General features: G+C 44.5%; 18 protein-coding genes and 4 long non-coding RNA genes across 42 annotated transcripts in view; 15 read left to right on the forward strand and 7 right to left on the reverse strand.

The window, feature by feature from the left end:
* Positions 1–205: 205 nt before the first annotated feature.
* Positions 206–2,715, reverse strand: LOC115147293 (osteocalcin 2b). The gene is made up of 4 exons (XM_029689457.1): positions 2,539–2,715; positions 2,169–2,372; positions 1,619–1,751; positions 206–1,015 (listed from the first exon to the last, which is right to left on the reverse strand). The coding sequence occupies exons 1-4, from the start codon at positions 2,597–2,599 to the stop codon at positions 913–915; spliced, it is 501 nt and encodes a 166-aa protein (XP_029545317.1). The 5' UTR covers positions 2,600–2,715; the 3' UTR covers positions 206–912.
* A 20,278-nt stretch (positions 2,716–22,993) lies between these two features.
* LOC115147294 (mediator of RNA polymerase II transcription subunit 15-like) lies at positions 22,994–26,574 on the forward strand. Of its 6 annotated transcripts, none has more exons than XM_029689464.1 (6): positions 22,994–23,102; positions 23,196–23,248; positions 23,322–25,488; positions 25,921–26,304; positions 26,385–26,421; positions 26,506–26,574. In XM_029689464.1, exons 1-5 carry the CDS (start codon positions 23,074–23,076, stop codon positions 26,392–26,394), a joined length of 2,643 nt encoding a protein of 880 aa, XP_029545324.1. In that variant the 5' UTR covers positions 22,994–23,073; the 3' UTR covers positions 26,395–26,421; positions 26,506–26,574. The 6 variants fall into 6 exon arrangements, with proteins under 6 accessions (XP_029545324.1, XP_029545322.1, XP_029545323.1 ...); XM_029689462.1 differs by having other exon boundaries at positions 23,322–25,400; positions 25,491–26,304; XM_029689463.1 differs by having other exon boundaries at positions 23,322–24,678; positions 24,850–26,304.
* Positions 26,575–29,987: 3,413 nt separating this feature from the next.
* On the forward strand, positions 29,988–44,109 carry LOC115147860 (pneumococcal serine-rich repeat protein-like). Its single transcript, XM_029690128.1, has 4 exons — positions 29,988–30,121; positions 30,199–30,257; positions 30,363–31,276; positions 44,098–44,109. Exons 1-4 carry the CDS (start codon positions 30,084–30,086, stop codon positions 44,107–44,109), a joined length of 1,023 nt encoding a protein of 340 aa, XP_029545988.1. The 5' UTR covers positions 29,988–30,083.
* Positions 44,110–49,633: 5,524 nt separating this feature from the next.
* Positions 49,634–51,168, forward strand: LOC115147861 (putative mediator of RNA polymerase II transcription subunit 12). Its single transcript, XM_029690129.1, has 5 exons — positions 49,634–49,742; positions 49,836–49,888; positions 49,962–50,882; positions 50,973–51,120; positions 51,162–51,168. The coding sequence occupies exons 1-5, from the start codon at positions 49,714–49,716 to the stop codon at positions 51,166–51,168; spliced, it is 1,158 nt and encodes a 385-aa protein (XP_029545989.1). The 5' UTR covers positions 49,634–49,713.
* Positions 51,169–51,210: 42 nt separating this feature from the next.
* Positions 51,211–53,214, forward strand: LOC115147295 (alpha/beta-gliadin A-V-like). Of its 3 annotated transcripts, none has more exons than XM_029689466.1 (4): positions 51,211–52,040; positions 52,131–52,944; positions 53,025–53,061; positions 53,146–53,214. In XM_029689466.1, exons 1-3 carry the CDS (start codon positions 51,236–51,238, stop codon positions 53,032–53,034), a joined length of 1,629 nt encoding a protein of 542 aa, XP_029545326.1. In that variant the 5' UTR covers positions 51,211–51,235; the 3' UTR covers positions 53,035–53,061; positions 53,146–53,214. The 3 variants fall into 3 exon arrangements, with proteins under 3 accessions (XP_029545326.1, XP_029545327.1, XP_029545325.1); XM_029689467.1 differs by having other exon boundaries at positions 51,211–51,318; positions 51,490–52,944; XM_029689465.1 differs by having other exon boundaries at positions 51,211–52,944.
* A 3,413-nt stretch (positions 53,215–56,627) lies between these two features.
* Positions 56,628–70,696, forward strand: LOC115147862 (pneumococcal serine-rich repeat protein-like). The gene is made up of 4 exons (XM_029690130.1): positions 56,628–56,761; positions 56,839–56,897; positions 57,003–57,916; positions 70,685–70,696. Exons 1-4 carry the CDS (start codon positions 56,724–56,726, stop codon positions 70,694–70,696), a joined length of 1,023 nt encoding a protein of 340 aa, XP_029545990.1. The 5' UTR covers positions 56,628–56,723.
* A 5,525-nt stretch (positions 70,697–76,221) lies between these two features.
* LOC115147863 (putative mediator of RNA polymerase II transcription subunit 12) lies at positions 76,222–77,756 on the forward strand. Its single transcript, XM_029690131.1, has 5 exons — positions 76,222–76,330; positions 76,424–76,476; positions 76,550–77,470; positions 77,561–77,708; positions 77,750–77,756. Exons 1-5 carry the CDS (start codon positions 76,302–76,304, stop codon positions 77,754–77,756), a joined length of 1,158 nt encoding a protein of 385 aa, XP_029545991.1. The 5' UTR covers positions 76,222–76,301.
* Positions 77,757–77,798: 42 nt separating this feature from the next.
* On the forward strand, positions 77,799–79,802 carry LOC115147296 (alpha/beta-gliadin A-V-like). 3 transcript variants are annotated; one of them, XM_029689469.1, is made up of 4 exons: positions 77,799–78,628; positions 78,719–79,532; positions 79,613–79,649; positions 79,734–79,802. In XM_029689469.1, the coding sequence occupies exons 1-3, from the start codon at positions 77,824–77,826 to the stop codon at positions 79,620–79,622; spliced, it is 1,629 nt and encodes a 542-aa protein (XP_029545329.1). In that variant the 5' UTR covers positions 77,799–77,823; the 3' UTR covers positions 79,623–79,649; positions 79,734–79,802. The 3 variants fall into 3 exon arrangements, with proteins under 3 accessions (XP_029545329.1, XP_029545330.1, XP_029545328.1); XM_029689470.1 differs by having other exon boundaries at positions 77,799–77,906; positions 78,078–79,532; XM_029689468.1 differs by having other exon boundaries at positions 77,799–79,532.
* A 3,406-nt stretch (positions 79,803–83,208) lies between these two features.
* Positions 83,209–84,305, forward strand: LOC115147298 (uncharacterized). Its single transcript, XR_003866309.1, has 4 exons — positions 83,209–83,349; positions 83,427–83,485; positions 83,591–83,819; positions 84,170–84,305. It is a non-coding gene; the product is annotated as an uncharacterized LOC115147298 (long non-coding RNA).
* Positions 84,306–98,860: 14,555 nt separating this feature from the next.
* Positions 98,861–99,261, forward strand: LOC115147300 (uncharacterized). The gene is made up of 3 exons (XR_003866311.1): positions 98,861–98,949; positions 99,043–99,095; positions 99,170–99,261. It is a non-coding gene; the product is annotated as an uncharacterized LOC115147300 (long non-coding RNA).
* A 6-nt stretch (positions 99,262–99,267) lies between these two features.
* LOC115147864 (transcription factor SPT20 homolog) lies at positions 99,268–101,814 on the forward strand. Its single transcript, XM_029690132.1, has one exon. It carries the CDS (start codon positions 99,268–99,270, stop codon positions 101,812–101,814), a length of 2,547 nt encoding a protein of 848 aa, XP_029545992.1.
* A 3,670-nt stretch (positions 101,815–105,484) lies between these two features.
* LOC115147299 (uncharacterized) lies at positions 105,485–105,880 on the forward strand. Its single transcript, XR_003866310.1, has 3 exons — positions 105,485–105,618; positions 105,696–105,754; positions 105,860–105,880. It is a non-coding gene; the product is annotated as an uncharacterized LOC115147299 (long non-coding RNA).
* Positions 105,881–119,992: 14,112 nt separating this feature from the next.
* On the forward strand, positions 119,993–123,070 carry LOC115147866 (transcription factor SPT20 homolog). The gene is made up of 5 exons (XM_029690133.1): positions 119,993–120,103; positions 120,197–120,249; positions 120,326–121,250; positions 121,341–121,706; positions 121,879–123,070. Exons 1-5 carry the CDS (start codon positions 120,075–120,077, stop codon positions 123,068–123,070), a joined length of 2,565 nt encoding a protein of 854 aa, XP_029545993.1. The 5' UTR covers positions 119,993–120,074.
* A 3,659-nt stretch (positions 123,071–126,729) lies between these two features.
* On the forward strand, positions 126,730–127,125 carry LOC115207140 (uncharacterized). Its single transcript, XR_003880931.1, has 3 exons — positions 126,730–126,863; positions 126,941–126,999; positions 127,105–127,125. It is a non-coding gene; the product is annotated as an uncharacterized LOC115207140 (long non-coding RNA).
* A 29,882-nt stretch (positions 127,126–157,007) lies between these two features.
* On the reverse strand, positions 157,008–161,346 carry LOC115147301 (altered inheritance of mitochondria protein 3). Of its 4 annotated transcripts, none has more exons than XM_029689473.1 (6): positions 161,260–161,346; positions 161,111–161,166; positions 159,856–161,033; positions 157,286–159,621; positions 157,170–157,207; positions 157,008–157,097 (listed from the first exon to the last, which is right to left on the reverse strand). In XM_029689473.1, exons 1-5 carry the CDS (start codon positions 161,286–161,288, stop codon positions 157,198–157,200), a joined length of 3,609 nt encoding a protein of 1,202 aa, XP_029545333.1. In that variant the 5' UTR covers positions 161,289–161,346; the 3' UTR covers positions 157,008–157,097; positions 157,170–157,197. The 4 variants fall into 4 exon arrangements, with proteins under 4 accessions (XP_029545333.1, XP_029545334.1, XP_029545332.1 ...); XM_029689474.1 differs by having other exon boundaries at positions 157,286–158,316; positions 158,953–161,033; XM_029689472.1 differs by having other exon boundaries at positions 157,286–160,985.
* A 3,296-nt stretch (positions 161,347–164,642) lies between these two features.
* Positions 164,643–168,014, reverse strand: erp27 (endoplasmic reticulum protein 27). Its single transcript, XM_029689475.1, has 7 exons — positions 167,820–168,014; positions 167,336–167,421; positions 166,149–166,292; positions 165,909–166,025; positions 165,552–165,677; positions 165,009–165,203; positions 164,643–164,715 (listed from the first exon to the last, which is right to left on the reverse strand). The coding sequence occupies exons 1-7, from the start codon at positions 167,875–167,877 to the stop codon at positions 164,671–164,673; spliced, it is 771 nt and encodes a 256-aa protein (XP_029545335.1). The 5' UTR covers positions 167,878–168,014; the 3' UTR covers positions 164,643–164,670.
* Positions 168,015–180,336: 12,322 nt separating this feature from the next.
* Positions 180,337–183,908, forward strand: LOC115207141 (retinal cone rhodopsin-sensitive cGMP 3',5'-cyclic phosphodiesterase subunit gamma-like). Its single transcript, XM_029774125.1, has 3 exons — positions 180,337–180,544; positions 182,818–182,923; positions 183,158–183,908. Exons 1-3 carry the CDS (start codon positions 180,355–180,357, stop codon positions 183,273–183,275), a joined length of 414 nt encoding a protein of 137 aa, XP_029629985.1. The 5' UTR covers positions 180,337–180,354; the 3' UTR covers positions 183,276–183,908.
* A 1,466-nt stretch (positions 183,909–185,374) lies between these two features.
* LOC115147304 (RNA binding protein fox-1 homolog 2) lies at positions 185,375–219,517 on the reverse strand. Of its 6 annotated transcripts, none has more exons than XM_029689477.1 (13): positions 218,345–219,508; positions 211,588–211,638; positions 201,856–202,065; positions 201,569–201,730; positions 201,173–201,226; positions 200,895–200,987; positions 194,016–194,106; positions 193,758–193,841; positions 191,575–191,746; positions 191,144–191,186; positions 189,148–189,239; positions 188,884–188,965; positions 185,375–188,734 (listed from the first exon to the last, which is right to left on the reverse strand). In XM_029689477.1, exons 1-13 carry the CDS (start codon positions 218,600–218,602, stop codon positions 188,690–188,692), a joined length of 1,437 nt encoding a protein of 478 aa, XP_029545337.1. In that variant the 5' UTR covers positions 218,603–219,508; the 3' UTR covers positions 185,375–188,689. The 6 variants fall into 6 exon arrangements, 5 of the variants coding, with proteins under 5 accessions (XP_029545337.1, XP_029545338.1, XP_029545340.1 ...); XM_029689478.1 differs by having other exon boundaries at positions 191,575–191,722; positions 218,345–219,505; XR_003866312.1 differs by lacking the exon at positions 185,375–188,734 and adding an exon at positions 190,664–190,700 and having other exon boundaries at positions 188,948–188,965; positions 218,345–219,517.
* Positions 219,518–220,183: 666 nt separating this feature from the next.
* Positions 220,184–232,189, reverse strand: LOC115147303 (uncharacterized). The gene is made up of 19 exons (XM_029689476.1): positions 231,697–232,189; positions 230,598–230,762; positions 229,975–230,093; positions 228,109–228,298; positions 227,921–228,033; positions 226,143–227,820; positions 225,747–225,871; positions 225,228–225,471; positions 224,826–224,950; positions 224,623–224,722; positions 224,287–224,409; positions 223,863–224,035; positions 223,155–223,252; positions 222,798–222,925; positions 222,381–222,561; positions 221,054–221,204; positions 220,638–220,717; positions 220,317–220,358; positions 220,184–220,224 (listed from the first exon to the last, which is right to left on the reverse strand). The coding sequence occupies exons 1-17, from the start codon at positions 232,115–232,117 to the stop codon at positions 220,640–220,642; spliced, it is 4,212 nt and encodes a 1,403-aa protein (XP_029545336.1). The 5' UTR covers positions 232,118–232,189; the 3' UTR covers positions 220,184–220,224; positions 220,317–220,358; positions 220,638–220,639.
* Positions 232,190–242,428: 10,239 nt separating this feature from the next.
* Positions 242,429–246,328, forward strand: LOC115147306 (epithelial membrane protein 2-like). 2 transcript variants are annotated; one of them, XM_029689485.1, is made up of 5 exons: positions 242,429–242,534; positions 243,826–243,923; positions 244,205–244,307; positions 244,916–245,056; positions 245,426–246,328. In XM_029689485.1, the coding sequence occupies exons 2-5, from the start codon at positions 243,849–243,851 to the stop codon at positions 245,581–245,583; spliced, it is 477 nt and encodes a 158-aa protein (XP_029545345.1). In that variant the 5' UTR covers positions 242,429–242,534; positions 243,826–243,848; the 3' UTR covers positions 245,584–246,328. The 2 variants fall into 2 exon arrangements, with proteins under 2 accessions (XP_029545345.1, XP_029545346.1); XM_029689486.1 differs by having other exon boundaries at positions 242,431–242,534; positions 243,844–243,923.
* Positions 246,329–246,330: 2 nt separating this feature from the next.
* On the reverse strand, positions 246,331–255,376 carry LOC115147305 (factor VIII intron 22 protein). Of its 3 annotated transcripts, XM_029689482.1 has the most exons (17): positions 255,115–255,373; positions 253,000–253,287; positions 252,464–252,582; positions 252,213–252,341; positions 251,933–252,028; positions 251,176–251,688; positions 250,691–250,737; positions 250,442–250,514; positions 250,054–250,213; positions 248,943–249,011; positions 248,590–248,710; positions 248,118–248,210; positions 247,926–247,990; positions 247,685–247,766; positions 247,516–247,562; positions 246,893–246,948; positions 246,331–246,720 (listed from the first exon to the last, which is right to left on the reverse strand). In XM_029689482.1, the coding sequence occupies exons 6-17, from the start codon at positions 251,232–251,234 to the stop codon at positions 246,639–246,641; spliced, it is 954 nt and encodes a 317-aa protein (XP_029545342.1). In that variant the 5' UTR covers positions 251,235–251,688; positions 251,933–252,028; positions 252,213–252,341; positions 252,464–252,582; positions 253,000–253,287; positions 255,115–255,373; the 3' UTR covers positions 246,331–246,638. The 3 variants fall into 3 exon arrangements, with proteins under 3 accessions (XP_029545342.1, XP_029545343.1, XP_029545344.1); XM_029689483.1 differs by lacking the exon at positions 247,516–247,562 and having other exon boundaries at positions 255,115–255,374; XM_029689484.1 differs by lacking the exons at positions 246,331–246,720; positions 246,893–246,948; positions 247,516–247,562; ... (6 more) ...; positions 250,442–250,514; positions 250,691–250,737 and having other exon boundaries at positions 251,462–251,688; positions 251,909–252,028; positions 255,115–255,376.
* Positions 255,377–265,836: 10,460 nt separating this feature from the next.
* Positions 265,837–284,364, reverse strand: part of LOC115147307 (glutamate receptor ionotropic, NMDA 2B-like) — a 129,543-nt gene continuing 111,015 nt past the window's right edge. Inside the window, 3 exon segments of the mRNA XM_029689487.1 lie at positions 265,837–271,758; positions 271,760–273,550; positions 276,057–276,295. Coding sequence (XP_029545347.1) covers positions 270,928–271,758; positions 271,760–273,550; positions 276,057–276,295 — 2,861 coding nt within the window. The 3' untranslated portion in view covers positions 265,837–270,927.

Raw genomic sequence — 284,364 nt, forward strand, 5'->3', positions numbered from 1 at the left:
ACCTCCTGTGGTGGACAGTCTGCAGAAGCAGTGATGACAGTCAGTGAGCTATGCCCTCGTGTTAATATCTTGTCTTTAGGTATAAAAAAATATTCAAACAAATACCGAAGAGGGCAATTGAGACAGACTGGTATAGACACATACATGGCCTAGATCCCAATACTGTACTCAATTTGCTATAAAGAAAACACCCAAACACAAAATATTAAAATGTTCTCCACTTTATTCAGCACTTATGTGCAAGACAGTAGTCAAAGTGGCATCAACAAGTTTTGAGTTTGCATACAAACTGTGATGTACTCACTCTTTCTAAACCCCTCCTTGGAAGATTGTTATCAACACTAAATCAATCAATACAAATCTATGACAGTATTGACTATCAGCAATAGTTACACTATGAACAGGAAACAATAATTTAATATTTATGGTTATAATACATTGCAGATAAATGATAATGCGCGCTTTAGCCTACCTAATACTACAAAACGGATAAAGATTAATACATTTATGATACAATACATTTGCAGTTGTAGCAATATTCTTTGTGTTATTGTGTTGAGCAATTTACATTAGCAGGCCCCTATAACCACAGGACTCAGTTCCTATATGCGTCTAGCTTCTCCTCAATATTACAAAAGTTTGGATCAGATATGCCTTTTCTTACATTACCCAAAACATATAGTTACAGCCAGCACTACGAGTACTGTAGCTACCAATTTCACTTGTGGCTGGTCTCGCAAAGTCCCATAACTGCTCCCTAAAATGTGGACGAAACCTGTTTGTGTTTGTTTTCTATGCCCTTATAAGGACACTGTTGGGAGTGGTTGATCCCTTCTCAAGAATGTAGCTTCATGATGGTGAAATGGAAGAGAGTATTTTCTCTCTCTCCAGTTTGCATAGTAAAGAGTCTGTTTAGAAGGGAGGTGGTCCATAGTATGCGGTGTATGCTGCAACGATGCCTGCTGTCTCCGCCATGTGCTCACAGGCCAGGTTGAGCTCGCACACCTCACTCAGACTGGACAAGAGAGAGAGAGAGAGAAAGTTGGGGTTAATTGACTTCTCATCAATTACACATTACAATTACAACTGTAGGATAAATGCACTTTATCAATTTGTTTCATGTGATTTTTTTTACAAAACAGCAGTGATATTCTGTATATTTTGCTCCAGTCATTTGGCTTGTATGAAGTACAGTAAGAGTGTTGCCTAAATGTAAACATGTTTAGGGTGAAATGTAAACAGATTATTTGGCTTCTTGGCGGTGACGATGGAATTAACATTCCACACACTTTTTCCTAAGCATCATTGCAACATCACACATTCTAACACCAAATCATGTGAGGTAACACCCTTGACTGTTAAATAACTAAATGAGGCATTCAGGAAAAGCGAACACCCCTAATTATAGTAGGTCACATTTGACATGTTTTTGACAGCTGTTTGCTGGCAGATAGCCATAGTAGAATGTGTCTATTTGCTATAGAGAATGTTGTCTTAATGTAGAATAGTCTATTAGCTTGTACATTTGCTATAGTGCAATGGTAGAGTAGTTCTGTGATGTGTTCTAGAAGTGTGTGTGTTCTAGAATTTCCAGTTCTAAAAGTGTATTGGAGCCTACCTCTCCACCTGGGTGAGGGTGAAGGCAGCAGCTGCAGGTCCAGCTGCCCTCTTCCTCCTCAGCAGCACTGAGGCCAGGTCTCTCTTCATAATCACGTCTGGCTCTGTAGCTGCAGCTGGGTCCTCTGCCGTAGCTGGAATACACACACGCACGCACGCACGCACGCACGCACGCACGCACACACACACACACACACACACACACACACACACACACACACACACACACACACACACACACACACACACAGTACAAATGTGGTTTTGCTTCCTTTTTTAGAGCAGCTACAGTAGCCTATATTTATGAACAGTTTAACTTCCCATTTTGTTTTATAAATGTCAACACAAACCTGTACACATACTCTTACACATTTCCTTAAACTGATACCATTACAAAAACAAACACAAAGAAGGCTACCCTCTTTCCCGTTTCTATGTAGATCTGCATATACTGCATACACTATCTGCTCTTATCAATGCATCTGTTAACTTTACATCAGCACACTGCTGAGCAATGACACCATTTAGAGTTAGTTAGAGAGATGCCAGACCTTCAGCACTAGCTGACTCTGAAGAAGCAGACTCTGAAGAGGATGAGGAAGAGTCCGAGTCCGAGGAGTCTGAGGCAGAGGCTGATGAGTCGGAAGCCGAGGAGGAAGAGGAGGAAGCTGATGAAGATGCGGAGGAATCTGCGGCTGGTGCTGGTTCAGCGGCAGGGTCAGGAGCAGGATCGAGGACCACATCAGGAGCCAGATCTGTTGAACAGAGAAAATCCCATTGTCTCGTTATAAGCATGTATGAGCGTTTATGTCTTATTATAAAACATGTTACGTTAGTTCTCTCGTTAGTTAGTCTCGTTCAGTATACATTGTCACAATCAGAAGTTATGATGAAACAACACAATATGCTTTCCCAACTTACCGTTCATGGACAGGGAGACCGACAGAACGGCCCAAATGGTCAGGAGAGTCAGAGACCTCATGTTGTTTTGGGGTTGTTGTCTTGCTGCTTTCTTGAACTACCAGTGAGTGGTAGTAATAGAACTTTGGTTCTTTCTCTCCTTCTTTCAATGCCTTCTTCACTATATATCCCTCCATGGTCAATATATACTGTAGTCATCCCCCTCCCAATCAGATACACAATATGGTCAGACTATGTGATTGGTTAGGGAATCGAATGTCAACTTGTACCACTTCCACTTTCCTGGACACTCATCACATAACAACCCACACACCCGACAGGCACAGGAACTGGCTAAAACACACCCACACAAACATACACACTCGATGTGGCATACATACATGTACACACAACCCATATAGCGGAGCCAATAAAATGAAACAAGTAGGGATGTGTAAGAAGGTTTCTAAAAATTTAATTCTTCTTCTATGTAGCCCCTTTAATTGCACAGGGAATACTACATTTGATCTAGAATGGACCTTACATAATCATCACACCAAGAATATTGTGTCTGAAAACAGAAAAGTGCTGGTTTGAAAATTAATATAGGCTTTGACTTGAGAAATATTATGAGGAACACAGGCTATTTCTGGCATTGTTATTGTTGTAGTGTATAAGTAACTTCCAAACTAAAGGAAACATCATCATAAAACATCTTCATTCAATTTGGTTGAGTCAAAGATCTCAGATGTCACAAACTAAATAAAGGTCAACTGGGCCTGCCCAGCTTTTTTTTTCTACATGACCCTAAGCATGATGGGGACCAGGAACCACACCTGTGTGCAACTGGTTTTAATGTCTATGGTGTGGAAGCACCTGCTTTCAATATACGTTATATCCCTCATTTATGCAAGTGTTTCCTTTATTTTGGCAGTTACCTGTATGTGCATGCTAAATTAAATCCTGTATGAGTTATATTCATTCACGCCAATTATTCTGAATTCCAACCAATAATTTCCCCCCATTTTGGTCTAAATGGAATCAAACCTGAAATTCTCCTGAATTCGATTCCATCCCCACCATTCATCAGTGTAGTATAAATAATCCCAACAGAAATACCTCAAAAAGCCAAACGGGTCAGAATAGAAGCAATATATCCCTCTAAATAAGACATTGTCTATAAGTTGTGATTGGATTTAAATCAGGCCCCAGCCAGTGGCGTTTAGCGGATGACCCTGGATCTGAGTTGCTGAGAGGCTCAGCTCCTCGCCTCAAACTCCCACCCCCACAAACCCCAAACTACAGCCCAGCTCTACCACACACTACTAATCGAGTGACTGGGAACAGCACTGAGACTCATTATGTGACAGAGATTAATTACAGCCTACCAGTGTCCCACTGAAGCCACAGCCGTTCACTATATAAAGGCTGGGGCCATTCAATTCCAGACAGATCCACAGCCACGCGGTTTAAACTAACTTAACGACCCAACTGTTACAGCCACACTTGATGTATTTTTGCATATGCACAGGTATAAACAGCTTGCCTGGGTTGCCCATATGTTAAATGCACAATGATTTGTGTGATATGCATATGGATTGGATAGATTTGTTTTGGTGGGGGCCTAATATAGACTGTGGTTGGTCGATATATAGAGATACAAGCTTGCATCTGATATCGGCTGATTTCATATTTCAATTTCCAGACTGTGGACTGGGAGTAAAGCCATATTGAAAGGTAAATATGGTAGATAATCCAATATGTCTTGATGTATATATTTATATATCTCGGCGCTGACACCAGCGGCCTGGTTGTGTGTTACAATGAGAAATACCATTGCCCTCTGCTGTAGCAGACTGATCTTGTTGTCAATCTCTTGCTGGTCTGTTCTTGGTGTTAAAGAGGCAATCTGTAGTTGCTACATCCATTTTTTGACATAAATTATATGATATGTACCCATTGATTCTTGAAGAATATAACTTATAAATGCCTCATGAGCTTAGTTCAACTGTCAAACCCCATACAGAAACCAAGATATGAGCTTGTTATACTCCAATGTTTACAAAGTGAATGTAAACAACCACTGTGTAGCCTCAAAACATGGTTAAAACTATAATTTTGAAATCCTGGATGGTCAGTCCTTGAATTTGCTCTGTCTATGAATTTGAGACTGGTTATATTTCTCCAGTCCCATCACTCAGCTTTTTACCGAAACTGGGAGAACGCCTTGTTTTGTTTCAACTGTTTGGTTATGGTTTCAACTGCTGATTGCCGCTTTAAGGGTTTTTCTTGGATAGTGTGGGGTGTAATTTCAATGTCTGGTCTAGCATCCATTTTTGTGAACGCGTTTCAATGCAGGAGGACAAAGTTTGAGAAAACATTTACCACAAAATCCCCGGTTGAATAAACAAAGAAGTTAAGAGTCTAGGCTTTTCTGCAGGATCAGGTCTGTTTTAGTGTGCATTTTCGTCCTGAAAATCACATACAGTGCAAGCCACATAGTAATCTGGACAGAATGTTTTACGGTTCTCCCAGTGCCGAAAGTGACACGGTTACAGACAGAGACAAGGGGAACTTAGCTCATTCCAGGCAGAGACAAGTGGCCTGTAGCTCATTCCAGATAGAGACAAGTGGCCCTTAGCTCATTCCAGACAGACAAGTGGCCCTTAGCTCATGACAGACAGAGATAATAGGCCCTTAGCTCATTCCAAAGACACAAAACTATGCTTCTTTTATTTTGCATACATTGTAAAGTTTAAAGAAAGTAGCTGACGGTTTTGTTAGTGCATGTCTCCCCTAGGGGACAATGTGGCAGTGTGCTATATAGTAACTATAATATTGTAATTATGTATTTGTAGTATGAGATGCTTCCATAGTCCTACTTGTTAAAACCATACACTCATTAATACAAAGGCGTTATGTATATAATCTTAAAGAGTGTTCAGTCTGAGCCATGACTGATATAAGAGGGGTTTTGAAATACCCTGTTGGACATTTTAGTAACTACACTGCTATTATTACACACCTAAGGGTAGAGATGATTTGGCCTAATTATTTGAAGCACATTGACCCTGTACAATATTCCCTGCCGTTCTCTGAGTGCAACTTCACTCTATAGTCATTCAACTTCACTCTATGGTCTATAGTCATTAAAACACAAGGGAATTGGAGTTTCTGACCTTACATAGTTGAGGCCAGTTGTATGACTAGCAACAGTGAAGTACACTCCTTTACAGAACCTGTGTGAATTGTTTGCTGAAAAGAAAAAATCTGGTCTTGCAAAGAGGGTAAGCTGGTTGAGGTGTAGGTTTTAGACTGTGTCTGCAGGAGGAAATCTAGGGATCTGAGGTGTAAAACAGAATACAGACGAGTCTTAACCTTGGGCTACCACATCTGGAGACAAGGGCAGACTTATGAGGAAAAGACTCGAGTGGAGAGAGAGAGATCACTAGCAACTATCTGACACCACAAACTATTCCAGCCATAAACAGCTCTCAAGTCTCACCCTGAAAGGCTGTGTGTATGGGTGAGGTTCAATAGTCAGTATATCTGTCACGGGATACTAGGAGTGTTGGTAGGAGTCAGGCGCAGAGAGCAGAGGTAAAGTATAACGTCCTTTATTTCTTCCAGCACAAACCGGTCACGCCAAAACAGACGGGCGCGTAAAACAAACGACCAACCCAGAACAACGGGCAAACAGTCCGGAGAGAGATAACAAGGCGTAAGCCAGCACATCCAAAAATACACAACAGCAAAAGTAATCCCACACAAACCTGGGCGGGCTAAACAGGCTTAAATAAACACAAATCAAGAAACACAATAGGGAACAGGTGCAACCAATAAGACTATACAAACAGAAAAGGAAAAAGGGATCAGCGGTGGCTAGTAGGCCGGCGACGACGACCGCCGAGCGCCGCTCGAGCAGGCAGGGAAGCCACCTTCGGTGGGATTCATGACAATATCAGTATAATAGTATATCTCCACCATTAAAATAAAATGAGGAGGACCATCCTCCTCATTGAAATTTCATAAAAATAAAATTGTGAAATATAAAAAAGTTATCCTTTTTAGATAAAACTATACTAAGTATATTCATATGTCACCAAATAATTTATTAAAACACACTGTTTTGCAATGAAGGTCTATGGTTACTTGACATCACTCTTTGGGGTAGCACCATGGTTTAGCTGGAGGACAGCTAGCTTACATTTTCATCTGGCTACATTGACTTCAATACAAAACCTAGGAGGCTCGTCGGCCTCATCTCCTTCCATAGACCTACATGTTAATTAACACAACTTCCAGAGGACGACCTCCAACCAATCAAAGCTTTTGCTTTGATGTTGTCCATCCAATCATATGATTAGGATAAGAGAATGAACCTGTGTTGTATTGGGGTTGTGAAGCTTGGTGAGTTGGTGACCTTATTGGATAGAGATTAGGAGTGAAAAGGTATAGTTGAGCATTTTTAGGATATTATTCAATTATTCAATTCAAATTAGTTTCTTCAAATTACAGGAGACGGAGGAGGTAGATTATATATTTTTTTCTTGGTTTTAGAACTTTATTTTTGTGTCCAGTTTGTGCAATTTATTTATATTTTCCTTGCTAAGCAGTAGCTAGCTACCAGCGCGAGCGTGCAGTTTTTGCTGCCAGAATGGCAGAATGGCAGAACGGCCAAAGCTACCGAAAATGTTGTAGACTTTTTGTTGAAGAAACCCTATCATTCTGTGGGATAAACAGAAAAAGGTGCGAATTAAAACCGAGGGTTAACGTCTGCCTGAGATCAGTTTCATGAAGAAGAATGAAAGGGAGACGACGTTCAATACCAATTGGTATCAAAACAGTGGATGCTTCTCAGAGGAGGAAGGGGAGGACCATCCTCCTCAGTGAATTTTACACAAATAATATTTTCCAAACATTTAAAAAGTTATCCTTTTTAGATAAAACTATACCAAAAATATAATCACGTTACCAAATAATTTATTAAAACACACTATTTTGCAAAGAAGGTCTACAGTAGCCTCAACAGCACTCTGTAGGGTAGCACCATGATGTAGCTGGAAAATACCTCGGCAGCGGAAGCAACCGGCCACAGTGCCTCATCAAGTGCGGAATCTGGTTCAAATGCCTCGGCAGAAGCGACAGGCGCCCTTGCCTCGGCAGAAGCGACAGGCGCCCTTGCCTCGGCAGAAGCGACAGGCGCCCTTGCCTCGGCAGAAGCGACAGGCGCCCTTGCCTCGGCAGAAGCGACAGGCGCCCTTGCCTCGGCAGAAGCGACAGGCGCCCTTGCCTCGGCAGAAGCGACAGGCGCCCTTGCATCGGCAGAAGCGACAGGCGCCCTTGCCTCGGCAGAAGCGACAGGCCTTGAACAGGAGGGCCAACTCCTAAAGCAACATGGACTTTAGCAGCAGTGATGTTTCTCAGGATTTTGGGTCTGACGGTGACAATGAAAGCACCCAATGTGTCAGCTCCAGCAGCGTTCAAGGCAGCATCGTTGAACAGTCAGTTCTCATCCCAATATAGTTACAAATCGGTTTGAGAATGGCAAAACTGTCTACTCCCAAACCTGCCACACCACTGGGGAGGTTATACCTTTTTGATAGCGGAGATGCTCTCAAGGGCTGTAGTGACGCTGGCATCTCTGAACCAAGCATATCCCCACCTGCTAAAAACTCACAACCTGGGAACGGCTACTGGGATGTAATGTACAACTTTTACACTCATCTGAACTTTGCGTTCTGATTTTGAAATCCTTTGTACTAATCATCTATCAACAGAATTGTAATGGTAGATTCATCCTCTGGATGACAATTCCGAGTTGTTGCTGACACTTTCTTTAAGCTTCCACTGTATGCTTTTGCGTCGGCCAGGGAGTTGCTGCTGCTCATGTTCCCGGCATACTTGTAAAACAATAAAATATTGTACCTTTAAAATACTGTGTGTTTAATGTCTACCTTTGGCTAGCTGATTGAGAACCGTGTTGGTTGCCAGTGCAATTTGTAGTAAAAGGGAATGTGGTTCACAGTTCCTAATCTTCTGGATTTCAAATATATAATTTATTTTTCTTTGCTGCTGGTTGACAAATCCTAAATTGGCTCTACGTTAAAGCCACTGACCACGTTTACATGTACATCAATATCCTGTTATTCGGGATACTGAAGTATTTATTTTGTGTTGACATGTAAACATCAAATCCTGTTTTACAAAAACCTGAGAAAGCTTGTACCCCGGAGATGGGCTTCTGTGGCATGTAAACATCTTAATTCTGTTTTTGTGGTATGCACAGGCTTCATTTCGCATCTCATGGTTGTCTGACTCTGTCAAACAAATCAATTTAAAGTGGGCTACCTGCTCAGTTTGATCCACCATAACTGAGCTTAACGGCTACTTTCACCCCTAATGTAGACAAGTTTCTGCTTACTTACAATAGGTAGGCCATCTGTCATCTATAGTTTAATACATGCAGCTTCTCTTGTCATAACTTGTTGCCCCAGAAGACTAAAGTAGTGCTCACATGTCTTATATTGATAGAATGAATGCGTTCATCTTAACAGGTTAAAGGATTTTAAGGACCAGGTAGCATGCTAGAACACAGTGGAAACATTGGTCCTGTGCCAAATGTCATTTTGACAGATTTTAAGGAAATGGAAAGCTGAGAATGGTCACTTCAGTTAGTCTTGGGTGTGTCTTTTGTGGTTGAAATGCTGTCTGCTTGCAAAAGTGTCAAAGATGACGCATTACACGTGCATTTGCATTTTCCCCGAGACGCTGATAGAAATATTTATCCACTCCTGTTCGCAAGACAATTTAAAGATACATTTTTATCATTTCACTGCAACTGAAGTTAATATAAACTCCTCAAAAAAAGAAACGTTCTCTCACTGTCACCTGTTTATTTTCAGCAAACTTGACGTGTAAATATTTGTATGAACATAAGATTCTACAACTGAGACAAAAACTGAGCAAGTTCCACAGACATGACTAACAGAAATGGAATTATGTGTCACTGAACAAAGGGGGAGTCAAAATCAAAAGTAACAGTCAGTATCTGGTGTGGCCACCTGCTGCATTAAGTACTGTGGTGCATCTCCTTATGGACTGCACCAGATTTGCCAGTTCTTGCTGTGAGATGTTACCCCACTCTTCCACCAAGGCACCTGCAAGTTCCCGGACATCTCTAGGGGGAATGACCCTAGCCCTCACCCTCCGATCCAGCAGGTCCCAGACGTGCTCAATGGGATTGAGATCGGGGCTCTTCGCCTGCCATGACAGAACACTGACATTCCAGTGTTGCAGGAAATCATGCACAGAATGAGCAGTATGGCTGGTGGCATTGTCATGCTGGAGGGTCATGTCAGGATGAGCCTGCAGGAAGGTTACCACATAAGAGAGGAGGATGCCTTCCCTGTAACACACAGCATTGAGATTGCCTGCAGTGACAAGCTCAGTCTGATGATGCTGTGACACACCGCCCCAGACCATGATGGACCCTCCACCTCCAAATCGATCCCGCTCCAGAGTACAGGCCTCGGTGTAACACTCATTCTTTCAACGATAAACGCGAATCCGACCATCACCCCTGGTGAGACAAAACTGCGACTCGTCAGTGAAGAGCACTTTTTGCCAGTCCTATCTGGTCCAGCAACGCTGGGATTGTGCCCATAGGCGATGTTGTTGCCGGGGATGTCTGGTGAGGACCTGCCTTACAACAGGCCTACAAACCCTCAGTCCAGCCTCTCTCAGCCTATTGCGGACAGTCTGAGCACTGATGGAGGGATTGTGCGTTCCTGGTGTTTATATAAAAAAAATTTTTAACCGTTATTTAACCAGGTAAGCTAGTTGAGAACAAGTTCTCATTTACAACTGCGACCTGGCCAAGATGAAGCAAAGCAGTGTGACACAAACAACAACACAGAGTTACACATGGAATAAACAAGCATCCAGTCAATAACACAATAGAAAAAAGTCTATATACAGTGTGTGCAAATGGCGTGGGGAGGTAAGGCTATAAATAGGCCATAGTAGCGAAGTAATTACAGTTTAGCAAATTAACACTGGAGTGATAGATGAGCAGATGATTATGTGCAAGTAGAAATACTGGTGTGCAAAAGAGCAGAAAAGTAAATAAAAACAATATAGGTATGCGGTAGGTAGATTGGTTGGGCTATCTACATATGGGCTATGTACACCTGCAGCGATCGTTTAGCTGCTCAGATAGCTGATGTTTAAAGTTAGTGAGGGAAATTTAAGTCTCCAGCTTCAGCGATTTTTGCAATTCGTTCCAGTCATTGGCAGCAGAGAACTGGGAGGAAAGGCGGCCAAAGGAGGTGTTGGCTTTGGGGACGACCAGTGAGATATACCTGCTGGAGTACGTGCTGCGGGTGGGTGTTGTTATCGTGACCATTGAGCTGAGATAAGGCGGAGCTTTACCTAGCATAGACTTATAGATGACCTGGAGCCAGTGGGTCTGGCAACGAATATGTAGCGAGGGCCAGCCGACTAGAGCATACAGGTCGCAGTGGTGGGTGGTATAAGGGGCTTTGGTGACTAAATGGATGGCACTGTAATAGACTGCATCCAGTTTGCTGAGTAGAGTATTGGAAGCTATTTTGTAAATGACATTGCCGAAGTCGAGGATCGGTAGGATAGTCAGTTTTACGAGGGCATGTTTGGCGGCGTGAGTGAAGGAGGCTTTGTTGCGAAATAGGAAGCCGATTCTAGATTTGATTTTGGATTGGAGATGTTTAATATGAGTCTGGAAGGAGAGTTTACAGCCTAGCCAAACACCTAGAATATGTGGACAACTACAAATACCTAAGTCAGAACCGTCCAGAGTAGTGATGCTAGTCGGGCGGGCGGGTGCGGGCAGCGAACGGTTGAAAAGCATGCATTTGGTTTTACTAGCATTTAAGAGCAGGTGGAGGCCACAGAAGGAGTGTTGTATGGCATTGAAGCTCGCTTGGAGATTAGTTAACACAGTGTCCAAAGAAGGGCCAGATGTATACAGAATGGTGCTGTCTGTGTAGAGGTGGATCAGGGAATCACCCGCAGCAAGAGAGACATCGTTGATATATACAGAGAAAAGAGTCAGCCCGAGAATTGAACCCTGTGGTACCCCCATAGAGACTGGCAGAGGTCCGAACAACAGGCCCTCCGATTTGACACACTGAACTCTGTCTGAGAAGTAGTTGGTGAATCAGGCAAGACAGTCATTTGAGAAACCAAGGCTGTTGAGTCTGCCGATAAGGATACGGTGATTGACATCGTCGAAAGCCTTGGCCAGGTCGATGAAGACGGCTGCACAGTACTGTCTTTTATCGATGGTGGTTATGATATCGTTTAGGACTTTGAGTGTGGCTGAGGTGCACCCGTGACCAGCTCGGAAACCGGATTGCACAGCAGAGAAGGTATGGTGGGATTCGAAATGGTCAGTAATCTGTTTATTAACTTGGCTTTCGAAGTCTTTAGAAAGGCAGGGCTGGATGGATATAGGTCTATAACAGTTTGGTTCTAGAGTGTCACCCCCTTTGAAGAGGGTGATGACCGCAGCAGCTTTCCAATCTTAGGGATCTCGGATAGGGGTTGCAACAATGGCAGCAGATAATGTTAGAGAGGGTCCAGATTGTCTAGCCCAGCTGATTTGTACGGGTCAAGGTTTTGCAACTATTTCAGAACATCTGCTATCTGGATTTGGGTGAAGGAGAAGCTGGGGAGGCTTGGGCAAGTAGCTGCGGCAAGTTGCTGTGTAACTCTGCAGTTGTTGCCGTCCTGTACCTATCCCGCAGGTGTGATCTTCCATGTACCGATCCTGTGCAGCGGTTGTTATACGTGGTCTGTCACTGCGAGGACGATCAGCTGTCTGTCCTGTCTCCCTGTCGCGCTGTCTTAGACGTCTCACAGTACGGACATTGCAATTTATCACCTTGGGTCCATCTGCAGTCCTCATGCCTCCTTGCAGCGTGCCTAAGGCACGTTCACCCAGATGACCAGGGACCCTGGGCATCTTTCTTTTGGTGTTTTTCAGAGTCAGTAGAAAAGCCTATTTTAGTGTCCTAAGTGTTCATAACTGTGACCTTAATTGCTTAACGTCTGTAAGCTGTTAGTGTCTTAATGACCGTTCAACAGGTACATGTTCATTAATTGTTTATGGGTCATTGAACAAGCATGTGTTGTTACCTTTTACAATGAAGATATGTGAAGTTATTTGGATTTTTACGAATGATCTTTGAAAGAGAGGGTCCTGAAAAAGGGACATTTCTTTTTATGCTGAATTTATTACATGTGAGGTTATAGTCCTGCCGTCAGTGTCCATATTTCAGTTACTATCTCATTTAACCCATACACTTAACCTGTTGGGGCTAGGGGGCAGTATTTTCACGGCTGGATAAAAAACGTACCCGATTTAAACTGGTTACTACTCTTACCCAGAAATGAGAATATGCATATAATTAGTAGATTTGGATAGAAAACACTCTAACGTTTCTAAAACTGTTTGAATGATGTCCGTGAGTATAACAGAACTCATATGGCAGGTCAAAACCTGAGAAGATTCCATGCAGGAAGTGCCCTGTCTAACAATTTGTTGTCCTTCTAGGGCATCTCTATCAAAAATACAGCATCTCTGCTGTAATGTGACATTTTCTAAGGCTTCCATTGGCTCTAAGAAGGCGCCAGAAAGTAGAACGATAGCTCTGCAGTCTCTGGGCGAAAAACAGCAGGAGTGTTTGTGAGTGGTCTGGCAGGGAACACTGACACTGCCCGGTTGGAATATTATCGCTATTTTACGAGAAAAATCGCATAAAAATTGATTTTAAACAGCGTTTGACATGCTTCGAAGTACGGTAATGGAATATTTTCAAATCTTTTGTCACGAAATGCGCCCGCGCGTCACCCTTCGGATACTGACCTCAACGCACGAACAAAACGGAGCTATTTCAATATAACTATGGATTATTTCGAACCAAAACAACATTTGTTGATGAAGTAGAAGTCCTGGGAGTGCATTCTGACGAACAACAGCAAAGGTAATCCAATTTTTCTAATAGTAAATCTGAGTTTGGTGAGGGCCAAACTTGGTGGGTGTCAAATTAGCTAGCCGTGATGGCCGGGCTATCTAATTAGAATATTGCAAAATGTGCTTCGCCGAAAAGCTATTTTAAAATCTGACACCGCGATTGCATAAAGGAGTTCTGTATCTATAATTCTTAAAATAATTGTTATGTATTTTGTGAACGTTAATCGTGAGTAATTAAGTAAATTCAGCCGGAAGTTTTTGGTGGGTATGCAAGTTCTGAACATCACATGCTAATGTAAAAAGCTGGTTTTTGATATAAATATGAACTTGATTGAACAAAACATGCATGTATTGTATAACATAATGTCCTAGGAGTGTCATCTGATGAAGATCATCAAAGGTTAGTGCTGCATTTAGCTGTGGTTTTGGTTTTTGTGACATATATGCATGCTTTGAAAATGGCTGTGTGATTATTTTTGGCAGGGTACTCTCCTGACATAATCTAATGTTTTGCTTTTGCTGTAAAGCCTTTTTGAAATCGGACAGTGTGGTTAGATTAACGAGAGTCTTGTCTTTAAAATGGTGTAAAATAGTCATATGTTTGAGAAATTGAAGTTATAGTATTTATGAGGTATTTGTAATTCGCGCCACACGATTCCACTGGCTGTTGACTGCGTCCCACCTTGCCCAGGGAGGTTTAATGAGGAATATTTAGTTTATTGATGGATACAGGGATACTCATGAGTGGGATATCAAAAGTGCATGTTAAGAGCTCATCCCGAATAAGACCTTATGTGGGATATGAGCTACAATCCAGACTGCTGTGCTCATGTTAACATGGTCAATGTCCAGGTGGGAAATATCAGACCTTCCTCATACAGTATGTTAATACTTTAGATGTAGTTATATGTAGGCATCAAATCTAATTTTAGTAGTCAATTGCACCGAATACATTACAGTGAAACGCTTACTTACGAGCCCCCAAACAACAATGCAGTTAAAAACAAATATGAATAAGAAATAAAAGTAACAAGTAATTAAAGAGCAGCAGTAAAATAACAATAGTGAGACTATATACAGGGGGGTACAGAGTCAATGTGCAGGTGCACCGGATAGTTCAGGTAATATGTAGATGTAGGTGGAGTTATTAAAGTGACTATGCATAGATGATAACCACAGAGAGTAGCAGCGGTGTAAAGTGGGGGATGGAAATAGTCTGGGTAACCACAGAGCCATTTGATTAGATGATCAGGAGTCTTATGGCTTGGGGGTAGAAGCTGTTTAGAAGCCTCTTGGTCCTAGACTTGGCGCTCCGGTACCGCTTGACGTGCGGTAGCAGAGAGAACAGTCTATGACTAGGGTGGCTGGAGTCTTTGACAATTTTTAGGGCCTTCCTCTGACACCGCCTGGTATAGGGGCCCTGGATGGCAGGAAGCTTGGCCCCAGTGATGTACTAGGCCGTTCGCACTACCCTCTGTAGTGCCTTGCGGTCGGAGGCCGAGCAGTTGCCATACCGGGTAGTGATGCAACCAGTTAGGATACTGTCGATGGTGCAGCTCTAGAACCTTTTGAGAATATGAGGACCCATGCCAAATCTTTTCAGTCTCCTGAGGGGGAATAGGTTTTGTCGTGCCCGCTTCACGCCTGTCTTGGTGTGCTTGGACCATGTTAGTTTGTTGGTGATGTGGACACCAAGGAACTTGAAGCTCTCAACCTGCTCCACTACAGCCCCGTTGATGAGAATGGGGGAATGCTCGGTCCTCTCTTTCCTGTAGTCCACAATTATCTCCTTTGTCTTGATCACGTAGAGGGAATGGTTGTTGTCCTTGCACCACACGGCCAGGTCTCTGACCTCCTCCCTATTGGCTGTCTCGTCGTTGTTGGTGGTCAGGCCTACCACTGTTGTGTCGTCGACAAACTTAATGATGGTGTTGGAGTCGTGCCTGGCCATGCAGTCATGAGTGAACAGGGAGTACAGGAGGGGACTGACCATGCACCCCTGAGGGGCCCTTGTGTTGAGGATCAGTGTGGCGGATGTGTTGTACCTACCCTTACCACCTGGACGCAGCCCATCAGGAAGTCCAGGATCCAGTTGCAGAGGGAGGTGTTCAGTCCAAGGGTCCTTAGCTTATTGATGAGCTTTTAGGGCGCTATGGTGTTGAATGCTGAGCTGTAGTCAAAGAATAGCATTCTCACATGGGTGTTCCTTTTGTCCAGGTAGGAAAGGGCAGTGTGGAGTGCAATAAAGATTGCATCATCTGTGGATCTGATAGGGCGGTATGCAAATTGGAGTGGGTCTAGGGTTTCTGGGTTAATGGTGTTGATGTGAGCCATGACCTGCCTTTCAAAGCACTTCATAGCTATAGACGTAGTCGGTAGGTCAGGTCGGTAGTCATTTAGCAGATTACCTTAGTGTTCTTGAGCACAGGGACTATGGTGGTCTGCTTAAAACATGTTGGTATTACAGACTCGGACAGGGAGAGGTTGAAAATGTCAGTGAAGACACTTGCCAGTTGGTCAGCACCTGCTCGCAGTACACGTCCTGGTAATCCGTCAAGCCCTGCGGTCTTGTGAATGTTGACCTGTTTAAAGGTCTTACTCACATCGGCTGCGGAGAGCGTGATCACAGCTTTTGCTCTAATGCATGTTTCAGTGTTATTTGCCTCGAAGCGAGCATAGAAGTAGTTTAGCTTGTCTGGTAGGCCCGTGTCACTGGGCAGCTCTCGGCTGTGCTTCCCTTTGTAGTCTGTAAAGGTTTGCAAGCCCTGCCACATCCGACGAGCGTCAGAGCCGGTGTAGTACGAATCGATCTTAGTCCTGTATTGACGCTTTGCCTGTTTGATGGTTCGTCAGAGGGCATAGCGGGATTTCTTATAAGCTTCCGGGTTAGCGTCCCGCTCCTTGAAAGCGGCACCTCTAGCCTTTAGCTCAGTGCAGATGTTGCCTGTAATCCATGGCTTCTGGTTGGGGTATGTACGTACGGTCACTGTGGGGACGACGTCATTGATGCACTTATTGATGAAGCCAGTGTCTGATGTGGTGTACTCCTCAATGTCATCGGAGGAATACCGGAACATATTCCAGGCTGTGCTAGCAAAACAGTCTTGTAGCTTAGCAGCTGCTTCATCTGACCACTTTTTTATTGATCAAGTCACTGGTGTTTCCTGCTTAAATTTGAGCTTGTAAGCAGGAATCAGGAGGATAGAATTATGGTCAGATTTGCCAAATGGAGGGTGAGGGAGAGCTTTGTGTGCGTCTCTGTGTGTGGAGTAAAGGTGGTCCAGAGCTTTTTTTTCCCTCTGGTTGCACATTTAACATGCTGATAGAAATTTGGTAAGATGGATTTAAGTTTCCCTGCATTCAAGTCCCCGGCTACTAGGAGAGTCGTCTCTCGGTGAGCGTTTTCCTGTTTGCTTATGGCAGAATACAGCTCATTCAATGCAGTCTTAGTGCCAGCCTCAGTCTGTGGTGGTATGTAGACAGCTACGAAAAATACAGATGAAAACTTTCTAGGTAGATAGTGTGGTCTACAGCTTATCATGAGATATTCTACCTCAGGCGAGCAATAGCTCGAGACTTCCTTAGATATCGTGCACCAGTTGTTATTTACAAAAATACATAGTCCACCGTCCCTGGTCTTACCAGACGCCGCTGTTCTATCGTGCCGGATAGCCAGCTGTATGTTGATAATGTTGTCGTTCAGCCACGACTCCGTGAAGCACAAGATATTACAGTTTTGAATGTCCTGTTGGTAGTTTAATCTTCCGCGTAGGTCATCTATTTTATTTTCCAAAGATTGCACGTTTGCTAGCAGAATGGAAGGAAGTGGGGGTTTATTCGATCGCCTACTAATTCTCTCTAGGAACCAACTTTCTGCTGATGTACATGATGGGGTGCTCCTCCACATCGTGTATCTGGGACAGAACGGCGCCTAGTCCCGTATCACACGCATCCATCTAGACCACCATCGGCACCTGGAAGTCGGGCGTTACGAGAATCGGATGGGAGCACAGCGCTTCCTTCAGACGGCTGAATGCCGCTTCTATCTTGTTCGTCCATTTCACTGTTTTCGGGAGGCGGACCCTGGTTAGATCCGTGAGGGGGTAAGCTAGAGCCGCAAAGTTTGGGATAAATCGGCTATAGTATCCTGCCAGTCCCAGGAAGTACTTGACCTGTGTCTTGGTGCGTTGAACGGCCCAGTCACGCACCGCATGAACCTTCCTCTCCTGGGGCTTGATGTCCCGCATCTGATCAAATACCCCAGGTACTCCAATTCCTCGAAACCTAGTTTGCACTTCTTGGGGTTCGTGGTCAACCCGGCTTGTCTGAGCACGTCCAGCACCGCCTGGATGCGCGTCAAGTGCTCATCGCAACCTTGGCTGTGGATGATGATGTCATCCAAATAGGCCGCTGTGTACTGCTGGTGGGGTAGAAGTACTTCGTTCATCAGCCGCTGGAATGTGGGCGGGGCTCTGTGGAGACCGAACGGGAGCACCCGGTACTGATACAACCGGTCTGGTGTCGAAAACGCCGTCTTCTCCCGGGAGGAGGCTGCCAACAGTACCTGCCAATATCCTTTGGTCAGGTCAAGGGTGCTGATGTACCGGGCCTTTCCCAATCGGTCGATGAGCTCGTCCACCCTCGACATGGGATATGCGTCGAACAAGCTGATGTCGTTCACCCCCCGGAAATCGTTACAGAAGCGGAGGCTACCGTCCGGTTTTGGGCACGAACACGATGGGGCTGCACCATGCACTGTGGAACTCTTCAACGACCCCCGTCCTCAGCATAGCCTCCACTTCCTGTTTCACGGCCTTCCTTCGGGCCGCCGAAATCCAATATGGCCTCTTTTGTACCGTTTCGCCGGGTCGGGTACGGATGTGGTGTTCAATGAGGGTCGTGCGGCCCAGCTTCTCGGAGAACACCTCTGTGTTCCGATCGACAAGCTCCCTAAGCTCTTGCTTCTGGGCCGGGTCGAGGTCCTCATTGCTCGGGACCACCACTGGTCCCGTTGGCATCCTGGGTCCCGACCATAACACGGCCAAGGCTGTCCTCTCGTGCCACTTCTTCAACACGTTCACGTGGTAAATCTGAGATTTCCGTCTCCCCGGTTGCCGTACGCGGTAACTGACAGGTCCCATCTTTTCGACCACATCGTATGGTCCGTGCCATGTTGCCAGGAACTTACTTTCGGCTGTGGGTATTAAGACCAGCACCCTGTCTCCCACCTGGAATTCTCAGGGCTGGGCTCCCCGACTGTAGACCTGGGCGCGTTGGGCCTTCTCCATATGTTCCCTCACAACAGGCCATATGGCTGTCATCCGCTCCCTCATCGTCCACGTGCTCTACCACACTGCGTAATGGGGTCAGTTGGGCTTCCCACACCTCCTTTGCAATGTCCAGTAGGCCGCGTGGCCTCCTCCCATAGAGGAGTTAGAACGGGGAAAACCCAGTGGAGGACTGGGGTACTTCTCGGATTGAGAATATTAGGTGGGCTAGTAGCTGGTCCCAGTTCTTCCCGTCCTGCTCGATGACCTTCCACAGCATCTTTTTGAGCATTTTATTAAAGCGCTCAATGAGCCCATCCGTCTGCTGGTGAAAAATGGAGGTCCGGATCTGCTTGATCTGCAGGAGGGCACACAACTCTTTCATGAGGCGGGACATAAACTCCGTACCTTGTTCTGTCAAGATCTCGTTCAGGATGCCCACCCAGCTAAAGAGGTGGAACAGCTCCCGGGCGATTCCCTTGGATACCGCCGCCCGTAGTGGAATGGCCTCGGGATACCGGGTGGCATAATCTACGATCACCAGGATGTACCGGTGTCCTCGTGCTGTTTTTACCAGGGGTCCCACTATGTCCATGGCGATGCGTTCAAAGGGCACCCCGATGATCGGTAGGGGGACCAATGGGCTTCGGAAGTGGGCTTTCGGGGCCGGGAGTTGACACTCCGGGCAGCTGCGACAGTAGTCTTCCACGGACCTTCTCATCCCAGGCCAGTGCAACCGGGCGGCGATCCGTTCCCGGATCTTCTCCATTTCCAGGTGTGCCCCCAACAGGTGGGTGTGGGCCAGCTGAAGAACAGTTCTCACGTACAGTGATGGAAAAAAGTATTTGATCCCCTGCTGATTTTGTACGTTTGCCCACTGACAAAGAAATGATCTGTCTATAATTTTAATGGTAGGTTTATTTGAACAGTGAGAGACAGAATAACAACAAAAAAATCCAGAAAAAGCATGTCAAAAATGTTGTAAATTGATTTGCATTTTAATGAGGGAAAAAAGTATTTGACCCCCTCTCAACCAGAAAGATTTCTGGCTCCCAGGTGTTTTTTCAGCAACAGTACTTGGTTTAGAAAAATGTACACGTTCAAAGACGATCTGTTGTGTAGGCGGAGTGCCCGTCGAGACCTGGCACGTCCAGCAGATGGAGCCATCGCCCCATGATGTATACTCCGTCTGTCACCAGGCCTCGAACGAGTCTCCCCCTGGCGGCTGACCTGCTGTACGCCAGATCATATAATCTCTACACACAACAGATCGTCTTTGAACGTGTACATTTTTCTAAACCAAGTACTGTTGCTGAAATCATTCACTAACTGCATATTATGAGAATTCTGACCTTCAATTGATCTATTCATTGGAGGGATAACCTGTTATCCTACACCCAAAGGTGTTTGTTATACACAAATTAATTAAGTTAATAAAACATTTGTATAGTTCATATGACTTCAAATTCTGGCATTTTACTATTTTTTACTTTTTGTCTTTGTTTCCAAGGTAAATTATAGATATATTCTCCACACTTCATTAAAAGGAACCTGCTCCTATGTCCCAGCAACAAAAGGAACGGGCTCGCATGCCTCTTCAGCAGAAGCAACCGTCCACAATGCCTCGGCAGAAGCAACCAACCACAACGCCTCAGCAAGTGTGACGACTGCCGCTAATACCTTGGGTGAAGCAAACGGCTCTCGTGCCTAAGCAACAGAAGCAACCAGCCACAATGACTCGGCAGAAGCAACCGTCCAACATTTCCATCAGAAATCACCTGCTTGACTCGCATTACAAATACTTGGACAGCAAATTTTCACAAGATATAAACCAATCTCTCTTCAGAAAAAATAACAGTTGAGGATTTCAAATGCAATCACAAAGAAACAACATATAGAATAGAATATGATGCAGTATACTACAACACAATACATATTTGTGTATTTTCATGCAAATGCTATATTTAAGTACAGACTTGAGTTCAAAAACATGTGTATTTCAGTATGTGGGTTATAATATCTGGGTTATAATACAAATTGTATTATTGGACAGTATTTTCTAATACTTAATTTATTGCATTTGAGTGTGTGAATTTGAGTTTTTCAAACACTTTCCAAGTGTATTTCCAAATACGTCAAAACATTTAACTACTTTTCAAATTAAAGATCAGAATACTTATTTTGAATGTATGTGAAATTAATTGAAATATTTTAAATAGTATTTGAACCCAGGTCTGATTTAAGTGACATACATTTGCGTTCCAGTTACAGTAGGCCAGCCCACAGCAGTGGAAGAGGGGAGTTAGTGCAGATTTCTAGACATGAAGGGCTGTACAATAAAGTAAAGAAGGATTGGAGCATTGGGGTGAATATAAAAGACCAGAAGAAAGAACAGATTGTCTGCCTGCTGTGCTGAAAGAAACAGGAGAAGAAAAGGAGATGGGAATTTTCAAGGCACAGACTTGGAATCAAGTATAATTATCAGGGATGGAATGCAAAGCGGAAACACCAGTTGGAATAGGGAAAACACTATTTGCAGATTTAAGGGGGCTGGAGATATATGCATAGCTATCTAAACAGTTGCATTCGAGTTTATGTGTTTGTGGATGTGTACTGCAATCAAAGTTGAGACAACATTGGAAAAAAATGCTTCCACAAAAGAGGGTAGACAGTCAGAGGATGATGAGATGGGTTGTTGTCTTGTGTTTTATTTCATCCACATGAGGGAGACATTTTATGGAGATAGTGGGCACCTTCGAGCTGATCACTATTGTCAAGTCGGTGACAATTGTTGGTCACCGCCTTTCAAAGTGTGTTGTGTTCTGGGGATAAAACATTTCCGACGTGAGTCTATATGTCGACTGCATGAACTTTACAAAAATCTGCAGAAACTCCAAGTTTCTGCAATGGCTCTTCACCAACTTCATCCTGTAGCCATCACCTGTCATGTGGGGGCTCCATTGTCAACCAATCATTAGTGTTTTTGTTTGACCCACGTGAACAAAAACATGACTGAAACAGGAACCAATTTGCTGCAATTCATGTGCTGCAATTCTCTCTCATTTATTGATTGTATAATGCACACAGTAATTATTTCAGTTTGTGAGTGGATGTTGGAGACATGTTTTTTTACATTATAAAGGAAACCTTTTATAAACAATGGCAACACTGCCATGGTGATCTGAGCCTTGCTGTTGGAAAACGACATTAGTATCCGAATTTCGGTTGTCGCAGATGCACCTCTCCTGACTTTACTTGTTGACTTTAGTCTACAGTCAGTTGCTTTAGCCTTACCACTCAAACGAGCCCTACTGTATGTTTGCCTCTGAAAAATTAAAGACTCAGATCATCAAAAGCATAACATGAGTGTTTAATTGGTGTCTGTCTGAAATCAGAATTTGTCCAAGATGTTGCACTATGTGCAACTGAAACATGTTAACCATCTACTGTTGCTATGCTGAATGAAACACACTGTTTAAAAGAAGGCATGTGTAAAATAATGGTGCCTAACGGCTCCTTTAGCCTCTAATCTTCAAATGAACCAAGTGAATTTTGTACAAGCAAGAATTTAAACCGATCAATGAAGTGCCAAGACAAAATGTGTTTCCTACTTTAGATCAGGGGTGTCAAACTCATTCCATGGAGGGCCTAGTGTCTGTAGGTTTTAGTTTTTTCCTTTCAATTAAGACCTAGACAACTACTGTAGGTGAGGGGAGGAATTAGTGGCCTAAATTCAGCAATCAAGTACAAGGAAGGAGCGAAAACCCACAGACACTCGGCCCTCCGTGTAATGAGTTTGAAGCGTGCTTTAGAGTAAGGGCTGTCGAACCTGTCAGGAACTCAATTAGAGAATCAACCACACCTGAGTAAATTTCTGAATTCCAAATCAACCCCTAGCCCCTACACCTACCACTTAGTCACTTATGGGCATTTGAAACGATCAGATAGGTTAAAGCAATATGGTAATTGCTTCACCTTGCCTTCTGATAGTCTGGATGCAATTGTGGCCGTATTGCTTATACCTATTCAATCATTTCTGCTTCACAGAAGTGTTTAGGCCAGGGTGTAGGATTTAGGGGTCAATTTGGATTTAGGAATCAAATGTAGTTCAGGGGCTTACAGCTGTCCTTAATTAGCCAATGACGTTAGAAGGGTCTGGGATTTGTTTAAAAGGAGCAACCAAAACACCTGCCAAATACAACAAAAGAGATATTATACTAGGGCTTATACCGGCCATTAGTTCTGATTACTGGGGAGGTTTTGAGGTGCAAAATGGCTGTGATGATTGGAATCGCTTTCAGGTAGGTTTTTAAAAGTATTGATCAAGTTTGTTTCCCTTGTCCATCAGGTGTTACAGGTAGTTATGTTTCTAACAGACTTTCTTTTTTCCTAAGAGTTTCTTGGCTTTGTTGCCTGCTAATTGGAGGGATAACCTGTTCTACATCAAGTGAGTTTCTACACATTAATTATTGGAAATTTCAAAGGCTGGCATTTTACTATTTTTCTCTTTTCTAATCTAGGTGATGGGTATCCTGCACTAGGTTCTAATGCAGCATGGCTCTATGCAGGCTCACTTAGGTCTAAAGGATATGGTAATTACAACTCTCCAACAGCTCAAATGCAAGCGCAGCTGACCGAAGAGCAACAGAAACATCCGGCCGCCATCCTGCAAAAGCAACTGGTCCCCATGCCCCAGGCACCTCAGAAAATGTGGTATCCAGCTCAAATGCCCCAGCAGGAAAAGCAACCGGCAGCCATGACCCAACAGCAGACTCTACCGGCCAGTTATCCTAAGCAGCCTCAAGCAGTGTTGTATCCAGCTCAAATGCCCCAGAAGCAACCAGCAACTGAACTTCAGCATCAGAAGGAACAGGCCTCCATACCCCAGCTACCTCAGCAAGTGTGGTATCCAGTACAAATTCCCCAGCAGCAGAAGGAACTGACCACCATGCCCCAGAAGCAACTGGCTCCAATTCCTATACTGCAGAAACAACCAACAGCTATGCCCCGGCAAGCATGGTATCCAGCTCAAATGCAGCAGAAGCAACCAGCCCCAATGCCTCCACTGCAGAAGCAACCGGCCACCATGTCCCAGCAAGTGTGGCATCCAGCTCAAATGCCCAATCAACAAAAGCAACCAGCCACTGAACCTCAGCAGCAGAAAGAACTGTCCGCCATGCCCCAGCTTCTTCAGCAAGTGTGGCATCCAGCTCAATTTCCCCAGAAGCAACATGTCCCTATGCGTCAACCGCAGAAGGAACTGACTGCCATTCCACCACAACTGTGGCAGTCTGCGCAAATGCCCCAGCAGCATAAGCAACCGGCCACCATGCCCCAGATGCCTCACGATGTGTGGTATCCAGCTAAAATGGTCCAGAAGCAACAAGCCGCTGCAACTCGGCGGCAGAAGGAACTGAACGCTATAACTAAGCAAGAGTGGCATCCAGCTCAATTTCCCCAGCAGCAGAAGCAACCAGCCCTAATGCCTTTACCACGGAAGGAACTTACCGCCATACCTCAGCAAGTATGGTATCCAGCTCAAATGCCTCAGAAGCAACCGACCACCATGCCCCAGCAACCAGTGTATCCAGCTCAAAAGCCCCAGATGCAGAAGCAACCGGCCGCTGAACCTCAGCAGCAAATTGAACCGACCTCCATTCCCCAGCCACCTCAACAAGTGTGGCATCCATCTCAAATGCCTCAGCAGCAAAAGCAACCAGCTACTGAACCTCAGCAGCAAATTGAACCGACCTCCATTCCCCAGCCACCTCAGCAAGTGTGGCATCCAGCTCAAATGCCTCAGCAGCAAAAGCAACCAGCTACTGAACCTCGGCAGCAAATTGAACCGGAAGCCATGCCCCAGCCACCTCAGCAAGTGTGGCATCCAGATCAATTTCCCCAGGAGCAGAAGCAACCAGCCCCTCTGCGTCTAGCACAGAAGGAACTGACTGCCATACCCCAACAACTGTGGCAAACGGCTCAAATACCGCAGAAGCAACCGGCTGCTGAACCACAGCACAACGAACCGGCCACCATACCCCAGCAAGAGTGGCATCCACCTCAAATGCTGCAGACGCAACCAACCTCCATGCCCCAGCAAGTGTGGTATCCAGCTCACATTCCCCAGCAGCAGAAACAACTGGCCACCATGCTGCAGAAGCAACCAGCCCCAATGCCTCAACCGCAGAAGCAACTGGCCATCATGCCCCCGCAAGTGTGGCATCCAGCTCAAATGCCTCAGCAACAAAAGCAACCAGCTACTGAACCTCAGCAGCAAATTGAACTGACCACCATGCCTCAGCAAGTGTGGCATTCAGATCAATTTCCCCAGGAGCAGAAGCAACCAGCCCCTATGCATCTAGCGCAGAAGGAACTGACTGCCATACCTCAACAACTGTGGCAAATGGCTCAAATGCCCCAGCAGCGTAAGCAACCGTCTGCCATGCTTCAGCAAGTGTGGCATCTGGCGCAGAAGCAACCGGCCCCTATGCCCCAGCAGACTCACGACGTGTGGTATCCAGCTAAAATGGTCCAGAAGCAACAAGCCGCTGCAACTCGGCGGCAGAAGGAACTGAACGCTATAACTAAGCAAGAGTGGCATCCAGCTCAATTTCCCCAGCAGCAGAAGCAACCGGCCTCCACGCCTCTACCGCAGGAGCAACCGACTGCCGTATCCCAGCAAGTGTGGTATCCAGCTCAAATGCCTCAGAAGAATCTGGCCTCCATGCCGCAGAAGCAACCGACCACCATTCCCCAGCAACCAGTGTATCCAGCTCCAAAGCCCCAGCTGCGGAAGCAACCGTCCGCTGAACCTCAGCAGCAAATTGAACCGACCTCCATTCCCCAGCCACCTCAGCAAGTGTGGCATCCAGCTCAAATGTCCCAGCAGCAGAAGCAACCGGCCTCCACGCCTCTACCGCAGGAGCAACCGACTGCCGTATCCCAGCAAGTGTGGTATCCAGCTCAAATGTCCCAGCAGCAACTGGCTTCCATGCCTCTACCGCAGAAGCAACTGACCGACATGCCTCAGCAAGAGTGGCAACCAGCTCAAATACCGCAGAAGCAATCGGCTGCTGAACCACAGCAGAACGAACCGGCCACCATACCCCAGCAAGTGAGGTATCCAGCTCAAATGTCCCAGCAGCGGAAGCAACACACTGCCATGCCACAGCAGCAACTGACCCCTATGCCTCAGCTATTATGGCATGTAGCTCAAATGCCCCAGAAGCAACTGGCCCCAATGTCTCAGCAGAAGCACTACGAAAGCACTGAAGATGGTGCCTCTGGTAGCTCTCAGGCCAGCATCGTTGAACAGTTGGGTGTCATCCCAATCTATTCCTACAGTTCCAAATCGCACTACGAGAGTGGCAGAACTGTCTTCTCCCAAACCCGCTATACTCCTAGGGAGGCTATGCCTGTTGACAGTGGAAATGCTCCCAAGGACAGTTATGTTGGCATTGGTGCACCAAGCATATATCCACCACTAGTGAAGGATTCTGCAAGGTAATGGTTAACTTTAACCTGCTCTGAACTTTGCTCTCTGAATTTGAAGTCCTTTGTACTAACCATATATCTATCAACAGGAAAATGTAATGGATTCATCCTCTAGAAGCTCTAATGGTGAGAATTGTTTTTGACATTGGTTACTTAATATTTTGTGTTGCTGACACTGTTTGCATTTCTTTCTGCTTTTGTTTCGACCAGGAAGTTGCTGGTGCTCTTGCTACTCTAGCGTGATGGAATCAATAAACATTTTTACTTGTCTCTTTGAAATAATGGTTCTCGTGTCCATTGCTTGCTAATTGAGAACAGGTGGTGTGCATTCTGTAGTAAAAATGACTGCTCTTCAGTTAATTCTTTGGCCTTCACCTTTGCTACTGGTTGTTCAAAATACAAGCTTGGGTCTACATAAGAGCATTTGTCAAGGGGTTATTTGTCACATTCCTCATATGTTCATACTTTAGATGTAGGCATGCATTGTATACAGTGAGACTGTCTTCAACCTCAGTATAAGCTGTTGGTGAGTAAGCTAACATATAGGGAATTGTTTATAGATGGTCAGACATGGCTCATTTAGCTATTAGAATTGAGTGACCTCTTGGCTTCAAACTTGCATTTGGCCTCACACGGAACCCAAACCGGCTGTGTGTGCGCTACAGCGCAAAAATGTATTTTGTCCCCTACACCAAACGCGATCATGACACACAGGTTAAAATATCAAAACAAACTCTGAACCAATTAATTTGGGGACAGGTCACAAAGCATAAAACATGTATGGCAATTTAACTAGTTAGCTTGCACTTGCTAGCTAATTTGTCCTATTTAGCTAGCTTGCTGTTGCTAGCTAACTTGTCCTGGGATATAAACATTGAGTTACCTGAAATGCACAAGTTTGTCTACTCTGACAATTAATCCACACGACTCATTTCTAGTCATCTCTCCTTCCAGACTTTCATCTTTGAACTTATATGGTGATCGCATCAACTTTCATAGTACCATGACGACTGCAAAACAGTGTCTTTCAATCACCCACGTGGGTATAACCAATGAGATGGCACGTGGGTTCCTGCTTTTATAAACCAATGAGGAGATGGGAGAGGCAAGACATTCAGCGCGATCTGCATCAGAAATGGAAACGAGTTCTATTATAGCCCATCGCAGACGTTCACTGGCACGCGTGAGCAGTGCGGGTGCAATAATTGAATAACATGGATTTCTAAATTCATTTTGCGGTGCACGTGTGCGGTCTGGTCAGCATGTTAAACTATAGCCCATACCTCAAATGGCAAAGAGTCAAATCAGTTTAGAAGTGTCTGTTCCATATCTAGGTGATGGCTCAAATGTTATTTTGGACACTTCGACCCCTGTTGGCACATCTACCTCCATACTCCTGTTTGTATGGGTCACTTTCAGATGCGTCTTACAATTGTGGGGTCATAGAGGGAAACGTAACTATGCTCGGGAGTCAAATTTCCATAATGGTCATAGTTTGTAGAACAAACCTTTCTGACGCTATAGATGTTTTCGAGACTGCTTTTTGGGGTGTCTGACGAACACCACTGTAGATCGGCCCCTGTCCACCGCAGATGCGTAAGGGCGACAGGCAGATGCTGTGGATTGAGACGCAGCCCATTCAAAACTTTCTAGCTTCAACTGGATTTTGATGGGCCTTTTACTTTGACGTGCCTCAATACTCTTCACCTGTAGCCCATTCCTCCTAGTCTATTTATTGTACCACAGGCTCCTATAGAATGGATTCGGTGTATTTAATTTTTACAATGCCTGGAACGGTTTAACCTATCAATTAACAAATATATTCTGTACAGACGGTCTTCAAACATGTACCTTTTTCTTAACCAATTATTAATCTAACTGCGTAGTATGAGAATTCAGCCCTTAAATGGATCCATTATGTTGGATGGGTGGGGCTAAAGCTTATTAAGAGGGTGTGAACGATGCTGAGTGGGTGTAGCCATAGAAGAGCTCTAAACTAGATACCAAAACATTCAAAGGTGATTTTCTCAAAAGTGAGATTAAAAGTTGATCAACTGTCAAAGCAGAATTACTTTCCCATTGTTCCTCAAATGCAGTGTATGATATACCATTTTGGAGCTCTGAGTCTCTACTTTTAGCAGATGTAAAATTACACAATTTCACATTTTACTACATAAGATGGAAACCAGGTGGTGAGTCACATATGGAATCATGTAGTAACCAAAAAAAGTGCTAAAAAAATCTAAATATATTTTATATTTGAGATTCTTCAAAGTAGCCACGCTTTGCCTTGATGACAGCTTTGCACACACTTGCATTTTAATTAACAGGTATGCCTTGTAAAAAGTTCATTTGTGGAGTTTCTTTCCTTCTTAATGCGTCAGTTGTGTTGTGACAAGGTAGGGGTGGTATACAAAAGATAAGCCCTATTTGGTAAAAGACCAAGTCCATATTATGGTGAGAACCATTCAAATAAGCAAAGGGAAACGACAGTCAGGAACATTTCAAGAACTGAAAGTTTCTTCAAGTGCATCAAGAGCTATGATGAAACTGGCTGTCGTGAGGACCGCCACAGGAAAGGAAGACCCAGAGTTGCCTCTGCGGAAGAGGATAAGTTCATGAGAGTTACCAGACTCAAAAATTGCAGCCCAAAAAAATGCTTCACAGAGGTCAAGTATCAGACACATCTCAACATTAACTGTTCAGAGGAGACTGCATGAATCAGGCCTTCGTGGTCGAATTGCTGCAAAGAAACCACTACCCAAAGACACCAATAAGAAGAGACTTGCTTGGGCCAAGAAACACGAGCAATGGACATTAGACCGGTGGAAATCTGTCCTTTGGTCTGATGAGTCCAAATTTCAGATTTGTGGTTCCAACCGCCGTGTCTTTGTGAGATGCAGAGTAGGTGAACGGATGATCTCCGCATGTCTGGTTCCCACCATGAAGCATGGACGACGAGGTGTGATGGTGTGGGGGTGCTTTGCTGGTGACCCGGTCTGTGATTTATTTAGAATTCAAGGCACACTGGCTACCACAACATTATGTAGCTATACACCATCCCATCTGGTTTGCGCTTAGTGGGACTATCGTTTGTTTTTCTATAGGACAATGACCCAACACACCTCCAGGCTGTGTAAGGTCTATTTGACCAAGAAGGAGAGTGTTGGAGTGCTGCATCAGATGACCAGGCCTCCACAATCACCCGACCTCAACCCAATTGAGATGATTTGGCATGAGTTGGACCATAGAGTGAAGGAAAAGCAGCCAACAAGTGCTCACTCCTTCAAGACTGTTGGAAAAGCATTCCAGGTGAAGCTGGTTGAGAGAATGTCAAGAGTGTGCAAAGCTGTCATCAAGGCAAAGTGAGGCTACTTTGAAAAATCTAAAATATATTTTTGCACAACACACTTCTACCGGACCACTGAGGTTGGACCTGCAAAACCCCTGGCAGGATCTTAATTAGCATGATATAAAAGGTGCACTTGATTAAGCTCACCCAGTGCAATGGGTAGGTAGAGTTCACTCTTTAAAACCATTGGATTTGTCCATGATGCGCAAACCCTCCAGCACACCAGCTGAATGAAATCAAGCGCACCTAATCTCAATTGGGACATTGGACCAATGGAAATTATGTTCAGTGGCTTGCAGATGTACCTAATTAACCAGCCAGATTAGAAGGGTCTAGGATTCCTTTGTAAGGCGCAGCAAAAAAGACAATCAGATACAATATCAGGGATCTCCTGGTAAAGCTTCTGGCTACCATTAGTTCTGAATACTGAGGTTTGATGAGAAAAATGGCTGTGAGTTTTGAAATGTCTTTGAGGTAAGTTGTATGGCTCTAGTTTGTTTTCCATGTTTTACAGGTAGCTGTATTTAACTGACTAGGATCTTTTTCTTTAGAATTTCTTGGATTTGTTGCCTGCTAATTGGAGGGATAACCTGTTATCCTCCACCTAAAGGTGTGTTTTGTTCTACACATTTAATTCAGTAAAAATAACACTGTATGAATCCCAGAACTTCAAATGCTGGCATTTTACGATTTGAAACTTTCTTTTCTTTCATAGGTAATTATAGATATATTCCCCAAAATAAATTAAAAGGAACCAGCCACAATGCAGCGGAAGCTACCGGCTCCCCTGCCTCGGAAGGCGAAGCAGCCACCCATAATGCCTCAGCAAGCGTCAGGACTGGCCCAAATACTTCAGGTGGAGCAACCGGATCCCATGCCTCGGCAGCAGAAGCAGCCACCCACAATGCCTCAGCAAGCGCCACGACTGGCCCAAATACCTTAGGTGAAGTTACTGGCCACAGTGCCTCGGCAGCAGAAGCTATTGGCCACAGTGCCGTGCAAGCGGCCACCCATAATGCCTCGGCAGCGGAAGCGGCCACCCATAATGCCTCGGCATGGGTGGCAACTGGCCCAAATGGCCAGTTGCTTCACCTAAGGTATAACGCTTCATCAAGCGTCATGACTGGCCCAAATACCTTAGGTGAAGCATTCGACTCCCGTGCCTCAGCAGAAGCAGCAACCCAAAATGCCTCAGCAAGCGTCACAACTGGCCCAAATACCTTAGCTGAAGCAACTGGCCACAGTGCCACGCAAGTGGCCACCCATAATGCCTCGGAAGCGGCCACCCATAATGCCTCGGCAAGTGTGGCCACTGGCCCAAATACCTTAGGTGAAGCAACTGGCCACGGTGCCTCGGAAGCAACTGGCCACGGTGGCTCGGCAGCGGAAGCACCTGGACACAGTGCCATGCAAGCAGCCACCCATAATGCCTCGGAAGCGGCCACCCATAATGCCTCAGCAAGCGTCACGACTGGCCCAAATACCTCGGCAGTGGAAGCAACCGGCCACAGTGCCTCATCAAGTGCGGAATCTGGTTCAAATGCCTCGGCAGAAGCGACAGGCGCCCTTGCCTCGGCAGAAGCGACAGGCGCCCTTGCCTCGGCAGAAGCGACAGGCGCCCTTGCCTCGGCAGAAGCGACAGGCGCCCTTGCCTCGGCAGAAGCGACAGGCGCCCTTGCCTCGGCAGAAGCGACAGGCGCCCTTGCCTCGGCAGAAGCGACAGGCGCCCTTGCCTCGGCAGAAGCGACAGGCGCCCTTGCCTCGGCAGAAGCGACAGGCGCCCTTGCCTCGGCAGAAGCGACAGGCGCCCTTGCCTCGGCAGAAGCGACAGGCGCCCTTGCCTCGGCAGAAGCGACAGGCGCCCTTGCCTCGGCAGAAGCGACAGGCGCCCTTGCCTCGGCAGAAGCGACAGGCGCCCTTGCCTCGGCAGAAGCGACAGGCCTTGAACAGGAGGGCCAACTCCTCAAGCAACATGGACTTTAGCAGCAGTGATGTTTCTCAGGATTTTGGGTCTGACGGTGACAATGAAAGCACCCAATGTGTCAGCTCCAGCAGCGTTCAAGGCAGCATCGTTGAACAGTCAGTTCTCATCCCAATATAGTTACAAATCGGTTTGAGAATGGCAAAACTGTCTACTCCCAAACCTGCCACACCACTGGGGAGGTTATACCTTTTTGATAGCGGAGATGCTCTCAAGGGCTGTAGTGACGCTGGCATCTCTGAACTAAGCATATCCCCACCTGCTAAAAACTCACAACCTGGGAACGGCTACTGGGATGTAATGTACAACTTTTACACTCATCTGAACTTTGCGTTCTGATTTTGAAATCCTTTGTACTAATCATCCATCAACAGAATTGTAATGGTAGATTCATCCTCTGGATGACAATTCCGAGTTGTTGCTGACACTTTCTTTAAGCTTCCACTGTATGCTTTTGCGTCGGCCAGGGAGTTGCTGCTGCTCATGTTCCCGGCATACTTGTAAAACAATAAAATATTGTACCTTTAAAATACTGTGTGTTTAATGTCTACCTTTGGCTAGCTGGTTGAGAACCGTGTTGGTTGCCAGTGCAATTTGTAGTAAAAGGGAATGTGGTTCACAGTTCCTAATCTTCTGGATTTCAAATATATAATTTATTTTTCTTTGCTGCTGGTTGACAAATCCTAAATTGGCTCTACGTTAAAGCCACTGACCACGTTTACATGTACATCAATATCCTGTTATTCGGGATACTGAAGTATTTATTTTGTGTTGACATGTAAACATCAAATCCTGTTTTACAAAAACCTGAGAAAGCTTGTACACCGGAGATGGGCTTCTGTGGCATGTAAACATCTTAATTCTGTTTTTGTGGTATGCACAGGCTTCGTTTCGCATCTCATGGTTGTCTGACTCTGTCAAACAAATCAATTTAAAGTGGGCTACCTGCTCAGTTTGATCCACCATAACTGAGCTTAACGGCTACTTTCACCCCTAATGTAGACAAGTTTCTGCTTACTTACAATAGGTAGGCCATCTGTCAACTATAGTTTAATACATGCAGCTTCTCTTGTCATAACTTGTTGCCCCAGAAGACTAAAGTAGTGCTCACATGTCTTATATTGATAGAATGAATGCATTCATCTTAACAGGTTAACCTCTTACATCTAGATGTTCCGCTAGCGGAACACCTGCTCCAATATCCAATGATGGGCGTGGCGCGAAATACAAATTCCTCTAAAATCCGAAAACTTCAATTTTTCAAACATATGACTATTTTACAGCTATTTAAAGACAAGACTCTCGTTAATCTAACCACACTGTCCGATTTCAAAAATGCTTTACAGCGAAAGCAAAACATTAGATTATGTCAGCAGAGTACCCAGCCAGAAATAATCAGACACCCATTTTTCAAGCTAGCATATAATGTCACAAAAACCCAGAAGACAGCTAAATGCAGCACTAACCTTTGATCTTCATCAGATGACAACCCTAGGACATTATGTTATACAATGCATGCATGTTTTGTTCAATCAAGTTCATATTTATATCAAAAACCAGCTTTTTTACATTAGCATGTGACGTTCAGAACTAGCATTCCCCCCGCAAACCTCCGGTGAATTTACTAAATTACTCACGATAAACGTTCACAAAAAACATAACAATTATTTTAAGAATTATAGATACAGAACTCCTCTATGCACTCGATATGTCCGATTTTAAAATAGCTTTTCGGTGAAAGCACAATTTACAATATTCTCAGTAGATAGCCTGGCATCACAGGGCTAGCTATTTAGACACCCACCCAGTTTAGCACTCACCAAAATCAGATTTACTATTAGAAAAGTTTGATTACCTTTGATGTTCTTCGTCAGAATGCACTCCCAGGACTTCTACTTCAATAACAAATGTAGGCTTGGTCCAAAATAATCCATAGTTATGTTCCATCAGCGACGTTTTGTTCGTGCGTTCTAGACACTATCCCAATGGTAAATAAGGGTCGTGCTCATGGCGCATTTCGTGACAAAAGATTTCTAAATATTTCATTACCGTACTTCGAAGCATGTCAACCGCTGTTTAAAATCAATTTTTATGCCATTTTTCTCGTAAAAAAGCGATAATATTCCGACCGGGAATCTGCAATTAGGTAAACAGCCGAAAGAAAATACATCACGGGGTCGACTCGGGCACGCGCCTAAGCCTTTTGTCTGCTGATAGACCACTTAGCAAAAGCGCTCGTGTGTTTCAGCCAGGGCTTTGAATTATGTCATTCAGCTTTTTCCCGGGCTCTGAGGGCCCATGGAAGCCGTAGGAAGTGTCACGTAACAGCAGAGATCCTTTGTAATGGATAGAGAGAATCAACAAGGGGAAGAAATGGTCAGACAGGGTACTTCCTGAACAGAATCTTCTCATGTTTTGGCCTGCCAAATTAGTTCTCTTATACTCACAGACACCATTCAAACAGTTTTAGAAACTTTGGAGTGTTTTCTATCCAAAGCTAATAATTATATGCATATTCTAGTTTCTGGGCAGGGGTAATAATCAGATTAAATCGGGTACGTTTTTTATCCAGCCGTGAAAATACTGCCCCCTATCCATAACAGCATAAACTAAATATTCCTCATTAAACCTCCCTGGGCAAGGTGGGACGCAGTCACCAGCCAGTGGAATCGTGTGGCGCGAATTACAAATACCTCATAAATGCTATAACTTAAATTTCTCAAACATATGACTATTTTACACCATTTTAAAGATAAGACTCTCGTTAATCTAACCACACTGTCCGATTTCAAAAAGGCTTTACAGCGAAAGTAAAACATTAGATTATGTCAGGAGAGTACCCTGCCAAAAATAATCACACAGCCATTTTCAAAGCATGCATATATGTCACAAAAACCAAAACCACAGCTAAATGCAGCACTAACCTTTGATGATCTTCATCAGATGACACTCCTAGGACATTATGTTATACAATACATGCATGTTTTGTTCAATCAAGTTCATATTTATATCATTAACCAGCTTTTTACATTAGCATGTGATGTTCAGAACTAGCATACCCACCGTAAACTTCCGGTGAATTTACTTAATTACTCACGATTAACGTTCACAAAATACATAACAATTATTTTAAGAATTATAGATAGAGAACTCCTTTATGCAATCGCGGTGTCAGATTTTAAAATAGCTTTTCGGAGAAAGCACATTTTGCAATATTCTGAGTAGATAGCCCGGCCATCACGGCTAGCTAATTTGACACCCACCAAGTTTGGCCCTCACCAAACTCAGATTTACTATTAGAAAAATTGGATTACCTTTGCTGTTGTTCGTCAGAATGCACTCCCAGGACTTCTACTTCAACAACAAATGTTGTTTTGGTTCGAAATAATCCATAGTTATATTGAAATAGCTCCGTTTTGTTCGTGCATTGAGGTCAGTATCCGAAGGGTGACGCGCGGGCGCATTTCGTGACAAAAGATTTCAAAATATTCCATTACCGTACTTCGAAGCATGTCAAACGCTGTTTAAAATCAATTTTTATGCGATTTTTCTCGTAAAATAGCGATAATATTCCAACCAGGCAACGTTGTATTCGTTCAATGAGAGAAAGAAAATGGAGTCCTCTCGTGCACGCGAGCTCCAGTGTCAGTGTTCCCTGCCAGACCACTCAAAAACACTCCTGCTGTTTTTCGCCCAGAGACTGCAGAGCTATCATTCCACTTTCTGGCGCCTTCTTAGAGCCAATGGAAGCCTTAGAAAATGTCACGTTACAGCAGAGACGCTGTATTTTTGATAGAGATGCCCTAGAAGGACAACAAATTGTTAGACAGGGCACTTTCTGCATAGAATCTTCTCAGGTTTTGACCTGCCATATGAGTTCTGTTATACTCACAGACATCATTCAAACAGTTTTAGAAATGTTGGAGTGTTTTCTATCCAAATCTACTAATTATATGCATATTCTCGTTTCTGGGTAAGAGTAGTAACCAGTTTAAATCGGGAACGTTTTTTATCCAGCTGTGAAAATACTGCCCCCTAGCCCCAACAGGTTAAGTGTATGGGTTAAATGGAATAGTAACTGAAATATGGACACTGACGGCAGGACTATAACCTCACATGTAATAAATTCAGCATAAAAAGAAATGTCCCTTTTTCAGGAACCTGTCTTTCAAAGATCATTCGTAAAAATCCAAATAACTTCACATATCTTCATTGTAAAGGGTAAAAACACATGCTTGTTCAATGACCCATAAACAATTACTGAACATGCACCTGTTGAACGGTCGTTAAGACACTAACAGCTTACAGACGTTAGGCAATTAAGGTCACAGTTATGAAAACTTAGGACACTAAAAGAGGCTTTTCTAATGACTCTGAAAAACACCAAAAGAAAGATGCCCAGGGTCCCTGGTCATCTGGGTGAACGTGCCTTAGGCACGCTGCAAGGAGGCATGAGGACTGCAGATGGACCCAAGGTGATAAATTGCAATGTCCGTACTGTGAGACGTCTAAGACAGCGCGACAGGGAGACAGGACAGACAGCTGATCGTCCTCGCAGTGACAGACCACGTATAACAACCGCTGCACAGGATCGGTACATGGAAGATCACACCTGCGGGATAGGTACAGGACGGCAACAACTGCAGAGTTACACAGCAACTTGCCGCAGCTACTTGCCCAAACCTCCCCAGCTTCTCCTTCACCCAAATCCAGATAGCAGATGTTCTGAAAGAGTTGCAAAACCTTGACCCGTACAAATCAGCTAGGCTAGACAATCTGGACCCTCTATAACATTATCCGCTGCCATTGTTGCAACCCCTATTACTAGTCTGTTCAACCTCTCTTTCGTATCGTCCGAGATCCCTAAAGATTGGAAAGCTGCTGCGGTCATCACCCTCTTCAAAGGGGTGACACTCTAGAACCAAACTGTTATAGACCTATATCCATCCAGCCCTGCCTTTCTAAAGACTTCGAAAGCCAAGTTAATAAACAGATTACTGACCATTTCGAATCCCACCATACCTTCTCTGCTGTGCATTCCGGTTCCCGAGCTGGTCACGGGTGCACCTCAGTCACACTCAAGGTCCTAAACAATATCATAACCACCATTGATAAAAGACAGTACTGTGCAGCCGTCTTCATCGACCTGGAAAAGGCTTTCGACTCTGTCAATCACCGTATCCTTATCAGCAGACTCAACAGCCTTGGTTTCTCAAATGACTGTCTTGCCTGATTCACCAACTACTTCTCAGACAGAGTTCAGTGTGTCAAATCGGAGGGCCTGTTGTTCGGACCTCTGGCAGTCTCTATGGGGTTACCACAGGGTTCAATTCTCGGGCTGACTCTTTTCTCTGTATATATCAACGATGTCGCTCTTGCTGCGGGTGATTCCCTGATCCACCTCTACACAGACAGCACCATTCTGTATACATCTGGCCCTTCTTTGGACACTGTGTTAACTAACCTCCAAACGAGCTTCAATGCCATACAACACTCCTTCCGTGGCCTCCAACTGCTCTTAAATGCTAGTAAAACCAAATGCATGCTTTTCAACCGTTCGCTGCCCGCACCCGCCCGCCCGACTAACATCACTACTCTGGACGGTTCTGACTTAGGTATTTGTAGTTGTCCACATATTCTAGGTGTTTGGCTAGGCTGTAAACTCTCCTTCCAGACTCATATTAAGCATCTCCAATCCAAAATCAAATCCAGAATTGGCTTCCTATTTCGCAACAAAGCCTCCTTCACTCACGCCGCCAAACATGCCCTCGTAAAACTCACTATCCTACGGATCCTCGACTTTGGCGATGTCATTTACAAAATAGCTTCCAATACTCTACTCAGCAAACTGGATGCAGTCTATCACAGTGCCATCCATTTTGTCACCAAAGCCCATTATGCCACCCACCACTGCGACCTGTATGCTCTAGTCGGCTGGCCCTCGCTACATATTCGTCGCCAGACCCACTGGCTCCAGGTCATCTATAAGTCTATGCTAGGTAAAGCTCCGCCTTATCTCAGCTCAATGGTCACGATAACAACACCCACCCGTAGCACGTACTCCAGCAGGTATATCTCACTGGTCGTCCCCAAAGCCAACACTTACTTTGGCCGCCTTTCCTCCCAGTTCTCTGCTGCCAATGACTGGAACGAATTGCAAAAATCGCTGAAGCTGGAGACTTATATTTCCCTCACTAACTTTAAACATCAGCTATCTGAGCAGCTAAACGATCGCTGCAGGTGTACATACCCCATATGTAGATAGCCCAACCAATCTACCTACCGCATACCCATATTGTTTTTATTTACTTTTGTGCTCTTTTGCACACCAGTATTTCTACTTGCACATAATCATCTGCTTATCTATCACTCCAGTGTTAATTTGCTAAACTGTAGTTACTTCGCTACTATGGCCTATTTATTGCCTTACCTCCCCAAGCCATTTGCACACACTGTATATAGACTTTTTTCTATTGTGTTATTGACTGTATGCTTGTTTATTCCATGTGTAACTCTGTGTTGTTGTTTGTGTCACACTGCTTTGCTTCATCTTGGCCAGGTCACAGTTGTAAATGAGATCTTGTTCTCAACTAGCTTACCTGGTTAAATAAATGTTTTTTTTTTTTTTATATATATATAAACACCAGGAACGCACAATCCCTCCATCAGTGCTCAGACTGTCCGCAATAGACTGAGAGAGGCTGGACTGAGGGCTTGTAGGCCTGTTGTAAGGCAGGTCCTCACCAGACATCCCCGGCAACAACATCACCTATGGGCACAATCCCAGCGTTGCTGGACCAGATAGGACTGGCAAAAAGTGCTCTTCACTGACGAGTCGCGGTTTTGTCTCACCAGGGGTGATGGTCGGATTTGCGTTTTTTCGTTGAAAGAATGAGTGTTACACCGACGTCTGTACTCTGGAGCGGGATCGATTTGGAGGTGGAGGGTCCATCATGGTCTGGGGCGGTGTGTCACAGCATCATCGGACTGAGCTTGTCACTGCAGGCAATCTCAATGCTGTGTGTTACAGGGAAGGCATCCTCCTCCCTTATGTGGTAACCTTCCTGCAGGCTCATCCTGACATGACCCTCCAGCATGACAATGCCACCAGCCATACTGCTCATTCTGTGCATGATTTCCTGCAACACTGGAATGTCAGTGTTCTGTCATGGCAGGCGAAGAGCCCCGATCTCAATCCCATTGAGCACGTCTGGGACCTGTTGGATCGGAGGGTGAGGGCTAGGGTCATTCCCCCTAGAAATGTCCGGGAACTTGCAGGTGCCTTGGTGGAAGAGTGGGGTAACATCTCACAGCAAGAACTGGCAAATCTGGTGCAGTCCATAAGGAGATGCACCACAGTACTTAATGCAGCAGGTGGCCACACCAGATACTGACTGTTACTTTTGATTTTGACTCCCCCTTTGTTCAGGGACACATAATTCCATTTCTGTTAGTCATGTCTGTGGAACTTGCTCAGTTTATGTCTCAGTTGTAGAATCTTATGTTCATACAAATATTTACACGTTAAGTTTGCTGAAAATAAACAGGTGACAGTGAGAGAACGTTTCTTTTTTTGAGGAGTTTATATTAACTTCAGTTGCAGTGAAATGATAAAAATGTATCTTTAAATTGTCTTGCGAACAGGAGTGGATAAATATTTCTATCAGCGTCTCGGGGAAAATGCAAATGCACGTGTAATGGGTCATCTTTGACACTTTTGCAAGCAGACAGCATTTCAACCACAAAAGACACACCCAAGACTAACTGAAGTGACCATTCTCAGCTTTCCATTTCCTTAAAATCTGTCAAAATGGCATTTGGCACAGGACCAATGTTTCCACTGTGTTCTAGCATGATACCTGGTCCTTAAAATCCTTTAATGATGGATACAGGGATACTCATGAGTGGGATATCAAAAGTGCATGTTAAGATCTCATCCCGAATAAGACCTTATGTGGGATATGAGCTACAATCCAGACTGCTGTGCTCATGTTAACATGGTCAATGTCCAGGTGGGAAATATCAGACCTTCCTCATACAGTATGTTAATACTTTAGATGTAGTTATATGTAGGCATCAAATCTAATTTTAGTAGTCAATTGCACCGAATACATTACAGTGAAACGCTTACTTACGAGCCCCCAAACAACAATGCAGTTAAACACAAATATGAATAAGAAATAAAAGTAACAAGTAATTAAAGAGCATCAGTAAAATAACAATAGTGAGACTATATACAGGGGGGTACAGAGTCAATGTGCAGGTGCAACGGATAGTTCAGGTAATATGTAGATGTGGAGTTATTAAAGTGACTATGCATAGATGATAACCACAGAGAGTAGCAGTGGTGTAAAGTGGGGGATGGAAAAAGTCTGGGTAACCACAGAGCCATTTGATTAGATGATCAGGAGTCTTATGGCTTGGGGGTAGAAGCTGTTTAGAAGCCTCTTGGACCTAGACTTGGCGCTCCGGTACCGCTTGCCGTGCGGTAGCAGAGAGAACAGTCTATGACTAGGGTGGCTGGAGTCTTTGACAATTTTTAGGGCCTTCCTCTGACACCGCCTGGTATAGGGACCCTGGATGGCAGGAAGCTTGGCTCCAGTGATGTACTAGGCCGTTCGCACTACCCTCTGTAGTGCCTTGCGGTCGGAGGCCGAGCAGTTGCCATACCGGGTAGTGATGCAACCAGTCAGGATACTGTCGATGGTGCAGCTCTAGAACCTTTTGAGAATATGAGGACCCATGCCAAATCTTTTCAGTCTCCTGAGGGGGAATAGGTTTTGTCGTGCCCCCTTCACGCCTGTCTTGGTGTGCTTGGACCATGTTAGTTTGTTGGTGATGTGGACACCAAGGAACTTGAAGCTCTCAACCTGCTCCACTACAGCCCCGTTGATGAGAATGGGGGAATGCTCGGTCCTCTCTTTCCTGTAGTCCACAATCATCTCCTTTGTCTTGATCACGTAGAGGGAATGGTTGTTGTCCTTGCACCACACGGCCAGGTCTCTGACCTCCTCCCTATTGGCTGTCTCGTCGTTGTTGGTGGTCAGGCCTACCACTGTTGTGTCGTCGACAAACTTAATGATGGTGTTGGAGTCGTGCCTGGCCATGCAGTCATGAGTGAACAGGGAGTACAGGAGGGGACTGAGCATGCACCCCTGAGGGGCCCTTGTGTTGAGGATCAGTGTGGCGGATGTGTTGTACCTACCCTTACCACCTGGACGCAGCCCATCAGGAAGTCCAGGATCCAGTTGCAGAGGGAGGTGTTCAGTCCAAGGGTCCTTAGCTTATTGATGAGCTTTGAGGGCACTATGGTGTTGAATGCTGAGCTGTAGTCAAAGAATAGCATTCTCACATGGGTGTTCCTTTTGTCCAGGTAGGAAAGGGCAGTGTGGAGTGCAATAAAGATTGCATCATCTGTGGATCTGTTAGGGCGGTATGCAAATTGGAGTGGGTCTAGGGTTTCTGGGTTAATGGTGTTGATGTGAGCCATGACCTGCCTTTCAAAGCACTTCATAGCTATAGACGTAGTCGGTAGGTCAGGTCGGTAGTCATTTAGCAGATTACCTTAGTGTTCTTGAGCACAGGGACTATGGTGGTCTGCTTAAAACATGTTGGTATTACAGACTCGGACAGGGAGAGGTTGAAAATGTCAGTGAAGACACTTGCCAGTTGGTCAGCACCTGCTCGCAGTACACGTCCTGGTAATCCGTCAAGCCCTGCGGTCTTGTGAATGTTGACCTGCTTAAAGGTCTTACTCACATCGGCTGCGGAGAGCGTGATCACAGCTTTTGCTCTAATGCATGTTTCAGTGTTATTTGCCTCGAAGCGAGCATAGAAGTAGTTTAGCTTGTCTGGTAGGCCCGTGTCACTGGGCAGCTCTCGGCTGTGCTTCCCTTTGTAGTCTGTAAAGGTTTGCAAGCCCTGCCACATCCGACGAGCGTCAGAGCCGGTGTAGTACGAATCGATCTTAGTCCTGTATTGACGCTTTGCCTGTTTGATGGTTCGTCAGAGGGCATAGCGGGATTTCTTATAAACTTCCGGGTTAGCGTCCCGCTCCTTGAAAGCGGCACCTCTAGCCTTTAGCTCAGTGCAGATGTTGCCTGTAATCCATGGCTTCTGGTTGGGGTATGTACATACGGTCACTATGGGGACGACGTCATTGATGCACTTATTGATGAAGCCAGTGTCTGATGTGGTGTACTCCTCAATGTCATCGGAGGAATACCGGAACATATTCCTGTCTGTGCTAGCAAAACAGTCCTGTAGCTTAGCAGCTGCTTCATCTTAAATTTGAGCTTGTAAGCAGGAATCAGGAGGATAGAATTATGGTCAGATTTGCCAAATGGAGGGTGAGGGAGAGCTTTGTGTGCGTCTCTGTGTGTGGAGTAAAGGTGGTCCAGAGCTTTTTTTCCCCTCTGGTTGCACATTTAACATGCTGATAGAAATTTTACATCTAGACGTTCCGCTAGCGGAACACCTGCTCCAATATCCAATGATAGCGTGGAGCGAATTACAAATTCCTCAAAAATCTCAAAAATTTTAGTTTTCAAACATATGACTATTTTACACCATTTTAAAGACAAGACTCTCCTCTATCTAACCACACTGTCCGATTTCAAAAAGGCTTTACAACGAAAGCAAAACATTAGATTATGTCAGCAGAGTACCCAGCCAGAAATAATCAGACACCCATTTTTCAAGCTAGCATATAATGTCACAAAAAACAAAACCACAGCTAAATGCAGCACTAACCTTTGATGATCTTAATCAGATGACACGCCTAGGACATTATGTTATACAATACATGCATGTTTTGTTCAATCAAGTTCATATTTATATCAAAAACCAGCTTTTTACATTAGCATGTGACGTTCAGAACTAGCATTCCCACCGAACACTTCCGGTGAATTTACTAAATTACTCACGATAAACGTTCACAAAAAACAAATTATTTTAAGAATTATAGATACAGAACTCATCTATGCACTCGCTATGTCCGATTTTAAAATAGCTTTTCGGTGAAAGCACATATGGCAATATTCTGAGTAGATGGCACGCCATCATAGGCTAGCTATTTTGACACCCACCAAGTTTGACCCTCACCAAACTCCGATTTACTATTAGAAAAGTTTGATTACCTTTCCTGTTCTTCGTCAGAATGCACTCCCAGGACTTCTACTTCAATAACAAATGTTGGTTTGGTTCAAAATAATCCATAGTTATATCCAAATAGCGGCGTTTTGTTCGTGCGTTCAAGACACTATCCAAGGGTGACGAAGGGTTACGCGCCCGACGCGTTTCGTGACAAATAAATTCTAAATATTCCATTACCGTACTTCGAAGCATGTCAACCGCTGTTTAAAATCATTTTTTATGCTATTTTTCTCGTAAAAAAGCGATAATATTCCGACCGGGAGTCGTTGTTTTCGTTTCAAAAACGAAAGAATAAAAACATGGGGTCGCCTCGTGCACGCGCCTCCAGTCTCTGTTCTCTGATCGACCACTATCAAATTGCGCTATTGTTTTTCAGCCAGGGCCTGCAAAGCCACCATTCAGCTTTTTGCCGCCTTTTGAGAGCCCATGGGAGCCGTAGGAAGTGTCACGTAACAGCAGAGATCCCCTGTTTTGGATAGAGATGATCAAGAAGGCCAAGAAATGGTCAGACAGGGTACTTCCTGTACAGGATCTTCTCAGGTTTTGGCCTGCCAAATGAGTTCTATTATACTCACAGACACCATTCAAACAGTTTTAGAAACTTTGGAGTGTTTTCTATCCAAAGCTAATAATTATATGCATATTCTAGTTTCTGTACGTTTTTTATCCGGCCGTGAAAATACTGCCCCTTATCATTAACAGGTTAACATGCTGATAGAAATTTGGTAAGATGGATTTAAGTTTCCCTGCATTCAAGTCCCCGGCTACTAGGAGCGTCGTCTCCCGGTGAGCGTTTTCCTGTTTGCTTATGGCAGAATACAGCTCATTCAATGCAGTCTTAGTGCCAGCCTCAGTCTGTGGTGGTATGTAGACAGCTACGAAAAATACAGATGAAAACTTTCTAGGTAGATAGTGTGGTCTACAGCTTATCATGAGATATTCTACCTCAGGCGAGCAATAGCTCGAGACTTCCTTAGATATCGTGCACCAGTTGTTATTTACAAAAATACATAGTCCACCGTCCCTGGTCTTACCAGACGCCGCTGTTCTATCGTGCCGGATAGCCAGCTGTATGTTGATAATGTTGTCGTTCAGCCACGACTCCGTGAAGCATAAGATATTACAGTTTTGAATGTCCTGTTGGTAGTTTAATCTTCCGCGTAGGTCATCTATTTTATTTTCCAAAGATTGCACGTTTGCTAGCAGAATGGAAGGAAGTGGGGGTTTATTCGATCGCCTACTAATTCTCTCTAGGAACCAACTTTCTGCTGATGTACATGATGGGGTGCTCCTCCACATCGTGTATCTGGGACAGAACGGCGCCTAGTCCCGTATCACACGCATCCATCTAGACCACCATCGGCACCTGGAAGTCGGGCGTTACGAGAATCGGATGGGAGCACAGCGCTTCCTTCAGACGGCTGAATGCCGCTTCTATCTTGTTCGTCCATTTCACTGTTTTTGGGAGGCGGACCCTGGTTAGATCCGTGAGGGGGTAAGCTAGAGCCGCAAAGTTGGGGATAAATCGGCTATAGTATCCTGCCAGTCCCAGGAAGTACTTGACCTGTGTCTTGGTGCGTTGAACGGCCCAGTCACGCACCGCATGAACCTTCCTCTCCTGGGGCTTGATGTCCCGCATCTGATCAAATACCCCAGGTACTCCAATTCCTCGAAACCTAGTTTGCACTTCTTGGGGTTCGTGGTCAACCCGGCTTGTCTGAGCACGTCCAGCACCGCCTGGATGCGCGTCAAGTGCTCATCGCAACCTTGGCTGTGGATGATGATGTCATCCAAATAGGCCGCTGTGTACTGCTGGTGGGGTCGAAGTACTTCGTTCATCAGCCGCTGGAATGTGGGCGGGGCTCTGTGGAGACCGAACGGGAGCACCCGGTACTGATACAACCGGTCTGGTGTCGAAAACGCCGTCTTCTCCCGGGAGGAGGCTGCCAACAGTACCTGCCAATATCCTTTGGTCAGGTCAAGGGTGCTGATGTACCGGGCCTTTCCCAATCGGTCGATGAGCTCGTCCACCCTCGACATGGGATATGCGTCGAACAAGCTGATGTCGTTCACCCCCCGGAAATCGTTACAGAAGCGGAGGCTACCGTCCGGTTTTGGGCACGAACACGATGGGGCTGCACCATGCACTGTGGAACTCTTCAACGACCCCCATCCTCAGCATAGCCTCCACTTCCTGTTTCACGGCCTTCCTTCGGGCCGCCGAAATCCAATATGGCCTCTTTTGTACCGTTTTGCCGGGTCGGGTACGGATGTGGTGTTCAATGAGGGTCGTGCGGCCCAGCTTCTCGGAGAACACCTCTGTGTTGCGATCGACAAGCTCCCTAAGCTCTTGCTTCTGGGCCGGGTCGAGGTCCTCATTGCTCGGGACCACCACTGGTCCCGTTGGCATCCTGGGTCCCGACGATAACACGGCCAAGGCTGTCCTCTCGTGCCACTTCTTCAACACGTTCACGTGGTAAATCTGAGATTTCCGTCTCCCCGGTTGCCGTACGCGGTAACTGACAGGTCCCATCTTTTCGACCACATCGTATGGTCCGTGTCATGTTGCCAGGAACTTACTTTCGGCTGTGGGTATTAAGACCAGCACCCTGTCTCCCACCTGGAATTCTCAGGGCTGGGCTCCCCGACTGTAGACCTGGGCGCGTTGGGCCTTCTCCATATGTTCCCTCACAACAGGCCATATGGCTGTCATCCGCTCCCTCATCGTCCACGTGCTCTACCACGCTGCGTAATGGGGTCAGTTGGGCTTCCCACACCTCCTTTGCAATGTCCAGTAGGCCGCGTGGCCTCCTCCCATAGAGGAGTTAGAACGGGGAAAACCCAGTGGAGGACTGGGGTACTTCTCGGATTGAGAATATTAGGTGGGCTAGTAGCTGGTCCCAGTTCTTCCCGTCCTGCTCGATGACCTTCCACAGCATCTTTTTGAGCATTTTATTAAAGCGCTCAATGAGCCCATCCGTCTGCTGGTGAAAAATGGAGGTCCGGATCTGCTTGATCTGCAGGAGGGCACACAACTCTTTCATGAGGCGGGACATAAACTCCGTACCTTGGTCTGTCAAGATCTCGTTCAGGATGCCCACCCAGCTAAAGAGGTGGAACAGCTCCCGGGCGATTCCCTTGGATACCGCCGCCCGTAGTGGAATGGCCTCGGGATACCGTGTGGCATAATCTACTATCACCAGGATGTACCGGTGTCCTCGTGCTGTTTTTACCAGGGGTCCCACTATGTCCATGGCGATGCGTTCAAAGGGCACCCCGATGATCGGTAGGGGGACCAATGGGCTTCGGAAGTGGGCTTTCGGGGCCGGGAGTTGACACTCCGGGCAGCTGCGACAGTAGTCTTCCACGGACCTCCTCATCCCAGGCCAGTGCAACCGGGCGGCGATCCGTTCCCGGATCTTCTCCATTTCCAGGTGTGCCCCCAACAGGTGGGTGTGGGCCAGCTGAAGAACGGTTCTCACGTACAGTGATGGAAAAAAGTATTTGATCCCCTGCTGATTTTGTACGTTTGCCCACTGACAAAGAAATGATCTGTCTATAATTTTAAAGGTAGGTTTATTTGAACAGTGAGAGACAGAATAACAACAAAAAAATCCAGAAAAAGCATGTCAAAAATGTTGTAAATTGATTTGCATTTTAATGAGGGAAAAAAGTATTTGACCCCCTCTCAACCAGAAAGATTTCTGGCTCCCAGGTGTTTTTTCAGCAACAGTACTTGGTTTAGAAAAATGTACACGTTCAAAGACGATCTGTTGTGTAGGCGGAGTGCCCGTCGAGACCTGGCACGTCCAGCAGATGGAGCCATCGCCCCATGATGTATACTCCGTCTGTCACCAGGCCTCGAACGAGTCTCCCCCTGGCGGCTGACCTGCTGTACGCCAGATCATATAATCTCTACACACAACAGATCGTCTTTGAACGTGTACATTTTTCTAAACCAAGTACTGTTGCTGAAATCATTCACTAACTGCATATTATGAGAATTCTGACCTTCAATTGATCTATTCATTGGAGGGATAACCTGTTATCCTACACCCAAAGGTGTTTGTTATACACAAATTAATTAAGTTAATAAAACATTTGTATAGTTCATATGACTTCAAATTCTGGCATTTTACTATTTTTTACTTTTTGTCTTTGTTTCCAAGGTAAATTATAGATATATTCTCCACACTTCATTAAAAGGAACCTGCTCCTATGTCCCAGCAACAAAAGGAACGGGCTCGCATGCCTCTTCAGCAGAAGCAACCGTCCACAATGCCTCGGCAGAAGCAACCAACCACAACGCCTCAGCAAGTGTGACGACTGCCGCTAATACCTTGGGTGAAGCAAACGGCTCTCGTGCCTAAGCAACAGAAGCAACCAGCCACAATGACTCGGCAGAAGCAACCGTCCAACATTTCCATCAGAAATCACCTGCTTGACTCGCATTACAAATACTTGGACAGCAAATTTTCACAAGATATAAACCAATCTGTCTTCAGAAAAAATAACAGTTGAGGATTTCAAATGCAATCACAAAGAAACAACATATAGAATAGAATATGATGCAGTATACTACAACACAATACATATTTGTGTATTTTCATGCAAATGCTATATTTAAGTACAGACTTGAGTTCAAAAACATGTGTATTTCAGTATGTGGGTTATAATATCTGGGTTATAATACAAATTGTATTATTGGACAGTATTTTCTAATACTTAATTTATTGCATTTGAGTGTGTGAATTTGAGTTTTTCAAACACTTTCCAAGTGTATTTCCAAATACGTCAAAACATTTAACTACTTTTCAAATTAAAGATCAGAATACTTATTTTGAATGTATGTGAAATTAATTGAAATATTTTAAATAGTATTTGAACCCAGGTCTGATTTAAGTGACATACATTTGCGTTCCAGTTACAGTAGGCCAGCCCACAGCAGTGGAAGAGGGGAGTTAGTGCAGATTTCTAGACATGAAGGGCTGTACAATAAAGTAAAGAAGGATTGGAGCATTGGGGTGAATATAAAAGACCAGAAGAAAGAACAGATTGTCTGCCTGCTGTGCTGAAAGAAACAGGAGAAGAAAAGGAGATGGGAATTTTCAAGGCACAGACTTGGAATCAAGTATAATTATCAGGGATGGAATGCAAAGCGGAAACACCAGTTGGAATAGGGAAAACACTATTTGCAGATTTAAGGGGGCTGGAGATATATGCATAGCTATCTAAACAGTTGCATTCGAGTTTATGTGTTTGTGGATGTGTACTGCAATCAAAGTTGAGACAACATTGGAAAAAAATGCTTCCACAAAAGAGGGTAGACAGTCAGAGGATGATGAGATGGGTTGTTGTCTTGTGTTTTATTTCATCCACATGAGGGAGACATTTTATGGAGATAGTGGGCACCTTCGAGCTGATCACTATTGTCAAGTCGGTGACAATTGTTGGTCACCGCCTTTCAAAGTGTGTTGTGTTCTGGGGATAAAACATTTCCGACGTGAGTCTATATGTCGACTGCATGAACTTTACAAAAATCTGCAGAAACTCCAAGTTTCTGCAATGGCTCTTCACCAACTTCATCCTGTAGCCATCACCTGTCATGTGGGGGCTCCATTGTCAACCAATCATTAGTGTTTTTGTTTGACCCACGTGAACAAAAACATGACTGAAACAGGAACCAATTTGCTGCAATTCATGTGCTGCAATTCTCTCTCATTTATTGATTGTATAATGCACACAGTAATTATTTCAGTTTGTGAGTGGATGTTGGAGACATGTTTTTTTACATTATAAAGGAAACCTTTTATAAACAATGGCAACACTGCCATGGTGATCTGAGCCTTGCTGTTGGAAAACGACATTAGTATCCGAATTTCGGTTGTCGCAGATGCACCTCTCCTGACTTTACTTGTTGACTTTAGTCTACAGTCAGTTGCTTTAGCCTTACCACTCAAACGAGCCCTACTGTATGTTTGCCTCTGAAAAATTAAAGACTCAGATCATCAAAAGCATAACATGAGTGTTTAATTGGTGTCTGTCTGAAATCAGAATTTGTCCAAGATGTTGCACTATGTGCAACTGAAACATGTTAACCATCTACTGTTGCTATGCTGAATGAAACACACTGTTTAAAAGAAGGCATGTGTAAAATAATGGTGCCTAACGGCTCCTTTAGCCTCTAATCTTCAAATGAACCAAGTGAATTTTGTACAAGCAAGAATTTAAACCGATCAATGAAGTGCCAAGACAAAATGTGTTTCCTACTTTAGATCAGGGGTGTCAAACTCATTCCATGGAAGGCCTAGTGTCTGTAGGTTTTAGTTTTTTCCTTTCAATTAAGACCTAGACAACTACTGTAGGTGAGGGGAGGAATTAGTGGCCTAAATTCAGCAATCAAGTACAAGGAAGGAGCGAAAACCCACAGACACTCGGCCCTCCGTGTAATGAGTTTGAAGCGTGCTTTAGAGTAAGGGCTGTCGAACCTGTCAGGAACTCAATTAGAGAATCAACCACACCTGAGTAAATTTCTGAATTCCAAATCAACCCCTAGCCCCTACACCTACCACTTAGTCACTTATGGGCATTTGAAACGATCAGATAGGTTAAAGCAATATGGTAATTGCTTCACCTTGCCTTCTGATAGTCTGGATGCAATTGTGGCCGTATTGCTTATACCTATTCAATCATTTCTGCTTCACAGAAGTGTTTAGGCCAGGGTGTAGGATTTAGGGGTCAATTTGGATTTAGGAATCAAATGTAGTTCAGGGGCTTACAGCTGTCCTTAATTAGCCAATGACGTTAGAAGGGTCTGGGATTTGTTTAAAAGGAGCAACCAAAACACCTGCCAAATACAACAAAAGAGATATTATACTAGGGCTTATACCGGCCATTAGTTCTGATTACTGGGGAGGTTTTGAGGTGCAAAATGGCTGTGATGATTGGAATCGCTTTCAGGTAGGTTTTTAAAAGTATTGATCAAGTTTGTTTCCCTTGTCCATCAGGTGTTACAGGTAGTTATGTTTCTAACAGACTTTCTTTTTTCCTAAGAGTTTCTTGGCTTTGTTGCCTGCTAATTGGAGGGATAACCTGTTCTACATCAAGTGAGTTTCTACACATTAATTATTGGAAATTTCAAAGGCTGGCATTTTACTATTTTTCTCTTTTCTAATCTAGGTGATGGGTATCCTGCACTAGGTTCTAATGCAGCATGGCTCTATGCAGGCTCACTTAGGTCTAAAGGATATGGTAATTACAACTCTCCAACAGCTCAAATGCAAGCGCAGCTGACCGAAGAGCAACAGAAACATCCGGCCGCCATCCTGCAAAAGCAACTGGTCCCCATGCCCCAGGCACCTCAGAAAATGTGGTATCCAGCTCAAATGCCCCAGCAGGAAAAGCAACCGGCAGCCATGACCCAACAGCAGACTCTACCGGCCAGTTATCCTAAGCAGCCTCAAGCAGTGTTGTATCCAGCTCAAATGCCCCAGAAGCAACCAGCAACTGAACTTCAGCATCAGAAGGAACAGGCCTCCATACCCCAGCTACCTCAGCAAGTGTGGTATCCAGTACAAATTCCCCAGCAGCAGAAGGAACTGACCACCATGCCCCAGAAGCAACTGGCTCCAATTCCTATACTGCAGAAACAACCAACAGCTATGCCCCGGCAAGCATGGTATCCAGCTCAAATGCAGCAGAAGCAACCAGCCCCAATGCCTCCACTGCAGAAGCAACCGGCCACCATGTCCCAGCAAGTGTGGCATCCAGCTCAAATGCCCAATCAACAAAAGCAACCAGCCACTGAACCTCAGCAGCAGAAAGAACTGTCCGCCATGCCCCAGCTTCTTCAGCAAGTGTGGCATCCAGCTCAATTTCCCCAGAAGCAACATGTCCCTATGCGTCAACCGCAGAAGGAACTGACTGCCATTCCACCACAACTGTGGCAGTCTGCGCAAATGCCCCAGCAGCATAAGCAACCGGCCACCATGCCCCAGATGCCTCACGATGTGTGGTATCCAGCTAAAATGGTCCAGAAGCAACAAGCCGCTGCAACTCGGCGGCAGAAGGAACTGAACGCTATAACTAAGCAAGAGTGGCATCCAGCTCAATTTCCCCAGCAGCAGAAGCAACCAGCCCTAATGCCTTTACCACGGAAGGAACTTACCGCCATACCTCAGCAAGTATGGTATCCAGCTCAAATGCCTCAGAAGCAACCGACCACCATGCCCCAGCAACCAGTGTATCCAGCTCAAAAGCCCCAGATGCAGAAGCAACCGGCCGCTGAACCTCAGCAGCAAATTGAACCGACCTCCATTCCCCAGCCACCTCAACAAGTGTGGCATCCATCTCAAATGCCTCAGCAGCAAAAGCAACCAGCTACTGAACCTCAGCAGCAAATTGAACCGACCTCCATTCCCCAGCCACCTCAGCAAGTGTGGCATCCAGCTCAAATGCCTCAGCAGCAAAAGCAACCAGCTACTGAACCTCGGCAGCAAATTGAACCGGAAGCCATGCCCCAGCCACCTCAGCAAGTGTGGCATCCAGATCAATTTCCCCAGGAGCAGAAGCAACCAGCCCCTCTGCGTCTAGCACAGAAGGAACTGACTGCCATACCCCAACAACTGTGGCAAACGGCTCAAATACCGCAGAAGCAACCGGCTGCTGAACCACAGCACAACGAACCGGCCACCATACCCCAGCAAGAGTGGCATCCACCTCAAATGCTGCAGACGCAACCAACCTCCATGCCCCAGCAAGTGTGGTATCCAGCTCACATTCCCCAGCAGCAGAAACAACTGGCCACCATGCTGCAGAAGCAACCAGCCCCAATGCCTCAACCGCAGAAGCAACTGGCCATCATGCCCCCGCAAGTGTGGCATCCAGCTCAAATGCCTCAGCAACAAAAGCAACCAGCTACTGAACCTCAGCAGCAAATTGAACTGACCACCATGCCTCAGCAAGTGTGGCATTCAGATCAATTTCCCCAGGAGCAGAAGCAACCAGCCCCTATGCATCTAGCGCAGAAGGAACTGACTGCCATACCTCAACAACTGTGGCAAATGGCTCAAATGCCCCAGCAGCGTAAGCAACCGTCTGCCATGCTTCAGCAAGTGTGGCATCTGGCGCAGAAGCAACCGGCCCCTATGCCCCAGCAGACTCACGACGTGTGGTATCCAGCTAAAATGGTCCAGAAGCAACAAGCCGCTGCAACTCGGCGGCAGAAGGAACTGAACGCTATAACTAAGCAAGAGTGGCATCCAGCTCAATTTCCCCAGCAGCAGAAGCAACCGGCCTCCACGCCTCTACCGCAGGAGCAACCGACTGCCGTATCCCAGCAAGTGTGGTATCCAGCTCAAATGCCTCAGAAGAATCTGGCCTCCATGCCGCAGAAGCAACCGACCACCATTCCCCAGCAACCAGTGTATCCAGCTCCAAAGCCCCAGCTGCGGAAGCAACCGTCCGCTGAACCTCAGCAGCAAATTGAACCGACCTCCATTCCCCAGCCACCTCAGCAAGTGTGGCATCCAGCTCAAATGTCCCAGCAGCAGAAGCAACCGGCCTCCACGCCTCTACCGCAGGAGCAACCGACTGCCGTATCCCAGCAAGTGTGGTATCCAGCTCAAATGTCCCAGCAGCAACTGGCTTCCATGCCTCTACCGCAGAAGCAACTGACCGACATGCCTCAGCAAGAGTGGCAACCAGCTCAAATACCGCAGAAGCAATCGGCTGCTGAACCACAGCAGAACGAACCGGCCACCATACCCCAGCAAGTGAGGTATCCAGCTCAAATGTCCCAGCAGCGGAAGCAACACACTGCCATGCCACAGCAGCAACTGACCCCTATGCCTCAGCTATTATGGCATGTAGCTCAAATGCCCCAGAAGCAACTGGCCCCAATGTCTCAGCAGAAGCACTACGAAAGCACTGAAGATGGTGCCTCTGGTAGCTCTCAGGCCAGCATCGTTGAACAGTTGGGTGTCATCCCAATCTATTCCTACAGTTCCAAATCGCACTACGAGAGTGGCAGAACTGTCTTCTCCCAAACCCGCTATACTCCTAGGGAGGCTATGCCTGTTGACAGTGGAAATGCTCCCAAGGACAGTTATGTTGGCATTGGTGCACCAAGCATATATCCACCACTAGTGAAGGATTCTGCAAGGTAATGGTTAACTTTAACCTGCTCTGAACTTTGCTCTCTGAATTTGAAGTCCTTTGTACTAACCATATATCTATCAACAGGAAAATGTAATGGATTCATCCTCTAGAAGCTCTAATGGTGAGAATTGTTTTTGACATTGGTTACTTAATATTTTGTGTTGCTGACACTGTTTGCATTTCTTTCTGCTTTTGTTTCGACCAGGAAGTTGCTGGTGCTCTTGCTACTCTAGCGTGATGGAATCAATAAACATTTTTACTTGTCTCTTTGAAATAATGGTTCTCGTGTCCATTGCTTGCTAATTGAGAACAGGTGGTGTGCATTCTGTAGTAAAAATGACTGCTCTTCAGTTAATTCTTTGGCCTTCACCTTTGCTACTGGTTGTTCAAAATACAAGCTTGGGTCTACATAAGAGCATTTGTCAAGGGGTTATTTGTCACATTCCTCATATGTTCATACTTTAGATGTAGGCATGCATTGTATACAGTGAGACTGTCTTCAACCTCAGTATAAGCTGTTGGTGAGTAAGCTAACATATAGGGAATTGTTTATAGATGGTCAGACATGGCTCATTTAGCTATTAGAATTGAGTGACCTCTTGGCTTCAAACTTGCATTTGGCCTCACACGGAACCCAAACCGGCTGTGTGTGCGCTACAGCGCAAAAATGTATTTTGTCCCCTACACCAAACGCGATCATGACACACAGGTTAAAATATCAAAACAAACTCTGAACCAATTAATTTGGGGACAGGTCACAAAGCATAAAACATGTATGGCAATTTAACTAGTTAGCTTGCACTTGCTAGCTAATTTGTCCTATTTAGCTAGCTTGCTGTTGCTAGCTAACTTGTCCTGGGATATAAACATTGAGTTACCTGAAATGCACAAGTTTGTCTACTCTGACAATTAATCCACACGACTCATTTCTAGTCATCTCTCCTTCCAGACTTTCATCTTTGAACTTATATGGTGATCGCATCAACTTTCATAGTACCATGACGACTGCAAAACAGTGTCTTTCAATCACCCACGTGGGTATAACCAATGAGATGGCACGTGGGTTCCTGCTTTTATAAACCAATGAGGAGATGGGAGAGGCAAGACATTCAGCGCGATCTGCATCAGAAATGGAAACGAGTTCTATTATAGCCCATCGCAGACGTTCACTGGCACGCGTGAGCAGTGCGGGTGCAATAATTGAATAACATGGATTTCTAAATTCATTTTGCGGTGCACGTGTGCGGTCTGGTCAGCATGTTAAACTATAGCCCATACCTCAAATGGCAAAGAGTCAAATCAGTTTAGAAGTGTCTGTTCCATATCTAGGTGATGGCTCAAATGTTATTTTGGACACTTCGACCCCTGTTGGCACATCTACCTCCATACTCCTGTTTGTATGGGTCACTTTCAGATGCGTCTTACAATTGTGGGGTCATAGAGGGAAACGTAACTATGCTCGGGAGTCAAATTTCCATAATGGTCATAGTTTGTAGAACAAACCTTTCTGACGCTATAGATGTTTTCGAGACTGCTTTTTGGGGTGTCTGACGAACACCACTGTAGATCGGCCCCTGTCCACCGCAGATGCGTAAGGGCGACAGGCAGATGCTGTGGATTGAGACGCAGCCCATTCAAAACTTTCTAGCTTCAACTGGATTTTGATGGGCCTTTTACTTTGACGTGCCTCAATACTCTTCACCTGTAGCCCATTCCTCCTAGTCTATTTATTGTACCACAGGCTCCTATAGAATGGATTCGGTGTATTTAATTTTTACAATGCCTGGAACGGTTTAACCTATCAATTAACAAATATATTCTGTACAGACGGTCTTCAAACATGTACCTTTTTCTTAACCAATTATTAATCTAACTGCGTAGTATGAGAATTCAGCCCTTAAATGGATCCATTATGTTGGATGGGTGGGGCTAAAGCTTATTAAGAGGGTGTGAACGATGCTGAGTGGGTGTAGCCATAGAAGAGCTCTAAACTAGATACCAAAACATTCAAAGGTGATTTTCTCAAAAGTGAGATTAAAAGTTGATCAACTGTCAAAGCAGAATTACTTTCCCATTGTTCCTCAAATGCAGTGTATGATATACCATTTTGGAGCTCTGAGTCTCTACTTTTAGCAGATGTAAAATTACACAATTTCACATTTTACTACATAAGATGGAAACCAGGTGGTGAGTCACATATGGAATCATGTAGTAACCAAAAAAAGTGCTAAAAAAATCTAAATATATTTTATATTTGAGATTCTTCAAAGTAGCCACGCTTTGCCTTGATGACAGCTTTGCACACACTTGCATTTTAATTAACAGGTATGCCTTGTAAAAAGTTCATTTGTGGAGTTTCTTTCCTTCTTAATGCGTCAGTTGTGTTGTGACAAGGTAGGGGTGGTATACAAAAGATAAGCCCTATTTGGTAAAAGACCAAGTCCATATTATGGTGAGAACCATTCAAATAAGCAAAGGGAAACGACAGTCAGGAACATTTCAAGAACTGAAAGTTTCTTCAAGTGCATCAAGAGCTATGATGAAACTGGCTGTCGTGAGGACCGCCACAGGAAAGGAAGACCCAGAGTTGCCTCTGCGGAAGAGGATAAGTTCATGAGAGTTACCAGACTCAAAAATTGCAGCCCAAAAAAATGCTTCACAGAGGTCAAGTATCAGACACATCTCAACATTAACTGTTCAGAGGAGACTGCATGAATCAGGCCTTCGTGGTCGAATTGCTGCAAAGAAACCACTACCCAAAGACACCAATAAGAAGAGACTTGCTTGGGCCAAGAAACACGAGCAATGGACATTAGACCGGTGGAAATCTGTCCTTTGGTCTGATGAGTCCAAATTTCAGATTTGTGGTTCCAACCGCCGTGTCTTTGTGAGATGCAGAGTAGGTGAACGGATGATCTCCGCATGTCTGGTTCCCACCATGAAGCATGGACGACGAGGTGTGATGGTGTGGGGGTGCTTTGCTGGTGACCCGGTCTGTGATTTATTTAGAATTCAAGGCACACTGGCTACCACAACATTATGTAGCTATACACCATCCCATCTGGTTTGCGCTTAGTGGGACTATCGTTTGTTTTTCTATAGGACAATGACCCAACACACCTCCAGGCTGTGTAAGGTCTATTTGACCAAGAAGGAGAGTGTTGGAGTGCTGCATCAGATGACCAGGCCTCCACAATCACCCGACCTCAACCCAATTGAGATGATTTGGCATGAGTTGGACCATAGAGTGAAGGAAAAGCAGCCAACAAGTGCTCACTCCTTCAAGACTGTTGGAAAAGCATTCCAGGTGAAGCTGGTTGAGAGAATGTCAAGAGTGTGCAAAGCTGTCATCAAGGCAAAGTGAGGCTACTTTGAAAAATCTAAAATATATTTTTGCACAACACACTTCTACCGGACCACTGAGGTTGGACCTGCAAAACCCCTGGCAGGATCTTAATTAGCATGATATAAAAGGTGCACTTGATTAAGCTCACCCAGTGCAATGGGTAGGTAGAGTTCACTCTTTAAAACCATTGGATTTGTCCATGATGCGCAAACCCTCCAGCACACCAGCTGAATGAAATCAAGCGCACCTAATCTCAATTGGGACATTGGACCAATGGAAATTATGTTCAGTGGCTTGCAGATGTACCTAATTAACCAGCCAGATTAGAAGGGTCTAGGATTCCTTTGTAAGGCGCAGCAAAAAAGACAATCAGATACAATATCAGGGATCTCCTGGTAAAGCTTCTGGCTACCATTAGTTCTGAATACTGAGGTTTGATGAGAAAAATGGCTGTGAGTTTTGAAATGTCTTTGAGGTAAGTTGTATGGCTCTAGTTTGTTTTCCATGTTTTACAGGTAGCTGTATTTAACTGACTAGGATCTTTTTCTTTAGAATTTCTTGGATTTGTTGCCTGCTAATTGGAGGGATAACCTGTTATCCTCCACCTAAAGGTGTGTTTTGTTCTACACATTTAATTCAGTAAAAATAACACTGTATGAATCCCAGAACTTCAAATGCTGGCATTTTACGATTTGAAACTTTCTTTTCTTTCATAGGTAATTATAGATATATTCCCCAAAATAAATTAAAAGGAACCAGCCACAATGCAGCGGAAGCTACCGGCTCCCCTGCCTCGGAAGGCGAAGCAGCCACCCATAATGCCTCAGCAAGCGTCAGGACTGGCCCAAATACTTCAGGTGGAGCAACCGGATCCCATGCCTCGGCAGCAGAAGCAGCCACCCACAATGCCTCAGCAAGCGCCACGACTGGCCCAAATACCTTAGGTGAAGTTACTGGCCACAGTGCCTCGGCAGCAGAAGCTATTGGCCACAGTGCCGTGCAAGCGGCCACCCATAATGCCTCGGCAGCGGAAGCGGCCACCCATAATGCCTCGGCATGGGTGGCAACTGGCCCAAATGGCCAGTTGCTTCACCTAAGGTATAACGCTTCATCAAGCGTCATGACTGGCCCAAATACCTTAGGTGAAGCATTCGACTCCCGTGCCTCAGCAGAAGCAGCAACCCAAAATGCCTCAGCAAGCGTCACAACTGGCCCAAATACCTTAGCTGAAGCAACTGGCCACAGTGCCACGCAAGTGGCCACCCATAATGCCTCGGAAGCGGCCACCCATAATGCCTCGGCAAGTGTGGCCACTGGCCCAAATACCTTAGGTGAAGCAACTGGCCACGGTGCCTCGGAAGCAACTGGCCACGGTGGCTCGGCAGCGGAAGCACCTGGACACAGTGCCATGCAAGCAGCCACCCATAATGCCTCGGAAGCGGCCACCCATAATGCCTCAGCAAGCGTCACGACTGGCCCAAATACCTCGGCAGTGGAAGCAACCGGCCACAGTGCCTCATCAAGTGCGGAATCTGGTTCAAATGCCTCGGCAGAAGCGACAGGCGCCCTTGCCTCGGCAGAAGCGACAGGCGCCCTTGCCTCGGCAGAAGCGACAGGCGCCCTTGCCTCGGCAGAAGCGACAGGCGCCCTTGCCTCGGCAGAAGCGACAGGCGCCCTTGCCTCGGCAGAAGCGACAGGCGCCCTTGCCTCGGCAGAAGCGACAGGCGCCCTTGCCTCGGCAGAAGCGACAGGCGCCCTTGCCTCGGCAGAAGCGACAGGCGCCCTTGCCTCGGCAGAAGCGACAGGCGCCCTTGCCTCGGCAGAAGCGACAGGCGCCCTTGCCTCGGCAGAAGCGACAGGCGCCCTTGCCTCGGCAGAAGCGACAGGCCTTGAACAGGAGGGCCAACTCCTCAAGCAACATGGACTTTAGCAGCAGTGATGTTTCTCAGGATTTTGGGTCTGACGGTGACAATGAAAGCACCCAATGTGTCAGCTCCAGCAGCGTTCAAGGCAGCATCGTTGAACAGTCAGTTCTCATCCCAATATAGTTACAAATCGGTTTGAGAATGGCAAAACTGTCTACTCCCAAACCTGCCACACCACTGGGGAGGTTATACCTTTTTGATAGCGGAGATGCTCTCAAGGGCTGTAGTGACGCTGGCATCTCTGAACTAAGCATATCCCCACCTGCTAAAAACTCACAACCTGGGAACGGCTACTGGGATGTAATGTACAACTTTTACACTCATCTGAACTTTGCGTTCTGATTTTGAAATCCTTTGTACTAATCATCCATCAACAGAATTGTAATGGTAGATTCATCCTCTGGATGACAATTCCGAGTTGTTGCTGACACTTTCTTTAAGCTTCCACTGTATGCTTTTGCGTCGGCCAGGGAGTTGCTGCTGCTCATGTTCCCGGCATACTTGTAAAACAATAAAATATTGTACCTTTAAAATACTGTGTGTTTAATGTCTACCTTTGGCTAGCTGGTTGAGAACCGTGTTGGTTGCCAGTGCAATTTGTAGTAAAAGGGAATGTGGTTCACAGTTCCTAATCTTCTGGATTTCAAATATATAATTTATTTTTCTTTGCTGCTGGTTGACAAATCCTAAATTGGCTCTACGTTAAAGCCACTGACCACGTTTACATGTACATCAATATCCTGTTATTCGGGATACTGAAGTATTTATTTTGTGTTGACATGTAAACATCAAATCCTGTTTTACAAAAACCTGAGAAAGCTTGTACACCGGAGATGGGCTTCTGTGGCATGTAAACATCTTAATTCTGTTTTTGTGGTATGCACAGGCTTCGTTTCGCATCTCATGGTTGTCTGACTCTGTCAAACAAATCAATTTAAAGTGGGCTACCTGCTCAGTTTGATCCACCATAACTGAGCTTAACGGCTACTTTCACCCCTAATGTAGACAAGTTTCTGCTTACTTACAATAGGTAGGCCATCTGTCAACTATAGTTTAATACATGCAGCTTCTCTTGTCATAACTTGTTGCCCCAGAAGACTAAAGTAGTGCTCACATGTCTTATATTGATAGAATGAATGCATTCATCTTAACAGGTTAACCTCTTACATCTAGATGTTCCGCTAGCGGAACACCTGCTCCAATATCCAATGATGGGCGTGGCGCGAAATACAAATTCCTCTAAAATCCGAAAACTTCAATTTTTCAAACATATGACTATTTTACAGCTATTTAAAGACAAGACTCTCGTTAATCTAACCACACTGTCCGATTTCAAAAATGCTTTACAGCGAAAGCAAAACATTAGATTATGTCAGCAGAGTACCCAGCCAGAAATAATCAGACACCCATTTTTCAAGCTAGCATATAATGTCACAAAAACCCAGAAGACAGCTAAATGCAGCACTAACCTTTGATCTTCATCAGATGACAACCCTAGGACATTATGTTATACAATGCATGCATGTTTTGTTCAATCAAGTTCATATTTATATCAAAAACCAGCTTTTTTACATTAGCATGTGACGTTCAGAACTAGCATTCCCCCCGCAAACCTCCGGTGAATTTACTAAATTACTCACGATAAACGTTCACAAAAAACATAACAATTATTTTAAGAATTATAGATACAGAACTCCTCTATGCACTCGATATGTCCGATTTTAAAATAGCTTTTCGGTGAAAGCACAATTTACAATATTCTCAGTAGATAGCCTGGCATCACAGGGCTAGCTATTTAGACACCCACCCAGTTTAGCACTCACCAAAATCAGATTTACTATTAGAAAAGTTTGATTACCTTTGATGTTCTTCGTCAGAATGCACTCCCAGGACTTCTACTTCAATAACAAATGTAGGCTTGGTCCAAAATAATCCATAGTTATGTTCCATCAGCGACGTTTTGTTCGTGCGTTCTAGACACTATCCCAATGGTAAATAAGGGTCGTGCTCATGGCGCATTTCGTGACAAAAGATTTCTAAATATTTCATTACCGTACTTCGAAGCATGTCAACCGCTGTTTAAAATCAATTTTTATGCCATTTTTCTCGTAAAAAAGCGATAATATTCCGACCGGGAATCTGCAATTAGGTAAACAGCCGAAAGAAAATACATCACGGGGTCGACTCGGGCACGCGCCTAAGCCTTTTGTCTGCTGATAGACCACTTAGCAAAAGCGCTCGTGTGTTTCAGCCAGGGCTTTGAATTATGTCATTCAGCTTTTTCCCGGGCTCTGAGGGCCCATGGAAGCCGTAGGAAGTGTCACGTAACAGCAGAGATCCTTTGTAATGGATAGAGAGAATCAACAAGGGGAAGAAATGGTCAGACAGGGTACTTCCTGAACAGAATCTTCTCATGTTTTGGCCTGCCAAATTAGTTCTCTTATACTCACAGACACCATTCAAACAGTTTTAGAAACTTTGGAGTGTTTTCTATCCAAAGCTAATAATTATATGCATATTCTAGTTTCTGGGCAGGGGTAATAATCAGATTAAATCGGGTACGTTTTTTATCCAGCCGTGAAAATACTGCCCCCTATCCATAACAGCATAAACTAAATATTCCTCATTAAACCTCCCTGGGCAAGGTGGGACGCAGTCACCAGCCAGTGGAATCGTGTGGCGCGAATTACAAATACCTCATAAATGCTATAACTTAAATTTCTCAAACATATGACTATTTTACACCATTTTAAAGATAAGACTCTCGTTAATCTAACCACACTGTCCGATTTCAAAAAGGCTTTACAGCGAAAGTAAAACATTAGATTATGTCAGGAGAGTACCCTGCCAAAAATAATCACACAGCCATTTTCAAAGCATGCATATATGTCACAAAAACCAAAACCACAGCTAAATGCAGCACTAACCTTTGATGATCTTCATCAGATGACACTCCTAGGACATTATGTTATACAATACATGCATGTTTTGTTCAATCAAGTTCATATTTATATCATTAACCAGCTTTTTACATTAGCATGTGATGTTCAGAACTAGCATACCCACCGTAAACTTCCGGTGAATTTACTTAATTACTCACGATTAACGTTCACAAAATACATAACAATTATTTTAAGAATTATAGATAGAGAACTCCTTTATGCAATCGCGGTGTCAGATTTTAAAATAGCTTTTCGGAGAAAGCACATTTTGCAATATTCTGAGTAGATAGCCCGGCCATCACGGCTAGCTAATTTGACACCCACCAAGTTTGGCCCTCACCAAACTCAGATTTACTATTAGAAAAATTGGATTACCTTTGCTGTTGTTCGTCAGAATGCACTCCCAGGACTTCTACTTCAACAACAAATGTTGTTTTGGTTCGAAATAATCCATAGTTATATTGAAATAGCTCCGTTTTGTTCGTGCATTGAGGTCAGTATCCGAAGGGTGACGCGCGGGCGCATTTCGTGACAAAAGATTTCAAAATATTCCATTACCGTACTTCGAAGCATGTCAAACGCTGTTTAAAATCAATTTTTATGCGATTTTTCTCGTAAAATAGCGATAATATTCCAACCAGGCAACGTTGTATTCGTTCAATGAGAGAAAGAAAATGGAGTCCTCTCGTGCACGCGAGCTCCAGTGTCAGTGTTCCCTGCCAGACCACTCAAAAACACTCCTGCTGTTTTTCGCCCAGAGACTGCAGAGCTATCATTCCACTTTCTGGCGCCTTCTTAGAGCCAATGGAAGCCTTAGAAAATGTCACGTTACAGCAGAGACGCTGTATTTTTGATAGAGATGCCCTAGAAGGACAACAAATTGTTAGACAGGGCACTTTCTGCATAGAATCTTCTCAGGTTTTGACCTGCCATATGAGTTCTGTTATACTCACAGACATCATTCAAACAGTTTTAGAAATGTTGGAGTGTTTTCTATCCAAATCTACTAATTATATGCATATTCTCGTTTCTGGGTAAGAGTAGTAACCAGTTTAAATCGGGAACGTTTTTTATCCAGCTGTGAAAATACTGCCCCCTAGCCCCAACAGGTTAAGTGTATGGGTTAAATGGAATAGTAACTGAAATATGGACACTGACGGCAGGACTATAACCTCACATGTAATAAATTCAGCATAAAAAGAAATGTCCCTTTTTCAGGAACCTGTCTTTCAAAGATCATTCGTAAAAATCCAAATAACTTCACATATCTTCATTGTAAAGGGTAAAAACACATGCTTGTTCAATGACCCATAAACAATTACTGAACATGCACCTGTTGAACGGTCGTTAAGACACTAACAGCTTACAGACGTTAGGCAATTAAGGTCACAGTTATGAAAACTTAGGACACTAAAAGAGGCTTTTCTAATGACTCTGAAAAACACCAAAAGAAAGATGCCCAGGGTCCCTGGTCATCTGGGTGAACGTGCCTTAGGCACGCTGCAAGGAGGCATGAGGACTGCAGATGGACCCAAGGTGATAAATTGCAATGTCCGTACTGTGAGACGTCTAAGACAGCGCGACAGGGAGACAGGACAGACAGCTGATCGTCCTCGCAGTGACAGACCACGTATAACAACCGCTGCACAGGATCGGTACATGGAAGATCACACCTGCGGGATAGGTACAGGACGGCAACAACTGCAGAGTTACACAGCAACTTGCCGCAGCTACTTGCCCAAACCTCCCCAGCTTCTCCTTCACCCAAATCCAGATAGCAGATGTTCTGAAAGAGTTGCAAAACCTTGACCCGTACAAATCAGCTAGGCTAGACAATCTGGACCCTCTATAACATTATCCGCTGCCATTGTTGCAACCCCTATTACTAGTCTGTTCAACCTCTCTTTCGTATCGTCCGAGATCCCTAAAGATTGGAAAGCTGCTGCGGTCATCACCCTCTTCAAAGGGGTGACACTCTAGAACCAAACTGTTATAGACCTATATCCATCCAGCCCTGCCTTTCTAAAGACTTCGAAAGCCAAGTTAATAAACAGATTACTGACCATTTCGAATCCCACCATACCTTCTCTGCTGTGCATTCCGGTTCCCGAGCTGGTCACGGGTGCACCTCAGTCACACTCAAGGTCCTAAACAATATCATAACCACCATCGATAAAAGACAGTACTGTGCAGCCGTCTTCATCGACCTGGAAAAGGCTTTCGACTCTGTCAATCACCGTATCCTTATCAGCAGACTCAACAGCCTTGGTTTCTCAAATGACTGTCTTGCCTGATTCACCAACTACTTCTCAGACAGAGTTCAGTGTGTCAAATCGGAGGGCCTGTTGTTCGGACCTCTGGCAGTCTCTATGGGGTTACCACAGGGTTCAATTCTCGGGCTGACTCTTTTCTCTGTATATATCAACGATGTCGCTCTTGCTGCGGGTGATTCCCTGATCCACCTCTACACAGACAGCACCATTCTGTATACATCTGGCCCTTCTTTGGACACTGTGTTAACTAACCTCCAAACGAGCTTCAATGCCATACAACACTCCTTCCGTGGCCTCCAACTGCTCTTAAATGCTAGTAAAACCAAATGCATGCTTTTCAACCGTTCGCTGCCCGCACCCGCCCGCCCGACTAACATCACTACTCTGGACGGTTCTGACTTAGGTATTTGTAGTTGTCCACATATTCTAGGTGTTTGGCTAGGCTGTAAACTCTCCTTCCAGACTCATATTAAGCATCTCCAATCCAAAATCAAATCCAGAATTGGCTTCCTATTTCGCAACAAAGCCTCCTTCACTCACGCCGCCAAACATGCCCTCGTAAAACTCACTATCCTACGGATCCTCGACTTTGGCGATGTCATTTACAAAATAGCTTCCAATACTCTACTCAGCAAACTGGATGCAGTCTATCACAGTGCCATCCATTTTGTCACCAAAGCCCATTATGCCACCCACCACTGCGACCTGTATGCTCTAGTCGGCTGGCCCTCGCTACATATTCGTCGCCAGACCCACTGGCTCCAGGTCATCTATAAGTCTATGCTAGGTAAAGCTCCGCCTTATCTCAGCTCAATGGTCACGATAACAACACCCACCCGTAGCACGTACTCCAGCAGGTATATCTCACTGGTCGTCCCCAAAGCCAACACTTACTTTGGCCGCCTTTCCTCCCAGTTCTCTGCTGCCAATGACTGGAACGAATTGCAAAAATCGCTGAAGCTGGAGACTTATATTTCCCTCACTAACTTTAAACATCAGCTATCTGAGCAGCTAAACGATCGCTGCAGGTGTACATACCCCATATGTAGATAGCCCAACCAATCTACCTACCGCATACCCATATTGTTTTTATTTACTTTTGTGCTCTTTTGCACACCAGTATTTCTACTTGCACATAATCATCTGCTTATCTATCACTCCAGTGTTAATTTGCTAAACTGTAGTTACTTCGCTACTATGGCCTATTTATTGCCTTACCTCCCCAAGCCATTTGCACACACTGTATATAGACTTTTTTCTATTGTGTTATTGACTGTATGCTTGTTTATTCCATGTGTAACTCTGTGTTGTTGTTTGTGTCACACTGCTTTGCTTCATCTTGGCCAGGTCACAGTTGTAAATGAGATCTTGTTCTCAACTAGCTTACCTGGTTAAATAAATGTTTTTTTTTTTTTTTATATATATATAAACACCAGGAACGCACAATCCCTCCATCAGTGCTCAGACTGTCCGCAATAGACTGAGAGAGGCTGGACTGAGGGCTTGTAGGCCTGTTGTAAGGCAGGTCCTCACCAGACATCCCCGGCAACAACATCACCTATGGGCACAATCCCAGCGTTGCTGGACCAGATAGGACTGGCAAAAAGTGCTCTTCACTGACGAGTCGCGGTTTTGTCTCACCAGGGGTGATGGTCGGATTTGCGTTTTTTCGTTGAAAGAATGAGTGTTACACCGACGTCTGTACTCTGGAGCGGGATCGATTTGGAGGTGGAGGGTCCATCATGGTCTGGGGCGGTGTGTCACAGCATCATCGGACTGAGCTTGTCACTGCAGGCAATCTCAATGCTGTGTGTTACAGGGAAGGCATCCTCCTCCCTTATGTGGTAACCTTCCTGCAGGCTCATCCTGACATGACCCTCCAGCATGACAATGCCACCAGCCATACTGCTCATTCTGTGCATGATTTCCTGCAACACTGGAATGTCAGTGTTCTGTCATGGCAGGCGAAGAGCCCCGATCTCAATCCCATTGAGCACGTCTGGGACCTGTTGGATCGGAGGGTGAGGGCTAGGGTCATTCCCCCTAGAAATGTCCGGGAACTTGCAGGTGCCTTGGTGGAAGAGTGGGGTAACATCTCACAGCAAGAACTGGCAAATCTGGTGCAGTCCATAAGGAGATGCACCACAGTACTTAATGCAGCAGGTGGCCACACCAGATACTGACTGTTACTTTTGATTTTGACTCCCCCTTTGTTCAGGGACACATAATTCCATTTCTGTTAGTCATGTCTGTGGAACTTGCTCAGTTTATGTCTCAGTTGTAGAATCTTATGTTCATACAAATATTTACACGTTAAGTTTGCTGAAAATAAACAGGTGACAGTGAGAGAACGTTTCTTTTTTTGAGGAGTTTATATTAACTTCAGTTGCAGTGAAATGATAAAAATGTATCTTTAAATTGTCTTGCGAACAGGAGTGGATAAATATTTCTATCAGCGTCTCGGGGAAAATGCAAATGCACGTGTAATGGGTCATCTTTGACACTTTTGCAAGCAGACAGCATTTCAACCACAAAAGACACACCCAAGACTAACTGAAGTGACCATTCTCAGCTTTCCATTTCCTTAAAATCTGTCAAAATGGCATTTGGCACAGGACCAATGTTTCCACTGTGTTCTAGCATGATACCTGGTCCTTAAAATCCTTTAATGATGGATACAGGGATACTCATGAGTGGGATATCAAAAGTGCATGTTAAGATCTCATCCCGAATAAGACCTTATGTGGGATATGAGCTACAATCCAGACTGCTGTGCTCATGTTAACATGGTCAATGTCCAGGTGGGAAATATCAGACCTTCCTCATACAGTATGTTAATACTTTAGATGTAGTTATATGTAGGCATCAAATCTAATTTTAGTAGTCAATTGCACCGAATACATTACAGTGAAACGCTTACTTACGAGCCCCCAAACAACAATGCAGTTAAACACAAATATGAATAAGAAATAAAAGTAACAAGTAATTAAAGAGCATCAGTAAAATAACAATAGTGAGACTATATACAGGGGGGTACAGAGTCAATGTGCAGGTGCAACGGATAGTTCAGGTAATATGTAGATGTGGAGTTATTAAAGTGACTATGCATAGATGATAACCACAGAGAGTAGCAGTGGTGTAAAGTGGGGGATGGAAAAAGTCTGGGTAACCACAGAGCCATTTGATTAGATGATCAGGAGTCTTATGGCTTGGGGGTAGAAGCTGTTTAGAAGCCTCTTGGACCTAGACTTGGCGCTCCGGTACCGCTTGCCGTGCGGTAGCAGAGAGAACAGTCTATGACTAGGGTGGCTGGAGTCTTTGACAATTTTTAGGGCCTTCCTCTGACACCGCCTGGTATAGGGACCCTGGATGGCAGGAAGCTTGGCTCCAGTGATGTACTAGGCCGTTCGCACTACCCTCTGTAGTGCCTTGCGGTCGGAGGCCGAGCAGTTGCCATACCGGGTAGTGATGCAACCAGTCAGGATACTGTCGATGGTGCAGCTCTAGAACCTTTTGAGAATATGAGGACCCATGCCAAATCTTTTCAGTCTCCTGAGGGGGAATAGGTTTTGTCGTGCCCCCTTCACGCCTGTCTTGGTGTGCTTGGACCATGTTAGTTTGTTGGTGATGTGGACACCAAGGAACTTGAAGCTCTCAACCTGCTCCACTACAGCCCCGTTGATGAGAATGGGGGAATGCTCGGTCCTCTCTTTCCTGTAGTCCACAATCATCTCCTTTGTCTTGATCACGTAGAGGGAATGGTTGTTGTCCTTGCACCACACGGCCAGGTCTCTGACCTCCTCCCTATTGGCTGTCTCGTCGTTGTTGGTGGTCAGGCCTACCACTGTTGTGTCGTCGACAAACTTAATGATGGTGTTGGAGTCGTGCCTGGCCATGCAGTCATGAGTGAACAGGGAGTACAGGAGGGGACTGAGCATGCACCCCTGAGGGGCCCTTGTGTTGAGGATCAGTGTGGCGGATGTGTTGTACCTACCCTTACCACCTGGACGCAGCCCATCAGGAAGTCCAGGATCCAGTTGCAGAGGGAGGTGTTCAGTCCAAGGGTCCTTAGCTTATTGATGAGCTTTGAGGGCACTATGGTGTTGAATGCTGAGCTGTAGTCAAAGAATAGCATTCTCACATGGGTGTTCCTTTTGTCCAGGTAGGAAAGGGCAGTGTGGAGTGCAATAAAGATTGCATCATCTGTGGATCTGTTAGGGCGGTATGCAAATTGGAGTGGGTCTAGGGTTTCTGGGTTAATGGTGTTGATGTGAGCCATGACCTGCCTTTCAAAGCACTTCATAGCTATAGACGTAGTCGGTAGGTCAGGTCGGTAGTCATTTAGCAGATTACCTTAGTGTTCTTGAGCACAGGGACTATGGTGGTCTGCTTAAAACATGTTGGTATTACAGACTCGGACAGGGAGAGGTTGAAAATGTCAGTGAAGACACTTGCCAGTTGGTCAGCACCTGCTCGCAGTACACGTCCTGGTAATCCGTCAAGCCCTGCGGTCTTGTGAATGTTGACCTGCTTAAAGGTCTTACTCACATCGGCTGCGGAGAGCGTGATCACAGCTTTTGCTCTAATGCATGTTTCAGTGTTATTTGCCTCGAAGCGAGCATAGAAGTAGTTTAGCTTGTCTGGTAGGCCCGTGTCACTGGGCAGCTCTCGGCTGTGCTTCCCTTTGTAGTCTGTAAAGGTTTGCAAGCCCTGCCACATCCGACGAGCGTCAGAGCCGGTGTAGTACGAATCGATCTTAGTCCTGTATTGACGCTTTGCCTGTTTGATGGTTCGTCAGAGGGCATAGCGGGATTTCTTATAAACTTCCGGGTTAGCGTCCCGCTCCTTGAAAGCGGCACCTCTAGCCTTTAGCTCAGTGCAGATGTTGCCTGTAATCCATGGCTTCTGGTTGGGGTATGTACATACGGTCACTATGGGGACGACGTCATTGATGCACTTATTGATGAAGCCAGTGTCTGATGTGGTGTACTCCTCAATGTCATCGGAGGAATACCGGAACATATTCCTGTCTGTGCTAGCAAAACAGTCCTGTAGCTTAGCAGCTGCTTCATCTTAAATTTGAGCTTGTAAGCAGGAATCAGGAGGATAGAATTATGGTCAGATTTGCCAAATGGAGGGTGAGGGAGAGCTTTGTGTGCGTCTCTGTGTGTGGAGTAAAGGTGGTCCAGAGCTTTTTTTCCCCTCTGGTTGCACATTTAACATGCTGATAGAAATTTTACATCTAGACGTTCCGCTAGCGGAACACCTGCTCCAATATCCAATGATAGCGTGGAGCGAATTACAAATTCCTCAAAAATCTCAAAAATTTTAGTTTTCAAACATATGACTATTTTACACCATTTTAAAGACAAGACTCTCCTCTATCTAACCACACTGTCCGATTTCAAAAAGGCTTTACAACGAAAGCAAAACATTAGATTATGTCAGCAGAGTACCCAGCCAGAAATAATCAGACACCCATTTTTCAAGCTAGCATATAATGTCACAAAAAACAAAACCACAGCTAAATGCAGCACTAACCTTTGATGATCTTAATCAGATGACACGCCTAGGACATTATGTTATACAATACATGCATGTTTTGTTCAATCAAGTTCATATTTATATCAAAAACCAGCTTTTTACATTAGCATGTGACGTTCAGAACTAGCATTCCCACCGAACACTTCCGGTGAATTTACTAAATTACTCACGATAAACGTTCACAAAAAACAAATTATTTTAAGAATTATAGATACAGAACTCATCTATGCACTCGCTATGTCCGATTTTAAAATAGCTTTTCGGTGAAAGCACATATGGCAATATTCTGAGTAGATGGCACGCCATCATAGGCTAGCTATTTTGACACCCACCAAGTTTGACCCTCACCAAACTCCGATTTACTATTAGAAAAGTTTGATTACCTTTCCTGTTCTTCGTCAGAATGCACTCCCAGGACTTCTACTTCAATAACAAATGTTGGTTTGGTTCAAAATAATCCATAGTTATATCCAAATAGCGGCGTTTTGTTCGTGCGTTCAAGACACTATCCAAGGGTGACGAAGGGTTACGCGCCCGACGCGTTTCGTGACAAATAAATTCTAAATATTCCATTACCGTACTTCGAAGCATGTCAACCGCTGTTTAAAATCATTTTTTATGCTATTTTTCTCGTAAAAAAGCGATAATATTCCGACCGGGAGTCGTTGTTTTCGTTTCAAAAACGAAAGAATAAAAACATGGGGTCGCCTCGTGCACGCGCCTCCAGTCTCTGTTCTCTGATCGACCACTATCAAATTGCGCTATTGTTTTTCAGCCAGGGCCTGCAAAGCCACCATTCAGCTTTTTGCCGCCTTTTGAGAGCCCATGGGAGCCGTAGGAAGTGTCACGTAACAGCAGAGATCCCCTGTTTTGGATAGAGATGATCAAGAAGGCCAAGAAATGGTCAGACAGGGTACTTCCTGTACAGAATCTTCTCAGGTTTTGGCCTGCCAAATGAGTTCTATTATACTCACAGACACCATTCAAACAGTTTTAGAAACTTTGGAGTGTTTTCTATCCAAAGCTAATAATTATATGCATATTCTAGTTTCTGTACGTTTTTTATCCGGCCGTGAAAATACTGCCCCTTATCATTAACAGGTTAACATGCTGATAGAAATTTGGTAAGATGGATTTAAGTTTCCCTGCATTCAAGTCCCCGGCTACTAGGAGCGTCGTCTCCCGGTGAGCGTTTTCCTGTTTGCTTATGGCAGAATACAGCTCATTCAATGCAGTCTTAGTGCCAGCCTCAGTCTGTGGTGGTATGTAGACAGCTACGAAAAATACAGATGAAAACTTTCTAGGTAGATAGTGTGGTCTACAGCTTATCATGAGATATTCTACCTCAGGCGAGCAATAGCTCGAGACTTCCTTAGATATCGTGCACCAGTTGTTATTTACAAAAATACATAGTCCACCGTCCCTGGTCTTACCAGACGCCGCTGTTCTATCGTGCCGGATAGCCAGCTGTATGTTGATAATGTTGTCGTTCAGCCACGACTCCGTGAAGCATAAGATATTACAGTTTTGAATGTCCTGTTGGTAGTTTAATCTTCCGCGTAGGTCATCTATTTTATTTTCCAAAGATTGCACGTTTGCTAGCAGAATGGAAGGAAGTGGGGGTTTATTCGATCGCCTACTAATTCTCTCTAGGAACCAACTTTCTGCTGATGTACATGATGGGGTGCTCCTCCACATCGTGTATCTGGGACAGAACGGCGCCTAGTCCCGTATCACACGCATCCATCTAGACCACCATCGGCACCTGGAAGTCGGGCGTTACGAGAATCGGATGGGAGCACAGCGCTTCCTTCAGACGGCTGAATGCCGCTTCTATCTTGTTCGTCCATTTCACTGTTTTTGGGAGGCGGACCCTGGTTAGATCCGTGAGGGGGTAAGCTAGAGCCGCAAAGTTGGGGATAAATCGGCTATAGTATCCTGCCAGTCCCAGGAAGTACTTGACCTGTGTCTTGGTGCGTTGAACGGCCCAGTCACGCACCGCATGAACCTTCCTCTCCTGGGGCTTGATGTCCCGCATCTGATCAAATACCCCAGGTACTCCAATTCCTCGAAACCTAGTTTGCACTTCTTGGGGTTCGTGGTCAACCCGGCTTGTCTGAGCACGTCCAGCACCGCCTGGATGCGCGTCAAGTGCTCATCGCAACCTTGGCTGTGGATGATGATGTCATCCAAATAGGCCGCTGTGTACTGCTGGTGGGGTCGAAGTACTTCGTTCATCAGCCGCTGGAATGTGGGCGGGGCTCTGTGGAGACCGAACGGGAGCACCCGGTACTGATACAACCGGTCTGGTGTCGAAAACGCCGTCTTCTCCCGGGAGGAGGCTGCCAACAGTACCTGCCAATATCCTTTGGTCAGGTCAAGGGTGCTGATGTACCGGGCCTTTCCCAATCGGTCGATGAGCTCGTCCACCCTCGACATGGGATATGCGTCGAACAAGCTGATGTCGTTCACCCCCCGGAAATCGTTACAGAAGCGGAGGCTACCGTCCGGTTTTGGGCACGAACACGATGGGGCTGCACCATGCACTGTGGAACTCTTCAACGACCCCCATCCTCAGCATAGCCTCCACTTCCTGTTTCACGGCCTTCCTTCGGGCCGCCGAAATCCAATATGGCCTCTTTTGTACCGTTTTGCCGGGTCGGGTACGGATGTGGTGTTCAATGAGGGTCGTGCGGCCCAGCTTCTCGGAGAACACCTCTGTGTTGCGATCGACAAGCTCCCTAAGCTCTTGCTTCTGGGCCGGGTCGAGGTCCTCATTGCTCGGGACCACCACTGGTCCCGTTGGCATCCTGGGTCCCGACGATAACACGGCCAAGGCTGTCCTCTCGTGCCACTTCTTCAACACGTTCACGTGGTAAATCTGAGATTTCCGTCTCCCCGGTTGCCGTACGCGGTAACTGACAGGTCCCATCTTTTCGACCACATCGTATGGTCCGTGTCATGTTGCCAGGAACTTACTTTCGGCTGTGGGTATTAAGACCAGCACCCTGTCTCCCACCTGGAATTCTCAGGGCTGGGCTCCCCGACTGTAGACCTGGGCGCGTTGGGCCTTCTCCATATGTTCCCTCACAACAGGCCATATGGCTGTCATCCGCTCCCTCATCGTCCACGTGCTCTACCACGCTGCGTAATGGGGTCAGTTGGGCTTCCCACACCTCCTTTGCAATGTCCAGTAGGCCGCGTGGCCTCCTCCCATAGAGGAGTTAGAACGGGGAAAACCCAGTGGAGGACTGGGGTACTTCTCGGATTGAGAATATTAGGTGGGCTAGTAGCTGGTCCCAGTTCTTCCCGTCCTGCTCGATGACCTTCCACAGCATCTTTTTGAGCATTTTATTAAAGCGCTCAATGAGCCCATCCGTCTGCTGGTGAAAAATGGAGGTCCGGATCTGCTTGATCTGCAGGAGGGCACACAACTCTTTCATGAGGCGGGACATAAACTCCGTACCTTGGTCTGTCAAGATCTCGTTCAGGATGCCCACCCAGCTAAAGAGGTGGAACAGCTCCCGGGGCGATTCCCTTGGATACCGCCGCCCGTAGTGGAATGGCCTCGGGATACCGTGTGGCATAATCTACTATCACCAGGATGTACCGGTGTCCTCGTGCTGTTTTTACCAGGGGTCCCACTATGTCCATGGCGATGCGTTCAAAGGGCACCCCGATGATCGGTAGGGGGACCAATGGGCTTCGGAAGTGGGCTTTCGGGGCCGGGAGTTGACACTCCGGGCAGCTGCGACAGTAGTCTTCCACGGACCTCCTCATCCCAGGCCAGTGCAACCGGGCGGCGATCCGTTCCCGGATCTTCTCCATTTCCAGGTGTGCCCCCAACAGGTGGGTGTGGGCCAGCTGAAGAACGGTTCTCACGTACAGTGATGGAAAAAAGTATTTGATCCCCTGCTGATTTTGTACGTTTGCCCACTGACAAAGAAATGATCTGTCTATAATTTTAAAGGTAGGTTTATTTGAACAGTGAGAGACAGAATAACAACAAAAAAATCCAGAAAAAGCATGTCAAAAATGTTGTAAATTGATTTGCATTTTAATGAGGGAAAAAAGTATTTGACCCCCTCTCAACCAGAAAGATTTCTGGCTCCCAGGTGTTTTTTCAGCAACAGTACTTGGTTTAGAAAAATGTACACGTTCAAAGACGATCTGTTGTGTAGGCGGAGTGCCCGTCGAGACCTGGCACGTCCAGCAGATGGAGCCATCGCCCCATGATGTATACTCCGTCTGTCACCAGGCCTCGAACGAGTCTCCCCCTGGCGGCTGACCTGCTGTACGCCAGATCATATAATCTCTACACACAACAGATCGTCTTTGAACGTGTACATTTTTCTAAACCAAGTACTGTTGCTGAAATCATTCACTAACTGCATATTATGAGAATTCTGACCTTCAATTGATCTATTCATTGGAGGGATAACCTGTTATCCTACACCCAAAGGTGTTTGTTATACACAAATTAATTAAGTTAATAAAACATTTGTATAGTTCATATGACTTCAAATTCTGGCATTTTACTATTTTTTACTTTTTGTCTTTGTTTCCAAGGTAAATTATAGATATATTCTCCACACTTCATTAAAAGGAACCTGCTCCTATGTCCCAGCAACAAAAGGAACGGGCTCGCATGCCTCTTCAGCAGAAGCAACCGTCCACAATGCCTCGGCAGAAGCAACCAACCACAACGCCTCAGCAAGTGTGACGACTGCCGCTAATACCTTGGGTGAAGCAAACGGCTCTCGTGCCTAAGCAACAGAAGCAACCAGCCACAATGACTCGGCAGAAGCAACCGTCCAACATTTCCATCAGAAATCACCTGCTTGACTCGCATTACAAATACTTGGACAGCAAATTTTCACAAGATATAAACCAATCTGTCTTCAGAAAAAATAACAGTTGAGGATTTCAAATGCAATCACAAAGAAACAACATATAGAATAGAATATGATGCAGTATACTACAACACAATACATATTTGTGTATTTTCATGCAAATGCTATATTTAAGTACAGACTTGAGTTCAAAAACATGTGTATTTCAGTATGTGGGTTATAATATCTGGGTTATAATACAAATTGTATTATTGGACAGTATTTTCTAATACTTAATTTATTGCATTTGAGTGTGTGAATTTGAGTTTTTCAAACACTTTCCAAGTGTATTTCCAAATACGTCAAAACATTTAACTACTTTTCAAATTAAAGATCAGAATACTTATTTTGAATGTATGTGAAATTAATTGAAATATTTTAAATAGTATTTGAACCCAGGTCTGATTTAAGTGACATACATTTGCGTTCCAGTTACAGTAGGCCAGCCCACAGCAGTGGAAGAGGGGAGTTAGTGCAGATTTCTAGACATGAAGGGCTGTACAATAAAGTAAAGAAGGATTGGAGCATTGGGGTGAATATAAAAGACCAGAAGAAAGAACAGATTGTCTGCCTGCTGTGCTGAAAGAAACAGGAGAAGAAAAGGAGATGGGAATTTTCAAGGCACAGACTTGGAATCAAGTATAATTATCAGGGATGGAATGCAAAGCGGAAACACCAGTTGGAATAGGGAAAACACTATTTGCAGATTTAAGGGGGCTGGAGATATATGCATAGCTATCTAAACAGTTGCATTCGAGTTTATGTGTTTGTGGATGTGTACTGCAATCAAAGTTGAGACAACATTGGAAAAAAATGCTTCCACAAAAGAGGGTAGACAGTCAGAGGATGATGAGATGGGTTGTTGTCTTGTGTTTTATTTCATCCACATGAGGGAGACATTTTATGGAGATAGTGGGCACCTTCGAGCTGATCACTATTGTCAAGTCGGTGACAATTGTTGGTCACCGCCTTTCAAAGTGTGTTGTGTTCTGGGGATAAAACATTTCCGACGTGAGTCTATATGTCGACTGCATGAACTTTACAAAAATCTGCAGAAACTCCAAGTTTCTGCAATGGCTCTTCACCAACTTCATCCTGTAGCCATCACCTGTCATGTGGGGGCTCCATTGTCAACCAATCATTAGTGTTTTTGTTTGACCCACGTGAACAAAAACATGACTGAAACAGGAACCAATTTGCTGCAATTCATGTGCTGCAATTCTCTCTCATTTATTGATTGTATAATGCACACAGTAATTATTTCAGTTTGTGAGTGGATGTTGGAGACATGTTTTTTTACATTATAAAGGAAACCTTTTATAAACAATGGCAACACTGCCATGGTGATCTGAGCCTTGCTGTTGGAAAACGACATTAGTATCCGAATTTCGGTTGTCGCAGATGCACCTCTCCTGACTTTACTTGTTGACTTTAGTCTACAGTCAGTTGCTTTAGCCTTACCACTCAAACGAGCCCTACTGTATGTTTGCCTCTGAAAAATTAAAGACTCAGATCATCAAAAGCATAACATGAGTGTTTAATTGGTGTCTGTCTGAAATCAGAATTTGTCCAAGATGTTGCACTATGTGCAACTGAAACATGTTAACCATCTACTGTTGCTATGCTGAATGAAACACACTGTTTAAAAGAAGGCATGTGTAAAATAATGGTGCCTAACGGCTCCTTTAGCCTCTAATCTTCAAATGAACCAAGTGAATTTTGTACAAGCAAGAATTTAAACCGATCAATGAAGTGCCAAGACAAAATGTGTTTCCTACTTTAGATCAGGGGTGTCAAACTCATTCCATGGAGGGCCTAGTGTCTGTAGGTTTTAGTTTTTTCCTTTCAATTAAGACCTAGACAACTACTGTAGGTGAGGGGAGGAATTAGTGGCCTAAATTCAGCAATCAAGTACAAGGAAGGAGCGAAAACCCACAGACACTCGGCCCTCCGTGTAATGAGTTTGAAGCGTGCTTTAGAGTAAGGGCTGTCAAACCTGTCAGGAACTCAATTAGAGAATCAACCACACCTGAGTAAATTTCTGAATTCCAAATCAACCCCTAGCCCCTACACCTACCACTTAGTCACTTATGGGCATTTGAAACGATCAGATAGGTTAAAGCAATATGGTAATTGCTTCACCTTGCCTTCTGATAGTCTGGATGCAATTGTGGCCGTATTGCTTATACCTATTCAATCATTTCTGCTTCACAGAAGTGTTTAGGCCAGGGTGTAGGATTTAGGGGTCAATTTGGATTTAGGAATCAAATGTAGTTCAGGGGCTTACAGCTGTCCTTAATTAGCCAATGACGTTAGAAGGGTCTGGGATTTGTTTAAAAGGAGCAACCAAAACACCTGCCAAATACAACAAAAGAGATATTATACTAGGGCTTATACCGGCCATTAGTTCTGATTACTGGGGAGGTTTTGAGGTGCAAAATGGCTGTGATGATTGGAATCGCTTTCAGGTAGGTTTTTAAAAGTATTGATCAAGTTTGTTTCCCTTGTCCATCAGGTGTTACAGGTAGTTATGTTTCTAACAGACTTTCTTTTTTCCTAAGAGTTTCTTGGCTTTGTTGCCTGCTAATTGGAGGGATAACCTGTTCTACATCAAGTGAGTTTCTACACATTAATTATTGGAAATTTCAAAGGCTGGCATTTTACTATTTTTCTCTTTTCTAATCTAGGTGATGGGTATCCTGCACTAGGTTCTAATGCAGCATGGCTCTATGCAGGCTCACTTAGGTCTAAAGGATATGGTAATTACAACTCTCCAACAGCTCAAATGCAAGCGCAGCTGACCGAAGAGCAACAGAAACATCCGGCCGCCATCCTGCAAAAGCAACTGGTCCCCATGCCCCAGGCACCTCAGAAAATGTGGTATCCAGCTCAAATGCCCCAGCAGGAAAAGCAACCGGCAGCCATGACCCAACAGCAGACTCTACCGGCCAGTTATCCTAAGCAGCCTCAAGCAGTGTTGTATCCAGCTCAAATGCCCCAGAAGCAACCAGCAACTGAACTTCAGCATCAGAAGGAACAGGCCTCCATACCCCAGCTACCTCAGCAAGTGTGGTATCCAGTACAAATTCCCCAGCAGCAGAAGGAACTGACCACCATGCCCCAGAAGCAACTGGCTCCAATTCCTATACTGCAGAAACAACCAACAGCTATGCCCCGGCAAGCATGGTATCCAGCTCAAATGCAGCAGAAGCAACCAGCCCCAATGCCTCCACTGCAGAAGCAACCGGCCACCATGTCCCAGCAAGTGTGGCATCCAGCTCAAATGCCCAATCAACAAAAGCAACCAGCCACTGAACCTCAGCAGCAGAAAGAACTGTCCGCCATGCCCCAGCTTCTTCAGCAAGTGTGGCATCCAGCTCAATTTCCCCAGAAGCAACATGTCCCTATGCGTCAACCGCAGAAGGAACTGACTGCCATTCCACCACAACTGTGGCAGTCTGCGCAAATGCCCCAGCAGCATAAGCAACCGGCCACCATGCCCCAGATGCCTCACGATGTGTGGTATCCAGCTAAAATGGTCCAGAAGCAACAAGCCGCTGCAACTCGGCGGCAGAAGGAACTGAACGCTATAACTAAGCAAGAGTGGCATCCAGCTCAATTTCCCCAGCAGCAGAAGCAACCAGCCCTAATGCCTTTACCACGGAAGGAACTTACCGCCATACCTCAGCAAGTATGGTATCCAGCTCAAATGCCTCAGAAGCAACCGACCACCATGCCCCAGCAACCAGTGTATCCAGCTCAAAAGCCCCAGATGCAGAAGCAACCGGCCGCTGAACCTCAGCAGCAAATTGAACCGACCTCCATTCCCCAGCCACCTCAACAAGTGTGGCATCCATCTCAAATGCCTCAGCAGCAAAAGCAACCAGCTACTGAACCTCAGCAGCAAATTGAACCGACCTCCATTCCCCAGCCACCTCAGCAAGTGTGGCATCCAGCTCAAATGCCTCAGCAGCAAAAGCAACCAGCTACTGAACCTCGGCAGCAAATTGAACCGGAAGCCATGCCCCAGCCACCTCAGCAAGTGTGGCATCCAGATCAATTTCCCCAGGAGCAGAAGCAACCAGCCCCTCTGCGTCTAGCACAGAAGGAACTGACTGCCATACCCCAACAACTGTGGCAAACGGCTCAAATACCGCAGAAGCAACCGGCTGCTGAACCACAGCACAACGAACCGGCCACCATACCCCAGCAAGAGTGGCATCCACCTCAAATGCTGCAGACGCAACCAACCTCCATGCCCCAGCAAGTGTGGTATCCAGCTCACATTCCCCAGCAGCAGAAACAACTGGCCACCATGCTGCAGAAGCAACCAGCCCCAATGCCTCAACCGCAGAAGCAACTGGCCATCATGCCCCCGCAAGTGTGGCATCCAGCTCAAATGCCTCAGCAACAAAAGCAACCAGCTACTGAACCTCAGCAGCAAATTGAACTGACCACCATGCCTCAGCAAGTGTGGCATTCAGATCAATTTCCCCAGGAGCAGAAGCAACCAGCCCCTATGCATCTAGCGCAGAAGGAACTGACTGCCATACCTCAACAACTGTGGCAAATGGCTCAAATGCCCCAGCAGCGTAAGCAACCGTCTGCCATGCTTCAGCAAGTGTGGCATCTGGCGCAGAAGCAACCGGCCCCTATGCCCCAGCAGACTCACGACGTGTGGTATCCAGCTAAAATGGTCCAGAAGCAACAAGCCGCTGCAACTCGGCGGCAGAAGGAACTGAACGCTATAACTAAGCAAGAGTGGCATCCAGCTCAATTTCCCCAGCAGCAGAAGCAACCGGCCTCCACGCCTCTACCGCAGGAGCAACCGACTGCCGTATCCCAGCAAGTGTGGTATCCAGCTCAAATGCCTCAGAAGAATCTGGCCTCCATGCCGCAGAAGCAACCGACCACCATTCCCCAGCAACCAGTGTATCCAGCTCCAAAGCCCCAGCTGCGGAAGCAACCGTCCGCTGAACCTCAGCAGCAAATTGAACCGACCTCCATTCCCCAGCCACCTCAGCAAGTGTGGCATCCAGCTCAAATGTCCCAGCAGCAGAAGCAACCGGCCTCCACGCCTCTACCGCAGGAGCAACCGACTGCCGTATCCCAGCAAGTGTGGTATCCAGCTCAAATGTCCCAGCAGCAACTGGCTTCCATGCCTCTACCGCAGAAGCAACTGACCGACATGCCTCAGCAAGAGTGGCAACCAGCTCAAATACCGCAGAAGCAATCGGCTGCTGAACCACAGCAGAACGAACCGGCCACCATACCCCAGCAAGTGAGGTATCCAGCTCAAATGTCCCAGCAGCGGAAGCAACACACTGCCATGCCACAGCAGCAACTGACCCCTATGCCTCAGCTATTATGGCATGTAGCTCAAATGCCCCAGAAGCAACTGGCCCCAATGTCTCAGCAGAAGCACTACGAAAGCACTGAAGATGGTGCCTCTGGTAGCTCTCAGGCCAGCATCGTTGAACAGTTGGGTGTCATCCCAATCTATTCCTACAGTTCCAAATCGCACTACGAGAGTGGCAGAACTGTCTTCTCCCAAACCCGCTATACTCCTAGGGAGGCTATGCCTGTTGACAGTGGAAATGCTCCCAAGGACAGTTATGTTGGCATTGGTGCACCAAGCATATATCCACCACTAGTGAAGGATTCTGCAAGGTAATGGTTAACTTTAACCTGCTCTGAACTTTGCTCTCTGAATTTGAAGTCCTTTGTACTAACCATATATCTATCAACAGGAAAATGTAATGGATTCATCCTCTAGAAGCTCTAATGGTGAGAATTGTTTTTGACATTGGTTACTTAATATTTTGTGTTGCTGACACTGTTTGCATTTCTTTCTGCTTTTGTTTCGACCAGGAAGTTGCTGGTGCTCTTGCTACTCTAGCGTGATGGAATCAATAAACATTTTTACTTGTCTCTTTGAAATAATGGTTCTCGTGTCCATTGCTTGCTAATTGAGAACAGGTGGTGTGCATTCTGTAGTAAAAATGACTGCTCTTCAGTTAATTCTTTGGCCTTCACCTTTGCTACTGGTTGTTCAAAATACAAGCTTGGGTCTACATAAGAGCATTTGTCAAGGGGTTATTTGTCACATTCCTCATATGTTCATACTTTAGATGTAGGCATGCATTGTATACAGTGAGACTGTCTTCAACCTCAGTATAAGCTGTTGGTGAGTAAGCTAACATATAGGGAATTGTTTATAGATGGTCAGACATGGCTCATTTAGCTATTAGAATTGAGTGACCTCTTGGCTTCAAACTTGCATTTGGCCTCACACGGAACCCAAACCGGCTGTGTGTGCGCTACAGCGCAAAAATGTATTTTGTCCCCTACACCAAACGCGATCATGACACACAGGTTAAAATATCAAAACAAACTCTGAACCAATTAATTTGGGGACAGGTCACAAAGCATAAAACATGTATGGCAATTTAACTAGTTAGCTTGCACTTGCTAGCTAATTTGTCCTATTTAGCTAGCTTGCTGTTGCTAGCTAACTTGTCCTGGGATATAAACATTGAGTTACCTGAAATGCACAAGTTTGTCTACTCTGACAATTAATCCACACGACTCATTTCTAGTCATCTCTCCTTCCAGACTTTCATCTTTGAACTTATATGGTGATCGCATCAACTTTCATAGTACCATGACGACTGCAAAACAGTGTCTTTCAATCACCCACGTGGGTATAACCAATGAGATGGCACGTGGGTTCCTGCTTTTATAAACCAATGAGGAGATGGGAGAGGCAAGACATTCAGCGCGATCTGCATCAGAAATGGAAACGAGTTCTATTATAGCCCATCGCAGACGTTCACTGGCACGCGTGAGCAGTGCGGGTGCAATAATTGAATAACATGGATTTCTAAATTCATTTTGCGGTGCACGTGTGCGGTCTGGTCAGCATGTTAAACTATAGCCCATACCTCAAATGGCAAAGAGTCAAATCAGTTTAGAAGTGTCTGTTCCATATCTAGGTGATGGCTCAAATGTTATTTTGGACACTTCGACCCCTGTTGGCACATCTACCTCCATACTCCTGTTTGTATGGGTCACTTTCAGATGCGTCTTACAATTGTGGGGTCATAGAGGGAAACGTAACTATGCTCGGGAGTCAAATTTCCATAATGGTCATAGTTTGTAGAACAAACCTTTCTGACGCTATAGATGTTTTCGAGACTGCTTTTTGGGGTGTCTGACGAACACCACTGTAGATCGGCCCCTGTCCACCGCAGATGCGTAAGGGCGACAGGCAGATGCTGTGGATTGAGACGCAGCCCATTCAAAACTTTCTAGCTTCAACTGGATTTTGATGGGCCTTTTACTTTGACGTGCCTCAATACTCTTCACCTGTAGCCCATTCCTCCTAGTCTATTTATTGTACCACAGGCTCCTATAGAATGGATTCGGTGTATTTAATTTTTACAATGCCTGGAACGGTTTAACCTATCAATTAACAAATATATTCTGTACAGACGGTCTTCAAACATGTACCTTTTTCTTAACCAATTATTAATCTAACTGCGTAGTATGAGAATTCAGCCCTTAAATGGATCCATTATGTTGGATGGGTGGGGCTAAAGCTTATTAAGAGGGTGTGAACGATGCTGAGTGGGTGTAGCCATAGAAGAGCTCTAAACTAGATACCAAAACATTCAAAGGTGATTTTCTCAAAAGTGAGATTAAAAGTTGATCAACTGTCAAAGCAGAATTACTTTCCCATTGTTCCTCAAATGCAGTGTATGATATACCATTTTGGAGCTCTGAGTCTCTACTTTTAGCAGATGTAAAATTACACAATTTCACATTTTACTACATAAGATGGAAACCAGGTGGTGAGTCACATATGGAATCATGTAGTAACCAAAAAAAGTGCTAAAAAAATCTAAATATATTTTATATTTGAGATTCTTCAAAGTAGCCACGCTTTGCCTTGATGACAGCTTTGCACACACTTGCATTTTAATTAACAGGTATGCCTTGTAAAAAGTTCATTTGTGGAGTTTCTTTCCTTCTTAATGCGTCAGTTGTGTTGTGACAAGGTAGGGGTGGTATACAAAAGATAAGCCCTATTTGGTAAAAGACCAAGTCCATATTATGGTGAGAACCATTCAAATAAGCAAAGGGAAACGACAGTCAGGAACATTTCAAGAACTGAAAGTTTCTTCAAGTGCATCAAGAGCTATGATGAAACTGGCTGTCGTGAGGACCGCCACAGGAAAGGAAGACCCAGAGTTGCCTCTGCGGAAGAGGATAAGTTCATGAGAGTTACCAGACTCAAAAATTGCAGCCCAAAAAAATGCTTCACAGAGGTCAAGTATCAGACACATCTCAACATCAACTGTTCAGAGGAGACTGCATGAATCAGGCCTTCGTGGTCGAATTGCTGCAAAGAAACCACTACCCAAAGACACCAATAAGAAGAGACTTGCTTGGGCCAAGAAACACGAGCAATGGACATTAGACCGGTGGAAATCTGTCCTTTGGTCTGATGAGTCCAAATTTCAGATTTGTGGTTCCAACCGCCGTGTCTTTGTGAGATGCAGAGTAGGTGAACGGATGATCTCCGCATGTCTGGTTCCCACCATGAAGCATGGACGACGAGGTGTGATGGTGTGGGGGTGCTTTGCTGGTGACCCGGTCTGTGATTTATTTAGAATTCAAGGCACACTGGCTACCACAACATTATGTAGCTATACACCATCCCATCTGGTTTGCGCTTAGTGGGACTATCGTTTGTTTTTCTATAGGACAATGACCCAACACACCTCCAGGCTGTGTAAGGTCTATTTGACCAAGAAGGAGAGTGATGGAGTGCTGCATCAGATGACCAGGCCTCCACAATCACCCGACCTCAACCCAATTGAGATGATTTGGCATGAGTTGGACCATAGAGTGAAGGAAAAGCAGCCAACAAGTGCTCACTCCTTCAAGACTGTTGGAAAAGCATTCCAGGTGAAGCTGGTTGAGAGAATGTCAAGAGTGTGCAAAGCTGTCATCAAGGCAAAGTGAGGCTACTTTGAAAAATCTAAAATATATTTTTGCACAACACACTTCTACCGGACCACTGAGGTTGGACCTGCAAAACCCCTGGCAGGATCTTAATTAGCATGATATAAAAGGTGCACTTGATTAAGCTCACCCAGTGCAATGGGTAGGTAGAGTTCACTCTTTAAAACCATTGGATTTGTCCATGATGCGCAAACCCTCCAGCACACCAGCTGAATGAAATCAAGCGCACCTAATCTCAATTGGGACATTGGACCAATGGAAATTATGTTCAGTGGCTTGCAGATGTACCTAATTAACCAGCCAGATTAGAAGGGTCTAGGATTCCTTTGTAAGGCGCAGCAAAAAAGACAATCAGATACAATATCAGGGATCTCCTGGTAAAGCTTCTGGCTACCATTAGTTCTGAATACTGAGGTTTGATGAGAAAAATGGCTGTGAGTTTTGAAATGTCTTTGAGGTAAGTTGTATGGCTCTAGTTTGTTTTCCATGTTTTACAGGTAGCTGTATTTAACTGACTAGGATCTTTTTCTTTAGAATTTCTTGGATTTGTTGCCTGCTAATTGGAGGGATAACCTGTTATCCTCCACCTAAAGGTGTGTTTTGTTCTACACATTTAATTCAGTAAAAATAACACTGTATGAATCCCAGAACTTCAAATGCTGGCATTTTACGATTTGAAACTTTCTTTTCTTTCATAGGTAATTATAGATATATTCCCCAAAATAAATTTAAAAGGAACCAGCCACAATGCAGCGGAAGCTACCGGCTCCCCTGCCTCGGAAGGCGAAGCAGCCACCCATAATGCCTCAGCAAGCGTCAGGACTGGCCCAAATACTTCAGGTGGAGCAACCGGATCCCATGCCTCGGCAGCAGAAGCAGCCACCCACAATGCCTCAGCAAGCGCCACGACTGGCCCAAATACCTTAGGTGAAGTTACTGGCCACAGTGCCTCGGCAGCAGAAGCTATTGGCCACAGTGCCGTGCAAGCGGCCACCCATAATGCCTCGGCAGCGGAAGCGGCCACCCATAATGCCTCGGCATGGGTGGCAACTGGCCCAAATGGCCAGTTGCTTCACCTAAGGTATAACGCTTCATCAAGCGTCATGACTGGCCCAAATACCTTAGGTGAAGCATTCGACTCCCGTGCCTCAGCAGAAGCAGCAACCCAAAATGCCTCAGCAAGCGTCACAACTGGCCCAAATACCTTAGCTGAAGCAACTGGCCACAGTGCCACGCAAGTGGCCACCCATAATGCCTCGGAAGCGGCATTACCTTAGGTGAAGCAACTGGCCACGGTGCCTCGGAAGCAACTGGCCACGGTGGCTCGGCAGCGGAAGCACCTGGACACAGTGCCATGCAAGCAGCCACCCATAATGCCTCGGAAGCGGCCACCCATAATGCCTCAGCAAGCGTCACGACTGGCCCAAATACCTCGGCAGTGGAAGCAACCGGCCACAGTGCCTCATCAAGTGCGGAATCTGGTTCAAATGCCTCGGCAGAAGCGACAGGCGCCCTTGCCTCGGCAGAAGCGACAGGCGCCCTTGCCTCGGCAGAAGCGACAGGCGCCCTTGCCTCGGCAGAAGCGACAGGCGCCCTTGCCTCGGCAGAAGCGACAGGCGCCCTTGCCTCGGCAGAAGCGACAGGCGCCCTTGCCTCGGCAGAAGCGACAGGCGCCCTTGCCTCGGCAGAAGCGACAGGCGCCCTTGCCTCGGCAGAAGCGACAGGCGCCCTTGCCTCGGCAGAAGCGACAGGCGCCCTTGCCTCGGCAGAAGCGACAGGCGCCCTTGCCTCGGCAGAAGCGACAGGCCTTGAACAGGAGGGCCAACTCCTCAAGCAACATGGACTTTAGCAGCAGTGATGTTTCTCAGGATTTTGGGTCTGACGGTGACAATGAAAGCACCCAATGTGTCAGCTCCAGCAGCGTTCAAGGCAGCATCGTTGAACAGTCAGTTCTCATCCCAATATAGTTACAAATCGGTTTGAGAATGGCAAAACTGTCTACTCCCAAACCTGCCACACCACTGGGGAGGTTATACCTTTTTGATAGCGGAGATGCTCTCAAGGGCTGTAGTGACGCTGGCATCTCTGAACTAAGCATATCCCCACCTGCTAAAAACTCACAACCTGGGAACGGCTACTGGGATGTAATGTACAACTTTTACACTCATCTGAACTTTGCGTTCTGATTTTGAAATCCTTTGTACTAATCATCCATCAACAGAATTGTAATGGTAGATTCATCCTCTGGATGACAATTCCGAGTTGTTGCTGACACTTTCTTTAAGCTTCCACTGTATGCTTTTGCGTCGGCCAGGGAGTTGCTGCTGCTCATGTTCCCGGCATACTTGTAAAACAATAAAATATTGTACCTTTAAAATACTGTGTGTTTAACCTGTTACATCTAGGGGGCAGTAATTTCACGGCTGGATAAAAAACGTACCCGATTTAATCTGATTATTAGTCCTGCCCAGAAACTGGAATATGCATATAATTATTAGCTTTGGAGAGAAAACACTCCAAAGTTTCTGAAACTGTTTGAATGGTGTCTGTGAGTATAACAGAACTCCTATGGCAGGCAAAAACCTGAGATGCTTCTGTTCAGGAAGTACCCTGTCTGAACATTTCTTGCCCTTCTTTATTATCTCTGTCGTTTACAAAGGATCTCTGCTCTTACGTGACACTTAGCACGTCAACAATGGAGTCTCAGGGCCCGCGAAAAACAGGAATGATGTCATTCAAAGCCCTGGCTGAAGCACACGAGAGCAAATGCTGAGTGGTCAGTCAATGGACTAAGCCTTAGGCGCGTGACACGCCCCGCCCCCGGCTTTTGGTTTTTTCCTCAGTTTACAGACAGGCAGATTCCCGGTCGGAATATTATCGCTTCTCTACGAGATAAATTGCATAAATATTGGTTTTAAACAGCGGTTGACATGCTTCGAAGTACGGTAATGGAATATTTCGAAATGTTTTGTCATATTTTGCGTCATGCTCGTGGCCGAGATTTAGCGTTGGGATAGTGTCTAGAACGCACGAACAAAACGTCGCTGTTTGGATATAACGATGGATTATTTGGGACCAAACCTACATTTGTTATTGAAGTAGAAGTCCTGGCAGTGTATTCTGATGAAGAACAAGCAAGGTAAGAACATTTTTCTTATAGGAAATGTGATTTTGGTGAAGGCTACACTGGGTGGGTGTCTAAATAGCTAGCCCTGTAACGCCGGGCTATGTACTTACATTATTGCAAAATGTGCTTCATCCGAAAAGCTATTTTAAAATCGGACATATCGAGTGCATAGAGGAGTTCTGTATCTATAATTCTTAAAATAATTGTTATGCTTTTTGTGAACGTTTATCGTGAGTAATTTAGTAAAATCACCGGAAGTGTTCGGTGGGAATGCTAGTTCTGAACGTCACATGCTAATGTAAAAAGCTGGTTTTTGATATAAATATGAACTTGATTGAACAGACATGCATGTATTGTATAACACAATGTCCTAGGTGTGTCATCTGATGAAGATCATCAAAGGTTAGTGCTGCATTTAGATATGGTTTGGGTTTATGTGACATGATATGCTAGCTTGAAAAATGGCTGTGTGATTATTCCTGGCTGGGTACTCTGCTGACATAATCTAATGTTTTGCTTTCGCTGTAAAGCCTTTTTGAAATCGGACAGTTTGGTTAGATAAAGGAGAGTCTTGTCTTTAAATAGCTGTAACATAGTCATATGTTTGAAAAGTGTAAGTTTTCGGATTTAGAGGAGTTTGAATTTCGCGCCCCGCCCATCATTGGATATTGGAGCAGACGTTCCGCTAGCGGAACGTGTAGATGTAAGAAGTTAATGTCTACCTTTGGCTAGCTGGTTGAGAACCGTGTTGGTTGCCAGTGCAATTTGTAGTAAAAGGGAATGTGGTTCACAGTTCCTAATCTTCTGGATTTCAAATATATAATTTATTTTTCTTTGCTGCTGGTTGACAAATCCTAAATTGGCTCTACGTTAAAGCCACTGACCACGTTTACATGTACATCAATATCCTGTTATTCGGGATACTGAAGTATTTATTTTGTGTTGACATGTAAACATCAAATCCTGTTTTACAAAAACCTGAGAAAGCTTGTACACCGGAGATGGGCTTCTGTGGCATGTAAACATCTTAATTCTGTTTTTGTGGTATGCACAGGCTTCGTTTCGCATCTCATGGTTGTCTGACTCTGTCAAACAAATCAATTTAAAGTGGGCTACCTGCTCAGTTTGATCCACCATAACTGAGCTTAACGGCTACTTTCACCCCTAATGTAGACAAGTTTCTGCTTACTTACAATAGGTAGGCCATCTGTCAACTATAGTTTAATACATGCAGCTTCTCTTGTCATAACTTGTTGCCCCAGAAGACTAAAGTAGTGCTCACATGTCTTATATTGATAGAATGAATGCATTCATCTTAACAGGTTAAGTGTATGGGTTAAATGGAATAGTAACTGAAATATGGACACTGACGGCAGGACTATAACCTCACATGTAATAAATTCAGCATAAAAAGAAATGTCCCTTTTTCAGGAACCTGTCTTTCAAAGATCATTCGTAAAAATCCAAATAACTTCACATATCTTCATTGTAAAGGGTAAAAACACATGCTTGTTCAATGACCCATAAACAATTACTGAACATGCACCTGTTGAACGGTCGTTAAGACACTAACAGCTTACAGACGTTAGGCAATTAAGGTCACAGTTATGAAAACTTAGGACACTAAAAGAGGCTTTTCTAATGACTCTGAAAAACACCAAAAGAAAGATGCCCAGGGTCCCTGGTCATCTGGGTGAACGTGCCTTAGGCACGCTGCAAGGAGGCATGAGGACTGCAGATGGACCCAAGGTGATAAATTGCAATGTCCGTACTGTGAGACGTCTAAGACAGCGCGACAGGGAGACAGGACAGACAGCTGATCGTCCTCGCAGTGACAGACCACGTATAACAACCGCTGCACAGGATCGGTACATGGAAGATCACACCTGCGGGATAGGTACAGGACGGCAACAACTGCAGAGTTACACAGCAACTTGCCGCAGCTACTTGCCCAAACCTCCCCAGCTTCTCCTTCACCCAAATCCAGATAGCAGATGTTCTGAAAGAGTTGCAAAACCTTGACCCGTACAAATCAGCTAGGCTAGACAATCTGGACCCTCTATAACATTATCCGCTGCCATTGTTGCAACCCCTATTACTAGTCTGTTCAACCTCTCTTTCGTATCGTCCGAGATCCCTAAAGATTGGAAAGCTGCTGCGGTCATCACCCTCTTCAAAGGGGTGACACTCTAGAACCAAACTGTTATAGACCTATATCCATCCAGCCCTGCCTTTCTAAAGACTTCGAAAGCCAAGTTAATAAACAGATTACTGACCATTTCGAATCCCACCATACCTTCTCTGCTGTGCATTCCGGTTCCCGAGCTGGTCACGGGTGCACCTCAGTCACACTCAAGGTCCTAAACAATATCATAACCACCATCGATAAAAGACAGTACTGTGCAGCCGTCTTCATCGACCTGGAAAAGGCTTTCGACTCTGTCAATCACCGTATCCTTATCAGCAGACTCAACAGCCTTGGTTTCTCAAATGACTGTCTTGCCTGATTCACCAACTACTTCTCAGACAGAGTTCAGTGTGTCAAATCGGAGGGCCTGTTGTTCGGACCTCTGGCAGTCTCTATGGGGTTACCACAGGGTTCAATTCTCTGGCTGACTCTTTTCTCTGTATATATCAACGATGTCGCTCTTGCTGCGGGTGATTCCCTGATCCACCTCTACACAGACAGCACCATTCTGTATACATCTGGCCCTTCTTTGGACACTGTGTTAACTAACCTCCAAACGAGCTTCAATGCCATACAACACTCCTTCCGTGGCCTCCAACTGCTCTTAAATGCTAGTAAAACCAAATGCATGCTTTTCAACCGTTCGCTGCCCGCACCCGCCCGCCCGACTAACATCACTACTCTGGACGGTTCTGACTTAGGTATTTGTAGTTGTCCACATATTCTAGGTGTTTGGCTAGGCTGTAAACTCTCCTTCCAGACTCATATTAAGCATCTCCAATCCAAAATCAAATCCAGAATTGGCTTCCTATTTCGCAACAAAGCCTCCTTCACTCACGCCGCCAAACATGCCCTCGTAAAACTCACTATCCTACGGATCCTCGACTTTGGCGATGTCATTTACAAAATAGCTTCCAATACTCTACTCAGCAAACTGGATGCAGTCTATCACAGTGCCATCCATTTTGTCACCAAAGCCCATTATGCCACCCACCACTGCGACCTGTATGCTCTAGTCGGCTGGCCCTCGCTACATATTCGTCGCCAGACCCACTGGCTCCAGGTCATCTATAAGTCTATGCTAGGTAAAGCTCCGCCTTATCTCAGCTCAATGGTCACGATAACAACACCCACCCGTAGCACGTACTCCAGCAGGTATATCTCACTGGTCGTCCCCAAAGCCAACACCTACTTTGGCCGCCTTTCCTCCCAGTTCTCTGCTGCCAATGACTGGAACGAATTGCAAAAATCGCTGAAGCTGGAGACTTATATTTCCCTCACTAACTTTAAACATCAGCTATCTGAGCAGCTAAACGATCGCTGCAGGTGTACATACCCCATATGTAGATAGCCCAACCAATCTACCTACCGCATACCCATATTGTTTTTATTTACTTTTGTGCTCTTTTGCACACCAGTATTTCTACTTGCACATAATCATCTGCTTATCTATCACTCCAGTGTTAATTTGCTAAACTGTAGTTACTTCGCTACTATGGCCTATTTATTGCCTTACCTCCCCAAGCCATTTGCACACACTGTATATAGACTTTTTTCTATTGTGTTATTGACTGTTTGCTTGTTTATTCCATGTGTAACTCTGTGTTGTTGTTTGTGTCACACTGCTTTGCTTCATCTTGGCCAGGTCACAGTTGTAAATGAGATCTTGTTCTCAACTAGCTTACCTGGTTAAATAAATGTTTTTTTGTTTTTTTTATATATATATAAACACCAGGAACGCACAATCCCTCCATCAGTGCTCAGACTGTCCGCAATAGACTGAGAGAGGCTGGACTGAGGGCTTGTAGGCCTGTTGTAAGGCAGGTCCTCACCAGACATCCCCGGCAACAACATCACCTATGGGCACAATCCCAGCGTTGCTGGACCAGATAGGACTGGCAAAAAGTGCTCTTCACTGACGAGTCGCGGTTTTGTCTCACCAGGGGTGATGGTCGGATTTGCGTTTTTTCGTTGAAAGAATGAGTGTTACACCGACGTCTGTACTCTGGAGCGGGATCGATTTGGAGGTGGAGGGTCCATCATGGTCTGGGGCGGTGTGTCACAGCATCATCGGACTGAGCTTGTCACTGCAGGCAATCTCAATGCTGTGTGTTACAGGGAAGGCATCCTCCTCCCTTATGTGGTAACCTTCCTGCAGGCTCATCCTGACATGACCCTCCAGCATGACAATGCCACCAGCCATACTGCTCATTCTGTGCATGATTTCCTGCAACACTGGAATGTCAGTGTTCTGTCATGGCAGGCGAAGAGCCCCGATCTCAATCCCATTGAGCACGTCTGGGACCTGTTGGATCGGAGGGTGAGGGCTAGGGTCATTCCCCCTAGAAATGTCCGGGAACTTGCAGGTGCCTTGGTGGAAGAGTGGGGTAACATCTCACAGCAAGAACTGGCAAATCTGGTGCAGTCCATAAGGAGATGCACCACAGTACTTAATGCAGCAGGTGGCCACACCAGATACTGACTGTTACTTTTGATTTTGACTCCCCCTTTGTTCAGGGACACATAATTCCATTTCTGTTAGTCATGTCTGTGGAACTTGCTCAGTTTATGTCTCAGTTGTAGAATCTTATGTTCATACAAATATTTACACGTTAAGTTTGCTGAAAATAAACAGGTGACAGTGAGAGAACGTTTCTTTTTTTGAGGAGTTTATATTAACTTCAGTTGCAGTGAAATGATAAAAATGTATCTTTAAATTGTCTTGCGAACAGGAGTGGATAAATATTTCTATCAGCGTCTCGGGGAAAATGCAAATGCACGTGTAATGGGTCATCTTTGACACTTTTGCAAGCAGACAGCATTTCAACCACAAAAGACACACCCAAGACTAACTGAAGTGACCATTCTCAGCTTTCCATTTCCTTAAAATCTGTCAAAATGGCATTTGGCACAGGACCAATGTTTCCACTGTGTTCTAGCATGATACCTGGTCCTTAAAATCCTTTAATGATGGATACAGGGATACTCATGAGTGGGATTAAAGAGCATCAGTAAAATAACAATAGTGAGACTATATACAGGGGGGTACAGAGTCAATGTGCAGGTGCACCGGATAGCTCAGGTAATATGTAGATGTGGAGTTATTAAAGTGACTATGCATAGATGATAACCACAGAGAGTAGCAGTGGTGTAAAGTGGGGGATGGAAAAAGTCTGGGTAACCACAGAGCCATTTGATTAGATGATCAGGAGTCTTATGGCTTGGGGGTAGAAGCTGTTTAGAAGCCTCTTGGACCTAGACTTGGCGCTCCGGTACCGCTTGCCGTGCGGTAGCAGAGAGAACAGTCTATGACTAGGGTGGCTGGAGTCTTTGACAATTTTTAGGGCCTTCCTCTGACACCGCCTGGTATAGGGACCCTGGATGGCAGGAAGCTTGGCTCCAGTGATGTACTAGGCCGTTCGCACTACCCTCTGTAGTGCCTTGCGGTCGGAGGCCGAGCAGTTGCCATACCGGGTAGTGATGCAACCAGTCAGGATACTGTCGATGGTGCAGCTCTAGAACCTTTTGAGAATATGAGGACCCATGCCAAATCTTTTCAGTCTCCTGAGGGGGAATAGGTTTTGTCGTGCCCGCTTCACGCCTGTCTTGGTGTGCTTGGACCATGTTAGTTTGTTGGTGATGTGGACACCAAGGAACTTGAAGCTCTCAACCTGCTCCACTACAGCCCCGTTGATGAGAATGGGGGAATGCTCGGTCCTCTCTTTCCTGTAGTCCACAATCATCTCCTTTGTCTTGATCACGTAGAGGGAATGGTTGTTGTCCTTGCACCGCACGGCCAGGTCTCTGACCTCCTCCCTATTGGCTGTCTCGTCGTTGTTGGTGGTCAGGCCTACCACTGTTGTGTCGTCGACAAACTTAATGATGGTGTTGGAGTCGTGCCTGGCCATGCAGTCATGAGTGAACAGGGAGTACAGGAGGTGACTGAGCATGCACCCCTGAGGGGCCCTTGTGTTGAGGATCAGTGTGGCGGTTGTGTTGTACCTACCCTTACCACCTGGACGCAGCCCATCAGGAAGTCCAGGATCCAGTTGCAGAGGGAGGTGTTCAGTCCAAGGGTCCTTAGCTTATTGATGAGCTTTGAGGGCACTATGGTGTTGAATGCTGAGCTGTAGTCAAAGAATAGCATTCTCACATGGGTGTTCCTTTTGTCCAGGTAGGAAAGGGCAGTGTGGAGTGCAATAAAGATTGCATCATCTGTGGATCTGTTAGGGCGGTATGCAAATTGGAGTGGGTCTAGGGTTTCTGGGTTAATGGTGTTGATGTGAGCCATGACCTGCCTTTCAAAGCACTTCATAGCTATAGACGTAGTCGGTAGGTCAGGTTGGTAGTCATTTAGCAGATTACCTTAGTGTTCTTGAGCACAGGGACTATGGTGGTCTGCTTAAAACATGTTGGTATTACAGACTCGGACAGGGAGAGGTTGAAAATGTCAGTGAAGACACTTGCCAGTTGGTCAGCACCTGCTCGCAGTACACGTCCTGGTAATCCGTCAAGCCCTGCGGTCTTGTGAATGTTGACCTGTTTAAAGGTCTTACTCACATCGGCTGCGGAGAGCGTGATCACAGCTTTTGCTCTAATGCATGTTTCAGTGTTATTTGCCTCGAAGCGAGCATAGAAGTAGTTTAGCTTGTCTGGTAGGCCCGTGTCACTGGGCAGCTCTCGGCTGTGCTTCCCTTTGTAGTCTGTAAAGGTTTGCAAGCCCTGCCACATCCGACGAGCGTCAGAGCCGGTGTAGTACGAATCGATCTTAGTCCTGTATTGACGCTTTGCCTGTTTGATGGTTCGTCAGAGGGCATAGCGGGATTTCTTATAAGCTTCCGGGTTAGCGTCCCGCTCCTTGAAAGCGGCACCTCTAGCCTTTAGCTCAGTGCAGATGTTGCCTGTAATCCATGGCTTCTGGTTGGGGTATGTACGTACGGTCACTGTGGGGACGACGTCATTGATGCACTTATTGATGAAGCCAGTGTCTGATGTGGTGTACTCCTCAATGTCATCGGAGGAATACCGGAACATATTCCAGTCTGTGCTAGCAAAACAGTCCTGTAGCTTAGCAGCTGCTTCAGCTTAAATTTGAGCTTGTAAGCAGGAATCAGGAGGATAGAATTATGGTCAGATTTGCCAAATGGAGGGTGAGGGAGAGCTTTGTGTGCGTCTCTGTGTGTGGAGTAAAGGTGGTCCAGAGCTTTTTTTCCCCTCTGGTTGCACATTTAACATGCTGATAGAAATTTTACATCTAGACGTTCCGCTAGCGGAACACCTGCTGCAATATCCAATGATAGCGTGGAGCGAATGACAAATTCCTCAAAAATCTCAAAAATTTTAGTTTTCAAACATATGACTATTTTACACCATTTTAAAGACAAGACTCTCCTCTATCTAACCACACATTCCGATTTCAAAAAGGATTTACAGCGAAAGCAAAACATTAGATTATGTCAGCAGAGTACCCAGACAGAAATAATCAGACACCCATTTTTCAAGCTAGCATATAATGTCACAAAAAACAAAACCACAGCTAAATGCAGCACTAACCTTTGATGATCTTAATCAGATGACACGCCTAGGACATTATGTTATACAATACATGCATGTTTTGTTCAATCAAGTTCATATTTATATCAAAAACCAGCTTTTTACATTAGCATGTGACGTTCAGAACTAGCATTCCCACCGAACACTTCCGGTGAATTTACTAAATTACTCACGATAAACGTTCACAAAAAACAAATTATTTTAAGAATTATAGATACAGAACTCATCTATGCACTCGCTATGTCCGATTTTAAAATAGCTTTTCGGTGAAAGCACATATGGCAATATTCTGAGTAGATGGCACGCCATCATAGGCTAGCTATTTTGACACCCACCAAGTTTGACCCTCACCAAACTCCGATTTACTATTAGAAAAGTTTGATTACCTTTCCTGTTCTTCGTCAGAATGCACTCCCAGGACTTCTACTTCAATAACAAATGTTGGTTTGGTTCAAAATAATCCATAGTTATATCCAAATAGCGGCGTTTTGTTCGTGCGTTCAAGACACTATCCAAGGGTGACGAAGGGTTACGCGCCCGACGCGTTTCGTGACAAATAAATTCTAAATATTCCATTACCGTACTTCGAAGCATGTCAACCGCTGTTTAAAATCATTTTTTATGCTATTTTTCTCGTAAAAAAGCGATAATATTCCGACCGGGAGTCGTTGTTTTCGTTTCAAAAACGAAAGAATAAAAACATGGGGTCGCCTCGTGCACGCGCCTCCAGTCTCTGTTCTCTGATCGACCACTATCAAATTGCGCTATTGTTTTTCAGCCAGGGCCTGCAAAGCCACCATTCAGCTTTTTGCCGCCTTTTGAGAGCCCATGGGAGCCGTAGGAAGTGTCACGTAACAGCAGAGATCCCCTGTTTTGGATAGAGATGATCAAGAAGGCCAAGAAATGGTCAGACAGGGTACTTCCTGTACAGAATCTTCTCAGGTTTTGGCCTGCCAAATGAGTTCTATTATACTCACAGACACCATTCAAACAGTTTTAGAAACTTTGGAGTGTTTTCTATCCAAAGCTAATATTATATTATATGCATATTCTAGTTTCTGGGCAGGAGTAATAATCAGATTAAATCGGGTACGTTTTTTATCCGGCCGTGAAAATACTGCCCCTTATCATTAACAGGTTAACATGCTGATAGAAATTTGGTAAGATGGATTTAAGTTTCCCTGCATTCAAGTCCCCGGCTACTAGGAGCGTCGTCTCCCGGTGAGCGTTTTCCTGTTTGCTTATGGCAGAATACAGCTCATTCAATGCAGTCTTAGTGCCAGCCTCAGTCTGTGGTGGTATGTAGACAGCTACGAAAAATACAGATGAAAACTTTCTAGGTAGATAGTGTGGTCTACAGCTTATCATGAGATATTCTACCTCAGGCGAGCAATAGCTCGAGACTTCCTTAGATATCGTGCACCAGTTGTTATTTACAAAAATACATAGTCCACCGTCCCTGGTCTTACCAGACGCCGCTGTTCTATCGTGCCGGATAGCCAGCTGTATGTTGATAATGTTGTCGTTCAGCCACGACTCCGTGAAGCATAAGATATTACAGTTTTGAATGTCCTGTTGGTAGTTTAATCTTCCGCGTAGGTCATCTATTTTATTTTCCAAAGATTGCACGTTTGCTAGCAGAATGGAAGGAAGTGGGGGTTTATTCGATCGCCTACTAATTCTCTCTAGGAACCAACTTTCTGCTGATGTACATGATGGGGTGCTCCTCCACATCGTGTATCTGGGACAGAACGGCGCCTAGTCCCGTATCACACGCATCCATCTAGACCACCATCGGCACCTGGAAGTCGGGCGTTACGAGAATCGGATGGGAGCACAGCGCTTCCTTCAGACGGCTGAATGCCGCTTCTATCTTGTTCGTCCATTTCACTGTTTTTGGGAGGCGGACCCTGGTTAGATCCGTGAGGGGGTAAGCTAGAGCCGCAAAGTTGGGGATAAATCGGCTATAGTATCCTGCCAGTCCCAGGAAGTACTTGACCTGTGTCTTGGTGCGTTCAACGGCCCAGTCACGCACCGCATGAACCTTCCTCTCCTGGGGCTTGATGTCCCGCATCTGATCAAATACCCCAGGTACTCCAATTCCTCGAAACCTAGTTTGCACTTCTTGGGGTTCGTGGTCAACCCGGCTTGTCTGAGCACGTCCAGCACCGCCTGGATGCGCGTCAAGTGCTCATCGCAACCTTGGCTGTGGATGATGATGTCATCCAAATAGGCCGCTGTGTACTGCTGGTGGGGTCGAAGTACTTCGTTCATCAGCCGCTGGAATGTGGGCGGGGCTCTGTGGAGACCGAACGGGAGCACCCGGTAATGATACAACCGGTCTGGTGTCGAAAACGCCGTCTTCTCCCGGGAGGAGGCTGCCAACAGTACCTGCCAATATCCTTTGGTCAGGTCAAGGGTGCTGATGTACCGGGCCTTTCCCAATCGGTCGATGAGCTCGTCCACCCTCGACATGGGATATGCGTCGAACAAGCTGATGTCGTTCACCCCCCGGAAATCGTTACAGAAGCGGAGGCTACCGTCCGGTTTTGGGCACGAACACGATGGGGCTGCACCATGCACTGTGGAACTCTTCAACGACCCCCATCCTCAGCATAGCCTCCACTTCCTGTTTCACGGCCTTCCTTCGGGCCGCCGAAATCCAATATGGCCTCTTTTGTACCGTTTCGCCGGGTCGGGTACGGATGTGGTGTTCAATGAGGGTCGTGCGGCCCAGCTTCTCGGAGAACACCTCTTTGTTGCGATCGACAAGCTCCCTAAGCTCTTGCTTCTGGGCCGGGTCGAGGTCCTCATTGCTCGGGACCACCACTGGTCCCGTTGGCATCCTGGGTCCCGACCATAACACGGCCAAGGCTGTCCTCTCGTGCCACTTCTTCAACACGTTCACGTGGTAAATCTGAGATTTCCGTCTCCCCGGTTGCCGTACGCGGTAACTGACAGGTCCCATCTTTTCGACCACATCGTATGGTCCGTGTCATGTTGCCAGGAACTTACTTTCGGCTGTGGGTATTAAGACCAGCACCCTGTCTCCCACCTGGAATTCTCAGGGCTGGGCTCCCCGACTGTAGACCTGGGCGCGTTGGGCCTTCTCCATATGTTCCCTCACAACAGGCCATATGGCTGTCATCCGCTCCCTCATCGTCCACGTGCTCTACCACGCTGCGTAATGGGGTCAGTTGGGCTTCCCACACCTCCTTTGCAATGTCCAGTAGGCCGCGTGGCCTCCTCCCATAGAGGAGTTAGAACGGGGAAAACCCAGTGGAGGACTGGGGTACTTCTCGGATTGAGAATATTAGGTGGGCTAGTAGCTGGTCCCAGTTCTTCCCGTCCTGCTCGATGACCTTCCACAGCATCTTTTTGAGCATTTTATTAAAGCGCTCAATGAGCCCATCCGTCTGCTGGTGAAAAATGGAGGTCCGGATCTGCTTGATCTGCAGGAGGGCACACAACTCTTTCATGAGGCGGGACATAAACTCCGTACCTTGGTCTGTCAAGATCTCGTTCAGGATGCCCACCCAGCTAAAGAGGTGGAACAGCTCCCGGGCGATTCCCTTGGATACCGCCGCCCGTAGTGGAATGGCCTCGGGATACCGGGTGGCATAATCTACTATCACCAGGATGTACCGGTGTCCTCGTGCTGTTTTTACCAGGGGTCCCACTATGTCCATGGCGATGCGTTCAAAGGGCACCCCGATGATCGGTAGGGGGACCAATGGGCTTCGGAAGTGGGCTTTCGGGGCCGGGAGTTGACACTCCGGGCAGCTGCGACAGTAGTCTTCCACGGACCTCCTCATCCCAGGCCAGTGCAACCGGGCGGCGATCCGTTCCCGGATCTTCTCCATTTCCAGGTGTGCCCCCAACAGGTGGGTGTGGGCCAGCTGAAGAACGGTTCTCACGTACAGTGATGGAAAAAAGTATTTGATCCCCTGCTGATTTTGTACGTTTGCCCACTGACAAAGAAATGATCTGTCTATAATTTTAAAGGTAGGTTTATTTGAACAGTGAGAGACAGAATAACAACAAAAAAATCCAGAAAAAGCATGTCAAAAATGTTGTAAATTGATTTGCATTTTAATGAGGGAAAAAAGTATTTGACCCCCTCTCAACCAGAAAGATTTCTGGCTCCCAGGTGTTTTTTCAGCAACAGTACTTGGTTTAGAAAAATGTACACGTTCAAAGACGATCTGTTGTGTAGGCGGAGTGCCCGTCGAGACCTGGCACGTCCAGCAGATGGAGCCATCGCCCCATGATGTATACTCCGTCTGTCACCAGGCCTCGAACGAGTCTCCCCCTGGCGGCTGACCTGCTGTACGCCAGATCATATAATCTCTACACACAACAGATCGTCTTTGAACGTGTACATTTTTCTAAACCAAGTACTGTTGCTGAAATCATTCACTAACTGCATATTATGAGAATTCTGACCTTCAATTGATCTATTCATTGGAGGGATAACCTGTTATCCTACACCCAAAGGTGTTTGTTATACACAAATGAACTCATTCCATGGAGGGCCTAGTGTCTGTAGGTTTTAGTTTTTTCCTTTCAATTAAGACCTAGACAACTACTGTAGGTGAGGGGAGGAATTAGTGGCCTTAATTCAGCAATCAAGTACAAGGAAGGAGCGAAAACCCACAGACACTCAGCCCTCCGTGTAATGAGTTTGAAGCGTGCTTTAGAGTAAGGGCTGTCGAACCTGTCAGGAACTCAATTAGAGAATCAACCACACCTGAGTAAATTTCTGAATTCCAAATCAACCCCTAGCCCCTACACCTACCACTTAGTCACTTATGGGCATTTGAAACGATCAGATAGGTTAAAGCAATATGGTAATTGCTTCACCTTGCCTTCTGATAGTCTGGATGCAATTGTGGCCGTATTGCTTATACCTATTCAATCATTTCTGCTTCACAGAAGTGTTTAGGCCAGGGTGTAGGATTTAGGGGTCAATTTGGATTTAGGAATCAAATGTAGTTCAGGGGCTTACAGCTGTCCTTAATTAGCCAATGATGTTAGAAGGGTCTGGGATTTGTTTAAAAGGAGCAACCAAAACACCTGCCAAATACAACAAAAGAGATATTATACTAGGGCTTATACCGGCCATTAGTTCTGATTACTGGGGAGGTTTTGAGGTGCAAAATGGCTGTGATGATTGGAATCGCTTTCAGGTAGGTTTTTAAAAGTATTGATCAAGTTTGTTTCCCTTGTCCATCAGGTGTTACAGGTAGTTATGTTTCTAACAGACTTTCTTTTTTCCTAAGAGTTTCTTGGCTTTGTTGCCTGCTAATTGGAGGGATAACCTGTTCTACATCAAGTGAGTTTCTACACATTAATTATTGGAAATTTCAAAGGCTGGCATTTTACTATTTTTCTCTTTTTCTAATCTAGGTGATGGGTATCCTGCACTAGGTTCTAATGCAGCATGGCTCTATGCAGGCTCACTTAGGTCTAAAGGATATGGTAATTACAACTCTCCAACAGCTCAAATGCAAGCGCAGCTGACTGAAGAGCAACAGAAACATCCGGCCGCCATCCTGCAAAAGCAACTGGTCCCCATGCCCCAGGCACCTCAGAAAATGTGGTATCCAGCTCAAATGCCCCAGCAGGAAAAGCAACCGGCAGCCATGACCCAACAGCAGACTCTACCGGCCAGTTATCCTAAGCAGCCTCAAGCAGTGTTGTATCCAGCTCAAATGCCCCAGAAGGAACCAGCAACTGAACTTCAGCATCAGAAGGAACAGGCCTCCATACCCCAGCTACCTCAGCAAGTGTGGTATCCAGTACAAATTCCCCAGCAGCAGAAGGAACTGACCACCATGCCCCAGAAGCAACTGGCTCCAATTCCTATACTGCAGAAACAACCAACAGCTATGCCCCGGCAAGCATGGTATCCAGCGCAAATGCAGCAGAAACAACCAGCCCCAATGCCTCCACTGCAGAAGCAACTGGCCACCATGTCCCAGCAAGTGTGGCATCCAGCTCAAATGCCCAATCAACAAAAGCAACCAGCCACTGAACCAAAGCAGCAGAAAGAACTGTCCGCCATGCCCCAGCTTCTTCAGCAAGTGTGGCATCCAGCTCAATTTCCCCAGAAGCAACATGTCCCTATGCGTCAACCGCAGAAGGAACTGACTGCCATTCCATCACAACTGTGGCAGTCTGCGCAAATGCCCCAGCAGCATAAGCAACCGGCCACCATGCCCCAGATGCCTCACGATGTGTGGTATCCAGCTAAAATGGTCCAGAAGCAACAAGCCGCTGCAACTCGGCGGCAGAAGGAACTGAACGCTATAACTAAGCAAGAGTGGCATCCAGCTCAATTTCCCCAGCAGCAGAAGCAACCAGCCCTAATGCCTTTACCACGGAAGGAACTTACCGCCATACCTCAGCAAGTATGGTATCCAGCTCAAATGCCTCAGAAGCATCTGGCCTCCATGCCGCAGAAGCAACCGACCACCATGCCCCAGCAACCAGTGTATCCAGCTCAAAAGCCCCAGATGCAGAAGCAACCGGCCGCTGAACCTCAGCAGCAAATTGAACCGACCTCCATTCCCCAGCCACCTCAGCAAGTGTGGCATCCAGCTCAAATGCCTCAGCAGCAAAAGCAACCAGCTACTGAACCTCGGCAGCAAATTGAACCAGAAGCCATGCCCCAGCCACCTCAGCAAGTGTGGCATCCAGATCAATTTCCCCAGGAGCAGAAGCAACCAGCCCCTTTGCGTCTAGCACAGAAGGAACTGACTGCCATACCCCAACAACTGTGGCAAACGGCTCAAATACCGCAGAAGCAACCGGCTGCTGAACCACAGCACAACGAACCGGCCACCATACCCCAGCAAGAGTGGCATCCACCTCAAATGCTGCAGACGCAACCAACCTCCATGCCCCAGCAAGTGTGGTATCCAGCTCACATTCCCCAGCAGCAGAAACAACTGGCCACCATGCTGCAGAAGCAACCAGCCCCAATGCCTCAACCGCAGAAGCAACTGGCCATCATGCCCCCGCAAGTGTGGCATCCAGCTCAAATGCCTCAGCAACAAAAGCAACCAGCTACTGAACCTCAGCAGCAAATTGAACTGACCACCATGCCTCAGCAAGTGTGGCATTCAGATCAATTTCCCCAGGAGCAGAAGCAACCAGCCCCTATGCATCTAGCGCAGAAGGAACTGACTGCCATACCTCAACAACTGTGGCAAATGGCTCAAATTCCCCAGCAGCGTAAGCAACCGTCTGCCATGCTTCAGCAAGTGTGGCATCTGGCGCAGAAGCAACCGGCCCCTATGCCCCAGCAGACTCACGACGTGTGGTATCCAGCTAAAATGGTCCAGAAGCAACAAGCCGCTGCAACTCGGCAGCAGAAGGAACTGACCGCCATAACTAAGCAAGAGTGGCATCCAGCTCAATTTCCCCAGCAGCAGAAGCAACCGGCCTCCACGCCTCTACCGCAGGAGCAACCGACTGCCGTATCCCAGCAAGTGTGGTATCCAGCTCAAATGTCCCAGCAGCAACTGGCCTCCATGCCTCTACCGCAGAAGCAACTGACCGACATGCCTCAGCAAGAGTGGCAACCAGCTCAAATACCGCAGAAGCAATCGGCTGCTGAACCACAGCAGAACGAACCGGCCACCATACCCCAGCAAGTGAGGTATCCAGCTCAAATGTCCCAGCAGCGGAAGCAACACACTGCCATGCCACAGCAGCAACTGACCCCTATGCCTCAGCTATTATGGCATGTAGCTCAAATGCCCCAGAAGCAACTGGCCCCAATGTCTCAGCAGAAGCACTACGAAAGCACTGAAGATGGTGCCTCTGGTAGCTCTCAGGCCAGAATCGTTGAACAGTTGGGTGTCATCCCAATCTATTCCTACAGTTCCAAATCGCACTACGAGAGTGGCAGAACTGTCTTCTCCCAAACCCGCTACACTCCTAGGGAGGCTATGCCTGTTGACAGTGGAAATGCTCCCAAGGACAGTTATGTTGGCATTGGTGCACCAAGCATATATCCACCACTAGTGAAGGATTCTGCAAGGTAATGGTTAACTTTAACCTGCTCTGAACTTTGCTCTCTGAATTTGAAGTCCTTTGTACTAACCATATATCTATCAACAGGACAATGTAATGGATTCATCCTCTAGAAGCTCTAATGGTGAGAATTGTTTTTGATATTGGTTACTTAATATTTTGTGTTGCTGACACTGTTTGCATTTCTTTCTGCTTTTGTTTCGACCAGGAAGTTGCTGGTGCTCTTGCTACTCTAGCGTGATGGAATCAATAAACAATTTTACTTGTCTCTTTGAAATAATGGTTCTCGTGTCCATTGCTTGCTAATTGAGAACAGGTGGTGTGCATTCTGTAGTAAAAATGACTGCTCTTCAGTTAATTCTTTGGCCTTCTAATCTTCACCTTTGCTACTGGTTGTTCAAAATACAAGCTTGGGTCTACATAAGAGCATTTGTCAAGGGGTTATTTGTCAGACATTCCTCATATGTTCATACTTTAGATGTAGGCATGCATTGTATACAGTGAGACTGTCTTCAACCTCAGTATAAGCTGTTGGTGAGTAAGCTAACATATAGGGAATTGTTTATAGATGGTCAGACATGGCTCATTTAGCTATTAGAATTGAGTGACCTCTTGGCTTCAAACTTGCGTTTGGCCTCACACGGAACCCAAACCGGCTGCGTGTGCGCTACAGCGCAAAAAATGTATTTTGTCCCCTACACCAAACGCGATCATGACACACAGGTTAAAATATCAAAACAAACTCTGAACCAATTAATTTGGGGACAGGTCACAAAGCATATAACATGTATGGCAATTTAACTAGTTAGCTTGCACTTGCTAGCTAACTTGTCCTGGGATATAAACATTGAGTTACCTGAAATGCACAAGTTTGTCTACTCTGACAATTAATCCACACGACTCATTTCTAGTCATCTCTCCTTCCAGACTTTCATCTTTGAACTTATATGGTGATCGCATCAACTTTCATAGTATTACCATGACGACTGCAAAACAGTGTCTTTCAATCACCCACGTGGGTATAACCAATGAGATGGCACGTGGGTTCCTGCTTTTATAAACCAATGAGGAGATGGGAGAGGCAAGACATTCAGCGCGATCTGCATCAGAAATGGAAACGAGTTCTATTATAGCCCATCGCAGACGTTCACTGGCACGCGTGAGCAGTGCGGGTGCAATAATTGAATAACATGGATTTCTAAATTCATTTTGCGGTGCACGTGTGCGGTCTGGTCAGCATGTTAAACTATAGCCCATACCTCAAATGGCAAAGAGTCAAATCAGTTTAGAAGTGTCTGTTCCATATCTAGGTGATGGCTCAAATGTTATTTTGGACACTTCGACCCCTGTTGGCACATCTACCTCCATACTCCTGTTTGTATGGGTCACTTTCAGATGCGTCTTACAATTGTGGGGTCATAGAGGGAAACGTAACTATGCTCGGGAGTCAAATTTCCATAATGGTCATAGTTTGTAGAACAAACCTTTCTGACGCTATAGATGTTTTCGAGACTGCTTTTTGGGGTGTCTGACGAACACCACTGTAGATCGGCCCCTGTCCACCGCAGATGCGTAAGGGCGACAGGCAGATGCTGTGGATTGAGACGCAGCCCATTCAAAACTTTCTAGCTTCAACTGGATTTTGATGGGCCTTTTACTTTGACGTGCCTCAATACTCTTCACCTGTAGCCCATTCCTCCTAGTCTATTTATTGTACCACAGGCTCCTATAGAATGGATTCGGTGTATTTAATTTTTACAATGCCTGGAACGGTTTAACCTATCAATTAACAAATATATTCTGTACAGACGGTCTTCAAACATGTACCTTTTTCTTAACCAATTATTAATCTAACTGCGTAGTATGAGAATTCAGCCCTTAAATGGATCCATTATGTTGGATGGGTGGGGCTAAAGCTTATTAAGAGGGTGTGAACGATGCTGAGTGGGTGTAGCCATAGAAGAGCTCTAAACTAGATACCAAAACATTCAAAGGTGATTTTCTCAAAAGTGAGATTAAAAGTTGATCAACTGTCAAAGCAGAATTACTTTCCCATTGTTCCTCAAATGCAGTGTATGATATACCATTTTGGAGCTCTGAGTCTCTACTTTTAGCAGATGTAAAATTACACAATTTCACATTTTACTACATAAGATGGAAACCAGGTGGTGAGTCACATATGGAATCATGTAGTAACCAAAAAAAGTGCTAAAAAAATCTAAATATATTTTATATTTGAGATTCTTCAAAGTAGCCACGCTTTGCCTTGATGACAGCTTTGCACACACTTGCATTTTAATTAACAGGTATGCCTTGTAAAAAGTTCATTTGTGGAGTTTCTTTCCTTCTTAATGCGTCAGTTGTGTTGTGACAAGGTAGGGGTGGTATACAAAAGATAAGCCCTATTTGGTAAAAGACCAAGTCCATATTATGGTGAGAACCATTCAAATAAGCAAAGGGAAACGACAGTCAGGAACATTTCAAGAACTGAAAGTTTCTTCAAGTGCATCAAGAGCTATGATGAAACTGGCTGTCGTGAGGACCGCCACAGGAAAGGAAGACCCAGAGTTGCCTCTGCGGAAGAGGATAAGTTCATGAGAGTTACCAGACTCAAAAATTGCAGCCCAAATAAATGCTTCACAGAGGTCAAGTATCAGACACATCTCAACATCAACTGTTCAGAGGAGACTGCATGAATCAGGCCTTCGTGGTCGAATTGCTGCAAAGAAACCACTACCCAAAGACACCAATAAGAAGAGACTTGCTTGGGCCAAGAAACACGAGCAATGGACATTAGACCGGTGGAAATCTGTCCTTTGGTCTGATGAGTCCAAATTTCAGATTTGTGGTTCCAACCGCCGCGTCTTTGTGAGATGCAGAGTAGGTGAACGGATGATCTCCGCATGTCTGGTTCCCACCATGAAGCATGGACGACGAGGTGTGATGGTGTGGGGGTGCTTTGCTGGTGACCCGGTCTGTGATTTATTTAGAATTCAAGGCACACTGGCTACCACAACATTATGTAGCTATACACCATCCCATCTGGTTTGCGCTTAGTGGGACTATCGTTTGTTTTTCTATAGGACAATGACCCAACACACCTCCAGGCTGTGTAAGGTCTATTTGACCAAGAAGGAGAGTGATGGAGTGCTGCATCAGATGACCAGGCCTCCACAATCACCCGACCTCAACCCAATTGAGATGATTTGGCATGAGTTGGACCATAGAGTGAAAGAAAAGCAGCCAACAAGTGCTCAGCAAATGTGGGAACTCCTTCAAGACTGTTGGAAAAGCATTCCAGGTGAAGCTGGTTGAGAGAATGTCAAGAGTGTGCAAAGCTGTCATCAAGGCAAAGTGAGGCTACTTTGAAAAATCTAAAATATATTTTTGCACAACACACTTCTACCGGACCACTGAGGTTGGACCTGCAAAACCCCTGGCAGGATCTTAATTAGCATGATATAAAAGGTGCACTTGATTAAGCTCACCCAGTGCAATGGGTAGGTAGAGTTCACTCTTTAAAACCATTGGATTTGTCCATGATGCGCAAACCCTCCAGCACACCAGCTGAATGAAATCAAGCGCACCTAATCTCAATTGGGACATTGGACCAATGGAAATTATGTTCAGTGGCTTGCAGATGTACCTAATTAACCAGCCAGATTAGAAGGGTCTAGGATTCCTTTGTAAGGCGCAGCAAAAAAGACAATCAGATACAATATCAGGGATCTCCTGGTAAAGCTTCTGGCTACCATTAGTTCTGAATACTGAGGTTTGATGAGAAAAATGGCTGTGAGTTTTGAAATGTCTTTGAGGTAAGTTGTATGGCTCTAGTTTGTTTTCCATGTTTTACAGGTAGCTGTATTTAACTGACTAGGATCTTTTTCTTTAGAATTTCTTGGATTTGTTGCCTGCTAATTGGAGGGATAACCTGTTATCCTCCACCTAAAGGTGTGTTTTGTTCTACACATTTAATTCAGTAAAAATAACACTGTATGAATCCCAGAACTTCAAATGCTGGCATTTTACGATTTGAAACTTTCTTTTCTTTCATAGGTAATTATAGATATATTCCCCAAAATAAATTAAAAGGAACCAGCCACAATGCAGCGGAAGCTACCGGCTCCCCTGCCTCGGAAGGCGAAGCAGCCACCCATAATACCTCAGCAAGCGTCAGGACTGGCCCAAATACTTTAGGTGGAGCAACCGGATCCCATGCCTTGGCAGCAGAAGCAGCCACCCACAATGCCTCAGCAAGCGCCACGACTGGCCCAAATACCTTAGGTGAAGTTACTGGCCACAGTGCCTCGGCAGCAGAAGCTATTGGCCACAGTGCCGCGCAAGCGGCCACCCATAATGCCTCGGCAGCGGAAGCGGCCACCCATAATGCCTCGGCAAGGGTGGCAACTGGCCCAAGTGGCCAGTTGCTTCACCTAAGGTATAACGCTTCATCAAGCGTCATGACTGGCCCAAATACTTTAGGTGAAGCATTCGACTCCCGTGCCTCAGCAGAAGCAGCAACCCAAAATGCCTCAGAAAGCGTCACAACTGGCCCAAATACCTTAGTTGAAGCAACTGGCCACAGTGCCACGCAAGCGGCCACCCATAATGCCTCGGCAAGTGTGGCCACTGGCCCAAATACCTTAGGTGAAGCAACTGGCCACGGTGCCTCGGAAGCAACTGGCCACGGTGGCTCGGCAGCGGAAGCACCTGGACACAGTGCCATGCAAGCAGCCACCCATAATGCCTCGGAAGCGGCCACCCATAATGCCTCAGCAAGCGTCACGACTGGCCCAAATACCTCGGCAGCGGAAGCAACCGGCCACAGTGCCTCATCAAGTGCGGAATCTGGTTCAAATGCCTCGGCAGAAGCGACAGGCGCCCTTGCCTCGGCAGAAGCGACAGGCGCCCTTGCCTCGGCAGAAGCGACAGGCGCCCTTGCCTCGGCAGAAGCGACAGGCGCCCTTGCCTCGGCAGAAGCGACAGGCGCCCTTGCCTCGGCAGAAGCGACAGGCGCCCTTGCCTCGGCAGAAGCGACAGGCGCCCTTGCCTCGGCAGAAGCGACAGGCGCCCTTGCCTCGGCAGAAGCGACAGGCGCCCTTGCCTCGGCAGAAGCGACAGGCGCCCTTGCCTCGGCAGAAGCGACAGGCGCCCTTGCCTCGGCAGAAGCGACAGGCGCCCTTGCCTCGGCAGAAGCGACAGGCGCCCTTGCCTCGGCAGAAGCGACAGGCGCCCTTGCCTCGGCAGAAGCGACAGGCGCCCTTGCCTCGGCAGAAGCGACAGGCCTTGAACAGGAGGGCCAACTCCTCAAGCAACATGGACTTTAGCAGCAGTGATGTTTCTCAGGATTTTGGGTCTGACGGTGACAATGAAAGCACCCAATGTGTCAGCTCCAGCAGCGTTCAAGGCAGCATCGTTGAACAGTCAGTTGTCATCCCAATATAGTTACAAATCGGTTTGAGAATGGCAAAACTGTCTACTCCCAAACCTGCCACACCACTGGGGAGGTTATACCTTTTTGATAGCGGAGATGCTCTCAAGGGCTGTAGTGACGCTGGCATCTCTGAACCAAGCATATCCCCACCTGCTAAAAACTCACAACCTGGGAACGGCTACTGGGATGTAATGTACAACTTTTACACTCATCTGAACTTTGCGTTCTGATTTTGAAATCCTTTGTACTAATCATCTATCAACAGAATTGTAATGGTAGATTCATCCTCTGGATGACAATTCCGAGTTGTTGCTGACACTTTCTTTAAGCTTCCACTGTATGCTTTTGCGTCGGCCAGGGAGTTGCTGCTGCTCATGTTCCCGGCATACTTGTAAAACAATAAAATATTGTACCTTTAAAATACTGTGTGTTTAATGTCTACCTTTGGCTAGCTGATTGAGAACCGTGTTGGTTGCCAGTGCAATTTGTAGTAAAAGGGAATGTGGTTCACAGTTCCTAATCTTCTGGATTTCAAATATATAATTTATTTTTCTTTGCTGCTGGTTGACAAATCCTAAATTGGCTCTACGTTAAAGCCACTGACCACGTTTACATGTACATCAATATCCTGTTATTCGGGATACTGAAGTATTTATTTTGTGTTGACATGTAAACATCAAATCCTGTTTTACAAAAACCTGAGAAAGCTTGTACCCCGGAGATGGGCTTCTGTGGCATGTAAACATCTTAATTCTGTTTTTGTGGTATGCACAGGCTTCGTTTCGCATCTCATGGTTGTCTGACTCTGTCAAACAAATCAATTTAAAGTGGGCTACCTGCTCAGTTTGATCCACCATAACTGAGCTTAACGGCTACTTTCACCCCTAATGTAGACAAGTTTCTGCTTACTTACAATAGGTAGGCCATCTGTCAACTATAGTTTAATACATGCAGCTTCTCTTGTCATAACTTGTTGCCCCAGAAGACTAAAGTAGTGCTCACATGTCTTATATTGATAGAATGAATGCATTCATCTTAACAGGTTAAAGGATTTTAAGGACCAGGTAGCATGCTAGAACACAGTGGAAACATTGGTCCTGTGCCAAATGTCATTTTGACAGATTTTAAGGAAATGGAAAGCTGAGAATGGTCACTTCAGTTAGTCTTGGGTGTGTCTTTTGTGGTTGAAATGCTGTCTGCTTGCAAAAGTGTCAAAGATTACGCATTACACGTGCATTTGCATTTTCCCCGAGACGCTGATAGAAATATTTGTCCACTCCTGTTCGCAAGACAATTTAAAGATACATTTTTATCATTTCACTGCAACTGAAGTTAATATAAACTCCTCAAAAAAAGAAACGTTCTCTCACTGTCACCTGTTTATTTTCAGGAAACTTAACGTGTAAATATTTGTATGAACATAAGATTCTACAACTGAGACATAAACTGAGCAAGTTACACAGACATGACTAACAGAAATTGAATTATGTGTCACTGAACAAAGGGGGAGTCAAAAGTAAAGGTATGTGGTGTGGCCACCTGCTGCATTAAGTACTGTGGTGCATCTCCTTATGGACTGCACCAGATTTGCCAGTTCTTGCTGTGAGATGTTACCCCACTCTTCCACCAAGGCACCTGCAAGTTCCCGGACATTTCTAGGGGGAATGACCCTAGCCATCACCCTCCGATCCAACAGGTCCCAGACGTGCTCAATGGGATTGAGATCGGGGCTCTTCGCCTGCCATGACAGAACACTGACATTCCAGTGTTGCAGGAAATCATGCACAGAATGAGCAGTATGGCTGGTGGCATTGTCATGCTGGAGGGTCATGTCAGGATGAGCCTGCAGGAAGGTTACCACATAAGAGAGGAGTATGCCTTCCCTGTAACACACAGCATTGAGATTGCCTGCAGTGACAAGCTCAGTCCGATGATGCTGTGACACACCGCCCCAGACCATGATGGACCCTCCACCTCCAAATCGATCTCGCTCCAGAGTACAGGCCTCGGTGTAACACTCATTCTTTCAACGATAAACGCGAATCCGACCATCACCCCTGGTGAGACAAAACTGCGACTCGTCAGTGAAGAGCACTTTTTGCCAGTCCTATCTCCCTGTCGCGCTGTCTTAGACGTCTCACAGTACGGACATTGCAATTTATCACCTTGGGTCCATCTGCAGTCCTCATGCCTCCTTGCAGCGTGCCTAAGGCACGTTCACCCAGATGACCAGGGACCCTGGGCATCTTTCTTTTGGTGTTTTTCAGAGTCATTAGAAAAGCCTCTTTTAGTGTCCTAAGTTTTCATAACTGTGACCTTAATTGCCTAACGTCTGTAAGCTGTTAGTGTCTTAACGACCGTTCAACAGGTGCATGTTCAGTAATTGTTTATGGGTCATTGAACAAGCATGTGTTTTTACCCTTTACAATGAAGATATGTGAAGTTATTTGGATTTTTACGAATGATCTTTGAAAGACAGGTTCCTGAAAAAGGGACATTTCTTTTTATGCTGAATTTATTACATGTGAGGTTATAGTCCTGCCGTCAGTGTCCATATTTCAGTTACTATTCCATTTAACCCATACACTTAACCTGTTGGGGCTAGGGGGCAGTATTTTCACAGCTGGATAAAAAACGTTCCCGATTTAAACTGGTTACTACTCTTACCCAGAAACGAGAATATGCATATAATTAGTAGATTTGGATAGAAAACACTAACATTTCTAAAACTGTTTGAATGATGTCTGTGAGTATAACAGAACTCATATGGCAGGTCAAAACCTGAGAAGATTCCATGCAGGAAGTGCCCTGTCTAACAATTTGTTGTCCTTCTAGGGCATCTCTATCAAAAATACAGCGTCTCTGCTGTAACGTGACATTTTCTAAGGCTACCATTGGCTCTAAGAAGGCGCCAGAAAGTGGAATGATAGCTCTGCAGTCTCTGGGCGAAAAACAGCAGGAGTGTTTTTGAGTGGTCTGGCAGGGAACACTGACACTGGAGCTCGCGTTTACGAGAGGACTCCATTTTCTTTCTCTCATTGAACGAATACAACGTTGCCTGGTTGGAATATTATCGCTATTTTACGAGAAAAATCGCAGAAAAATTGATTTTAAACAGCGTTTGACATGCTTCGAAGTACGGTAATGGAATATTTTGAAATCTTTTGTCACGAAATGCGCCCGCGCGTCACCCTTCGGATACTGACCTCAACGCACGAACAAAACGGAGCTATTTCAATATAACTATGGATTATTTCGAACCAAAACAACATTTGTTGTTGAAGTAGAAGTCCTGGGAGTGCATTCTGACGAACAACAGCAAAGGTAATCCAATTTTTCTAATAGTAAATCTGAGTTTGGTGAGGGCCAAACTTGGTGGGTGTCAAATTAGCTAGCCGTGATGGCCGGGCTATCTACTCAGAATATTGCAAAATGTGCTTTCTCCGAAAAGCTATTTTAAAATCTGACACCGCGATTGCATAAAGGAGTTCTCTATCTATAATTCTTAAAATAATTGTTATGTATTTTGTGAACGTTAATCGTGAGTAATTAAGTAAATTCACCGGAAGATTACGGTGGGTATGCTAGTTCTGAACATCACATGCTAATGTAAAAAGCTGGTTAATGATATAAATATGAACTTGATTGAACAAAACATGCATGTATTGTATAACATAATGTCCTAGGAGTGTCATCTGATGAAGATCATCAAAGGTTAGTGCTGCATTTAGCTGTGGTTTTGGTTTTTGTGACATATATGCATGCTTTGAAAATGGCTGTGTGATTATTTTTGGCAGGGTACTCTCCTGACATAATCTAATGTTTTGCTTTCGCTGTAAAGCCTTTTTGAAATCGGACAGTGTGGTTAGATTAACGAGAGTCTTGTCTTTAAAATGGTGTAAAATAGTCATATGTTTGAGAAATTGAAGTTATAGCATTTATGAGGTTTTTGTAATTCGCGCCACACGATTCCACTGGCTGTTGACTGCGTCCCACCTTGCCCAGGGAGGTTTAATGAGGAATATTTAGTTTATTGATGGATACAGGGATACTCATGAGTGGGATATCAAAAGTGCATGTTAAGAGCTCATCCCGAATAAGACCTTATGTGGGATATGAGCTACAATCCAGACTGCTGTGCTCATGTTAACATGGTCAATGTCCAGGTGGGAAATATCAGACCTTCCTCATACAGTATGTTAATACTTTAGATGTAGTTATATGTAGGCATCAAATCTAATTTTAGTAGTCAATTGCACCGAATACATTACAGTGAAACGCTTACTTACGAGCCCCCAAACAACAATGCAGTTAAAAACAAATATGAATAAGAAATAAAAGTAACAAGTAATTAAAGAGCAGCAGTAAAATAACAATAGTGAGACTATATACAGGGGGGTACAGAGTCAATGTGCAGGTGCACCGGATAGTTCAGGTAATATGTAGATGTAGGTGGAGTTATTAAAGTGACTATGCATAGATGATGACCACAGAGAGTAGCAGCGGTGTAAAGTGGGGGATGGAAATAGTCTGGGTAACCACAGAGCCATTTGATTAGATGATCAGGAGTCTTATGGCTTGGGGGTAGAAGCTGTTTAGAAGCCTCTTGGTCCTAGACTTGGCGCTCCGGTACCACTTGCCGTGCGGTAGCAGAGAGAACAGTCTATGACTAGGGTGGCTGGAGTCTTTGACAATTTTTAGGGCCTTCCTCTGACACCGCCTGGTATAGGGACCCTGGATGGCAGGAAGCTTGGCCCCAGTGATGTACTAGGCCGTTCGCACTACCCTCTGTAGTGCCTTGCGGTCGGAGGCCGAGCAGTTGCCATACCGGGTAGTGATGCAACCAGTCAGGATACTGTCGATGGTGCAGCTCTAGAACCTTTTGAGAATATGAGGACCCATGCCAAATCTTTTCAGTCTCCTGAGGGGGAATAGGTTTTGTCGTGCCCGCTTCACGCCTGTCTTGGTGTGCTTGGACCATGTTAGTTTGTTGGTGATGTGGACACCAAGGAACTTGAAGCTCTCAACCTGCTCCACTACAGCCCCGTTGATGAGAATGGGGGAATGCTCGGTCCTCTCTTTCCTGTAGTCCACAATCATCTCCTTTGTCTTGATCACGTAGAGGGAATGGTTGTTGTCCTTGCACCACACGGCCAGGTCTCTGACCTCCTCCCTATTGGCTGTCTCGTCGTTGTTGGTGGTCAGGCCTACCACTGTTGTGTCGTCGACAAACTTAATGATGGTGTTGGAGTCGTGCCTGGCCATGCAATCATGAGTGAACAGGGAGTACAGGAGGTGACTGAGCATGCACCCCTGAGGGGCCCTTGTGTTGAGGATCAGTGTGGTGGATGTGTTGTACCTACCCTTACCACCTGGACGCAGCCCATCAGGAAGTCCAGGATCCAGTTGCAGAGGGAGGTGTTCAGTCCAAGGGTCCTTAGCTTATTGATGAGCTTTGAGGGCACTATGGTGTTGAATGCTGAGCTGTAGTCAAAGAATAGCATTCTCACATGGGTGTTCCTTTTGTCCAGGTAGGAAAGGGCAGTGTGGAGTGCAATAAAGATTGCATCATCTGTGGATCTGTTAGTGCGGTATGCAAATTGGAGTGGGTCTAGGGTTTCTGGGTTAATGGTGTTGATGTGAGCCATGACCTGCCTTTCAAAGCACTTCATAGCTATAGACGTAGTCGGTAGGTCAGGTCGGTAGTCATTTAGCAGATTACCTTAGTGTTCTTGAGCACAGGGACTATGGTGGTCTGCTTAAAACATGTTGGTATTACAGACTCGGACAGGGAGAGGTTGAAAATGTCAGTGAAGACACTTGCCAGTTGGTCAGCACCTGCTCGCAGTACACGTCCTGGTAATCCGTCAAGCCCTGCGGTCTTGTGAATGTTGACCTGTTTAAAGGTCTTACTCACATCGACTGCGGAGAGCGTGATCACAGCTTTTGCTCTAATGCATGTTTCAGTGTTATTTGCCTCGAAGCGAGCATAGAAGTAGTTCAGCTTGTCTGGTAGGCCCGTGTCACTGGGCAGCTCTCGGCTGTGCTTCCCTTTGTAGTCTGTAAAGGTTTGCAAGCCCTGCCACATCCGACGAGCGTCAGAGCCGGTGTAGTACGAATCGATCTTAGTCCTGTATTGACGCTTTGCCTGTTTGATGGTTCGTCAGAGGGTATAGCGGGATTTCTTATAAGCTTCCGGGTTAGCGTCCCGCTCCTTGAAAGCGGCACCTCTAGCCTTTAGCTCAGTGCAGATGTTGCCTGTAATCCATGGCTTCTGGTTGGGGTATGTACGTACGGTCACTGTGGGGACGACGTCATTTATGCACTTATTGATGAAGCCAGTGTCGGATGTGGTGTACTCCTCAATGTCATCGGAGGAATACCTGAACATATTCCAGTCTGTGCTAGCAAAACAGTCCTGTAGCTTAGCAGCTGCTTCATCTGACCACTTTTTTATTGATCAAGTCACTGGTGTTTCCTGCTTAAATTTGAGCTTGTAAGCAGGAATCAGGAGGATAGAATTATGGTCAGATTTGCCAAATGGAGGGTGAGGGAGAGCTTTGTGTGCGTCTCTGTGTGTGGAGTAAAGGTGGTCCAGAGCTTTTTTTCCCTCTGGTTGCACATTTAACATGCTGATAGAAATTTGGTAAGATGGATTTAAGTTTCCCTGCATTCAAGTCCCCGGCTACTAGGAGCGTCGTCTCCCGGTGAGCGTTTTCCTGTTTGCTTATGGCAGAATACAGCTCATTCAATGCAGTCTTAGTGCCAGCCTCAGTCTGTGGTGGTATGTAGACAGCTACGAAGCTACTAGGTAGATAGTGTGGTCTACAGCTTATCATGAGATATTCTACCTCAGGCGAGCAATAGCTCGAGACTTCCTTAGATATCGTGCACCAGTTGTTATTTACAAAAATACATAGTCCACCGTCCCTGGTCTTACCAGACGCCGCTGTTCTATCGTGCCGGATAGCCAGCTGTATGTTGATAATGTTGTCGTTCAGCCACGACTCCGTGAAGCATAAGATATTACAGTTTTGAATGTCCTGTTGGTAGTTTAATCTTCCGTGTAGGTCATCTATTTTATTTTCCAAAGATTGCACGTTTGCTAGCAGAATGGAAGGAAGTGGGGGTTTATTCGATCGCCTACTAATTCTCTCTAGGAACCAACTTTCTGCTGATGTACATGATGGGGTGCTCCTCCACATCGTGTATCTGGGACAGAACGGCGCCTAGTCCCGTATCACACGCATCCATCTAGACCACCATCGGCACCTGGAAGTCGGGCGTTACGAGAATCGGATGGGAGCACAGCGCTTCCTTCAGACGGCTGAATGCCGCTTCTATCTTGTTCGTCCATTTCACTGTTTTCGGGAGGCGGACCCTGGTTAGATCCGTGAGGGGGTAAGCTAGAGCCGCAAAGTTTGGGATAAATCGGCTATAGTATCCTGCCAGTCCCAGGAAGTACTTGACCTGTGTCTTGGTGCGTTGAACGGCCCAGTCACGCACCGCATGAACCTTCATCTCCTGGGGCTTGATGTCCCGCATCTGATCAAATACCCCAGGTACTCCAATTCCTCGAAACCTAGTTTGCACTTCTTGGGGTTCGTGGTCAACCCGGCTTGTCTAAGCACATCCAGCACCGCCTGGATGCGCGTCAAGTGCTCATCGCAACCTTGGTTGTGGATGATGATGTCATCCAAATAGGCCGCTGTGTACTGCTGGTGGGGTCGAAGTACTTCGTTCATCAGCCGCTGGAATGTGGGCGGGGCTCTGTGGAGACCGAACGGGAGCACCCGGTACTGATACAACCGGTCTGGTGTCGAAAACGCCGTCTTCTCCCGGGAGGAGGCTGCCAACAGTACCTGCCAATATCCTTTGGTCAGGTCAAGGGTGCTGATGTACCGGGCCTTTCCCAATCGGTCGATGAGCTCGTCCACCCTCGACATGGGATATGCGTCGAACAAGCTGATGTCGTTTACCCCCCGGAAATCGTTACAGAAGCGGAGGCTACCGTCCGGTTTTGGGCACGAACACGATGGGGCTGCACCATGCACTGTGGAACTCTTCAACGACCCCCATCCTCAGCATAGCCTCCACTTCCTGTTTCACGGCCTTCCTTCGGGCCGCCGAAATCCAATATGGCCTCTTTTGTACCGTTTCGCCGGGTCGGGTACGGATGTGGTGTTCAATGAGGGTCGTGCGGCCCAGCTTCTCGGAGAACACCTCTGTGTTCCGATCGACAAGCTCCCTAAGCTCTTGCTTCTGGGCCGGGTCGAGGTCCTCATTGCTCGGGACCACCACTGGTCCCGTTGGCATCCTGGGTCCCGACCATAACACGGCCAAGGCTGTCCTCTCGTGCCACTTCTTCAACACGTTCACGTGGTAAATCTGAGATTTCCGTCTCCCCGGTTGCCGTACGCGGTAACTGACAGGTCCCATCTTTTCGACCACATCGTATGGTCCGTGCCATGTTGCCAGGAACTTACTTTCGGCTGTGGGTATTAAGACCAGCACCCTGTCTCCCACCTGGAATTCTCAGGGCTGGGCTCCCCGACTGTAGACCTGGGCGCGTTGGGCCTTCTCCATATGTTCCCTCACAACAGGCCATATGGCTGTCATCCGCTCCCTCATCGTCCACGTGCTCTACCACGCTGCGTAATGGGGTCAGTTGGGCTTCCCACACCTCCTTTGCAATGTCCAGTAGGCCGCGTGGCCTCCTCCCATAGAGGAGTTAGAACGGGGAAAACCCAGTGGAGGACTGGGGTACTTCTCGGATTGAGAATATTAGGTGGGCTAGTAGCTGGTCCCAGTTCTTCCCGTCCTGCTCGATGACCTTCCACAGCATCTTTTTGAGCATTTTATTAAAGCGCTCAATGAGCCCATCCGTCTGCTGGTGAAAAATGGAGGTCCGGATCTGCTTGATCTGCAGGAGGGCACACAACTCTTTCATGAGGCGGGACATAAACTCCGTACCTTGGTCTGTCAAGATCTCGTTCAGGATGCCCACCCAGCTAAAGAGGTGGAACAGCTCCCGGGCGATTCCCTTGGATACCGCCGCCCGTAGTGGAATGGCCTCGGGATACCGGGTGGCATAATCTACTATCACCAGGATGTACCGGTGTCCTCGTGCTGTTTTTACCAGGGGTCCCACTATGTCCATGGCGATGCGTTCAAAGGGCACCCCGATGATCGGTAGGGGGACCAATGGGCTTCGGAAGTGGGCTTTCGGGGCCGGGAGTTGACACTCCGGGCAGCTGCGACAGTAGTCTTCCACGGACCTCCTCATCCCAGGTCAGTGCAACCGGGCGGCGATCCGTTCCCGGATCTTCTCCATTTCCAGGTGTGCCCCCAACAGGTGGGTGTGGGCCAGCTGAAGAACGGTTCTCACGTACAGTGATGGAAAAAAGTATTTGATCCCCTGCTGATTTTGTACGTTTGCCCACTGACAAAGAAATGATCTGTCTATAATTTTAAAGGTAGGTTTATTTGAACAGTGAGAGACAGAATAACAACAAAAAAATCCAGAAAAAGCATGTCAAAAATGTTGTAAATTGATTTGCATTTTAATGAGGGAAAAAAGTATTTGACCCCCTCTCAACCAGAAAGATTTCTGGCTCCCAGGTGTTTTTTCAGCAACAGTACTTGGTTTAGAAAAATGTACACGTTCAAAGACGATCTGTTGTGTAGGCGGAGTGCCCGTCGAGACCGGGCACGTCCAGCAGATGGAGCCATCGCCCCATGATGTATACTCCGTCTGTCACCAGGCCTCGAACGAGTCTCCCCCTGGCGGCTGACCTGCTGTACGCCAGATCATATAATCTCTACACACAACAGATCGTCTTTGAACGTGTACATTTTTCTAAACCAAGTACTGTTGCTGAAATCATTCACTAACTGCATATTATGAGAATTCTGACCTTCAATTGATCTATTCATTGGAGGGATAACCTGTTATCCTACACCCAAAGGTGTTTGTTATACACAAATTAATTAAGTTAATAAAACATTTGTATAGTTCATATGACTTCAAATTCTGGCATTTTACTATTTTTTACTTTTTGTCTTTGTTTCCAAGGTAAATTATAGATATATTCTCCACACTTCATTAAAAGGAACCTGCTCCTATGTCCCAGCAACAAAAGGAACGGGCTCGCATGCCTCTTCAGCAGAAGCAACCGTCCACAATGCCTCGGCAGAAGCAACCAACCACAACGCCTCAGCAAGTGTGACGACTGCCGCTAATACCTTGGGTGAAGCAAACGGCTCTCGTGCCTAAGCAACAGAAGCAACCAGCCACAATGACTCGGCAGAAGCAACCGTCCAACATTTCCATCAGAAATCACCTGCTTGACTCGCATTACAAATACTTGGACAGCAAATTTTCACAAGATATAAACCAATCTGTCTTCAGAAAAAATAACAGTTGAGGATTTCAAATGCAATCACAAAGAAACAACATATAGAACAGAATATGATGCAGTATACTACAACACAATACATATTTGTGTATTTTCATGCAAATGCTATATTTAAGTACAGACTTGAGTTCAAAAACGTGTATTTCAGTATGTGGGTTATAATATCTGGGTTATAATACAAATTGTATTATTGGACAGTATTTTCTAATACTTAATTTATTGCATTTGAGTGTGTGAATTTGAGTTTTTCAAACACTTTCCAAGTGTATTTCCAAATACGTCAAAACATTTAACTACTTATCTTTTCAAATTAAAGATCAGAATACTTATTTTGAATGTATGTGAAATTAATTGAATTATTTTAAATAGTATTTGAACCCAGGTCTGATTTAAGTGACATACATTTGCGTTCCAGTTACAGTAGGCCAGCCCACAGCAGTGGAAGAGGGGAGTTAGTGCAGATTCCTAGACATGAAGGGCTGTATAATAAAGTAAAGAAGGATTGGAGCATTGGGGTGAATATAAAAGACCAGAAGAAAGAACAGATTGTCTGCCTGCTGTGCTGAAAGAAACAGGAGAAGAAAAGGAGATGGGAATTTTCAAGGCACAGACTTGGAATCAAGTATAATTATCAGGGATGGAATGCAAAGCGGAAACACCAGTTGGAATAGGGAAAACACTATTTGCAGATTTAAGGGGGCTGGAGATATATGCATAGCTATCTAAACAGTTGCATTCGAGTTTATGTGTTTGTGGATGTGTACTGCAATCAAAGTTGAGACAACATTGGAAAAAAATGCTTCCACAAAAGAGGGTAGACAGTCAGAGGATGATGAGATGGGTTGTTGTCTTGTGTTTTATTTCATCCACATGAGGGAGACATTTTATGGAGATAGTGGGCACCTTCGAGCTGATCACTATTGTCAAGTCGGTGACAATTGTTGGTCACCGCCTTTCAAAGTGTGTTGTGTTCTGGGGATAAAACATTTCCGACGTGAGTCTATATGTCGACTGCATGAACTTTACAAAAATCTGCAGAAACGCCAAGTTTCTGCAATGGCTCTTCACCAACTTCATCCTGTAGCCATCACCTGTCATGTGGGGGCTCCATTGTCAACCAATCATTAGTGTTTTTGTTTGACCCACGCGAACAAAAACATGACTGAAACAGGAACCAATTTGCTGCAATTCATGTGCTGCAATTCTCTCTCATTTATTGATTGTATAATGCACACAGTAATTATTTCAGTTTGTGAGTGGATGTTGGAGACATGTTTTTTTACATTATAAAGGAAACCTTTTATAAACAATGGCAACACTGCCATGGTGATCTGAGCCTTGCTGTTGGAAAACGACATTAGTATCCGAATTTCGGTTGTCGCAGATGCACCTCTCCTGACTTTACTTGTTGACTTTAGTCTACAGTCAGTTGCTTTAGCCTTACCACTCAAACGAGCCCTACTGTATGTTTGCCTCTGAAAAATTAAAGACTCAGATCATCAAAAGCATAACATGAGTGTTTAATTGGTGTCTGTCTGAAATCAGAATTTGTCCAAGATGTTGCACTATGTGCAACTGAAACATGTTAACCATCTACTGTTGCTATGCTGAATGAAACACACTGTTTAAAAGAAGGCATGTGTAAAATAATGGTGCCTAACGGCTCCTTTAGCCTCTAATCTTCAAATGAACCAAGTGAATTTTGTACAAGCAAGAATTTAAACCTATCAATGAAGTGCCAAGACAAAATGTGTTTCCTACTTTAGATCAGGGGTGTCAAACTCATTCCATGGAGGGCCTAGTGTCTGTAGGTTTTAGTTTTTTCCTTTCAATTAAGACCTAGACAACTACTGTAGGTGAGGGGAGGAATTAGTGGCCTTAATTCAGCAATCAAGTACAAGGAAGGAGCGAAAACCCACAGACACTCGGCCCTCCGTGTAATGAGATTGAAGCGTGCTTTAGAGTAAGGGCTGTCGAACCTGTCAGGAACTCAATTAGAGAATCAACCACACCTGAGTAAATTTCTGAATTCCAAATCAACCCCTAGCCCCTACACCTACCACTTAGTCACTTATGGGCATTTGAAACAATCAGATAGGTTAAAGCAATATGGTAATTGCTTCACCTTGCCTTCTGATAGTCTGGATGCAATTGTGGCCGTATTGCTTATACCTATTCAATCATTTCTGCTTCACAGAAGTGTTTAGGCCAGGGTGTAGGATTTAGGGGTCAATTTGGATTTAGGAATCAAATGTAGTTCAGGGGCTTACAGCTGTCCTTAATTAGCCAATGACGTTAGAAGGGTCTGGGATTTGTTTAAAAGGAGCAACCAAAACACCTGCCAAATACAACAAAAGAGATATACTAGGGCTTATACCGGCCATTAGTTCTGATTACTGGGGAGGTTTTGAGGTGCAAAATGGCTGTGATGATTGGAATCGCTTTCAGGTAGGTTTTTAAAAGTATTGATTAAGTTTGTTTCCCTTGTCCATCAGGTGTTACAGGTAGTTATGTTTCTAACAGACTTTCTTTTTTCCTAAGAGTTTCTTGGCTTTGTTGCCTGCTAATTGGAGGGATAACCTGTTCTACATCAAGTGAGTTTCTACACATTAATTATTGGAAATTTCAAAGGCTGGCATTTTACTATTTTTCTCTTTTTTTCTAATCTAGGTGATGGGTATCCTGCACTAGGTTCTAATGCAGCATGTCTCTATGCAGGCTCACTTAGGTCTAAAGGATATGGTAATTACAACTCTCCAACAGCTCAAATGCAAGCGCAGCTGACCGAAGAGCAACAGAAACATCCGGCCGCCATCCTGCAAAAGCAACTGGTCCCCATGCCCCAGGCACCTCAGAAAATGTGGTATCCAGCTCAAATGCCCCAGCAGGAAAAGCAACCGGCAGCCATGACCCAACAGCAGACTCTACCGGCCAGTTATCCTAAGCAGCCTCAAGCAGTGTTGTATCCAGCTCAAATGCCCCAGAAGCAACCAGCAACTGAACTTCAGCATCAGAAGGAACAGGCCTCCATACCCCAGCTACCTCAGCAAGTGTGGTATCCAGTACAAGTTCCCCAGCAGCAGAAGGAACTGACCACCATGCCCCAGAAGCAACTGGCTCCAATTCCTATACTGCAGAAACAACCAACAGCTATGCCCCGGCAAGCATGGTATCCAGCTCAAATGCAGCAGAAGCAACCAGCCCCAATGCCTCCACTGCAGAAGCAACCGGCCACCATGTCCCAGCAAGTGTGGCATCCAGCTCAAATGCCCAATCAACAAAAGCAACCAGCCACTGAACCTCAGCAGCAGAAAGAACTGTCCGCCATGCCCCAGCTTCTTCAGCAAGTGTGGCATCCAGCTCAATTTCCCCAGAAGCAACATGTCCCTATGCGTCAACCGCAGAAGGAACTGACTGCCATTCCATCACAACTGTGGCAGTCTGCGCAAATGCCCCAGCAGCATAAGCAACCGGCCACCATGCCCCAGATGCCTCACGATGTGTGGTATCCAGCTAAAATGGTCCAGAAGCAACAAGCCGCTGCAACTCGGCGGCAGAAGGAACTGAACGCTATAACTAAGCAAGAGTGGCATCCAGCTCAATTTCCCCAGCAGCAGAAGCAACCAGCCCTAACGCCTTTACCACGGAAGGAACTTACTGCCATACCTCAGCAAGTATGGCGGTAAGCTCAAATGCCTCAGAAGCATCTGGCCTCCATGCCGCAGAAGCAACCGACCACCATGCCCCAGCAACCAGTGTATCCAGCTCAAAAGCCCCAGATGCAGAAGCAACCGGCCGCTGAACCTCAGCAGCAAATTGAACCGACCTCCATTCCCCAGCCACCTCAGCAAGTGTGGCATCCAGCTCAAATGCCTCAGCAGCAAAAGCAACCAGCTACTGAACCTCAGCAGCAAATTGAACCGACCTCCATTCCCCAGCCACCTCAGCAAGTGTGGCATCCAGCTCAAATGCCTCAGCAGCAAAAGCAACCAGCTACTGAACCTCGGCAGCAAATTGAACCGGAAGCCATGCCCCAGCCACCTCAGCAAGTGTGGCATCCAGATCAATTTCCCCAGGAGCAGAAGCAACCAGCCCCTCTGCGTCTAGCACAGAAGGAACTGACTGCCATACCCCAACAACTGTGGCAAACGGCTCAAATACCGCAGAAGCAACCGGCTGCTGAACCACAGCACAACGAACCAGGCCACCATACCCCAGCAAGAGTGGCATCCACCTCAAATGCTGCAGACGCAACCAACCTCCATGCCCCAGCAAGTGTGGTATCCAGCTCACATTCCCCAGCAGCAGAAACAACTGGCCACCATGCTGCAGAAGCAACCAGCCCCAATGCCTCAACCGCAGAAGCAACTGGCCATCATGCCCCCGCAAGTGTGGCATCCAGCTCAAATGCCTCAGCAACAAAAGCAACCAGCTACTGAACCTCAGCAGCAAATTGAACTGACCACCATGCCTCAGCAAGTGTGGCATTCAGATCAATTTCCCCAGGAGCAGAAGCAACCAGCCCCTATGCATCTAGCGCAGAAGGAACTGACTGCCATACCTCAACAACTGTGGCAAATGGCTCAAATTCCCCAGCAGCGTAAGCAACCGTCTGCCATGCTTCAGCAAGTGTGGCATCTGGCGCAGAAGCAACCGGCCCCTATGCCCCAGCAGACTCACGACGTGTGGTATCCAGCTAAAATGGTCCAGAAGCAACAAGCCGCTGCAACTCGGCAGCAGAAGGAACTGACCGCCATAACTAAGCAAGAGTGGCATCCAGCTCAATTTCCCCAGCAGCAGAAGCAACCGGCCTCCACGCCTCTACCGCAGGAGCAACCGACTGCCGTATCCCAGCAAGTGTGGTATCCAGCTCAAATGTCCCAGCAGCAACTGGCCTCCATGCCTCTACCGCAGAAGCAACTGACCGACATGCCTCAGCAAGAGTGGCAACCAGCTCAAATACCGCAGAAGCAATCGGCTGCTGAACCACAGCAGAACGAACCGGCCACCATACCCCAGCAAGTGAGGTATCCAGCTCAAATGTCCCAGCAGCGGAAGCAACACACTGCCATGCCACAGCAGCAACTGACCCCTATGCCTCAGCTATTATGGCATGTAGCTCAAATGCCCCAGAAGCAACTGGCCCCAATGTCTCAGCAGAAGCACTACGAAAGCACTGAAGATGGTGCCTCTGGTAGCTCTCAGGCCAGAATCGTTGAACAGTTGGGTGTCATCCCAATCTATTCCTACAGTTCCAAATCGCACTACGAGAGTGGCAGAACTGTCTTCTCCCAAACCCGCTACACTCCTAGGGAGGCTATGCCTGTTGACAGTGGAAATGCTCCCAAGGACAGTTATGTTGGCATTGGTGCACCAAGCATATATCCACCACTAGTGAAGGATTCTGCAAGGTAATGGTTAACTTTAACCTGCTCTGAACTTTGCTCTCTGAATTTGAAGTCCTTTGTACTAACCATATATCTATCAACAGGACAATGTAATGGATTCATCCTCTAGAAGCTCTAATGGTGAGAATTGTTTTTGATATTGGTTACTTAATATTTTGTGTTGCTGACACTGTTTGCATTTCTTTCTGCTTTTGTTTCGACCAGGAAGTTGCTGGTGCTCTTGCTACTCTAGCGTGATGGAATCAATAAACAATTTTACTTGTCTCTTTGAAATAATGGTTCTCGTGTCCATTGCTTGCTAATTGAGAACAGGTGGTGTGCATTCTGTAGTAAAAATGACTGCTCTTCAGTTAATTCTTTGGCCTTCTAATCTTCACCTTTGCTACTGGTTGTTCAAAATACAAGCTTGGGTCTACATAAGAGCATTTGTCAAGGGGTTATTTGTCAGACATTCCTCATATGTTCATACTTTAGATGTAGGCATGCATTGTATACAGTGAGACTGTCTTCAACCTCAGTATAAGCTGTTGGTGAGTAAGCTAACATATAGGGAATTGTTTATAGATGGTCAGACATGGCTCATTTAGCTATTAGAATTGAGTGACCTCTTGGCTTCAAACTTGCGTTTGGCCTCACACGGAACCCAAACCGGCTGCGTGTGCGCTACAGCGCAAAAAATGTATTTTGTCCCCTACACCAAACGCGATCATGACACACAGGTTAAAATATCAAAACAAACTCTGAACCAATTAATTTGGGGACAGGTCACAAAGCATATAACATGTATGGCAATTTAACTAGTTAGCTTGCACTTGCTAACTTGTCCTGGGATATAAACATTGAGTTACCTGAAATGCACAAGTTTGTCTACTCTGACAATTAATCCACACGACTCATTTCTAGTCATCTCTCCTTCCAGACTTTCATCTTTGAACTTATATGGTGATCGCATCAACTTTCATAGTATTACCATGACGACTGCAAAACAGTGTCTTTCAATCACCCACGTGGGTATAACCAATGAGATGGCACGTGGGTTCCTGCTTTTATAAACCAATGAGATGGGAGAGGCAATACATTCAGCGCGATCTGCATCAAATGGAAACGAGTTCTATTATAGCCCATCGCAGACGTTCACTGGCACGCGTGAGCAGTGCGGGTGCAATAATTGAATAACATGGATTTCTAAATTCATTTTGCGGTGCACGTGTGCGGTCTGGTCAGCATGTTAAACTATAGCCCATACCTCAAATGGCAAAGAGTCAAATCAGTTTAGAAGTGTCTGTTCCATATCTAGGTGATGGCTCAAATGTTATTTTGGACACTTTGACCCCTGTTGGCACATCTACCTCCATACTCCTGTTTGTATGGGTCACTTTCAGATGCGTCTTACAATTGTGGGGTCATAGAGGGAAATGTAACTATGCTCGGGAGTCAAATTTCCATAATGGTCATAGTTTGTAGAACAAACCTTTCTGACGCTATAGATGTTTTTGAGACTGCTTTTTGGGGTGTCTGACGAACACCACTGTAGATCGGCCCCTGTCCGCAGATGCGTAAGGGCGACAGGCAGATGCTGTGGATTGAGACGCAGCCCATTCAAAACTTTCTAGCTTCAACTGGATTTTGATGGGCCTTTTACTTTGACGTGCCTCAATACTCTTCACCTGTAGCCCATTCCTCCTAGTCTATTTATTGTACCACAGGCTCCTATAGAATGGATTCGGTGTATTTAATTTTTACAATGCCTGGAACGGTTTAACCTATCAATTAACAAATATATTCTGTACAGACGGTCTTCAAACATGTACCTTTTTCTTAACCAATTATTAATCTAACTGCGTAGTATGAGAATTCAGCCCTTAAATGGATCCATTATGTTGGATGGGTGGGGCTAAAGCTTATTAAGAGGGTGTGAACGATGCTGAGTGGGTGTAGCCATAGAAGAGCTCTAAACTAGATACCAAAACATTCAAAGGTGATTTTCTCAAAAGTGAGATTAAAAGTTGATCAACTGTCAAAGCAGAATTACTTTCCCATTGTTCCTCAAATGCAGTGTATGATATACCATTTTGGAGCTCTGAGTCTCTACTTTTAGCAGATGTAAAATTACACAATTTCACATTTTACTACATAAGATGGAAACCAGGTGGTGAGTCACATATGGAATCATGTAGTAACCAAAAAAAGTGCTAAAAAAATCTAAATATATTTTATATTTGAGATTCTTCAAAGTAGCCACGCTTTGCCTTGATGACAGCTTTGCACACACTTGCATTTTAATTAACAGGTATGCCTTGTAAAAAGTTCATTTGTGGAGTTTCTTTCCTTCTTAATGCGTCAGTTGTGTTGTGACAAGGTAGGGGTGGTATACAAAAGATAAGCCCTATTTGGTAAAAGACCAAGTCCATATTATGGTGAGAACCATTCAAATAAGCAAAGGGAAACGACAGTCAGGAACATTTCAAGAACTGAAAGTTTCTTCAAGTGCATCAAGAGCTATGATGAAACTGGCTGTCGTGAGGACCGCCACAGGAAAGGAAGACCCAGAGTTGCCTCTGCGGAAGAGGATAAGTTCATGAGAGTTACCAGACTCAAAAATTGCAGCCCAAATAAATGCTTCACAGAGGTCAAGTATCAGACACATCTCAACATCAACTGTTCAGAGGAGACTGCATGAATCAGGCCTTCGTGGTCGAATTGCTGCAAAGAAACCACTACCCAAAGACACCAATAAGAAGAGACTTGCTTGGGCCAAGAAACACGAGCAATGGACATTAGACCGGTGGAAATCTGTCCTTTGGTCTGATGAGTCCAAATTTCAGATTTGTGGTTCCAACCGCCGTGTCTTTGTGAGATGCAGAGTAGGTGAACGGATGATCTCCGCATGTCTGGTTCCCACCATGAAGCATGGACGACGAGGTGTGATGGTGTGGGGGTGCTTTGCTGGTGACCCGGTCTGTGATTTATTTAGAATTCAAGGCACACTGGCTACCACAACATTATGTAGCTATACACCATCCCATCTGGTTTGCGCTTAGTGGGACTATCGTTTGTTTTTCTATAGGACAATGACCCAACACACCTCCAGGCTGTGTAAGGTCTATTTGACCAAGAAGGAGAGTGATGGAGTGCTGCATCAGATGACCAGGCCTCCACAATCACCCGACCTCAACCCAATTGAGATGATTTGGCATGAGTTGGACCATAGAGTGAAAGAAAAGCAGCCAACAAGTGCTCAGCAAATGTGGGAACTCCTTCAAGACTGTTGGAAAAGCATTCCAGGTGAAGCTGGTTGAGAGAATGTCAAGAGTGTGCAAAGCTGTCATCAAGGCAAAGTGAGGCTACTTTGAAAAATCTAAAATATATTTTTGCACAACACACTTCTACCGGACCACTGAGGTTGGACCTGCAAAACCCCTGGCAGGATCTTAATTAGCATGATATAAAAGGTGCGCTTGATTAAGCTCACCCAGTGCAATGGGTAGGTAGAGTTCACTCTTTAAAACCATTGGATTTGTCCATGATGCGCAAACCCTCCAGCACACCAGCTGAATGAAATCAAGCGCACCTAATCTCAATTGGGACATTGGACCAATGGAAATTATGTTCAGTGGCTTGCAGATGTACCTAATTAACCAGCCAGATTAGAAGGGTCTAGGATTCCTTTGTAAGGCGCAGCAAAAAAAGACAATCAGATACAATATCAGGGATCTCCTGGTAAAGCTTCTGGCTACCATTAGTTCTGAATACTGAGGTTTGATGAGAAAAATGGCTGTGAGTTTTGAAATGTCTTTGAGGTAAGTTGTATGGCTCTAGTTTGTTTTCCATGTTTTACAGGTAGCTGTATTTAACTGACTAGGATCTTTTTCTTTAGAATTTCTTGGATTTGTTGCCTGCTAATTGGAGGGATAACCTGTTATCCTCCACCTAAAGGTGTGTTTTGTTCTACACATTTAATTCAGTAAAAATAACACTGTATGAATCCCAGAACTTCAAATGCTGGCATTTTACGATTTGAAACTTTCTTTTCTTTCATAGGTAATTATAGATATATTCCCCAAAATAAATTAAAAGGAACCAGCCACAATGCAGCGGAAGCTACCGGCTCCCCTGCCTCGGAAGGCGAAGCAGCCACCCATAATACCTCAGCAAGCGTCAGGACTGGCCCAAATACTTTAGGTGGAGCAACCGGATCCCATGCCTTGGCAGCAGAAGCAGCCACCCACAATGCCTCAGCAAGCGCCACGACTGGCCCAAATACCTTAGGTGAAGTTACTGGCCACAGTGCCTCGGCAGCAGAAGCTATTGGCCACAGTGCCGCGCAAGCGGCCACCCATAATGCCTCGGCAGCGGAAGCGGCCACCCATAATGCCTCGGCAAGGGTGGCAACTGGCCCAAGTGGCCAGTTGCTTCACCTAAGGTATAACGCTTCATCAAGCGTCATGACTGGCCCAAATACTTTAGGTGAAGCATTCGACTCCCGTGCCTCAGCAGAAGCAGCAACCCAAAATGCCTCAGAAAGCGTCACAACTGGCCCAAATACCTTAGTTGAAGCAACTGGCCACAGTGCCACGCAAGCGGCCACCCATAATGCCTCGGCAAGTGTGGCCACTGGCCCAAATACCTTAGGTGAAGCAACTGGCCACGGTGCCTCGGAAGCAACTGGCCACGGTGGCTCGGCAGCGGAAGCACCTGGACACAGTGCCATGCAAGCAGCCACCCATAATGCCTCGGAAGCGGCCACCCATAATGCCTCAGCAAGCGTCACGACTGGCCCAAATACCTCGGCAGCGGAAGCAACCGGCCACAGTGCCTCATCAAGTGCGGAATCTGGTTCAAATGCCTCGGCAGAAGCGACAGGCGCCCTTGCCTCGGCAGAAGCGACAGGCGCCCTTGCCTCGGCAGAAGCGACAGGCGCCCTTGCCTCGGCAGAAGCGACAGGCGCCCTTGCCTCGGCAGAAGCGACAGGCGCCCTTGCCTCGGCAGAAGCGACAGGCGCCCTTGCCTCGGCAGAAGCGACAGGCGCCCTTGCCTCGGCAGAAGCGACAGGCGCCCTTGCCTCGGCAGAAGCGACAGGCGCCCTTGCCTCGGCAGAAGCGACAGGCGCCCTTGCCTCGGCAGAAGCGACAGGCGCCCTTGCCTCGGCAGAAGCGACAGGCGCCCTTGCCTCGGCAGAAGCGACAGGCGCCCTTGCCTCGGCAGAAGCGACAGGCCTTGAACAGGAGGGCCAACTCCTCAAGCAACATGGACTTTAGCAGCAGTGATGTTTCTCAGGATTTTGGGTCTGACGGTGACAATGAAAGCACCCAATGTGTCAGCTCCAGCAGCGTTCAAGGCAGCATCGTTGAACAGTCAGTTGTCATCCCAATATAGTTACAAATCGGTTTGAGAATGGCAAAACTGTCTACTCCCAAACCTGCCACACCACTGGGGAGGTTATACCTTTTTGATAGCGGAGATGCTCTCAAGGGCTGTAGTGACGCTGGCATCTCTGAACCAAGCATATCCCCACCTGCTAAAAACTCACAACCTGGGAACGGCTACTGGGATGTAATGTACAACTTTTACACTCATCTGAACTTTGCGTTCTGATTTTGAAATCCTTTGTACTAATCATCTATCAACAGAATTGTAATGGTAGATTCATCCTCTGGATGACAATTCCGAGTTGTTGCTGACACTTTCTTTAAGCTTCCACTGTATGCTTTTGCGTCGGCCAGGGAGTTGCTGCTGCTCATGTTCCCGGCATACTTGTAAAACAATAAAATATTGTACCTTTAAAATACTGTGTGTTTAATGTCTACCTTTGGCTAGCTGATTGAGAACCGTGTTGGTTGCCAGTGCAATTTGTAGTAAAAGGGAATGTGGTTCACAGTTCCTAATCTTCTGGATTTCAAATATATAATTTATTTTTCTTTGCTGCTGGTTGACAAATCCTAAATTGGCTCTACGTTAAAGCCACTGACCACGTTTACATGTACATCAATATCCTGTTATTCGGGATACTGAAGTATTTATTTTGTGTTGACATGTAAACATCAAATCCTGTTTTACAAAAACCTGAGAAAGCTTGTACCCCGGAGATGGGCTTCTGTGGCATGTAAACATCTTAATTCTGTTTTTGTGGTATGCACAGGCTTCGTTTCGCATCTCATGGTTGTCTGACTCTGTCAAACAAATCAATTTAAAGTGGGCTACCTGCTCAGTTTGATCCACCATAACTGAGCTTAACGGCTACTTTCACCCCTAATGTAGACAAGTTTCTGCTTACTTACAATAGGTAGGCCATCTGTCAACTATAGTTTAATACATGCAGCTTCTCTTGTCATAACTTGTTGCCCCAGAAGACTAAAGTAGTGCTCACATGTCTTATATTGATAGAATGAATGCATTCATCTTAACAGGTTAAAGGATTTTAAGGACCAGGTAGCATGCTAGAACACAGTGGAAACATTGGTCCTGTGCCAAATGTCATTTTGACAGATTTTAAGGAAATGGAAAGCTGAGAATGGTCACTTCAGTTAGTCTTGGGTGTGTCTTTTGTGGTTGAAATGCTGTCTGCTTGCAAAAGTGTCAAAGATTACGCATTACACGTGCATTTGCATTTTCCCCGAGACGCTGATAGAAATATTTGTCCACTCCTGTTCGCAAGACAATTTAAAGATACATTTTTATCATTTCACTGCAACTGAAGTTAATATAAACTCCTCAAAAAAAGAAACGTTCTCTCACTGTCACCTGTTTATTTTCAGGAAACTTAACGTGTAAATATTTGTATGAACATAAGATTCTACAACTGAGACATAAACTGAGCAAGTTCCACAGACATGACTAACAGAAATGGAATTATGTGTCACTGAACAAAGGGGGAGTCAAAAGTAAAGGTATGTGGTGTGGCCACCTGCTGCATTAAGTACTGTGGTGCATCTCCTTATGGACTGCACCAGATTTGCCAGTTCTTGCTGTGAGATGTTACCCCACTCTTCCACCAAGGCACCTGCAAGTTCCCGGACATTTCTAGGGGGAATGACCCTAGCCATCACCCTCCGATCCAACAGGTCCCAGACGTGCTCAATGGGATTGAGATCGGGGCTCTTCGCCTGCCATGACAGAACACTGACATTCCAGTGTTGCAGGAAATCATGCACAGAATGAGCAGTATGGCTGGTGGCATTGTCATGCTGGAGGGTCATGTCAGGATGAGCCTGCAGGAAGGTTACCACATAAGAGAGGAGTATGCCTTCCCTGTAACACACAGCATTGAGATTGCCTGCAGTGACAAGCTCAGTCCGATGATGCTGTGACACACCGCCCCAGACCATGATGGACCCTCCACCTCCAAATCGATCTCGCTCCAGAGTACAGGCCTCGGTGTAACACTCATTCTTTCAACGATAAACGCGAATCCGACCATCACCCCTGGTGAGACAAAACTGCGACTCGTCAGTGAAGAGCACTTTTTGCCAGTCCTATCTGGTCCAGCAACGCTGGGATTGTGCCCATAGGCGATGTTGTTGCCGGGGATGTCTGGTGAGGACCTGCCTTACAACAGGCCTACAAACCCTCAGTCCAGCCTCTCTCAGCCTATTGCGGACAGTCTGAGCACTGATGGAGGGATTGTGCGTTCCTGGTGTTTATATAAAAAAAATGTTTAACCGTTATTTAACCAGGTAAGCTAGTTGAGAACAAGTTCTCATTTACAACTGCGACCTGGCCAAGATGAAGCAAAGCAGTGTGACACAAACAACAACACAGAGTTACACATGGAATAAACAAGCATCCAGTCAATAACACAATAGAAAAAAGTCTATATACAGTGTGTGCAAATGGCGTGGGGAGGTAAGGCTATAAATAGGCCATAGTAGCGAAGTAATTACAGTTTAGCAAATTAACACTGGAGTGATAGATGAGCAGATGATTATGTGCAAGTAGAAATACTGGTGTGCAAAAGAGCAGAAAAGTAAATAAAAACAATATGGGTATGCGGTAGGTAGATTGGTTGGGCTATCTACATATTGCTATGTACACCTGCAGCGATCGTTTAGCTGTTCAGATAGCTGATGTTTAAAGTTAGTGAGGGAAATTTAAGTCTCCAGCTTCAGCGATTTTTGCAATTCGTTCCAGTCATTTTCAGCAGAGAACTGGGAGGAAAGGCGGCCAAAGGAGGTGTTGGTTTTGGGGACGACCAGTGAGATATACCTGCTGGAGTACGTGCTGCGGGTGGGTGTTGTTATCGTGACCATTGAGCTGAGATAAGGCGGAGCTTTACCTAGCATAGACTTATAGATGACCTGGAGCCAGTGGGTCTGGCAACGAATATGTAGCGAGGGCCAGCCGACTAGAGCATACAGGTCGCAGTGGTGGGTGGTATAAGGGGCTTTGGTGACTAAATGGATGGCACTGTAATAGACTGCATCCAGTTTGCTGAGTAGACTATTGGAAGTTATTTTGTAAATGACATTGCCGAAGTCGAGGATCGGTAGGATAGTCAGTTTTACGAGGGCATGTTTGGCGGCGTGAGTGAAGGAGGCTTTGTTGCAAAATAGGAAGCCGATTCTAGATTTGATTTTGGATTGGAGATGTTTAATATGAGTCTGGAAGGAGAGTTTACAGCCTAGCCAAACACCTAGAATATGTGGACAACTACAAATACCTAAGTCAGAACCGTCCAGAGTAGTGATGCTAGTCGGGCGGGCGGGTGCGGGCAGCGAACGGTTGAAAAGCATGCATTTGGTTTCACTAGCATTTAAGAGCAGGTGGAGGCCACAGAAGGAGTGTTGTATGGCATTGAAGCTCGTTTGGAGATTAGTTAACACAGTGTCCAAAGAAGGGCCAGATGTATACAGAATGGTGCTGTCTGCTTAGAGGTGGATCAGGGAATCACCCGCAGCAAGAGAGACATCGTTGATATATACAGAGAAAAGAGTCAGCCCGAGAATTGAACCCTGTGGTACCCCCATAGAGACTGACAGAGGTCCGAACAACAGGCCCTCCGATTTGACACACTGAACTCTGTCTGAGAAGTAGTTGGTGAATCAGGCAAGACAGTCATTTGAGAAACCAAGGCTGTTGAGTCTGCCGATAAGGATACGGTGATTGACATCGTCGAAAGCCTTGGCCAGGTCGATGAAGACGGCTGCACAGTACTGTCTTTTATCGATGGTGGTTATGATATCGTTTAGGACTTTGAGTGTGGCTGAGGTGCACCCGTGACCAGCTCGGAAACCGGATTGCACAGCAGAGAAGGTATGGTGGTTTTCGAAATGGTCAGTAATCTGTTTATTAACTTGGCTTTCAAAGTCTTTAGAAAGGCAGGGCTGGATGGATATAGGTCTATAACAGTTTGGTTCTAGACTGTCACCCCCTTTGAAGACGGTGATGACCGCAGCAGCTTTCCAATCTTTAGGGATCTCGGACGATATGAAAGAGAGGTTGAACAGACTAGTAATAGGGGTTGCAACAATGGCAGCAGATAATGTTAGAGAGGGTCCAGATTGTCTAACCCAGCTGATTTGTACGGGTCAAGGTTTTGCAACTCTTTCAGAACATCTGCTATCTGGATTTGGGTGAAGGAGAAGCTGGGGAGGCTTGGGCAAGTAGCTGCGGCAAGTTGCTGTGTAACTCTGCAGTTGTTGCCATCCTGTACCTATCCCGCAGGTGTGATCTTCTGATGTACCGATCCTGTGCAGCGGTTGTTATACGTGTTCAGAACTAGCATTCCCACCGAACACTTCCGGTGAATTTACTAAATTACTCACGATAAACGTTCACAGAAAACATAACAATTATTTTAAGAATTATAGATACAGAACTCCTTTATGCAATCGCGGTGCCCGATTTTAAATTAGTTTTTCGGTGAAAGCACATTTTGCAATATTCTGAGTATATAGCCCGGCCATCACAGGCTAGCTATTTTGACACCCACCAAGTTTGGTATTTACTATAAGAAAAATTGGATTACCTTTGCTGTTCTTCGTCAGAATGCACTCCCAGGACTTCTACTTCAACAACAAATGTTGGTTTGGTTCCAAATAATCCATAGTTATATCCAAGTAGCGGCGTTTTGTTCGTGCGTTCAAGACACTGTCCGAAGGGTGATGCGCCGGCGCATATCGTGACAAAAAAATTCAAAATATTCCATTACCGTACTTCGAAGCATGTCAAACGCTGTTTAAAATCAATTTTTATGCGATTTTTCTCGTAAAATAGCGATAATACTCCGACCGGGAGTCGTTGTTTTCGTTCAAAGACTGAGAAAGTAAAATGGACTCTTCACGTCCATGCACGCACCCGTCTCATTGTTCAAAGATCGACCACTTACCAAATGCGCTATTGTTTTTCAGCCAGTAACTGCAGAGTCATCATTCAACGTTCTGGCGCCTTCTGAGAGCCTATGGGAGCCTTAGAAAGTGTCACGTTACAGCAGAGATCCTCTGTTTTGGAAAGAGATGACAAAGAAGGCCAAGAAATGGTCAGAGAGGGCGCTTCCTGTTTGGAATCGTCTCAGGTTTTCTGGTTTTCTGTTATACTCACAGACACCATTCAAACAGTTTTAGAAACTTTAGGGTGTTTTCTATCCAAATTAAACAATTATATGCATATTCTAGTTACTGGGCAGGAGTAGTAACCAGATTAAATCGGGTACGTTTTTTATCCGGGTACGTTTTAAATCGGGTACGTTTTTTATCAAATACTGCCCCCTATCCCCAACAGGTTAACGGCCATAATCTCTCCCTATCTCAGTCTGTTGTACCCACATGCTTCAAGATGTCTACCATTGTTCCTGTACCCAAGAAAGCATAGGTAACTGAACTAAATGACTATCGCCTCGTAGCACTCGCTTCTGTCATCATGAAGTGCTTTGAGAGATTAGTCATATCAGCTCTACCTTACCTGACACCCTAGGCACACTTCAATTTGCTTACCGCCCGATAGATCCACAGACGATGCCGTTTCACTGCACACTTCCCTACCCCATCTGGACAAGAGGAATACCTATGTAAGAATGCTGTTCATTGACTATAGCTTAGCATTCAAAACCATAGTACCCTTCAAGCTCATCATTAAGTTTGAGGCCCTGGGTCTGAACCCCGCCCGGTGCAACTGCGTGCTCAGCCCCCTCCTGTACTCCCTGTTCACCCAGTTTTTAACTGGTCATTCAGTGCAGCACAGTTTCCGTTCAATTGAACGTTCCAGAACCTGAAACTAAATGCAGCCTTGGCTCAGCCCGGTTCCAAACAACGCTAAGCGTTACTGCGCCCTCACGCAGGCGCACCTTTCCTTCTTTTTCCTCTGTGATGAATACGCTATTGTCCAGTTGGAATATTATCGAAGATTTATGTTAAAAAGACCCTAAGTATTGATTGTAAACATCGTTTGACATGTTTCTACGAACGGTAATGGAACTATTTGACTTTTCGTCTCGGGTTTTGCGCTCGCGCATTATGCCTTTGGATTAGTGATCTGAACGCGCGAACAAAACGGAGGTATTTGGACATAAATATGGAGTTTATCGAAGAAAACAAACATTTCTTGTGGGAGTCCTGGGAGTGCATTCCGACGAAGATCAACAAAGGTAAGTGAAGATTTATAATACTATTTCTGAGTTTAGTTGACTCCAGAACTTGGCGGGTAACTGTATAGCTTGCTTTGAAAGCTGAGCTCTGTACTCAGAATATTGAACAATGTACTTTCGCCGTAAAGCTATTTTGAAATCTGACACAGCGGTTGCATTAAGGAGAAGTGTATCTATAATTCTTTCAACAACTGTTGTAAATTTTATCAACGTTTATGATGAGTTTTTTTGTAAATTGATGTGCTCATTCACCGGAAGATTTGGGCAAAACATTTCTGAACATCACGCGCCAATGTAAAATGGGGTTTATGGATATAAATATGAACTTTATCGAACAAAACATACATGTATTGTGTAACATTTAGTCCTGGGAGTGTCATCTGATGAAGATCATCAAAGGTTAGTGATTAATTTTAGCTGTATTTCTGGTTTTTGTGACGCCTCTCCTTGCTTGGAAAATGGCTGTGTGGTTTTTCTTGTTTAGGCGTTGTCCTAACATAATCTAATGGTATGCTTTCGCCGTAAAGCCTTTTTGAAATCGGACAATGTGGTTGGATTAACGAGAAGATTATCTTTAAAATGGGGTATGTTTGAGAAATTTGAATTATGAGATTTCTGTTTTGAATTTGCCGCCCTGCTATTTCACTGGCTGTTGGCAGTGTGTCCCGCGGATGGAGCGTCACACATGTCCCAGAGAGGTTAACCAAGTTTAATTCTTCCCAAAGGTTCTGTACAGCTGTAATTCAGACAACCCAACATTTCTCCCATCCAGAGGTATATGTATATGTGTATATGTATATGTGTGTATATATATGTATGTATGTATGTGTGTGTGTGTGTGTGTGTGTGTGTGTGTGTGTGTGTGTGTGTGTGTGTGTGTATGTATGTATGTATGTATGTATATATGTATATATGTATATATGTATGTATGTATATATGTATGTATATATATATGTGTATATATATATATATATATATATATATATATATATATATATATATATATACTGCTCAAAAAAATAAAGGGAACACTTAAACAACACAATGTAACTCCAAGTCAATCACACTTCTGTGAAATCAAACTGTCCACTTAGGAAGCAACACTGATTGACAATAAATTTCACATGCTGTTGTGCAAATGGAATAGACAACAGGTGGAAATTATAGGCAATTAGCAAGACACCCCCAATAAAGGAGTGGTTCTGCAGGTGGGGACCACAGACCACTTCTCAGTTCCTATGCTTTCTGGCTGATGTTTTGGTCACTTTTGAATGCTGGCGGTGCTTTCACTCTAGTGGTAGCATGAGACGGAGTCTACAACCCACACAAGTGGCTCAGGTAGTGCAGCTCATCCAGGATGGCACATCAATGCGAGCTGTGGCAAGAACGTTTGCTGTGTCTGTCAGCGTAGTGTCCAGAGCATGGAGGCGCTACCAGGAGACAGGCCAGTACATCAGGAGACGCGGAGGAGGCCGTAGGAGGGCAACAACCCAGCAGCAGGACCGCTACCTCCGCCTTTGTGCAAGGAGGAGCAGGAGGAGCACTGCCAGAGCACTGCAAAATGACCTCCAGCAGGCCACAAATGTGCATGTGTCTGCTCAAACGGTCAGAACAGACTCCATGAGGGTGGTATGAGGGCCCGACGTCCACAGGTGGGGGTTGTGCTTACAGCCCAACACCGTGCAGGACATTTGGCATTTGCCAGAGAACACCAAGATTGGCAAATTCGCCACTGGCGCCCTGTGCTCTTCACAGATGAAAGCAGGTTCACACTGAGCACATGACAGACATGACAGAGTCTGGAGACGCCGTGGAGACCGTCTGCTGCCTGCAACATCCTCCAGCATGACCGGTTTGGCGGTGGGTCAGTCATGGTGTGGGGTGGCATTTCTTTGGGGGGCCGCACAGCCCTCCATGTGCTCGCCAGAGGTAGCCTGACTGCCATTAGGTACCGAGATGAGATCCTCAGACCCCTTGTGAGACCATATGCTGGTGCAGTTGGCCCTGGGTTCCTCCTAATGCAAGACAATGCTAGACCTCATGTGGCTGGAGTGTGTCAGCAGTTCCTGCAAGAGGAAGGCATTGATGCTATTGATGGCCCGCCCGTTCCCCAGACCTGAATCCAATTGAGCACATCTGGGACATCATGTCTCGCTCCATCCACCAACGCCACGTTGCACCACAGACTGTCCAGGAGTTGGCGGATGCTTTAGTCCAGGTCTGGGAGGAGATCCCTCAGGAGACCATCCGCCACCTCATCAGGAGCATGCCCAGGCATTGTAGGGAGGTCATACCGGCACGTGGAGGCCACACACACTACTGAGCCTCATTTTGACTTGTTTTAAGGACATTACATCAAAGTTGGATCGGCCTGTAGTCTGGTTTTCCACTTTAATTTTGAGTGTGACTCCAAATCCAGACCTCCATGGGTTGATAAATTGGATTTCCATTGATTATTTTTGTGTGATTTTGTTGTCAGCACATTCAACTATGTAAAGAAAAAAGTATTTAATAAGATTATTTCTTTCATTCAGATCTAGGATGTATTGTTTAAGTGTTCCCTTTATTTTTTGAGCAGTATATGTGTATACATATACAGTGGGGGAAAAACGTATTTGATCCCCTGCTGATTTTGTACGTTTACCCACTTACAAAGAAATGATCAGTGTTTTAATGGTAGGTTTATTTGAACAGTGAGAGACAGAATAACAACAAAAAAATCCAGAGACGCATGTCAAAAATGTTATGAAATGATTTGCATTTTAATGAGGGAAATAAGTATTTGACCCCTCTGCAAAACATGACTTAGTACTTAGTGGCAAAACCCTTGTTGGCAATCACAGAGGTCAGATGTTTCTTGTAGTTGGCCACCAGGTTTGCACACATCTCAGGAGGGATTTTGTCCCACTCCTCTTTGCAGATCTTCTCCAAGTCATTAAGGTTTCGAGGCTGACGTTTGGCAACTCGAACCTTCAGCTCCCTCCACAGATTTTCTATGGGATTAAGGTCTGGAGACTGGCTAGGCCACTCCAGGACCTTAATGTGCTTCTTCTTGAACCACTCCTTTGTTGCCTTGGCCGTGTGTTTTGGGTCATTGTCATGCTGGAATACCCATCCACGACCCATTTTCAATGCCCTGGCTGAGGGAAGGATGTTCTCACCCAAGATTTGACGGTACATGGCCCCGTCCATCGTCCCTTTGATGTGGTGAAGTTGTCCTGTCCCCTTAGCAGAAAAACACCCCAAAGCATAATGTTTCCACCTCCATGTTTGACGGTGAAGATGGTGTTCTTGGGGTCATAGGCAGCATTCCTCCTCCTCCAAACACGGCGAGTTGAGTTGATGCCAAAGAGTTCCATTTTGGTCTCATCTGACCACAACACTTTCAGCAGTTGTCCTCTGAATCATTCCGATGTTCATTGGCAAACGTCAGACGGGCATGTATATGTATTCTTGAGCAGCGGGACCTTGCTGGCGCTGCAGGATTTCAGTCCTTCACGGCGTAGTGTGTTACCAATTGTTTTCTTGGTGACTATGGTCCCAGCTGCCTTGAGATCATTGACAAGATCCTCCCGTGTAGTTCTGGGCAGATTCCTCACCGTTCTCATGGTCATTGCGACCCCACGAGGTGAGATCTTGCATGGAGCCCCAGGCCGAGTGATATTGACAGTTCTTTTGTTTTTCTTCCATTTGCGAATAATCGCACCAAATGTTGTCACCTTCTCACCAAGCTGCTTGGCGATGGTCTTGTAGCCCATTCCAGCCTTGTGTAAGTCTACAATCTTGTCCTTGACATCCTTGGAGAGCTCTTTGGTCTTGGCCATGGTGGAGAGTTTGGAATCTGATTGATTGATTGCTTCTGTGGACAGGTGTCTTTTTTACAGGTAACAAGCTGCGGTTAGGAGCACTCCCTTTAAGAGTGTGCTCCTAATCTCAGCTCGTTACCTGTATAAAAGACACCTGGGAGCCAGAAATCTTTCTGATTGAGAGGGGGTCAAATACTTATTTCCCTCATTAAAATGCAAATCAATTTATAACATTTTTTACATGCATTTTTATGGATATTTTTGTTGTTATTCTGTCGCTCACTGTTCAAATAAACCTACCATTTAAAATTATAGACTGATCCTTTCTTTATCAGTGGGCAAACGTACAAAATCAGCAGGGGATCAAATACTTTTTTCCCCCACTGTATATATATCCCACTTAAGACACTCCTTCTCTCCAATCCTTAAACCGTAAGATATAACAGGAAAATAGTAACAAGATACCAAACCCTTATTACTCCCTTCAGGGAATTTGTCCTCACCTCCTCACCTCCTGACCTCAACCCCTCCTTCATTTAATCCACAGAGGTCCATCTGTCTCCCGTGTCAACACGTTGCTCTCCTTTTGTCCACATTCCACAGCTATCTGTCTTTCTACAGAGACCCAGTCTCTTTCACTCCTTAATATACTATGTGTCTGATCTATCATGTCTTTAATATCTCAATGTTCAGAACGTCGAATCCAACACATGGCACATTTTAGACCATTCCATTGGTCGTTACGTGAAATCTCCACGCACCAGGGGCAACGGGATATACAAATAAAATCGGCAATTATCGAATCTCCTGACTTTCATTGGGCAATTAGCAACACCTGACTATATCTGTTGTCACTTATAAGCCAGCCATTGATTAGCAGTGTCTGGGGATTCTTAAGAAACAACCAAAAAATGTGCATTAGTTCTGAATATGATTGTGGTTCTGTTTTGAAAAATAGCTATGGCTTTAGAACTGTTAAGGTTAGTGTTTCCATTTATTGATCTAGTTTCTGTCCATTGTCTTACAGTTTTGTAACATTTGAATGTTTTGTAGAGTTTCTTGGGTATGTTGCCTGCTAATTTGTTGCCTGCTACACATTGATTTGGTTCAAATAACAGTAGTTATATAAACTCAGCAAAAAAAGAAACGTCCTCTCACTGTCAACTGTGTTTATGTTCAGTAAACTTAACGTGTGTAAATATTTGTATGAACATAACAAGATTCAACAACAGACACAAACTGAACAAGTTCCACAGACGTGACTAACAGAAATGTAATAATGTGTCCCTGAACAAAGGGGGAGTCAAAAGTAACAGTCAGTATTTGGTGTGGCCACCAGCTGTATTAAGTACTGCAGTGCATCTCCTCCTCATGGACTGCACCATATTTGCCAGTTATTGCTGTGAGATGTTACCCCACTCTTCCACCAAGGCACCTGCAAGTTCCTGGACATTTCTGGGGGGAATGGCCCTAGTCCTCATCCTCCAATCCAACAGGTCCTAGACGTGCTCAATGGGATTGAGATCCGGGTTCTTTGCTGGCCATGGCAGAACATGCATTCCTGTCTTGCAGGAAATCACGCACAAAACGAGCAGTATGGCTGGTGGCATTGTCATGCTGGAGGGTCATGTCAGGTTGAGCCTGCAGGAAGGGTACCACATGAGGGAGGAGGATGTCTTCCCTGTACTGTGACACACCACCCGAGACAACGACGGACCTTCCACCTCCAACTCGATCCTGCTCCAGAGTACAGGCCTCGCTGTAACGCTCATTCCTTCGACGATAAATGCGAATCTGACCATCACCCCTGGTGAGACAAAACCGTGTCTGGTCCAGCGATGGTGGGTTTGTGCATGTAGGCGACGTTGTTTCTGGTGATGTCTGGTGAGGACCTGCCTTACAACAGGCCTGCAAGCCCTCAGTCCAGCCTCTCTGTCTATTGTAGACAGTCTGAGCACTGATGGAGGGATTGTGTGTTCCTGGTGTAACTCGGCAGTTGCTGTTGCCGTCCTGTATCTTTCCCGCAGGTGTGATGTACCGATTTTGTGCAGGTGTTTCATGTGGTTTACCACTGCGAGGACGATCAGCTGTCCCCTATAGCGCTGTCTTGGGCATCTCACAGTATGGACATTGCAATTTTTTGCCCTGGCCACATCTGCAGTCCTCATGCCTCCTTGCAGCATGTCTAAGGCACGTTCACGCAGATGAGCAGGGACCCTGGGCATCTTTCTTTTGGTGTTTTTCAGAGTTAGTTGAAAGGCCTCTTTAGTGTCCTAAGTTTGAGTTTGTGACCTCAAACTTAAGTTTGTGACCTTAATTGCCTACTGTGTGAGTTTTATATTCATTATACATGTAAAGTAGTATGTTAACATGAAGTATTTTCCAAGAGAGAATCCAACAAAATTGTAAAATAGATTGTATGTAGAAGCTTAACTATTGTTCATTAGTTTACTCCAATTAGGGGAGGGGTGGTAGGGTTAGTGGAAAATATTGTATGTTTGGGTGACTGGAAGTGATGCAGGCAATTACATTGATTGTAGCTTCTATCTGCAAAATTAAAGCTGATCTACCCCTAAACAAAACAAGTCAAAAGGTTGTCATTTTTCTATTTTGAACATTGTCTTTGTTTCCTAGGTGATTATGGATATATTCCCCTAACTGCACCAAAAGTAACCGGCTCCTATGCCCCAGCAGAAGCAATAGCGCCTGTGTCTCGGCAGAAGCAACAAGACCCCGACAGATGTGGCAGGACACTTGTAGATGCAGATGACGCCCTTGCTTTGGCAGAAGCAACAGGACCCCGGCAGAAGCAACAGGACCCCAGCAGATGTGGCAGGCCCACGTGCCTCAGCAGGTCTTTGACAAAGAAATTGATACTACTGTTGCATGATTTAATGATTAATAAACCATTTAATTTCTGCCTATATTTTATAACTATTTTTTTCAATATTTTGCTTAAACAATCAGTTTAAAGTTGTTTTGCTGGTACATAGTGTCTTCAGAAATAATTCATACCCCTTGACCTATTCCCCCCCCAAAATTGTAGCCTGAATTCAAGCGTATAGGTAAACATTTTTTTTATATCTACACACACTACCCCATAATGTAAATATGTTTTTAGAAATGTTGACAAACGTATTGAAAATGAAATGCAGAAATGTCAGTTACATAAATATTCACACCCTTGAGGCAGTACTTTGTAGAAGCACCTTTGGCAGTGACTACAGTTTTGAGTCTTTCTGGGTAAGTTTCCTTAGAGCTTTCCACACCTGGATTGTTCAACTTTTGCCCATTTTATTATTTTAAAAAAATGTCCCGCTCTGTCGAATTTGGTTGTTCCTTGCTAGACAACCATTTTCAGGTGTTGCCATAGTTTTGATTTAAATATAACTTGGCCACTCAGGAACATTCACCATCTTGGTAAGCAACTTCTGTAGATTTGTCATTTTATGTTGTCCTGCTGAAAAGTGAAATCATCATCCAGTGTCTGGTGGGAAAGCAGACTGAACTAGGATTTTGCCTATTCTTAGGTCATTCAGGTTTATTTTTTATTATCCTGAAACACCCCAGTCCTTAATGATTGATAGTATACCCTAACATGATGCCGCCACTGCTATGCTTGAAAATATGGAGTGGTAATCTAATGTATTGGATTTGCCCCAAACACAACTCTCCGTATTCAGGACAATTTTTTTGCAGTATTACTTTAGTGATTTTGTAAACAGGATTAAAAAAAATAATTCTGTACTGGCTTCCTTTTCACTGTCAATTAGGCTAGTATTGTGGAGTAACTATGTTGATACATCCTCAGTGTTCTATCACAGCCATTACACTAATTGTTTTAAAGTTACCATTGGCCTCATGGTGAAATCCCTGAACGGTGTCCTTCCTTTACGGCAACTGGGTTAGAATGGAGGCCTGTATCTTTGTAGTGACCGGGTGTATTGAGACACCAGAGTATAATCACTTCATGCTCAAAGGGACAATCCATGTCTGCTTTTTTTCTACCATCTACCAATGAGCGCCTTTTTCCAGGCATTGGAAAAACTCTAGTCTTTATAGTTGAATCTGTTTGCTTTTCTGAGCAGTCCCATGCAACTTATGTAACTTAAGCACATGTTTACTCCTGAACTGATTTAGGCTTCCCCTAACGAAGGGGTTGAATTGAATACTTAATGACCCAAAATATTTCAGCTTTTCATTTGTAATTAATTTGTGCAAAAATTATTCCATTTTGACATTATGGGGTATTGTGTGTGTGTGTGTGTGTGTGTGTGTGTGTGTGTGTGTGTGTGTGTGTGTGTGTGTGTGTGTGTGTGTGTGTGTGTGTGTGTGTGTGTGTGTGTGTGTGTGTGTGTGTAGGCTGGTGACAAAAAATATACATTTTAAATTCAGGTGACGTGGAAAAAGTCAAGGGGTGTGAATACTTCCTGAAGGCACTGTATGCGTGCAGTATCATACGTGCCCTCTATGGTTCCAACCATTGTAGGAATAGGTCAAACTTGCTCGGCGCAACCAAAATGAGTCGATCATAAAAGATCAAAGATTGCAGCCATTGCAAAAAGACATTGTGTGAAATCCTTAACTAGAGTGAGTAGAGGGAGAACTTATGCAAGTCAGAGACCTGGCAGTGTGGTGCAATTACAACAACCTCTCAACGTGAGCAAGACAAAGGAGTTGACTGTGGGCTACAGGAAAAGGAGAGCTGAACATGCCACCATTGGCGGGGCTGTAGCGTAGCAGGTCGAGAGTTTCAGGTTCCTTGTTGTCCACATCACCAACAAACTATCATGGTCCAAACACACCAAGACAGTTGTGAAGAGGGCACGACAACACCATTTCCCCCTCAGGAGACGGAAAAGATTTGGCATGGGTCCCCAGATCCTCGAAGTTCTACAGCTGCACTAATGGTGAGCATCCTGACTGGTTGCATCACCTCCTGGTGATATGGCAACTGCTCGGCATGTGGCCGCAAATACATCACTGGGGCCAAGCTTCCTGCCATCCAGGACCTATATACTAAGCGGTGTCAGAGGAAGGACCAAAAAATTGTCAAAGACTCCAGTCACCCAAGTCATGGACTGTTCTCTCTGCTATTGCACGGCAAGTGGTACCGGAGCGCCAAGTCTAGGTCCAAACGGCTCCTTAACAGCTTCTACCCCCAAGCCACAAGACTGCTGAACAATTAATCAAATGGTTACCCTGACTATTTACATTGACAGCCCCACCCCTTTGTTTTTACACTGCTGCTACTTACTGTTTATTATCTATGCAAGAAGAAATACAGTAGACGGCACGAGTCAGTGATTGACCTATTTTATGTGTCACGTGGTTATGCCCATATATTTACATCCTGTCCGTCTTACGCTATCTAGTGAGTGCTTATGCAACCGGATAGTGCATCTGTTTATGGTAAAGCATGTGTTTGCATTAAATATGTCAATATGATTGATGTGCAGTGACCTTGTTGAACTATGTAATGTGTTTGAACATTTTAAAGAGTAGAGCACTGTTGTCGAGAGCTTATGGCCTGGCTGTTGTATATTAAACAGTAATTTGCAGGGGGGTAGGGTCAAGGTCGGTATAAGTAAAGAGCTGTGAACACTACGAGCGACAAGAAACCTCGAGAGATAAACCACAGAAAACATGGCTCCTAGACCAATTTTAGGTGTATCGTGATTTAACTTCAATGAATGAAATCGCTGTCTCTCTCTCCGTGTGTGTTGACAAGGATCTGTAGCGTCAGGGGCGGAGCTAATGACATCTGCCACCACCCAACAGGTGGGTTGTATGTGGGAGGTCATTTGGTTACAAACATAGAAACATGCTGATAACATTATTTTCTAAGAAAGGAATTAAAGAATTATACATGTAAATATTTAAAGGATATAAATTGCATTTATGTATAAAAATTTTAGAAGAAAATACATGGGTTTTAAAAAATACAAGTATTTACCTTCAGTGAATGACAGCGGGCCCTCTGTCTGTGTGTGTCCAGGCTGCAGGCTGCATGGTAGGTGTCAGGTTACAAGCTGTTGATTGACACAGAGAATCCTTATCAAGGAGCAAAATGCCTTATTGTATATGAATACAGTTAAAAAAAATAAATGTATATATATTATACATGTAAACATTTACGGGGTATTAAAGTGTAGTATTGTTTGATAATAATATGTATGTTTTATATACATTTTAGTAAAAAAAACAGGTTTATATTGCATAGCACACATTTTTAAAAATAGTAATATGTTTAAAGGTCTGTACAGTAGGCATATCGGTATTAACATTTTAGAATTTAAATATATTTAAAAATGAAATGTATCTTTCCTTCAATTAATGAAATCTGTCTCTCTATGTCTGTCCCCTGATCTGTTACTCTATACACAAGCGAAAGTGGTTCAGGGAGGGGTGTGTGTGTGTGTGTGTGTGTGTGTAAGGTCTTTGAAACAACTGTCTGAAAACAGTGGGGTCCTGTGGCGTCCGAGGATCTCCTGACCTTTGAACTTCCAAAAGACTTCTCGGCATATCCATATGTAGGGTCAGCAACAAAAAAAACAAAAAAATCAGGAAACTGGTTTATATGTTCTCGTGAGGTCTCCTGGGGTGGATATCTCAATCACGCCATCCTCTTTTTGAAAGGGTAATTGTACTCTTTAAGATGGGCCGTTTACTTTTGACATAAACAGGTCCATTATACCCCTTTAATAACCTTTTAATGCACGGGGCTAAATCAGGGGCACACAGTGTTTCTTGGTAGTCTTAAACAAATCCACTGTGAAATAAAAGTGTACACCTCACACACAGGGTTATGGACTTAAAAAAAGAAGACACCAGTAACATGTCAGATATAGTTTAAATGTATTCATTTATGAGTTTGCACCACAATATGCCACTTTAAATACATCACAGAAGACTGAAATGTAACAAAACGCTTATTGTGTTTATTGGGATGTATACTGAGATGCACTGTTGGGTAATATTCCCCTCCAGTGATTCCCCAACATCTTGTCAACATGGGACCCAAAAATGGAGCAGATATCTTATATCAACCTATCTTTACAGACATGTATCCATAACAAGGCATAGGAGGCCCCTATAAGTGTCCAAAAATGTCTCCAAAATGTCACATTTTAAGCATCTTTATTTTCATGCATATAACTTGTCAACTAGTATTTTCATGTCCAAATTCACATTCTTTAGTGTAAACATAAAAAAATGTTATGATTTCATGACTGTTTGATAGTAGATCCCTGAATGGTCAAAAAAAACTCTTCAAATAGAAGTATATTTGTAGCACAAAATATCTTACAGGTAGGCCCTCTTTCACTCACTCAACATGTAACAAGCGGACAGGCTCCCAGAGGCAGGGCCATAAAAGGCCCCAGCTCACTCAAATGCCCCTCCCCTCTACAACAGCCAACAGCCCAGAACAGCATGAAAACAGAACAGCTAAAAGATCATCTAGGAATCCGCCCTTCCTCATGGAGCTTTTTGAAGGTGAGTTGAATATTCAATGTGATGTATGTATATAGATATATATTATTTAAGAATGATTTGTCTTAATTGTTTTCATTGACATGTTTTTGTTTTTAAATGAAGGCTATTTAGCCATTGAGCAGTAGCCATTGTTTTTATTCATACTGTTTGTAAACAATAGCTTCTGCCCTCTTAGGTTCTATTTGACCCTCTTATTATATCAAAACCTCTCAGACTAGAAAGTATGATTAGAAACTATGGCCAACTATGTTCAAACTATGATTACAAACGATAATTAGAAACTATGACAAACTATGATGATAAACTATACAAAGATGAAGTCATGTCTGTGTGAGTGATGATCTATTATTTAATTGTGTAATATTATACTCTCGCTCTCTCTCTCAATGTATAACATTATCATCATAATCTTTATTATTATTATGGTACAGGAGAGACATACCCAGGAATGTCAACATCTTGGCAAGTGCTAAAATCTGTACAGCAGCCCCAGACAATCATGTACAGTAGCTCCAACTTACAAGAATGGGTTTACAAGGCAATGATGAAAACAGTTTATGAGCGCTAATTAAAAACATACAATGATATATATTTGATACAATTACCCATTCAAAACTGTTGTTACAAAATCACTTCTCATTGTGTTCATTTCAAGGTTTCACAAAACATAAAACAACTATCTAGTTCATGTTTCTCGGACTAACACACTGAGTTTTCTATTTACTAAAGAACAATCATCAAGACAAACACAAAAAGATGTAATATAATCTGTATACATGTCATTCTAAACTGAAAAAAGGCACATTGTGAAAGATTTTTGATGTTGATGTGATAACACATTTTTTATTCATCTCTCAATTTAGGATAATATCGTTTATTTTTTACTTTACTTTAATTGTATTATTTATCTTGTCTCATACCATGCTAATAAACTACCAAGCAATGCAAGCAGATGTGGAATTAACCCCATAACAGGTGTGTGTCTTTTTGGATCAAGAATTGATCAAGAATACCAATAGGCATGATCAGATCCTCTTTCCTATGCAGGCACCATATAATGCACAGCCACATGCAAATCCATAAACTCCACCAATAAAACATTGAAAACCTTAACATGACTACTGGCAATGTCATTACTTTTGTCACCATCCATCAATTGTTGAATTGTGTTATTTTTCTTTGTACATGCACCGAGCTTCCAAGGGCTAGAGCCAATCGACGTAGTAAATTAAAAAGACCCAAATAAACGTATGTGAAAAGATGTGGTTAAAGTATAAAACTTTGCTGTTTTTTTGTTTTGTATTTTGTTTTGTTACATCAACCACGTTTTCCTAATATTTCCCATAACTAGTAAGCCTTACATCCTGAATGAATATGGGCTCCCAAATATGCACCTGGGAACACATGGGAGGGGTGGGACCACATGCACTTTTAAGTAATTGAGCCAAGAACATAATTTCTATATTGTAATTAAAATCATTGACCCATAAGAGAACACATGACCAAAGCAAAGCGTGAGCCATATATAATTAAAACAACATTATTCTTAACGAGAAATATAATCTAATAAACAAATGTTTGCACAACGAAATACATGAAAACTGTCTCCAACATTGTATTTAGCTATGTATAAAACGTTGATATTGGCAGTAAGGTCATTGAGAATAGCAATAGACAATAGTTATTGTGGGAGGTTTAGGGATAAATATATTGAAGGTTCATGAATGTTAAAGATTTGTTCACAGTGGGGATTTTGACAGAGGGGGATTAGAACCCCAAAGTAATAGTGAAAAGAAAGATCGTAAAGGTCATTTCAGATTCAGGTTTAGGGGGGGTAATAAGTTATTGGAAACCCCTATTCACACTATGTGGATTATAAACATGTCCAGACATAGAGAACCATCACGTCAATAAGGTGTAACAGTGATGAATGGCTATTCAATGTACAACAGTAGTCATCTGTAACATGCAATATGTATTAAATATGTTTACATACATCCATGACTGAATGGTTTCACAAACGCCTTTAAAGGTTTTGTAAGTAAGTTGTAACAGGCCTCATTCAGCAGTCTGAAGTAACCTAGAGACACCAAAACATCAATGTTTAGAGAAGCTTGGAGATTATTCCACAAGTAAGGGGCAAAGAGCTGATTTACTGAACTCTGTACAGACCAAAGGAATTTCCAGAGTTAGCAAATCCTGAGACTGTGTATGATAACTCTGACTCGTACATCTAATGGTTATTGTAGATGTTAGCTACAGAGTGAGTTTACAGTAGGTCAAAGAGCTTTATAAAGGCAAAGAGAGCAACGAATTGACCTACGTGACCTCAAAGAGGGTCAGCCTAGTTTATGATAGAGAATGCAGGGATGTGTACTAAACCTGTACCCATAATAAAACAAAGTGCTCTAGGATCAAATGCATCTAAAGGCTTTAATGAAGTGGCAGCTGCATTCATATAGATGATTTTGCAATAGTCTAGGACCAGTAAGAACATTGATTGAATTATCTGCTTTGTATTATTAAGCGAGAGGCCAGACCTATTTCTATAGAAGAAGCCCCTTTTATATTCAGCATCTTAATTACCTAACTCGTCAATATGTTTTTTAAAAAGACAACTTAACGTATATACTGATACACCGTACTAGGTACGCACACTTCAATCATTAGAATCATTTTTGTGTACTCTAGAAAACAACATATACTTAGTTTTCCATGTATTCAATAATAATTTAAGGTCAATAAAGGTTTTCTGCAAAATAATGAAAGCCTAATGTAGTTCAGATAGAGCCTGATCAGCAGGGCGGGGCAATAGAGTACACAACGGTATCGTCTGCATACAGGTGCAGGTAAAACGTTGTCATCATTATATTTATATATTTCTGACAAAACAATATTATTAACGTATACAATATAGTTGTTTATTAGACATTCTAACATATAACACAATATCTAGATACTAAAAAATGTATACGCAACATTAGAACAACAATTTCGACCCCCCTCAGGTTATGATGTATACAACTTGACGATACATTGGCAACTTCGGTATTCCTTTTTTATATTTTATTGAGTCGTTTTTTTTACATGTAATCTAAGATCTTCATAACCAAATACATACACAACTGTTTTCATTCCCCCATGGCTATCTAAACCGATCTCTAGGTTTTATTTGCGTTATAATAATGATTTAAAAATGGAAGTTTCTGCCATTCCTCTCTGCAGATCCTCTCAAGCTCTGTCAGGTTGGATGTGGAGGGTTGCTGCACAGCTATTTTCAGGTCTCTCCAGAGATGTTTGATCGGGTTCAAGTCCCGGCTATGGCTGGGCCACTCAATGGTGCCAGGTTTCCTCCAGACGTGACGCTTGGCATTCAAGCCAAAGAGTTCAATCTTGGTTTAATCAGACCAGAGAATCTTGTTCTCATGGTTTTAGAGTCTTTAGGTGTTTTTTGGCAAACTCCAAGCCGGCTGTGATGTGCCTTTTACTGAGGAGAGGCTTCCACCTCGCCACTCTACCATAAAGCCCTGATTGGTGGAGTGCTGCAGAGATGGAACTCCAGAGGAACTCTAGAGCTCTGTCAGAGTGACAATCGGGTTCTTGGTCACCTCCCTGACCAAGGCCCTTCTCCCCCGATTGGTCAGTTTGGCCCGGCGGCCAGCTCTAGGAAGAGTCTTGGTGGTTCCAAAGTTCTTCCATTTATAAACGATGGAGGCCACTGTTTTCTTAGGGACCTTCAATGCTACAGACATTTTTTGGTACACTTCCCCAGATCTCTTAATCAGGGATTAGTAGGGGATTTATCTGAAAATACAAATAGCAGATACATTCCATTACATCTGTGCCATCATAGGTTTGGGCAAAGGGTTTCTCCATGAAGTTAAACTCAGACATCTCAGAATTCACAAAGTCAAACACAGACTGCGCATCTCGCCCACTTGAGACAAAGTAGCCCAAGAAATGTTCCTGAATAAAGCCCTGATCATCCACATACCTGACGATAACTGACAACTGCAAGCAGACTGGTGTCACCTTAACATTACCAGGAAAACACTTGACCCTATAAGGTATGACAGTGATTAATCAGTTGTAAAAAGGTTTTATATGGGCTTTGATGGGACCAGTTTTTTCTCATCAAGTCAAATGGTTTTTAAAAAACTCCTGAAGAAAACTGGCCATGGGGGGATGAAACCCCTGTCAAACTACAGCAACCTTATACTTGTTCATATTAATTATATTTAGACTAGATTAAGAGGGGGGTTTCCTCTACCCAGACAAAGAGACAACAACTGATAGACAACAGAACTCACAGGGCTGAGTTTGCTTTATGCATGTTTGCATTCAGGGCCGGCCCTTGACGTTGTGCTGCCCTAGGCAAGACAAAAAACTGTCGACCCCCCTCCTATCCCCGCTAAACTATGTACAGCAGGCTATATAATCAATCCAATGTCAATAACATAGCCTAATGATTACATTGATAAAATCACCAATGTCGCTATTACATTAGTGAGATGAAATCTTTATGAGGGGATTGGGGAAAAATAGCTTGAAATCAAGAGAAGATGTTGTGCTGAAAAAGTCTCAAAAGAAAGGTGGATAATGAAAATAGAAGTTTCAGGGAAGAATGGACAGAGAAATAAGCAAACTTACCATTTCTCCAATGTCTAACCAGAGTGTCTTGTTTGCAATGCTGTTTGCAAATAATTACATCTTAGACATCCTTATGAATCTAATCATGGCACCTTCAAAAGTTCCCTTTCCACCCAGACAGAGGCTCTACCGATGCAGAAAAACGTAAGCTTCCACTGCTGGCTACTTGTCCGTTGTACAACCCAACAACAGAAGGGCTTCCCTAAAAGCTTCCTGGGTTCAAACAAACATATATTTTTTAATAGGGACAGAATAGCTCATCGAATATTATAGGATGTTATTATTATAGGCAGCTCAGCTTCAGAATGGCATAGAGAGGAATCAGTACATCCTCATATGCATCAGAGTCACCTCTTTTGCAGGCATTTGAAAGCTTGTTTCTACCATAAGTCATCACAGAGTTAAGCATTGTTATAGAACGCTTTATATAATCTGGATTTCTTGTATGTATTTTTTTCTACATTTAAAACAAACAATAGATACCCTTTTCTTTAACAAAGGGTACGGGATACCCTCACTCAATTCAAGCCCTGGTTTTAACCAAACACACCAAACCCTTCACGGAGGTATTTAAGGAGTACATGCAGTATTGGAGGATTTGCCAATACCGACATCTATGGATAGCATAATTATGTCTGTCAAACAGGTAGGCTTACCACTTATTTTTTTGAATAGGAAGAAATAGGCTCCAGTTATATATGTAATTAGATGGTTGGTGCTCGTGAGCACATATAGGAGGTCCCTTACCGGAAAGTTACAATGTTGCAATCACTATGCAGCCAACTGCCTATATGAGGAAACCGAGTTTTTTACTAATAATATGCCACCTGTTATCACACATGCCACAACACAATAAAAATAACACTTATATTTAACATATAATTTAATATTCCTGTAGAACTGTAAAAAAGAGTGAGATAACAAGTGCCTCGTTTCGTTGGAGCAGTGTAAAATAAGCTTTATGTCAATGACCCTGCCTTAACAAATGTATTTTATTTACATATTGAATTTGATTGTCCAACATCAGTTTCAGCATTTCTTTATTTCGTGGCCCGCATAGAGTGCTGTTGCTGTTGAGCTGCATTGCAGTCAGCGATGTTTTCTTTCTAGCTGTCCATGGTCCTGAAATCAAATGGAGAGAGTGAGTGTGAGAGAGAGAGCGACAAAGGAAGAGAGAGCGAGAGACAGGAAGAGAGAGAGAGAGAGAGAGAGAGACAGACAGAGAGATTAGGATGAAGTCTATTTAAATTTAAAATATACAAAGTAAACAGGCGATAAATAATTAATCTTAATAAATTACTCAGTGAAAGAATGAATATGAGTGTATGATCAACGCTTCCCTTCATTCAAAGACAAGTTCACTCACATTGCCATCCTGGAAGCATACGCATGCACTGCTTGTTGGAGGTTGATTTTATAAGACAGTTCATAATCAATTGATATGGTGGCGAGTCCATTGAGCCTCTTAATTCATAGAAGAGCTCAGGTCGTTTGAGCTTGGAGAATGTGTGCTCTCCCCTTGCCACTGTCACGGGGAAGAACTGTGAAGAACTCTCAGGGCAACATAGGCATTGAGATACAGGGAGGCCATTTGGTGTCTGGATATATACTCCAGTGCGTCGAGTGGTTTTGTCTCACTGCATAGCTCTTTTGCGTCGATGTCCCTGGAATCCCCATACGTAAAGGCCCTCTCGAGTGTTGCGCAGTCCCTGGTAAACACTACAGTGTCCATGTCCTTGACGGTGGGGTGTTGTACATGATGCTGAAAACACTGCTGTGCTCTTCGAGCTGCGTAAAGCCCTCGTTGACGGACTGGATAGCAGAATTAAGAAACTGATTAAAGAAATGTACTTCGAATTTCTGCTGAGGGTCAGTCACAGGCTCATCCTCTCCCTCGTAGCCAAAACAGACTCCTCTTCTTCCTGGGACGGACAATGGGCTGCACTCGGAAACAGGGCACAGTACACATCTCCTCTGCCAACTCATTTGCGCTTGCTAATGCGCCAGCGAAAGCTGCATCGGAGTGGTAGTCTTGGAGGAATACCCGGGTTGAGTTCAGTTGAGCCACTGCTTGTGAAAGGTTAAAACTCACCACCTGCAAACTCTTTCTGGTGATTTTCACTTTGAACAATGTGTCATACCAAATGACCACTGCGCACGAAGCCAAATTTGTTCATCTTGGCGGCAATGCTGTTTGCCTCCAACCTTGTTTTAGCACAGGGCATCATAAATCTCCCCGAGTTGGTACTGCACAGGTTTTACAGCCTCCGCCCGGCTCTCCCATCTCATGGTGCTGAGGGGTTTCACTGTGAGTCCATCTTTTACGTGCTCTTTCAGCACGTCCCAGCTGTGTGTAGCTCCAGATAAACACGTCTAAATCTCTTGGATGATGTTAAAAAACTCAGCTGCCTACAAGCAACATGATAACGCATGTGAGAGAACCAGATTCAGTGCGCTCCATGGCACACAAAAAATGCCCTTGTATTGATATCATGCACTCTCTTTTGAACTCCGCTGTGCCTCCCCCGCATATTTGCCCCATTGTCATACCCCTGCCCTCTCATGTCCATGATGGCGATGCCATGTTTCTGTAGTTTTGAGATGAACAACTCTGTCATGCCCACCCCGTTGCGTCAAGCAGTTCACTAAACTCCAGGAAGTGCTCTCTCGTGCACACTGACCCATCATCCTCGGGTTGAAACAAAATGCACCACTGTAGTCATCTGATCTGTTTTGCTCTTGTTTGGTGTGCAGTCCAAAATTATAGAAACATATTTGGCTGCTTTTAGCTCACTGCACACTGTCTGCTGGAACTCTTGTGCCAGCATGTCAATGATTTCGTTCTGGATTATTTTACCAAGGTAGTGCACATGTGTTTCTTTGGACTGTACTCTCCTTACATGCTTCTCCATGATTCCATCAAAGATACCCAGCATTTCCACAAACTTCAGAATGTTCCCATTATTTGGCTTGTTCAGCCAGTCGGTGGTCCCACATAGCGCAATATTCTGGGTGGCCATTAAGCGTATCAGGGCTATGAGCCTCTGTAGCAGCTGCTGCCAGTTGGGAGTCTCTCTGTCAATAGCCCGTTGGGCTTGGGCATCGATAGTTTGCTTGTACACCAGCCTGATCTCCAGCTCCTTCCACTTCTGGAAACTATCTAGGTGGTCATGCGACTTCTCATGTGAGCTGAGGCGGTGGCACAGATTCTTCCAGTCCTTGGTTCCATACCTGACCAGCGCAGATTTGCACTAGTGTGAAAAAAGTTTGCAGCAAAAACAGAAGGCTGCATCGTTTTGCTTGGAATAGACAAACCATGGTCTCTCCACTCGCTCCCCGTTCGCCATCCTCCTATTGTAGTGGGCCACCGAACATTTTCGTTGCCCCTCATCTCTTGGGAAATTCCTCTCCTTATCCTGATGTGGCCCACTGAGTCAGGGTCCAAGAAAGTAGGTTCTCCGCCAGAATTGTTTGGAGGTGTAACTAGGCCTGGTGTGGCCATCCGTTCTTGTTCACCCAGTGAGCTCTCATCATTGGTGGAAGTGGATGGCTCATCCGGTTTGCCCTCTTCACTGCTAGAACCAGCGAACGGGGGCTCGTCCGTCTCGGCGAATGAACGCCTGTCCCCGGAGGCTTGTCGTTCTCTATACCGGCTGATGGACATTGCTGCACGCTGATCAATTTCAGCAGCGAATTTCTTTGGTTTAGAGATTGTGCCTCTTTTCTCCTTTTTTTCTTTTTTTATTCGCTTCATTCATTTTTGTCTCTTAGACATGGTAGCAAATTTGTTTCAAATCTCTGTAGCTTACTTTTAGCTGATGATATCTACTAGTATGAGCTAGCTAACGTTAACAGGATATGTTAGGCAACTGCCTTAATCACCAACTGTTGTCGTCACACAAACAAAAAACAATACAATAATTTAATTGGCAGATTCATTTTTATTAATGTTTCACAGTTGGATAATCCCATATAAAACACACACACATCACCATAGCTACCAAAGATAGTACGAGTGAACTTTGGGAGAAGAGAGAATAGGGTGGGGGCGGGAACTGCAGCAATGGCTATGAGCTGGTGGCTGGGGTGCGGGCGGTTTAGAAGCCGATCAGGGGCACTGGAGGGTGGCAGCCAATTGCCAAAATGACGGACGCATAATCTTGCCTAATGGGAGGGCCAGCCTTGTATGCATCATGCAGAGCTATGCAACTGTAATCCTAACAAAACATTAACTCACATCTGTCATCACTATTATGTTGATTGATTAATTAAGTTACTAATTTTGGATTGAAAACGTATAGGCAGCCTGGCCAGCCCAAGTTTGAATGTAAACCAAATTGAATCACATTTTCTCCTGACACACAAATGGACTATAAATACATAACGTTACCAATTTGTTTACCCTGACCAGGTGGACATGGCGCATAGGCTGTACGCAGCTGCTATTATTAGCCTATATGATCAGACTGAAAAATGGTCTTGTTTTCATCCCATACAGCATGTCAGATCTCTGTTTAGGAGTAACCTAGGCTGCTGCAACATTTATATAATGAGTTTTTAATTGTCTGTCCGGAGTGATGTGTTATCACCTTTGCTAAATAAATACATAAGTGGAAAGCCTACTTGAGCTGGCATTAAAAAAATGCGCTGGGTCACTCTCTTTAATTGAACTGCATTCCAAGTGACTACCTCATGAAGCTGGTTGAGAGAATGCCAAGAATGTGCAAAGCTGTCAAGGCAAAGGGTGGCTACTTTGAAGAATGCCAAATATATTTTGATTTGTTTAAAACTTGTTTTGGTTACTACTTCATTCCATATATTACTCACCACCTGGATTCGGACTTATGTGGCAAAATGTGATACATAAAGGGTTAAATATGTGCCATGACCTAGATATTGGACAGACTTCAAAACTTTGCCATTTACAAAAAGGTGTTATTCAATGTGTTTCTTTGGGCTATAGTAGCAAAGGCAAAATTCTATATTTTATCAAAACATCGATAAAATGTTGATACCTAAAACTGTCCCAAAAATTCATACAGCTAATTGATCATGGTATGAATGTTTAAACCAATTCCATATGTTCGCTTAGTACTCTCCCTAAGGCTCAGACTGATGTTGAAGAATAAGTCTGGATTGTCAACACCATGTACAATGCATGCCTACATAACTACATCTAAAGAGCACTACATGACCAAAGTTATGTGGACATAAGCTTGTTGAACATCTCATTTCAAAATCATGGGCATTAATATAGTTGGTTTCCCCCCCATTGCAGCTATAAAAGCCTTCACTCTTCTGGGAAGGCGTTCCACTAGATGTTTGAACATTGCTGCGGGGGACTTCCATTCAGCCGCAACAGCATTAATGAGGTCAGAAACTGATGTTGGTCGATTAGGCCTGGCTCGCAGTCGGCGTTCCAATTCTTCCCAAAGGTGTTCGATAGGGTTGAGGTCAAGGCTCTTTGCAGGCCCGTCAAACTCTTCCACACCAATCGCAAACCGTTTCTGTATGGACCTTGCGTTGTGCACAGGGGCATTGTCATGCTGAAACAGCAAAGAGCCTTCCCCCAAACTGTTGTCAAAGTTAACACAGAATTGTCTAGAATGTTATTGTATGCGATAGCATTAAGACTTCCCTTCAGTGGAACTAAGGGGCCCAGCCCAAAACCATTATTCTGCCAACAAACTTTAGTTGGCACTATGCAGTCGGGCAGGTAGCATTCTCCTGGCATCCATGAAACCTAGATTTGTCCTGCCAGATGGAGTGATTAGTCTCTCCAGACAAGGCATTTCCATTGCGCTTGAGTCCAATATCACCTAGCATTACACCACTCCTGCAGACAAGTGGAATTGCTCATAGATTGTAGGCTTGTGCAGCTTTTCATGCGACACACGAAGCTTCTGAACAGTTCTGGTGCTGACAATGCTTCCAGAGGCAGTTATGAACGCTAAGTGTTGCAACCGAGGACTACACGCTACAGCCCTGTCCTGAGATTGTGTGGCCTATCACATTAACACGACTTATTTGACCAGGGTGGAAATTTGACAAACTGACTTGGAAAAGTGTCATCCTATGACTGTGCCACATTGAAAGTCAGAGCTCATCAAGGCCCTTCTACTGCCAATGTTTGAATATGGAGATTGCATGGCTGTGTGCGCTCGATTTTATACGCGTCAGCAACGGGTGTGGCCGAAATGCCGAATCCAGTAATTTGAAGGGGTGTCAACATACAAAAGTATGAACATGAGGTCTGACATTTCACCACTTGACAACACTAATGTAGAGCCAAACTTGGTAAAAACCATATATTTGAAGACAACCACTTTTACTGCCAACTGTACTGGTAACCCACCATCCGTTTGAAATCAGCAAGCACAAGAGTACCCTCAGTATTGCAAAGACACAAGATATTGGAAAGTAAAATTGTTTATTGATTCAGTCATGCAAGAGTAGCAAGAACACCAGCAACTTCCTGGTCAAAACAAAAGCATGACTGAAACCTGAAAGAAATTAGAACAGTATCAGCAACAGAATCTTATGTCATCAATTTGACAACAACAAAAAAGTCTCACCATCAGCTTCTAAAGGATGAATCCACCATTAGATTGTCCTGTTGGCAGATGCATGGTTAGTACAAAGGACTTCAAATTCAGAGAGCAAAGTTAAGACCAGATTAAAGTTGTGTTACCTTGTAGGATCCTTTACTAGTGGCGGGTATGTGCCATTGGGAGCATTTCCGCTGTCAATAGGCATAGCCTCCCTACGAGTGTAGCGGGTTTGGGAGAAGACAGTTTTGCCATTCTCGTTGTGGGATTTGAAACCGATTTGGAACTGAGAGCTACTAGAGGCACCATCTTCAGTGCTTTCGTAGTGTTTCTGCTGAGACATGGCCAGTTGCTGCTGGGGCATTTGAGCTGGATACCACACTTGCTGGGGCTCGACAGCCAGTTCCTTCTGCTGCGGGGGAAATTGAGCTGGATGCCACACGAGCGGAGGCTGCTCGGGAATGGAGGCCTGTTGCTTCTGTGGCATGGCAGCCAAATTTTGCTGCTGGAATGTTTTAACTTGATACCACACTTGCTGGGGCATGGCGGTCAGTTCCTTCTGTTGAGGTTCAGTGGCCAGTTGCTTCTGCTGCAGGGGCATTTGAGCTGGAAGCAATGCTTGCTGGGGCGTGGTAGATGGTTGCTTCTGCAATTCAGTGGCTAGTTGCTTCTTGGGAATTTGAGCTGGATTCCACACCTGCTGAGGTTCGACAGCCAGTTGCTTCTGCTGGGGACTTTGAGCTGGATGCCACACGAGCGGAGGCTGCTGGGGAATGGCGGCCAGATGATTTTGCTGCTGAAGCATTTTAGCTTGATACCACACTTGCTGGGGCTCGACAGCCAGTTCCTTCTGCTGCGGGGGAAATTGAGCTGGATGCCACACGAGCGGAGGCTGCTGGGGAATGGCGGCCAGATGATTTTGCTGCTGAAGCATTTTAGCTTGATACCACACTTGCTGGGGCTCGACAGCCAGTTCCTTCTGCTGCGGGGGAAATTGAGCTGGATGCCACACGAGCGGAGGCTGCTCGGAAATGGAGGCCTGTTGCTTCTGTGGCATGGCGGCCAGATGATTTAGCTGCTGGAACATTTTAGCTTCATACCACACTTGCTGGGGCATGGCGGTCAGTTCCTTCTGTTGAGGTTCAGTGGCCAGTTGCTTCTGCTGCAGGGGCATTTGAGCTGGAAGCAATGCTTGCTGGGGCGTGATGGATGGTTGCTTCTGCAATTCAGTGGCTGGTTGCTTTTTGGGCATTTGAGCTGGATTCCACACCTGCTGAGGTTGCTGGGCTATGGTGGTTGGTTCCTTCTGCAGTAGAGGCATGGGGGCCAGTTGCTTCTGCTGGGGAAATTGAGCTGGATGCCACACTTGCTGAGGATTGGTGGCATGTTCCTTCTGCAGCATTTGAGCTAGATGTAACACTTGCTGGGGCATGGCGGTCGGTTCCTTCTGCTGAGGTTCAGTGGCCGGTTGCTTCTGCTGCAGGGGCATTTGAGCTGGAAGCAACGCTTGCTGGGGCGTGGTGGATGGTTGCTTCTGCTGCTGAGGTTCAGTGGCTGGTCGATTCTTGGGCATTTGAGCTGGATGCCACACCTGCTGAGGTTGCTGGGCTATGGTGGTTGGTTCCTTCTGCAGTAGAGGCATGGGGGCCAGTTGCTTCTGCTGGGGAAATTGAGCTGGATGCCACACTTGCTGAGGATTGGTGGCATGTTCCTTCTGCAGCATTTGAGCTAGATGTAACACTTGCTGGGGCATGGCGGTCGGTTCCTTCTGCTGAGGTTCAGTGGCCGGTTGCTTCTGCTGCAGGGGCATTTGAGCTGGAAGCAACGCTTGCTGGGGCGTGGTGGATGGTTGCTTCTGCTGCTGAGGTTCAGTGGCTGGTCGATTCTTGGGCATTTGAGCTGGATGCCACACCTGCTGAGGTTGCTGGGCTATGGTGGTTGGTTCCTTCTGCAGTAGAGGCATGGGGGCCAGTTGCTTCTGCTGGGGAAATTGAGCTGGATGCCACACTTGCTGGGGCACGGCAGTCGGTTGCTTCTGCTGCAGGGGCATTTGAGAAGGATGCCACACTTGCTGGGGGACGGCAGTCGGTTGCTTCTGCTGCAGGGGCATTTGAGAAGGATGCCACACTTGCTGGGGGACGGCAGTCGGTTGCTTCTGCTGCAGGGGCATTTGAGAAGGATGCCACACTTGCTGGGGCACAGTTGTTGGTTGCTTCTGCGGCAGCATGTGAGCTGGATGCCACACTTGCTGGGGCACAGTTGTTGGTTGCCTCTGCTGCTGAGGTTCTGCAGTAGGTTGCTTCTGCTGCAGGGGCATTTGAGAAGGATGCCACACTTGCTGGGGCACGGCAGTCGGTTGCTTCTGCTGCAGGGGCATGCGAGCTGGATGCCACACTTGCTGGGGCACAGTTGTTGGTTGCCTCTGCTGCTGAGGTTCTGCGGTAGGTTGCTTCTGCAGCATGTGAGCTGGATGCCACACTTGCTGGGGCACAGTTGTTGGTTGCCTCTGCTGCTGAGGTTCTGCAGTAGGTTGCTTCTGCTGCAGGGGCATTTGAGAAGGATGCCACACTTGCTGGGGCACGGCAGTCGGTTGCTTCTGCTGCAGGGGCATGCGAGCTGGATGCCACACTTGCTGGGGCACAGTTGTTGGTTGCCTCTGCTGCTGAGGTTCTGCGGTAGGTTGCTTCTGCAGCATGTGAGCTGGATGCCACACTTGCTGGGGCATGGCGGTCGGTTGCTTCTGCTGCAGGGGCATTTGCGAAGGATGCCACACTTGCTGGGGCGTGGCAGTCGGTTCCTTCTGCTGCAGGGGCATTTGAGAAGGATTCCACACTTGCTGGGGCACGGCGGTCGGTTGCTGCTGCAGCATGTGAGCTGGATGCCACACTTGCTGGGGCACGGCGGTCGGTTGCTGCTGATGCATTTGAGCTGGATGCCACACTTGCTGGGGCATGGTGGTCGGTTGCTTCTGCTGCAGGGGCATTTGAGCTGGATGCCACACTTGCTGGGGCACGGCGGTCGGTTGCTGCTGCAGCATGTGAGCTGGATGCCACACTTGCTGGGGCACGGGACTCGGTTGCTTCTGCTGCAGCATGTGAGCTGGATGCCACACTTGCTGGGGCACAGCAGTCGGTTGCTTCTGCTGCAGCATGTGAGCTGGATGCCACACTTGCTGGGGCACGGCAGTCGGTTGCTCCTGCTGCAGCATGTGAGCTGGATGCCACACTTGCTGGGGCACGGCAGTCGGTTGCTTCTGCTGCAGCATGTGATCTGGATGCCACACTTGCTGGGGCACGGCAGTCGGTTGCTTCTGCTGCAGCATGTGAGCTGGATGCCACACTTGCTGGGGCACGGCAGTCGGTTGCTTCTGCTGCAGCATGTGAGCTGGATGCCACACTTGCTGGGGCACGGCAGTCGGTTGCTTCTGCTGCAGCATGTGAGCTGGATGCCACACTTGCTGGGGCACGGCAGTCGGTTGCTTCTGCTGCAGCATGTGAGCTGGATGCCACACTTGCTGGGGCACGGCAGTCAGTTGCGTCTGCTGCAGCATGTGAGCTGGATGCCACACTTGCTGGAGCACAGTTGTTGGTTGCCTCTGTTGCTGAGGTTCTGCGGTCGGTTCCTTCTGCAGCATGGGCATTGGAGCTGGATGCCACACTTGCTGGTTCATGGCAGTCAGTTGCTTCTGCTTCTGAAGCTCAGTGGCTGGATACCATACTTGCTGAGGTTGCTGGGACATGGGGGCCAGTTCCTTCCGCAGGATGGCAGCCGGATGTTTCTGTTGCGCTTGCATTTGAGCTGTTGGCGACTTATAATTGCCATATCCTAGAGACCTAAGTGATCCTGCATAGAGCCATGCTGCATTAGAACCCAGTGTAGGAGACCAATCACCTAGGTTAAAAAAAAAAGTAAAATGCCAGCCTTTGAAAGTTATGGAACTACATAGCTGTTATTTGAAATGAACTCACCTTCTGATGTAGAAGACATTATCCCTCCAATTAGCAGGCAACAAAGCCAAGAAACTCTTAGGAAAAAAGAAAGTCTGTTAGAAACATAGCTACCTGTAACACCTGAAGGACAAGGGAAACAAACTAGATCAATACTTTTAAAAACATACCTGAAAGCGATTCCAATCATCACGGCCATTTCACCCTCAAAACCTCACCAGTATTCAGAACTAACGGTAGGCATATGTCCTACCAGAATATCCCTTTTACTATATTTACCAGACTTTTGGTTGCTCCTTTTAAAGGAATCCCAGACCCTTCTAACGTCATTGGCTAATTAAGGACAGCTGTAAGCCCCTGAACTACATTTGATTCCTAAATCCAAATTGACCCCTAAATCCTACACCCTGGCCTAAACACTTCTGTGAAGCAGAAATGATTGAATAGGTATAAGCAATATGGCCACAATTGCATCCAGACTATCAGAAGGCAAGGTGAAGCAATTACCATATTGCTTTAACCTATCTGATCGTTTCAAATGCCCATAAGTGACTAAGTGGTAGGTGTAGGGGCTAGGGGTTGATTTGGAATTCAGAAATTTACTCAGGTGTGGTTGATTCTCTAATTGAGTTCCTGACAGGTTCGACAGCCCTTACTCTAAAGCACGCTTCAAACTCATTACACGGAGGGCCGAGTGTCTGTGGGTTTTCGCTCCTTCCTTGTACTTGATTGCTGAATAAAGGCCACTAATTACTCCCCTCACCTACAGTAGTTGTCTAGGTCTTAATTGAAAGGAAAAAACTAAAACCTACAGACACTAGGCCCTCCATGGAATGAGTTTGACACCCCTGATCTAAAGTAGGAACTTCATTGATCGGTTTAAATTCTTGCTTGTACAAAATTCATTTGGTTCATTTGAAGATTAGTGGCTAAAGGAACCGTTAGGCACCATTATTTTACACATGACTTCTTTTCATTCAGCATAGCAACATTAGATGGTTAACAGTTTAATTTGCACAAAGTGCAACATCTTAGACAAATTCTGATTTCAGACAGACACCAATTAAACACTCATGTTATGCTTTTGATGATCTGATTCTTTAATTTTTCAGAGGCAAACATACAGTAGGGCTCGTTTGAGTGGTAAGGCTAAAGCAACTGACTGTAGACCAAAGTCAAGAAGTAAAGTCAGGAGAGGTGCATCTGCGACAACCGAAATTCGGATACTAATGTCGTTTTCCAACAGCAAGGCTCAGATCACCATGGCAGTGTTGCCATTGTTTATAAAAGGTTTCCTTTATAATGTCAAAAAAACATGTCTCCAACACCCACTCACAAACTGAAATAATTAGTGTGTGCATTATACAATCAATAAATGAGAGCGAGCCTCAATCACATCATTCATTTATGCACTGTAGGCTACACATGAATTTTGGCAAGTTGGTTCCTGTTTCAGTCATGTTTTTGGTCACATTTGCATGGGTTAAACAAAAACACTAACGATTGGTTGACAATAGAGCTGCCCACAATGCAGGTGATGGATGCAGGAGGAAGTTGGTGAAGAGCAACTGCAGAATCTTGGAGTCAAATCTTCATGACCTTTGATCACATGATTTTTGTCAAGTTCATGCAGTCGACATATAGACCCAAGTCAGAAATGTTTTAGCCCCAGAATGCAACACACTTTGAAAAGAGGTGACCAACAATTGTCACCGATTTGACAACAGTGATCCCCTAGAAGGTGCCCACTATCTCCATAAAATGTCTCCCTCATGTGGATGAAATAAAACACAAGACAACAACCCATCACATCATCCTCTGATCGTCTCCACTCTTTTGTGGAAGCATTTTTTCCAATGTTGTCTCAACTTTGATTGCAGTACACATCCACAAACACAGACACTCAAATGCAGCTGTTTAGATACTGTAGCTATGCATATATCTCTAGCCCTTTCAAACTCAACATCTGCCAAATAGTGGTTTCCCTATTCCGTCTGATGTTTCCGCTTGGCACTCCATCCCTACTAATTATCCTTGATTCCAAGTCTTTGCCTTGAAAATTCCCATCCACTTTTTAAGGAATTTAGTTGGATCAACCGTTCAATTTTCTTTCTCTTTGGAGTGTGTTGTTTTCTTCTCCTGTTTGTTTCAGCACAGCAGGCAGACAATCTGTTATTTTTTCTGGTCTTTTATATTCATGGTTTGGGGCTGCTTTGCTGCCTCAGGGCCTGGACAACTTGCTATCATTGACAGAAAAATGAATTCCCAAGTTTATCAAGACATTTTGCAGGAGAATGTTAGGCTATCTGTCCGCCAGGTCAACAGAAGTTGGGCGACGCAACAGGACAATGACCCAAAACACAAGTAAATCAACAACAGAATGGCTTGAACAGAAGAAAATACGCCTTCTGGAGTGGCCCAGTCAGAGTCCTGACCTCAACCTGATTGAGATGCGGTGGCATGACCTCGAGAGCGGTTAACACCAGACATCCTAAGAATATTGCTGAACTGAAACAGTTTTGTAAAGATGAATGGGACAAAATTCCTCCTGACCGCTGTGCAGGTCTACAGAAAACATTTGGTTGAGGTTATTGCTGCCAAAGGAGGGTCAACCAGTTATTAAATCCAACATTTCACATACTTTTTCCACCCTATACTGTGAATGTTAACCCGGTGAGTTCAATAAAGACATGAAAACGTATAATTGTTTGTGTTATTAGTTTAAACAGACTGTGTTTGTCTGTTGTTGTGACTTAGATGAAGATCAGATCAAATTTTATGACCAATTTATGCAGAAATGCAGGTAATTCCAAACGGTTCACATACTTTTTCTTGCCACTGTATTTAAAATATTTCAATTAATTACTCATATATTCAAAGTATTCTGATCTTTTATTTGAAAAGCTAAGTAGTTGAATTTTTTTATATATTTGGAAATATACTTAAAGTACTTGAAAAACTCAAATACACTCTCATGAATTGACATAAGAATTTGAAAATACTGTCAAATAATACAATTTGGCAGACTATTTGGTTTTTACAAATAACCATTCAAATACAAAAATAAAAGTTATTGTTTTGGGCTGCGTATTTGAAAAAGATTTGTATATACCAGACACTCAAATATCCTGTACATGTATTTGAACACAGGTCTGCACTTAAATGTAGCATTTGCATGAAAATACACAAATGTATTGTAATATTTTGCATCGTATTGTTTCTTTGTGATTGCATTTGGAATCTTCAGCTGTTATTTTTTCAGAAGACAGATTTCAATTCTTATTTTTCTGTTAGACCCTCCATGCCCTGCCAGTCTTCTGAGGTCAGTCAGTTGTGATTGTAATCATCAGATCAGCGCCAAAGCTGCCAAACTGGGCTAAAATCTCAGTGGTGAGTAGCCACTGAGCTGTGGTCAACTCGCAGATCGCAGATGGCAGACTTTCCCTCACATAAAGAGACACCATGCCCACCAGAACACACACATAGCCTACATAAGATTCAGGCAGAAAACAATACTGACTCCAAAACAGACACAATAACTGTCACAAAGCTAATTATTTACATTCATTTATTTGTTTATTTTACAACTCAGTTTTAGGATCAGGTTCTCCTGCCTGCTTCACCTCCTGAAAAGATGGAAAACGTTTTTGAGAAGCAATATACATACATTAAATCGAGGCCACTCAGTATAATTTATTGCTGCTTTCTACATATTATCAAAGCCACTGAAACGTATACTGCGCCATAGATATGGGTTCAAATAGAATTTGTTTTCTTGCCTGGCACAATGGAACCAATAGAATAGTCCAAAAAGTGCAAACCCTGTCCATCTGGCACTCCAGGCAGGCTCAATCAACCCTCAAAGGCATTTGAAAGAGAACCAATATTATTTGAACTCAGGTTTGTTTTGACCTCTGACCTTGAGATTGCCTAGTATGAGTGACTGGCAGAATTCCCGCACACGTTCGGTGGAGATCTCTCCCTCGGGCATGAGCCACCTCATATCTGAGTCGCGGTCGTAAATGCCCACGCGGGGAAGGTCACGTGACGTCAGGCCAAAGTAGCCCAGAGATTTCTCATTGGACTTCACCCCGTGTACCAGCACAAACAGGAACTGTGACAAAAAAATGATGGTAATATTCAGTAGAGCACACTGAAGCAAATACGTTTGGCAACAGAAACTAAAACTAAAATCTGTGATTTTATTGGACGAGACCAATGTCAAAATTAGTGCACTATATATAATATACAGTACATTGAGATTCTGGGACTCAAAACATCTGACTCCATTGATCCAATTTGCAAATTAAATTCAAGAATCAATTAAATAGTTGATTCAAGAGAACCAATTCCAAATAGGGGATTAGGGACATTATCTCAAGATTTGAATCAAATGGCCGATATAACAGAGGTTTTGTTGAGTCGCTCTTTTCAGGTCCAGTTGCTGCTTGCCTGCTCTCACCTTCCCAACAAATTCTGGGGCCAGAGCTCCTAGCCGGTCCTTGAGCACTTCATAGTCACCACTCCCCTTGTTGATGAAGAGCAGGAGGTGTGCCTTCACCTCAGACTGGAACAGACCCACTGCTGTCTGAGAGGAGAGGAGAGAGAGAGAGCTATAGGAAATAGATATCAAAATAGGCGTGTGCCAGTACATTAACTGATTGTATAGTCTGGCTATATGACTGAACATGAAAGGCTAATAATACAAAGATGTGATGTCAAGATGTAATCATAACAAGGCTGGTATAAGTGTTAATAGGTGCTGTTGTATAGAGAAGTGTGTTAGGTGTAAATGAACAGTGCTGTGGTCAGTGACTACCACTTGGTTGTACTCGGTGATGTAGCGAAGCTCGTTCATGGTGATAAAGCGAGCAAGGCCGTCCGCCTCCACTTTCTTGGTCTCAGAGAGCTGAAGGTTGTCTTGGTGGTTATCTGCCTGAACACACACACATAAATCACATTTTTCAGTTGATGTAAATTTGTTGTCGAAGTAGTTGTAACGGGAGTCAAGCAGATGATTTCTGATGGACAAAGTGAAAGGCGTGGTGTAGTAGTTTACTTTTCTGAAGATGGCGATAGTGTCAGACACGATGCTGAGTTTGGCCCATGCCTCCTTATCGCTGCACAGAGCCACAGGGATATGCTTCACAGTCTTAGCTGCCTCCACAAACTCCTTGTAGCCAAAAGTCTCATCTGAGGGAGTCTGAGAGAGAGAGGGAAAGAGATGGCGAGAGAGAGGGGGGGGGCAGAGAGAGGGGGCAGACAGAGAGGGAGAGAGAATGTTCGAGTCTAATAACACTCACTACAGTGATATACTATTGAAGTCTGTTTTTGAGATTCAAATTGCCACTTAGCCCATGTGAATGTCAGTGAATAATATTTTGGTCCCTTGTATTTGTCATACAATCATCCTCAAAGAATGTCTTGAAATAATATTTTGGTCCCCAGCAGGGACATGGCAGTCCACCATTTACTCTCTCTCTCTCTCTCTCTCTCTCTCTCTCTCTTTCTCTCTCTCTCTCTCTCTCTCTCTCTTTCCCCTCCACTCCCTAACTCTCTCCCCTCCACTCCCAATCTCTCCCTCTTTCTCTCTCCCACACTCCCTATCTCTCTCTCTCCTCCACTCTTGCTCTCTCCTTTATTCTCTCTCCTCCTCCACTCCTTTCTCTCTGCACCAGTCCTTCTCTCCACCCTTCACCCACGCTCTGTTTACACTTGTTTACAGCGACCTCCTCTGTGCCAATTCCTCAGATGCGTCCTCATTTCCTTGTCCAGCGGCCTGCCGTCCGCCAGCCATCGTCCCCCGCACACTGAGTTTGGCCAAAGGGCTCGGGCCGCCGCTTGGCACTCTGGGACGACCGCCTACTATCCCCAAGGCAACGCCAGCTAGTCACTTCCTGTGCCAAGTGTGTGGCCAGCCACAGGAAATAGTTTCTCGCCAAACCTGACAGCAGCTGGGACTGTAGCTATGAACAGTCAACAGTGCACAGAAAGGAATGCATGTTTTGTTCTTTTCTCATCTCAAATCTGAGTTATGATTTAATTTGCCCTCGGTTATATCTGGCTGGCCGCGTCCGGCCGCACGTTAGTGGTGTAGCGTCTAGCCAACGATGCTAAAAATCTGCTGTGGTTTTGTACCATCGTGATGTGTCAACCTTACTCAGGCCTACAGTAGGTTACTGTACACGTTACATTTCCCTCCCTCCCCTCCCATCCTGCCCTTCTCACGCTTGTTTCCTGTCTGACCTCAAAGAACCCGATGACGACCACCTCGGAGGCTTCGATGAAGGCCTCGGCTGCAGTGACATCATTCACGGTTGGGAGGGCGCTGTCTGTAAGGAGAGAGAGAGAGGTGGGGGGGGGGGTTGATGGAATTAGTTGGATGGAATTAGTTGGACGAGCCCTATCCCAACTACCTACACTAGTTCCATCTCTTTAGAAACACGGAGAGGAAAAATGCATCAATCTGTATGACGGCTCTCAGAAAGCCAGTCATAGGCACAATCCCAATGTCAATTTCAGCATACATTTATGAAGCAATGTATTGGGCATATATTCTAAGGGGTATACTAGTGTGCATATTATAACATAGAGGTCAAAAAGATAGAAGAGAATATCACACCATTCAGGAAGGACTTTAAAGAAAAGAAAACAGGAAATAAAGACTAAAAAGATCGATGTCTAGGAAATCTAAAAACATGTGCATGACCAAAGGCAAAGAGATTCTTACCTTTAGCTATGACTGAGGCGGCCAGGAGGGAGAGAAACAGAGAGAGCAGCGGTATCATAACTTTATCAGCAGGCTGTAGACAAAGAAGAGCCTCAGAGAAGTTTGTCAGTTTTTGATTCTATGCCTGACGGTTGAGTTTTAGGCTGGAGTCTGTGTCCGTCGTGTCCCTCCTTCCGTCCCTCTGTACCTCAGGGTCTGCCACATGGCCGTTTCCTCGTGCTGCTGATTGGTGCCTGTATGAGAACCTGACAGGTGTTATTGATAGGTTAAGATCAGTGAGTGTTGGACTACGTGTCACCGTGTCAGTTCATGAGTGTGGCTGGGTGGGTGGGTGGGCGCGCATACACACGTGTATGACTAAGAATGTAGCTCCTAACCTGAGGATACCCATGCAAAATGTTTGGTTTTTTTAACTTCAGAATCTCAATATGAAAAAATCCCAAGCAGTCAAATCTGTCACATATTTTCAGCCTATACAGACACCTCACTCAACAAGGATGTATATCTCTAGTATAATCCAGATTGTACGGTACATAAATATCTGTAGTATCTAAATGGTCTAGTCAATTTGAAGTGGGCATATATTTTCTTTATCCCTTTTTCCCTACTCATTCTGTAATGTCCTGCTGTTCACCTAAATGACAGCATTATTTTTCTGACAGAGCAATGCCACTTGATAGGAATTCGATTTGTATGCATGCGTGCATGCCGTTCAAACTAATGCAGAGTTGGATGTGGCCCTCCTGTGGTGACTTGGCCACACTGCACTCTGAATCAGCGGGTGTGTATACCTACCGGTGGCACTGGTCTGGCCATAGTGGTGGCACTGGTCTGGCCATAGTGGTGGCACTGGTCTGGCCATAGTGGTGGCACTGGTCTGGCCATAGTGGTGGCACTGGTCTGGCCATAGTGGTGGCACTGGTCTGGCCATAGTGGTGGCACTGGTCTGGCCATAGTGGTGACACTGGTCTGGCCATAGTGGTGGCACGCAACAGGCAGCTGTTTGGTCTGACTGACCCTAGAGAATTAGCCAACCAGCTATTTTAGTATCCAACGGACACTCAACAAACCAAACCTTTATGCAACATGTTTATCAGAGACCTCTTTGGTAGATGTATTAATGAAGCAGGAGAAGTATTTTAGATTGTTGAATATGTAGTGTGATTTATTTATTTAAAATAAAGTTTCAATTAAAAGCAATTTGAGGATTCCAAGAGAAAATGTCTGCTGAAAATTTGAGAATTTGTTTAAGGTGTATAGATTTTCTGTATTATAGAGTCTGAGTACACAAACTACCGCAAAGTACAGTACACTATGTGCCATTTAAAAATGAACCAACGAGCGGCTTAAAGGAATACTCCATTCAAAAATGATCTTTTGGTATTTTTTACATTAGTCCGCTGTTGAACTAACTTGCAAAACACATCCTCATGATTATGTGGCAAGTTACAATTGCCTTTTTGAAAGTCCTATGTCTTCAAAACTTGATCGCTGACATTCAAAGCCTTTTGGGACTAATGAAAAACATACCAACATTTCATTTTTGAAGAAATTATTCCATTAAAATGAAAGCAGTTCCCACATTTGAAAAGATTGCCCTCTAATACCAGAGTCATCTGTGTCACAGTCCTCCTAGATGTTTCATAAACAGCTTGTAACCAGCTTAAGACATGTCATAGTGAGGGCAATTTGCCAGGTGTGGACTGTCCTCAATCTAAAGGGAATCCTCCTTGGTTAGTGCAACCCAGGATCCCTGGGACATCCCTACCCTAAACCCTAACCTTAACCATTACCGTAACCTTCCTTAACCATAACCATAGCCTCAACCATTTTTTATGTCAACTTCAGTGGGGTAGAGATATACCGAAGATCCCGGAAAGCAAGGACCAATCCTCCTTAGTGATGAGTTGTGGGACATCCCTATCAGCAATAACATAAGTGACCATGTAGAGTTCTCACAACTAGATATGAAGAGAAATAATTCGATTTTACCATATTTGTACTTGTTTATAATATTGTAAAACAATTGAACTGTAGAATTAACATGTACTCTGAAAAAAAATTGGAAAAACAAATACATCAATATATACAGTACCAGTCAAAAGTTTAGATACACGTACTCATTCAAGGGCTTTTCTTTATTTTTACTATTTTGTACATTGTAGAATAATAGTGAAGGCATCAAATCTATGAAATAACACATGTGGAATCATGTAGTAACCAAAAATGTGTTAAACAAAAAGAAAACAAACTCAACATTAAGTCTCTATGGTAAGGTATCATTGTTGTTCCTGAAAATAAAAATGGGAGTTAATTTCATATTACCCACGACTGTAGCGTGTGTTGCTTGCCACATTCCGAGTGCTTCATGTCCCTCTTACATACTGTAACTTCCTGTATCTACACTACAGTATAGTAAACATGTAGGTATAATCTGTTGGTTGTGCAATATCTTGCAATGTCAACTGAATGATGAAGGTTGATGATGTCAAGTATTGTGAAATGTGTCAATGTTGGCTTAGCTTTCTTTGACGATGTGAACTTGTGAATTTATAGCAAAAGATCCCTCAACATGCTCTAGTTACATCTCATATCGGGTCTCAAGCAGGCCCTTTTTTTGTTTCATCCTCTCTCCAATCAATATAGGAGAAAGTTACATACACATATCCCATGTTTCTGAACAAGTGCTTAATATCAGATAATAAGTAACCTGATGAATAAGGGTTGAAACGTCACCAATAAAAACCTCATGAGAGCATAGATTGCAGTGTTCTAAGTCTCCATTTACCTTTTGTCTCTTTCTAACCACCTCAATGTCTGCAATGTATGCATGGGGCTTACATGCGGGGTTCCCGAGTAGCGCAGCACTGCATCTCAGTGCTAGAGGCGTCACTACAGACCCTGGTTCGATTCCAGGCTGTAACACAACCGGCTGTGATTGGTAGTCCCATAGGGCAGCGTACAATTGGCCCACCGTCGTCCGGGTTAGGGTTTGGCCGGGGTAGGCCGTCATTGTAAATAAGAATTTGTTCTTAACTGACTTGTCTAGTTAAATAAAAAATAAATACATGTGAATCTACTGTATGTTGGCCTGTATGTGTATATTATTAACAGAGTATTAGTGACAGTGCCATATTAAGCCAGTAATGCTTCTTAAGAGCTAAACTCATGAGAGCCTCGAAACGTATGTTGTGTCACAGCATCACTCATGTCCTCAGACGGTCTCCACTCTCTTTGGCATATCTCTATATGATCTCAAATGTATGTACGGTATCTATATGTATCTATGTATCCATAGCTGCATGATCTCATATGTATGCACAGTATCTATATGTTATGTATCTATATATCCATAGCTGCATGATATCCTTCCCCCAACTGTGTTGACCTCAAACTCCAATTCATCAATGTTTTGCTCTGAGTTAACACGCTCATTGTTCAATGTTTCTGAGAAACTGTACTCCACTTGGCTGATCTCCTCCTCAATTATTCCCACTTTTTCCTCTGATGTTATTTCACAGTCTAGTGAATCAAAAGGTTTCCTACCACTACAGTCCCAGAGTAATCTCTAGCTTTTGGAAACAAATGCTTTGTTAAAGAGACTAATTACATGTAAGGCCTTTGCTGTAAACTGGCCAGGGTGTTTAAAAACATGTTGTAAAATCTTAACACTGAAATACTGCCAAAAACATTTGGAATGAGAGAAGGAAAATTAGAGAGTTGGAGTGGAGGGAAGACGGAGACAAATTAATGTTCAAATTCGTGCATCTTCTGACTTTCTTGTCTGGGAGAGAAAGAGAGAAGGATGAGAAAAGTGAAAGCTGATTCATGGTGACAGAGTTTGAATTTATAAACACCTGTAATGTGAGAAAGAGATGATGACTGGACAGATAGATGGATGGATGGATGGGTGATGAAAGAGGCACACGTGAGAGCATTAATATGGCTTTATCACTGATACTCTGAGAGAGTTAATAATACACACAGGCTCGGGTGTTCAGTCCCAAGGTAGGTTAAGCATCTCAACAGGCAGAGATGAATCCAGAAGGTGATGATGGGTAAACACACCTGACAACAGCCAGGTATAACATGAGATGATGGTGATGGCACATTCGCCGTGTATTTAGATATTTTTAAAGCTCTCTACTTGTCAGTTCCAAATGGGACATTATTTGTATTTTTACCTTAACATGGAAGATAGAATTCAAAGCAAGCAGTGCACGGAATGACATTCAGATTAACTGGAATGGCATTCACTCTCATGGGATGGGTGGCCAAAAATAACTAACTTAAAGCCACACCCCCAATAAACCACGAATATGACCGCATTGAGGCATATGTCACTGTGCTTCTATGGCAGTAAGCACCATGCCACTGCAAACAAGACAGTTCATAATCCATTGTCTTTATCACAGTCGACTTCCGCCGAAGTCGGTCCCTCTCCTTGTTCGGGCGGCGTTCGGCGGTCGACGTCACCGGCCTTCTAGCCATCGCCGATCCACTTTTCATTTTCCATTTGTTTTGTCTTTGTCTTACACACCTGGTTTCAATTCCCCAATTACTTGATCATTATTTAACCCTCTGTTCCCCCATGTTTGTTTGTGAGTAATTGTTTATTGTTTTGCGGTCTGTATTTGTGGCCTTGTATTTATACAACGTGTATTGTGATATTATTGTGTAAAATTGCTTTCATTACTCATATCTGCTGTCCTGCGCCTGACTTATCTCACCAGCTATACACAGACGCTTTACAGACACACCTATATTTTAGCTTTCATTTACTTTAAGAATGCAACATTTTCATCTCTACCTCATGGCAAAATGTGTAGAATTGCAGGAAGTTAGCTGTGATACGTCTGCCTTTAACACTATGACATGGGGATACAAATTTAACAAACATAGTTACGTCACAATCATTTATTAGCCATATGTGTAAAGTACAAGCAGCATAATACCCTGCGTCCCACTGCTGGCTTACCTCTGAAGCTAAGCAGGGTCAGTTCAGGGCCCGATTTCCCGATAGGTAGGTAAGCCTAAGTTCCAATGCTCTTTCCTGCAATGGCCGAAGATGTAACATACATTTCCCAAAACACCACGCAGAGAGAGCGTTCGCTAAGCGCGTTGATGAGTCATGTGTCGATACTGATAGGATAGCTTTCTCCATTCAAATCTTACCTTAAAGCTGCAATATGTAACTTTTTAGAAATCGGTAAATCTGTTCTATGTGCGCTATTTCTATGCTTCCCATTCTTAAGTTTAGTTTTTGTGTCTTTTACCTTCGGCTTTGTACACCTGCTTCAAACAGCTGAAAATACAATATTTTGGGTTATGGAAAATATATTTCACAGCGGTTTAGATGGTACAATGATTCTCTACACAATGACTGTTTGTTTTGTCAGATAAACTGAAATTAGGTGAACCATTAGAATTTTAGCAACCAGGAAATGGCGGAGCAATTTTTGCATATTGCACCCTTAACATTAGAATTATTCCACAATACTGACAATGGATCAGCTCCTAGAAAGACACAGTATTACCACCTATGGCTGCAAAGATTGAGGGGACTTATTCTAATGCTTACCCTATAATAATGCACTAAATCAAGATTTGGGACATCATTGCGCACATGTTATGCTGTAAATAAGAATTTGTTCGTAACTGACTTGCCAAGTTAAATAAAGGTTAAATAAAAAAATTGTGAAATACATTAAGACAAATTACTTTTGGGACCCTGGTCAGTCCCTAGATGGGATACCAGATGCCTCTTCCCTCTGGTCTTAGGAGATTCCAATGCCCAGGGCTGTGAAGGGGACATTGTCCTGAGTAGGGTGCCGTCTTTCGAATGGGACATTAAATGGGTGTCCTGACTGTCTGTGGTCATTAAAAATGCCATGGCACTTATCGTAAGAGTAGGGGGTGTTAACCCCGGTGCGGTACCCTGGACAAATTCCCAACCTGGCACCTTTCAATCATGACCACCTAATCATCGCCCTCATTCCCAATTGGCATATATCACTCCTCACCTTTCCACCATGACAGGTGATGTGTGGTGAGCGTTCTGGCACAAAATAGTTGCCATACATCACCCAAGTGGGTGCTACACATTGGTGGTGGAAGAGGTGAGTTTTCCCCCTTGCTATCTATAGCGCTTTGAGCACCTACTGTAGGTGGATCAAAGGCGCTATATAAACGCAATCAATCATTATTATTATTATTATTATTATTAGAAGTTACAATGAGTATACAATACAACAACAAAAAAATTCCATGGGTCTTATCCATTGATGATGATGTAAATTCATTCATGATGAAGGTTCATTTTACACTCAGTAACTCGTATAAATAGCTTTTGAAACTCAATTTACTGTCATTACTGCGGTTCCCTGGTGTTGTCTGAAGTCATCACAGTTTGTTCGAGGTAAAAGCTGATCTGTAGATTACAAAGCCTCACCGTCTTCTGAGTTATTAACAGGCGAAGGCAAATTTACGTCCCAAATGCTACCCTATTCCCTACATAGTGCTGTACTTCTGATCAGACCACCGGGTTCTATTCAAAAGGAAGGCACTACGTAGGGAATAGGGTGCCATTTGGGACTCAGACAGAGCCTACCAGAAGAAAGACAAGGGAAAGGGGGATATCAAATGGAGGCAGCCAATCTTGGCTCAGGATTACGAAGGAGGGAGGAGCAGGGATTAAAGCCACGTTAGGGCAAGAGTTAAATCTGTCTAAATGTTCTCCCTAAAAAGAAGTTATATAACATTTAACCCACTAGTGCTGGAGGACTTCTGTACTGAACACCATTGGTGTTGGGAGACTCACTCCACGCCCATGTGGTACAGATGTTTACCATGACAGAGTTTACCTGTTTACCTATTGACCTTTTATTTCAGTATTTGCACTGTCTCTATGCACACTCTCAAGGCCCTATACACTCGCACACACTGTCACTCCAACACACACACACACACACACACACACACAAACGCTCACTCCATTATTTGCTCACTCACAGATAATATGCACATGGTTCCAACCGCTGCATCTTTGTGAGACGCAGTGTAGGTGAATGGATGATTTCCGCATGTGTGGTTCCCACCAAGAAGCATGGAGGAGGAGGTGTGATGGTGTGGGGGTGCTTTGCTGGTGACACTGTCTGTGATTTATTTAGAATTCAAGGCACACTTAACCAGCATGGCTACCACCGCATTCTGCAGCGATATGCCATCCCATCTGGTTTGGGCTTAGTGGAACTATCATTTGTTTTTCAACAGGACAATGGCCCAACACACCTCCAGGCTGTGTAAGGGCTATTTGACCAAGAAGGAGAGTGATGGAGTGCTGCAGCAGATGACCTGGCCTCCACAATCACCCGACCTCAACCCAATTGAGATGGTTTGGGATGAGTTGGACCGCAGGGTGAAGGAAAAGCAGCCAACAAGTGCTCAGCATATGTGGGAACTCCTTCAAGACTTTTGGAAAAGCATTCCAGGTGAAGCTGGCTGAGAGATTGCCAAGAGTGTGCAAAGCTGTCATCAAGGAAAAGGATGGCTACTTTGAAGAATCTTGATTTGTTGAACACTTTTTTAATTACTACATGATTCCATATGTGATATTTCATAGTTTTGATGTCTTCACTATTATTCTACAATGTACAAAATAGTAAAAAATAAAGAAAAACCCTTGAATGAGTAGGTGTGTCTAAACCTTTAACTGGTACTGTAGAATGCTTACTTTGTGTTTTTCGTATTTCTTATTCTTATTACTATTCTTATTTGTAATACATTGTTATTGATTATTGCATTGTTGGGCTTTGAGTTTGCAAGAAAGATATTTCAATGTACTTGTGCATGTAACATTAAAACTTGAAACTTGATGTTGTAAAATCCGATTCCAACTCACACCCTCAAACACGTAGACACGTCACTGTGAGGTATTGTTTGTTTTGTGACACGTCTTTTGGAGCACTGGTTCCTGTGATTTACTCCTCCAATGTATGATAGTTTTTGTCTGCCTTACTAACGACACATTTTGCCTATTCCCTGCCTGATTTCCTGTTCCTATCTACCTATTGCCTGATCTCCTGGACTACGTTACTAGTCTTTTCCCTGCCTGTACTGTTGCCCTTTTGGACCCCCTGTGTATGACCTGCCTGCCCCTGGACCCAGATACCTACCTCCTCCTGTGGTATTTGCAATAAACACCTGCTGCGCCCTGCGCTTGAAACCAGCTCTCTGTCTCCCATCGTGTTTATTACAGATGTTGGACCTTAATTTGAGCCAGTTTGCTACAGCAGGAAAACAATCCTGCAGCAACAGGAAATGTGAATTATTATGTGGATTATAATTTATGGACATTTTTGTATCGGTTGATGGAACTTTCAAAAGGGAAAATCAAGTCTGAAATGTCGAAGGGGATTTTATTGTATTTATTCCCTACATTGCAGGAAAGTTCAAATTAAGATCCTTCGTCTGTAAAACTAGTCCCGAGAACCAGGGAGTCATTGATTTCCACAACAAGGCCCCAGTCTACATGGAGATTGTGCAGACAATATTAAGTAAGACATTAGAAGACACCCTTGAATAAATTACATTGAGTTGCTATGGGCAGGTTGCTGAGAATGTATCTGTTTTGTTTCATTGCATTACATCAACGACGGCAAGAACAGGTAAAGACCATAAACAAACTGACCCAACACAAAGTTGGTTGTCTAACACATATACAGTGCATTCGGAAAGTATTCAGACCCCTTGACTTTTTCCATATTTTGTTTTGTTACAGCCTTATTCTAAAATTGATTAAATCAACAACAACAAAAATCACTCTACACACAATACACCATAATAACAAACAAAAACAGGTTTTTCAAAATTTTTGCTAATTTATATGTATATCGTTTACTGAAATATCACATTTCATAAGTTTTCAGACCCTTTACTCAGGACTTTGTTGAAGCACCTTTCAGCAGCAAGTACAGCCTCAAGTCTTCTTGGGTATGACGCTACAAGCTTGGCACACCTGTAAGCTCTGTCAGGTTGGATGGGGAGTGTCGCTGCACAGCTATTTTCAGGTCTCTCCAGAGATGTTCCATCGGGTTCAAGTAAGGGCTCTGGCTGGGCCACTCAATGACATTCATAGACTTGTCCTGAAGCCACTCCTGTGTTGTCTTGGCTGTGTGCTTAGGGTCGGTGTCCTGTTGGAAGGTGAACCTTCGCCCCAGTCGGAGGTCCTGAGCGCTCTGGAGCAGGTTTTCATCAAGAATCTCTCCGTACTTTGCTCCATTCATCTTTCCCTTGATCCTGACTAGTCTCCCAGACCCTGCTACTGAAAAACATCCCCACAGCATGATGCTTCCACCACCATGGTGGAAGCATCATGGGATGGTGCCAGCTTTCCTCCAGATGTGATGCTTGGCATTCAGGCCAAAGTGTTCAATCTTGGTTTCATCATACAATACTGCAGAGATGGTTCTCCTTCTGGAGCCTTGTCAGAGTGATCATCGAGTTCTTGGTCACCTCCCTGACCAAGGCCATTCTCCCCCAATTTCTCAGTTTGGCCTGGTGGCCAGCGCAAGAAAGAGTCTTGGTGGTTCCAAACTTCTTCCATTTAAGAATGATGGAGGCCACTTTGTTCATGGGGATCTTCAATGATGCAGACATTTTTTGGTACCCTTCCCCAGATCAATCATGCCTCAGAGCTCAACAGATAATTCCTTCAACCTAATGGGCATGGCTTGGTTTTTGCTCTGACATGCATGTCAACTGTGGGACCTTATATAGACAGGTGTGTGCCTTTCCAAATCATGTCCAATCAATTGAATTTATCACAGGTGTCACAACTTCCGCCGAAGTCGGTTCCTCTCCTTGTTCGGGCGGCGCTTGGCGTCGCCAGTCTTCTAGCCATCATCGATCCACTTTTCATTTTCCTTTTGTTTTGTCTTGTCTTCGCACACACCTGGTCTCATTTCCCTCATTACATGTTGTGTATTTAACCCTCTGTTCCCCCCATGTCTTTGTGCGGAATTGTTTATTGTAAGTGCATGTGCACATTTTCTCTGGTGCGCGACGGGTTTTGTACCCATTTGTTTGTTGTTCTGGTTTCCGGTGGTTTTATGAATAAAACTGCTCCGTTGATTACCCAGTTTTGCTCTCCTGCGCCTGACTTCCCTGCCTCCAGTTACGCACTCTCTTACAACAGGTGGATTCCAATCAAGTTGTATAAACATCTCAAGGATGATCAATGGAAACAGGATACACCTGAGCTCAATTTCGATTCTCATTGCAAAGGGTCTGAATACTTATGTAAATAAGGTAAAACCTGTTTTCGTCATTATGGGGTACTGTGTGTAGATTGATGAGGAAAATAATCATTTAATCCATTTAAGAATAAGGCTGTAAAGTAACAAAATGTCGAAAAAGCGAAGGGGTCTGAATACTTTCCGATTGCATTGTATATTTACGAGAGAGAATGAAATAAATAACATTGGATGATTTCTTTGTTTAACCTCAGAAGACACACTCTGAAAACATTAGTTCAGCTATAGATAGAGGGAACATTGAACAAAAAACTCTGAATTTCAACTTAGGTTTCCCATGAAAAATTATTTGGGAAATTTGAAAACAAACCAAAAAGCGGAGAGTTGTATAGGCTTTTTGAAATGTCACACACAAATAGAAAACATCCACACACAAACATTCTCCTCCCAGTCCTCGTCTAGGCCTACGTTTTTCTTTTGCTAATGGAGGACATTATGGGGAGGGGCTCAACATAAGTGGAATAGCTCTCTAATTGTTGCTAATGGGTTCTTAGAAGTTTATTACAAGTATGGCAGAAGTAGAATGTCACTCCTCAACTCCATCCAAAACACATAATAGAACAAGGACTATGTTCACAGGGCAGCTGGGTTAGGTTCAATTCATGGGTCAATTCATAGTAAATCTCACGCAAACACAGATCCTTAGTATGATTCATTCATCATATCATCATTTTAAATATTTAGACCCAGATTTCCTTAGCGTTTGAACCAGTTTCTTCAAAAGGGGAATTCAACATTGAGGAATAAACAAAAAGGTCAAATTAAGTTGGAATAAATGATAAAGCACGAATGGCTCTATTCAATCCGTATCATGGAAGTTCAGCATGACAGCGTGAATGAAATTAGCGGGGACTGCGTTCACAGTAAAAGCTGAATACGTCAGCTCAATCGGAAATGACTTTTACATTTCTATCACACAATCTGTAACACTTCAGTGAGACAGATTGAATAGAGCCCAAGTGTAAATCCTACATAAAGTTTGTTTTAGCTTCGTTTTTTTGTTGCAAACACTTCGTAAAACTGGCCTTAATAAGACTACAAAAACTCTTCTCTTAGTATCTCTGCAGTTAACACAATTAGCCCTTGCAACAACTACAGACCACTGATACACTACCCTCTCACCCCTACTAAAACAGTCCCTCTCTCCCTATAAATACCAACCTAAAGCTTACTTTACATCAGGGTTACCAATGTGTGTTCATTCATTCAATTACACAACAGCCTACACATGCCAAGACATTATACACTGCTGTACATACTCATAGTGGCTGGTGCCATGTGTAAGCCTATTACAGGGCCTTAACTCTGCAGGCACGTAGCCCACAGTGGATATATATATATATATATATATACACTGCATCCCAAATGGCACCCTTTTCATTACCCATAGGAATCTGGTCAAAAGTAGTGTACTATGTAGGGAATAGGGTGACATTGGGGACTCACAATATGCTCTGGATGTTATGTCAGGCCAGCTAGCAGCATGGGACAGGCTGGTGGCCAGTAAACACCCAGTAGGACACACAGTACACACGGTCATGCACTGGCCACTGGGTTTACCTCCAGTTTACCTGCAGAGATTAACTCTGACCTCTGGGACCTAAGGGTCACATTTGTTTGTTTTCTCTTTAACCAAGCTAGTTTTTAGTGTCCTAATAGAGTTCGATTTTTTTTTTAAAATAAGCTAGAAATATAAGCAAAAAATGCATTTGTTATTACATGCCAATATATAACCACATAGCTAATACAAAGTTGCTGCTTCAGCATAACAAGAGGTCTTGGCTTTGAATAAAAATCTGTCTCTCAGATTCCACTGGATCATACATACTAACATAACAATAAATTGATTACTGATTGCTGACTAAGTGCATGAAATACAATACACAATATAGTCTGATAAAGTCAATGAAACATCCTTGCAACTCAAATAATTAAACCATTATTTACCACTTTATCTGTACTTAAATATGTGAATTATGCCATAATGCAACATTAAAAGGAATCCATTTGTGCATAGATGCAAAGTCCCCAGATGTTGACCCCGATTGAACCTTACTATGAATACCCCATACCAAAACATACGACCCACCTCAGACACGGCGACTGACAACAACATTACCTGCACGTTTTGCACCTATACCCATAAAAACCACATGCAGGCTATATCCTCCACAAATCCATCTTAAAATACACCTCTCTCTTCACTCTTTTGATCCCTCACTATGTGTAGGGGCGGAGCGATGTGGGAAGGATGGGGGGGGAGTGTGCGAGCGACAGAGCAAAGGTCAGAGGGGATTAGGTCAGAGGTGTATAAAAGGGAGGACAGTCGGAGAGGAGGAAGAGAGATACAGCAGGATCTCAGTAGGATCAACCCAACCCCGGAGAACTGTTCACTGCAGACTGCAAAGACAGGTAGGATGAAACTGCAGCGTCCTGCTACGCTCAGCTCTGAGCATTAGTTACCTTTATTGCATTCCCTGTAAGGGTCATTTGGCTTCAATGACTTAGACAATTGCAGAAAACATTTTAGAGTGTAGAGAATTCGCTGGAACGATTGCACTGTTTCCATGGAGTTGTCTTGTTGAGATTGTGCTCCATTGCTGATGGTCATTGACTGGGTAGCGTTCAATGCACTTGCTTTAGTGCTGGCTTTGGAGAAGGACCTTTGTAGACTTCACAGGAGGTTGGTGTCACCTTAATTGGGGAGGACGGGCTCATAGTTTGAAGGGAATAAATGAAATATCAAACTCAAACACATGGTTCTCATGTGTTTGATACCATTCCCGTCACTCCATTCCAGCCATTATTATGAGCCATCCTCCCCTCAGCAGCCTCCTGCTGTAGACTTGAGACAGCGCACACAACTAACTCTTGAGGATGAGAGCAGAGCAGGATAACAGACAATGGACTTTTTGAGTGGTTGTAGTCTAATAGAGCTCTTCATTCAACACACTGATAGACAGGGAATTGAATTGTACTGGAGGACACTAGGACGAGACCAGTAGACCAATAGGCAATACCCGGACACTAGGAGGAGACCAGTGGACCTATAGGCAATACCAGCACACTAGGAGGAGACCAGCGGACCTATAGGCAATACCAGGACACTAGGAGGAGACCAGCGGACCTATTGGCAATACCAGGACACTAGGAGACCAGCGGACCTATAGGCAATACCAGGACACTAGGAGGAGGCCAGCAGACCTATAGACAATACCAGGACACTAGGAGGAGGCCAGCAGACCAATAGGCAATACCAGGACACTAGGAGGAGACTAGCCAACCAATAGACAATAACAGGACACTAGGAGGCCAGCAGACCAATAGGTAATAGCAGGACACTAGGAGGAGACCAGCAGACCAACAGACAATACCAGGACACCAGCAGACAAATAGGCAATACCAGGACACTAGGAGGCCAGCAGACCAATAGGCAATACCAGGACACCAGCAGACAAATATGCAATACCAGGACACTAGGAGGCGGCCAGCGGACAAATAGGCAATACCAGGACACTAGAAGGTCAGCAGACCAATAGGCAATACCAGGACACTAGGAGGTCAGCAGACCAATAGGCAATACCAGGACACTAGGAGGAGGCCAGCGGACAAATAGGTAATACCAGGACACTAGGAGGCAGCCAGCGGACAAATAGGCAATACCAGGACACTAGGAGGTCAGCAGACCAATAGGCAATACCAGGACACTAGGAGGAGACCAGCAGACCAATAGGCAATACCAGCACACTAGGAGGAGACCAGCAGACCAATAGGCAATACCAGGACACTAGGAGGAGACCAGCAGACCAATAGGCAATACCAGGACACTAGGAGGAGACCAGCAGACCAATAGGCAATACCAGGACACTAGGAGGCCAGCAGAAAAATAGGCAATACCAGGACACTAGGAGGCCAGCACACCAATAGGCAATACCAGGACACTAGGAGGTCAGCAGACCAATAGGCACCCTGTGGACACTATAGAATGAACACATGCAGATCAGTAGAGCACCTGTGGAATGTGATGTAGGAGAGATGTTGATTGGCTGTTGACTTGACAACAGAATGTCATTCACCTGTACAGGATGCATGTCTACATTGTGGTGAGTGGTGGAGTGGTGGAATAAAACGTGTTTGGGTGCAGAGTATTGCTTGCATGGACAATGAACTCTCAAAAGCATCTGCGTGCAATGTATTCTATGATAGAAATATACATTGTATAGAGTGCAGTTGAAAGGGAAGACTGGGATAGGCTACTAGTGGTTTCGAAGGTCTAGAAGAACATTCTAGTTACACAATGTTCTGGTTGAAGTGACCTCAGCTGAACTACAGATCGTAACGATAACAAGTAGCTTTGGGACTATTTTGGCCTTGGTTAGTACAGTATGGGTTGGTGCCAAATCTAATCTGGTATGATTGGATCAACATAGACCACTCAGGTGTATTTTAGAGGGATTATCACTCTTGGGGTGTGACGGGATAGAGGGGGGGGGGGGGGTGGTGGTAATAACTAGGTATTAGGGAAAGGGGTTTGGATTAAGACAGATTGAGGATAAGACCGATGGAGTTAAGGAAACCGATAATCTACCCCTGACTGATCTTGATGGGATTTACTACTGTTATTCAGTTAAGTATTCGCCCAACTACTTTATTGACTCTCTTTCCTCTCTCTCGGTAACCAACAGAAATGGCAGACATTGCAACTGCCGCTGAAAAGAAGGCCCCCCCTAAATTCAAGCAGAGGACTACCCGTACCTTCAAGAGCAAGGCCCCCAAGCCTGGCCAGAAGGGGTGACTTAGAACACACAAATATAACTACTACTACAACAATGAAAACTAATAGGCCAACTAACATAACAAGCATCCATCCTTACATCAAATGCAACTATTTTTATACCGTACCAACACACACTTCAATAAATCTCTCTCTCTAACTCAACTTTACATTACCACCACAACCCTCACGTCTGCTGTGTCTCTATCCCTTTAGCTCATGGAACTTCTCCCTCTCTCCTCTCCCACCAGATTCGGTGACGACATCCCCGGCATGGAGGGTCTCGGCACAGATATCACAGTGGTCTGCCCATGGGAAGCTTTCGGTGACATGGAACTCAGTGACCTGGCAAAATACGGAATTGTTTAGACACCCTACCCCTCCTTCCCTTCCCTCGACCACCCCCTCCACTTCTCTTTCCTTCACTCCCCCTCTCCTCCTCCTTTCTGGACCCTGAGGTCAGGGATTCCAGTACTCTGAACTGATTCTTGTTGTTTTGTTATGCCATCTTGTACAAGGCGCTTCCACTTTGACATCAGCTCGTTGTTTAAGAGCCGGGCGTACTCAGGTGCACCACCGACCCTGAGAGAATTGGTGAAGTCACACAAACACACAGCGATACTTGGGAAATATGCACACACCAGCTTTAAACTGAAGACACATATGACCAAACCTCCTCCTGCCACTGTCCTCCTGTAGAAATCTCACGTAAACGACCAGCTAAGCAATGTCCTAACAACTGAAGTCAAATGGCACTCAAGTTATATGAATAAGACATGTAATGCATAATAGTGACGCGCATTCACTTTCTGTGGTCTGGTAGGTAAATAAATGGTCATGTCAGTGAAGCTTACTTCGACGCTACTGCTACAGTTTCACTGGTGCATTTTCTGAGAGAGAAGCTGGACTAAATTTATAATGTTATTAAAGAGGGTTTGATTAACCGTTGTTTATATCTCAACCATAGTTGGTCTCCTCCCACCTGACTTTTTTCTCAACCTGCACCCGCTCTCCTTGAAAGCACTTTTTATATACAGAAATATATATTTATGTACAAAATAAAATCAATCCATTTTTTTTTTTTTTTTACGGTGAATGTCAAATGTCTGTGTAATTTGACTGTTCATTTGAGAGCTGATCACCCTCGCAATGTGTCAATCACATATGAACCCTCTTGAATTATATGAAGAATAACCAATTGAAAAACAGCTACTTCTCCTGGTAGTTTGGCAATACTTCATCAGAAGCAATCAATTAAAATGTACATTTATCATCTTGGATCCTCAATAACACAAAATACAACCGCCAGCGAATCAAACACACATTATTAAAACACAGGACAACATAAGAAATTGCTCAGTCCCCTCCTGTACTCCCTGTTCACTCATGACTGCACGGCCAGGAACGACTCCAACATCATCATTAAGTTTGCCGATGACACAACAGTGGTAGGCCTGATCACCGACAACGATGAGACAGCCTATAGGGAGGTCAGAGAACTGGCCGTGTGGTGCCAGGATAACAACCTCTCCCTCAACGTGATCAAGACAAAGGAGATGATTGTGGACTACAGGAAAAGGAGGACCAGCATTCCCCCATTCTCATCGACGGGGCTGCAGTGGAGCAGGTTGAGAGCTTCAAGTTCCTTGGTGTCCACATCACCAACAAACTAGAATGGTCCAAACACACCAAGACAGTTGTGAAGTGGGCACGACAAAGCCTATTCTCCCGCAGGAAACTAAAAAGATTTGGCATGGGTCCTGAGATCCTCAAAAGGTTCTACAGCTGCAACAACGAGAGCATCCTGACTGGTTGCAACATTGCCTGGTATGACAACTGCTCAGCCTCCGACCGCAAGGCACTACAGAGGGTAGTGTGTACGGCCCAGTATATATCACTGGGACCAAGCTACCTGACGCCCAGGACCTCTATACCAGGCGGTGTCAGAGGAAGGCCCTAAAAATTGTTAGACTCCAGCCACCCTAGTCATAGACTGTTCTCTCTGCTAACGCACAGCAAGCGGTACCGGAGCGCCATGTCTAGGTCCAAAAGGCTTCTTAAGAGCTTCTACCTCCAAGCCATAAGACTCCTGAACAGCTAATCAAATGGCTACCCAGACTATTTGCATTGCCCCCCCCCCTTTTACACTGCTGCTACTCTGTTTATTATCTATGCATTGTCACTTTAACTCTACCTACATGTATATATTACCTAAATTAACTGGTGCCCCCGCACATTACTCTGTACCCCTACCCCCTGTATATAGCCCCTGTTATTTTACTGCTGCTCTTTAATTATTTGTTACTTTTATTTTTTACTTAACACTTATTGTTCTTAAAACTGCATTGTTGGTTAAGGGCTTGTAAGTCAGCATTTCCCTGTAAGGTCTCTACACCTGTTGTATTTGGCGCATGTGACATAACATTTCATTTGATTTGAAATTGGACACCAAAATAACAACATGAAAGTCACAAACCACAACAAAATATTTTATATAAAAGATTTTATATGGACATCCACTAACAAAATAGCATAATGGCAGCCAAGGGATAAACATGACGGAGGGGAAGAGATTCGTAAAAGGACAGTCACTTCCATTTGGAACCTATAGTGATTAAGAAAAACCACCTCACTGTATAATATAATACAAGGAGCCAAAAAAACATGACAAGGAATGAGCCTACTCCATGGCTCTGTTCCAATATCCACACAAGTATACTACTTAGTATGAAGCACTGTATCAAGGTATGAATTCAAAGTAATATGCTGGTATGGAAATTAGAACGTTGCCATTGTGTTCTTGCCTCGTTGTGGGGGCCATTTTATTTTGCCCATCACTGGGCCTGAGTCTTTGACAAACAGCACTGTGCTCTTCTTTGCTACACTAGCATCCTAACCATAAAAAAGGGCTAGCTGCCTAGCATTCTCAATGGGGTTTAGTGGTAAAAAGATGACTACTGCAACCGAATGCTGTTGGAGTCTGATCTCAAAAGACAGAAAAAATCATGCAAAACAGTTAGGTCAGGGGTCTCAAACTCTACTTCCTGGAGAACGACGTCATGCTAGTTGCCCATGCTGATTGGTTCAATAGGTTGTCAATCATTTATCCACTTTGCTCTGCATTTCTCAATTCGGTAACAATAGAAATAGGGCATAAATAACTATCTTTGGCTGTATATTTTCTGTTATTCATATTTCAGTCCACTTTTGCAATACATGATAATAAAGTCAAATGACCAGAGAAGAAGAGTTTGATCCCTGTTGATGTCTTAGATTAAGTTCACACTGAGAAGAGTGGTACACAGCCATAAAACCAAAGATAAAATGAAAAATAGAGCAAACATTTCAAAATAAACAATGACTGCAGCATTTTGAAATATTGTTTCATAGTAATTAGTTCATGCCCAACATAACATTTTCTTTGTAAAACTGCTTTGAAACATTTACCATTGTACAAACCAAACGATAACACTTACAACCTTTTGTATACTTGGATCATTCAAAACTGCATGCCCTTTAACCTAGACAACACACGAGTGCTACGCTCTTCACATCCATTTTAAACCTCAACCGACTAATTTCAGCACTGAAATGTTAGGAGTCTTTGTCTACGACAAAGCAACTAGGTTACTTCACCAGGTCAGAAGTGCTTGTCAGGCCACCATTCATTCCAAGGTATTCTTGTCTACTGTAAACTTTGGACTTGGAATAAATTGTGAGGCCTGAACATTTCAGCTTTTCCCTATTTTTGGGGGGAAATACTCAATCCAATGCTTGCCAACCCCCATCACCCTATTTCAGTCTGGACCAAAAAGTCCCGTTTCTTCCATTGAGAAAATTAGTTTGATAGTTTCGTTTTACATGCGTTCACGTTTTTTGCGCTCCATAGATATAGAACACTAGATAGAGGTATGCCACTATGACATCAGCCTATGGTTCCCTCCCTCTTTGAAACTACCAAAGAGCCCATTCCCCCCTGCCCAAGAAAACAACACAGGAGGAAAAAAAATATCAGATTTCAACTAATCTTGATGGAGGAAATGAAAATGTCACCTTACTTTAGGAGGAACAACAACATTTACCAATAGAAAAAATATAACAAAAGCTAATGCAACAAATAAAAAGACAGTACTTATAATAATAACCACAATAACGATAATATATTTATCATACACATGACTAAAAGTGTGCTTTTCTACAAATCTTTGGAACAAAAAAAAGGCAAAAACAACCACATTTGGAAATAGAGTATAAGGATATAGAAATATGCACAATAGTATGGTATTTTGCATTAAATATTTTTCATATTGATGGTGTCCCTCTTTCAACGCCTGTTGACAGAATCTCACTATCTATTACCAACGTAGCTATTCTCAGGAAGACTGTACTTGATGTTTACCTGCTCTTCTAAAAGACAGAACAAGTTAGGGAAATCAATCATATAGCCAAATAATACATCTTTATCATAACTTTTCAAAGAAACATAACTGAATAAGTTTATTCTAGGACACTAGGTTCTGGTTGTTTCAATGATATATGTCTAAGCCTAACATTCACAATGCAATAAAATGCTAGCCGGTACCTCTATAGTAGTGATGAAATATTATATAGTTCTGAGTGATTTGTGTATAGAGTGAAGTATTGTGAGAATATGATGTTGTGCACTGGAAGTTTAGTTTGGTATAATATTGTGTTATGTAGAGGGGACGTGTAGTGTTGCCCACTGTAGTGAATGGCTTACAGATATTATCTACACTGTAGTCCTAGCCCCTAGACCTCGTTTCTAGGGAAGTGGAAAATGTGTGTAGGTGTGCTCAGAGAACCACTGAAACTTACAATTATAACGCAATAAAGACAACGCTATAAATCATCAATAATAATAATAATAATAATAATAATAATTTGGTAACTTTTTTCCTCTCTCTAACTAATTTGCATAATTGAAACAATTACATTTTTAAAGGTTCGCCATTTTCACGGACTAAGAAAACTTTGAGGTAAGGAACAGCTATGATAATCCTTTTACTGCTCAGTTTGAAGTGAGTAATTTCTAATAGTGTTAAAAAAACATCAGTCCATCCCTCTCTCTCTCTGCAATGACGACATCATTTCCTCTCATATACTCCTTCACCCCACAAGAGGAAACATGGAGTCACATCCTCCATTTTGTTTGCAAATTGTCTTTCTGTTCCAAAATGCTTTCGGTGCTCGGTTGCTGTGGTTTCTCGCTCATTCAGGCTCCACAGACATGCAGACACTAGCAGTCACAGTTCTGTCTTCCATAACTAGGCTCCACCTCCATTCTTGATGTATGAATTGTGTATAGTACATGCCACATTACACCTTGGCTGTTATACGTGTGGTAGGGGGTTTGTCTCAGTGTTCAGTTAACGGTCCGGACACCAATTACATGATAGGCTCTGGAGGTACGCTAGCTGGGGGCGACCATTCTGTGTCTTGTGCTGCTGAGAGTGTCGAGAGGGAGAAACAGGGGGACTATAATACAGCCGTGCAATGGAAACAAGCGGCCATTTGGTTCAAATACATTTTTTTTTTCAATTTTCTTTTCTTTGTCAAGGCTTTCCACCAGTCTTTAAAACGGCATTCATATTTTTGTTTTAAGCGAAAAAGAGTGGACAGCAGGAGATTTTGAAATATAAATGTTTCCATGGTAGGCTACAAACTTGCGTCAACGTGTTGCAATCTCCATCCTGGACAGCAGAGGGAGCACTTTTATAGATTGTTCAAACAGGATGAGAGAGAGAGCTCCTGGGAAATGTGGTTTAGTAGGGCGCAAATCTACTGTAGCCTCCCCTGTACAGTGTGGCCTGGTAGAGGAGAGGAGGTAAGATGGCAGTTAGTGGGTTAGTGAATGGTTAGATCTTTACCATAGAAGTAGAATTACTAGAATGGACAATCTAATTCTATGATCTTTTCTTTGTTGTGGATAGTAATGTAAATAGACAAGCATTCTTACCATAGCTCCTACACCGTATGCTGCAGCTGTGGCAGGGTTTAGTGCAGCGTGGTAAGGGTCTGTCGTGTACACCCGTCCGTAGCTGGAGACCAGAGATTAGTACATTACAAACCCACAGCGGTGCAACCAAACATGTTCCAGAATAGAAAGTGAAGTAGGCCCACTACTTTTAATTTGAATATGTTAATATATGTTACCTATATATAGTCATAGTACGGTGTGCTACTGCTTTATTTTCTGTAATATATTGTGTCTATCACTCACCCATCACTGTAGGCAGCTGCTGCGGCAGCCGCTGCTCCTGCAGGGCTAGCTACAGCAGTCGGCTGAGCATAGCGATACGCAGCATAGCCACCCTAAAGAAGGAAGGGACAGACAGAGAGAACACGGTTGTTAGTCGATTTTTTATCAACCCCCTCACATAATACCCAAGGAATGAATGATAGTGAAGCTTTGTTACTTTATAACAGCAGAAAAAGGAGAGAGAGTAACACAAGCAGCAACAACAGGTCATCTGGTGCAACATGGCATTCAGAGAATGTAGCAGAGGCCTTTTCCCCGTGTTGGTCTCCCTCCATGACCATCAAAAAAAACTAGGGCCTCGGTTTGTGGCAATAATATAGGCCCTGCATCAAGTGTGCTGCAACTTTTCTTCATTCAATTAATCTGATAATTGATGTTTTGTTGGAGATGGAGGGAGAGACAAAGACGGGAGAAAGTGTGCATAACCTCAGGTGTGAAATCTCCTCCTTCCCATCAAAAACACTCCGTTAAAGAAAGGGGGATGAATAAACAGGTGATCAGGATCATTATTCCTTTAATGTGGAAAAACGGATGATGAACACACAGAAGACGGCCAGCCAATCCAATTAAGGGGGAGGGGACACATACACACTCGCATGGTCACAACCAATCACTGACGCCGGAGAGCATGCACCCCAAACTCAAAACAGAGGAGGCTGTCTCCTTGGCAACACACCACTGCATTCTAACCTACAGATCAGTACAGGACCAAGTCCCAGTATTCAGTAACACACACATCTGCTGGGGTGGGGGTGGGGGGGTTAGGGAGGGGATAGGAAGAGGAGGATACAGAGAGAGGAGAAGAGAGCAGGAGAATGGGGAAGAGGAGGGGAGAGGGGTATAAGTGTGTCTGCATGCCAACATTGATTCAGTTAGCATGCCACAGGTGGAACAGATATAGGGAGATACCGGGAAGGGGTTAGAATGACTCATTAAGATGAATATCCATGTCCCTGAGAGTCTGTGGACCTGTGGTGATCCTCAGATCCTGGAGATCCTCTGTAAGCCGTCTTTAAGCTACTCAGCCTCAACTTTCAGAAACCATGTCAGCCATTACTGGCAAAGTGTACCTCTCATTTTGGCTATACTTCATATCTAAGGGTGGCCGTTATAAAGACTGCATAAGAATCGTGGCAAAATCCTATATTGTTTTTATCTGTGTATATGATTTATTGTACAATTTTTTTTTTTTAACTGAACAAAACTTTAAAATGTCCATCATGTTATGTCTAATTCCTTTAGAAGGTAATAGTGTCATTTGTGCTATAACGATTCCCTTTCTCCCCCGTTCTGCAACTCCATCCATGTCAGAATCCAGTGAGTTAGTAATAGAAACAGAAATAAAGAGGCATTTCAATCTGGGATGGTCAATAAAACACCAGTAGCAGCAGTAGCAGTCAGTCAGTCAGTGGAACGCATAGTAATAGGATGGATGCACACTGGCTGATCACACAGTGACGTGATGATGGGACCCTACCTGGGGCAATCTGCTACTAATGTCTTGAAACACTATTCTACAGAGAGAACAGAGAACAGCTATGGTCAACCTGGTACCACACACACACAATCACACTCCACACGCAGGCAAACGATGCATAGAGCAGTCTATTCATGAATGTATTGCACTATGAGGGCGTGTGGTATAGATCCTGGAAGATTGGACGTTGCACATGGCATGCACCGCTTCATATAGAAATAATGATTCATCGAGAACAAAATGTGTGCAGTGTGTGTAACGGCTATTATTGATCTGTCTAATTAAAATAATTGAATGAATAAAAATAAATAAATAAAAGTGTGTTAAATTGTAAAGTTTACTGCATCACCCACATATACACAGCTCTGTGGATTTGGTCCATGCACACACACACACACACACACACACACGCACACTCTGACGGAGGGAGGGGAAAGGAGAGAATGAGAGAGAAAGAGCGAAGGAGAGCGGTATACTTACATAGAGGTCTGCTGCACCGTAAAACCCTTCCTGATACATCACACTGAGAGAGAGGAGGGGAGGAGAGGAAAGACAAGAAAAAGAGATGGATAGAAGAGAAGTGATGGATGGTGATTGAGGAGTGGGAGGAAATACAAGTTGTGAGGAGGAGCAGAAAAAGGAAGAGAGAAAAGGGGTGGGTGATTAATATACACACACGTGCAACATGCGAGATAAAATACCACTTCTCTTGTTTGGCCAAACGTAGCCCTACAAGTCATATTGGAGTGATTGTGACCACTGTGCAGTAGACCGCAATATTATCTCATGTTCATACAAAGAAATGGTATTTCAGTGCAGCACCAAACTAACGCAATTAATTCAAGTGTATTTGTTATATCACACCATGCAGTAAAAGTGTGTGTGTGTGTGTTTTATTGAGTAACACCTACCCTGGGTATGTAGGTATAGCTTGCTGGGGTAGGGCTGCCCTGACAGCACTGTAGACCGGCCGGCCACGACCCCGGAGGTGGGCGCCCCTAAAGGTCGCTGCCGCTGTGGCAGCCTGTGCAGCCGCCGCAGGGTACGGGAAACCAGGGACTGAGAGAGACAGGCCAGAGAAATCAGAGAGAGGCAAAAAATAACAAAGAGTTAGTCTACACAAAAGAACAGTCTACAGAAAATAACAAACCGTCTACAGAAAATAACAGTCTACAGAAAATAACAAACCGTCTACAGAAAATAACAGTCTACAGAAAAGGGAAACAGGCTATGTTGATTATGATGGAGATTCATTGTGGGGTGAAGTGTCCTAATATAAAGGAATACATATGGGCTAAAGCTAGTCATATCAACATCTCACCAATCTCCTACTCTGATGAAATTAGGATTTAAGATAACAATGTTAGCATCTCACCTACACTGATGAAATGAGGACTTACAGTGCCTTCGGAAAGTATTCAGACCCCTTGACTTGTTCCACATTTTGTTACGTTACAGCCTTATTCTAAAAAGTATTAAATAGTTTTATCCCCCTCATCAATCTACACACAATACTCAATAATGACAAAGTAAAAACAGGTTTGTTTGCTGAAATATGAAATGTACATAAGTATTCAGACCCTTTACTCAGTACTTTGCTAAAGCACCCTTGGCAGTGATTACAGCATCAAGTCTTCTTGGGTACGATGCTACAAGCTTGGCACACCTGTATTTGTGGAGTTTTCCCATTCTTCTCTGCAGATGCTCTCAAGCTCTGTCAGGTTGGATGGGGAGCGTTGCTGCACAGCCATTTTCAGGTCTCTCCAGAGATATTCGATTGGGCCCAAGTCCAGGCTCTGGCTGGGCCACTCAATGACATTCAGAGACTTGTCTCAAAGCCACTCCTGAGTTGTCTTTGCTGTGTGCTTAGGATTGTTGTCCGGTTGGAAGGTGAACCTTCGCCGAAATCGGAGGTCCTGAGCGCTCTGGAGCAAGTTTTCATCAAGGATCTTTCTGTACTTTGCTCCCTTGATCCTGGCTAGTCTCACAGTCCCTGCCGCTGAAAAACATCCCCACAGCATGATGCCACCACCATGCTTCACCGTAGGGATGGTGCCAGGTTTCCTCCAGACGTGATGTTTGGCATTCAAGCCAAAGAGTTCAATATTGGTTTCATCAGACCAGAGAATCTTGTTTCTCAGGGTCTGAGAGTCGTTAGGTGCCTTTTGGCAAACTCCAAGTGGGCTGTTATGTGCCTTTTACTGAAGAGTGGCTTTCGTCTGGCCACTCTATCATAAAGGCCTGATGGGTGGTGTGACGCAGAGATGGTTGTCCTTGTGGAAGGTTCTCCCATCTCTACAGAGGAACTCTGGAGCTATTTCAGAGTGACCATTGGGTTCCAAGGCCCTTCTCCCCCGATTTGCTGAGTTTGGCCGGCGGCCAGCTCTATAAAGAGTCTTGGTGGTTCAAACTTCTTCCGGTTAAGAATGACGGAGGCCACTGTGTTCATTCATTGCTGCAGACATTTTTTCATACCCTTCCCCAGATCTATGCCTTGACACAATCCTGTCTCGGAGCTCTACTGACAATTGTGTCGACCTCATGATTTGGTTTTTGCTCTGATATGCACTGTCAACTGTGGGACCTTATATAGACCGGTGTGTGCCTTTCCAAATCATGTCCAATCAATTGAAATTGCCACAGTTGGACTCCAATCAAGTTGTAGAAACATCTCTAAGATGATCAATGGAAACAGGATGCACCTGAGCTCAATTTTGAGTCTCATAGCAAAGGGTCTGAATACTTATGTAAATAAGGTATTTCAATATTTTATTTTTAATACATTTGCAGAAATTTCTAACAACCTGTTTTCCTTTGTTATTATGGGGTATTGTGATGTTATTAGGGGGTATTGTGATGTTATTATGGGGTATTGTGCGTAGATTGATGGATTTTTAATCAATTTTAGAATGAGGCTTCAACGTAACAAAATGTGGAAAAAGTCAAGAGGTCTGAATACTTTCCGTAGACACTGTAAGCTAACAATGTTAGCATCTCACCTATACTGATTAAATGAAGACTTAAGCTAACAATGTTAGCATCTCATAGCATCAGCTGTGTTGATGAAATGAGTCTAACAATGTTAGCATCTCACCTGTATAGAGCTCTGGACTGTACATGGCTCCAACCATTGGACTCAACTTCCACCCAGCTGTAGGGGAGTTGGCATTTAGTAGCCCTAATGTAAATTTGAGGAAAAAGAGGATAAGAAATATGAGTAACACAACATCTATATCTCAACAAGTTAAACATACTATGCAATTACACTGATCACATGCAACTACACAGGAACTACATTGCTACTATCGTATTGGTCATATTCAGTAGTTATAACCAGCAATGTTATCTTTACCATAAGGTATAGCGGCGAGCCCCTCTCCTCCATTAGAATATGGGGTGACCATTTTCTTATTGGTCATCACCCTGGCTGTGGCGTTGTTGACCTGGGTGTCAGAGAGAGGTCAGAGGTCAAGACAACACGATGAGGGGTCACACCGGACCTGAGGGACAAACACGCCCGCTCCATGCACAAACAACATGGGCTCCTCCTGTATACCAAAACCCATAGAAATAGAATGAATAGAACAGGCTTGGAACCTCTAACCCTGGAAAACTGACTGTTAAACTCAGGGGTACACTCACAATATCTGCCTGGTACTGTGATGTAATAATTTCCATGATAATGTAGACAGTTCATTCAAATAATGCTAACTGATGTTGTGATGTGGCTCATGCAATTGAATGTACTGTATTTTTTGTAATGCCATTTTTTTTTTTTTTTATTGTTTAAAATCACAGCACAGATTGATGGGTACACTTCCTGCATTTACTTACTGCTTTGGTCTTATGGGTACACACGCAATGGCCAACAGTCCACCCATTATGCCATCACTGACTTGAATGGGGACACCCGTTCTAGTCATTCTATTTCTATGCCCAAACCACACAGTACAGGCCCCAACATAACCTTCAGTACTACCGGAACAAATAGGCCCTAGATATTTGAAATATGAGTGCGTCAATACACTTAGAACTGGCTATGACTTTACTAGCTCAGATTATTAATACATATGTAACTAAACGCAAATAAATTGAGATTAGTAAAAAAATATATATGTTTGCACTTGTCAACATTTATCTGCTACTGAGTCGTATGAATTGAAAAAGTGACAGTAGTGTTAACATTGGATATGAGGTTAATTTTTCTGATGTAAAGTGATGGTAATTGATTGATACATGCGTTCTTTTGAAGGAAAAAAAACTAGGAATTTGTGAGTATTCACAATAATTTAACCATTGACACACACACACAGACTGAACAAAAATAAAAAATAAAAAAACACTTCAGATTAAGGCATTCAAAAGACATCCAAGACCATTCCAGGCATTGCTACCTTTAAAAAGAGGGAAAAGAGAGGGTGAAGTAAGCTTCTGTTGAACACGATGCAAAACGTTTCATCACTTGAACAGATCATACACAGATTACACGCAGCCAGTCAATCAAGAGCGCATCACATGACCAGAAGGTGAGCCAAACCAGCCAATCAGCAAGCATCAGATGCAGTATATATAGACCAATCAAAACATTCTGGCAGCCCTCCCAATCAAGTCACACACATCATACAGAGAGGGGGAGAAGAGAGAGCAGGATGCAGGAAGAATAGCCAGTCCACATTAAAAGACATGGGAACACATAAATGATGGGGGGTAAAGAGAGAGTGAGAAAGAAATGCAAAAATTATTTTTCTCATGAACAAAAAACAAATACCAAGATGCGGAACAAACGAATCAAAACAAAGAAAAAAAACGTCTAACCGTTTGCCTACATATAAGATCCAATACATGAGCTGAGATAGAAAGAGGGATGAGACAGACAGGGAGAGAGAGGACAGAATAAAGAGATAGAGGATGGGGGGGATGCAAATGTCATTCCTCAAAAACCAAATCAAACCATGACCGTGAAACACTGTCAGGCATTGCAACTCAGTGTCGCACTACAAATAACTAGAAGCATACACCAATATAAACACACCATCCAAAACCAAACCATTGCGCAACATTTTTTAAAAGAAACTCCACATGAACAAAATAAAAGTCTGGGCACATAATCCAATTAATTACAATCCTGTTGAGAGTCAGATGTGATACTGATGATGGTTTCAAGATGATCTTCTCTCTAGCGGTGGTCTCCATTGGTAACTAGTTTGAAGTAGTTTATGTACTCTATATCAGTTGCATATCCTTAGCTTGTACAAAGTGTCATTTTACCTTCTTTTAAATGTGAAGAATAGACTACTCTCTGACCTTCGACCTTCTACATCGACAACTACAGCCAGCGCACAAAACCTACTGTCTAGTTACCAAAACTGACTTCTACAACAACGCAATCATGCTTTATCATGCCAATCCACTACTAGTGTACCAAAGAAAATGCTATTGAATCAAAGCAATCTACCGTTTGGTATTCACTAAAGGTAGCTAATACATAAACATAGAGATGACAGTGGCACTATATGATACAGACGACAAGAGATAGTCAACCATGCAGGGAGTAAATAGCTCTAGAATTAATGTTTGAATGCAGTTAGAGTGGTGAATGGAATTAATGCATAAAGTGGTAATCAGTTGCGCTTGCAGATGCGTTTTATATCAGGTTATCTTAATGTTACAGAAAGAGTCTGGAAGGCCATGCGGTCAAATGCCATTGGTTTTTCTAATCGGCATTTTATTCGCCAGCTCCACAATCAATCACAAGATAAGCCAATCAGATCCTTTCGATCAAACCCTGCCGGGTCAAGGACACTTAGTGTATTTTTTTTGTGTGTAGGGTGCACGTTATCTTTATTTGGAGTATTGGGGGGTGGGGGGTCATTCAAAAATGATGCCATGTGTACACAACTTACCATTGCTGGGGAAACGGTGTGAGGACACGCGAGCGGTTACCGTGGAGACTGACAACAACAACACAGAAATCATCAGGGGGAAATAGAGAAAATATAATAAGAAATTAACCAAAACAAAAACAACCAATGAGGTGATGAAAAGCAACCACCCCCACCCTGAGGTACACAGAGGAAGTGATGTCATGAAGTGATGTCACAGGTGATTGGTCACCTTTTGACATAAAGCTGACCTCTATTGATGTAACTACTACAAATACCCAATACATATGAGCAGATACAGCCATACACATATGGGAGACAGAGAGGGACAGTTGAGGGATCAATCTAGAAGCCTATGGGTCAGGGAGAAGTCACTGCCCAGCCTTCACTGATATTCTAACAACTTTTCAACACATCACCAGTGTTGGGGGTAACGCCTTACAAAGTAACGTGCTACAGTAATAATACTTTTTGTGATCACGAGTAATATATCGGAGTTACTGTTCAAATTGGAATAATAATATTACAGTTATTTTTGTTATCATTCCCTTCCTATTACATTTATTGATCCAAATTAATGTGTGAGATTATTATTCCCTCTGTTGGCGCAATATATATAAAATTAAAAAAATATGTCCTCTCACCAAGTTCCTGTTTTGCCTGCACACACTACTACTAACTGCTTAAGTGAGGGCGATGGAAAAATGGCAGAAACGTCTAAAACACTTACTTCCCCAGCGTGGAAGTACTCCCATTACTTTAATTTGGTAGGACAAGATGACAAGAATAAAACAGTAAAAGGTCAACTCTGCCCAGATGAGAAACACCGGACACTGCTGCTGAAGATGACTGTGGGCCTACCTCATCCAAACAACCAAGGTTTGATTCTAATGGTTCAGGAGGACAGCTCTCCCTGTAACCCAGGGAGAGCTGAACCAGCTTGTAGCTGGGTATGTAGTAGAGGAAATGCTGCCCTTATCCGCAGTAGATATTGTGTCTGCCATTATTAGGCTAATTGTGTTGGTGCATAGGCCTATGTAGGGTAACGTTGACATTGTTTACATTGAGTGAGGAAGCGCAACGTTTTGGGGTGTAACACAAAAGTAATAAAGAGTAGTGTAACTAATTACTTTTCCGAGGGAGTAATAAGTAAAGTCATTCATTAATGTTGAAAGAAGTAATAGGTAATACGTTTTTTGGGGGTAAAAAACCCAACACTGCACATAACAAAATACTCTATTGGAGTACACTTAAAAAGGAGAATGGACAGACGGAGAGAGAGGTATATCGACTAGGCTTGGGCAGTATACCATTTATACCGTATACTAGGGTATTTGGAAAAAGCCACAGGATGTTTTTTTCAATACTCTCAAAATTATTTATTTTTATTTTTTCAATAAATTTGAATATTTGTAGTAACTTTTTAAGTTAATACCTGCAGTCAACTTGTGCAATACGTTCGGCGATAAAGCAGATCGCGTTAATTTCACCGGTCACATTATTTTACATTCTGAAGTTTACCGCAGTTCCCCAGAACAGTTGAGCCAGTCAAGTGTTTGTTTGTAAATGGCAGGGGTGTGAACTTGAGTCACATGACTTGGACTCGAGTCACAAATATGATGACCTGCAACTCGACTTTGACTTCAACACCAATGACTCGTGACTTGACTTGGACTTGAGCCTTATGACTCGACCTGACTCGATACCCTCCCCAAGCCCAAATATGAAAAAATGATGCTATTAAAAAAGTGTGCAGCGCATCAACTCTTCTTTTAACAGATTACAGTTTGAATCGGACAGCAGCCAATCAAATTGTGCCAGCTGAGGAAAAAGTTGTGCGTGGCAGTGCAGAGGAATGTCGGCGGGTGAATTCAGATGGAGCGCTTGGAAAGATGATACCCAAAATTATTATTTTCGGATATAAAGACGGCACTGTATCAACAAAAAACAGATTGCAACTTGCAAAACATGCGGGAAGAAAATTACAGACGGAGGCACAACAATTTCCTACTTTGTTCGACATTTGAAGCTGCACAAAGAACGGTAAGTCGTGGATAATATAGCCGGGGGGGGGGGGGGGGGGGGGGCTACCCATGTATTTGCATGGAAATATAGCATTTATTTGGAAAGTAATAAATATATAGATATTTTTAATAGCATTCATGATTTGCGTAAATGTAATACACCAACTATTGCTCTTGTTAAAAATATGAAATGGTATTACATTTGGTGAAGAGCACATTATGACTTGTTTAGGACTCGAAACTCAAAGTTAAAGACTTGAGACTTGACGGTCTTGACTTGGACTTGAGTGCTAAGACTTGAGACTTACTTGTGACTTACTTGTGACTTGTAAAACAATGACTTGGTCCCACCTCTGGTAAATGGCACAACAGGAGACAGCGGGAGCTGGTGAGACCATAGCGTTGTATATCTATCGGCCAGTCACTGTTGTGCGCCGCACGAGGTGATGAAGTTGCACTCATACAATTCACTACGAAATGTTTACATGTACGTCATTTAGCAGACGCTCTTATCCAGAGCGACTTACAAATTGGTGCATTCACCTTATGATATCCATGTTTGCCATCAGATATCTTATAACGGCTTTCTGCCGTGTGTGAGAAGTCAAAGAGCTCTTGGTTAGTTATCTGTACAGCTGGCATTTTTGTTTTCCTCCATTCTTCTCACCTCTGCTGGATGTACACATGCTGGATCTTCTTTCAGAAAAGCATGCATCACAACTTTGTTCATTTGGTCAATGTCTCTCGTTCACCTTCGCTTGTACAAGTCCACACGCAACGAAAATGACATTCGGTAGCTACGAGCTATGACTGTATAACTTTATGAGCTGGATTTGCCGGTCTTTGCAATTAGTTTGTTGTTAGCATTCTAGTAATAGACGCCCAATGGGCTTTTTTGGGCGTTTTTAGTGCCCCTTGTGTGCTATGCCGGTAATACCGTAAATCCTGGGATGGCAGGTAGAACGGTATGAAAATCTGGATACCGCCCAAGCCTAATATGGACTGTTGGAGGGTCACAAACAAACACAGGTTGATATAAGGGGAGAGAGACAAACAAGGATAGACAGACCGACCGGCATGAAGATAGAGAAAGAGTGGAGAAAGAGATGGAGCAGAACAGAAAAGGGGGGAAAGGAGAGGAAGACAGCTGTATCATCGTCACTCTTCACTCTCTCTCTCTCCCCCTGTATTTCTCTTTCTCACCCACACGTTTAGGCCCACATTCACACAACAGAGGAGTGCATAACAGTTGAGAGCATGCAGAAGAGCTCAAAATAAAGCATGGATCTAAAACCAAGAGCCAAAGCGATGGCAGAGCATGAGGTGTTTTCCTTCCAAGATCTTCCAGGTCATGCTGACAAAGAGAAACAGAGGCATCGCAGCGAAACTCATTCCCATTACACCAGGTATTACTCTTGGAAAAGGGGGATGCAAGTGAGGGTATGAGGTGTGGGTTGCCTTTATTTAATGAGTGATATATAGACCCCCAAAAATCACCAGTGAATCTATAAGCAGCAGATCAAACACTTCACCACCACACTCCCTCAGGGCAGTCTCATACCAACACCTGCCAACACCTAATGCATGCAGCAATGTCAACATACAGCAACGTAATCAAACTACTTCAATACTGTGCACTGACTCACTATGAAGCACACAGGTATCTGAATGTAGGGTAAAGAAAAGGCGGCAATCTTTTATGACATCACCTGACCGGTCTTCTGAAACACGATTGGTAGCCCATGCAAGAGAATCTCTCACAAACACAAGCAAGCATGGTTGTTTGTCAGAAGAAGAAAATAAGGAAGAGAGGAGGGAGACGTCCCCTTTAAAATAGTGAACACCAATAAAGCCCGGATTCTGATCGTGGAAGTGATGATGGATATAAAGAAGGGGTGCAGCAGAGAAAACAAGATAATCCCTCTCGCATGCTGTGTCATATGCAGCGTCCAGAGGCACAGTGTGTAAAGGTTTCATGTGAAAACACTGTTCCCAGACCATTTAGTTGCCAAACCACCCAGCATGCTTTGCAATCCAGGCAGACCCATAAAGCTGAAGATCAAAACGTGCAAATGGACAGTGCACGAAACAGGACGTGATGTAAAACCCAAGACATTGTGCGCATCAATCTTTCTGTGAGGCACCACCGTACCATGCTGGAAGGGGGTTATTATAACACTAAACACAAACAGACTCCCCGAAACCATTTGAGACAGTTCAACTGGAGATGGAGGAGCATACTAAGCCAACTGGACCTCATTTCACTGCTGAACATGGGACAAAGACGAAAAACAAAATGGCCACCGTTCTTGGAGGGTAAATTACCTCAACCTTGCGTCCTTCCACCAGAGTTCCGTGGAGAGCGGCTCTGGCCTTCTCAGCGTCCGCGCTCGTCTCAAACGTCACAAAGCCAAAACCCTAGAGAGGGAATGGGGTTTAGGATGGAAAGAGAAGGGAATGGAAAGAAAACGAGAGGGTTGGAATATGAGAGAAGGATAAGGGAGATGAAGAAATATGCGTAAGCTATGTCCATTCTGTGCAGAGTATTATGTAATGCAACTTAAAATGAACAGGTTTGGTATTTTGATGTGTACATGTCATACCTTCGATCCTCTCTCGTTGAATATGATCTCTACGTCGAGGATCTTTCCAAATTGCTGGTGAAAAAAGGAGGAGGGGGCAGCGTCAATAAGCATGGCACTGCAAACTACTGCATTGAAAATGAAATACAGAAATTGAACACAAGGCGTCAGTATTGTACGCGACATATAAACAAGCACAAATCATGCTGTACTTTTTAATGATCAGTTCTATTCCTCTTAGTGCCTCTCTTAATTCTCTGCTCTTTTTCCTGCTCCATGTTAAGGAAGCTTTACTAAAACACTCATTTAAAAACTCCTAAAATGGATGTAGCAATCACAGATTGCTCCTTTAAATCACTAACTAATCTAAAATGTCAGGGTTGTGGATGGGGAAAAGGACAATTCCTGGTCTCGTACCCCAAACATCTGCCGGAGGTCAGGGTCTCTGAAGCGGAAGGGAATGTTGGAGACGTGGAGGCGTTTGGGGGTCCCCTTCTCTGAGTCGTCCCCTACGGACCCCCCGCCACCACCTCCTCCTGTACCCACCAACTGGGTATCAATCTGGGATGACACATCTGACTGATGTGAGAAAGAGAAAGAGAGAGCGAGAAAGTAGGGATTTAATAGACACTTACTCCCTCATTCACAGCGTGAAACAAACTCACTTGTAAAGTTTGTGCAAATAAAAACCCCAACAAACTCACGTGGGTCGTTAAGCTGTTTGGGACGCTTGTCGGGGTGTTAAGGCCTGCCTGTCCGGCCTCCACCGACCCCTGGATGGCCCCTGCGGCGTACAGACTGGCCCCGTACTCCAGGGCCAAGCCGTTCTGGGGGGGCGGAGGGGGAGGAGGGGGGAAGGCGGAGAAGGATGGGGGGACGAGACCCTCTTGACCACCTGCTGCATCCTGAGAGCCCTGAGGATGGGTGGGAGGGAGGGAGAGAGAGAGAGAGAGAGGTGAGTGGTCTTAAGTAACTGGCTGGCTATACTCCACCGTATTCCTTTACCGACAGAGAGCCGGAGAGAACATCGCTAGGGGTAAGACCACTTTCCCAAGAGGTTCAGTTTAAAAGGCTTACAGGCACGGATATTATATTTCCATCCCCCAGTGTGTGGGTGTGCGTGTGTGTGTGTGTACTGTTGTCCATTAAATATTCACTACAGGCCCATCTATTATTGAGGGGGTCAGCAGCTTCCACACAGAGAAGCAGCACAATGGATGGCGACGCCCACACACAGACACACACAAATAGACACACACACACACACCTCAACACACTAACTCTGACACGCAAACGCCCACATGCCTAAACATTCTAAGGCTGACTGTTGGATAACGGCTGTGCTATAATCTAATGCCCACAACTACCCAAAATACTCTCATAAACACACACGCACCACAGTGCATTCCTGGCTTACAGGCAGAGGGGCATCGCTACCCTAAATGGAAATGGTGAGAGTGCTGAAAGAGATGACGGAGAGACAAGAGGAGGAGAGGAAAGGGGGATGGGATATGGAGAGGGAAAGGACAGGAGAGGTGAAGACTGACAGAAAAGTCCTGCTACTAATCCATGAAATACTACATTCAACGTGTTTCATTCATTTACTATATCAGACTGCTAGAAACGGGTTTGGCTTAGATTGTTGACAACATATAACTATATATAGTCTCCAAATGTTTATTGAAAACAAATACATTTGCACAATGAGCTCTTAATACATTGTTAGTTGTAGGTTAGCTAGCTAGCAAATGTTTTGCCATATTAGCATTCACATGAAATGAGTCAAAACAAGACATGATATCACAGCCGTGGTCCCATGTGCTTCAGTTAGTAGAGCATGGCGCTTGCAACGCCAGGGTTGTGGGTTCCCCACGGGGGACCAGTACGAAAATGTATGCACTCACTACTGTAAGTCGCTCTGGATAAGAGCGTCTGCTAAACGACTTCAATGTAAAATCAATAACAAGAAAACTATCAGAATGTCAGCTTCTTGTCATTGTTGCTAGCTAGCTGACAATTTTTGTGACGTTGTCTATAGATAATGACAAGCATCAGTTGATATAGCAATAATGGTGTGATATCTAAAACACAACATCTGTCTGTGTGTGTGTGTGATGGGGTGAAGCGTTTCCCTGCTGTGTGGTACAATACATCCAGAGTCCCTGAGGGAGTGTTAGGACAGTGTGTGTGTGTGTGTGTGTGTGTGTGTGTGTGTGTGTGTGTGTGTGTGTGTGTGTGTGTGTGTGTGTGTGCCATCTGTTTAAGCTCCTGACCTTTCTCTGCCTTGCACCTGTGACAAGCTGTGGACGCTGGGCAAGCCTAGGTCCTTTTGATTCTTTCAGAACAGAAAAATAAAGACAAAAAATAAAAAACAGGGCAACCCCCAAGCCCCTTTCCCACTGTACATGTTTCTAACCGTGGGTTGTTCTATGTAGACTTGGAAAAAACCTTGAAGCTAAAATATTGGCAAATCATATCCCATTCTATTCCCTTGCTTTGTTTTTCAATTCTGCCAAACCGAAACAGAAAAATAGAGCAACCTTGAGCCTTCCATTTTAGCTGAACGACTGCATGACCTTTCAAAGAGAATACTAATGTTCCATTTTCCACACAGGCCGTCCACAGCCCTGATACTGCACACCATGGGTATCTCCCAAATGGAGCCCTGTTCCCTGTATAGTGCACTTCTTTTGACCAGAGCCCTGTGGGCATCAACTGGAATGGTCTCCTGGTCTGTCAGGATCGCCTTGTTATGTGATTTAGACTAAGTTGCTTTGTCATTCTCTCTGGATAAGAGCATCTGCTGAATACATACATAGATTGCGTAACGAAGAGAGGGATGGCTGAGAGAGGGATGGATGGATGGAGAAAGAGAGGAACGGAGAGAGGGAGAGATAGTGTCACTCTGATGTGGGGTGTCCTGTAGACAGATGTGTCACACATCTTGTCAGCACACACTTGTAAACGCGTGTGTGTGTGTGTCCCTGGTTGTGTAAGCTTATGCCGTCAGTTCAGCGGAGCCTGTGATTCAGAGGCAGACGCTGCAGCGGACTTACTTTCGGGTCAGTTAGCACCGGCTAGCTAGTGTGTTTGAGGAGCCTGGCATGTTAGAAAATGCACTCCTCTGCCCTGTCTGACTGCAGCAGTGTCACTGTGTGCGCGTGTGTGTAGATAACTGCAGCTAACCAGGCCAGATCTAGGCCTTTTGACATGAATAATGACTTTTCAGGGACCTCTTTGTCTAATGGGTGTATGGCATAAGTGTACAGCCTAATTCTAAACAACGGGAGTGTATGAAGAATGGGGGTAGGTGGCATTCAATGGATACTACTGAACTGTAGATGATACAGTTCTGTTGTCAGTACATTAGAGACGGAACTTAACAGTATACAATTCAAAATACTATTTATTAAATTCTTGGCACAGTTACCAGCTATCTATACATTCCTAACATAAAGAACTGCAGAAGAAACCCTTCCCTTCCTTCCTTGTTAAATAATTCCATCCTCCTAAGCCGCCCCCTCTCCCCATCACTCTCCTCCCTCCCACTCTCTCTCCTCCTGCTGCTGCTGCTGTTCTCCCTGTCCTCCCCCTCAACTCCACCCTTCTTTTTTTTAACGCTTCATTAAATCCAGACGGGACCCTTGCATCCACCCCCCCAGTCAACCTCGCTGCCAGGCAGCCTCATAGCAACAGAACATTAGCTCGCCCCGTAAACTCCTCCCACTCCACATCTCCTTATAGGGTAACATGTCTGCTTGTCATGAAGCCCCTCCTACTCCGCCCCCACATCCATTTCCTTGTAGGGTCTTATGCATGCTCCCGATTATCACGTGCACACCACGTTCTCTGTCATCTCTCCTGTATTGTGTCTGGTATTAATGGTCTGTTGGGCTCCGGTGCAACTCTTTATGAAAGGTACACATTCAAGAGAGACATGGTTGACAATATCTGTCGGTCAATATTGCTTTACCGTACCGCTTGTCAACCATGCGACTACGCACGCACGCAGACAAACAAACACACACACACACACACACAGGTGAACACACAAACAGGAGTCTATTGACACTACATATGACGTTCCTCCTCTAACACATTGTCATTGACCATGGAACTAGTTCATCTTGTTCAGAAGACACAGAGTGCTCAATACCAATCTGACTCTCCCATGGCCAACGTGTTCATGTGTGTACATAAGCTAGTGCCTAGATGACCGTTGTACTGTCAATCACACTGTGCACCGAGCGGTTGGAGCAAGGCTTGTTGGGATTTCACATCCTGCCCTCCTTTGGAAAGTGCATCATTCGTTTTCAATAGGAAATCAGTTTAGCGCTGCCATAGAGTGGATACAAATGAACATTCAAAATGGACCTCAGCAAAAAAAAGACTTCCACGATCCCAATAGTAGAACTGTTTTTCTGTGTTAACTGGACCCATTAAATAATCAATTATTATTACATTTGAAGCATGGCTCAGGACATTGTGTATGCTTCATGCCCATGTGGGCCTGTGCAAAGTTGTTACACTTCACGCCTACCTCGATCAATGAATGATTGTCATAGCAACAACACTAATAGACCATTTTGAAGAAAGGGGGCAGAATCATAAATCACCGGTACTGTAGGCCTTTGAAGAATGTCAAGAGCTTTTGACCTCCATAGTTTAAGTGTGTGTGTGTGTGTGTGTGTGTGTGTGTGTGTGTGGTGAGCCAGGTAGGCGTCTCTCCCATGCCTTAGGGCACACGCTTGGGTGGGGCTCTGCAAATATTTCTCCAACCCTCTCTCTTTCTCTCAGTGCTAGGCTATCCCTACTAGCACAAAGAGCTCTGTAGTAAAAGCACAACTTAAAACAGAAGCTATAATTTACTGTGCCAGTGCTTCTCCACAAACAAACAAAAATCCCCCTTTCAAGTGAATTGCAACTTTGGATCCACAGAACTGCAATGTCAGCGATTCAACATTCTATTACGTCACGCAAAGAAAACTAGCTTTATCTAGTGAGCTATCCATCTCACTGTCTAGATTATATGTCCACACCCATCTACCTCCCTTATCCATATATATTTCTCTATCAGTCCATCTGTGTATAATCTATCCTTTAGGAACAACTATGACTCCTATAGGCCTTCCTGCAAAGACAAAAGGTGGGCTGTCTGTCACCTTTCATTTCAATTTACATTCTCCTGTTTCCCCTCTCTCCGTCCCATCCCCCTCTTTCTGGGGCTCTTAAAGGAAAACATTGAGATAACAGCTGCTAGGGCCCCAGGGAGAGGCACAGGGAAAGGAGGTCAAACAGTAAAGGGAGCAGGATTCAAAGGTACTGCTGAAAGAAGTGTACAGGACAACGCATGAATGCAGGCAGAGCACTAACCAGGGTCGTCAGTCAGACACTGGTGGAACACACTGATGGGACCACTGAGTCACCCCTCAAATATAATGATATGACGATAGTCTGACACACACACGAGTCTCGACCTTCAACAGTGTGTGTGTGTGTGTGTGTGTGTGTGTGTGTGTGTGTGTGTGTGTGTGTGTGTGTGTGTGTGTGTGTGCGCGTGCGTCTCTCTCAGAGAGATAAGAGAGTGAGGGGGTATTGGTTGAGAAGAAAGAGAGAGCAAGACAGAGAGAGACAGACAGAGAACCGGCAGAGAGTGAGACAGAGCGAGAGAGAGACAACTGTTCTTGGGGCACCTGTCCCTTTCGCTCAGAGCATCGAGGGATACGTATAGACAGCTGCAGAATTTCTTTACCCTCTTTTGCTCTCCTCCCTCCTCTTCCCTCTCTCCTCCCTCCTATTCCCCCTCTCCTCCCTCCTATTCCCCCTCTCCTCCCTCCTATTCCCCCTCTCCTCCCTCCTATTCCCCCTCTCCTCCCTCCTATTCCCCCTCTCCTCCCTCCTATTCCCCCTCTCCTCCCTCCTATTCCCCCTCTCCTCCCTCCTATTCCCTCTCTCCTCCCTCCTATTCCCTCTCTCCTCCCTCCTATTCCCTCTCTCCTCCCTCTCTCCTATTCCCTCTCTCCTCCCTCCTATTCCCTCTCTCCTATTCCCCCTCTCCTCCCTCCTATTCCACCTCTCCTCCCTCCTATTCCCCCTCTCCTCCCTCCTCCTCCCCCTCTCCTCCCTCCTCCTCCCCCTCTCCTCCCTCCTATTCCCTCTCTATACGCAAACATGTCTTGAGACTTACTCAGATCCCGAGGACAGAGGCTAGAGGCCTGGACTTACACGGTCATCTTATTCTCCCACACATCCCTTTCCCTGTTCTCCAGAATTGCAGGAACAAATATTCCCGTCCATATGTGCTGCATATAAACATAAATGCTACGAAGCATGAATTGAGAAACCAGAGTACAAATGTAGCCAGTGAACATATCTGTTAGCACTAGAGGCCCAGGGCAAGAGAACAGATGCCATGACAATACGGTACAGCAAAGCTCACACAGCATATTATAATACAGATTCTAACTTCAAAGGCTCCATCTCTGTCCCTCTCCTAGTGCAGCGCAGTATTCCAGTGTTGATTTCCTATTTACCGACGCGTCTGACTGATGATTGGGTGGAAAGCCATGCATGAAATGGCCTCACTAGCACACCGCTCAAGTAAAAGGGGTCAAACACAACGCTTGGCATTTGCGCTGAATTAAGAATCGCTGCTGCTAAAGAACAGACAAACCTAGTTTATGTAATTTAATTGTTGTTCCTTTAAAAATAGCAACCGAAACACAGTAGAATAATCCTTGCAGAGGGGATTTCAAGATAGGAACTCACCGACATCACGGAAGGATAGTACAGTCCCATCATCGTATTTGTGCAAAAACTTGAAATGTCCGTTTATCCTCTCTCTCCTTTCCTCCTCTCTATCCGAGTACGTGTCCCCTCTCCAGCTCACTCTCCCGTTTATCTGTCGCTCTTCACAGATTCAAAATCTCCCTCCTCTTCCCTCGCTTGCTCCGTATACCATGCCAATCCCCCCTCCCCACCTCCTCCGCTCTCTCTGTCCCTGTCACTCTCCCTCGTTCACTTTTTTCTCTCTATTGTGCTTTCCCTCAAACCCCAGCCTTCGGTTTCTCTGTCGTACCGTTGCCCGTTCACTGCTTATCCCCCTCTCTCTCCCTCACCCAGATAGCCTGATGCTCCCCAGCCACACTTCCTCCTCCCCTCCCTTTACGCCGCCTCCTTTCCCTTGCTGTCACACCTGCAAACTTTCCCCTCCCCTACTTCTCTCTCTCCCTCCGTGTCGCAGTATCTCCCTCCCCCCCGTTCTCTTTCTCTCCATGTAGGTGAGTTAAACTGGGGCTGCTCGCACCACTGGGAGACTACAGAGTGAGCGAAAGAGCTTTGTTTCCCTCCTTCCTCTCCTTTCTGTTTTTCTCACACTCTCTCTTCGTCTCCTGCGTGACACTCTAGGCTCTTCCATTGGAAAGTCTTTGATCACCTCGTCTCATGCTGTCAGTGACAGTTTAGCAGCTCTACCCCAGGGAGCTTCGTGAGCGACTTCTCATCGTCTCATGTTTTTAACCTCTTCAGGCCAACATCCCCTTACGATACCGCCGTGGTCCAAATGGCTTTTTCCTCTATACTGCTTCCTTGAGCAAGAGTCATTTAAGAATGGACAAATTCTAAGTATTTTCACTTAAAAGATACCATGCCATTGCTTTCCATTAGCTGTCATTCCACACTACACAGAGGTATACAGTAAGTGGACATGAGGACAGTCTGTATTCTTCTATTTGGCCGCAGAAAAATGGGAATAATGGGAATATCCATTCTAGTAATTCTAATTCCATGCATACATTGTCAAGCATGTAAAACGTTCATGATGAATGATGTTACACGGCATCCGTAGCGCGAGGGAGCGAGGGATAAAGAGAGAGGGATGAGGGGATTATGGAAAAAGCATGGAGGATGAATGGAGGATGATCTGAGGATTAACAACACCAACTAAACCACCTAATAACACAATCAGCCTCTAAAACACACCCAGGTAAACACACTGGACATACGGTACACACACATTTATGAGGTAGGCCCCTATGTATTGTTTTTAATGTCATACGGGCTGTGTTGACTGCAGGGCACACACACAAACAGTTTGTATCTCAGTTGTGTTTCCACTAGGATTTATTTCAGCAGCGGTGGCAAATAATTTATATCTGGTTCAAGTTTACATTGAAAAAGACTCCGAAAATTATTTCAAAATAAAATAATTATACATACATACAGTTAAAGTCGGAAGTTTACATATACTTAGGTTGGCGTAATTAAAACTCGTTTTTCAACCACTCCATAAATTTCTTGTTAACAAACTATAGTTTTGGCAAGTCAGTTAGGACATCTACTTTGTGCATGACACAAGTAATTTTTCCAACAATTGTTTACAGACAGATTATTTCACTTATAATTCACTGTATCACAATTCAGAAGCTTGGAAAATTCCAGAAAATGATGTCATGGCTTTAGAAGCTTCTGATAGGCTAATTTACATCATTTGAGTCAATTGGAGGTGTACCTGTGGATGCATTTCAAGGCCTACCTTCAAACTCAGTGCCTCTTTGCTTGACATCATGGGAAAATCAAAAGAAAACAGCCAAGACCCCAGAAAAAAAAAACTCCACAAGTCTGGTTCATCCTTGGGAGCAATTTCCAAACGCCTGAAGGTACCACGTTCATCTGTACAAACAATAGTATGCAAGTATAAACACCATGGGACCACACAGCCATCATACCGCTCAGGAAGGAGACGCTTTCTGTCTCCTAGAGACAAACGTGCTTTGGTGCGAAAAGTGCAAATCAATCCCAGAACAGCAAAGGACCTTGTGAAGATGCTGGAGGAAACAGGTCCAAAAGTATCTATATCCACAAGTAAAATGAGTCCTATATCGACATAACCTGAAATGCCGCTCAGCAAGGAAGAAGCCACTGCTCCAAAATCACCATAAAAAAGCCAAACTAAGGTTCGCAACTGCACGTGGGGACAAATATCGTACTTTTTGGAGAAATGTTCTCTGGTCTGATGAAACAAAAATAGAACTGTTTGGCCATAGTCACCATCGTATGTTTGGAGGAAAAAGGGGGAGGCTTGCAACCCGAAGAACACTATCCCAACCGTGAAGCACAGGGGTGGCAGCATCATGTTGTGGGGGTGCTTTTCTGCAGGAGGGACTGGTGCACTTCACAAAATAGATGGCATCATGAGGAAGAAAAATGTTGTGGATATATTGAAGCAACATCTCAAGACATCAGTCAGGAAGTTAATCTTGGTCGCAAATGCGTCTTCCAAATGGACAATGACCCCAAGCATACCTCCAAAGATGTGGCAAAATGGCTTAAGGACAACAAAGTCAAGGTATTGGAGTGGCCATCACAAAGCCCTGACCTCAATCCTATAGAAAATTTGTGGGCAGAACTGAAAAAGCACGTGCGAACAAGGAGGCCTACAAACCTGACTCAGTTACACCCGCTCTGTCAGGAGGAATGGGCCAAAATTCACCAAACTTATTGTGGGAAGCTTGTGGAAGGCTACCTGAAACATTTGACCCAAGTTAAACAATTTAAAGGCAATGCTACCAAATACTAATTGAGTGTATGTAAACTTCTGATCCACTGGGAATGTGATGAAAGAAATAAAAGCTGAAATAAATCATTCTCTCTACTATTATTCTGACATTTCACATTCTTAAAATAAAGTGGTGATCCTAACTGACCTAACATGGAATTTACACTAGGATTAAATGTCAGGAATTGTGAAAACTGAGTTTAAATGTATTTGGCTAAGGTGTATGTAAACTTCCGACTTCAACTGTACATACATTATATATATATATATATATATATATATATATATATATATATATATATATATATATATATATATATATATATATGAGCATATAGGCAAAACGCTGTAGTATATACTCAAAACAAACTCTGTTTTAGAATAGTGAGGGAGAAATTGAAGCTACTGGCAGGATAGCTTTACTACATCATCCATGCCGTATCTATGTGCTTATCTTGATATTGAATTGAAATTCCTACCATATTTTTTGTCTATCCAAGGGCAAACAGGAAATAAAAATAAACCTAGAGAGCAACCATAGACCTAATGTAAAGCCATATTAACAAAGAGTAAACTTATATAGAGGTTATTCAGAAGGGGTTGGGTTATGTGTGGAAGAAACATTTCAGTTGAATGCTTTCAGTTGTACAACTGATGAGGTATCCCCCTTTCCCTTATGTGAAGTTGTCAGACTCCCAATCAGAAATGATCTGAATCCACATCACCACCTTGTGGCTTGAAGAGCTTAGAAAATAACTTCAATATGTCGTTGCCCATATATGGAAGACGACAATGGAGGACATAAGATAATGAAAATATATCATACAATATGCAAATGTCTCACATATATACAATTATGTTAAGGAGACAGTAGTCTTACCTGACTGTGGGTTGGGTATCCATGGTAACCAAGGGTCAGGGGGTCATTGTTCTGAAAGAGAAGAGAGCAGACATTTAAAAACAAGAAAAAAGTATTTAGTTTGTCTCGCCGAAAACAAAGGTCACCAATTACTATCATTTTTTACATCAAAGTTTGACCCGTTTTTTTTGTGTCCGTTTTAAGTTGTACAATCTTCACTCCTTTATTCTCTCTTTCCAGCCAATCATCTCGCCCTCCTCACCAGTATATTCCATGTTCCAGTTAATTGATGCATTAATGGCCACACTAATCAAATTAATTCTGCCTGTGCCTCACACACTCCTCTAGCTAGCTCCTCCACTCAATGTCCTGGTGTGTCCTCTTCCTCTCTCTTCTCACGCCAGTGGAGTTATTGTGTGTTAGTTAGGAGAGATAAGAGGACAGGGAGAGAGAGAGAAAGAATGATGAAGGAGAAAAAAAAGAGAGAGACTCACCGTAGCGCTTAAATCAGAAATAGGTCACAAGTGTCATGGAGTATACTGCCTCCCTCACATCATCTGCCCTGATGCAACCCGCTGTCAGATTCCTCTCATTTATTTGCTCCGTTATAATTGGTGGGGGTGGTGTTGCAAGAGAAAGAGAGAAAATGGAAAGAGCGAGATGTAGGCTAGCTACCAAATATTTGGTGAGTAATTGCCTAGTGTCCTCATTAAGCTCTCCTCTTCCCCCATTGTGCTATCAGTTAATGTTAGGTTACCCGATGTTAATTAAGCTGCGACTGTCTGTTATAAAACATACACTTTTAACGCACTTTATTCACACGCATAACACCATGTCCTGGCATTTATGCAATGTGTTCTATCAAAATACGGCATGAGTTGGTTTTCCAGCAATTACTATACGCTCGGTTTGAGGGGAATAAAATACATAGGCATAGCTGTGTATCGCTACATCAAAACCATCTCTTTTCTGTTTTCCTCCTCCCTCTATCCATCCCTCCCCCTCATCTCCCTTTCATCTGGAACCAATGTCCCTCGCCTGTGTTGTCCCCGGAGGGAACACTTTGCTCCGCGCGCATCACAGCTTGAGCTCTCACAATGAGCGCTGTAGCCATCTACCTCAAGCCACAAGCGCTGTTACACAAACACTCCATCATAATACTTTTTATGGAATTCAAAAGTAGAAAGTAGAGTTGCTATGCTCGTTCACTGCCGTTTGAGTAAGTGTCCTGGAGAGCCAAAAATGTACTTAGCGAGAACAGACTTTTGAGGCAACAGTAAATTATTAATTGCCTTTTAGAAGCCTGACTAACATGAATAAAGTATAAACATCTATTTGAAATGGAGGGTAAATTCCCTAAACTGTGTTGTAGTCATGAAGGCAGACACGCAATAATACTAGTCAAATCCAGTCACATTTTTTAAGGGGCACCGCGAAATGGGATAATTATGTTGAAAGATCTATGGGGGAAGGGCCGGGGCGAGACGGTAAAAACACATCTGGAATAAATATTTCTGGAATAGCTAAAAAAAAAAAAAGAGGGCGATCGAGGAGAATGAAGGGATGAAAAGGAGGGAGGAGTGGAAAGTGAGGGAGGAACCCGGGCTAGACGAATAGAGAGAGAAATAGGAAAGGGGTAAAAAAAAAAACTGTCCAAAGAAGACGAGGACTCCGTCCCAAATAGCACTCTATTCCCTACAAAGTGCCTATGGCCCTGGTCAGAGTAGTGCACTATGTAGGGTGCCATTTGGGATGCAAACAAGGACAAAGACAGTAAGTCATACATAAGCAGAGTCATGAGCTTAATTCCCTTAAGGAGGAGGGGGGAGGAAAGAGGAGAGAGTAGAGAAGGAGGGAAGAGGAGAGTACAGGAGGGAAGAGGAGAGTGGAGGGGGAGGGGAAAGGAGAGCTGTCTGAACGGAACATGTCCACTCAGACAAACACTAATACACAAGCATATACGCACACTCTCACACATTGACATGCGCATACGCACGTGCTCTCTGGATAACAGCTTTGCTATAATCTAAAAGCACACAACCACCCAAAATACTCTCATAAATACACACACACCAGTTGTGCTATCCCCACACATTACAGTTAATCTACTATAGTGACTCCATCTAGCATCTGCAGCCTTCTAAGAAACCATCCAAGTATGTAAATGCTACTTCTACTTACGCCTTCTGTCTTTGTCAAATGGACAAATTAATGGGCTATTTCTGTTTAGAGGAGAAGCTGAATAAAAGCAGAGGACAAACTCAAGGAGGGAAAAAGAGAGTGAGAGGGTGAGAGCAATCAGGAGAAAGTAACAAGATGTCTTGAAGTCAACAGATGGTGAAAGGAGGGAGGGGAGAGAGGGACTCCAGGGGGTAGGGAATGGGATAGGGCTTGGAGGTGAAAAAGGACCCAAAACAGAGGTATGGGTTGAGAAGGGCAAGGTGTGTGTGTGTGTGTGTGTGTGTGTGTGTGTGTGTGTCAACGTGAACAGGAGTTCAGTTATTTCCAATGGTCCAAGTTTCTCACTCACATCACCAGTTCACAGGATTGTGGTAATCCCTTGTACACATGGACCCAGTGCCCTCCCAAAAAACCACAGGGCGTGTGTGGTGGTGATTCCTTCATTTCACAGGCCACCTGGTTATTCACTCATCTGATACAGGATCACTTTCTTACGGAGTCGACTCCAAGTTGAAACCACATCAAATTTCATTCCAATTTTTCCCAAAGAACTTGAGGGCCAAGAAGGCATGAGGCACTCAGGAGGATGTGACTCCATTTTAACCAGAGCCCTTACATTCTAAACCTCATAGCCAGCCAGAGGATCCAATAGTATATTCTAGCGCTCTATACTTCCCATTCTTGTCCCTTGACACAGAAAACCTACACTTATAGTCCTGGTTTTAGTGGATGTTGCCTGTATGTGCAGCTCTTGGATCAGTTTGAACTGCTCCTGCTGATGGTTGATGCTAGAACTGGGGCAGGAAAATCTGATTCTAGATCAGTTTATCAAGACAATGTCGACCTGTAATACACTGATAACAAATGAACCCCTGCTACACAGAACCCAAAATAAGCAACTTGGGGTTGAGTCAGTGAACCCGGTGGAGGAGACCGTCATCATCCTCTCGGAGAGAAATGGGACCAAAACTAAATAAATATTCTCAAACTCACAGCGGGAGAGGAGAACATTTTTCTTGCTGACGTTTCATTCTATTTCGGTCGGGCGGACTGAAATAAAAGTACATCTGAGTGCTGCTGCTCACTACTCTACTGACCTGGGTTCAAACACTATTCAAAATCATTCTAATTTCCAAACCATTTCATCTCTGCTTGATTGAGCTTGACTGACTTTAACGGACCAATTGAATGGCCCCACATTTGTAAACCTGGCCCATCTGGCTCTCCGGGCATGACTAGAGCAAACGGACAAAGCATTTGAAAGATTTCAAATAGTTTTAAACCCAGGTCTGCTGCTCTGTGCTCCTCCACACACATTAATGTTGTAGTCCAGTCATTCATCCTGCCTGCTGTCACCCCAGGCGTGTCCCTATTAGGTTAGGGACCCAGGTCGTACGCTGCGTGACAGACGCAGGGAGCCCTGCATACGGAATCAAATTGGATTCGACAACCTCGACATCTGCGAAATCTCGATTTGCGGTTCTTATTCTAACCTATGCATTTTGGATTGCAGCCAATGTGAAATATGAAGGAGGTTTTCAAAGAGCTATGCAGCTGCAGGGTAAGAATATGAAATAGCAGCTTCATAAATGTACAATTCAGATAAACCCATTCAGGTTAGAGCTTTTATTGTTATGACTGAACTAGATGAGATTAATGATAAGAACGAGATGAGATTAATGATAAGAACTAGATGAGATTAATGATAAGAACTAGATGAGATTAATGATAAGGACTTTTGTGACTTTAATGTGTAAAACAGCACAAGCACCCTATTCCCTATTAGGGAATAGGTACCAATAGTCAAAAGTAGAGCACTATGTAAGGAAATAAGGTCCCATTTGAGACACACACACTAACTTTAATAGTGTCTATGACAAAGTGTGCAATGGCTGACGGTCCTCTGTTGTGTGATGGTGGAAAAGGATGGCTTATCACCATTACCACCACATCCCATTCTACTGGCATTAACCAGAGGTCATAGGTCATGACGTGGTGTGATGAGCAGCGTGCCAAACATTCTGTGATAACACTCAGTAGAGGGAAAGAGTGAATGAGAGAGGGTGAGAAAGACAGCAAAAATGTTGAGAGAACGAGACGAGTGTGAGACGTGTCCAGTTACTTGACTACTTAAAAAGGAATAATGTCACATATAAACGCAACACTTTCCATGATTCATCCTACCCATGGGGGAGAGGCCGGAAGGGGGTGAGGCCGGGAAGGGGAACGAAGTTAGATTTGGAGAAATGCAAGCATGCATTTATGAAGTGACTTCTTGGAAAGCTTAGCGCCACTCTCGTTTAAGGAAGGAGCGTTTAATATCTCTTAACCTACTTTCAGCTGAAATATTAATGGAGGCATCAGGTCAGGGGAATAGGAACACAGCACCGGTACCAGGTATTCACTAAGTGGAAAATTATTAACAGTACTCAATCTAATGTAGTAACAATGAACAGTCTGTATGATAATACTGTGTAAGCCTATTGATTACAATAGACAATAGGAATTTAAAGCAATGTCAATGAATGTACATCACCAGCTTTTGTAGCCAAAATATGATACTAAGCTCTACCGTCTGCATTATGCAGTGTGTGTGTGATTAATCCTCCCCCTGTAGATAGGGATCAGTGTGTTCTAATGCCCCCTCCTGAATGAGCGGTGATCCCGTTAGCCTAGCGGAAAAAAAGCCTCTTTACTGCTGGTGATAGGGCAAATCTGCTCCCTACTACCAGGGAGGGGTGGAGGGGATCTACCAGGGAGGAGGGGGATCTACGAGGGAGGGGGGATCTACGAAGGAGGGGTGGAGGGGTACGAGGGAGGGGTGGAGGGGATCTACGAGGGAGGGGGGAGATCTACGAGGGAGGGGTGGAGAGGGGGGGGGATCTACGAGGGAGGGGTGGGATCTACGAGGGAGGGGTGGAGGGTGGATCTACGAGGGAGGGGTGGATCTACGAGGGAGGGGTGGAGGATCTACGAGGGAGGGGTGGAGGATCTACGAGGGAGGGGTGGAGGATCTACGAGGGAGGATCTATGAGGCAGGGGTGGAGGGGGGGATCTACGAGGGAGGATATATGAGGCAGGGGTGGAGGGGGGGAGATCTACGAGGGAGGAGGGAGATCTACGAGGGAGGGGGGAAGAGATCTACCAGGGAGGAGGGGGGGGGGGGTCTTAGACCAACCCACAGACTTTCAATACCTTTTTAGGAGCCAAGGGACCATTGATCCATCCATCCACACCTCTCCCTCCCACACAAACACCACCTTCCATCCATGCTGTCTGTTTTAAGTGAATTAGACGCTATAAGATTGTCTTTCAGCACCCCTGTAGGAGAGTATAGTGGTGAACTGCCTCTAAAGACAGTCTCCCTCACTATTACACGAGGGCAGCAAACTGGCCAATTCCCCTCCATTACCGCTACTTACAATGGCAGAGAGAAGGGCATTTTACCTTCTGATGGATTGGTTAACTTCCCTCTGCAACATGATACATTTAGTGCGTCACGTGACATCCTGCCTATGTATTTCTCTAGAGATGTGGAAAATGTGGGTATTTGACAACACTGAAAATTACTGGGTAGCCGGGTCAATTTGATTTGGTTGAAATAAATCTGTTGTGATGATACTGGCAGTTCCATCAATTGCATCATTAAGTGGTAAATGTCACCGCCAAGTGCAATAGACTAAAGCATGTGGGTTTGACTTGTTACAGGAGGACCAAAGGACTAAATACACAACAGGCAGTGATTGTATCCCAGTCATAGAATGGGACGTCTTTGTTTAAGGTCCCCCACCCCAACCCCCCTAAATCACACACGCAAACATTTCACGCCCATTATAAACCAAATACTATTAACACAGTCTTGGTGTTAATAGATTTATTTCAACCAGACGAAGAACGACAGTTTTAGCATAACAACGGTTACTTTTGTTTACATTCCTGCTATTTGAAAACGTGCTTTTCTCAGTGATAGAGTCCAAATGCCGCTGCTTTCAACGGAGCATAATAATGTGACCGCTGGAGAAAGAGCATAGCCTGCATAACATGCATAAACATGTCGTTGAATAGGCCTACAATAACGAAGGACATCTGAAGCATTGTATCGTTTCAGGAAAATTTAAGTTTTGAGTACACTTCAAAAGACATGGCAACAGTGTAGCAGCCTCCGTAGTCATCAATATTAATAGGCTATATATTGCTTGCCGAGTCCGCGGAGAGCTAAAACGCAGATAGGATACCGTAAACTGCTAGTAGGCTATTGTGCGGGTCAACTCGTACACCGATCTCTCTCTCTCTGGCGACACGCTAATTAATCACACCAATAGATTAAAATGGTAGGAAGATAATTAGCCTAGCGACCTCATTCGAGTGCTAGATTAAATAGCTTGGGTTAGCATGATGTTTCCTGTGCGGTTATGTCTACAGTAGCGAATAATTAGGCTATTAGCAGCCTATCTGACATGAAAACACCAGTTTGGGATCAAAGCTATCTATAACAGCGCTTTGCTTTGTGTTTTGGCTGTAAAGCATGCCAGTGGGCGTATTAATTCGAAAGAACAGAGCAATTCAAATGCCCACTCCTCTCTCGGTTCCTTCTCACCTGGCCGACCTCTGCGACTACTCCAGATCCGTCAATGCGGGGACGCTTGCACTCTGCCCCGGCCGATTCCACAAGAGCTGCCGACGTCTGCGCGTCAGATGCTGGGTCTCCTCGCTTCATTCCCCGGACAGCTGCGCCAGAAGCCCCGGTCGAGTTGGGATGCACGCCGGCCATTGTATCCTGGAGCTCTCGATCCCGGTCCATGATAGCCCGAGATACAGGCAGCATGATTGATGTTACGTCGGTCGACATTAACATTTAAAAACGCCTGATGTTCCCTGTCTAGTGCTAGAATTTTCACCTATCCTTTCTACCTTGGCCTCTGTCGAACTCTTTTCTGTGGTCAAAATTATGTTTAAGAAACCGATAGAGGTTTTATATAGTCTGTCCCTATGTATCCACTGTTATGCAACCCTTGATATTAAAGATGATCAGATGTGTATAATCTGATCAAGAAATTCGATAATAGTTTCTTTAAAATTGTACATTCGCTGCCCTTACTGCCATTGACACGATGCAGATTACAAATAAATTCTATACAAAATTAGTAGTTAACGTTAATTTTCACCTGTTCATAGCCTTGTGTTTAGGCCTAGCCTACTAACGTTAGTCATGTAACGTTACAGCAATATTCAGTCTGCAGAAGGCCTAGGCGATTTCGTTTTATTAACCTAAGTAATTAACTAGACTACTTAATAATGATACGGTGCCTGGAATAATATGCCCATTCACCGATGACCCCTTATTTGTGCCAGAGACAGAAATATTTTACGAAAATACATCAACATCCTACCTCAAGCGCAGGACTTAAAAAAAAAAAAAAATGCACTAAAACATGTCTTCCCTGACTGCTATTGCCTTTTTCAGTCTACTCGCCAGACTTTTTCGCATGGAGAGAGGGTTATTGAAAGTTAATCCTGAAGAACCATCTCCCCATGTTAGTCTTCCATTCTGTGTTAGATGAATTCCCAAAACAAGACGACGGGGCTGCGGTATTTCCTTTACCGTCTTCCCTATATTTTTTCGTCCTTTTCCCGGTGTATTCTTGCGGCGTGTAAACTACAGAAAGGAAATGCTCTTCCTCCCCCTCTGTGCTCTCGTGTAGGTCCCTCCCACGTTCCCCTTGGACGTGCGCCCTCCTATCTTCCGTTCTCTCCCTAAAAAAAAAAAAACCCACACACTAGCATGGCAGCCACAAAAAAACGCAGTGTGCCGCAGTGCTTACAAACAATTGAAATGGGAGGCATGTGAGGGCCATGTTCATTTTCACAGCATTTTGAACCTAGACTTCTTTAACCAGCGGAATATGAATGACGCATGATTCGCGTGCTCCTTTAAAATTGACTAGAGGCCTACTAACCTGTGCTGTAGAATAAAATAAACATTTCGAAGGTGACAACATTACTCAGATAAATGTGCAATTGAAGTTATAACATGATTGCGCTCCTATTATTACACAACAGCCAGTTCAAGGTCTTTGGACCCCTCAACTACAAATCAAGAGCCTCTGGAGGCCTTCTCTATCCTGGTTTAGAGCTTGGCTGACACCCAGTGGTCAAAACTCATCTTCATGGGAATTAATGTATAGGCAATATGGAAGAGGTCTGCTAACTTATCTAAATACTAACCTATATTCAAAAGCCATTTTAAACAGTAATCGCATTGAATGCTATAACAATGTATGGAACAACATTGGCTATCCAGAATGTTGATTCATGCCGTTGTCTAGAACCCCCATAGGCGGAGTCAGTGTGAATGTAAACAATTGAGTACAGCACTGAGTCAGCTTCATGCCATCCAAACTAGACTGCCTGGGAGCAAGAAACACACACAGTCTCCTTTTAAGGGGTTTTATTAGTGGTGAACAAGCAGCCTTGGGCCTGGAGATGAAAACAGAGAGGGAGAGGAAAGAGAAGTTACAATGGAAATGTATTAATAAAGTTGAATCTGTTCCACTGACAGAAAATCCTACCAGTTAATCTTCCATGACTATTGCCTTCTGACCATCTTTTCTCTGTGGGACAGAGGCAGGAAATGCATTAGTCCTCTTAAATAATTCAAGTAGCCTTAATTACAAAACCATACTTTTGCTGTGTGGCACCACACGTCTGCCTTTTGCGCCATTTCTGGGAATTAAATAATAATAAATATATATATTATATATAAAAATAAATCACATGCAGGTTATGGCTGCATCCCAAATGGTACCCTACTCCCTATATAGTGCACTGCTTTTGACCAGGGCTCTGCCATATCCATAGCGGCTGAACATGGTGTCCGTGCGGTTCCTTACAGTTACTGGCCAAAGCATCCCTCTACACACAGGCTGCCATCCAGCGGCGAACACACTTCAGTAGAACACATGAAGTAGATCTGAGGGAAGGAGAGCGAGAACAGAGGAAAAGGGAGGGTCAGATGAGAAGCAAGTCAGCCACACCTAAAGACAGTGCTGCTTTACTGGCCTCTTTTTTTTTTATATATTATTTTATTTTATTTTTTTTTTTATTTATTTTTTTTGCCTTTGGCTAGGTCTCAAGACTCCTGTTGTTCATGACCATTGATAGATAGGTGAAATTAATGGTGGGAACCGGTCATGCCCTGCCAGATCACTGAGAATGGAGCAAAGAAAAAAAACAGGGGAAGATAGCTACTTCAAAAAAACAGCCATAGGCTCCAAGTTAAAGGTCTAGTGCAGGGGGAAACCCTCACCTCTTCATGGTCCTCTAATGTCTGGGTCTGTCCAGAGGTGAGGAACTGGAAGGTGGAGATGGTGAACCTTCGTGCCTGGCCTTGGTGGAAGGGTGGTGGTGGAGGAGATGGGTGAGGCTTCTGAGAGGCCGGGTCCAGATGGTTAGGACATCTACACAGAGGCGAGAATGTGGTTATTCATCGCAACAAGAAAAGCTCTGACGATACTTCCCTTTTCCTCCATCCCTGTGACGGTCTGCCCAGTGACATATGTGCAGTTTGTAAATGTTAAATAATATAAAATGAATGACTTTATTTGTACCCCCAACATTTGTGAGCTACAAAAGTATTGGAACAGTGACATTTGTTTTGAAATGAAACGATTCAATGACAGGTTTAAGTGAAGACTGTCAGCTTGAATTTTAGGGGTATTTTCATCAATATCGGATGAAATGTTTAGAAATTACAGCACTTTTTGTACATTGTCTCCTAAAACGGGGGGGGGGGGGGGGGGGCAAATTCACTTGTGTATTAAAGTAGTCAACAGTTTAGTATTACATCCCATATTCCTAGCACCCAATGATTACATCAAGCGTGTGACTTCAAACTTGCTGGATGCATTTGCTGTTTGTTTTGGTTGCGTTTCAGATGATTTTGTGCCCAATAGAAATTAAAATGTTAAATATTGTATTGTGTCATTTTCAAGTCACTTATTGTTATTGTAATGGTAAGAAGTTAGCATGTCTTGGGGGTATGATATTTGTGCGTCTAACGTTATCACTTACGATTCATTCAGGACTCATCACATTCATCCATAACCATGGTAGCATCCACATTAATGTAGAAGTGTTTAGAAATATTATATTCTTATTTACAATAAAAGTGACATGTACATTATTTATCATTCATTTCTATTGGGCGCAATATAATCTGAACAACCAAAACAAACAGCAAATGCATCCAACAAGTTTAATGTAATCATTGGGTGCTAGGAATATGGGAGAAAATACTTACCGGTTGACTACTTTAATACGCATATGTGAATTTGTCCCAATGCTTTTGGTCCACTACATTTATTTTATTTAAAAAATATATATATTTAAAATGGGGAGATTATGTGCAAGAAGCGCTGTAATTTCTAAACGGTTCACCCGATATGGATGAAAATACCCTGAAATTAAATCTGACAGTCTGCACGTTAACCTCATAGTATCATTCTAAATCCAAAGTGCTGGAGTACAGAGCCAAAACAAAAAATGTTTCTCTGTCCCAATACTTTGAGCTCACTGTCATTGTTGAACACAGACATGTTGGAGCCTAGAAGGTCAAAGGTAACCCTGCAGCGTACCCATTATAGAGGAGTACCCAGACAGTCTGTCCTGATCTGGGGTAGGCCACGCAGTAGTGTACCAGCAGGACCACTTTTTCATCTGGGGGGTTGAGCAGACGCACCTCGAGGTGTAAGGGTTTACCCAGCAGCATCTGCAGGGGCCGGTGGTACTGGGGGTAGAAGCTACTGTACTGCCCGTCTGGAGCGGAAGTGGGGAAAGGGTGTTACTTTAATGTGTTTCATAATAATGTTCATCCTTTCCAGGTGCTTGGCAATGTTTCTTGGCATTCAAAGCAAATTGACATACTGTTAAACGCTCTAAAAGTGATCTTTCTAAGTTTACATGCAAGACTGACCACTACCACTGGAGTGTGGAGATGGAGAAAACGACAGGAGCAAAATGGGTGAGATATGTGAGCTACTGAAGCTGCGTACCTGTGGCAATCCTGAGCTGGACCCCCAACACGCCCTGGGCCTGAATGGAGGGGCCCAGGGAGGGGGTCTTGACCAGGAAGCCAACACTCGCCACAGAGCCAGGAGTGTACTGGCACTCAACCAGCAGCCTAGGAGAAACAGGAAAACAGCAGGTAGGGAGGTCACAACTCAGATTACAGAATTTGTCAGATACTTTATACATTCCTGCACTGAAAAAATATAAACTCCATTCCTATGGAATACAATGCATCACTCAATAAGATAATGCATTGAATTATTGTTGTTCTCTTGTTTGATCGGAATGTGCTTTTATTTGCAAAGTAACAGTGAAATGAACAGCGGGGGTTTATAACTGACCTGATAGGAGAGTCTCTGGTGATGGTCCCATAGTTGAGGGTGATGGACTGGACCGTGTTGATGATCTCCACCATGTAGATTACCGTTTGGCCTACCTCCTGTTAGAACAATAGGGTCCAGTTCAGTAGGGAGAAAACGTTTTAAAACGGAACTTGTCCAATTACAAACACAGATTGATGTTGTCCACTGCAAAACATTATGCTACATGAACCCTACCCAGATGTTGTCAATCACTGCCTGACTTTACCAAGTAGAACTGTTAAAAGAAAACAAGTCACCCATTTGTTTTAATGTTATATCTGAGCCATGTTCCATGGGTCACTTCATGTTTTCATGTGCATCTGCATTCTTAAATCAGAAACTCAGGCAGAAATACAGCCGCATCATACCCGCTGTATTTCTATATTTTTAAAGTTTTATATCTTGAAAACTTGATTGCTGACATGCAAAACATTTTGGGACTGTATCAACTGTAGACTAATGAAACAAATACCAAAATATAGTTTGACTGAATGTTCCTTTAAGCCCAGCAGCCTCCAGAGCACACAAATTGATTCAGATTCTGACATTTTGGAGAGAAATGTTAATGAAGTACACCCATTCAGTAACCAATGAGGCTTAATGGAGTCCCAACCATTGGTAATCAACTCCGACTTAAAAAAAAATGAACTCAAAAACTGTACAAGAAGATGATTAAGGGCCACTCACGTATCTGTGGGCCCCGCAGCCGCCCAGTGGGATCTTGAACAGGGCGTAGTCTGGAGTGACCCTCTGAGGGGCGCAGGTGGGGTTGCCAGCGGCAGTGAGCAAGGCGGGAGACAGAGGAGGGTCCGTGAGGGAGGCGGGTACAGAAAAGACAAAGTGGCGGTCCAATGTGCATTCTGGGAAGGGACATGTATACACTCGGTTAGCTAAAGGTTATATAAAAGGTCTTGGATCTAGAGTGGTGTTCCCCAAAGTTTTGACTGATATTGGGAACCTATATCTCTCAGACAATTAAAATTCATTGCAGGGGTGAATCTTAATTGTATTTTCTTGATTCCTCGTGTCCTCTCCCTGCATTGGAGAAGGTCAGGAGGGGACAAAAGAATCAAGAAAATACAAATTGTGATTCATTTGGGGTTATACTTACCATCCATGGAGTAGTAGCAGGCAGAGGGCTTGGTGCTGTAGCAGCAGCCCAGAGAGAGACACTCTGCCTGGGATAGAGGGCGGCGGCCGCAGGGGAGGCGCTGGTCACTGGGAAGGTTACACTCTACAGGGGATACACAGGAAATGTCAATGACAGGAGTGACCAGCAATCTGAATGAGCTGGATATAACATCCTACATATCCCCTTATTTCCATTCAGACAACACAGGACAGGTAAGGCTCAATGCTCGCTCACCATTAAAAACAAATTAAGTCATTTTCAATTTTTAGCCATCAAAGCATTCATCAGAACGAGGATAACCTGTTATGTTTCTACCTTGATGAGAAACTGGTACGGAAACTGGACAGGACAACTGGGCCTTTCCTTTTTGTCCATTCAACGTGGAGTAAATCACAGACATGCGGTGCTCTTTACCCTGTTAGGAACAAAGACAGGAGTCAGTTTAGCCTTTTAGACCATAATGAATGAGATTACATTGACAGGGAGGACCTGATCCTAGATCAGCACATAAAACACACCTGGACAGTCATGTGACAGGAGTTGAAGGGGAGGTTCAGGTTGATCATGCCATCCTTTCCCTTGCTTGCCACATACCCACAATGCTTTGGGGCATCCTTCAGGCTCATCGCATTCCCTTCGATGTCTGAGAATGATTTGTAGCCATTATTGCACAATCACTACGACATTTTGAAAATAAAAAAAAGGCCCATATTTGGTCTAACAAAGCCATTATTTACATTTAAGACCAAGCTGCAGTTCTAGTGAAACATACTGCACAAACCAACACATTTTCCCACACCCCAATAAACTGAAAAAAGCTTAGGTCCTCTCAACCATGTTAGAATTCAACTCATGTAGGGATGATGACAACCATATGCACCTGAAACACACACCATCCCCCAACAGACACACACACTTACCCTTGACAACGATTCCAGATATGGGACCTGGCGGAAGCTCCACCCTCATGTGGCGAGCAGAGCAGAAGACGTGGGGCTTGGGGGGAGTGGGAGGCCTGGTGTGGGTCGTCGGTGGGAGGGTGGTGGTAGTGGTGTGGGGTGATGGGGTCACAGTTGACGGGCAATGGAGCTCCAGAGTTCTGTATTGCCCCAGGACTGTGTCCCAAAACTTCAGGGGGAGGGAGAGCTGGTGTGGGTTGAGGGCCTGGATGAGAGAAAAAGAAAAAGAGGAAACGTTGGGTTTAACAGCCAAAACCAACAACTTCCACTTCAACAGCCCACATCAAAATAGCAAACTGAGGTCCATTTTCACAGCAAATACCTCAAAATGAAAACAGGGTTATATTCACCAAGCAGCAAATGGAAGAAAACTGACAAACAGGGAGGGACTAACTAATTTTCCGTTGCAAAACGCTTTACTTCATTTTCTACTCTGTGCAGTAATGAATACGACCCAGAATCAAGTTCTGGGGGACTCACCATTGCCTGGCTGTGGCAGGCAGGGAGAGGGGAATGGAGGATCACTCCACCACCCTTACTCATCTGCAGGATGTATCTACAAGCCGCCGGGGCACTGGAGATAGACACCCAGCCATTCAGCTGATCTGAAAAGAGCAATGCAATTCACATGCAAGTCAGTGAGCATTAATGTAATAAAAGTGAATCATGGGCCCGTGTGTTCTTCCTGATTGGGTCGTATGGTCAATTTAAAGACCAGCCCACGTCACAATTGGAGAAAAGACAGGGGTCTAAAATCCCTTCCTTTATAGATACACAATGAAGCAATCAATGCATGTACATCAAATAAGGGAAGGCCAATTGCGTTTCTGGACATCACTAACACCGACCATGTGGCGAGCAAAGGGACATTCTGACCTTTGACCTGGATGGAGTCCAGGAGAGCAGAGGGCAGCGACACCATCATCTGTCCTGCTAGACAGTGGAGGGAGGGCTGAGGGGAGAGCCCAGGAGAGAGGGAGGGCTGAGGGGGGAGAGTAGGGGTGAGGATGGACATCCAAGGAGTGAGAGTAGTAGTGGAAGATATGGTCCTGGAGGAGGGTGAGGGGGTGGTTGGTGAGGTCTGGGGTGGTTGAGTAGAACCAGGCAGAGCTGTGCCTGTGGAGGGAAGGGCTGGGGTGGTCAGAGGGGAGCTGGGCGTCAGGTAGAGAGGATATGGGTGGTGTGGCTGGTAGTGTAGCACATCCACGGGATATGGGTCATAGCTACAGATGGTATGGGCAGAGGGAAAGCAGGTGACTGGCTGAGGGTAGTGGTGGGGTGGGTAGACCGTGGGCATTGTAGGGTCCTTAGGACCTGAAGGGAGAGTCTGGGGAGGACTAGCCATCACTGGGCTAGGCCCTGGGGTAGGTGAGGGGTAGTAGATGGGTATGAATGGGTAATGGTGAGGACCAGATGGGGGGTAATAAGGACCATAGGGGTAATAGTATGGACCCACAGGCCATTTAGGAGGTTGGGTATAGGGATCAGGATTGGGGCTCCCAGTAGCAGACATGGGCTCTTCAGTAATCAGGGCCTGATTGATGGTCATGTGGACCCCATATGGGTCATTTGGATCTGCAGGTGGTTTTGGAGGTTGAAAAACAGGTGATGAAGGTTTGGATCCAGAAGGGGGAGGAGGAGATCCGGTAACAATGGGGTAAGAACGACGTTCAATGGCAGTAGGTGTTATAGGAAGAACAGGTTCACTATAGAGAGGTGGAGGTTGTTCAGTATAATATGGAGAAGGAGGTGGTTTGGTATAAGCGGCGGGAGAAGGTGGTTTGGTATAAGCGGCGGGAGGAGGTGGTTTAATATAAGCGGCGGGAGGAGGTGGTTTGGTATAAGCGGCGGGAGGAGGTGGAGAAGGTTTGGTATAAGCGGTGGGAGGAGGAGAAGGTTTGGTATAAGCGGCGGGAGGCAGTGGAGAAGGTTTGGTATAAGCGGTGGGAGGAGGAGGTTTGGTATAAGCGGCGGGAGGCAGTGGTCGGATAGCTGTAAGAGGAGTAGGATAGACAACAGAAGGACGGTGGACACCAGGGGTGATTCCATTATAATAGCCGAGCATGGGGTCGTGGGTAGGGGGCGGGGACAGGTAAAAGGAGTCACGGTGGTCTCCAGAGCCGTAGGGGTGATTCCCAGGCCCCATGGGGTAGAAGGGCTGCTGGCCTGGGTATCTTCCTGGGAGAAGCTGATGGGAGCTAGGGTATGGATTGTGACCAGGGTGGAGGAGAGGGTGATAACCAGCTCCACCGTAAGGGAAATGGGGAATTTGGGGATACATGCCATGAGGGATGTGGTGGGGGAACGCAGGAAGTTGGGGCATCTGTTCCTGGGCTGGGGGTTGAGTATAAGGGGTGATGGGAGGAGAGGTAAGGGGAGGGCTGGTGGAGGGAGCAAAAGTCACAGGGTCAGGTATCTGCTGCTGCGGGTCACCAGGAGAGAAGGGTTGAGAAAATGGAGGAGAGGGAAAGAAGGGAAATGGAGGAGGGTGGTGTGAGGGGCAGGAGAGGATGAAGTCCTGGCCGTCCAATAGGACCAGTCGATGAACTCCATTCTGGAAGAGGAAACATTTTATTTATATATAAGCTCAATTCAATGCTAGAGTGGACTTGAAGTTAAATTGAATGATTGAGTATCAACTTCCTACAACTTACTCCGACGGTCACACATGGGGCTGTAAAGGGAACATAAAAGATGAGGTCTTCTGAGTGGGACTCCACTTGGTAGGCACACTCTTCAGACACAAACGGCACCCACTCGCCGTTCTCTGTTAGGGACAGAGAGAGAATGAATGAGTCAGTCATAATCCAAATGGGAACATGAGCAGAACAAGCCAACTCACCTATGACCTGTAGTGTGTGTATGACCTCCTCCCCTCCATGTATCTGGATGGCCATGCCAAAGTGGGAGCAGAGTACTGAGGGGACAGAGTTTGGGGGGACAGGGTGGGGTCGGGGGTCAGGGTGGGGGACTGGGCAGATGATCTTCACAGGGCTGCCCCACCACAGCATGGGCAGGACATAACTACCATGCTGATAAGGGGGGGAGAGAGTGAGTGAAGAAGAGGGGAGAGACAGACAAAGAGCACAGACTGATTAATCTCATGTTCCAGTATGTACAAAAGCAGGGTGGATTGTAGAGTGAATGGACAGGTGAAGGTCTGACTGAAGGTTTCTAAGTGGAACAGAGCATCAAGGCTAGGCACCATAGGCTGAAATTACATTTTTACAGCTACCTACAGTATTCATTTTGAGTTGTTGATATTTTGGTTCATTAATATTAGTATTTTCAAAAAGTAAAACATTTAAATGTCTCTTTAGTTTATCAAACTACAGTCAACCTTTTAATTCATTTTAAGCACTTAAAATGGACATAGGTCAATCATTTGAAATCTCACTACTTTAAATTACACTATTTAAAAATCCCTTTCTTAGAGTGTTACAAACTGGACTATATTTAGTAACTTCCTTTGAAGATGGTGATTTGGTCTAAATAGGCATTTGACAGTCTAATTTCAGTGTACTGACTAACTGCCATTTCTCGAAAGTCAGACTACCCACACGCCAACTCACTTTTCTCAGCTTCACCGTAGGGATGGTGCCAGGTTTCCTCCAGACATGACACTTGGAATTCAGGTAAAATAGTTCAATCTTGGTTTCATCAGACCAGAGAATCTTGCTTCTCATGGTCTGAGTCCATTAGTTGCCTTTTGGCAAACTCCAAGCGGGCTGTAATGTGCCTTTTACTGAAGAGTGGCTTCCATCTGGCCACTCTACCATAAATTCCTGATTGGTGGAGTGCTACAGAGATGGGAGAACCTTCCAAAAGGACAACCATCTTCAGAGGAACTCTGGAGCTCTTTCAGAGAGACTATCGGGTTCTTGGTCACCTCCCTGACCAAGGCCCTTCCCCAGATCTGTGCCATGACACAATCCTGTCTCGGAGCTCTACGGACAATTCCTTTAATCTCATAGTTTGGTTTTTGCTCTGACATTCACTGTCAACTGTGGGACCTTATATAAACAGATGTGTGCCTTTCCAAATCATGTCCAATCAATAGAATTGATCACAGGTAGACACCAATTAAGTTGTAGAAACATCAAGGATGACCAATGGAACCAGGATGCACCTGAGCTCAAATTCAAGTCTCATAGCAACAGGTCTGAACACCAATGTAAATAAGGCATTTTTTATACATTTGCCAAACCTGTTTTCTCTTTGTCATTATGGGGTACTGTGTGTAGATTGATGAGGATTTTTTTTTGTTGACATTTAATCCATTTTAGAATAGGGCTGTACATAACAAAATGTGTAAAAAGTCAAGGGGTCTGAATACTTTCCGAATGCACTGTATATTCTCCAGACTTGCCCAGAGAGAAATTAGTGATGTTTATAAAAATAGTCATTCTATGTACATTTTTCATTGGAAAAATGGACAATCTGCTCTGGACAGAATGTGCATTTTTAGGCTGACTAAGTCGTCCAGAAATGTATTTGCACAATATGCAAATATGTGCATATTTAATGACAACACGTCATTTGCACATTTTAATACAATATTTTCTAACATTTTAATACAAAAAAGTTATAGTTTGGTCTAAAGTCAATTGGTAAAAGTGGATTGGGATATGATTGGGATATGATTGGGGGGGTTACCCTTTGAGGGTGTGGGGCCTGGCTTTAAGCAACCTGGGGGAAAATATTCTACCTCCTGCATGATGTAGCATCCATCGTATGGTGCCATCATCACCATCTCTCTCCAGGTAGTCTTCACATGGTAACCACAGGACGGCGGCAGCTGGAACAGGGAGATGGGAGAGGCGCCCGCTGGAACGATAAACAGGGGCATATTCAATATTCAGGAACCTACCCGAATTTGTCCAATATAAACTCTCGTTTGCTTCTTAAAAACAGTACATGGGTTTCCCTAATGAATACTTAAGGGCCAGGAGTTTCCAGACCACATGACGTTGCCAGGAAAAACTCCTGGGGTGTACTCATTTAGCAGATTCCATTGCAAAACGTTTGCAACAGAATTTGTTTACTCTCGGAACCAAATGGAAGGAAGCAGCGCAAACGGAACAAAACTGGGAGGGACCTACATTAAATTTGTCCAATAGAAACTCTAGTTTTCATTGCAAAATATTCCGTTTGGAGTAAATGGTTTCCGTTGCAAAACGTTTTGCAACAGAATCTGCTAAATAAATACACCCCTTGCCCCAGACAACTAAACTAATGATCCCATTTAATTATATTACATAACAAGTCACTGATGCTTTCGCATTGTGGTAAAAGTCTTTTAGAAATATTGGGTGGGTCTCCAACGCTTACCTCTATCCACCAGTAGATGTGTGTATCCTCGTCCAGATGCAGTGAGCATCATGAGGTTGTCATTACACTGGACCAGAGGCCTCATCGACAGCCATTCACTGGAGTGGGGGTTGTGCTCAGCTGATGGACCATAGACCTTCCCTTGAAAACCGTGGCCTTCAAAACCTATTGGATAAAAGGAGAGATCTTTATCCATGCCCAAACACCAATTTAAAATGCATATACTACTGATAAGACCTCCTAATATATGTGATATTAACCCACGACTGCTTGACCTCACACAGTTCCAACTCCACCATCAAGTTTGCTGACGACACGACAATAGTAAGCCTGACGACAAACATCGAGACGGCCTACAGGGAGGATGTTGTCACTGACTGCGTGGTGCCAAGTAAACAACCTCGCCGTCAACAAAATAAAGGAGCGGGGTTGTGGACTTCAGGAGGAACCAGGCTGGGCATCGCCGTGGAGACGGTAAAAAAACATCAAGTTCCTTGGGAAGGTGAAATGGTTAAACCACACAGACACCTCGGTTAAGAAGGCACGACAACGACTCTTCAACCTCAGGATGCTGAAACCCCACTGAGAGCATACTGTCGGGCAGCGTCACAGCCTGGTACAGCAAAAGAGTGGTACGCTCAGTCGAACGCACCATTGGGTGCACACTGTCTGACCTCCAGGACACCTACACCACCAGGTGTCGTAGGAAGGCCAAGGTGATAAAGCTGGGACCCCAGCCACCTGAGCCATGGCCTGTTCTCCCTGCTTCCATCACTCAGCCAAGGGCAGTACAAGAGCATCATGGTAAACCTGGAAGACCAACCAAAAGCTTCTACCCCCAGACCATCAGGCTGCTGAATAGTCACCTATCTGCTCCCATCCCTCTCCTTAACAGACATGTACCCTGCCAATTAACATTTACCATTGTTAGTGTTATGTATACATTTTATTTATATTCTTTATTATTACGTTTGTTTTAATTTCACTTTGACCTGCATTGTTGGAACTCAGAGTTTAAAGTTCACATTACAGGGTGCAGGTGTAATTACAGGGTACATGTGACTATTACACTTTAATCTAATAATAGAAACAGATTCACCTTTGAAGACTGCCTGATGTCCAGCATTGTAATCCAGAGATCTTTTCTGGACATTCAAAGGCGCCCGCAAATCAGTTGACTTTAGAGCAATGTTGGGTTGACTCGAATTATTTATGGAGTTCTCAGGAACGTCAATGGACTCTGCACTCTGTTCATGAATGCTGAAATTATTAACAGTAGGTCGAAGATTGCGCCGAAGAATGGCCAGTCCGCCCAGGTACTCAGATTTGTGCTTGGCGTCTTGTTTTGTGTTGATCCTCGGCTCTCTGTCAGCATTTGACGCCTTTTCATGATCCGCATTAAAACCATCGAGAACATTAAACTTTTCTACACTCAACGCACCACAGAACATCAAGTTAGAAAAAGATACAGTTATTATACATAAAAACACAACTATGTTTCTCTTCTGTTCGGAAGACATCGCCAGATTGATGCTTACGCGCACATGCGCATAGAGGCCAACACGCAGGTAAAATCAACTGCAGAGCAATGAATTAGCCCTAATTAGTGAGGACCAATCAGATGGCAGCTCGTTATGAAAAGGCTGATTCCGTCTCAATTAACCTTATTACAACAAAACGTTGATAAGGAATTTTCTCAACACTTCCAAAAAGCTGTCGTTCCTTTTTGAAAAAAACATGCAAGTCTATGGCTGTGTCTACACTTGACCCTTACATGTGACTTATGCTATCAGAATCGCATTGGAGATTGAAGAATCCATTGAAAAGACATGTCTAGACGCACAAAAGTCGCATTGTGTTCAAGGGGTCAGGGATGCATTGGCACTCCCTAGTAGGAGCAGTCCTCCACTAGAATGAATGGAATTAGACAGTATTTCAATTAAATATTTCAAGGACAAAATTACATTTATTTAAGTATTTGTTGTTGTAGTTGGGACAGTAACATTAGTACTCTCTAAAAACAATATTTTAATAAAAAAAATTATATATAAAAAATACAAATAAATAATGTTTAGCTCACATAATATAATTGAAAAGTATGTATTGAAGTGTCTGTAATAGAATAAACGTGTCAAAAGAATGTAGACATTAATAAATTACTTTCTATAGCTTCCTAAATCTTTTTTTACAATTTACATTTTCAATATGTCGCCTCCTTTCAGTCATCCAGGGTTTATGCACGTCATTGGTCTGGACGCAATCAGGCAACCCAAAGCGCATACAGTGGGAGACGTCAGCAACACTCCGCCCACAAGTGTTTTGGGAGAAACAACCCCATTCCTAGTGTACGAGGAACGTGTTTGCTGGCTTCATAAATGCTAGCTAGCTTATTTAGAAAAAATAGAGTTATGCTAACCTGTTTGCAAACCCTTTAGCTTTGCTGGCAAGTTACAGAGGTTAGCTGGCCAGTTAGCTTCAGTAGTTGTTGTGTTATCAGATTTAACCTGTTCCACCTTTTGCAGAATGCACTATAGTGCAGGAAAAGGGAATCCCGCCACAATGTGGACACGGTAGAAACATTTAAATGTAGACACATGACGAGTTCGTAATTCCATGATCAGAATAACAAAGCTGCATGAACTGTCAAGTCTAGACACAGCCTACTGCGTTTAGACAGGCAGCCAATTCAGATTTTTTTTTTTACATTAATTGGTCTTTTGACCAATCAGATCAGCTCTGAAAAAGAGCCGTTGTGAGACGATCTGATGGGATCTGTCAAAAGACCAATTACTGGAAAAAGATCAGAATTGGGCTGCCTGTCTAAACGCAGCCTTAGTAAAGCCTCAAGGGGGCTTCATGTTATGAGTTTCATACACACAGTGATTTACTAGGCCTCAAGTTATACGCACATCTCAAAGTTTGTCTAGGCCTATGAGTTCATTTGATTGTGCGCATTTCACAGTATGATCATCATGACCTCAGATAAATGAATATAAATATCTGTTTTACTACAGTCTATGGTACGGCAACTGCACCGCCCACAACCGCAGGGCTCTCCGGAGGAGGGGGCGGTCTGCACAACGCATCACCGGGGACAAACTACCTGCCCTCCAGGACACCAACAGCACCCGATGTCACAGGCCAAAAAGATCATCAAGGACAACAACCAACCGAGCCACTGCCTGTTCACCCCGCTATCATCCATAAGGTGACGTCAGTACAGGTGCATCAAAGCTGAGACTGAAAAACAGCTTCTACCTCAAAGCCATCAGACTGTTAAATAGCCATCACTAGCACAGAGAGGCTGTTGCCTGTCACACCCTGATCTGTTTCACCTGTCTTTGTGATTGTCTCCACCCCCCTCCAGGTGTTGCCCATCTTCCCCATTATCCCCTGTGTATTTAGACCTGTGTTCTCTGTTTGTCTGTTGCCAGTTTGTCTTTTTTTTTTTCCAAGTTAAGTGCCTGCTTTTTCCAGTCTCTCTTTTCTCGCCCTCCTGGTTTTGACTCCTGCCTGGCCTGACTCTGAGCCCGCTTGCCTGACCACACTGCCTGCCCCTGAGCCTGCCTGCCGACCTGTACCTTTGCCTCCCTCTGGATCACCCTGAGCCTGCCTGCTGTCCGGTACTGTTGACCCCCTCTGGTTTTCTGACCCCTGCCTGCCTTGACCTGTCTCTTGCCTGCCCCTGTTGGAACATTAAACTATTGTTTATTCTGCATCTGGTTCTTACCTTCATACCTGATAGCTGCCTACATACACAGACTTGAAATCATTCAAAAATGTAATCTTAATTGACATTTCCATAATTCAACATCTGGTGTCAACATACTTCTTCCCAGGCATGGTCTTGGGTTGTCATCTCACATTTCTTGAGAAGGAGAAACAGTTCAAAGCTGTTACAAGTGTATTCACTATTCTCACGGTTTAGAGGACAAAATAGATTGAAACACTGTCTGACATATGCTGCTCACCAATCAGTGGACTGAGGTGCCGGTGGGCCTCTCTCTTGGCATGCGGGTATGGTAAGTATGGAGCTGTAGAAATTTGGGGTGGAGCGGGTGGTCCATCAGGTTCAGGGTGCGGAAACCATACAGAGAGAAAGGGTTATTTTCAAGAGGTGGGTAGGAGCTGGGGCATGGAACCTAGGATTTGGCTGTTTTTGGTGGAATTGGTATGGAGGGTAGTGATGCTGGATGTTTGGAGCGTTAGAAGGAGCTGGAGGTGCTACATACTTCTGATTGTGCTGTAAATTGGGGTCAGGGACACTATTGCTGGTAGAGCGGAGGATGAGAGCCAGTGGTAGGCTTACTGGGACTACCAGGCTGAAAGTGTTTGTAGTGGTACATGTATGAATAGTGGCTGGGTGAACTAGGGTGATGGTGTTGAGGTCCAGAGGGAGGAGAAGGCCTATTCTGGTGGGGTAAGGGGGCTGGAGGGACATACTTAGAATATTGGTTTTGGTGCTGGACAGCCTCCATATGGGGGAGTTGTGGAATCTCTAGATCCTGTGGTGTGCTTGTTGGAGGAACAGGGGCAATATGCTTCCTCTGCAGGTGTTGATGCATAGAGGGACTGATGATACTGAGGGAAGAGAGAGAGGAGGACGAGGGGCAGCGAGAGTAGGTGGTTGAGTGACAGGTCTGGTGTGTTGGTTAGGCTTCTCTTACTGGGGTGATTAGTGACAGAAACAGTAGGATCATATGTCAAAGCCACAAACGCAGGTTGATGTTCCACATGCATGTATTCTTGGTACTGCTCAACTCTGACTGTGATGTCTCAGCAGGCTGAGGTGCTATGGGAAAACACAGGGGAGAACTTGAAAGGAACTAGCTTAAAAGGAACAGGCTTGATGGGGGGTGGAGTGGGTATCATGTGTAACTCGGGATTGTCGTGGATGAAGGGAAAGCAACGGGGGGGCTTAGCTGGGGACTTGGTGAAGGTGAGCGGTTGGGAAGCGGTAACAACAGCCTTACCCCTGGTATTTTTTGGGGTGTCGGGTAACTTCCGATGTTGTACTACTGGGAGAGGGGGTTGGATGGTGAAAGGGGTTGGGGAATGGGTGGGTGTGAAATGGTTTGCGGTTTGTGAGGCAAATAATACATAGTCTGGAGATGCATCAGGCTCCTCATAAGACTCATAGTGGGGGTTGTTGGGGTGTTTAGGGTGTTGTAGGTAAGGGGTTGGGAACAGGCAGAAGACAGGTCCTTTTCCCTGGATTAGATCTGTACTGTTTACATGCCATTCTATAGGAGAGAGAAAACAATACCCTTACGTAAGGCATACATTTTAAAATAAACTGACAAAATAAGCGTAATAAAATTCCCTCTGGAATTGCAGGTACCAACAGCTCACCCATTTACCCCTAATCATAATGTACAGGAAGCAGTTATAATCAGGTGAGTAACATTAATGGCAGTTGTTACTGCATGGCAATTGTGTACAGTTCCATACATAACTTGTGGGACTACAGTGAAGTTAAAGCTGTGTTGAACTACAAACACCAGAGGATCAGTAGTGTCTTCAGTGGGGTACCAGCACCGGGACGCAGCTTACAGGAGCGGCACCAAGTCGCCATTCACTGAGGGGGGCGAGAAGGTCAGAGGTCAAAGACATTGCTCAGTGACCCCTATTCAACTGGTTTAGGCTGCATCCTGATTCTCCGACCACCCTTCTCCCAAATCGTACACATGCACACTCCCTGTCATGGATTTAACAATGGTGAAAACTCCCTTAAAACCATTTCTTGCACCAATCCCAATGCATGTGTGTGGAGAATTGGGATGCAGTCATAGTCAAGATAGATCATGTCAATGTACCATGGCATGAGATAAAACAATTCCTGTACATACAGTACTTACTCCAATGGTCTCCTCTCCATCGATCATCAGATCCATCTCAGATCCCAGACATGTGGCCTAGGGAGAGGGCACCCTGACTGGATATCCATACCAATACACTGGCCCCAATTTTTTTTTTTTTACCTTTAACTAGGCAAGCCAGTTAAGAACAAATTCTTATTTACAATGACGGCCTACACCGGCAAAACCCGGACCACGCTGGGCCAATTGTGCGCCGCTCTATGGGACTCCCAATCACGGCCGGTTGTGATACAGCCATGACAATGTAGTCTGTCCCCTGCAAAAGGAATGGATGTTATTATGAGCTGAAATGTGGAAAACTCATTCTAGAAAGCTGCAATGCAAACAGTCATTATTCACCTTGATTCGCAATGTATCCATCAATAGAATTCCGAGCAGTAGAGACTAGCCAAGACTATTCTGAATTGTTCAGATACATTACATGCCAAGGAATGATCCAAGACCAAACATGCACAGAATGTAGTCCATAACAGATTCAAGACCAAACATACACAGCATGTAGTCCATAATAGATTCAAGACCAAACATACACAGCTTGTAGTCCAAAACAGATTCAAGACCAAACATGCACAGCATTTAGTATAAAACAGTCAGAACAGAAATCCACGCAGTCTTCATAAGTGAGAGGGGCAGATGGGAAAGGACAGGAAGTGGAGAGTGAATACCTCCTGGTGAACAAAGCATCCATTGTAGTGTACCATCGGGACTGCCTTTGTCTGAGGTCTTCAGCTTGAGGCCCTAGCCCGAAGGGAGGTGGGACAGGGCCAGTGGAGAGGCTGATTGGGGACAGGGCCAGAGGAGAGGCAGGGATGTCCACTAGGAAATTACTAATAATGACGGTAATAAGAAGCAGCATCATTCACTGACTGGTAGTGACAGAATTGATTAAGTCAAATACTACTGTCTGGACATTATGTAAGTGCTCAGACCACCTGGTAGCTCATTTATACCTAGTCCTAAATGGCACCCTATTCCCTACATAGTGCACTACGTTTGACCAGAGCTTTATGGGGAATATATAGGGAATAGGGTGCGATTTAGGACAGACTCAGATTTAGTAAGTTTAAGACCAGTACAGTATTATCATAGGTTTTCAGCCATCCCAATAACCTGACTGACTAACAGGTCTTGAGTGAATGGATACAGATCTTTATTGAAAAGCAATGTTAACTGTGTTAAGCTAGAAGCTCCATATGACTTCCACAAGGCCTACGAGTGTTACAATATGACTTCCACAAGTCCTACTGCAGTATGACTTCCACAGGGTCTACTGCAGTATGACTTCCACAAGGCCTACTAGAGTATGACTTCCACAAGGTCTACTGCAGTAAGACTTCCACAAGGCCTACTGCAGTATGACTTCCACAAGGTCTACTGCAGTATGACTTCCACAAGGCCTACTGCAGTATGACTTCCACAAGGTCTACTGCAGTATGACTTCCACAAGGTCTACTGCAGTATGACTTCCACAGGGTCTACTGCAGTATGACTTCCACAAGGCCTACTAGAGTATGACTTCCACAAGGTCTACTGCAGTAAGACTTCCACAAGGCCTACTGCAGTATGACTTCCACAAGGTCTACTGCAGTATGACTTCCACAAGGCCTGCTAGTGTTACAATATATGGCTTTACATACAACTGTCAATGAAGAAGTTTGGAATGTCCTGTTTCTGGAATGTGAACATCAGGATGTCATTCCCATAATGGACAGTGGGGTCTACCGCTGTATAGCATGCCTATGATGTCCCTTCTGGGGTCCGAGCCCAGGGTCTGGAGAGTAGATCTGCTGTTTAACTGAGGCAATATCTTCAGGACATAGGGTTACATTAGAACAGACTCATCATGTGTGAGATAAGGAAATACCTGCATTATTTTGTACCCTAAGACTAGAAATACACCTATATATATACTTACTTGAAAAGGTGTCATGGTCAGGCTGATATTGCTGTTGGACATCACCATGGTACCCACTGAGCATCCTGTAATTGACAACACAACATTCCCCAAGACATGTCCAAAGTAGGCCTACCTACTGCACAAAAGGACAGCTTTGAGGTGAAAACTCCAATCTAGGAAAAGTGGAACCACTGTAAATTTGGCCTCAGAATGTGAAACTCTACATGCGAAATTCGATTACAAAGCCAAATCTGTATATTAGACCTGACAGCTGTAATTCCAAACTGATTATGCAAATGTAGAGCGCTTCTCACATGTTGTCACGTCCTGACCAGTAAAGGGGTTGTTTGTTATTGTAGTTTGGTCAGGACATGGCAGGGGAATGGGGAAATTGGAGGAGAGAGCTATGAGATAGCTGCTGTGTTGGTGCATGAGGCATGACATTCGTCCTACGGAGCGTCCTCGAATTGTTGTCACCTGAGTTAGCTCTCCATACTTGTCCTGAGGTGCGTGCTAGCCGGCTGGTGAAGACAGTACCAGCACCACGCAGCAGGCCTCCAGTGCGTCAGCCCAGTCCAGTACGTTCTGTTCATGCCCCTCGCACTAGCCCTGTGGTGCGTGTTGCTAGTGTGGTACCTCTGGTACCAGCCCCACGCAGCAGTCCTCCAGTGCGTCAGCCCAGTCCAGTATGTCCTGTTCCTGCCCCTCGCAATAGCCCTGTGATTCGTGTTGCTAGTGTGGTACCTCCGGAACCAGCCCCACGCAGCAGGCCTCCAGTGCGTCAACCCAGTCCAACTCGTCCTGTTCCTGCTCCTCGCACTAGCCTTGGGGTGCATGTATCCAGTCTGGTACCTCCACTACCAGCCCCACGCACCAGGCTTCCAGTGCGTCAGCCCAGTCCAACTCGTCCTGTTCCTGCAACTCGCACTGGCCTTGGGTTGCGTGTCTCCAGTCTGGTACCTCCACTACCAGCCCCACACATCAGGCTTTCAGTGGAGAGTGAATACCTCCTGGTGAACAAAGCATCCATTGTAGTGTACCATCGGGACTGCCTTTGTCTGAGGTCTTCAGCTTGAGGCCCTAGCCCGAAGGGAGGTGGGACAGGGCCAGTGGAGAGGCTGATTGGGGACAGGGCCAGAGCTTCCGATGACAGTTCCCTGTCCAGAGCTTCCAGCAATAGTGCCTCGTCCAGAGCTTCCGGCAATAGTGTCTCGTCCAGAGCTTCCGGCAACAGTGCCCCGTCCAGAGCTTCCGGCAACAGTGCCCCGTCCAGAGTGTCCGGCGACAGTGCCCCGTCCAGAGTGTCCGGCAACAGTGCCCCGTCCAGAGTGTCCGGCGACAGTGCCCCGTCCAGAGTGTCTGGCGACAGTGCCCCGTCTAGAGAAGGCCTACAGTCCGGAACCGAGTGAGACGGCATACAGTCCGGGACCGAGTGAGACGGCCTACAGTCCGGGACCGAGTGAGACGGCCTACAGTCCGGAACCGAGTGAGACGGCCTACAGTCCGGGACCGCGTGAGACGGCCTACAGTCCGGGACCGAGTGAGACGGCCTACAGTCCGGGACCGAGTGAGACGGCCTACAGTCCGGGACCGAGTGAGACGGCCTACAGTCCGGGACCGAGTGAGACGGCCTACAGTCCGGGACCGAGTGAGACGGCCTACAGTCCGGGACCGAGTGAGACGGCCTACAGTCCGGGACCGAGTGAGACGGCCTACAGTCACCCTACAGTCCGGACCCGGCGCAGCCAGTTGCCTTACAGTCCGGACCCGGCGCAGCCAGAGTCGCCCTACAGTCCGGACCCGGCGCAGCCAGAGTCGCCCTACAGTCCGGACCCGGCGCAGCCAGAGTCGCCCTACAGTCCGGACCCGGCGCAGCCAGAGTCGCCCTACAGTCCGGACCCGGCGCAGCCAGAGTCGCCCTACAGTCCGGACCCGGCGCAGCCAGAGTCGCCCTACAGTCCGGACCCGGCGCAGCCAGAGTCGCCCTACAGTCCGGACCCGGCGCAGCCAGAGTCGCCCTACAGTCCGGACCCGGCGCAGCCAGAGTCGCCCTACAGTCCGGACCCGGCGCAGCCAGAGTCGCCCTACAGTCCGGACCCGGCGCAGCCAGAGTCGCCCTACAGTCCGGACCCGGCGCAGCCAGAGTCGCCCTACAGTCCGGACCCGGCGCAGCCAGAGTCGCCCTACAGTCCGGACCCGGCGCAGCCAGAGTCGCCCTACAGTCCGGACCCGGCGCAGCCAGAGTCGCCCTACAGTCCGGACCCGGCGCAGCCAGAGTCGCCCTACAGTCCGGACCCGGCGCAGCCAGAGTCGCCCTACAGTCCGGACCCGGCGCAGCCAGAGTCGCCCTACAGTCCGGACCCGGCGCAGCCAGTCGCCCTACAGTCCGGGACCGGCGCAGCCAGTCGCCCTACAGTCCGGGACCGGCGCTCCTCGGCCCTGAGCCTGCAGAGACGCTCCTCGGCCCTGAGCCTGCAGAGACGCTCCTCGGCCCTTAGGAGCATCCGGGGTCTGCACCTTTGGGGGGGGTACTGTCACATCCTGACCAGTAAAGGGGTTATTTGTTATTGTAGTTTGGTCAGGACGTGGCAGGGGGTTGTTTGTTTAGAGGGTTTCGGGGTTTGTTGGGCTATGTGTTATGTAGAGGGGTGTTTGTTTAGAGTGTTCCGGGGTTTTTGGGTTATGTTCTAGGTTCGTGTATTTCTATGTTAGATCTAGCTTGTTTAGTTCTATTTTTAGTTTATTGGGATTGGCCTTCAATTGGAGGCAGCTGTTCCTCGTTGCCTCTGATTGAAGGTCCTATGTATAGGGGTGTGTTTGTAATGGGAATTGTGGGTTGTTGTCTCCTGTTTAGTGTCTATGCACCTGTTCGGACTGTTAGTGTTGTTTGTTGTCTCGTCTACGTGTGTAACGACTGTCGGGAGAGAGAGTAGACCAAGGCGCAGCAGAGTGTTCATCATTGAATTTAATAACAGAAAGAACACTATACAAAACAAAACAAGAAAACCGACAGCCAAACAGTCCTGTCAGGTGCAAACCACACAACAGAAACAATTACCCACAAAACCCCAACGGAAAAACAGGCACCTATGTGTGACTCCCAATCAGCAACAACACTCTACAGCTGTGCCTGATTGGAAGCCACACGGCCAAAATCAACCAAACAAACCAACATAGAAAAATGCACATAGAACGCCCACCCAATGTAACACCCTGGCCTAACCAAAATAAAGAACAATAACCCCTCTCTATGGCCAGGGCGTTACAACGTGTTTCTTTTGTTTTTTTCTTCTTTTTATTTAATAAAGAAGATGTGTGTACACGTTCCCACTGCACCTTGGTCCAATCTTTACGACACCCGTGACACATGTGCAGTTAATGATTAATTATCTCAGACAAAACAAAAATCTGGTTGGATTTCATCATGGAAGAAAAAGAGACATACAGTAGAAAGAATTTGTTAATACCTTGAAATATTGAAGGTAAAAAAAGTAGGCCTATAGGCTAAAGTACAAAATGACATCCATAAACTATGTGGGGGGAAAACATTGCAATGGAGATGACGTGTCCAAAACACGAATAGGTAATGGCTGTTGCTATTCTGTTACTTTTATATTTTGGGTTGCTGCTGCGATACTGCGTACAGAGGGGAATTGGGTGTTGTTGTTTACTTATATGAATGTGAAGTAAAATACTGTATTTCTCATGTGTTGAGAGCTCATTGTAAAAGGGAGAGGTGTAGCCTACATATTGCTTTGAGGGCGGGGGAGGGGGGCTAGAGTGGAGCGCAACATGTTTGTTTGGTTCTTTTTAGAATTAAGAATATACTACAAACTGGGACTGTTCTGCACACATTCTGTACACAGTCGTAATTGTTACTCCATTCAGTCAACGAGCTCCTTTGAAGATCACTTAGCTTCACGCAGTGTTTTGACAGAGGGAAACGCTGCCTATTTGTCATAGACTTTTAAAGTCGCTGACTTTTTAAAGATACGAAAAAGTTTGAGGATATGGGTGGGGTTTGGGAAAGGGGAAAGGGAGGGAAGGGGCCGAAGAGAAAAAAAGAGTGATGTGTAGGCTATGAATTCGATGCTGGGTGGGTCTAACGTTACAGCTTTTCAGAATTGCAAATAACTATCGTGCGTAAAAGCTCCTTCACAGGTAATGTTTATCAGCCTAATGCGGTTTACAATTTCTGTGCAATGGGATTGGTGGAGGGTTGGTACTGTTTAGCGATTTTTTTGAAGGCTCTGTTGGCGAAAACAATAGTTTTGGGGAGGTATTTAAACGTTTTATAATGGAACTACATTCCGTTGATAAGGACGCTTTGGAAGGATTACATGGAGTTCACTTTTGCGAGCTGCAAAAAAACGTCAACAGGTTTACTTTATGCATAGTATTATAGATCATATTTTAATAAAGATTTTGTATTCATTTATGTATAACACATTTGTTTCATAGACTCACTTCTGTCGTCGTATTCTCGCGCTCTTTTCTCATAGCCTGTGTATGGGGCCCGTTGCAACTAACGGATATAGCATCCATAACAAATGGTAATGTGCAGCCTAGTAGTCCAGTTAAAATACATGGCCACGTTGAATAGCCTATTATTTTTCTCTACTATAACTTGCTATTGAGTCAAAAAAATATATGCATATATTCAGGTTAATAATGATTAGTCTGCAGTTAAACGAATAGTCTAAACTTTTAGGCCTAATAACTTTATATACTTGAGTAACTTTTTAAACAATGTTGTTGTGATGGTAGACCTACAGAAACAACAGTTATTATTTTACCCTCTAAGCGGTCTAATTGTAGTTGATAACAAATTAACGAATCTTTAAACTCCTTTTTATAGGCTAAACGTGAATGAGCAATCGAAACCAATTGATTTGAGTCGTATTTGAAACGAGCCCAATTGACCATTTAGGTAGAGCGCTCTTCTATCCCAGACCTGGATCAAAAACATACGTCAAATACTTTAATGTTGATTGATTTATCTGGGAGTTTGCACTTTTGGGTCTATTTTATTATTCCCATTGTAGGCAAACCAATTCAAGCACAACACAAGAATTTTTAAGTATTTTACATGTATTTGACCCAGATTTGGTTATGCCTCGTATTTAGTAAGATAATTATAAGGCCGTAGGTGGTGTGGTATATGGCCAATATACCACAGCTAAGGGCTATTCTTAAGCACAATGCAACGCAGAGGGCCAGGAAACAGCCCTTAGCCTTGGTATATTGGCAATATACCACAAACACCCGAGGTGCCTTATTGCTGTTATGAACTGATTATCAACATAATTAGAGCAGTAAAAATAAATGTTTTGTCATACCCGTGGTATACGGCTAATATAACACGGCTTTCAGCCAATCAGCATTCAGGGTTCGAACCACCCAGTTTCTAATAAGCAGCATAGCCTACTCACTGTGTATCTTTCCACAACAGTTATCTTTTCTCAGTTAGTCACAATGTTGGTCCTGGCTGGAATCGTTGTTCTTCACATTACCGCCATCATCCTGCTTCTGGTGGCAACCATTGATAATGTAAGTAAATAAATATCCCCTCTCCTTTTTCTTACTTTCACATGCTTCCAATGTCACCTCAGTGACCCCTTCTGTTCCATCTGTTCTCCTGCTCCATATGAACTTCAGAACGTCTTTATGGACGCCATAATAAATACAGGGCTAGAACAAAAATGTCCAACTGTTGGGCCTAAGTATCCAACACTGAAAACACGGTTACAACACTGTTATGAGATGATATAGCTGTTAGTAACTTTTGTTACAATGACTTTGCTACTCTTCTCCTGTGTTGTTTTCTGCAGGCCTGGTGGTTCACAGACTCAGTGACCACAGACGTGTGGGGCCGGTGGGAACTGGCAGGCTCAGCTTGGCACTACACCAACCTCAAAGGAGACTATGCTGAAGGTATAGTACAGATGCCGTATCTTTAATTTGATGACCCTGTTGTTGCAGGAATTGTCCTGCACAGCAGGAAATACAAACTTGTAGTGTACTCAAGGTTTGAAAAGGCTTCGAAAGTTTGTAATTTCTACTTTAAAATGTCTGACTTGATTTTCCCAATGAAAAATGTATCAACCCCTACAGAAATGTCATTCACATTTCCTGTTGCTGCAGGATTATTTTCCTGCTGGTTGAAACTGGCTCACATTAAGATACAGCATCTGTGTGCTCACCTCTTGTTATGGCTACACAGTATTAGCTTCTACCAAAACAAGAGAGTGGACATGTGCATATGCTTATACTCGCTCGGTAGGCAGGGGTCGAATTAAGCTTCCAAAGTGAAACTAGTTTTGATGTGTTCATTTTACTATGGTGAATTCCCAGAATGGTTTTATTTCTACCCCTGCTGGTAGGGCTACATGACATGGACAAAAAATATATATATTTTGTAAATATTATTAATTAAAATAAATGACTGTCATTGTTCTGTATGACAAGAGTATAGTGTGTCAGGATCAGTATGTGCATCTTCCCATCTCATAGAGCCCTGTTCTCTCTGTATCCCCCTATAGAATACCTCCAGGTAGTGCAGGCCGGGGCAGTGCTGGCCTGCATCTTCTCCATCCTGGGCCTGTTTGTGTTCGTGGCTCAACTCTTCACTTTGTCCAAGGGCCAGAGGTTCACCTTCTCTGGAGCCTTGATGCTCATCTCCTGTAAGTAGCTCGGGTCCCTGTATCTGCGTCTTAATACTGTATAATCTATGTCATGACATTGATATAAACACAGTGTATATGTTTTGTTGTAGTCCAGCACTAGCAAGCAAACTAATAACTGATGCAAACTGATCACTAATCATCCAGTCTTTGAATGCACACACTGTGGGTGGGTCCCCATGAGCATGATTGAAAAACACTATTGTTTATTGCTATAACTATCACTGTTATTTAAGTTCATGTTGAAATAGTCTCATCAGCAGTTGTGTCTACAGCCCTATGAGTGACTTTGAGGTGATGTTTCCAGTACAGCACATAACTGTTATTAACCTAACAGGTGTTTTTAAATCTCCGCTCGTCTCCATCCAGGTCTGTGTGTAATGATCGCTGCGTCCATCTACACGGACATCTTCCACAAGCAGGAACAGGGCTGGTTCGGACACTCTTTCATCCTGGCCTGGATCTCCTTCGTCCTCACCTTCATACTGGGCGTCATCTACGTGATCCTGCGCAAGAAGAGCGAGTAGAGGAACAAGGGATGAAGGGGAGGAGAGGAGGATTGTAAGGAAGGACAGTTTTTATTACGTTTTTGCATTGTGTTGGAAAGGGATGGAGGGAGGGTAGGGGTCTTAATTACTTCATTAACAGTCCCAGTATTCCGATGTTTCTTGTGAAGAGGAAGGTGGTACAGATGGGGGGGAGAGCGGACCCCAAAGAATTGTATGCACAATCAATTTCTATGCAGACTACTGCATGCCTGTTCAAATGGGAGATTTGTAATGTGTAATTGATATAGTACTGTATATTTCAAGGTATGCTACATACCTGTTGCAGTACTTGAACAATCAGCAAACAAGCTTTAATTTCCAGTACATGTTTTAAAAGGAATTTGAATTTATTTTTTATAACTGAAGTATTTTATAACCAATTGTTTTTTGATCCAAATACATTGTAACCGTTTGTGTAATTGTCGTAACGTGTATTCTAAGTACATTTTAATCGTGTGTGATTGAGTTTTGGTTGGCTTCTATATCAAAATACATTTTAATCATGTGTGTGATTCTGAGTTTTGGTTGGCTGCTATATCAAAGTACATTTTCATTTGTACAAGTGAAAAAGGTAAATCAGGAACAGAGGTCAATGCAGTGTATGTAATATCACCATTTATTATAGTGCAGTAGAGGGATTCTGTTTTGTAATTACATTGGAATTTAAGCCATGTTTGTTCAGACTATACAATTTATTAACAAAATAAAAACGCTCTAAAAAGCATATTTTTCATTCATATTTCATTTATTCAACATATTTCCAATAAATAACTATTTGATGCAAGACTTCACGAGAGTAATTGTGCGACCACTAATAAGGCATAACAGGGATGCACAGTATGTCCTTCACAATGACATGCTTGGTCCGGTTCCCACGTTTTTAGAAAAGATGCAAAATGTGTTTGAATGCAACCCCACCAAAACATTATTCAAGAGGCCCTACAACAGACCAAGACAGAGACAGGAATGTTCCATTATGTGTCGTTCCATTATGTGTCATTCCGAGATGGTGTAGTGAGTTGATCTGGAATGTACTAAATCCCCTGTCCAGAGGGGGTGATCCGCTCTTGCACCACCAGGTGAAGGAGGTGGTTCTGCTCTGCTGAGAGAAGAGGCCTGAGGCATGAAGAAGAACAATTTACTGTCCATTTTCCTTACAGTCTACTGAAATGTTCTTAATAATTTAAAGACAAGATATCAATGAGAAAATCATAAGGAAAAAAACTAAATTGAAATGTGTATTGCAGCTAAATAGTTACCACATTACTGATTATTTTTTTTTGCTTACCAGAGTTCAGGTTGAAGAGACTTGAGGGACTCTGTGTCTTTTTCCTGGCAGGCCATCTGCAAGAACACAATGATAGACTGTTATAGACTTAAGACTTTGAAAGCCCAGAATAACCACGAATATAGATCAGCAGAAAGCTAGAATCCTTAAATCAAAACAATAAAACGTCACCCTGCCTTTGTTTTTTTTAAATGCTGAGGGATGGGCCTGGAGAAACATAACCACTAATTCATAAACAGAGCTATGGATGCAAGGGCTGACCATCCATGATATCAACATTATAGTTTTAACCATGTTGTTAGGCTGTACAGTTTCTGTTTACATTTGCATTGTTTACAAACATTGAAGTAAAACACGCTTATATTTTGGGTTCTGATGGGGTACGACAGTTAAACTAAGCACATGAAGCATTTATAAAGTTATATTCTTCAAGACTCAATGGGTACATACCATTCAATCATAAGATGTAGCAGCAATGGTTTCTTGCTTTAAAGTTGACTCAGTCCTACAATTATGCTCCTATTAATCCTCATGTGAGACACTTGACCTTCTCACCCGGACATTAAGGGCCAACACATAGCTATTTTGTGTGATATAGTCTAGTAAGGAAATATGCCACATACCACAACTGACTGCAGGAGAAGGAAGATATTCTCAGGTAGGAAGGTCACTACAATGAGAGGTTTAAAAATATATAATTATGAACTTCGTTCCCCATCCCAACCTTGCTAGTGTTGTGTGTATGAGTGTTTAAGGTCAGTCAGGTTAGACTAATGGCTGTAGTGTAGTTACCCTGACTATGAGGGTCAAACGACTCCCAGGCGTATCTCTCCAGGGTCTGGGCATGCTCTGGCAACAACTTCTGGGGAGGAGGCTGCAAGAGACATTAGCATTCGTTCTCAGCTTTCAGAGAGATAACGCAATTTAGCAGTGATAAATAATCTGTAAGTGTTTGTAGGAAGGAATTGAATACAAGTGAAGTGAAATGTAATGTTATAAGAAGGGACAACAATCGTCACTATGCTATGCTTACCTCAAGCAGCATCAGCAAAAGTACTCTGGAAATCTCACACTTGGCCACAATGTCCAGAAATGCACCTAAGAAGACAATGAGCAGAGGAAAAGCATACTGTTATCAGTTTTGGAATAGTTCATGAACTTCCTGCTTTAACACAGGAAGTGATGAGTTAGCCACAAGTGTTGGGCCAGTCCATTATGTCCTCACCAACGGGGGAGCTGGTGCCGGGCAGCTGCAGTCCCCTCTCCTGACACATCAGCTGCATCTCTGTCAGCACGGCCAGCGCGCCGTCATAGTCACCTGACACAGAGAGAACAGACAATGTCTATTACAGTATCATGATGTTGTTGTTAGGATTAGAAACACAAACACCAGAGTTTGGGTCAGTTCAATATCAATTCCAGTAAAGTCAGAAATTGAATTGCACTCCTCTGGAGAAATTCCATGTCCAAAGCAACTTACTGGAATTGACATGGTTTTGACCCCAACCCTGGTATACTCTAGACCCCAACACATGTATACGCTTCAACTGACATCTGGACCACATGCAGGTAATCCCCATACCATAACCCAATTTCCTGGCTCTGAGTTCCATACGGAGTTGAAAACAAAGAATAACACAAATCTTCACCTATGGTCCAGACCCATCAACCCCCACACATCCCACCACTGTACTCACGGGTGAGTATTTTGCAGGTGGCCATCTCTCCCATAGACAGCAGAGACTCAATGGGCTGCTGTGTCTGTAGTTCTGCTGCTCTCTGGTAGTGAACTATGGCCTCACCTGGTCTGTTCATCTCCTATAGACGAAGATGAGAAGAGGGAGGAAGAGGAAGAGAGAGAGGGAGGGAGAGGAAGGGAGAGAGGGAGGAAGGGGGAGAGAACAGAAGGCAGAGAAACAGAGAACAAAAATAGAGAGTAAGAGAGAGAGAGGATGAGAGGGATGATCATATGATCTTAATTCACCACACAGACTGACATAGAAGAGGAATGGTTGCCAATCTATCTTTTGTGATCAGTTTGTTCCATTACCTTGAGGGCATTGCCAAGTTCCAGAGATAGACTGGCGGCCATGACAGGCTGGTTCATCTCAATGTAAACCTGAAACACATTTGTAAAACACAGCATTATACTACTGTCTTCAGAGGAATCTAGGGGAAAGGCCAGGGAAAATGGGTTGTTAGTATGTACGGTAAATTCTCCAGATGCTTGGTCCATCTCTTCGTAGCTGTTATTTCAGATGGATTCAACAATAAACTAAAGAGGATTAGATTATCATTTAAATGCCCTAGCAAAACCAATAAAGATACTCTGATTGATCATTTTCCCTTTCACAGCTGTTGTTCACCAAGCCTGGTTAAACTAGACTGAACGCTGCGCTCACTTTTGTCTCACTTCATGTCAGTCAGTTCCATCTGGTTTAATAGGGAAGCTTATATTCATGAGCTCGCCTTGACTGGCAGCTCTTTGAAACGCCTCTGTCAAGAAACGTGGATGCAGTGAGCAGTGTTGCAGTTAAATCAGCTCAAGCAAATTTGGTGAAACGTAAAGCAACTCAATACAACATTGAAATTACATCAATGATGTGTTTTAAAAAAAAAAAAATTATACATCTATGTCTCTTGTGATGCAGTTCACAGCAGCACTGACGGATGTGTTGACATGACAATTGAGTCAGAGTTTTGAATGCCCTTCCCCCCCTTTTGTTCCATGCTGGCTGAAGACCAAGCTGGACAGTAACTAACTACCACCAGACACAGATGGAAGTATCTTTGCCATAGATGAAGAGTAAACTTTGAATTATATTTGCTGACACCCTACAGTCAAATTTTGCACCAGTAAAGTAGCTATCTAGCTACTGTATATAAACCATGCCCCTCTGCAAACACGTGCTGTCCCCCTATCCTGTTAATTATCCAGCCTCCTGAAATAAAAGTGTTTGACATGGGGGAGGAGACCAGTAACTTTATGATCAAACTTTACCAATGTAGAAGCAACAGTCATGTTTCATACTTTGATCTGGTTTTATCCAAATATCATCAAATTTCATGAAAAACATGATTTTGACTGTTCATGACCTTTAACTTATGACCCGTTTGTGTATCTCTATTCTATTATGTCAAACATTTGTAGTCTTTTTTACCTTGATGGCGAAGCTGTAGCAGTTGAGTGCGGCCTGCAGGTGCTCGTCAAAGCCTGGGGCTTGTAGTGCTCTGTTCTCCTTCTCAGAGAGTAGGAAGAGCCGGGCAGCATCGGTCAGGGCCAGGGCCTCCCCAGGTGCATTGAAAAGAGTCTGCTCACACCTGTGGGTTCAGGTAGGATATAACAGGTATAGATTATATATTGTAATGTGAGATATCTAATTTACATTATAATAGGTAGTAGGAAATAATGTTGGTTGTAGAATACTTACAATGGAGGAGAAAGGGCAATATTGATCCATCATTCTATGCTACCCATGTCTGTATGATATTAATAAGGGCAAACAATATGTTCTGATTAGGGGGCAATAGTTAGAGATGGAGACTTACCTTGCCATTGCAAGGTCACAGAAGGCTGCATACTGAAGGCAGTCTTGCTGCTTCAGCTCTTTAGCCAACTGACCTGCAGCCAAGCAGAAATACTGGGTGAGATGCAAGCCACATAATCAACAGAAATGTGCAAATGGTGTACTTAATAGTAAGGGTCATCATCTGAAAACATGAACATATGAATGAATTGCTGATATGTTAGAAACATGGTTATTAATCATATTTTTCCAGGAAACATTAGCTACTCACCAAACTGCTCACTTGCTTCTGCTACATTGGGTTTCCGAAGAAAACGTCTAAGGTGGGCAAAGTGAAATTACAACTAAGCCAGTAGGGACAACAGAATGTCAGACATGTTTAGTTAGCTAGTTACCATTAGCCTAGTAACCACTGCTCTAGTACCTGATTAGCTACAACGCTAGAAAACTAACGTTAGCTAAACAATCATTATCATTCAGGGATGAGGATTCATTTGAAACAGCTAACTAATTATCTATCTAGTGCCAGCTAGTTAATGAGTTTGGCCAAAACATGGTAAAAATTGTACAAAAAATAATAAATAACGCTTATGGGCTTTTCTTTGGACCCATGACACTGACAGCAAGTTTAGCTGGCTACCGTTAGCTAGCTAGCTGTGAAATCCTGGCTCGCAATTCAAAAGATTAGACAATCATGCAGTACACAGTCACTCGAATGGATACCTAGAACAAAGACAAGAACGTAATAAATCGTACTTTTTCAATTTATTTGATACAGCACGATATCTCATCAGAAAGTCCCCCTCCGCTGCCATGGTCAACAATAGATGAAAAACGTAAATAGACCAAACCAGGAAGTAGAGATGGGAGACGCGTTTCGATTGGTTCTTACTCAAAATAGCCTAATAGTCTCATTGGATACAATCTTATTATGGTGGGACTTGGGAGTACAGGGGTTCAGTTTGCAAAATCTCTCGATAAAATTCATCTGACATATTGCAGATATCTGTTAATTAGACAAAATAACAACCAGAGACATTCCGTGATGATAACAACCAGAGACACAGCAGTTTATTTTCAACAGAAGTCACGAAGTTGCAGGGTAAAATACAGATGTGATTTTAGGTCTGTGTAAAAGAACAAGAGAGATTGCAAAGGCAGGAAAATAGAGGCATATAGATTCCCAAACACAGTGCAGATGCCATTAGGTCAGAAATTCTCATAGACGCATTCAAATATTCCTTCCCCTTGAGGCGTTGCATTCTCCATCTGTAGGAGGAGAGTGGGAGAGAGGTCAGGACAGTAGCATCCGCATTAACTCGAACAGCTCTTTATCAACATTATTGGTAGCTATAGGTCTACTGATATCTATTTTGGCGAATAGAATATAGTAGAAAAAATAGAATACAATTAAATATAATATATCTGGAATGACAAAACCAAGGCTTTAGTAATTTATATTTCCTGGTTAGTGTATGTTCACACTGACAGATTCCTTTGACTTTCTCTTTACTTTTCCTTTCCTCTGGACAGATTCACGGTTTACTGCTGCTGCTGATGCTCCTGGGGTCAAGACCTCATAGACAGATGCTGGCCGAGACTCTAGACTCTGAGAGAGGAGGGAGTTCCAGTGGATGTGAAAGTTAATCAAAACAGTGAATCTTTGTTGAGGATATTATTTTGATGACCCACACACAGCTTTGACATGTGTCAAGGTGATTTTTTTTGTTCAACTCATAAAATCAATGTGATATAGTTACAGCAAGTCAATGGAGATAGAGAGACATGCTTACAGCGTAAACTGAAGCAGAGGCAGCTGCATTCACTGATGTTTTACTGTTCTCCTCCTCCTCTTCTTTCTCCCCTCTATTCCTTCTGATTACTCCACTACCGGTACTTTCATTCTTCAATATAAATTGACCCTGGAAATAACAAGTTAACACACACACGGACTGATACAATGACAACATACCAACCACAACAGAAGGGTACAAAAATATACAGTGTTTCAAAACCTCCACCAAACCTTTCTCAAATCTCTTACCCATTGGCTTTTGAACACATATATGGAGCCGATCACACTGAAGATGAGGAGGCCTGCGGTAACAGCCCCCAACACGATGAAAAGGCTGAAACCAGAGTAATGCTGCCGGTACCCCTCGTCTGAAAGAGAGACAGAGACAAATACAGAGAGACAGAGACAAATACAGAGAGACAGAGACAAATACAGAGACACAGAGACAAATACAGAGATACAGAGACAATAAACGCAGTACCATTAGAGTTTGTCCAGTGTCAGTCAATGGCTGAACACTTTGGTTGGAAGTAGATTAATGTCAAGTGAAAAAAAAGAGATAGAGGACTTTTTATTTTCATGATGACAATCAAGAGTGTTGTTGATGGTGGCATACATCCGACATTCAGCTGACATCTACAGTATTTGTACCAAAAAAGGTCCCTTTTAAAAAGGGATTGTGTCTTCACTATCATGTCAAAAGTTCCTGTTACTCAACATGTGGATAACAGAAGTTTCACTAACTATCATCCCTTCATTTTCTTCTTCTTCTACCACACACTCACCTTTCACCAGAAGGGTCCAGAAGATCTCTGCATTTTTATACTTGCAGTTATACTCTCCTGAGTATGAACTGTTATATGCTGTTATTTCCAATTGAAATGTTCTTGTATTTGTTTCAGGAGAAAAGAAGATCCTCCATTCTTTTATCTTCTTTTGGTCTGGAGGCCCAGAGCAGACTAAGTCGCTGGAGCTCTGATTCATTGGGATGGTCACTTTGACTTTGTAATGGACCGTTTCTCCTGCCAGAGCAACCCTGATTCTGTCCGGCATGGAGATGGCTGGGTAGGCTTCTAAATAACACAGGGGGATGTAGAGAAAGGCTCAATCTGACATCGAAGAACCAAATAGGCAACTTACTTACAGTGAGGGAAAAAAGTATTTGATTCCCTGCTGATTTTGTACGTTTGCCCACTGACAAAGAAATGACCAGTCTATCATTTTAATGGTAGGTTTATTTGAACAGTGCGAGACAGAATAACAACAAAAAAATCCAGAAAAACGCATGTCAAAAATGTTATAAATTGATTTGCATTTTAATGAGGGAAATAAGTATTTGACCCCCTCTCAATCAGAAAGATTTCTGGCTCCCAGGTGTCTTTTATACAGGTAACGAGCTGAGATTAGGAGCACACTCTTAAAGGGAGTGCTCCTAATCTCAGCTTGTTACCTGTATAAAAGATTCCAAACTCTCCACCATGGCCAAGACCAAAGAGCTCTCCAAGGATGTCAGGGACAAGACTGTAGACCTACACAAGGCTGGAATGGGCTACAAGACCATCGCCAAGCAGCTTGGTGAGAAGGTGACAACAGTTGGTGCGATTATTCGCAAATGGAAGAAACACAAAAGAACTGTCAATCTCCCTCGGCCTGGGGCTCCATGCAAGATCTCACCTCGTGGAGTTGCAATGATCATGACAACGGTGAGGAATCAGCCCAGAACTACACGGGAGGATCTTGTCAATGATCTCAAGGCAGCTGGGACCATAGTCACCATGAAAACAATTGGTAACACACTACGCCGTGAAGGACTGAAATCCTGCAGCGCCCACAAGGTCCCCCTGCTCAAGAAAGCACATACATGCCCGTCTGAAGTTTGCCAATGAATATCTGAATGATTCAGAGGACAACTGGGTGAAAGTGTTGTGGTCAGATGAAACCAAAATGGAGCTCTTTGGCTCAACTCAACTCGCCGTGTTTGGAGGAGGAGGAATGCTGCCTATGACCCCTAGAACACCATCCCCACCGTCAAACATGGACATTATGCTTTGGGGGTGTTTTTCTGCTAAGGGGACAGGACAACTTCACCGCATCAAAGGAACGATGGACGGGGCCATGTACCGTCAAATACTGGGTGAGAACCTCCTTCCCTCAGTCAGGGCATTGAAAATGGGTCGTGGATGGGTATTCCAGCATGACAATGACCCAAAACCCACGGCCAAGGCAACAAAGGAGTGGCTCAAGAAGAAGCACATTAAGGTCCTGGAGTGGCCTAGCCAGTCTCCAGACCTTAATCCCATAGAAAATCTGTGGAGGGAGCTGAAGGTTCGAGTTGCCAAACATCAGCCTCGAAACCTTAATGACTTGGAGAAGATCTGCAAAGAGGAGTGGGACAAAATCCCTCCTGAGATGTGTGCAAACCTGGTGGCCAACTACAAGAAACGTCTGACCTCTGTGATTGCCAACAAGGGTTTTGCCACCAAGTACTAAGTCATGTTTTGCAGAGGGGTCAAATACTTATTTCCCTCATTAAAATGCAAATCATTTTATAACATTTTTGACATGTGTTTTTCTGGATTTTTTTGTTGTTATTCTGTTTCTCACTGTTCAAATAAACCTACCATTAAAATTATAGACTGATCATTTCTTTGTCAGTGGGCAAACGTACAAAATCAGCAGGGGATCAAATACTTTTCCCCCTCACTGTATGTATTGATTTGCAATACTTTGATATAGCCTGCTAAAAATACATTGATATACAATGTTGATGAGAAAAGACAGTTCTGTAAATGACAACAGGAATTTCTATGATGACATTTCTAACTTCTAACATGAAAAAATTACTTTCAACAGTATCATGGTATTGGTATTTAAATGTTTTGTTAATTAAATACCCTTACCTTGAGCCTGATGATTTCCCAAACACATCAGGACACACAGAACTCCAACCATCCAGATGCACATTTTGAAGAGACACCAACGTTTAGTTTTTCCCCTCTGTTTCTATTTCTCTGTGGTCACTTGAGATAGGAATACCTGTATCAGTATTGGAAGGATTTCGTCGAATTTCCCAAACAGTGTATGAGTGTTGCTCTAAGCCTTTCTTCTGTTCAGATTGCCCAGAATGTCTATATCTGTTAGTCTTGGCCTCAGAGAGGTCGCAATACTGGGGTTCCTGTTTTGCCCTGGCCACTTCCTCAAAGTATTAATTCATGTGAGCCTTGTAAAATCCCCAATCATCAGAGATAGAATGACCAAGATACTGTACTGATCTAGGAGGCATAGGCTATAAACAGATTATGAATGAAAGCATGAAGCATTTACACCAGACAGGGGATATCCAAAAAGTAAAGTTATTACAGTATGAACTCTTGTGTATGTTTTGTTGTGATACCACAGGCAGCTACTGTGTTATTACTGTGTTTGTTACGTCACTCACCAGATCCATCCCAGATGCAGTGTTGAGTTTCCTCCACTGTGAGACAGTGTTGGAGAGACCCAGAGTTAAAGTTCAAACCACACGTGAGCACTAAATGTCTGAGCACTAAAGTCTGGCCCTTCAGATGAAAGAGAGAGAGAGAGAGGAAAACATCTGAGAAAGAGAGAATGGAATTTGGGGGAGGGATGACAATTTGTCTATGTTAATGCAAACCAGGTGAATGTACATCCGTTTGACTTCTCCTCAACTAATGCTCTCAGTCAGTGTGGAAGGAAGAACTGCACAGCATTGCAACACCTCTGCACGTGCCCATGCCTCTTCCCCTCTTCCCTTCTTCCCTCTCTCTCTATTCCCTTCTTTTACAAACTCTTTCCCCTGTTATCCCCCTTTCATTGGCAGAGCTAGAAGCCAACTCTGACCTCACAGCAGCCACTGCACAAAAACAGACTCAGAGAGAGAGAGAACAGAACTAACATCTGGATACCAGTGAATAAAAATGATGTTCACTCTATTTCATACCATTCCCCCTCTCCTTATCTATCTCTAACTCCCCCCTGACCTTAAATCACTTTCTTGCATTATTTTACCTGGCAGGGCAAATCCACTGTCAACAGTACGGAAGGTATTCACCTGGATTTGGTCAGTTGATGTATTGGACTGAACTTGGACGATAACCAGAGCTGGATGAAATGCGTCATCATTTGAGAAATGTGGAGAATTTGCTGTTATACTTTTGGGTTCTTGAAATAACGTTATAGCTCATAGGATAAAAATCATTCTTTAACTCCATCTGCATCAAAGAGAAGGGGAAACAGAGGGGCGGGGAAGGGGGGGATGACAAGAAGACTAAAAAGAAAAGTGAATATGAAGAGAACACTTACGTCTGGAAACAGCTGGAACCCAGCTGGAACCCAGCTGGAACCCAGCTGGCCTTTCTAGGGAGTTTTTCCTAGCCACCGTGCTTCTACACCTGCATTGCTTGCTGTTTGGGGTTTTAGGCTGGGTTTCTGTACAGAACTTTGAGATATCAGCTGATGTAAGAAGGGCTATATAAATACATTTGATTTGATTTGAACCCAGAAAGAGGGGGGAGAGAGAGAGAAAGAGGGAGAGAGAGAAGAGAGAGTGAGATGTGTACGCTCCTCAGTCCTCCCACAGTTCACAAATAAAGAGTTCTTATTAAGTGGGTCCGCACTGCCCGGCCACATTCTCCTGCTAATAGCATTACTACTGCAGGGACAGAGAGGAGAAGAGAGGGAAGAAGAAGAGGAGACCAGGGCATTGGAAGAGTGGAGGAGAGAAAAGGGGGAGATAATACTTCAAATAAAGTGAAGGCACCAAGTTCTATTGAGTGACAACTTGGACCTGCTAAATTAAACCTAATTCCCTGAAGGTGTAAGTATTGTTTCATTCACTCATTTAAAACTCGCAATGTACTTCTCATCCAGCAAATGCATTGGTTTGTTGGCTTTGTTTCAGTTGTTTGTGGCACTGTTGTTTTACCGTTGACAATTTAACTGGGATTCATACAGAACCTTATATTCCTGAAGGTGTCTAACTTGTCTGTTTGGTTCTTGATATGTTAATTGAAACAGCTCCACCATATTCAAGTTTCACGTTTCAATGTTTATTCGCCAAAACAGTACAGTGAAATTCTTACCTTGAGAGCTCTTTCCCAACATTGCAGTGATAATAATATACTGTAGATAATAATAGAAAATAGAATAAAAAATACAATTAAGAATAAAAACCACACAAGAACGACGATGACAGTTAAAGAAACGAGAATGCAAGTACACACAGGTCAGTTCCAGTACCTTATTCAATGTGCAGGGACACTGGAGTGGTAGTATATACAGGTCAGTTCCAGTACCTTATTCAATGTGCAGGGACACTGGAGTGGTACTATATACAGGTCAGTACCAGTACCTTATTCAATGTGCAGGGGTACTGGAGTGGTACTATATACAGGTCAGTTCCAGTACCTTATTCAATGTGCAGGGGTACTGGAGTGGTAGTATATACAGGTCAGTTTCAGTACCTTATTCAATGTGCAGGGGTACTGGAGTGGTTGTATATGCAGGTCAGTACCAGTACCTTATTCAATGTGCAGGGATATTGGAGTGGTAGTATATACAGGTCAGTTCCAGTACCTTATTCAATGTGCAGGGGTACTGGAGTGGTAGTATATACAGGTCAGTACCAGTACCTTATTCAATGTGCAGGGGTACTGGAGTGGTAGTATATACAGGTCAGTTCCAGTACCTTATTCAATGTGCAGGGACACTGGAGTGGTAGTATATACAGGTCAGTACCAGTACCTTATTCAATGTGCAGGGGTACTGGAGTGGTAGTATATACAGGTCAGTTCCAGTACCTTATTCAATGTGCAGGGGTACTGGAGTGGTAGTATATACAGGTCAGTACCAGTACCTTATTCAATGTGCAGGGGTACTGGAGTGGTAGTATATACAGGTCAGTACCAGTACCTTATTCAATGTGCAGGGGTACTGGAGTGGTAGTATATACAGGTCAGTTCCAGTACCTTATTCAATGTGCAGGGGTACTGGAGTGGTAGTATATACAGGTCAGTACCAGTACCTTATTCAACGTGCAGGGGTACTGGAGTGGTAGTATATACAGGTCAGTTCCAGTACCTTATTCAATGTGCAGGGACACTGGAGTGGTAGTATATACAGGTCAGTACCAGTACCTTATTCAATGTGCAGGGGTACTGGAGTGGTAGTATATACAGGTCAGTTCCAGTACCTTATTCAATGTGCAGGGGTACTGGAGTGGTAGTATATACAGGTCAGTACCAGTACCTTATTCAATGTGCAGGGGTACTGGAGTGGTAGTATATACAGGTCAGTACCAGTACCTTATTCAATGTGCAGGGGTACTGGAGTGGTAGTATATACAGGTCAGTTCCAGTACCTTATTCAATGTGTAGCGTTACTGGAGTGGTAGTATATACAGGTCAGTTCCAGTACCTTATTCAATGTGCAGGGGTACTGGAGTGGTAGTATATACAGGTCAGTACCAGTACCTTATTCAATGTGCAGGGGTACTGGAGTGGTAGTATATACAGGTCAGTTCTAGTACCTTATTCAATGGGCAGGGACACTGGAGTGGTAGTATATACAGGTCAGTACCAGTACCTTATTCAATGTGCAGGGGTACTGGAGTGGTAGTATATACAGGTCAGTACCAGTACCTTATTCAATGTCTAGGGTTACTAGAGTGGTTGTATATACAGGTCAGTCCCAGTACCTTATTCAATGTGTAGGGTTACTAGAGTGGTTGTATATACAGGTCAGTCCCAGTACCTTATTCAATGTGCAGGGGTACTGGAGTGGTAGTATATACAGGTCAGTTCCAGTACCTTATTCAATGTGCAGGGGTACTGGAGTGGTAGTATATACAGGTCAGTACCAGTACCTTATTCAATGTGCAGGGGTACTGGAGTGGTAGTATATACAGGTCAGTTCCAGTACCTTATCAAATCAAATCAAATTTATTTATATAGCCCTTTGTATATCAGCTGAAATCTCAAAGTGCTGTACAGAAACCCAGCCTAAAACCCCAAACAGCAAGCAATGCATGTGAAAGAGGCACGGTGGCTAGGAAAAACTCCCTAGGAAAAACTCCCTAGAAAGGCCAAAAACCTAGGAAGAAACCTAGAGAGGAAGCAGGCTATGAGGGGTGGCCAGTCCTTATTCAATGTGCAGGGGTACTGGAGTGGTAGTATATACAGGTCAGTACCCGTACCTTATTCAATGTGCAGGGGTACTGGAGTGGTAGTATATACAGGTCAGTTCCAGTACCTTATTCAATGTGCAGGGACACTGGAGTGGTAGTATATACAGGTCAGTACCAGTACCTTATTCAATGTGCAGGGGTACTGGAGTGGTAGTATATACAGGCCAGTACCAGTACCTTATTCAATGTGTAGGGTTACTAGAGTGGTTGTATATACAGGTCAGTCCCAGTACCTTATTCAATGTGCAGGGGTACTGGAGTGGTAGTATATACAGGTCAGTTCCAGTACCTTATTCAATGTGCAGGGACACTGGAGTGGTAGTATATACAGGTCAGTACCAGTACCTTATTCAATGTGCAGGGGTACTGGAGTGGTAGTATATACAGGTCAGTTCCAGTACCTTATTCAATGTGCAGGGGTACTGGAGTGGTAGTATATGCAGGTCAGTACCAGTACCTTATTCAATGTGCAGGGATACTGGAGTGGTAGTATATACAGGTCAGTTCCAGTACCTTATTCAATGTGCAGGGATACTGGAGTGGTAGTATATACAGGTCTAAACAAGGCTGAAAAGTGACTGGTAGTATGATGTACATGTAAACAAGGCTGAAAAGTGACTGGTAGCAGAACTGAAGCATGGAGAACAGTCAATGTCTCAGGTGACCGGAGTCTTTAGCAATTTTTCGTGCCTGATATGGCTTTTAAAGCTTGTTTCTTGTGAGGATAGGTGTTAATTTGTGTATTCCACTCTCCATCTGGTCTGGTTCCAACTGCAACACGAGACCCTCTTATGAAAGCATTTACAAGATTTCTTTCATGAGTCATCATCTAAGATATCCAAAACATTCCAAGTGATTACCAATCCTTCTCATGGTCTCCGTTCTGGCTATAATCCCCTTTGCTCTTTATATTGCCTTGTTTCTGGAACCAATATAATACAATCAAGGTCTTCAAACTGTTTGCTGGTTGGTTGGACACATGGTCATTCTCCTTCTATCACACCACTGTCCTGAAGACACAGGCCCCACTGTCCCTCACACAAAATAGATTTTCTTCAGGCTTTGAAATAAACTAATTGAGTTTGCTCAGTCCAACAGGTCATAAGACTGTCTGACTCCTGTCCTTACTACAAATGAATGGCTATGTTAGCTGTTTTCAGTCATAGTATTGAAAACATACTTGTACATACTTTGAGAGACTTTCAAAGAGCGATAGGTAATATAGAGGGTTTCTAAGATGACCTATACCAAACCAACATGTGAACATGCAAGTGGATCTGTTTTCAACTCTTAACTGGGCCACGGAGAGACTGTTGGCAGCCTTGTGCGGAAAAAAAAATGTTTTCTTCACTCTTCTCTCTCTCTCTCACACACCCTCTCTCTCTCTCTCCCTCTTTCTGGTTCTTCTCTCTGTCTCGGACTTTCCCTATTTCTTCTGAATGTAATGAAATTGTTGTAATGTCACAGTGAACTGATTTTGGCTAATTGGCAGATTTTTTTCAATCATTCTTGTTGAGTTTTCCTTTTCTTTTTCATAAAGGGCTGTGTCTTCTCATCATGGCCCCTCAAACTGTGATGCTGCTTCTGGCTGCCATGGCGACCATGGCCCAGTCCGTTGGCGAGGGAAACGAACTGGATTATGGGTACTGGAACTACCGGGAGGGAGGTAAGCTAATAAATAAGAACATCCACCCAGCCTACTCAGTTGACGTCAAGGAAAGAAAAAGCAGAAGTGAAAAAGACTGGTCTTTCATAATAACGTCTCTTCTTCCTTTTCTCTGGGGTTGTGGTTGCAGCTGAGAGTGTGAACGTGACCACCGTCCGCAGTGTGACCAGAGTCCTGGACGTCTGGGGAAAACGCATCTTCAACGAGATCAAGACCCTACTCCACTCTCAGCCCAGCACCCTGCTCCCTGACTACTCCAGGTAGGAGTACCAGAGGAACATCTTTACTGTGGTATAGGTCAACAGAGAGTGTACAAATCCATTTTACAGTACTTTCAGAAAGTATTCATACCCCTTGACTTATTCCAAATTGTGTTGTGTTACAGCCTGAATTCAAAACAGATTAAGTATATATTTTTTTCTCACCCATCTACAGACATTACTCCATAATGACAAAGTAAAACATGTTTTTAGACATTTTTGTAAATGTATTGAAAATTAAATACAGAAATACCTCATTTGCATAATTATTCACACCCCTGAGTCAACACATGTTAGAAACACCTTTAGCAGCGATTACAGCTGTCTTTCTGGGTCTCTAAGAGCTTTCCACACCTGGATTGTACAACATTTGCCCATTTAAAATTCTTCAAGCTGTCAAATTGGTTGTTGATCATTGCTAGACAACCATTTTCAAGTCCTGCCATAGATTTTCAAGCCGATTTAAGTCAAAACTGTAACTAAGCCGCTCAGGAACATTCACTGTCTTCCTGGTAAGCAACTCCAGTGTATATTTTACCTTGTTTTCCATTATTGTCCTGCTGAAAGGTGACTGTCTCCCAGTGTCTGTTGATAAGCAGACTGAACCAGGTTTTCCTCTAGGATTTTTCCTGTGCTTAGCTCCATTTCATTTATTTTTTATCCTGAAAAACTCCTTAACGATTACAAGCATACCCATAACACGGTACAGCCACCACTATGCTTCAAAATATGAAGAGTGATACTCAGTAATGTGTTGTATTGGATTTGCCCCAAACACAACACTTTGTATTCAGGACAAAAAGTGAATTGCTTTGCCACATTTTTGCAGTATTATCTTTGTAGTGACTAGGTGTATTGATACACACTCCAAAGTGTAATTAATAACTTCACCATGCTAAAAGATATTCAATGTCTGATTTTTTTATTTTACCAATCTACCAATAGGTGCCCTTCTTTGCGAGGCATTGGAAAACCTCCCTGGTCTTTGTGGTTGAATCTGTGCTTGAAATTCACTGGGGTACAGAGAGGAGGTAGTGATTAAAAAAATCATGCTAACACGATTATTACTCACAGAGTGATCCATGCAACTTATTATGTGACTTGTTAAGAAAATCTCTACTCCTTACTTATTTAGGCTTATCATAACAAAGGTGTTGAATACTTATTGACTCAAGACATTTCAGCTTCTCATTTGTAATTCATTTGTAAAAATGTCTAAAAACATAATTCTACTTTGACATTATGTGGTATGTGTAGGCTTGTGACCCCCCCAAAAACTAAATTTCATCAATTTAAAATAACACAACAAAATGTGAATAAAGTGACGGGGGTGAATACTTTCTGAAGGCACTGTATGTCTCTATAATGAAGTTGTAGGCCTATAAAGTTATTTAATCTGTCCAACAATGTGTGAATGACATTGTAGATTGATGTTGCTAAGTTCCTGTTTTGACTCTCCAAAATATTGACCAGTGCAGATGAATAATTTGAAGTTACTGTCCAGTTTCTTAAAGTGTGATTGATTGCCAGTTTGAAGTGCCTGTTGCTAAGTTACTCTTTGTGTCCTGCAGGGTGCGCCCTCTGTCCGAGTCGCTCAACGATCTCTTCAGGGAAGTCACTCTGCTGCACAGGCGTATCACGGAACTCACCCATCGCCTGGCAACCCTGGAACCATTCCTCCGTCGCCACGGCTACAGGGACGAGGGGGAGGAGGGAGGGGGTGGCGGTAGCAGGGCTCTGCCACCTCGGAGCATGAGAGGTGGCGCAGCGAGACTGACGAGGTACACCTTGAAGAAGGCGGTCCCTGAGAGGGGGACTAGAGTGGTGAGGAGGAGGAGGGTGAGAGTATACAACAACGGACAAGTTAGGATGCTGGAGAATGCGAGTGAGAGATAACGGGAGGGATTGTGGACTACGGAGGAGTGTGATAGTAGGAAAGTTAGTGTTAGGGTTCTAAGTTCAGTGTGAGGTGAGAGGTCAAAGGTGAAAGAGCGAGAAATTAACAAAATAATTATAATGTATCAAAATCTGATATCTATCTCTGCTTCATTATAAACAAAGATGTGCATCTGTAGTTGTTATGTGTATCAACCCATGAGAGAGCAATGACATATTCATTAAACAAACTCATCAAGTCTCAACTGTCTGATCATCTCATTCAGAACTAGCCAACTGTGGCTGCATGGCCATGAAAATAATTCAGTCATTTGCATGGAAGCGTGATCATCATTAGATTCAAAACCAATCGCCACACAATTGATTTTAGAGTACCACATTATCAATACACAACAGAACAAAATGCTACTATTGGAGAGGATGTTGTATGCCACATTGTTATGTTTGGCTATCTGACTTTAAAGGGTGACTCCCTATCCTGTTATTCATTTGGGACTTTGGTGTTAGAGGGATCTGTGAAGGTTTGTAGATATTTTTTTTCCCGTTAGCTGTAGTCACAAAGAGTAATACTAAAGCCAGCTGGTATATATACTGTGTGTGTGTGAGTGTGGATGTGTTGTGGGCATAAGGATCGAACTTTGTGCCCTCATTAAAACTTTGCCAAGCGTTTCTACAGCAACCGTTCCTTCTCTCCTTTCTCTCCTCTCCTCTTCCCCGACTCTTGCTTGTCATCCGCAGAGCCGCAGTATAAAATGTTTCGTCTTTCTCTTTCCCTCTTTTCCAACCTGCCTCTACTCTCCCATCTCTGCTTGTCATCCTCCGTTGTTTCTCTCTAGCCCTGTTTATACCTGGTTCTAACATGCGTCCTTTTTCCTGATCTTATCCACATCCTGATTGATATCGCATTTTTAGACAGGTTTACACGATTAAAAGACGCATTGTGTAGACCAATCTGGGCAGTGAAACCACTTAAATCATCATTATACCGGCCTCTAACATCATTGACAGGCTGCACCATTGACTTATGCCACCAACATGTCTTCAAATAAATAACTTATTATTGGAAAGAATAGCTGTGAAATAATTTGCATACAGGGATGGATCAGGAAATTTGGTCACAATGCAGACACAAAAATGTGGGCACAATCAGAATGTGGACAAGATTTGGACACACAACCCATGTTAGCACCAGGTATAAATGGGGCTTCAGTCTTTCATCTCTACTTCTTAATCTGCATTCCATCCCCCATTTTCTCTCTCTCTCTCTGTAGATGTTCGGCTCAGGCTGTACTTTCCATTTTGGTATTGTATGTTGATTCATTTTCCCATCCAATCCACTAAGACAGTGAGAGTATACAGTATAAATCCTCCACTCTCCCCATCTCTTGAAAAAAGAGCCAGTTGCTAGGTAACGGTTAATTGTCAAGTAGTTACATGTGTTGCAATGTGTTCTATCAATGTGTTCTATCAATGTGTTCTTGTTCTATCAGTGTTGTTTATAGCACTAGCTAATTATTTATCTCTCAATGACATAGGATCATAGCAGAGATATTGAGTTTTACAAATATAGATACAGAGATATGCTTTACCAAAATCTCAAAGAGGGTTTTGTGGATGACTGGTTTCTTTAAATATCTCCCTTGTTGCTGGTCAGAGCTCTTTCAGAAGAAAGAGAGACGGAGAGAGAGTCTCAGGAGGAGAATTTGGAGTCTTTCAAATTCTGTATACAATATCCTACTGGTTCACTTTTTATCAGTGGGTCATTCGTCACCTCCCTCTCCGTCTGTCCTGGCCCACAAACCTGCCTCTCCAACATCTTGAGTAACCTCGAATCTCAATTCAGTGTCCTACTTGTGAAAGAAAAAAACAGACAGAAGATACGAAAATGCAGAAAAAGGAGAACTACGGAGAGACAAGATGAAAGGTAAAAGGGGATGAGAGGAACGGGAGGATGGACAGGTGTCCTGGATGAAAGTGACAATACAGCAACAGGATTAAAGAGGACGAGTGATACTGGCCATTTAAATGACAGATGAATCTGAGAACACTTGAAAAGGCCCTGCACCTTTAAAGGGGCAATCTGCAGTTAATACATCCATTTTTGGACTTCATATGTACCCATTGATTCTTGAAGAATATAAGTTATAAATGCCTCATGAGCTGTTGTACCCCACCAGAAGCCAAAATATAAGCTTGTTTTACTCCAATATTTGTAAACTAATTAAATTTAAACAAACACTATATAGAGTCAAAACATGGTTACAACTATAATATTGATATCATGGCTGGTAAGTCCTTGCATCCATCCATAGCTCTGTCTAGGAAGTTGAAAGTGGTTACAATTCTCCAGCCCCATTATATATATATAAAAAAAACGAAACAGGGGCAGGGAGGACACTTTTCTATTGTTTTAACTGCTGAATGACCATTTAAGGTATTGGTCCTTCGAGCCAGATAATTCCAATATATACAAAAACATATACATTATCATGAATCGCAGACAAATGAAAGACCATGAATGAATGTTCTGAATCTGTTTAGAGGGGAAAAATAAGAAAACTTAGGAATTTCACAAATAACATGATTTCATTTTTTTTTATTAATACTCAACACTTTGTTTAGTACAAAGAGACAGAAGAAGAATATTTCTTAGCACTTATTTTCACATCGACTGTGTTTAATTATCCTAATTTTAAATATTATTAAATATTTAATCACATTTGTTATTATTCTTTAACACATGTCATTTCTTCCCATACAAAAATTAAAGAGTGACTGAAATGTTTAGTCATATATACATTTTCACAATCTGTACAGTTCTAGAAATGGTTGTGTTAACATTTTCTCTTGGAAACAAGTAAAATAAAGGGTTGCCAAAGAAGAAAAATTCTAACTTGTAAAAATGTAGTACAGAGTCATGATGTTGTGCTTATGTAATAGCCACTAATGTTATTACCATTAGTTGTGTAACAAAAACAAGTGTGTATGCCGGTCTTTTACCAAATTAAAGTGAAAGGAAATACATCAACTTGCTGTAAAAATAGTCTCTACTACTTTAGGTGTGCACTCTTTCAACAAATTACAAGCTTGCACATATGTGGCCTTTCATTTTTTATAAAACAATTTTAGCAGGGAACCTTCAAATCAAAGATGTCACCCAAAAGGTTCTTACTTTCAGCCATTTTGTACACTTTTATTAAAAGTCTGCTAGAGGGAGGTAAGTTATTTACATACAGCACTACAATACAGAACATCAGTCAACAGTTCTCTCTTTACACACACACACACACACACACACACACACACACACACACACACACACACACACACACACACACACACACACACACACACACACACACACACACACACACACACACACACACACACAGAGGTAATCAAGCGTATGTACTGAGGCACATACAACAACAGAAAGAAAGAAAGAAAGAAAGAGGGAAAGAAAGAAAGAAAGAAAGAAAGAAAGAAAGAAAGAAACTTACTGAAGAAAGAGAGGTTTTAGGGAAAAACAAGCAAAAGCATTGAAAATCAAAGCTGGTTCATCACTTCATAAAAACGTTATACCAACACCTTCACCTCATTCACAGGCATTTAATAATACCAATACCTTCACCTCATTCACAGGCATTTAATAATACCAATACCTTCACCTCATTCACAGGCATTTAATAATACCAATACCTTCACCTCATTCACAGGCATTTAATAATACCAATACCTTCACCTCATTCACAGGCATTTAATAATACCAATACCTTCACCTCATTCACAGGCATTTAATAATACCAATACCTTCACCTCATTCACAGGCATTTAATAATACCAATACCTTCACCTCATTCACAGGCATTTAATAATACCAATACCTTCACCTCATTCACAGGCATTTAATAATACCAATACCTTCACCTCATTCACAGGCATTTAATAATACCAATACCTTCACCTCATTCACAGGCATTTAATAATACCAATACCTTCACCTCATTCACAGGCATTTAATAATACCAATACCTTCACCTCATTCACAGGCATTTAATAATACCAATACCTTCACCTCATTCACAGGCATTTAATAATACCAATACCTTCACCTCATTCACAGGCATTTAATAATACCAATACCTTCACCTCATTCACAGGCATCTAATAATACCAATACCTTCACCTCATTCACAGGCATTTAATAATACCAATACCTTCACCTCATTCACAGGCATTTAATAATACCAATACCTTCACCTCATTCACAGGCATCTAATAATACCAATACCTTCACCTCATTCACAGGCATCTAATAATACCAATACCTTCACCTCATTCACAGGCATTTAATAATACCAATACCTTCACCTCATTCACAGGCATCTAATAATACCAATACCTTCACCTCATTCACAGGCATCTAATAATACCAATACCTTCACCTCATTCACAGGCATTTAATAATACCAATACCTTCACCTCATTCACAGGCATCTAATAATACCAATACCTTCACCTCATTCACAGGCATCTAATAATACCAATACCTTCACCTCATTCACAGGCATTTAATAATACCAATACCTTCACCTCATTCACAGGCATCTAATAATACCAATACCTTCACCTCATTCACAGGTATTTACAACCAAACATCAAGAGGAGCAGAGAAGCCTGAACTTCTTTTCTTACACTTCTTCTGGTACCATAATAAATCTGTTGAAACTATTTCTGTCATAGCAATTATTCCTATTGACAATTCTGTTTACTGAATTTGAAATATTTTAAAATAACGACCATTTTCAGAGCAAAATTCTATTTGTCTTTTTACAGAGACAAACACACACCAACAAGGATCAGAATCAATTAAATCGATTAAAAAGTCCAGATATCATTCCCAAACATCCACTTTTGGGATAAAATAGAGTCTAAGTAAAAAAGGGAAAATAAAAAAATTCCACTGATGCATGCATGTCCTTACGAACACATGTCCTTATACACTGACTCAATATCATACACACTGACTTGTCAGTCATGAAAGAAGGACAAATCTTTCAAAGTTTCAATAGGGATGTACAAGTATTGATCAACTAATCAATTACACTGATTGTGCTTAGATCTTACAATTTGGTTTGGCAAAATGACAAATCACTTAGAAATGTAATATTTCAGACAGCTATAACTTAAAGTAATTCATAAATAGAATAAATAAAATGAAGATATGAGGGGTCCTAAATTGTATATTACAACAATGACATGGAGGTGAACACAAATACAGCTTGGACCTGGATATCTGTCTGTGATAAGTTGTAGCTTTGAGGTCATCTTCCATGGACATGAGGTTATCATTGATGGAAGCGACCCAGAGACATTGGCAAAGACATGATAAACAAACCACTGGACTCTATGCTAATAGAATAGGGGGGAAAACGTTACTTTCAACACTATGTGGAGATTCAACGTTTTTTCATTTTAATCATTGCATTGGTTTGCTTTTCTCCACCTTCCACCAAGTACCTTCCAGGACAGTTGTGAGGACTTTTTTCCAAAAGGAAAATACTGTCCAGTGCCTTCAATCACATTTGTAAATTCATAAGATATTTGCCGTGATAGATGAAAAGTGGTTGTTCTGGTTGAAATAGACAGAATTATTCAAATAAGGTTTTATTTTAAACGCAGAGATTAAGAATTCTTGCTAATACTAGGCTAATGGTAATCCTGCTCTGGTCAAGTACTCAAGCTTCACATACGTCATTGTCCTTTTATCCTACTTATGTATCAAGCCATTGATGGAAATTGCCAGAACTTTCCATAATCATCTTCGGCAAAATGTTGAAAGTTTACTGAGATTTACTGAATGTTACATCCAGACTGTCTTGTGTGGCCTGTATAAAGTGATTGATTTGTTTTGGTATTCACAAGGAAAGAAAAAAAGCTAACAAATAGTGAAATAGTGATTTTTCTCCCAAATCCCCATCTCAAGTGACCACCTTTAGTGATATCTGAATTATCTCAGAAATTATAACACATTCTAAGTAAGTCAAACATGATTAGTGGTTTGATCAAGTCCTTGACGTGAATTAAGGAGAGACATAGAGTATACAGTGCAGTAACAGTACAGTGACTGGGTGAAATGAAATAAATAAACCATAAATAAACCAACTGAGACTTTCTTTCCTCCCTGTGTTCACAGCACACCACTCCCCGCCCATCCCCCTTCTAATAAACGCGTCTTGATAATATAGCAGCAACAGCTTACTGCCATAATACAAATGAAATAACACGTCCTGCTGTTCATCTCTCCATTCCCAGACCATGGTCCAACAGTCCATTAAGACCATATCTTAAAAGTAGAAAAAGTCCAACTCCATTGAATCACTTCCCAGCAACATATAGGCATACAAGGGGATTTACATATATTTAGCAAATACTGCATCTATGCCAAGTAAAAAAAAAATATATATAAAAATTATAATAAGTGTAATTCATAGTTTACCTTTGGGTATATAAGGGGGACTTGTGATATGTTGGGATTTAAAACGGTAAATCAAATGATTTATAGAAAGCTAAAGGGTGAGATAAGATCCTCTTGACTAGCACCCGAGTGAAACGAGCAGAAAACTACATCTTCCATGATGCAACTCTCTCTCCTTTCAGGTGGGTGGATCTCGTTTAAAGCAAAATCTCAGCTAAGCGGATTCTCAGAGAACATGATAACCACTTTATGAATTACTAGTTAATAACTGAATTGTCCACAGAATGAACACCCTTTCTACCGATAGGAGGAGGAGTCTTCATATCTTTATGATTGTAGTGAGTTCAGTAAGGCACATCCCGCTCGGTATCTGAGATCACCACTACTCCCGACGTACTGCCAGGCAAAACAAGAAATCTAAACTGCAAACCAGTATGATGCCACATAAGTACTTTCTCCTTCACTATAAGATGTCAAGTATATGGAAAATGTACTCAGCAAATCATGCCTTTCACATACAGTATACTTTTTCACAGCACTCCAAGAACAGAAAATATGGATAATCAAGAATTAAGAAGAAATCTGAATTACAGAACCTAAAAGTATTGGTACTTAAGTAACATTTCTTCCAAACAAATAGTCTATTAGTCTCCTGTAATATGGTGGCCTAGCAAATAATTAACAACAGTACAAATATATAACAACATGAACTATTAAAAAAAAAGAAAACGAGCCCAAACTGAACATCTTAAACAATTTAATTATATTCAATAATATCATTAACAACATTATCAATACAATTATTGTTAGTTTACCCTGTTACTTCAAGAAAAGTATTAGATTTTTCATTAATTTGATTGTATTTCTGATAGCTAAGCAAAATGTTCGTTTTGGTGTAAGGAACAGCAGGCGAGCGGAAGAGAGGGAAAGATAAAAGAGGGAGTGAAGAAGGAGAGGAGAAACGGAGGAGAGATTTCTCTCCTCCTCCCTCAGAGTCAAGCAGCAGAATCCATTCATTTCCTCATTAGAAGTCGTGTCGCTTTCTGTTACACTTGACAGTTCCTTCATTTTCCTTCACTCTGTCCGCAGTGTCCATTGTCCAACTAACCTTCCTCAGTTAGAAATATGAGAACGATGTCCACAATGTAGCGTCTATTCGTTCTCCTCAGACGGAGAAGCAATTATCCTGTTCTCTAGCTCCATGTCTTTCTTTCAGACGTCAGACTCGATGCTGGAGAGCTTCTCGTAAACGTGGCCGTTGCTCGAGCCATTGAAGGGTCTCTGGCCGCCCTGCCCCACCAACCCTAACCCCCCGTCCCTGACCGGCAGTAGCTTGTTGCCTCCCAGTCTGGGACCATGGTGGTTCCCCATGGGCCCCCCCAACCCTCCCCCGAGACACAGATCATTGGGGAACCTGGGGGTCACATTGGACATGACCCCCGTTGTGGCTGACGCCGGCAAATATGAAGGCACCCCCATGGAGCCTCGGAAGTCCCCGCGGCTGTTGTTGAGGAGATGCTGTGGCGGTTGTTGCTGTTGCTGTGGAGACATTTTGACGTAGTACGGTTTGCCGCCATGTAATAGACACTGGTCATCGCCGAAGGTTGGGATGAAGGGGTTCTGGGTCACCTTATCTGGGTAGAGAGATTTAGACAAGGAGTAAGTCCTGGCCCCTTTTCCACTACCGCCCCCACCACCTCCACCTCCACCTCCCATCATTCTTCTATCCCTGTCCCTCATGTCTTTCTCCCCCACCGACCGACGGTGCAACCCACCTTCGCCTCGTTCGCCTCGGAACAAACTGAAGGAGGAGCCTCCTTTCGCCCTCTCCCGCTCACTACCACCCCGACTGAAAAAGGAGGGACTATCTCTGTCCCTCTCCGCGTACTGGGCAAACATTTGGGCGTATGGGCTAACGCCCTCCATGTAGCGGTCTTTGTCTTTCAAGCTCACGCTTCTGGGTGGGAGGAGCTGCCCCCCTCCCCCTCCTCCCCCTCCTCCCCCACCTCCTCCTCCACCCCCGCCCATGCGTCCGCCGCCCCCCCCCCTTCTGCAAATCCACAAACGTGTCGTAGGAGTGTTGCCTCCGTAACACCCGCCCACCTGGCCCTAGCTTCCTGCGCTGTGCATGACTTTGTGATTGGCCAGCACCCCCCACATCACCACTCTTCCCCCCTCCACCCCCAATCTGGCTAAATATGAGGTTATCTTCACTGATGTCATACAGGTTGCCTGGTTTCTTACACGACTCGCACCGTTTGCAAGTAGCAGAGCTTGGACGACTATTTCCCCCTCCGCCACTAGCGCTCCCACCCCCTCCTCCCCCTCCGCCACTAGCGCTCCCATGCGTACAGGTGCCCCCTCCTCCATGGTGAGAGATGGACTTCCCTCCTCCCCCGCCACCACCACTGTGATTCCGACACTCCCAGTCACCCCCTGCTATGCCTCCACCCCCCACTTCAGACATGTTCTTCTCCCAACAAGTGTGGGCCTGTTGTCCTGACAACCCCAAGCCCATTCCTCCGACTACGCCACTTTTACTCTCTGACTTCTTGGGTTTGTTACCTTTCAGGAAATCCTCCACGGGCACTAGGCTCTTACAAATGCCACTACCACTATTACCGCCACCGACTCCTCCTCCCCTACTGCCCATCGGACAAGGCCCGTCGGACATATCCACATGCTCCCACTTGGCAGAGCCCTCCTTGGAATGGAACTGCTCCGCATAGAACTCCCTCAGATTTTCTTTGTCGCGGAATAAGTAAGGTGAAGAGTTACCCCCTCCTCCTCCACCTCCTCCACCTCCTCCTCTCTTCCGCTCAGAGGGGACCAGGGGTGGGGAGGCCGAGCGGTGTCCCAGGGGCCCGCGGGAGAAGTGGTGGTGGACGGTGTGATGGTGGTGGGCTCGCCTCCGGTAATCAATCTCGTCCTGCTCCCGTCTGGATTTGGCTGAGTGGGGCCTCTTTTTCAAGCTGTCCCTGTACTGTTTACGCCTCTTGGCGTTGCCCTCCAGATTGCCGTAGGTGATGGTGTGTGAGGATATATCCGACACATCATCGCCCCCCGAGCCCCCGCCACCCCCTCCTCCTCCACCCATGCAGTACCTGTCGTGACCGCCCCTGTCGATAAACCCAGAACTGGACGCCCCGCCTTTGAAGGAGAACCTCCCGTAGAGGTCGTTCGACTTGAACTGACCCCCCTGCTGACCGGAGCCTGAGGCCGAGGTGTGGTCGGCGATCAGGTCAAACTTATTGGTGTTCCTGTGAGTCAGGGAGGCAACGCGGGGCTGTGTGGTGAATATGGGCGCTACCCCTCCCCCTAAACTGTCACAATCAAACATCCCTCCCTCCAATGAACTGGTACTGCCTAAGCTACTCGGCCTGATAGGCGGGGGGCCGGACATACCCAGAGCCAGCCCGGGTCCCGGGCCTGAGTGGTGGTGCAGGTAATGGTCCTGGTACAGGTTGTTGTCCTTCAGGGGCAAGTTGCCAAAAGTCCTCTCCACCTCGCTGATGTAGTCGCTGAACATGTTGTCCTCGGGTAGGTAGGGCGGCGGCGGGGCCTTGCGCTCTTGCAAGCTGCGCCGGTGGTCAGATATGTCGTAGATGCTGGGCGACTCGCCGCCGCCACGGTGGTGGCCACCGTAGTCCAGGGCGCCGTGCGTGTGCGGCGAGCCGTTGACCCCCGGGATGGCGGTCATGTCCTTGGCTGTGCGGAGCAGTCGCAGGATGTTGGAGTGGGTGTTGTTCATGTTCATGTTCATGGTGGCCGATGGAGAGTCCATGGCCGACTTGTTCTCCTCGATCTGGACCCCGTGGATACAACTCCAGATGCCCTGTTGGAGGAACAGATGAATAGGGGGGATAGAGAATGGTAAAGAAACAGGAGGAGAGGGAGAGAGAGAAAAACACGGGGAGAGGGGGAGCAAGCGAAAGAAACCAACACAAAGACAGATTGACGAAAATAGAAATAGGGTAGATTGGTGGACGAGCATTAGAAAGCGGACGGGAGGTGGAAAGGTGGAGAGAGATGAGATGAGAGAGAGAGACAAAGAGAGAGAGGTTAATGCATTGCAGTGTTTCATCTGGCCACCTTGTTTACACCCTATTAAACAGTAATAGGGGTGAGTTCATCAATACGTTCTCCCTGGGAAGCAGACAGAGCTTTGGCCCCTGCAGAGGCTCAGAGCCTCTCCTCTCCTCCTCTCACTCAGACCCAGTGTTGGAGGGCAGATCAGAGACTTGATTGATAATGACAGGAGCACCGTTAGTGTCTAGTTTTGACCAACCAATCAATACGTTTAATCAATTCAATTTAAATTCAGCTGACAGCACTTTTCCTGGGGCAATCCAACCCCCCTCTCGTAAAGACACGTCACAAAAATGAATCATGCAATAAAAGTATTTTAAAATATTCTGCGAAATGAAAGGCGGTTGTGGTTTTGTTGAAATGTTATGTTATTATCTGGTTTGAATTTGGCATTGTGAGGACAGTAATTCTAAGAGGTGACACCTGCCAACAAATCAAGGCATGTATGTTAGGATCAGCGCTGGGGGTTGGCGTTTCTCATGCCATTCCAGATTAAAAAAAAAAGAAAGATCATTGCCTGCCAGTGAAAACATGTGTCACTGTTCATCAGGGGCGTCATGTCAAAGCCATTTTTTTGTCCATCTCTTAGTCTGGCCCCTGGCCCCCTGAATTCATTATTCTTTCTTCTACTCTTTCTCTCTTTTATTTCTCTTTCACTCTTTCTTTGTGTCTTTTTTTGTCTTATTTTATCTCCATTACCTCCTGGTCGCCACGGTGAAGCTTCTCCTCCAACGGGACTTTCTTTATCTATCTACGTATGTCCATACAATCCCTCCATAAAGGTGATCGGACAGAGGTTACTGGCACATCTTTCCTTTTGTGCTCCTCTGTTCCTTCTGTTCCCCTTTTATGTTTAATCATTCTTCTTCACGGACAGATTTCCTTTTCCTCTCGTCACATGATATCTGTTCCTTTTGGTCTCATCATATGCCCTCTCTTTCTTTCTGTCCTCTCTCTCTCTCTCTCTCTCTCTCTCTCTCTCTCTCTCTCTCTCTCTCTCACTCACTCACTCACTTACTCACTCACTCACTCACTCACTCACTCACTCACTCGCCCTGTATGTGTGCAGATTGGTTGAGCGCTACACTTTCTCATTTTTCCCCCCTCTGTCCCTCCACAACTGGAGCGCTAAACCAGGCATAGAAATCTGTACTAGACTAATATCTCTTGCAGACGGCAGTAGTTAGACGAGGGGTAGTCTGTAATAGTGTAGAGGGTGAAAATGAATGCTGTAATGCAACTGCCAAATAACATCAACACCTGTACGCTTGAACCAATAAATACTGAATTTGTATTCTATCGAGGCTCTCCCTACATGTAAACTATTTGATGTACTTTGCATAAAACCATTATTGCTGTATTACAGAGTAACTATCGTCGAGCTCCCAAAAGAGGAAGGATACAGTAGAGAAAACTGTATTTTCAAAATGCTCAAGAGGATATAAGAAAAACCTTTCTTAAGAAGTTCAGGCAGGTAAACATTTGCGACTGTTTCTCAAATTAATGATAATTGAGTTCAATGAGCGTGCAACAACAAAAACATTCCCCCCCCCCTCTTAAAATGTAACATTATGCAAATGTGATTGTTCCTCAAGCAATTGTTTTTCATGCGTAAACAAGCTCTCTGACTTACAATAATAACTGCCATGACAACTGCCATGGTAAATGACCCGCATAAACACCCCTCAGAGCAGTCCCCATTTAACGATGCAACAACACCGTGATAAAGTTTTGTTTTTACCCTTCTACACAACTGGAATCAGTGGGCATGTAACTAACTGTAAGAGCCTTAGCATTAGTGTCATATATTAAAAGGGCTTTCAGAAGGCCCATTGGCGATGATTGTTATGTAGGTTTTGCTAGCACCGTTAGCACGGATTAGCCTAAATTCTATTAGCGTTCACAATATCAGTAGTTATACTCGTTTTGTTATCCTTGCTCAAAGGGTACCATGTAGTATCATTACTATGTCTCTATCACAGTTAACAAAGTATCATTAGCTTATTAGTATAGGTTTTACTATGCTGCGTTCACATAATGTCAGCTTACTTTTTGTAGAAAGATTATACTCAAGTTTCTCACTTGGGAAGTATCAGAATCAACAAATATTAAGCTCTACGCAAATAACTTACGTTAATTTGAACTGGGAAGTCTCAAGTTTCCGACATGACGTGAACGTGGCATAAGCACAGAGTATTAGCAACCCGACCAGGAAGTATCGGTCCGGTTAAAGACGTGCTCCAATAACTCACCCTGCTGATGGAGAAGGTAAAGCCTGGCTTGCCGGTGCAGTAGCCCATGAAGCAGAAGCGCAGTTGCCAGTAGAAGGCGTGCTCGGCAATGAAGGTGATGAGCGACAGAGCCATGGCCGCCCCCAGCATGTAGAAGACACCTGCCATGTTGTCCACGTCCAGCTGGCTGCTCATCACCTCGTTCTTCTCGTTGTGGCAGATCCCCGTCAGCCACAGAGCCTCCAGCTCCTCCATCTCTCCTGGGATAAGCAGGAGATAGAGGGGGTTAGGAGGGGATAGCAGGAGGGGTTAGCAGGAGGGGTTAGTTTATGATAAGGTTAGGGGAGAGGGGGTATATAGAGGGGTTAGTTTATAATAAGGTTAGGGTGAGGGGGTATATGGAGGGGTTAGTTTCTAATACGGTTAGGGTGAGGGGGTATAAGGAGGGGTTAGTTTATAATAAGGTTAGGGTGAGGGGGTATAAGGAGGGGTTAGTTTATAATAAGGTTAGGGTGAGGGGGTATATGGAGGGGTTAGTTTATAATAAGGTTAGGGTGAGGGGGTATATGGAGGGGTTAGTTTATAATAAGGTTAAGGTGAGGGGGTATAAGGAGGGGTTAGTTTATGATACGGTTGTAGGTTAGGGGTTAGAGGGGATATACAGTGAGGATGGGTTAGGTTGGTTCAGTTTATATTGAGTTAGGTTAGGAGAAGATGGAAAGAGAATATAGCTAGGTGCTGAAAGGAAAGGTGAGGTATTTGAATAGTATAAGGCATGAGTGCTGAGGGATACAGTACAGAGGGATACAGTGCAGAGGGATACAGTGAGGAGGGACACAGTGAAGAGGGATACAATGAAGGGGGATACAGTAGAGGGGGATACAATGAAGAGGGATACAGTAAAGAGGGATACAATGCAGGGGGATACAATGCAGGGGGATACAGTGAAGAGGGATACAGTAGAGAGGGATACAGTGAAGAGGGATAAAGTAAAGAGGGATACAGTGGAGAGAGATATACAATGTTGAGGGATATAGTGAAGATGGATACAGGTGAGAGGGATACAGTGCAGAGGGATAGAGTGAAGAGGGATAAAATGGAGGGGGATACAGTGAAGAGGCATACAGTGTGGAGGGATACAGTAAGGAGGGATACAATAGAGAGGGATACAGTGAAGAGGGATACAGTAAAGAGGGATACAGTAAAGAGGGATACAGTAAAGAGGGATACAGTAAAGAGGGATACAGTAGAGGGATACAGTGGATATGGATACAGCGGAGAGGGATACAGTGTAAAGGGATACAGTAGAGAAATATACAGTGTAGAGGGATACAGTGAGAGGGATACAGTAGAGAGGGATAGAGTAGAGGGATGCATTTGAAGAGGGATACAGTAGAGAGGGATAGAGTAGAGGGATACAGTGAAGAGGGATACAGTAGAGAGGGATACAGTGAAGAGGGATACAGTGAAGAGGGATACAGTAGAGAGGGATACAGTGTAGAGGGATACAGTAGAGAGGGATACAGTGTAGAGGGATACAGTAGAGAGGGATACATTGTAGAGGGATACAGTAGAGAGGGATATAGTAGAGAGGGATACAGTCTAGAAGGATACAGTGTGAGAGATACAGTGTAGAGGGATCCAGTGAAGAGGGATACAGTGTAGAGGGATACAGTAGAGAGGGATATAGTAGAGAGGGATACAGTCTAGAAGGATACAGTGTGAGAGATACAGTGTAGAGGGATCCAGTGAAGAGGGATACAGTGTAGAGGGATACAGTAGAGAGGGATATAGTAGAGAGGGATACAGTCTAGAAGGATACAGCGTGAGAGATACAGTGTAGAGGGATACAGTAGATGGATGCAGTGAAGTGGGATACAGTAGAGAGGGATACAATGTAGAGAAAGGAGTGAAGAGGGATACATTAGAGAGGGATGCAGCATAGAGGGATACAGTGAAGAGGGATACAGCGGAGAGGACTGTACTTAATATTGTGAGACACTAATTAAGTTGCTTCTCATGTCTTTGATTGTTATTGTGACTGTGTGTATATGTGTGTGTGTGCGTGCGTGCGTGTTTGTGTGTGTTTGTGTGTGTGTGTGGCCATTACAGCTGTGTGTGAGCACCGTCAGTGCAGGAGTGAACAAATCAAATCAAATGTTATTTGTCACATACACCGAATACAACAGGTGTAGACTTACAAGACCTTATCCAACAATGCAGTTAAAAAAAATGTTGTTCGTAAAATATTTACTAAATAAACTAAAGTTAAAAAATAAAAAAATTATCAATCAAAAAGTAACAAACATTTACATAACAATAACGAGTCAATATGCGGGGGTACAGGTTAGTCGAGGTAATTTGTAAAGTGACTATGCATTGATAATAAACAGCGAGTAGCAGCAGAGTAAAAACAAAGGGGGGGAGGGGGTCAAAGGGGGAGGGGGGAGTCAAATAGTCCAGGTGACCATTTGATTAGTTGTTCAGCAGTCTTATGGTGACTGGAGTCTTTGACAACTTTTAGGGCCTTCCTCTGACACTGGCTAGTATATAGGTCCTGAATGTCAGGAAGCTTGGCCCCAGTGATGTACTGGGCTGTACGTGCTACCCATGGTGCCTTACGGTCAGATGCCGAGCAGTTGCCATACTAGGCAACCCTTGCTAAATCTTTTCAGTCTCCTGAGGGGGAAAAGGTATTGTCGTTCCCTCTTCACAACTGTCTTGGTGTGTTTGGACCATGATAGTTTGTTGGTGATATGGACACCAAGGAACTTGAAACTCTCGACCCACTCCACTTCAGCTCTTTCGACGTTAACGGGGGCCTGTTCGGCCATCCTTTTCCACGATCAGCTCCTTTGTGTTGCTCACATTGAGGGAGAGGTTGTTGTCCTGGCAACACACTGCCAGGTCTCTGACCTACTCCCAATAGGCTGTCTCATCGTTGTTGGGGGATCAGGCCTACCACTGTGGTGTCGTCAGCAAACTTAATGATGGTGTTGGAGTTGTGCTTGGCCACGCAGTCGTGGGTGAACAGGGAGTACAGGTGGGGACTAAGCATACACCCCTGAGGGGTCCCAGTGTTGAGGATCAGCCTGGCAGATGTGTTGTTGCGTACCCTTACCACCTGTGCGACCTGTTAGGAAGTCCAGGGTCCAGTTGCAGAGGGAGGTGTTTAGTCCCAGGGTCTTTAGCTTAGTGAGGAGCTTAGTGGGCACTATGGTGTTGAACACTGAGCTGTAGTCAATTATTGTAATTTTTTTTATTTAACCAGGTAGGCCAGTTGAGAACAAGTTCTCATTTACAACTGCAACCTTGCCAAGCTAATGCAAAGCAGTGCGACACAAACAACAACACAAAGTTACACATGGAATAAACAAACGTACAGTCAATAACACAATAGAAAAAGTCTATATACAGTGTGTGCAAATAGAAAAGGAGGTAAGGCAATAAATAGGCCATAGTAGCGAAGTAATGGAGTGCTAGATGTGCAGATGATGATGTGCAAGTAGAAATACTGGTGTGCAAAAGAGCAAAAAAGTAAATAAAAACAATATGGGGATGAGGTAGGTAGCTGGATGGGCTATTTACAGATGGGCTGTGTACAGCTGCAGCGATCGGTAAACTGCTCAGATAGCTGATGCTTAAAGTTAGTGAGGGAGATATAAGACTCCAACTTCAGCGATTTTTGCAATTCGTTACAGTCATCGGCAGCAGAGAACTGGAAGGAAAGGCGGCCAAAGGAGGAGTTGGCTTTGGGGACGACCAGTGAGATATACCTGCTGGAGCGCGTGCTAAGGGTGGGTGTTGTTATGGTGACCAGTGAGCTGAGATAAGGCGGAGCTTTACCTAGCATAGACTTATAGATGACCTGGAGCCAGTGGGTCTGGCGACAAATATGTAGCAAGGGCCAGCCGACGAGAGCGTACAGGTCGCAGTGGTGGGTGGTATATGGGGCTTTGGTGACAAAACGGATGGCACTGTGATAGACTGCATCCAGTTTGCTGTGTTGGGGGCTATTTTAGTCGAGTATCAGTAGGATAGTCAGTTTTATGAGGGTGTGTTTGGCAGCGTGAGTAAAGGAGGCTTTGTTGCGAAATAGGGAGCCGATTCTAGATGTAATCTTGGATTGGAGATGTTTAATATGAGTCTGGAAGGAGAGTTTACAGTCTAGCCAGACGCCTAGGTATTTGTAGTTGTCCACATATTCTAAGTCAGAACCATCCAGAGTAGTGTGGCTAGTCGGGCGGGCGGGTGCGGGCAGCGATCAGTTGAAAAGCATGCATTTAGTTTTACTAGCGTTTAAGAGCAGTTTGAGGCCACGGAAGAAGTGTTGTATGGCATTGAAGCTCGTTTGGAGGTTTGTTAGCACAGTGTCCAAAGAAGGGCCAGATGTACACAGAATGGTGTCGTCTGCGAAGAGGTGGATAAAGGAATCACCCGCAGCAAGAGTGACATCGTTGATATATACAGAGAAAAGAGTCGGCCCGAGAATTGAACCCTGTGGTACCCTATAGAGACTGCCAGAGGTCCGGACAACAGGCCCTCCGATTTGACACACTGAGCTCTGTCTGTGAAGTAGTTGGTGAACCAGTCAAGGCAGTCATTTGAGAAATCAAGGCTATTTAGTCTGCCAATAAGAATATGGTGATTGACTAAGTCGAAAGCCTTGGCCAGGTCGATGAAGATGGCTGCACAGTACTGTCTTTTATCGATGGTGGTTATGATATTGTTTAGTACCTTGAGTGTGGCTGAGGTGCACCCGTGACCAGCTTGGAAACCGGATTGCACAGCGGAGAAGTTATGGTGGGATTCGAAATGATCAGTGATCTGTTTGTTAATAACTTGGCTTTCGAAGACTTTAGAAAGGCAGGGCAGGATGGATATAGGTCTGTAACAGTTTGGGCCTAGAGTGTCTCCCCCTTTGAAGAGGGGGATGACCGCGGCAGCTTTCCAATCTTTAGGAATCTCGGACAATACGAAAGAGAGGTTGAACAGACTGGTAATAGGAGTTACAACAATGGCGGCGGATCATTTTAGAAAGAGAGGGTTCAGATTGTCTAGCCCAGCTGATTTGTACAGGTCCAGGTTTTGCAGCTCTTTCAGAACATCAGCTAAGGAGAAGCTGGGGAGGCTTGGGCAAGTAGCTGCGGGGGCTGCGGAGATGTTGGCCGGGGTTGGGGTAGCCAGGAGGAAAGCATGGCCAGCCGTAGAGAAATGCTTATTGAAATTCTCGATTATGGTGATTTATCGGTGGTGACAGTGTTTCCTAGCCTCAGTGCAGTGGGCAGATGGGAGGAGGTGCTCTTATTTTCCATGGACTTTACAGTGTCCCAAAACTTTTTGGAGTTAGAGCTACAGGATGCACATTTCTGTTTGAAAAAGTTAGCCTTTGCTTTCCTAACTGACTGCGTGTATTGGTTCCTGACTTCCCTGAAAAGTTGCATATCGCGGGGACTATTCGATGCTAGTGCAGTCTGCCACAGGATGTTTTTGTGCTGGTCGAGGGCAGTCAGGTCTGGAGTGAACCAAGGGCTATATCTGTTCTTAGTTCTACAGTTTTTGAAAGGGGCATGCTTATTTAAGATGGTGAGGAAATTACTTTCAAAGAACAACCAGGCATCCTCTACTGACGGGATGAGGTCAATATCCTTCCAGAATACCCGGGCCAGGTCGATGTGTTTTAGGGAGCGTTTGACAGTGATGAGGGGTGGTCGTTTGACCGCGGACCCATTGCGGATGCAGGCAATGAGGCAGTGATCGCTGAGATCCTGATTGAAAACAGCAGAGGTGTGTATTTGGAGGGAAAGTTCGTCAGGATAATATCTATGAGGGTGCCCATGTTTACAGATTTAGGGTTGTACCTGGTGGGTTCCTTGATAATTTGAGTGAGATTGAGGGCATCTAGCTTAGATTGTAGGACTGCCAGGATGTTAAGCATATCCCAGTTTAGGCCACCTAACAGAACGAACTCTGAAGATAGATGGCAGTCAATTCACATATGGTGTTCAGGGCACAGCTGGGAGCTGAGGGGGGTCTATAACAGGCAGCAACAGTGAGAGACTTATTTCTGGAGAGATTCATTTTTTAAATTAGAAGCTCGAACTGTTTGGGCATAGACCTGGAAAGTATGACAGAACTTTGCAGGCTATCTCTGCAGTAGATTGCAACTCCTCCCCCTTTAGCAGTTCTATCTTGATCGGAAAATGTTGTAGTTGGGGATGGAAATCTCAGAATTTTTGGTGGCCTTCCTAAGCCAGGATTCAGACACGTCAAGGACATCAGGGTTGGCGGAGTGTGCTAAAGCAGTGCGTAAAACAAACTTTTGATGTAACATGCATGAAACCAAGGCTTGTACAGTTACAAAAGTCAATGAACAGCATTCTCACATGCAGCATTCTCACAAGGTTCCTGGTGTGTGCAACACATGTCATGTTGTGTTATGTCCCCCCAACACACCCCCGTCACAGATAATCTTCATTAATCATTGATTATGCAAGTCGCTCGTTATCTGGTCTTGATGTGGGAAACAATTGCCTCATGGGACTTCTGCTAGTCCTTGGGGTCCGGGAGGAAGTACACACACAGTCATGTGATCGCCGGTCCCACCCTAAAATATGTCCCCATAGCCCCCCCCCCCATGCCCAGGAATTGGTTCTGAGGGGGAGAGGAGGGAGATTGGTGAGATTTGTTTGATGTGAGCCACCGGAGTCTATATCTCACCAAAGGGGATTTCCCACTCCCCTAGTGCTTGCATAACTAACAGCGTGCTAACTCACTCGCTGCCTGGACAGTAGCAGATTTTGCCTGCCCGGTTGTTAAGACTTCCTGTTAAAGTAGGCCACAGTGAAGGACGTGAAGAAAGCTCAGCAGGTTGTGTCAAGATGACTTTGAGCTCCTCAGATGTAGGACATGCAATTTTGAGTTGACTTCAATACTCCTCCACCTACCCCTGCACAAGATCTGGTTGAAATATATTTGCACAAGTCTTGAGCTGTTCTTGTTTTCGTTGGCCCTGTAGAATAGAATCAATGGAGAAGTCCTACAAGTGTCCTACTTAATCAAAGCTATTCACTTCTGTATGTGTTCCATGTACAGATGTAGGATCTTAGTTTGATCACTCTTACGTTGCTGAGAATTTTCTTGTGCTGCAGGAAATGCAAATGAGCTTATTGATTTTCATAAATTCACTGAAAACCTGCACCAACACATGGTTATATTAACAGTAGCCTACTTTTGACCAGCTAATAACCTAACCACCGATCAAGCAACTTTATGGACTAAATGTTCAAATACTGTTTCTGCAGGATTATGTTTGCTACAACAGTACTGGTCTAATTAAGATCCTACATCTGTATGTCCTAGACCTACAATATACCCCCACCAGACCTCCACTCCACCAGACCTCCACCCCACCAGACCTCCACCCCCACCAGACCTCCACCCCAATAGACCTCCACCCCACCAGACCTCCACCCCACCAGACCTCCACCCCACCAGACCTCCACCCCAATAGACCTCCACCCCACCAGACCTCCACCCCACCAGACCTCCACCCCACCAGACCTCCACCCCACCAGACGTAAGCATGCCCACCCTTGATGCAATCTGAATACACTCCAGATGCACCAGAGGCTGCCACTTGGAACTAGGACACTATTCTTGGCCCCCCTGTCATCACATGATGTACACACATGACACACGCACACATACAACCACACACACACCTCATGACAGACACACACACACACTTACACACACACTTACACACACACACACACACACACACACACACACACACACACACACACACACACACACACACACACACACACACACACACACACACACACACATACGCACACACACACACACACACACACGAGACAAACATAGATAACCATGTTGTATGGATTATAACAGGGGATGACACCTTAGCAGACACCCAGTGAGGGTGAACTCTGAGCTCTTTACTAGTTTCTATAAAGTGTGTTTTAACGGCGTGCTAACGTTTGAATGAAATGAACGACTGATCACATACATTTGGCAGTAGATAGCAGACCTGGGTTCAAACACTACTTGAAATCTTTCAATTACTTTGAGTGTTTTCTCTAGCCAGCCTAGAGTTCCTTCCTAGGTGGGGTTTAGAGTTTTGAGGATATTCTATTGGTCCATTACGCCAGCCAAGCTTAATCAAGCACAGGTAAAGTATTCAAAATGATTTAAAATAGTATTTGAACCCAGGTCTGGTACATACTGTAGAGATGTATGCTACTGTATGTGAAGCTCACTTTCAGTGGTAAATCCAAATCCCTAGACTCTTGTATCAAGA

Source organism: Salmo trutta, chromosome 14, assembly GCF_901001165.1.
Source record: "Salmo trutta chromosome 14, fSalTru1.1, whole genome shotgun sequence".
Lineage (NCBI taxonomy): Eukaryota > Metazoa > Chordata > Actinopteri > Salmoniformes > Salmonidae > Salmo > Salmo trutta.

What these genes read in the sequence shown, in the direction of transcription:
- LOC115147863 (XM_029690131.1), top strand. Translation starts at nt 76,302, where the DNA reads ATGGCTGTGATGATTGGAATCGCTTTCAG. An exon ending in GATAACCTGTTCTACATCAA is followed by an intron (nt 76,477 to 76,549) that starts GTGAGTTTCTAC and finishes TTTCTAATCTAG; the next exon opens with GTGATGGGTATCCTGCACTA. An exon ending in TATAACTAAGCAAGAGTGGC is followed by an intron (nt 77,471 to 77,560) that starts ATCCAGCTCAAT and finishes AGCAAGTATGGT; the next exon opens with ATCCAGCTCAAATGCCTCAG.
- LOC115147862 (XM_029690130.1), top strand. Translation starts at nt 56,724, where the DNA reads ATGAGAAAAATGGCTGTGAGTTTTGAAATGTCTTTGAG. An exon ending in AGTTTTGAAATGTCTTTGAG is followed by an intron (nt 56,762 to 56,838) that starts GTAAGTTGTATG and finishes CTTTTTCTTTAG; the next exon opens with AATTTCTTGGATTTGTTGCC. An exon ending in CTGTTATCCTCCACCTAAAG is followed by an intron (nt 56,898 to 57,002) that starts GTGTGTTTTGTT and finishes TTTCTTTCATAG; the next exon opens with GTAATTATAGATATATTCCC.
- LOC115147294 (XM_029689458.1), top strand. Translation starts at nt 23,074, where the DNA reads ATGGCTGTGATGATTGGAATCGCTTTCAG. An exon ending in ATGATTGGAATCGCTTTCAG is followed by an intron (nt 23,103 to 23,195) that starts GTAGGTTTTTAA and finishes TTTTTTCCTAAG; the next exon opens with AGTTTCTTGGCTTTGTTGCC. An exon ending in GATAACCTGTTCTACATCAA is followed by an intron (nt 23,249 to 23,321) that starts GTGAGTTTCTAC and finishes TTTCTAATCTAG; the next exon opens with GTGATGGGTATCCTGCACTA.
- LOC115207141 (XM_029774125.1), top strand. Translation starts at nt 180,355, where the DNA reads ATGTGTAGGGGCGGAGCGATGTGGGAAGGATGGGGGGGGAGTGTGCGA. An exon ending in ACTGCAGACTGCAAAGACAG is followed by an intron (nt 180,545 to 182,817) that starts GTAGGATGAAAC and finishes GGTAACCAACAG; the next exon opens with AAATGGCAGACATTGCAACT. An exon ending in CCCAAGCCTGGCCAGAAGGG is followed by an intron (nt 182,924 to 183,157) that starts GTGACTTAGAAC and finishes CTCTCCCACCAG; the next exon opens with ATTCGGTGACGACATCCCCG.
- LOC115147296 (XM_029689468.1), top strand. Translation starts at nt 77,824, where the DNA reads ATGCCTCAGCAGCAAAAGCAACCAGCTACTGAACCTCGGCAGCAAATT.
- LOC115147864 (XM_029690132.1), top strand. Translation starts at nt 99,268, where the DNA reads ATGCAAGCGCAGCTGACTGAAGAGCAACAGAAACATCCGGCCGCCATC.
- LOC115147305 (XM_029689482.1), bottom strand. Translation starts at nt 251,234, where the DNA reads ATGGCAGCGGAGGGGGACTTTCTGATGAGATATCGTGCTGTATCAAAT. An exon ending in GTATCAAATAAATTGAAAAA is followed by an intron (nt 250,738 to 251,175) that starts GTACGATTTATT and finishes TGCCCACCTTAG; the next exon opens with ACGTTTTCTTCGGAAACCCA. An exon ending in TGTGACCTTGCAATGGCAAG is followed by an intron (nt 250,214 to 250,441) that starts GTAAGTCTCCAT and finishes CTGAACCCACAG; the next exon opens with GTGTGAGCAGACTCTTTTCA.
- LOC115147304 (XM_029689477.1), bottom strand. Translation starts at nt 218,602, where the DNA reads ATGTTAATGTCGACCGACGTAACATCAATCATGCTGCCTGTATCTCGG. An exon ending in ACCTCCGGCAGATGTTTGGG is followed by an intron (nt 201,227 to 201,568) that starts GTACGAGACCAG and finishes TTTTTTCACCAG; the next exon opens with CAATTTGGAAAGATCCTCGA. An exon ending in TGGAAGGACGCAAGGTTGAG is followed by an intron (nt 194,107 to 200,894) that starts GTAATTTACCCT and finishes TCTGACACCCAG; the next exon opens with GTCAACAACGCCACAGCCAG.
- erp27 (XM_029689475.1), bottom strand. Translation starts at nt 167,877, where the DNA reads ATGATACCGCTGCTCTCTCTGTTTCTCTCCCTCCTGGCCGCCTCAGTC. An exon ending in TCGTCATCGGGTTCTTTGAG is followed by an intron (nt 166,293 to 167,335) that starts GTCAGACAGGAA and finishes TCTCTCTCTCAG; the next exon opens with ACTCCCTCAGATGAGACTTT. An exon ending in CCCCAGAATTTGTTGGGAAG is followed by an intron (nt 165,204 to 165,551) that starts GTGAGAGCAGGC and finishes TTTTTGTCACAG; the next exon opens with TTCCTGTTTGTGCTGGTACA.
- LOC115147293 (XM_029689457.1), bottom strand. Translation starts at nt 2,599, where the DNA reads ATGAGGTCTCTGACTCTCCTGACCATTTGGGCCGTTCTGTCGGTCTCC. An exon ending in GGTCTCCCTGTCCATGAACG is followed by an intron (nt 2,373 to 2,538) that starts GTAAGTTGGGAA and finishes TCTGTTCAACAG; the next exon opens with ATCTGGCTCCTGATGTGGTC. An exon ending in AGAGTCAGCTAGTGCTGAAG is followed by an intron (nt 1,752 to 2,168) that starts GTCTGGCATCTC and finishes TGTGTATTCCAG; the next exon opens with CTACGGCAGAGGACCCAGCT.
- LOC115147860 (XM_029690128.1), top strand. Translation starts at nt 30,084, where the DNA reads ATGAGAAAAATGGCTGTGAGTTTTGAAATGTCTTTGAG. An exon ending in AGTTTTGAAATGTCTTTGAG is followed by an intron (nt 30,122 to 30,198) that starts GTAAGTTGTATG and finishes CTTTTTCTTTAG; the next exon opens with AATTTCTTGGATTTGTTGCC. An exon ending in CTGTTATCCTCCACCTAAAG is followed by an intron (nt 30,258 to 30,362) that starts GTGTGTTTTGTT and finishes TTTCTTTCATAG; the next exon opens with GTAATTATAGATATATTCCC.
- LOC115147866 (XM_029690133.1), top strand. Translation starts at nt 120,075, where the DNA reads ATGGCTGTGATGATTGGAATCGCTTTCAG. An exon ending in GATAACCTGTTCTACATCAA is followed by an intron (nt 120,250 to 120,325) that starts GTGAGTTTCTAC and finishes TTTCTAATCTAG; the next exon opens with GTGATGGGTATCCTGCACTA. An exon ending in ACTAAGCAAGAGTGGCATCC is followed by an intron (nt 121,251 to 121,340) that starts AGCTCAATTTCC and finishes AGTATGGCGGTA; the next exon opens with AGCTCAAATGCCTCAGAAGC.
- LOC115147301 (XM_029689471.1), bottom strand. Translation starts at nt 161,288, where the DNA reads ATGGCCGTGATGATTGGAATCGCTTTCAG. An exon ending in ATGATTGGAATCGCTTTCAG is followed by an intron (nt 161,167 to 161,259) that starts GTATGTTTTTAA and finishes TTTTTTCCTAAG; the next exon opens with AGTTTCTTGGCTTTGTTGCC. An exon ending in AATGTCTTCTACATCAGAAG is followed by an intron (nt 161,034 to 161,110) that starts GTGAGTTCATTT and finishes TTTTTAACCTAG; the next exon opens with GTGATTGGTCTCCTACACTG.
- LOC115147306 (XM_029689485.1), top strand. Translation starts at nt 243,849, where the DNA reads ATGTTGGTCCTGGCTGGAATCGTTGTTCTTCACATTACCGCCATCATC. An exon ending in TGGTGGCAACCATTGATAAT is followed by an intron (nt 243,924 to 244,204) that starts GTAAGTAAATAA and finishes TGTTTTCTGCAG; the next exon opens with GCCTGGTGGTTCACAGACTC. An exon ending in CAAAGGAGACTATGCTGAAG is followed by an intron (nt 244,308 to 244,915) that starts GTATAGTACAGA and finishes ATCCCCCTATAG; the next exon opens with AATACCTCCAGGTAGTGCAG.
- LOC115147295 (XM_029689465.1), top strand. Translation starts at nt 51,236, where the DNA reads ATGCCTCAGCAGCAAAAGCAACCAGCTACTGAACCTCGGCAGCAAATT.
- LOC115147861 (XM_029690129.1), top strand. Translation starts at nt 49,714, where the DNA reads ATGGCTGTGATGATTGGAATCGCTTTCAG. An exon ending in ATGATTGGAATCGCTTTCAG is followed by an intron (nt 49,743 to 49,835) that starts GTAGGTTTTTAA and finishes TTTTTTCCTAAG; the next exon opens with AGTTTCTTGGCTTTGTTGCC. An exon ending in TATAACTAAGCAAGAGTGGC is followed by an intron (nt 50,883 to 50,972) that starts ATCCAGCTCAAT and finishes AGCAAGTATGGT; the next exon opens with ATCCAGCTCAAATGCCTCAG.
- LOC115147303 (XM_029689476.1), bottom strand. Translation starts at nt 232,117, where the DNA reads ATGTCTTCCGAACAGAAGAGAAACATAGTTGTGTTTTTATGTATAATA. An exon ending in GGACTCCATCCAGGTCAAAG is followed by an intron (nt 225,872 to 226,142) that starts GTCAGAATGTCC and finishes TGCTCTTTTCAG; the next exon opens with ATCAGCTGAATGGCTGGGTG. An exon ending in ACCAGAGACTCTCCTATCAG is followed by an intron (nt 222,926 to 223,154) that starts GTCAGTTATAAA and finishes TGTTTCTCCTAG; the next exon opens with GCTGCTGGTTGAGTGCCAGT.